Below are 247,039 nucleotides of genomic sequence, written 5' to 3' on the forward strand. Positions count from 1 at the left end.
CTCCATCTTTTCCTTGGAGCTTTTAAGAACTTCCTTCCCCAAAGAATCAGGCTCTGTGGCATGATTAATTCTTGCTGGCAAGAAACAAGAATGCTATGACACTTGCTAATCAGGAGGGGAAAAGGTGGGAAATAGTCACTCATCTGCTCTGAAAGAATGATTTCTGTACCTAAGGATGTGAATATTAATAAATCAAAACTGGAATTGACAATTAGAGTAGACAGTCTGTGGACAAAGCAGCAGATATGGCTATTCTTCCTAGCTAAAAAAAAGAGGATCTTGAGCAAAGGCACTGTGCTTCTCCGCCCCACCCCCCGCCCCCTTAGAATATGACATTGTGAGCACACATACACACACACACAAGCACTCACACACATTCATCACCAGGGAAGCAAATTTGTCGAGTGGCAGAGAAAGAGAATACAACCTGCAAAACACAGGGGAGAAGTGGGGAGAAGGACATATGGTGATGTTTTGCTGTGCTTGACATTGTCTTGACATGAAAGACAACTCTGCAGGAGGATTTGCAATGCCCATCAACATGCAAAAGGCAGCTTTCAGCTAAGCAGTTCTGATAGCATTCAGTGGCTAACAGGCATAGAGAAGTGTAGGCCACCTGGGATCATTGAATAATTAAATTCAATCCTGGTTTTCTCTCCTTCAGTGTGGAGAGAAAAAACCAACAAAACACAACAGAAACAAAATTAAAACAATGAGCCCTGACTTCAGACAACCAAATAAATCTGCAGGTTTTTCCTCACGTAATTAGTTACTTAACTTCTGTTACTTCTTCTGGTTAAGCTTTTGTGCTCAAACCTAGAAGCTTTCACACAAGTTTCATATCTCTGTGTGAGATGTCATTGAATAATAAAAGAGCCAGTGGCAAAACTTCAGATGAGGCAGGAGGAGGGGAAAAATTCTATTCCTACCTGAACTGTTGAAAGTCCTTGCTCCAGTTGCTCTTGTAGAATTATTTTGTATCAGAGCTCTTTCAGGGTTGCAAAACACTCAGCACACAGCAAACCAAGCTTCCCTGCAATCAGAAGAACTTTAAAGGCTTCTGGACACCATAGGCTGCAGAGCTGGGTAAGAGTTTTTAATGAGGTGTACCTAAGTAAAAGCCAACATATGTTTTTGTTTTAACTGCGGTGTGGCTCAGGTGGGAAGCAAATTTCAACATATGATGGCAAGAGCATTTGACTTTCCAGCTAACCTCTGTTTCTCATAATACGAGTATCTGAAGCCTTATTCTTGCACAAGGATTTAATTATGGAGCCAGGGATTTTTATGCAGGTAGAATTTTGCATATCTAAATACTATGCATTCAAACGGATTCCATTAACTTTTCTTTATTAATGTAAAGATTTCAGGCTTTTGAAAGTCACACTTCATGGAAAGACTCCCTTTTTTATGTTTTTTAAGCTAGATAATAATACCTTCTGAAATTACTAGTAGCAGTAGCAGTAGTAGTAGGATTACATATTCATCATCCTCAGTTCTAACATAATATTACTACTTTCACATCTTTAAAACTACTTCCAAGCACTGCACATGAGGTGAGAGCAAGTCCCATTATTTCCACTTTATAAACTAAGATGTTGAGGCAAGAAACTAAGACTTTACTATCTTACATCTAGTATAAAACTTTAGTTGTTGAAAATATTTTACCTTGTTTTCCTCTGCTGGTTCTACTCATTCAGCTCCAAAATATCAGAATCTCTGCTAGTGAAATTTTCAAGCTAGTTATCCAGTATTGCTAACCCTACTCAAGTTTTTGATGCATCTTTCCTTATTTCAAATGTATTTACTATTGCCTTTTCCTTTTGTTAATCTACGATGTGTTCATCAGTTTCTAGCAGCCAAAGAGAAATTTCATTTCTGTATCTCGTTTGGCCTAGAAAGAACTTCTGACTTTTAGTGATGTTGCCCTGTAAATTATTAAGCCTGAGGGCTCACTCATAATTTACATGCTGTCTTCTGCACAAATACTTACCAAAAAGACAGTTCTTGTTAGGAGGAATTGCACTGTACAATTAAGGTAGTGCTTAAGAGGAACACCATCTTTACTGGAGTTCAGGAGTAATTTAATACAGCTTGAGGTTTGTTATGTGTAGTATGTATAATTCGCGCCTATAAAGTGATATATGGGTAGAAGTTTTATATTATTAAAATATAGACATAAAGCAGGCGAGCCAGGGCAAGGGTGTTGCCTCACGTATGTTGAAACCATTGCCGATAAGGCTTCATTTGCAAGTTAATACAAGTGGCTCGCTCGGAGATGGGCCGTTTCTCGAGATGATCTAGGAACTCCCAAGCGATGATTCTCCCGACAACTACCCGAGATTGGGATCACTGGAACCTCCGGAAGATGCATCTCAATGCCGGGTTCCCGTAACTCAATCACCGATGTACATCACTTCCCGGACCTCGAATTGTTCAACCCAGCGCAGAGAAAAGAGACTCTATGAATATGTGGGATTTTGAATGGAAAGAAAAGGCTGATCTCTGAAATCCCGCTCTCAAGCGAAATAAACTGTATAAAAACTGCTTGCGCAGGATGGATGGTGAAGCACAGGAGACCCTATGCTAGAGCGGTCGGACCTGTGTCTCACCCAGCGCCGATCCCAGGCTCAGCACTGTCCTTTTCTTTGTGGCTGGCTCAGAATCTGATCGCTATAATAAAAATTGTTTTTTTTCTTTTGAATTTGGCTGGGTCAATTTTTACCTATAACAAGGTTCATGGTGTTTCTCGCTGGAACCGGCAGCAGGCATGCATGAGACAACATGCCTTTTACATGCTTGCATTCTTAAGAGGCCTAAATTCAAAACTTAGGTAAAAAAAAAGTTTTCATTTTGCACAGTTTCTATTTCTGCACTTCACTTTTATTTTAGTATTTCATCCTAAAATTGTACTACTAGATTTTGGAAGCATTCAGAGGATTGTGTTAGCATGTCTTCTGTTTGACAATGTGAAAATGTGTTTTGCAATAAATTTTTACCTTGAATCAAAATCCACAGTACCTGGATGTCAGTGGCTTTCTTCAGACATACTCTAGGAAACACCAGAGTATTTTGCTGTGGAGTGCACTGGCTGGCTTGATTGTCACCAGCTTGTTCTAGAGCTGGTAATTCTGTGTTATTTGAGCTATAGTTTATTTTATGGAATAACAATTGTACTTATTTCCATTTGAAAAAAAAAACAAAGTAAAGACTATGTACTAAGACATATAATGTAATGGGGAAAAAAGAGGAGGCATTGTTCAAAGCATAAACAACACAGGCATTTCATCATTTCATGAGCTTAAAATATGCCTTTTTTTTCCCCTGCCTCCCCTTCTATAGCACTGTAGTCCTTAGTCCTGTACCTCATGAAATGACATGAGTGTGAGCTAATACCCCATACGTTACTGGTATGCAAAAGAAAATTAGACTGTGAAATGTTACAACGTATTCCAATATAACAGATAATACATTTTATAGTCATTTGTTTATTTCATTGTTCAAGTGAATATTTGTCTCCGGCTCAGAGTGACTGTTCCGCCAGTAGTATCCTTTGGCAGCCTCAGACAAAAACAGCCTTCTTGGCAAAGGAGACATATTCCACCACTCACGGATTGTAAACTGCTCTGCTTGTGGCGCAGCCTGTGCAGCCCAGCCCCAAGTCCCTGCTGCAGCCAGAGCTCAGGGCAGAAGCTGCACAAACACGCACAGCAGCAGGGAGAGTTAGGGACATCATTCGAGGCCCAGTGAGCAGGGTGAAGATTGAGACATTGATTAGGCAGCCTGGTTTCACACCTATGAGTCATTCACTTTTTGGTGTCTGAAACACCCCACAACTATTAACTCCCTAGGGCTGAAAAGAGCAGCACACAATACATCCAGCAGCCATTATCTATTTAAGACCTGATTAGATATAACTTTTTGCACTCTTTCTAATTTCCTTTTGTAACCACATAAATTAGAAGTTTAATTTATTGGGAAATTATTTTCATTTCAAACTGGCTGAAAATTCAGATTAGTGTTTAGGTATGTATATGGGAATCTCTCTCGCCACACTGGAGCCTTTCTTCTTCTTTCCCTCATGTGCTGGAAATCTGCTGACTGTAAAAATTTATTGTAAAACTTTCTGAAAAGATTCAAAAAGGAAAAGAAGATAGTATGGAAAACAAGTCCAACAGCATATCAGTGAACTTGAATGAAATTGTGAGATGCAGTATAGTGTCATATGCAGTTGCTCTTACTCTTTAACCAAACAAGAGCTAGCTGTCATATCTGCAAGTCCTATGAAGTGAATTGTGAATTTTCTTGGGATCAGTTTAATTCTATGTAAATTCAATGCAATCTGTAGTTTGCAGAAGGTGGGGTTTATATCTGATACAGACCACAATTAACAAGATAATCCCTCTAGGTACAAGTCTTCTTATGTCTCATGCCACAACAGCTGGGAGTAACTTACAATATGAGTCATCCTATTGACATCCATGTAAAAACTACTGAGTAACTCCATTACAACAGGCCTTCAGATTAAATAGAAGATGCTCTTTGGTTCAATTACACAAATAATTAAACAATAAGAAAGTGATAAGACCAACATCCACCACTCATAGAATAGCATAGCCACACACATACAGTTTATTGTGTCATGAACATTATGACTTCATGACATTAGAAAAATTACATTTTTGTTAGCCAGAAGGAAGATTGCCATGATGTCTCCCGTTAATTTTAAGTCACAAACCTTTACATGATTAAATTTGCAGGAACTCAGCTTCCCTAGTAAGGCAAACGTTCTCAGAAAAGCCAGACTTGAAAATGAAAGCTGGATTTTTCAAGAGTATTCAGTGCTTAGTACAGTTCCTGCTTGATACCTCTGTCTGTGTTTTCACAAGAGCTCAGTATTTAATATGATGAGGAAATGCTTTTGTGACTGTTGATCTATTTTGAAAATCCTGGCCATGAGGTACTGTTTTCAGAAATGGCAAAGACATTGTTTCAGAAATTAAAATATGATCTCAAATACACAAACAGGTTCCCATGAATAAACAAATCAAGATTTACCAGCATAATAAAATACCTGTGGGAGCATTTGGGAGAACACAAGGGCCTCAATAACCTGCTCACTGACTGGTAAAAAGAGCATATAAAAATCAACAGGACATCTTCAACACTCAGAAGCCTCCAACTTCTATGGAAAGCAGGAAAGTAGATACTTTTGAAAACAGGAAGAAGCCTCTTATCTGCAGGTTCCTTAGAAGTTTAAAACAATTTTAAAATGTTGCTCTAAAGCAAATTTGATGTATAGTGGATACATTCTTTTAATTCTTCTGCAAGCATATATTCAGCAGACAAGGATGAATGACTTAAAAACTTTCAGTTATTTTGATAGTATTCCTTATTTTCTGCTCAGATGTTGTCTACCAGGAGTTATGCTCTTAAAAGCAGGCAAATACATTTGCTGATGTGTTCCATGAATCATTTTTTAATCTACAGCTCATTCAGAAACAGTTCACTGCAAATATTCAGAAATGAAGATTTGTCATTTAGTTAAATTAATTACATGATACTGTTTATTTTTACCTGAATGGGTGATTCAGTTGACTAAACTGCAACAGGAAGATCCTCAAAATGCAGTCTGAGTGTAAAATCAGACATTTGTAAATACAAATGCAATAAGAAACTTGCTGAGAGTTATGTGTGCTGCAGTAAGGGGCTCATGTATCTACATGAACATGTCTTTATGTCCAGCTCCTTGACTGTTACAAATCAGATAACTTCTGTGAGAGCTGAGATTCTGGCCCATATCTTTAACTTCACTTTTCAGAGCTATGTAAATCGAGTCAGCTTGTATTTTCATCTTCCTCAAAGTACTATAAGGAGTGCACTGCATGCTTAAATAGCTGGTGGGCTGCATAGAAAGCAGATCCACATACATCTCTGTGACAGCCTTCCCACTAAAATAATAAATTAATAATTAAAGCTACTCCCAAGTATCTTAGTTCTAGCTCTTAGCCCAGCTTGGAGGCCTGAAAACAACACTGCTTCACGATAGACACAATTGATTTAAATTTTTTAAGGGCACTTTGTGGGGCATCCACACCAGTATACACCTCACTGCCTCTTGATCAACCTCCTAATTGCCTTAAAGAGATTGGAGAAGCTACACTCTCCACACCTGATTCTGATTTTGCTTACTCTCAAGCAGGAACTGCTAAGAATGCCCGAGAATTTCAGAAGTGTAAACGGGGTATAAATAAAAATCATAATCTCTTATGTGAAAACTTAATAGAGATCCAGATTGGCCTGTGCTCTGCCAGGGCATTAGTCACTTTGAAAACTATGATACTGCAGCTTTAGTGAGCTGCACTCCTGTGGTCTGTTTTTCTTTCCCTTAATGGAGTCAGCACACTTAGGCAGATCACACAAGATAGTGTGACTGAGTGTAGACTGAGTCACTGGTTCTCTTACCGTATTTGTCCATCAACAGATCTGCCATTTGAGGGATGACACTTCACCCTTTAGAGCTTACTCATACATTAAAGGGTATGTATTAATATTTATCTCCCTTAAGAAGTCCTGCATCACTTACAACTCTCCGAGACACATAAGAACCAACAAAGTATCACCACTGTTGCCTCAGCATGTTAGATTATATAGTAAAAATTTACCAGGGTGGCATGCTTGCTGATAAACATTGTGGCTCAGAGTAGTTCAATTAGGCTGCTTAAAATGTTGACAAAACTATGAATCCCTACATTACCTGCAAAACAATCTACAGCATAAATTACAGTTCTGTATTTGGTATCTGGTAACATACATGTCTTAGCAGAAGAAACTTTGAAACAATGATGTGTTGATGAATACTTCTGAAAAAAACTCCCATGCACTCCCATGCACTCCCATATACTCCCATACTTAGCTGGCTGCATACACTATGTGTTTAGCTATATCACTGAGAAATTTACTCAGTGGAAAAAAAAAGCAAAACAATTTCTCTCAACAAAAAAGCGGACACCACAGTTTGTTAAATAAGTAAAATTTCTGAAGGCAGAAGTTTCTTACTTGTGAGAGTAATACAAGCATATCAAGCAATATGGGAAGATCTAATATCATTTTCAAAATTCAGCCATGGGAGGAATTTGCAACCACGATTAAAGTACAAGAATAAATCAGAAAAAAATTGCTCCTCTGTTTGTGTAATTGAAGGGACAATTAAAATAATTAGAGAAATAGGTGTACAGAGAGCTGTTCATAACTCAATTTTTCATCCCTCAAAGCCCTTTGAAAAATGTAGCCCAAACAGGATTTTCTGAAAATTATGACATATTGTTCCTTAAAATATACTAAACTATACTGCCTAGCATTCTACACATAAGGTAAAGGGAGGTTTCAGTGTCAATATACTAAGACAGAAGTATTGTACCTGTGAAATAAGTGATAATGTGTGTGACATGACAGCAAGAATCCAAGTGCCTGGGAGAAGTCCTCTCTGTCAAGCATCTTCTAGATGTAACCAGAGAGATATGAACTCTGTAAGAGGGAGATATACAGCTCAAGAATAGTCCAAACTTAGTTGATGGCAAAATTGTAGTGAGCGCCTCCAAGTCCTGAGCTATTTTTTTCCAGCAGAAATTCATTTTAGAGTTCTGAAGTTAGTTACAGGATTGCTTATCTCCTAAAGATATAAAAATTAAGTGTGTAAGCCTTGATGTGGATGCTTGATCAGCTGCCTCAAGGGATAAGAGATTTCAACAACAGCACAGAAGATATAGTCCTTTCTGGAGGTCTCTTGGCAGGCTCATTCATTCTGTTGGTTTTATTTAAAAAAAAAACTATATAAAACTATATATAAACTAGAGCTCTATGTTAGTCTAGTTTATGCTTCACTGAAGTTATTCCAACATAAAACTTGAGTAAGGTGTGAATCAGCTCTTAAGATTCCGCAATGTTTTCAACTCAGTTGTGGCTGCTAAATCTTGCTGTGGCTGACACACTATAGATTTTGCCCAAAGATTTCTTTTTAATTGAATTGAACAACAGATATGTTTTACAGCAATTGAGGAAATAAGAATTGAGTATCTAGCAGAACAATATAGTCTGTAGACCTCTGGTAATTGGGATGACAGTTTATGTGCTACATTTCTTTCTCTGTTTTTACCAGTGTATGTAAATTAATACCCTCTGCAGATTTGCTTTTACTGTGATGGATGTAAGAAGGTGTAATGATCTAATAATTCTCATGCTGCAAGGCAGTTAGATATAGCTATTGCAAATTTAACTAAAATTATATGGACAGCACCTGAGAGTTATTGATGTTGAGCACCCACAACTCCCTCTGAAATCCATACAAGGTAGGAGCACTCATCATTTCTGAAAGTAGGCTAGTAATATATTCATGACAAACTTTGTATATAGAAGCCAGCCTGTGAGTGGCAGCACTAATTAGGCCTGATTTCAGGAAGACTGTGTTCACACTTGCCTTGCTTGCCCTGCAATAACTCCCAGTCCTTTCCACCATGGCCTTCTCTCACCTCTGTAACCTCAGTTCCCCCCGCTTTGTTCCTAGAGCTGCTTCAGCCCACGCTTCCACCTCTTCCTCCATGTATCCCCTGCCCCATTCCCTCCTTAATATTACTTTGCTTTTTCTTCTACACCTCCCCTCAGGCACCATACACTTCACACACAAACTGAAAAAAACCTAATTCACTGATTTGCTGATGGGCTTGAAGTTATTTACCATGTTGGCTGGCCAGCTGGCAGAAAAAACACAGCAGGTAATTATTTAAATCATGCTGAAACCCTCCCCTCATTTGGAGTACTTATTTAGCTCTTTTCCCTGTCTAGCTGCCAATTTTCATGAAACCTGGAGGAACAGAATACATCTAAGTCTGATACCTCTCTGATAAATTGAGTTAAAATAAGCCAACAGAATCAGAAGTTATATGAGGGCAGGACAGAAAAAACAAATGGGCAAGTAATACTGTTATGCAAGTCCTATTTGCTTAGGAAGTCAAGCTAATAAAACATGCAGGGAGATGTTAATTTTATTTTTATTCTTATGACCTTTTTTGTCAACCTAGATCCCAGTTCTACAACTTCATCCATTTTAGAAGACCCATTTGCCCATTCAGTATCTCAGTTACACCTCAGTGCAGCTACATGCAGACATCACCCATGGGCCCATGGTCTGCGTGGTCTATACCCATGTAGAGATCATACAAGCCTCCATTTCTTTTGGACAAGCCATTGGCTTTGGACAACCACTTTTTTTGTTACAGTGGCTGTGCATGGTCTTCCTTAATACTGTTAACATCTTAGAGAACAGGTACCTCATGCAGTAAAAACTTCCATCATCTTCTTCCTTGATACTCCACAAATTCCTGGGAATCTAACCCATTAACGACAACCTTGCAGTCTTATCAGTCTCTTTGTGTTATATTTTATGTGTGCTTAGAATTGCAAGGGATGTGTGGGCTTTTTGTTTTTCTTCTTAGATAGCAAGCTAAATATTTTTGTCCCTTTGTTCTATTATAAATGCTTGATTTTTTTGTTGTTTTGTTTTGTTTTGTTTTGTTTTGTTTTGTTTTGTTTTGTTTTGTTTTGTTTTGTTTTGTTTTGTTTACCTCCCAGCAGCTTTTGGAGGTATCCATAGAGATGCAGCATACAGACATAAACTAAACAGTGACTCTTTCTCCTTGTATGGGAGGTATGGATGTGAGATAGATGTTGATTCTCAGGATTTCCAGAGCAGTGTACAAACTTGTGGGAGAAGGTTGTCCAGTTGTAAACATGGATGTGCTTGTTTGCCTAGGGCAGCTGTAGTACTGTGGTTGACATAGCAGTGCTAAATTTTTTCATGACTAGTAAAACAGAGTTCATTGGTGATCCTGTAGATATTTCAACAAAAGGAAGGACTTTTGTCCTACTGTAGATAAATTCCAGATTGAGCAATTTGTGTGAAATTAATGTAATATGGTTTTCTTCTCTTCCTGCCTACAGAGGTTGAAAATTTCTTTTAGTGTCATCTAAAAGCACTGGAGGGAGCTGGGTTTAGAACATACCCTCCATGGACTAGTGTATGCTGCCCTTGAGACCAGTCCTAACTGAATGCAAAACTCACAATGATTCCATAGCATACCCTAAATACCGCACACATGTATTGCAAGAGGATTTAATTACCACAAATGTTTCTGATTATAGCTTCCCACACACTTGAAGTGATCTCAGTACTGCCACTTCTGAGGAGACATTGTTCTGCACAGACATGCTGGTCCACCAGCCCTTTCCCCACACCTAAAGGCACTGTGATGCCACCCAGCAGCCACCACAGCCAGATAGCTCATACTAAACTCCAGTGAAGCTAAGTCCAAGGTACAGAAAAGGTGTTGGGTTGCAGCTTCCCAGCAATGCCTACCTGACTTTCCAGCTTTGTGCCTTATGGGCCTGAAGGCAGATAGGTAAAGCGAAGAAGCAACTCCAACTACAAGCTCGAGGAGATGTCACCTGTGGTGCTTCATCTCTCCAGATGGGCACAGAACTCAACAGGAATGGCTGGGGGCTTGGTCCACAAACTGAACTTCTCCCAGCCCACCACTGAGGCATGGAATTGTTAGTTTGTCAAGTCTCCTCAACAGTATGGGTTTAGAAAATTTTGCTGGCATTAAGTTGGAAAGCAAATAACTGCCTTGGACAGATTTTCAGTTTGTCCAGATTAATGGACAAACTGTTAACAACAGTTCTCTCAGATTATTCCTCTGAGAGAACTCAGAGAAGTCCTCTACCAGACTGGATCGACTTTACCTATCCTTGAGCTGTGAACTTGAGAAGGATTCAGCAGGGATGGCAGATGGGAAAGTCATTACTACCTCTTTCCTCCTCCATGGGACCCTGTTTTTGAAGGCTTGGCAGCCTGCTGCTTGGCTCCCTCCAGTCCTACCACTGCTAAATGCTCCCCTAAAAGGGGAAAAGAATGGCTGGTGGAGAGGGAAGCATTTTCAGCTGTAGGGAGCAGCCCTTATGCCAAAGCCATTTCTTCTGCTTAGAGTAGCTGTCTCTGCCCCCAGGGCAGTCTCCCAGTCACATCTGCACTACATGCAGTCTGCCCATGGCCAGCACGAGGCTGAGTATCAGACCGTTTCAAGGGAGCCAGGCTCAGTCACTCTTGACCAGAGAGCTGGGGCAGCAATTAAAAGAAGCTGGTGTGGAATCATATCTCCTTCTGATGCAGATACACCTTTCCCTAATTGCTGGGGTAATAAAACTTCACTTAGCTGATTCTACATGTCTACATATTTGTCAGCTCTGAAGGAGGAAATCAGCACATGATTTTACACATTCAGCAAAAAAGCCTTTAGTTTGTCTGTAATGAGACAGCTCTTCAGAAGGACAATTCTAAGCACTTGTATAGCACTCCTTGGAAGGATCTGCCTCTTACTTGAGAGGAGGCAAGTCTGGGTCTAAATGTGGGCTCCAGTAAAACTTAAAAACTACAATACCCATAATATTATCTCAAGTATATGTCATCGTTGACCCCAAAACTTCTTGCTGTACTTCTCCAGAAAAGGAACCTAGTTCTAAAGCTCAGATGGGAGTCATAGAAAGCTCAATTGATCAGTAAACTCAATGAGAAGTACCTCACAGTCAGTTTAAATATTTCAAGATCATCTTCTCTGGGTTGCCTAAACTAATGAGAATCCAACAGTTTGGAACAGATCCTGCAAAAGATTTATTACATGATCGATAAAGTCCTGATTCTGTGTGGTATATATTTTTGATGCTTTATCCCCATGTAATCTGAATGAAAAGGGTCTTCTTACATGCTGCAGTTACCACCTCTGTGGAAAATCTGATTGTAAAAAAGTAAGTTTGCACAACCATCCTGAGAAACAGGATGGTAGAGAAAGCTATACAGGGATACTTCTCTATACTGAGGTATCCCATCTCATGAACATTACTGGGGACTACAGGCATCAGTTAAAGGAACCATGAAAAGTCCCGTAGTTAATGCTGATTTCAGTTATTAACCTAAAAGTGATTCTGCTTCATCCCAACTACTACTTGAGAAATTTTACACTTTAAAATGAAATAGCATCATTTGACTTGCATGGTTGCACAATGCAGTATAACTGAATAATAGAGAAGCTTCTTGAAATAATCTGAATTATGTGGGAGCTCTCTTCCTTTCTCAGAGGTGAGTGCAATAATGGGACAGGAAGGTGTAGGGATCTACTTCCCAGAACTTCTTTTCTTGACCAGCATCAGGTGACATTTGTGACTGCACAAGGAGAGACTTTCAAGAAGGAAGTTGACTTCTCAACTGTGACAGTCCTGCAAGCCAGAGGGACTCCTAGGGATCCTTGAGTACACAACAAATAGCAAACAGCTGTAGCCTCTGAATATTTATAAATTACTTCCATTAATAACAATGCAGATGGTGTTTTACCACGTCTTTGTCTTCACCCACTTACTCCCCAGGTCTCTCTGTAATTAGCTGGAGGGCCCTGCAGTGAGGGAATAATTTTGGGACCTTCAGACTTGAGGCATGATCTCCCTCTCCTCCAGCCATGAGGGTGAAGGCCTGACAATGCTTTTTTGTGTGCTCAGATGGAGGCCCCCCATATGTGGGTGTTGTCTTTTACGTGTGCTGGAACACATTTCAGCCTCTCTATTTTCCTAGCTTTCCCCCATTGCAGATCCTTTTGACACATATGATGGTCTGCAGAGCTTGCTCCCATAATAGCTGTATCTTGACTAAAATAGTTCACCTATTAATTCCCCATACTAGAGATCCTATACCTGTTCTTTAATGTGCACAACAATAATAAAAAAGCAACCCTCCCATGAGCCTAGCAACAGCCAAATTATACCAAAGATATAAAGAAAAATGGCTGAGACTTCTAGGCTTTGCAAAAACAAATCCTTAGGGAAGATTTAATTGCTAAATGCTCTGAAGCTACAGCTGAACAAAAATAACAATTCAGTGGATACAGACCAGAAGAAGAAAAAAATAGAAGTCATTTTAACCAGTAATAACACAAACAATAAATACTCTGTGGAACTGAAGAGCTTTCATTGTATGATGTGAAAATACATCTTATTCTTTCTGCTTACACTCAGTTCTTGGTGAGACCATTTGTCTATCTCTTCCCCTCTCCTTCTAAAATTTCCACAAAATGGACCATTTTTACTTCACATTTACTAATTCATTTCAGTTCTGGAAGAAAAGACAGTTCTGTCAGTTGTAATATCTCCTCAACACTCAACAACAAGCAGAGGGCCTGGAAAATATATGTTATGCAACAAGTCAACCATTTATAATATTTCAAAAGTTACTTTCCTTCTGATTTTTCTAAACAAATATGAAAGGCTGCTAAACCAGAAAGAAATCACATTCTAGCACTGAAAACAGCAATGAAAAAATGCCAGTAGTAAACTTTAACTCAGCTGCTATAACCATCAGTGGGTGAAGAGCAAATCTTTCACATTGCAAAGAACTTAGTTAAGATTTTTATTAACCTTTTTGGCACTAGGATCTAAAAAATGCTGTTCTTCATAGTAACTCTTTAATTCAGTCCAGTGAGACTTTTAAATATATCTATATGAAATGTTAGGATTCTATCTTGCAGGAGGTGGTAGTCTTTTTATTATATTTTAAAAATATTTGTTGCAGTTTCATAGGAACCTCTAAATCTCATGGCCAAGCACTGATAAAAGTGCTGCTCTCTGGCTGGCCTTAGCGTCAGATTTATGAAAACAAAACTGGGGTCAGACCCACTGAAAACCTGCAGTTTCTCTGAGTTTCCTCTCTGCCAAGCTCTCTTTGCTAAATGCAGAACTCAAAACAGACTGAAGGCTTCTTGCAGCCCTGGGGAGTTCTTGGCTGGTAGATAGAGGAGGGAGCCCAGCCTCCTTCCTCTCTCTCCCAGCCAAAGTGTCAGGACTGGATGCAGATGCACTGCACCACCTTCCAAGTTCCTGCACTAACTTGGGAGTCAGTGAGATAAAATTAAAAGTCAGCACAATGAGGATGCTCTGTACTTCTGGTGATGATCTGACAGCCACCAGACAGGAGGAAAAGCAGGGTCAAGTCCAGCTGTGCTTCCTGAACAAATAGCTCCTCCCTACAGGACAGCAGTCCAAAAGGTGGTCAGTCACAAACATTTCAGCAAATCCCACTTCTGTAATACCAAGAAAATTAGGTATGATCAAAGTACATCTCAAAGACCGGGCCAAATTCTGAGCTCAGTTTTATAGGACATGTCCAGAATTACTTCTTAATCCAGCAGAGTTGCTGCTGCTTAATATCAGTATCAATTTGGTCTGATGCAGTTTGGCTAATCTTGCTGAAATTACAGCAAAGTATGTAAATAACGAATGGTTTTAGTCTCTTAGCTCTTTTCAATGGTTTGCTTTTTCGATTTTGGCTCCTGCTTTCCATTTAATTATGCCAGGCTTTAAAATGCATTCTCAATGGCAAGCCAAGATTTTGAGTAATTGCAAGGAAGGGAGGGTTTCTTGTTCTGACATACACATTAGCTAATTTTCCCTGGGTTCTGATACTAACTATCAGATTCCACCACTCCACCCCCGTCTCTGGGCTGGGTTGTTTTTTTTCCCCCGTGTTTTCCAATTGTGAAGCAGACATCTGGCAGCTCTCTTGTGGCAATATCTGATACACTCACTCTGCTTACTGCGCTTGGCCATTTCTCTGTGGGAGGTAGGAGAAGAGGCAAAAGGAGCCGTGGTTTCAGATTCAAGCCCTTATTTTTATCCTATGTAATTCCACAGCAGGATGTTTTCTTCCTCCAACCACCCTCAGGCTTGTGCTTTCTATTACCACTGAAAGACCAAACTAGCAAAAAAAGACTTTCCTTGCCTTTAATAGGGAAAACCTTTCCAGTTTTCCTTTTGCAAATACCATTTGTTTCTTCTTTTCTTAAACCTCAGATGAACTCTTCCTTCTTCAGCAGCCCCAGATGAAAAGGGTACCTGAACTGGGGCAGGGGGTGCCCGATTCAGTGCTGCCACCTGGCCTGCCTGATGCTTGCTGCCTTGGAGGTCACAGTGATAAGAAGAGTGATGTGGAGAGCACCTGCCATGCTGTTTTTCTGTGGGAAGAGTCCCCAGGGGACATACTGACATGTGGGAAGGGGAGGGGAAGAAGGGAAGCAGCGCATGACTATCTGCCATAATTTGCCCTGTTTGTCCCTTGAGTTCTTGAAAGGGAATATAACATAATGACCTCAAGCTTTCACCTAAATATTTAATAATGATTTATATTACTTTGATGTTGATTAAGACAGAGTAAATATATACTACACATAAATTATTTCATTCTAAGTCAACAGCCACATTTTTTTTCCTGGTAATGATCATCATTAGCCTGGAATATTTCTCATGCTTATAATTTTTTAATAAATTGAAATTATTTTTATTGCAAAATAATCTCCACATGCCCCTGTGTAAATTTGTATATTAATTCATTTCTATTCTCATATCTGTGACAATCCTGCCTGAAGTCACTTAGGCTAATATGAGAATGATCAGATTTTATTCTTGTATAAACTGTAGAGTCTTCTATGCTTTTGATACCAATCATTTCAGCTTCAACACTGATGCTGACGCAAAATAATTGTCAAGACATTAAGTGGTCAGTGTCAGGGCCTAATTTCATGTGAGACTTCTTTCGTTCTCTATCACAAAATATTTGTCTGATAGGCTAAAAATTATTTTGATATTTGGTTTGAACTGTGCAGGTTTATACATATAACCAATAGATATCTCTTTCATGTTTGCATTTTTATCATATTTACCCTACTATCTTTATTTCCACTCAGTTACATTGCAAGAAACCACTCCCTGATATTTAAGAAAAAAAGAAAGTACTGAATGTCACTATTAAGCAAACTTACATCTCTTCAAAAATAACAACTGTGATGTGTCAGCCTCAGATAACATCAGCAAGGAATTTTCTGATAATTCAGCCTCAAAATGGCACTTTTTTAGTTTCTAAAGAAGACATCATAATGTTTGGAATTGTCATATGAATATGTATTATAAAGCTTTAGTACCTCAGAATGTCTGAATGTATAAATATGAAAAAGAACACAGAAGAAAAATTAAAATGGTTTAAAAATAGGCTCAACTGATTGAAAACTCTGGCTAGAAATTTCTGCATTGTAAACTGGGAATGCACAATAGCAGTGAGCCCAAGATGTTGAAGATGTGCCATTACTTTTTAACCATTTAATCTCAATTTGAGACTGTCAGCAGCTCTTAATATATCCTAACAAAGGATCCTCCTAGAATATGTAGAGCAGGCTTGGTGAGTAGAGACACAAAAAACCCAAGAAAAACCTGCAGCTCACAGTTCTGGCTTCACTACAAGTGATAGTAATTATCTTCACTGTTCGCAGTCACAGGGCAGGACTATGAGGGCTGGGGAAGAAGGCTTTGAGCAGAAAGCTGAACATGAGATAGAGTGCAACAATGTAAAAACAATACTTTTGTGGTAGTGTCTTTTGTTCTAAGCACATTTCTGGTTAATTTTAATAACGGCTGATACAACACTGTCACGATCCGCTTATTGCGGGGTGTCGTGATGGTTCTTTTCACCGATCCCAAAAGTGCAACCAAGGCAAACAACAAGGGACTATCAGTTAATCACAACAAATGCACCTTTATTAGGGGCCAAAACAGTAAATGCAATAGTGGGGATCAGAAAGGAGATAGAAGGATAGAGAGAGAGAGAAGAGGGGTATGGGAATAGCTACCAACACAGGCGAGATCCTCAGTGGTCCGGACGATGGGGATCCGTCTGTCGTGTCGGGGGAGTCTCCGAAGTTCTGGTCGACTTGGGGGTCCAATTATAGTCCACAGAGGAAAGAGGGGGGAACAAGTGTAACAATGAAAGTCCATTGTAATCGCCCTGAGGGAACAGGTGAGTCCACAGAAGCCACCAAAGCAAGACGAATACAATGAAGAATAAGTCCATTTGAATCACTGAAGGGAAACAGGTCATGTCATTTGTGGTCAGACCACCAATTTCCCCTCCTCCCTATAGCAGGGGTCTCAGTCCTTGGGAGGAGGGTTCTCATTCTTTGTTTGTCACAGTGGTAACGAGGCAGATGAGGGGTCTTCAATGAAGGACCACGGGAGTCACCCCAAAAGTTCATTTGGCTTAAGGACGGAGATTAGAAGCAGGCCGCGCATCAGGCTGTCCCGTGCTGGGTCCATGTCAGGTCTTTGCCAAGTCCTTGCCAACTCCTTGCCAAGTTCTTGCCAGGCCTTGTTCGGAACAGCCAGCGTGACGGTTCAGTGGTTGCACCTGCGCTGTGTCCTGTTCTAAGCCGGAACTGCAGTGGAGGAAGGGATTCTTTCTCGTGGCAATCGGAAGGCAGAATGGAGAATGAGGGCTTCAGACGGGCTCTTACAAACACTCCACCAACTAGAGAAGGTATGTTCAGGTTCTGCAGCAGTCTGACATCAGCCTAAGGGCAGGCTTCTACCAGCACAGGAGTTTTTTTATCCAAATCATTGGTCCATTAGGACCATTCTAAGTTTCAGAGGTCATTAGTGCTATAACTGCTGCTCACTTATCCTGCTCCGCGCTACAAAAGGAGGTCCTTCCCCACTGTGCTGCGTGAGGGCAGATTTGGGCAGATTACCTCTTCTGTCTGCAAAGGGTAGGCAAGGTTACACTTGACCTGTCTGTCTGGTGTGTCACCCTCAGCACTCAGACGGCTTTTAGCCAAATTTATCATCACAGATGGCTGCTGTACACTAGTGGTGATTTGCAAGATAATTGCACTTCTTTACTTTATGGCTCCTGCATTAAGATGACTAAACTCTAGAGCATACACAGTGTCATGCTGTCAGTCTCAACTCAGAATGAGCAGTCTCAGCATGTCACAGTAATCTTGACATGTTGGCTCATTTTCAGAGCTTCCATTGATTTTAAAAGTGATTTGAGGACCCACTTTTTTGGGGAGGCCAGGGAACATGACAAATTGGGGAAAAAGGATTTGTCTCTCCACTTATGCCTAAGCACAAATGAGACGTCCTCATCCTCACCAAAAGTATAGGTCAGAATCACAGCATCCTCGTGCTTCAACTCTTGTACATCCCACACCCAGGGCTTTTAGAGGAGGAAAAAGTCAGTAAAATAATTTTAAAGGAAACTCTCAGTTATTTTTCTCCAATACTGGTTTTTAAATGGATCATTTCTGTAGCATGGAACTTCTGTCCTCCTCAGATTTTTTAAAGTGATATCCTATATATTTTAGATTCAGGTCTGACTTGGTTTTTCACTTGTACAGAAGTTTATCACATGTTAAGTATTGGCTAAAGAAAGAAAAAAGAGAGACTCAGCAAGAGAGTTGTAAGCACTTATATTTTACCTCACATTTGGGACAGACAAAGTGCATGTGTATGATTGGTTACTGTGGCTCTGCTGATGTGCACTAACTCGTTGAGGTGCAGTAAACTTAGCATCTGTCTGAGCCCTGAGGGTTTGTCTACAAACAAAAGTTGTTGTGTTTAACCATACCATTAAAGTGCAACATAGCCCTCAAGGACAGATGCAGTCAGTTTGATATAAAAAATATGCAAATCGAAAGAATTTGGTAAGAGAACAGCAGTAAGCCAAAGGTATATAAAGTATACCTTAGTATACTTTATAAAGTATATCTTAGTATAACCTATATATTACCTATAGGAGAAAACACCAGTGTATCACCACTTCATGTAATTAAGTCAATGAAAATACTGTGCAGAAACCAGGCTTGAAGTAAGAGAGTACCATTACTGCTGTTAAAATTATAACTGAACACATGTTTCAAATCATTCCACTTCTGTGGTGTGTGTCATTCAGCAGGGAAAAAAAATACTCAGACTGCACACAGGAAAAGTGTGTGGAGTAGGAGGGAAACACACAAATGGCAAAATGCCAGCAAGAGTCTTGTGTAAGACATATTAAAACTTTCTGTTCAAGTAAGAAATGGTGCATTAAAAATTCAGGAACTGGAGAAGAGGAAGGAATCTGAATCAAAAATTCAGATTAATTGAGCAAACAGTCAATTGCTAAGATTTCTTCATTATGTGTTCATTTGGTAATTTATGACAATTTGGTGACTTTAGGAAGGTGGAAAGTATGACAGTAACATGACAGTTGGCAAACAAGTTTTTCTGTTGTTCTTGCAGGAGCTTGATTTGAGACTTGGAGCACATATAAAATGTATTCATTGTTTTAAAGAGGAGCAAAAGAAAACATAAGCCTTACTCATGCATTGGTAGATAGACCTAAAATCTAATATGAAATATACATTATATGCTGAATATATGCATAGAATGTGGTCTATGAGGAAATTCTTTGTGGTGGAAGGACAGCATTGATCCTGGAATGGATAATAAATTACAGACCATTTCTTTTAGCATTATTTAGAATATTTATTGCAAATATCTGCCATAACATAATCAGCTGTGTGACACAAACTAGTAAAATGTGTTGGGCATACTCTTTTGTCCTCTGAGGAAAATGTGAAATCTGAAATTCAGTGTAGCAAAAGGTTTCTATTGAGATTGGATCATCACAGTCAAATGCAAAATGACAGCCAATGTTATAGAAAAAATGGCCATCCTTCAGTAGTAATGCATGACTTTATGCTGATGTACTTCCTTTTCACTTCCATGATGTATTTATGTATTAGAATCTATTTGGGCTACCCGTTGCATCCTGGGTTTTAGGTTCAGATTTGGGGTTCTGGTCTTTGTTAGCTTACTGGTTCCATGTATCCTCATGTATCCCCCGTGTTCCCCCCCCACCCACGGAAGTTAGCCCCAGGCTGCTGGCCATTGGGTTTCTCCCCTGCCACTCCTGTGCCCACTCCCCCGCCCAGCCCCAGGAGTTCCCATTGGCCATTGTGGCAACGTCACCACCACGGCGTCTGCACTCATTGGGCGGAGAGCTCCCATCCTCCCCTGTCCCACCCCTATATCCCTCTGCAGTACCCCAGCCTCAGGGCCAGATTCGTCCATGTGAGGTTGGGAGCGGCCATGGCTTCTCCATCGCGGCTCCTGCGACCAATAAAGCATCCAGCCGCCACGCAGACGGATTTGGACGAGTTCCTGCCTCTTTGTTTCTTCCCTCGCGCCGACGGCAACGCACAGCCAGCTCATCCCGGGTTGCAGCTGCAGAAGCACCCGGAAGTAATGGCAGCACCAACCCTGATGAGAAGCCGAGGCGCCAAGACGTGTGCTCGGGAGCCGACCGGGGCGGGAAAAATAACGCGCCCCTGCTAGTCGTGACCAACATCGGGGCTACAGCCACCGCAGGGTCGTGGAGCAGGCAGAGACTCATCACAGAGCACCCAGAAGCCGCACGGAGAAAGCGCCGCAGCCACGAAGCCGCGCTGTGCCGCCAACCAGCGAGCGCCACTGCCAAGACGAGCAAGCACAGTCCGCGCGGAAACCGCCACCACCGCAGAGTCGCGGTCTGTGGATATTCTCAGCTCAGAGAGAAAGAGAAAGGTTTTCTAACCAGGTGACAGCCTGGGAAACAGTTGGGAAAGAATGTAAATAATTCTCTAATTTATCTTGTTATTCACATTGTTTATAGATATGTTCTGCCACTGTGCGTCATTCACTGCACACCAATGGTGTGAGGTGTTTTTAAGGCCAATGAAATTAATCTTCTCGATGTTCTCTATATATAGAGCGGTACATTTGAAATAAATCAGTTAATTTTCTTTGCCTTCTAATGTGGAGTTCTCTGTTCCCGTCCTGCTCAACGGCGTCAACGGTCTGCAGAAAAAGTGCTCCGTGCAGGACTGAAAATGGGAACAGAACCCCCCAAAGTAAGTCAGTGACGTCTCCGCCACCCACAGGGAAACACGCTGTGTTTTCTGCATGGGACTGGAAGCATAACCATTCACAGCCATGGAAAGCCGAAGAACAGATGCTTCCCGGGAAAGAAAACCCTGGTAGCAGCTTTTATTTGTGAAGATTTTGGTGTGGTGAGTACTTAGTGGTGGGAGGGTACCCGGGCTATACTCCCCTCCATGTGGGTGGGCTTTGCCGTGTTTCCAAGGGTACGGACACGCAGCGCACAGCGTGAAGCGGCAGCTGCTGGGGTCTTTCGTGGGTTTTTTTCTTCTTTTTATGCATCGGGGTGAGGTTGTGGGTAGAAATAGCATGGGGACCGTGCTATCTACCCAACAAAGGGAATTCTATACCCAAATTAAGCGAATTTTATCAGTAAAGGGCCTCTACCCCAAAAGTTTGGTAAGAGAGTTTGTATGATGGCTGTGCTTCTTTCCCTGTGTAGCCATGGAAGATGCTTACAATGCAGAGTTCTGGGAACGGGTAGGAGCCAGGCTAGCAGAGGGAATCAACAGGGATCCCTCCATAACAGACTGCTTTCCCAAGCTCCATTTATTAATATTGGAGGTTGTAAAAACAGAGTCCGTGCAGAACGCGAGCCAGGAAGGAAAAAAGCCATCAAGAAGAACTGATGCTTTCCCTGAACCAACTTCCCCATCCTCCTCTCCTACCCCCTAACCTGGGTGGGCGGGGGGGGGGGTACCCCAGCGATCTGAGATGCAGGGCAGCCCCACAAACGTGGACCGTGGTCCTGGCTCCCCCAAGCCCCACCAGCGTCCCCGCCTTAGTGAAACTAAGCCGCTTTGCTGAGGAACCGACCCAAAACCCCTTTCCCAATCCCTTTTTCCCAGTTAAGAATCCCAGTTCTGGTGCTAGCCCACACAGTTCAGTTTCCTTGAACCCCTGAGGAGGTTGCGGCCACATGGTTGGGGTCTTTGTCTTTCCAAGATGGAGAGCAGCCACGTGGAGGAGCACCTCCTTCCCACAACCCCTTCCTCTCCTTTGTCCCCGCCTTTGACCCCACCCCCTCCTGCTTCCCTGTGGGCGTGGGCACCGCCTACTCAAGGCTTCGGGTTGCCATCCCACCCTCTGTTCCCCCTTGGGTGGGCATTCCCTCCTTCCACGTCCTGCCCGCTGCAACATCAGCCCCACCCTCCCTCGACAGGGAGGGCTCTGTCACCACTGCCCCGCTGTCCCAGGGAGAAGATTCTCCCTGCCCTGTCCACCCTGTCCCTCACACCTTGCCCCCACGTCCTCCTGCTCCTTGGATACGCAGGGGGAGAGGGGGAGGGGGAGGGGATGGGGCCCAGTCTATGAAGTCGAGCAGTCACTCCACACTCCAGCCTCCTACACCAGGGGAGGGGAGAACCCTACATGGGCACCCCTTCCCTATGAATCAGTAAAAGAGATCTGCAAAATATTGCGTGAATTTGGCAGAGCAAGCCCGTTCTTTAAGGGCTTTAACATCCAGAACCATAGTGCCAGCAGAACTTAAGTGTCTGTTTAGCTGCCTGCTTCTCCCATCAGAATACAGCCTGTGGGAGAGGAGGTGGAAAAAACAGGCAGCAGACCTGCTTCCCGAAATCCAAGAAGGGCCTTACAGCCTGGATTTCATGGAAGAACCAATCACTTTAGACCATCTCGTTGGTGAGGGAGAATGGAGTGAGGGGCAACTTCAGGCTCGGGGAATTCCAACGGCCGTGCTGGACATGTCCAGGGATGCAGTAGAGCGTGTGTTCCTGGGCATGTCCACCAAGGATCCGGTGGTACCCTATACTGCAATTAAACAAGGTGCTGTGGAGCCTTTTGTAGATTTTGTAGACAGAGTGCGGGCAATGTTCGAGAGACGGGTGGAGAGACCAGAACACCAAGACGGACTGGTCCTAGAAGTGGTGCACATGAACGCCAACGCAATGTGCAAGAGAATCATCCTATCACTGCCGGCCTCACCACCGCCGACCCTCAACCAGATCATCGAGGAATGCACCCTGAAAGCACACCTGATGGAGGAGGAGGCCCCAAAGAGACCAAGAGACAAGATGGTCGCATCGGCTGCTGCTCCTCCAAAGAACTCAGCTCCAAGGCGATTTCCATCCACACACCAGTGCTTCCACTGCCATCAGGAAGGACACTTTCAGGATTGCTGCCCACTTCTAAAGACTGCACCGCCCGGGGCCGCAGGAGGAGGGAGGGGGGATGGAAACCCCACCATTTCAAAAAACTAGGGAATGAACGCGCACTTGCCTCACGTGTTGATAAAAATGAGGCAAGTCACGGTGCGCGAGAGGAGCCACGATTCACAATCTAGTTCCATCTGTGAGCAGCTGCCTCTCAACCACTGACATCAGGGAGCCTTATCGGCTCCAACTCACTAATCCTGTCTACTTTCGTTCCCAGGACTGGCAGCTCTTCATAGCAGATGCAAAGCTTCTTTCGCACATCTGCCGCTGTGAAACCAGGAGGAAAGAAGGCCTTCTGAACTGCAGGTACCTCGTTGTTGGGGACACAAAAAGCATCCCACTAGAGATAGAGGTTCCTCCGATGATTTCCACCCTTAATCCGAGGCTCTTCTATCTCGCGGCACGCTGTGTCCACCCCCCCGCCTTCCTGCCCAAGGGCCAAGTTATTGCACAGGCAATTCCTATTCCTCCTGCTCTGTGCAATGACTTGGAACTCTCAGTCTTTTATGCTGGGAAGTTGGGAGAGGAAAAGCCCCTTGTATGGTGTAAACTCAAGTGCGAGGGGTGTTCTACCTATCTCCAGGGGATGTTGGACACAGGAGCAGACGTGATGGTCATCCCACCACACAAGTGGCCATTACACTGGGAGCTGCAAAGCGTGGCCACGCCAGTCTTAGGACTAGGCAGGCCACAGCCGGCAAGGCAATCCAAGAATATTGTCCAAATTAAGGGTCCGAACGGGCTGCTGGCCTCAGTACGTCCATTCGTGATCGATTATAAATTTACATTATGGGGGAGAGATGCCATGGCTCAGTAGGGGGCCAAATTTGAATTTCCGGTCCCTCAGCATTTTTAGGTGCGGCCACTGAGGAGCGTCCCACACAGAAAGTAACATGGCTCACAGATAAGCCCGTCTGGGTGGAGCAGTGGTTGCTGAGTAAACAGAAACTACAGGTGCTCACAAAATTAGTGGAGGAAGAATTGGCAAAGGGTCACATAGTAGAAACAAACAGCCCCTGGAACTCTCCAGTGTTTGTAATTAAAAAATCGGGGAAGGACAGGTGGCGGGTCCTCCACGATTTAAGAAAAATTAATATAGCAGTAGAAGATATGGGCTCTGTCCAACTGGGTATGCCATCTCCATCTATGCTACCCCAAAATTATAATTTGGCTGTGATTTATATTAAGGATTGCTTTTTTCAAATCCCATTATATCCAGATGATGCTCCCCATTTTGCCTTCTCTGTACCCTCCATCAACAGAGAAGCCCCCATGAAGCACTACCACTGGACAGTACTACCTCAGGGGCTTAAATGTTCCCCCACTATATGCCAGTGGTATGTCGCCAGGGTTCTGTCCCCAGTGCGTGCCAAGTGGACATCCTGCATTTTCTATCACTACATGGATGTTGTGCTGATTTGTGCCCCTGACAGCGAGGTCCTGCAAGCAGCTCTGGAAGACACTGTTAGGGCCTTGTCGGTGGCTGGATTTGAGTTGCAAAAAGAGAAGGTACAGTTGCTGCCACCCTGGAAGTACCTGGGCCTAGAAATTAACAACCGAACAATTAAGCCTCAACAAAGTCAAATAAGTAACAACCCCAAGACGCTGAATGACATCCAGTGCTTGTGCAGATTGTTAAATTGGATCAGGCCATGGCTGGGACTCACCACGATGGAACTATTCCCTCTTTTTAACTTATTAACAGTAAGGGAGGGGGATGAGGGTTTGAGTTCCCCGAGAGTCCTGACCCAGGAGGCCGGAGCTGCACTCGAGAAGGTCCAGACCACCATTGTGAGCAGGCAAGCCCATCGCTGTCAACCAGCGCTGCCTTTCCACTTCATCATCCTGGGTGAGTTACCCCATTTATATGGTATGATATTCCAGTGGGACAAGGGCCAACGGGACCCCCTTTTGACAACAGAGTGGGTGTTCCTTGGCTACAGACAGTCCAAAGTATCACCAGGCCACAAGAACTGATGGCGCAGCTCATAATACAGGCCAGGGCTTGTCTGCAGGTACTAGCTGGATGTGACTTCACATGTATCCACCTCCCCATCAAAACATCCACAGGGAAAATGACCAAGGAGACCTTTGAACATATTTTAAGACAGAATGCAAATTTGCAGTTTGCTCTAGACAGCTTCTCAGGCCAAATTCAAATTGGACATCCTGGCCATCATCTGTTCAACACAGAGTTCAAATTATTACCAAAAGAATTACAAAGTAAAAAGCCACTTAGAGCACTGACAGTGTTCACAGATGGGTCAGGGAAGTCCCACAAGTCAGTAGTGATTTGGAAGGACCCAAAGACTCAGATGTGGGAATCTGATGTTAAGGTAGTGGAAGGCTCCCCACAGGTAGCTGTGTTGGATGCTGTCATGAGGGCTTTTGAAAAATGTAATCAACCTTTCAATCTGGTAATGGATTCTGCGTATATAGCAGGAGCAGTGTCTAGAGCTGAACATGCAGTCATCAAAGAGGTCCCAAATCAGGTAATCTTCAGCTTGCTCACAAAATTGGTACACCTGGTTTCTAACCGTGAGCATCCCTTTTATGTGGTACATGTGAGATCACACACGGATCTCCCAGGCTTTATTCCCAAAGGGAACTGCAGAGCAGACGCCCTGGCAGCCCCAGTACAGCTGGGAGGCCAGCCGAGTATAGTCGAGCAGGCCAGGCTCAGCCATCAGCAGTTCCATCAAAATACCCCAGGTCTGGTACGCCAGTTCCATCTGCAGTGTGACCAAGCCAGGGAAATTGTGGCCTCATGCCCCATCTGTCAGGAGGCATCTTTACCAACACTGGGAGCAGGTGTGAATCCCAGAGGTCTCTGCAGTTGTGAGGTATGGCAGATGGATGTCACCAAAGTCCCTGAATTTGGGAAACTCAGGAATGTCCATGTAACCGTGGACACCTTCTCGGGAGCGGTTTTTACCTCTGCCCTAGGGGGAAGGGCCTCAGACATGAGAAAATACTTCATACACGCCTTTGCCACCTTAGGGGTCCCAGACACAATTAAAACTGACAATGGTCCGGCCTATACTTCCAGGGTGCTCAGTAACTTCCTGCAGGAATGGGGGGTCCAACATAAGATGGGGATTCCTCACTCCCCCACCAGCCAGGCCATAATAGAAAGAACACACCAGACACTGAAGCAGGTCCTCCAGAAGCAGCGAGGGGATGTGCGAGTGCTGTCACCGCACGAGAGGCTCTGCATGGCATTGTTTACCATCAATGTCCTAAGCTGCTCTTTTGATAGACTGGAACTGCAAGCCCTGAGACATTTCAAACAACATCAGGAGCTCCAACCGGAAGAGAGGCCTCCACTGTTAGTGAGGGATCCGGACTCTAAAGAAATCCAGGGTCCATTCCCACTTCTCACCTGGGGACGGGGATATGCCTGCATATCCACGCCTTCAGGAGTCAGGTGGATCCCCAGGAGGCATGTCAAACCTTACATTCCAGGACAGTCAGTGAGTTGAAGTGATACAGTGCCAGTGGATGCAACCAATGATCCACCAACCAAGGGGTTGCATCCAATCGCAGGCGCCACAGAGAGAGAAGGGACTCAGCATCTCCCTAAATAGAATTCTTCTCACATCTACCTCAGTCCAGTTATGTCCCCTGTCCACATGGTTATAATAAAGTTGTCACTCCAGTTCCCCAATCCCCAAATACCTGGGGAGAAACCAGCTCCAGCATCATTTCCAGATCCTCTCCATCTGCAAAGCAGTCACTGCAGACACAGCAGCAGAAGAAGCTGGGAGAAGAGGCCACAGCACGAAGATCCAAGTCAAAGCAAGTATCTTTTTTATATATTTTAAAGCAGGGAATTGTTGTATCCTGGGTTTTAGGTTCAGATTTGGGGTTCTGGTCTTTGTTAGCTTACCGGTTCCATGTATCCTCATGTATCCCCCGTGTTCCCCCCCCACCCACGGAAGTTAGCCCCAGGCTGCTGGCCATTGGGTTTCTCCCCTGCCACTCCTGTGCCCACTCCCCCGCCCAGCCCCAGGAGTTCCCATTGGCCATTGTGGCAACGTCACCACCACAGCGTCTGCACTCATTGGGCGGAGAGCTCCCGTCCTCCCCTGTCCCACCCCTATATCCCTCTGCGGCACCCCAGCCTCAGGGCCAGATTCGTCCATGTGAGGTTGGGAGCAGCCACGGCTTCTCCACCGCGGCTCCTACCAATAAAGCATCCAGCCGCCATGCGGATGGATTTGGACAAGTTCCTGCCTCTTTGTTTCTTCCCTCATGCCGACAGCAACACACGGCCAGCTCACCCCGGGGCACAGCTGCAGAAGCACCCAGAAGTAATGGCAGCACCGACCCTGATGAGAAGCCGAGGCGCCAAGCCACGTGCTCGGGAGCCGACCGGGGCTGGGAAAAGTAACACGCAGCCGCTGTTACCTGGAGAGGTTTTGGTAGCAGGTGGACCACAGGGATGTGAGAGACTGGAATGTTAAGGGTCAGTGACTCACACAGTGAGGCCAGGTTTGCAAACCCCAGCCAAAATGGAAAAGGAGAGGTTTTGGGGGTGCAGAGAAACTTCTGATCTGCACAAGGACAGCCCAGGTGTGAAGGGGTGGGCACCCACCACCAGTGGATGACCATGACAAACCAGTATTTGCTTAGCAACAAGAGGGGTTGGGAACCAGATGGGGGAAAATAAATAGGAGATATAATAGTGCTTTTTATCATGCCAGTGTCCTCCCTTATACAAACAGGCTCAGGTGTAAAACTATCTCCTGGGAGATTTACCAGGACACAGGCCTGAGGGATTCCATCCCTTCTGATGGGGGATAACTGGCTCAGCCACACTGATGTGAGAGGCAGCTTTGGAGGTGGCATAAACAATCAATAACCCCCCAGGCAGCCTCAGACTCATTTCGTAGGCCTTCCACCAGAGGAATGTGATCCAGAGTGTTGCAACAGATAGACGATCTTGCAACAGTGTTAAACTCCCCTAAAAGAGGTACCTGGGCATTCCTACCCGAACACATTAACACATTGAATTCTGTGTTTCAGGCACTTCTCCCACCCCAGACAGAGTAAGACTGAGACCATTACTTCACCCAATGGATATCAAAATTGAGCAACCAAGTCTTGTCACTGAATTCATGGGTGGTGACTGTGTATCTTTCAACTCTAATCCTTTCTTTCTCTTTTTTTTCCTTATATATTTTCTTAAGTGTTACTTTTATACTTTCCTATGGCTAGATTTCTATAGATAATAACAAAAATGGTTACATACCCATTTCCAAAATGGCTACATACCCATTTCCAAAATGGCTACATTACCCATTGCAAACAAAATTGTTCTAAAATCAGTATATATATATATATATACTGATTTTCATATAAAAAAAATAAAGTTCATTTATATCTGCATATGCCAATGAATATGATAGCCCTAACACTGGGGTGAGATACAAGACTGACTTACCATGTCTATTATGCATCACTGATTGGTGATTTTATGTATGGTTATTTAAAAGGTGAGGTAAAATATTGTTCTACCTCATGAAATCTGAAACTTATTGTGTTACTGCATTTTACTGCATGGTTGAGCCAGTGTATGAGTTTGTATGTGATCAGTTTTCCTCATATAAGTTATTCTTGGTTCAATGTGTTGAGGGTGGTGTGGGCTGCGGCCATCTAGGATATATATATATATATATATAAAAGCATTGTCCATTCAGTGTAATTTCGCTCTAATCCACCCCTGGGGATCTATTAACAAGAACCCCAAGTACCCTTTCCTTCAGGGATGGGTTGTAACAGGTTACAATCTGTGAGAAGGCACCAGAAGATGTCCCCATGTTGTACAGAAGGGTTCCAGATGACCCCAGGGTGGGCCAGCTGAGGACTGAAGCTAAACCTGTCCATAATGTTGGTCTCACCTCTGTAATAAGATATTTAGGGAGTGCTAAAAAAAGCTGCACAACAGCATCTGAGAGAGAAGAGTGAGAAAATGTGAGAGCAAAGTCCTGCAGACATCAAGGTCAGCGAAGAAGGAGCTCAACTCATGAGCCTTTCACTGCATATTCTCCCCCTGTCCTGTTGATGGAGAGAGAACAATAGAGCAGATTAGAATATTGGTGGACAGCTGACAAGCCAGTCAAGGTGAACTCACCACAGAGAGAGTAGTGTTAAAGGACATATTCTCATCTGATTTTACCTTCTCCTGCATTATCAACTATCTCAAATAGGAAAATGCCACTCAAGTGTGACACAAGCAATAGACCCTACACAACTACCTCTGTAAAGAAGAATCTTCCTCTGCCAGAGACACCAGCCTTTTAGAACCAACTTTTCAAAGCACAAGCATCAAAGTGCTGACTTCATTTTGTCATAAGATACTTAGTTTGTCATTGTATTTCCAAATCACAAGATTCTCTCTAATTCTTCAGAATCAATATATTTAGCATTATTAGAAGAATATGGATTCATACTCCACCCACCAAAAAAAAAAAAAAAAAACCTAAGCACAGCAGTATCAGGATATCAGGACATGCTGTGGGAGACTGTTCCTGGAACAGTGATGTACTAGTGCTTTGTGCTGATTCTGCAGATACACACATGCACTGAATCAATGGAGTGGACATTTTCCAGACATATTACATCCAGAAATAGTTATTTGCTGGGCATTTCATAAGGATGAAAGCAGCTACAGCCAAAACCAATATCTGATTGTTACACCAGTGTGGAACAGGCAGTTCCTCTTCAGGCCTTTTATTATTTAAAGAGAGAAATATTGGGAAGAGTGCTAAATTACTGAGCATTAGCTCTTATAGTGGTACTTCCCATATCCCTGAAATTAAGAGGGACATATTGACAATGACATATCTGCAGAGTTTGAAGCTTCTCTAATTCCAGCTTACTTTAGGTGTATCAAAGGCTGTCTACTTACCAAGTATAGCCACTCAACTCCAGCCTAGCACAAAGAGGTAGCCTGGTTTCCTTTTGTCTGTAGCCTGTGACACTTTCTGATACTCACCATACAAAGAGAAAATTGCTTTCCAGTCATCTCTTATACTTGCATCTCCCAGCTTTTAATATGCCTTCAGTATGATCCTCTATAAGGAGAGCTGCACAGAAGGAGGTGTAGCTAATAACTATACTGGGCATCATTCTTGCATGATCCAAGTGGCACTGAAGAGAACATGCTCTCAAGTTGGTGCAAAGTGAGCCCAGTTTCCCTGCAAACTATCCTAGCACCTCGTGTGAAGTACTTCCTAGATGGCCACAGCCCACACCACCCTCAACACATTGAACCAAGAATAACTTATATGAGGAAAACTGATCACATACAAACTCATACACTGGCTCAACCATGCAGTAAAATGCAGTAACACAATAAGTTTCAGATTTCATGAGGTAAAACAATATTTTACCTCACCTTTTAAATAACCATACATAAAATCACCAATCAGTGATGCATAATAGACATGGTAAGTCAGTCTTGTATCTCACCCCGGTGTTAGGGCTATCATATTCATTGGCATATGCAGATATATATGAACTTTATTTTTTTTTCTTCTTTTACTGTTTTTACATCTATTTAATCCAATTGAGTTTAATTCTTTCAATTCTTTAATTCTTTCAAACAATAGCAAAAGAAGAGCCATCTCCATAGATCTGAATAACCTGTACCCTTTAAAAATGCAATTTCACCAAACACTCGTGGTGTAAATGTTTGGTTGATAATAGACACCACTGCTGCGCTATGGCACACAAGATGAGCATAGCCCAGTAGGTGTATCTTTCTGGTTTTAGTTTTATTTCATTAAAATGTCTATGTAAAGTAGTTTTGATAATAATAAAAAAAATCATCCATTAGTGATGCATATCCAACAATGATAACACACTGACTACACATTTCAGCTATAAAACTGCATTTCTTATGAGAGCTTTCAGAAAACACAAGTTTATAGCATATGTAGAGTTACATATGGGCCAGTAATAAGTAATGGGGCCATTAGATGTAATAAATTATATGAAACATGCAGGCGTCTGGGGTGGAATCCGCAGTTTTGAATTAGGTGCTTTCTGCCCCATACATACTGCCAAGAGAGTCAAAATCCATTGGGAATATAATCTGGAATATAATCTTGTAAATTGAGCAAGTGATTAGGGAGTCACCATGACACACCGTGTCAGGGCTGCAGGCAGACCCCTCCCCATGCTCCAGCTCTGAGCCTAGCTTTAGTGAGCAGAGTTTAGGTGAAAATGTACTCGTGTTTTGCTGGGAAGCAATGAGAGATGAAGATGTCCTGCCCCTCCCTGTAGCTCTTTCTTACTCCTTGTAATAACATGGAAACTTTCTGACCACAGCACAACAGTGTCATTCCAGTGCTGAATGACACTGGAATGTGTCATTCCTTGGTTATCAAAGAGGTGACGTGGTGTTGTGCAGAGACAGGGATCCTGTGCTTCCACAAGCACAGAGCTCTGCTGTTGCAACTTGTAGCCTCCTTTCTCTTGACTAAAAGTCTGGAAGACAATGAGGACAATCATTATTCTTCTTTCTTGCTTTGGATAAACAGGAGTGGGAAATTGCATGTGAACTTTTTCAGGCTGTGAGAAGGACTGAACCCAAGTCTCCTACAAGGTGACTGAATGCTTTTGTTATCCAGTGAGTGGTGGCTGCTCCTTTCTCTTTTGAGACAAATTGACCACATCAGCATTTAGATGAGAATCTGATCCTGACAACAATATTTGAAGGGTAGCACACAGGGAGAGTCATGTATCATATCAGGCAGAGACTCGGAGCTCAGCACTGAGAGCTGCAAAAGGATTTCTGAATCAGAGCTCTTTTAAGACTTTTCAGTCAAAGAAGTATATGCCCAGGGCTAAAATTGAAAGACAGTATCTACAGACTTCAGTCTTACATTTTCATGGTGTAGCTCCACTTTAGTTCTACTTTAGCCATGAAAGCCCTTTATTTGGCATAGTTCATGCTTTCATCTTGGCACAGATAATTGGATCTTTCAGTTAGGATGAGCTAATATATAGAATCACTGATTTTTTTCTGATATTTGATCTTTTAAAAATAAGATTTTTTAAAAAGAATATGACACTTTTTTTTTTTTCAGATTTTATGCTTTATATGCATACTCAAACATATCAGGAACTCTAGGACAAAACTAACCTCTGATGCCTTGGTGATATTGTGGCCATTGTCCTTCCAAAATGGGAGATGTCCATTAACAGATACTCACTGAAGAGTCTATGTCAAAATAGGCATATACATGGAAATAGTCTTGGTTCCTTAAGAAAGGAATAGAAGGGAGCAAAAAAGTGTTTTTCATTGACAGAATTCTTAAACTCTCTCTTCAGTTTTATGCAAATTATTGTTATTTTCAGGATCTCAGTATTAAAAATTTGCAGGCTTGAAGCAAAATGTTATATACAGTGGAAAATAGAAGCTACATAAATAATTATTAATAAATTAAAAATAACTTACTCATGAATAGGTAAAAAAATAAAAGAACATGCAATTACTAGAGCTCTATTTATTAATACTTTCTAGCCAATTTTTTTTTGGAAAAAAATTGGAAAAAAATTGGCAGAAAACCAAAACTCCCTGCAAGTGCAAGTAAGAGACAACAAAATTAGCAGAACATTGAGTTCATTTTAGCTGTGAAAAAATGTTAAAAAAAAAAAAAAGAAAAATATCCAACCCAAAAGTCTTTCTTTCAATATGTTTATGCTTTCTTCATTGTGTACTTTCCCCCCCACTTAAAGACAAGCATTTGGAAAATCTTTATCAGCTAAATTGACTACTTCATACGTTTCAAAGAGAAACATTTAGATTACACATAAGATTCATAATTCCAATGTAGAACTGCAATATTCAATCAACTTTTATCATTTAGAGCAATTATTGTTTAAAGAACCTCAAACACTATCAGTGGTTTATGTCCAGCTTGAATCTCGGTCATATGTGTGTTTCTATACACTTTCAAAACATTACTACAACCAGAGAAGCAGAAAGCTAAGCCTAAGCCTTTCTGTCAACTTTGTGTCCTCCTTCTCTGGAGGTGCTTTAGAAAGTTTATCTATATATTTTATATCATATGATTATAAAAATGGTCTGAGTCAGTCAGAATTTCTCTCCTGTTTTTGCTAAGATGGACCAAAAGTTATCTCCTAGAGAGGTGCCTTCAGAGCAAAGCAAGGATACAGTTAGTCTTCCCCTAAATCTTTTCTAGGTTCTCAGAATTTGCAGCTTGTAGGGTTCCTGAGTCAGAAGTGATTTTTCACAATTTAGAAGGCTTCAGGTATTCACCTTCCATTAGCTAGTTTAATTTTCATTAAAAAATGACATGAAATGCTAGGTGAGAAACGTCAGGTTTCACAGGAACATGTGGTGAAGAATTTCCACCATGTAATTACCTACAGTGTATGCAAGATCCACCCCCTCTGTCCTGACTTGTCCTTTCCTGGATATTTTCTAAACCTATGACAAACTTTCTGAAACCAAAAGAAAATAGATCCACTACAGATTTACATGATAGTTAAATTCTTTTCTCTGTATCCTTTCCTAATACTTTCCAAAGTTAGTGTGCTTTTTTGATCACTACATAAGTTTTGTCATGAAACTTTCTGTTATAAACTGAAGTCCAAGTCCTGACTCATTACTGTCAGCTCAGACCATTTATTTTATATTTTCCCTATGAACTCATGGGGGCAAGGAGAGCAAGGCTGTGTCCTGTGTGCATCAGTCTGTATTTACCTTGTTAAATTTCATCAATTTAATTTTAATCCCCAAGTACATAGTCCCACAAAGTTCTTCTGCAGTTCTGCACAGGTAAGTCCATCATTACTATCCCATGTCCCTTGGTTTTGCCATCAAAATTTGTCACCTCTCTATACACCCTTGCCAAATCAGAGAAGTTTCCTAAGTCTGTGGCAGTCAGCTGTCAAGAACATCTGTGCAGGCATGCAGAAAAGGGAAAAAAACTACAGAGACTGCAGAGTTATGGAGGAGAACAATGAAACACTCACAGATTTTAATTATTTGTTCATGCATTCATTGGAGTCTAGATTCCAGGAGAGTGACAAGGGAAAGGTATGATAAAATCACTCTTTTGGAAAAATTAATCTCTAAACCACAAACCATGGTTTTGTTCATGAAGTAAAATTCCTGCAAGGCATAAGAGTAGATAATATTTTAATGGATTCAGATTTTAATACAGTTTAACCAAGTCACACTAAAATCAATTTAGAACCCCTCTAGCATATTTAAGTGAAGAAATACATCACAAAGTAGCTACTTTGTTATTACTTTCATAGCAGAACTACTACAGCAGATTACAGGTATTGCTACCATGCACACTTGTCTACAGTACATAAGAAATGAGACACCTCAACATACTGCACTGTTACTAGAAATAACAGATAGACCCACAGCAGTCTTTCAGTATGCTTGTGACAGGAGGCAGAAATGTTCTCCCAGTTACTCATTACTTTTTATTTATTTACATGCTAATATGCTAACACACAGGCACTACTCAGAAATGCTGTTGTACTTACTACAGTCAGACCCTCCTTCTAGCAAGCCAGAGCTAGCCTGTGAGCTGTGTGTTTTGGGTCATTAAATTCTGATGCTGCAGGACATACGGACACAAGGAGGATATGTACCAGATACAGCTGCTGCCTCTTGCTAATGCCTGGCTCCTTGAGCTTCCCAAAGTCAGCATACAGAAGGATGTCATAGAAGGTACATGAGCTAAGAAATTCCCAAGCCATATAAAAGTACTATCACAAAAATAGTGCTGCAAAAGTGCTTTTTGGAGCAGTGCCTAGCACACAACCTGCAGATAACAGAGCATGGGAATTGCTGGGGAGGGACATAAGCAGGAGCAGTTGTAATCCACAACAATTGGTTTGTACCCCAGCCATTTTTCACATCACCCCAAAGCACTCCAAAGAGGAAGGGAGAGTAAAATAATCCAAGGCTGTTAAAACTTTTGGTGAACTGTTTTGGGGTACTCTTGGTTTCTGCATATAAATGCAACCTGTTCCTGGCAGCCTGTGGGCTATATAATACATTCAGCACTGCCTCTGCATGCATGCCATACCAGCTGGTTCTGTTTTCGTATTTCAGGTGGCACCTGATAGGTGGCCTGCCAAAGGCTCCTGAAAGGTTAAGCTCGGCTTTGATAAGGGAAATAATCTCATATTAATCATTCTTCCACTTTTTCCCTCCATCCCCTGGTGTAGTTTTTAGCACTGAAATAACAACATAATTGAAATGCAAATAGATAAGACAGAAATTAGTAAAAATACCTATCTTCTTTTAGTTCTTTGAATTTCCAAATAAATGCAAGAACACTATGCAATTTAGAAAACAGCCAGTAACTTTGGACCAACTTACGTCATAGTAATGTATTCCCACAGAAAAGTAAGAAACCGTTTCCTAAGGCCACCTTACTTTGCTGCTGGCTGTGTGCTCTGAAGTCAATAGCACAGTTGTGCACTCTGCTACCAAATGCAGATTATCATTTGAACTATGGCAGCAGAAAAAACATCTTCACTAAAAGCTGTTCATGAGTTCATTAATCAGAACTTATTCCTAAACTACCAGAACCTTTGTTAACCCATTGTGAATTTTGTGATAAAAAGTTGTGGGTTGTCAGTGAAGTAAAATTTGAAGGAGCTTCTTTAAACACAGTGCTCTTTGGAACAGTGATGAATCACAGGTGACTATACTGAATGTCTGAAGGGAATGCTGCCCTCTCTGTCCCCTCATATAGTATGCCCATTGTTGATAAAGGCTGTCTTCCTTTTGTTGGTGTTCATTGTGGAGAGAAATGCACTAGTTATTTACTGGTGAAAATAAGATGGTAGTAACAAGCAATGGTAGACAGTGCTGTTTTTCATTTTGCATTGATGCCCCTCTGCAGAGGCATGCATTTCTCACATTATTCTTCTCAAAGCCTTCATTGTTCTGGCTTCCTGTTACAAATCAAGCTGGTAATGGCAGCCCCATGAAATCCCATTAGCATACTGAGAGCAGTGTATTACAGTACCAGGCAGCAGAATAAATGTAGAACAATAAGTATTAATAGGGAATGCATTACCCCAAAATGGAATAGCAGCTCTGTACTGAGTGCCAGTTCTATGGAGGTGCCTTCTTCACTGCTTGAAAACAAACAAACAGCATTTTTAGGGTTCAGTTGCATGGTCAAGCAAAATCTGGCTAGTTTAAACCAAAGAAAACAGAGATGCAAATGGTGTTATGCTACACGTCCTGGTGCAACCATCCATCTTTCCCTGCTCATGGACTCTAATTTTAATGTCTTTTGACTTCCAGATATAAAAAGCTTATTATTTTTTTGATATAGAGATGCAACTGGACCTTGAACTTACTTTAGAGTCTTATTCTTTGCTTGGCTGGCATCAATGGCAAGCATGTGATAGCAGTCCTCAGAAGACGACAGGTTGCCTTTAAAAGAACCAGTGCTTGTGAAGCCTGAACTAGATGGAAAATTGCTAGTTTGTAGCCAGTTAAGCAACAGTGCTGCGGATGAGCAAGAAGACAGCTGGCACATCAACATATACGTCAGTAATGCTAGCAGTTCTCAGGGACAGGCTGGTAAATGCCCTCTCCTTAGGTGGTCTTAAAGGTCTTGAAGTAAATGTAGGTACAGTAGGCAACTGCAAGACAGTTTTGGGGGAAAAGGGGCAAACTGACTAGCATAAGGAACAACTCTGCAGAGGAAGTGACATTTAACCTTTGCCTCAGACAAGGACTATAAAAGCCTCTTCAAAGATGTGGATTCCCACTGCCTGTCAAATATTGGTGTGTTCAAAGGCAGGAAAGCAGCTGTGTTTTTCCAGAATGAAAAGGATGATCAATCTGAAAGAAAAGCTGTCAAACACTATAAAAAAGCAAATCAGACTATGTATTGGCATACTGCTTCTGATGACTAATCTCTTTCGGGTTTTAAATATAGGTTTTAATTCTAAAAGTGAAAAGAGAGAGTTCAGACTTTTTTCATGAGGGTTTCTGTGTTAGTAACTGGCAATGATATAATGATATGGACTATAATTTTCTCTCAGAAATGTTTTAATTTTTAAGTGGGTCTGTGGCTTGGCAAGAAGGTCCACAGTGTCTTCGGTAGGGTCTTCTGGTCTGTAGACCAACAGGTCTACAGTTAGTTCTGGGCACTCTCTCTGCAGATGAGCAAAAGAGTAAAATATTCAATGAGAACCTCACAAGGAAGGTTTCTCCTAGGGCAAACATTTGCAAATTTGGTTGTGTGGCTGAATGTAGCTGAAATTAATTGTAACAGGTCTTAATGCTAGTTCATGTTACTTGGTGTATTCTTCTGTCTTTTCCTCTGTAAAATTCAAATATTAAATGGGGAAAAAAAACAACCTGAAAACCAAAAGAAAAGAAGTGATGGTGTGCAATATTTTTATTTCATCTTTACAAATAGTGTCCCAATAGGGAGGCCTCTCCCAATAAGGAGGCCTGCCCTGACATGAGAAAAAAACAAGACCTTCATGAATTAGGCCAAAGATGGGAATGGGGAAGGAGCATGAGCATCTTCAGAAGCTTAGGAGAAATATTCTGTTCAGGAATTCAGACTGAAGTCAGACAGAGGTTTGAAGTTAAGAGAGAAAGCTGACACACAGAAAAGCATCTAGACTGTTCTAGTTTGATTTAAGCTTTCATGCAGCTCTCCCTTGCCCCACAAGATGATGATTTCAAAATAAGCATGTCAAACAGCAGATACAGGCCTCATTACATGAGCAGGAAGGAACTTAGGATTTTCTACCTTAGGGTATCAAAGAAGGTGCCCATTTTAGAAGCTAGAAAGGTCCATTTTGGTTGTTAAGTATAAATAAGCGTGCAAGAGATTTTTAAATCACATAGATCCACAAGATCTCTGCTTCAAAAAACACATCAAAGAAAAAATTCTTTCCTTTTTAAAATGGAGGCCATTCAGTATAATAGATGAAAAATGGGGTTGACACACAGGGTGGGAGCATGTGAAATTACCAACGTTACCATTATGTGCTGTTCTAGAATCCATAAACTCCATTTGCTCAGCAATACATGTTTAGAAAGATTCAAGAATAGTTACCTTAGCAAACACAGCATCTGTCCCTAATTCCAAAATAAATGCTGAAGTATTCTTAGTATATAAAACTACAAGACAGGAAACTCTGTCATGTTTCATGATGATAATTCCTTAATTAAGAGATGGGGGGCGTTAACAATGTTTTTCAAAGAAAAGCCCCTAGTAATCCTTCAAATGTGGAGGTATTCATATATCCACATATGCCGAGCCGTGGGGGCTTTTAGCCACTTGGCACGAAGCTCGGATAGCTGGTACATCTGAGGGTCCACCAGAAGAACGGGAGGGACACTCGGGCTGCTGAAATCCTGCTCGTTTATTGAAGGGTCGCAGAAGGGGCAAACAGGGAGACAACGAAGCAGAAGGGAGGCAGATTCCGAGAGCCCCGAAGGGCGGGGTGAGGATTCTTTTACTGCGTACGGGTAGGAGGGTTTAGCATTCGAGGGTACAATCGGGAGAAGGCTAAAGGGAGGGGAAATACAACATTAACCAGTGGGGAAAAGGGAAAGGAGTGGTCTTGGTGGAAGAACCAAAGGGAAAACGTGGAACAGAGAAGATTCTAGGCTAAGGGGCAGACTTGAACAATAACTGACAGGACAGGGGGAGGGTACAATTCCCTTACAAAAGGGGGTGGAGAACTCATACAAATGCTGTTTCCCATGGCAACCCTAGACTGCCTTCCCCAACCCCTCCTCCTACACACATACAGTGTGAGAGGAATGTGCTAAAAATGTCATAGCTATAGGGCAATTGATTGCATTGCCTTTGGAATTACCAGCAATTGTGTAATGGTTTTTCTCACTATATTACTGTGTGCATGTCTTAGATGCCATGAAGACCTATGAAACAGAAATTACTTCATGTTCACCCACCTACTTCAAGCTAACGTCCTTGTAAGAGTCTCCTCAAACAACTTTGAAGTTGCTTCATTTCAGGAAGTGCAAATGCAGTGCAAGGGACTGGGTGAAATTATTTATCCCTCAACTGCTTGGAATTCCCTTTTCACACAGCAGGCCCTTGCTTTCTAAATTGTTAATAGTTGTTGTGAGGTGAGTCCTGGCAACATTACAGTTGTACATGAAGAAAGACAAGCATTTTTTCTCACTAATCTCATATTATTCAATAGTAATGAGTGGCATAGAAGATGATCCTGAAAGTTCAGTTTCAGATTAAACTGACCTTTGAGACTGAGTGTTCATTAAAGTTTAAGATTTCAAAATATATGTGTAGCATAAAAAATAAAATTAATAATGTGATAACATTTGGTGTGAGAAAACCATTATTTTAATAAAGCACATTCATTTCTAAATCTCCATAAGAAAACCTTATTACACAGTAATCCACTCTGTAATAGCTTCCCGTAGCACTAAAAGAAAACTAGATGAAAATCATCGCAGATTTGTGAGTAAGCATACCATCCTTTGAGCAGGAGCATATTAAGTTTTATGACTGAGCTTCATTTATAACTAGACCACAGAAGATCTCAAACAGTCCAGCCATTACTGCCCTGAAAACAGATGTGATTTTCCAAAGCAATGCTTTTCAGATGTAGTCTTACTTCTCCTTCACATCTAATAACAAAACAAAATAATCCATTCATATTTGAAAAAATAGATTAAAAAAACAGTCTGCAAGTCATGCTGTTGACTGCATGCACTGAGGAAATTCTGTCAACTTGCCTAAGTACATCCTAGTATCCTGGTCATATTGGTGTTCTGCTGTGTAAAACCCAACTGTAAAATATGCTTCCTGTCTCACAGACCATATGCTGGGATAAAGGCTAAAGGATAGCCTTTAGAGATCTAAGATAGTCATTAGCTGTGTAAATATAAATTGCAGTCCTCAGAAAAGTCATTCAGCTCTCACTTAAATCTGGAAAGAACTAAAGTTTACAGCATTACACTGACCTTACAACCATCCTTTGGTCATTCCTAAAACTGGGAAGCCATGGCAGTACGACACAGTGCTGTCAATCTCATGTGCAAGCCCAACTAATCTCAGCTGTCCAAATCTCAACCAGTGGCTTAATACAATCCAAGTTGTGAGAGCACATCTTCCAGATCGGGTGCTGCAAAAGGCATGGTCATTGCATTGCCCCCAGATGAGCCAGATGATGGAGAGGATACAGCACTGTTCCTGCTGCTTATGGAAAATCTATCTCAGTTTTCATCCCTACTTGAGAAGATCTTAAACTGCATATCTGATCTTCCCTCCTCTTCTGTCACCTGCCCGGGTAAGAGAGGGACTTCTTTATTATTGGGTTTTCCTGTTGTGGATCCACTTGCTATTGGATACATCAAAGCAAAGTGGGGACAGATAGTGAGTGTGAATGTGTCCATCTGTCATACAAAACTAGTCCCTGTGTATTGACATCAGACATTTTATCAAATGACTGTTTAATGTAAAATACACCTTGTGGGAAGGAATAAGGCAGACTGTCTGCTCTAAGTTCCAAATGCAGATTTTCAAGGTTTGAATAACTTAAAGGAATTTGATTACAGTGACCTATATTCAGACTGCTCATTCAGTTACATCAGTCCAAAACTGCACTGCAGGATATCTGGTGCCATATGTTGCTTTCCAGAATGCCAGTTAATGAGGCAGTCAGTAAGGTATTGCACTTCTAAAGTGCTTCTCCAGGAAAAAAAGAGGGAAATAAGATGGGAAGGAGGGAAGGAGGGAAGCAGGCAGGCAGGCAAGGAGGGAAGGAAGTTGCGGAAGGAAGGAAGTTGCAGAAGTCAGGAAGGCAGGGAGGCAGGGAGGCAGGGAGGGAGGCAGGGAGGGAGGCAGAAAGGGAGGGAGGCAGGGAGGGAGGCAGGGAGGGAGGCAGGGAGGGAGGCAGGGAGGCAGGGAGGCAGGGAGGCAGGGAGGGAGGCAGGGAGGCAGGGAGGAAGGAAGGCAGGAAGGAAGGCAGGAAGGAAGGCAGGAAGGAAGGCAGGAAGGCAGGAAGGCAGGAAGGCAGGAAGGCAGGAAGGCAGGAAGGCAGGAAGGCAGGAAGGCAGGAAGGAAGGAAGGAAGGAAGGAAGGAAGGAAGGAAGGAAGGAAGGAAGGAAGGAAGGAAGGAAGGAAGGAAGGAAGGAAGGAAGGAAGGAAGGAAGGAAGGAAGGAAGGAAGGAAGGAAGGAAGGAAGGAAGGAAGGAAGGAAGGAAGGAAGGAAGGAAGGAAGGAAGGAAGGAAGGAAGGGAGGGAGGGAGGGAGGGAGGGAAGGGAGGGAAGGGAGGGAAGGGAGGGAAGGGAGGGAAGGGAGGTAGTTTGTTTTCACATATTTTTTAATGCTTTTCATCACCAGTTTATGAAAGTGTCAATTAGATACCAGTAGCATCCTCACAGCATTACTGTGGTGCTGCTCAGGCTAGTCATCTTACTACTGTTCTTGGAGCACAGGTAAATATTATGTTCTTGGACTGTCTGCCCCCTGGAAGTTTATGCAGTTTAATGTATGTGTAGTCAAAAACTAGTCCTTATTTGATGACTGCTTATTCTTTTCTCTGATTAGAAGTCGATCCATTGTGAGAGGGATGGGTGTGTTTGTTTTTGCTGAAATCAGATCACTCTTTCTGTTCCTACAAGTGTGTTTGTCACATCATTCCTTGCTTGGTTACCTTTTTTATTCCCTTTCTGTAACTGTTCTGCTTTGTTTGGGTTCTTTCTTCTAATTTTATTCAAAGTAAGCTAAAAAATATTGCAAAAGATAAATAAAAGTCTTAAATGGAATTACATTTCCAGAAATTTACAGGCCTGTTTCACATTCAAAGATGAGATGGCAAGTATGAATAATCATTGAAATGTAGCATGAAAACCTGCTGAAACTCTATGCCAAGCCACTAGCACTTTCAATAATGTCAGTATTGTCCTAACCTGTCAGAGGTCTTCATTCTGACTTTACACCAGCTAATTCTCTTCGTGGTTCTGCTGGCTCGCCAGGGTTTCCACATCTCACCAGGGTTTTCTCACCTGCAGAAAATGGTCACTAAATCTCTCTTTAAGATCTGTAGATGTCCCCAATAAGATATACATTTGTCTAGAGCTCTTCCAGTCATTTATTGCACCCATTCCCTCATTCCTGGAAAATATAACATTAGAATTGCTCCTTTATTCACAGGAACATATCAAAGTAATGTAAGCATAGGCGGTGCAGAGGTGTTGGAGGAAGAGCTGCAGTCCAAGAAAACTCTAGGAAAAATGCTGCAATAGTTACTCATGCCCTTGTCCTGTTTTGTTATTGCACACAGCTCTTGCAGAGATAGCCAACATATTTGGTGGGGGAAGGCAGGAAGAGGTCACTGAGATACACTTTCACTAAGGTCATAAAAACTCAGGTTTTTTCACTGCTGATTTCTCAGGGGGAAAATGCGGACCCCCCCCCCCACTGTAAATGAATTATGTTTTCTAAGATAAAGCAATGTTTTGATGATGATTCCCAGTAATTAGAAGAAATATACAGCATGTAAGTAAAGTAAATATATTAATCAAGTGCTTTTTTGAATAATGACTAAAAACTATCCACTAAAAGTGGTTGTTAAAGAAAGGAAGTCTCATATGTCTATCAGTTGCCAGCATTTTTAGCTAAGGAAGCATTTACACTAAAATCTGTTATTTTTATTGTTACTAGCAGCCTTTCTTCGGTCCCAGGCTTTCTACAAATTTCTCTTTCTGCTTGTAGGTATTTATAGGAAATCAAAACTCAAGACATTTTGAAAAAACAAAAAGTATTAATATATTTGCATATTTAAATTATATGGAAAGGTAAACAAGTCACATCATTTTATTTCTAGAACTCTTCTAAATAATCCTGCATATTGAAGCTGAGGAAGGTATTATAAATTAGTCCTGGACATAATATACTTATTAAGTTTAATTTTTTATAAATCCATATTTTCTCAGAAACTATAATAAAGCAGTCTTTCAACTCAGCAGATTAAAATAATCTCTTAGGGTCTTACCAAGAAAGAATCGTACAAATACTTCATAATGCATATTTACACAAAGCTTTACTAGCAGCACCTCTGTATCTACAATGCAGCATTGCTTCACAACTCAGTTTGGGAATTTTATTTTCCCTTCATCCAACAGGAGTATGCTCAAAAACAATGAATGTTTTGGTCAGAGCTCCCACAGTTGTTTAAGAATACCACAAGCACTTTATTACTAATTGAATAAATAGATTGCATGGGTCTTTGCTTCAGCAGCCTTTATTTATTTTATAGATATTTTTCATCAACTTACAAACATTTTCTGTTTGAAATGCTACGTAATTGAATGTTCCCCATCTGGAATGTTAATACTCGGCATGAAGAAACGGAAGTCAAACTGAAAAAAAAAGTAACAACATTTATTTGACTCCCATGTCAGTAGTACCAATTAGCTACATGAATTTTCCATCTGCTTTCACTAAAGAATACATGAACAGCTGCATCCTACAGGAAGACAACCTGATGCGGCCAACAGAAATTGTCAAGCACCTGGTCATTTCCTGTCACCAGCTCCACTACTGCTGCAGATGTCAAATCACACTGGGCTTGCCAGTTAGTTTTGTATAAACTCTGCTAAAAAAAAAAAAAATGCCACTGTTTTGCTTCCTCTTAGTGAAATCTCTTTGCCTGTTGATCTAAGTGGTTTGTATTTATATTTTACTTTATGTGCATTAGATTGGATGGCAAAACACTGTATGTCTGGAAATTTATGGGCTTCACAGTCTCTAAACAATAAGAACACCAAACTAATGCTGCAAATTAAAGAGAGATTAATGATTTTGTTTGGCATGGTCTAACACTGTTGTTAATTGGTAATATATATTGTGTAGGGCAGTTGCACCTAATCTATTTTTTTCCTGAAGGAATATCTAACATTTTGCTCATATGTTTCACAGAATATCATGCAAATTTTCTCATTCATCAAGTTTAAAAGGGAACACTATTTTAGACCCTCCTCCTACCCACCACAGCACCCTCCCGGAAAAAGAAAATAGCTATTACGGAGATGGATAACTTCAAAATGTCTGACTAGTTGATTTACAGAAATGGAAGTACCAATGTTTTCAGATCTTTTGTGTGAAGCACAAAGTTCCTTGCAAAATACCTGGACCTTTTGCAACTGCCTCCTGCCAAAATTCTTGAGGGAATATCTTTCTCCTTCTTCATTGTTGAAGCAATCTTCCTAATTCCACGGCATTGTCCAGCTCACTGTCTGAATCAGTGGAAGGCTTACATGGAGATAAAGCCATCTGTGGTGTTAGGCAGAGAGTGAGAATGCTCTCTGGAACTGTCAGAAGAACTAGATTTCTAATCTTTTTAAACTCAAGGATTGTGAACCCTGTAATTTTGACCTGTCTTATCAGGAGATTACCTGACTGTAAAAACTGCTTGCCTTATTAAATTTGCCTATACCACACCTGGGGTCTGCAGAACAGTGAATCCATGACTATCTTAAATATCATCCTTTAGAATGGTTTCTGAGATCAGTATTCCTTCTAGTTCCACATGGTCCAATAAATTGTCTTTTGCCCAATTTCTCCAGTAATCATCTAAACCAACTGCTACAACATGGGTTTTTTTATTGTACAGGCATGCATGCACTGAGAATGCAGCCAGGGTTTGCTAACAGAGCTATGCCCAGAAATAGGGAGGATCCTTCAACAAGCTGTGCTCTTTGAAGGTCTCTGCTACAAAGACTGTGTCTGTGTTGTCCTCCCAAGTCATCAGCAAATACAGACTCATAAAAACAGCAAGGCCACACCTGTGTGGGAGCCTGGGCAGGCTCTGGGGGACAGCCTTATCTGAGTTATGCTGGCATAGCTGCATCAGTGCAGCCCAAAACTTGTGTCAGCCTAGCTTGCCCTGTGCAGTGCAGCAGTAGTAGCCTCTTCATGCTACTTGACTGGAAGAGACAGGTTTCATGCCACAAATACAGTACCGTCCCTCATCGATACACAAAGATTTGTGAATCTCCTTCACTTTCAACAGAGGGAATTGAAATAAAGGAGTCAGAACTACAACAAAATGTCTTAGCTAATTGCAAGTGCTCGTACCATGAAAGCCACAGCATAAGTTTAAAGCGTTTCAGGACACTTTTTAAGTTCTGGGTGAGCTGTTTCATCTCACTCCTGTGTTCACACCTGTCCCCCAAGCACCTGTCCCTCTTTTTTTTTTCCTTTCACAGTTGACAGCTATGCCATTTTTTGGTCTTCGCTCAAGGAGCTGAAAATCTCCAATTATCTGGATTCTGATTGATGATGTTTTAAATAAAAGTGAATAAAGAATGGGAAAAGCATATGATTGGTATTCAGCAAACTGAAGTTGTGATAGTGATTATTACAATTCACCTCAAAGATAAAAGCAAGTTCTTTTATGTTTTTTTTTTCTAGTCCTTAAAATATCCAAATATCCATATCTATGAAAAAGCATTGACTTTTTAATATAAATCTGTAACTTTTAAAGATAATATCTGAAGCTAAAACTTCAGATATTTCTTAAGACATATTTAGATCCTTTGAAGACAAGCATGTAGATGACTAATTTTTGGATCTTGAACTATTAGATTTTCTTGTTATGATGAATTTTTTTAATCAGAATGTAGAAACATATCATTTATGTGTACCTTCTCTCTTCATAATCCATTCTGTTGCAGACTATCGCCATTCTGTTTGTCTCTTTCAGGCAATTGCCTTGTCAATAAGTAAAACATGACAAAATTACACTTTAGATCTGAGAACAGAAGATCACAATAGGAGATTCTGTAATTAATTTTCAGAGCTAATATCTATAAACCAAAGATTAAGCTTCAGCAGATATTATTATTCATTACTAGAGCTATTTGTGCAAGGTTTATTCTTGGCTCCTATTCAACACCTTCTACACTTACCTTATCTCTATAGGGGCTTCTGTTTCAAAAGATTTATAATGGTGTACCATTGCCTATAAAAACAGTTCCTGATATTTGGCTTTTGAAAATCTGCATCTATTCAGTGATTTTCCAGCTCTAGCTTACCCTCCATAAACCCTTCCCAAGCACCTAGTCATTATTAGACACTGCAACTTTCTTTTTAAGACTCTTTTATGATGACAACATCTCTGATAAGGACTCTAGTAGATCAAGTTTTATCACTATAACCCCTGCCATAACAGCACCCCTCTACAACACATGAGCAAAGAGCCTTTTGAAAATTGTTTCAGGTTGTGCAAAGTATCCATTAGACAGACACATAAAGTACATTGTATATACACATTGGATAGCACGAAAGAATGACAAATCATGGAAAAAGCAGCTCTTTTTCTTTGGTGAGGTTCTGTCCAATTGAATAATTTGATTTTACTTACTGACTCACTGGATGAATCAAATGCTGCAAAGCAGGGAATTGTGTCACACAAAAATGATGAAGAATAATTCATATAGAAGCTGAAATACAGACAGGTGTATTAGCCTGCACTGCTTTATTCAGAAAACAGAAGGATAATGAACCTGTTGAGGCAAATTTATTTTTATTTCTTTCTGGTGTATAATTCCACCCATTTTGCAGTCTTCAAGTTCTTCACATTTTTTCAGATAGTAAAAGTTCATACTCTGAAGCATCAATCTGCTATGAAGCATCAATCAATATGTGTCTAGATACAAAGCAAAGCTCTTTCAATTCCATAATTGCCACTACATAAAACATATTCACAAATATATGGCATTCTTGGGTGTTTCCCATCAAGAGTAGGGCTTTGCTGAGAGAAGTGTTGGACTAATAAGGAAGTATTTAGTGCATTTCTTATTGATAAGAATGCCTTTCATTTAATCCCTATGGTTGCTGCCAGGCTAAAGGAGAGCAGCAACAATAACACACCATCAGAGAGAGGTGGATAAGAGGTGTTGTAATGGAAAATTGTGTATTTACACATGTGGAAATGTACCAGGAGAAAGAGAGAGCAAACAAGAGAGAATGAGTGGGAGAGTAGAGAGAAAAGGAGAATACAATGGTCATTCAAAGGGCAGGAGAAGTAGTGGTTGAGGGGAGAAAATAGCAACTTATTAGCAGCAGACAGCTCTGAGAAGCTCCACTGGGGGAACAGAAAGTGCAGCTTCAAGGCATTGCTGTGAAAACCATTGGCTGTGGTGTCAGTTTTGATGTGGTTCTGTCTGTGTCTGCTGTTGTGGCTGCTTGTACTGTTCACATCACTCCCACAAGCCTGAAGGAGAAGGCAAGCTTTGCAGTAACATTGGGTAGATGTAAAAAAAACCCAGTCAACAGAACCAGCGGACTGAGAGGGGGAAGGAAATTTTTGCCTGTGAGGATACATCAAGCATGTCCCATTAGCAATTCATCATTTAAATCACCAGCACAACAGCTTAAGCTCCTCCAAGCAGTAATGTGCTGTGCTGTGGTGTGCTGTGCAGGGATTTAGAGTGTCTTGAGTACACAGGCTTGTGCCAGAAATTGTCAGCATCAGTGAAAATGTGTGATGTTGGGTTGGAGGATTTGTGCTAGTTCTGTGAGTAAAGCTTTATAAAGGAAACTTCATAAACATTTCTTGAGGAAGGTAAAGAGATAGTGCTCAGTAACTAATTTCAGAAACTGCAAACCAAGACAAGGGAAAAGGATATTCAGTGGATGTCAAATATGTTCATATCAGTCAACCAGGTTTTGGGGTTTTTTTTTCCAGCTTCAGTGATATAATTATTCTACCAGTAAAATCAACCATTATCAATTAATTCCTTATTCTATTAATGAAAGCAGTGGGACCCAAGGTATGACTTACTAGCTATGTGTTAATGACAGAGACTAAAGGAAGTCAAGTTAACTAAAAGAGATGAAAACGTGAATTGATACTTTTTCCACGGTTGCAATTTTTTCTTAACACCTTCTATGCTCTTTCTTGATGCACTCATGTGGACAATAATGCTACTACTTGAACCAGTCTTCCAAACTCTTTTCAAGTTCTACTGTGCACTCCAACCTTTAATGACAAGCACTTAAACGAAATGTACTGTGTCACTGGATTTACTGTGAACCTCCTAAGAGATTCAGAAAACTCACTTGAAAACTTGACAATCTAGCCCTTTTTTTAAGTTGTAGAGGAGCTAATTTAAAATCACTGGAGAAATCAGATGTAGGAAATTAAAGCAGCAAATCAACAGAGGAAAGGTAAACAGAATTAAATGGTCAGTGACTTAAGTGATAGCATTTGTGATAATAGTTGATGTGAACTTCACTCCCCTTACTGGCAGTACTTCTGTAAGATCACTAGTGATACAATAGCATGTTAATACACATATTAGTACTAAAAATAATCTTAACTTTTTTTTATATGACTTCATATCTGTGTAATGAAATAACTGAATATAAGCTATATCTTTAAAGAGATTTCCATGTAACATTATTCCTGATGTGATCACCTAACAGGAAGTAGACAATAACAGAACTGTGTCCAGATACATTTTTTCCCCCTTGAAAGCTGTTAAGAGCCCATTTATTTAAGCCATAGCCCTAGCTTCATAGTCCTGAAACTAATTACAAACTTGATAAATAATTTTTGACTTTAAAAAATCCCTAAACCTAAAGCTAAACAGGCAATCTTCAAACTAGGCTTCAAAAAAACAAGGAAGACATATCAGTGGTACCTATGCCCTTTTTCATTTCATGGGTTGGTGATATGATATCCCGTCCCCCTGATAAGTATGTCACATGGCATCTCTTGCAGCACACTGCTTCTGTCAACATTCCAATGTGATCCATCTTCCTGTTCATGTCTTGTCAGCCTTACTGCTGTCTCAGCGCAGTGGCTTCAATTCAGTCACATGCAGCGGAACACATCACAGACAAGGCTGAGAGCAGCTCTGCCTTACTGGTCTGGCCATGTGTCTGAGGCAGTAGTACTCCCCTGGGCACTCCAAGCTCTGGGTCTTTTCACAGACAGGAGAGGACTGAACTCATGCCTCATCTCAGCCAGGGAGCAGACCAGTCCCCAGACTACTGGATGAATGAGCTGCCACTGCAGTTACGTCAACGCTAAAAACCCTCCCAACAAATCTATACTCCACTCAATTTGAATCAGAGCGTGTGAAGTTTTCCTCTCTTCACCCCTGAGCCTCCAGACCTTCTTACCCAGGCTGTATCACACACTGTGTTGTCCTTTGGATGCACAGTCTCAAATGACTGTGGTTAATCACTTGACTTTTTAAGTACTCCATCCATCACCCAGTGCCAACCCCAGGCCTCCAAAGTCAGCTTTCTGCAGCTCATTGGGATTATCACCCTCTTCAATCTTCCAGGGGAACTCTTTCTGTGATTCTCACTCTAATACGTTTCAATATAGACATGTCAGGCTGGCAAAGCCCTAAAACTTGATCTGTCTAAAGCAGATAAGCACTGTTTGAACAGGCACATGGGGATCTTTCACACCTATTCTTTCTGAAAATATTTTGGAGACAAAACACTTGCACAAAGCAGGAGAAATGTAGAACTGCAATGACTTTGTGAGTGACTAAAAATAGCATGTCATAGGAACTTCTTTTTTTTCCTCAAGTCTGGTAAAAAGAGAGAAAAGTAATCATAAATATGCTGTCCTGTTTTACACAGGACTATATCTCAATATAGTTATGAACTGTCAATCATACACAGAGGTTTTCAAAAGACTCAAACCTACAACTCTCAAATGTATTTTAGGTCTTTGGATTTGCTTTTGGGTGTGTTTTTTTTTTTTCTGCTGTCTACTGATTCCTATATAAAAATAACCTTAATTTTTTTCTTCTTTGCAGGAAACAGCTATCTCTTAATTTTCAAATAATTTAAGAGGAATAAACATTTCCATACAGTTTTTGTACTTGACTTTTTCAACATCTCAGCTCTGAGATAGGCACATCAAAAGATCTCCAAGATGCTATCTCAAATTATTCCCATTTAACAACCTCAGTGAAATCCTGCCCCATTGAACTTACTGGTATTTTAAGATACATTGCTATGGCATTGGAGTCCTTACCTATTTCCAGGGACAGCCTAGATTAATCTATCAACATATGTTACACTTTGAATCTAATGGATGAAAATTGTTTAAAAGCAAACTCAGTGTCTCCAGTTTTCTGCTTGCTGCTGCAACTCCATTTAATTTAAATTCTGCAGTATGTATTTTATGGGTGTCATACAATGCCAGCTGAAGGCTACCACAATAAAGCAGAAAAACAATAAAAGATGAGGACTACAAAGACATTGGCAGTGTATTTTAATTCAGCTGAAAAAAAAAAAAGTGACTTCTGCTTTTATCATCCTTTGTATTTGGCAAAGGTTAGAGTTTATCTGTTTCACAGGCTGCCAGAATGCTGAGTAGATCCTGCCATTGTCTCAATGAACACTGAATTGCATATTAATTGAAGATCTAAGGCTCTACATCAAACAATAGAAGTGTAACCAAACATTGCAGACCTGGGACAGGAATGCCTCTAGAGCTAGATGGGAATGTTTGATTTAACAAGGCCCTTGAAATATTTCCTTCAGAAACATTGCTAAATCTTTTGAAACTCTGACAGTGTTTTGCTACTAGCTGCAGCTAAAAATTATTTTCTGGAGATCAATCCAGCGTGCTTACTCTGTGGTCATATCCAAATGACCAGAGTTAGGAGCAGCCCCAGCATGTCAGCTCCTAGGGCTGTTTGAAACAGCACATGTCAGGCAGATTAAACGCCTCACCCCCTGTGAGGCCTATTGACCATTCACACAGGTGTATTCTTACTGCTCCCTGATGAAAGGACAAATGAGATGAGCTGCCTCTCATCCTTCTAGGAGGTGTATGAGGGCAGAAATCAGTTGCCAAGGGGGAGATGTAAACCAACCAAGTGACATTTGTGCACTGCTTGAAAAAACAGGTGAATTCAGTGACATTGTAATGCATTAAGAATATCTATCAGACACAGAAAAGAACGTATCTCCTGGATATCATATAGTATTTGTACATACATAAAATAGAAGGAGTCAGACAGAACTGAGCATTTCTCCAATGAGAGACACTAACAATATAATGTGTATCACTAGAAGTGGAAAAAAGGAATAATGCCAAGGAATTTAATGGATTCAAATCCATATAAATTTGGCCTCATAACGATTTTAGTTTCAGAAATTGATAAAAGCTGTTTGTCTGAACAGATTTATTCTTTTATGGAAACTTGCATTGGGCCTGGGCCCAGCTTTGCTATTCAGTCCTTCTTTTATAATGCTCCTGATCTAAATGACAGAATTCCTGAATTTTTAAGTTTATTTCTTTATGTGTGACCCCTCTCAAGCGTGATCTGTTCGTTCAAAAAAATGTTGTGACTTAGATCCCCATTTAAACAATACAGACATAACTGGCAATAGTCAGTATCACCTTGGCTACTTAAGTCCCTTTAGAAAAAGAGTCACAAATAAAGGCTACAATGTGGATATGGTATCTTAATTACATGCTAGATAACAGCACCCCTTTCAGGATCTGACTCCACCTAAATGCTCTCTGTGTACTCTATGCCATTCATACAAGATATTTTGCTGAATAAATCCCTACATATCATTTTTCCTCAATATCTTTTGAGGTATTGCAATGCAAAAGGTAAACAGTGCATAGATTTGCAAGTATAAGTGATTAATAACACATGCAGTTTTAATTAATACTCTTTTAACAGAGAATGGATTATAATCTCCAGCAAGCAATGGTGTAATTTTAGATATGGCCCAGAAGTCCAGGAATCAGACATTAGAGTAAGAAGTAGCTTAAAGCACTACATATCTGCCATAATTTTAGACTCTGAATGCTGTAAACTGCAGCCATGAAAATTTGCATCCCAGGGTTGGATATCATCCAGAGAAGATTGTCAGGCTCCAACAACTTCTTAGAGACTTACCATAGCAACTTCCATCTCTACCTCATCCATATAGCTGACTCTTTCCTTCTGCCCAAACTTTGGGGATGCAGTCACAGATATTTCCAGTAAATACATAGGGCACCTGACTCTTAAGACTGCAAAGAACTGGTGAACTACAAGATCTTAGGGCTCTATGTCCATATTTAGCAAACAGACTGTAAGTGAGAGAGGTTTATTGAATTTTTATTTCTATTTTTGTGGGCCTATAACTGATGCATTACAGAGACTGTCCTGCAGTTATTGAAGCCAAAACAAAGAAGTCATGGGTTTGACTAGTCATTTGTTACCAAGAGTCCCCTCTATATAGCTGAACACACACAAAACTTGTGATTCTAAGACATAGCAATAAAAATGGGAAAAAATCAGGATTCTTTTTAAATCTGTGAGATAAGGGAGGTAAATTCAATGAGCTAAGACCCACTCTGTAAAATCTATACACCTTTCTCTATATTATATATTTTGCTATCACTATAGCAAAATTATTTTGACTGCTGTCTATATTTCATCAAATTCTTCCAAATGTTGGTTTACTTCATAGTTACTATTTACAGATACTAGCATTGAACAGGCTATATATTCTAAATAAATCACACTTAGTGCTGTTGCTGAAATGTTCAGTTCTATAAACAATGAAGTGTGTGCAAGAACATCACCTCTCTATAAAAAAAAGCTTATAATGTAAAACTTGAGTTCCTGAGATAGAAGATACTATTTGTGATTTAGCCACATGTTCAAGCCCCACCCTTATTCAAGATCTAACAATAAAAGCACGCTTCCCAGGTAATTCTTCCAAAACAAATTATACCTTCAAACACAAGAGTAGCTCCATTCACAAAACAGGTCACCTACAAGAGCTCTCAGATGGAAGAAAACATAGCAACCAAGAAGCATGGCAAAATGGAAAACATTTTTTTCAGAAGGTGATATGTACACTCCAAAGTCAATTGGAACATATATTAAAATCTTTTCCAGAGTTTCACCTATATAGTGCCACACAAAATGCAAATAAGGAGAAGACTGTATTTAGTGTCCACTATATTTTTTTATTCCCTCATTCAATTCACCCCTACACTAATTCAGTCATGGTATTCCAGTCACATAACTTAAATGCTATTAGTTGTGTACTGGAACCCTTTCTTCCACTCATCCAAAAAAAAGTGAATTGCTTTGCCAGTTTGGGGATAATGGTTACATAGAAGTCCCACTTGCACAAATCTGCATCCAATACATTACCTCAGAAATTGTTGTCTTCCTCCTGTTAATTTGCTTGCAAAACATATTAAAAGTGCCTCCCATTCTTGTGTACAGCCACAAAGTGCAGATAGGGCTTTTCAAAGAAGTGGTCACCCTTATTTAATTGCCTGTGCAGTTACACAAGCTAAGCTAATAAGGATAACTGAGTTTTCTAAGAAGGGATCAGTCTACTCATCTAAATATCTGGTAAGTTTTGCCTGTCTTCTAACAACTGATGGACATAATAAATACAGCAGTCATCGATTTTTAAAACTCCTCATTTATTGTCAGTTGCCATATGGTACTTTTCTCAATGCCTCCCTATCAAACTTCATGAAGTGAACACAGGGCATTTCCTATAGAGCATGGTCATATTGCTGTATTTTAGGTTTGCAACAGAAACTCTTGATTGGCAGCACAGTACATACTGTTTTCCCATCCTCCATTTAGAAGGCTGAGAATTTGGGTCTATTGGTTAAAAACTAGATGTGGATATCCAGGACTCGCCCAGATTTTGAGGGTTTTTTTTCTTTTCTTTTTCTTTTTTTCTTTCTTTTTTGTTTTTCAGCTACATATGCAGCACTGGAATACCCAGCATGCTTGTTTCATTATAGTTCCTCCCAAAGAGGAGCTCTAAAGAGGCATTTCTTTGGCTGCTGAATGCCCTGTATTTTCTCTCTTCACTAATCATGCCTACTGTGCAATGTAGAGTTTGAACTGCTAAACATAGTGTGATTCACTTTCTTATGTGAAAAAAAAGCAGGATTGTTGCACTTCACATCAAAATCAGTCAGTTTGTAACTGCTGGGACTTTTAATGATTGATGAGAGCTTTGGCATAGTTTCTGTTTGGAAAAGAGGGCTTTGAACTGGTGGATAAAATACCAAGAGCAGAGACTTACATAATGGGCCCATCTCCCCTAATCTCCTCACCAAAGAATACACAAGGAAGAGAAACAAGGAGTCCCTTGTAACTCTTGCAGTGATGAGCGTCTCATTTAATGTATTCAGTTACTTATTAGTAGTCCAATATAAATCTAGCACAACAGTGTGCAAAGTCAGCAGGGGGTCTGAATCTTGATGTTATTTTTCCCACCACTGAATAAATGATCCCAACCACCAGCTTCAGAAGCTCATCCTCATTAGTATGTATGAAATGAGCAGAATAAGCACTGAGAGATTTATATTGTTCTGTATTCAATTTAATTAATAAGAGATGGTGCTGATTTCTGGAGGAAAGAGGCAGTGTCCACAGATTACTGTTCACCTTTCATTGTTCTTAGTGATAAAAATCTATCACAGCATGGCAGCCTTAAGAAGTACACTCATCATTTTCTAATCCTACTGGCACTCATTAACCAGACCTCTTAGCAGCATGCATATATATAATCTGCCACCATCACTAAGGTCAATGTAGAGTTCTCATTACAAGCCCTCTACTTACAAGGTTTTATAACTCTGATGGAAAATTTAAAGATAACCAAGGAGTACTTTTTGCTGTAGCCTTGTCCTCTTTTAAATTCTAGACAGGCACAACCAAAAAAGAACCACATAAATGCCAAACAAAACAAAACCAAACCACACCAACCAGCCAAACAAAAAAACCCTAAACAAACAAACAAAACCCACACCTACTGGTTGGTGTCAGACACTGGCCTGTCAGCAATTAGTACAGGCAAAGTCAATGTGAAAACAGTTCCCAAGAGACATGAATGATGAATTCATTTAATTAGCATGAAGAAGATTGTGGGAAAAGGTGGGTTTTGTATGTCTTATCTGACATACACAAAGACAACACCAAAATCAGGATTTGAGCTTGAAAACTGCCGTCTCACTACACTGAAGTCATCTACAGTTTGGCCACTGATTCAAGAGAGACCAAGACTTGAACCAGACTTTACAGTTTAATGCCTAGGGGGTCTTTTTTATTCTATTTTACATTTATGGTTTTCCTAGTTTTCTGTTTTCACAGAGTTAGGAGGCATGGTTATTAACTGGTTAATGTTACCCATTTTCAGTGATGTTTTGAGTGTTTTTTTGAATGATGTTCAGGTCCCATGAAAGTCAGTGACAAAACTCCCAAAGACTCTTCTAAATCCACTTCTTTTCCCCAAACACTTTAACCCACATCAAACACAGAAGGTTTATAAATAAACTTTGATTTTTATTTAACTGAACACCCAACTTAAATATGTCAATTGAACACAGACCCAAGCAAAAATTTAATACTCTAACATCAAGTTCTATTTCTGTCTTTGACATAATGTATAAGTAGATATTAAAATGCACATATGTTTTCTGCTGATTTTCTGTGAACAGTAATGCATATTCCACACAGGGCTGAAAGTATAATCCAAGAAACATCCACAGGAAGTTCTTGCCAAATGTGAGGAACAATGCTGTCTTCAGGACAGACCAAATAAAGAGTCACTAAGAATATTGCTATAAATGATACCCTGGGCAATAACATGTTAATTTGTTTTCTAACTAGTGGGAGTTTCATTACTCATGGCACATAAATGAGGATGCCGCCTGTGGTTTATTGCATGCAAGCTGATGTTTTCCTCCACATTTCTTCTTCTTTATGCATAGTCTTGCACTTCTCCAACAATGAGGTATTCCTGTTCACCTACTAAACTTCCACACATGTACTGGTAAGCACACTCTAAAACACAGGTAGAAAGTTTGGTATGGTGGCTTACAGAAAGGACAACGGTTTGAGAACAATCAGAAATTAAATATATATCTTGAAACAAGTGGAAACCCTCTTTTCATGGTGAGTTAATCAGACTTCCCCCAGCAGTCAGTTTCTGCGTGGTCTCTTATCCTTTATGTTGAAACAGTGATTAATCTTCCAAATGGCTTTCACTCACTTCCTCTCAATTTTGCTGTATTAATATCAGGGCAGCAGAGTGACTGAAACTCAGTTAGGGAGGACTGGAATGTCTAGGCTGTGATTTACCTGGGAGAGTCACAGATGGGAACAGCAGCTAGGTAATGATTGCCAGGAATGAGCAAACACAGGAAATCTCTACTCTCCTTCCTTGTTCCCTGTTAATAGTGCAGGCTTCATTAGCACATGCTTTTCAGCTCTAAGAATCACCAGGAAACTCCAGACTACCAGGAGCCTAGAAAGAGGGAGGAAGGGAGGGGTTGCACCACTCATCATCCTCATCAGATGGGCCAGAGGCTATCACATCTGCACACAGTAAGAAACACCTAATTCCTCACCTACCTGCATGAGCTTCAGTGCAACTTTCTACTGAGTCAAACTCTTTTGAACACAAGTACCATTGGCAGAGTTCAGATAATTATCTGGAAAAATCCAGGCTACCAAATATGTCTCCAGAATTCTTTATTATTCCAAAGAGAATAATATTCAAAATAGAGTCCTTTCTACATCAGTTAATGAAACTAGAGTTATAAACACCTCTTAGGAAGAGATTAAGCAAATAAAGGAAAATATATGTTTCTGCTCTTCTTCCTGAATAATACCTTTGCTAGACAGCATTCCAGAAATCACTCAGAAGACCCCATCAACTCCCCACTGTAACCCATAAAAACCACACTGTACTACAAACTTATGGCTCATTCTATTGTGAGAAACAAAGCTCATTTTTAAAATTTCAAAGGTTCACTAAATCTTAATAAAAATACAACAAAGGACTGAATAAGGAAAAATTACAGCACCGACCATCCTTGTGATCAGCACCCACATACTCAGCTACAAAATGGATTCTCTGTCTTTTAGACTCTAACACCCTCCCAAAGCTTTGTCAGTCAACTCCTTCTTTGCAATCCATTGGGGGACATTTCTTTCTTACATCTTGATTGGAGATCAGGTGTTGTTTTGCCATGCCTCCTAGTTATAAGCCGGCCCTCCCCAAATGCCCTGACTTTTACAAGGGGGAGGGGAAAGAGCACTATGGGAGGACATATTACAACAACAGCAGTATATATATACATAATATCCATCTCTTGTGAGAGCCAACCATCACATTACTCATCTATAAAACAATGTTTTCCATTTGAGACAAATAAATTTCTGCTCTTCTCTATGAGAGACCAGGGACATTAAGTTAACCTTGGTGAGGGAAGGTGCACACAGAGGACGTGAGAGATGTGTTTCCTTTCACCTGCTGATTTCACCTTGCTCACAGCTGTAAGCCAAGAGGAGCCAATCTCCATCCAGCCCACCCATCAGAGATGATAAGTGTCAAGATGCTGCCTTTTTAGACTGATCCTATGTCCTGGAGGAGCACTGTTATTTCCTGATTAACCTGTGTCACTTTTTCCACACAGAACTGAGTCCAAATAACTCACCAGGCTGTGTTAGGAGGTGACTGACACTGCTTTTCAAAAAGCAGGACACAGCTTCTTCCCAAAGACTGTGTCCTGTCTTTCAACACATTTTCAGTCACTCTTCTATATCTTAGCAGGCCATAATGTGCTTGACATCAATTCCTCCTTTAGTATGTAAAATATTCATATTGTTTAAAAGCACGTGTAAACCTAGAGCTACTCAGTCTCTCATTTCTTGTTGTTTTAATTAGTAATCTTTCAGGATTGAAAGATAAAACCTGACTAAAAAGATAATTTTCAATCAGCTGCTCAATGGTCAAGGTCTAACTAATCCCATTCTTTTTTCATTGCTTTATTTTATCTCACTAATCTTTTGCTGCACATAGAGATTATTTGCTTTCCATTCTCTTTGGTCCTCTTTCTGCGTATCTCCTTCCCCCATCATTCCTCTCTGGTTTCCCTCCTTCTTGCCCACTGCACACTCACTAATCTTCTCAGCTGGAGCCATCATCCAGACTCTTCCATTTTATCCTGGCTCCTCTTTTCCCATCTATCCTTCTCCTTCCTGTTTTTAGTTTGCCAGTTGCAAACCCTTTCTTCTACCTACTGTCATCAATTTGAGGGTTAAAAAACAAGAAATAGAAAAAAAATCACTGGATAAGCATTAATGTTATTAATTGTATGTGTGTATGTGTGTTGGGTAGGAGGATGGAATAAAGGCTCTTTATTTCCGATACTGATACCATTAACAATTTCTATTTGTAATACTATATTGCCTGACAATTCCATTTACTGAATGTTCCTAAGGGCTCAGTTCCACTGAGGGGACACTGAAAGTAATGATTTTGATTTACTAAACCAACTACTTTGTTTTATTCAGAATTAGGTTTGCTCTCAGTTTGGTGCTGTAATTGTACTTTAAACATTTTTATTATAGTATTACTTGTTTCAGTGCTGTCTTTTCAATTATGATGATTTTACACTTAGTTACCCCACGCAGATATGAAATGTTCATTGTTTTTTTGGGGGAGTCACTCCAATGTTTCACTTTGAACCCATTTACCTACTGCAAGAACATAGCCAAACCAAAAATAAATCTCTTCACTGTTTTAAGTTCTTGATCAAGCCTTATTTTAAGGCTTATCTCAGTCCTGATGAGAACTGAGAATTTATCTAAAGAAAACTATGAATTTAACTTTTAACATTTAACTTTTCAATTTAACATTTAACTTTTCAATCAAAATACATTCTACAAGTTTTCAGAGTCTTTCAAAGAGAGAAACATCTTCACTTACTCTCCAAACAACTCAGTAGTTAGCATCAAAATTTAATCATACATAGAGAAACAGCAGCTGAGAGAAACATTTTATTCTGTTCAGTTCCTTACTGTACTCAAAAAGGATGCAATACCTAAAAACAATGTTGGAATAGCTGGGGGTCTGGATCTTCTGAAAGAGTGAACTAAAAACATGGAGCACGATACTTGGAATAAAATCACTGTGAAGTAGCAGAGAAGTGTGCTGTCTTCTCCCATAGCAAAACTGAGGAGAAAGAAGCCTTGAAAACTCTCTTCAGATGCTCACTCTATAGTCTCTGATTAATTTTCCTCTCAGAGACTCTAACTGCAAGAGACTAATGTGTGATCATCAACATCCAATGTGTGAAGAAATTAAGTTTCCCTTTATGGAAAATCCAATAGAGTTCAATAGCAAATAATTTTGCTAGTGACTTGAACTTAAGTGCCTATGGAATACAACAGATCAGTTATATTCCTGTTGCAGAGCTCTTCACGCTAGTTAAAAATTACCATAAAATCCCTTCCTAGTGAAATTTTACAAAACAAATCATTAACAAGTGAAATAGTTACGGATGCACTACCATTAATAAGATTATGTTAAACAGGAAGATTTGGCCCATGTGTGTCTAGAGTAATTTGATAAAGAATCACTGCAAATTTCTGCTGGCTTTAACAACCCTTAAATTCTACATCACTTTTCCATATTGATCTTACATGCTCTGTTGTTTTCTCTCTTTTTTTAACGAGGAGTCACTCCCTTCACCATATGGTCCAGCCACTATCCACAGTTTTCTCTGCTTATTTCACCATCATGTAACACTCTCGTCTTCCGGGAACTAGAAGACACAGTGACATGCGAATGTTGCTTACAGTGCAACATGAATTTCTGCTGATTTTTCTGGCACAGTACAGTGGGAGCTGACCAGGGCAGCCTCCTGCATAAAACATCTGCTCTGCAGCATTGTTTGCCTTACAAAATCCTCCATAACTGTAAAGACCAACCTGCACAGAATTGGCACAGAGACACTCTGGGTTCCCAGTAGAGGCAAAACCTTCACTGGTATTTCCAGTGAATATTACAAACTACTTTGCTGAACTTTGAATACTCTGGGTGCTTCTTATTGAGCACATCCCATGTCAACCTATAGTCATCTGAGTATTCACTCAGAAGATGTCTGAAGAAAGTAAGAGAAGCAAATCTATATATGCCATCCAGCAACCTAAAAATGTGGCATTTCTGGTAAGGTCTTTATTTACAGAAAGAATTTTGCTAGGATTCACCAACCATTAAAAATCACATCCATGGAGGAAACTCATTATTCTTAATCTCATCTCATTTTACCTGTTCAGAAAGAGCTGTAAAATATCTAGCATTCATATCTTCAAACTATGAGCCCCACTTTGCACGAGTTAATTGGGCAAAAGACCTATTACCACTTTACACTTTACACATAGGCTGAGAAATGGGTCTCTGCTGATTTTTATAACTCTTGTTTCCTTTAGTTGCACTAAACACAGCTACAAGCTGATAAAAAAATCTCCCCACTTTCAACCACATTTTCAGAGAACAGCTGAGTTTGATGAATTTCACTGAAGTGGTTAAAAGAAAATCTTATTTTTCTTAGTGTAGGAATAATTACCTTGCCAGCCATTCAATAATCTTGTCTTGACACAAATCATATTTGCAGTTTGATGAGATTTCAGTATTGCTATAAGAGTAAAGAAGTCAACACTTATTTTATATTAAGATGTGCCTGCACTCAACATTTTGTCTTTATTTGTGGCATATCTCCATGGGTAAAAGCTTCTCCTCTGATACCCAACTAGGAAAGAGGAAAAAAGGAGTACAAGGCCTCCTAATATTACAGCCTTTAAGTCCCTCGTGGACATCAAAACTCTCTCATACCTTCCTTGGGCAAAACCCCCTAGTATCTCCCAGACAGCTGTCAAAGTCCTCAGCTGTTCCATTTGTGTTGTTTCTTGACAATGTAAAACTCAGCTGCATTTTGAGCTTTTGAGATAGTGGCAAGAACAAGCTGAACTGAATCTAACAGTAACAACTGGAATTGCGGAATGTTGCATATATTGCATATGTATTGAATGTTCTGGCATAGAAAGGGAATGAATGGGGATGAGCTCAACAAGGTGCCATTGCACCCCTGCAGTATCCCAGCTCCTGAGAGCTGTATCTAACAGGATGCTGTTCCTACAATTACATGGGTCTGGGAAGATAGTACAGTAGAAAATACAGTGTGGGGCTTAGCACACAAATCAGCATTGAACTTTGCACATCCCAACTGAAAGAGGCAGCTGCTGCCAGCAAAGGAGATACAAATACCTTTCCTCCATACAGGCCATCTGTCTCACAAACAGATATCTCAGGTGATTAAGGAGGAGTAGAGGTAACATTTTCACACAAACTAAAGTCAAATTTCGGTAAAGACTTTGCAGAGGGGTTGGAAGAAGTTGGAGAAGTTCTCTATAGCCTGTGTGAATTGTTCAGATCAGGATTTTAAAATGCACAGCTCCATGGAGACCTCACCAACAATTCCTGACTGGAAAACCCACTGCACTCTACCACTGAGGCTGCCAAAAAAGCAGACAGTGAAAAAAAAATGTCTTTTCCCATCAATAACGGTAATAGTTCCCTTCCCCAAGCCCATGAGAATAGCTCACAATTGTTAACTAGTCTAGGCAAAACAAGTAAGGTTGTGTCTCTGTTTTCAAAAAATCTGACAGCATGAAGAATTGATATCGACATTAAAGTTCCACAAAAATAGACTGAAAAGCTTGGTGAGAGAGAAAAGATGAGGAGAATAGTTCATTGGATTGAGTACTGAGTGAGAAAAGGAACAGGGAGTCAGGTAAAAATGAGGGTGGGTTTTCAAGCCATGAAGACACTTCAGAGTTTGTAGAGCAAACCAAGAGATAATGAAGAACAAAAGAGCTGGGTGTCATTTTGGCAGAGGGCTAAATGAAAAAGGGCTACAGTGCATGATTTAACTGAAGTTAGGCAGCGAAGGCTTGGAAATTAAAGACGGGGAAAAATGGATGAATGAAAAACAATTTTGTAAAAAAAACAGAACATAAAACTTCTAGTAACTGATGCCTTAGCTAGTACCAGTATCTGGGAAATAGGATTTTTTTAGTGTTGCTTCTTCCAGAACTTTCATTGTATAAAAATCTGGTCTGTATTTTTCAAAAGCTTAAATATAGGAGGGGAAAATATTCTCTGTCAGAGAGCCTTTTTGATTAGTAAAGAAATGCAATGGTAAAATAAACCATTCAGTATTGTGGAAATATTTGTGAAGTAGTTGAAGCACATAGTAAAGACCAAACCTATTATCTGCTTCCAGTTCAAACCCACAACAAAGTTGGTGGCAGTTTTGAACACGTCAAAATGTATGTAGTGATTGAACATAACATAATGATCACATGTCATCCTTAGCTATTGTAAAATGGGTATTCCCCACAAGTCCTGACTATGTTCAGTCTCTGTTCTCATTTCCTGACAGAGGAAGAAGTACCATGATATGATCAAGGGCCTCTTTGTGAAAATGGGGTTACGGGTCTTGGCAAATCAAGGTACATTCATCTGGTTTACCCCACTGCCACACACTTGGGTACCCAGAAATTATTTGTACCTGTTGAGTTTCTCTAATTGCTTTCAGATCTAGAAGAAGTTTGTTTTACTAAAATTTATCTGTCTCCAGCAATTACTCCATTTGGTGCAGAACTCACTTCTGTTTTAGATTTTCAGGGAAAGGAAGGAAGTTAGTTGCGAGAAAGTAAGAAAGAAAGAAAAAGAAAAAGAAGAAGAAAGGGAAGGGAAGGGAAGAGGAGGGGAGGGGAGGGGAGAGGAGGGGAGAGGAGAGGAGAGGAGAGGAGAGGAGAGGAGAGGAGAGGAGAGGAGAGGAGAGGAGAGGAGAGGAGAGGAGAGGAGAGGAGAGGAGAGGAGAGGAGAGGAGAGGAGAGGAGAGGAGAGGAGAGGAGAGGAGAGGAGAGGAGAGGAGAGGAGAGGAGAGGAGAGGAGAGGAGAGGAGAGGAGAGGAGAGGAGAGGAGAGGAGAGGAGAGGAGAGGAGAGGAGAGGAGAGGAGAGGAGAGGAGAGAAGAGAAGAGAAGAGAAGAGAAGAGAAGAGAAGAGAAGAGAAGAGAAAGAGAAGAGAAGAGAAGAGAAGAGAAGAGAAGAGAAGAGAAGAGAAGAGAAGAGAAGAGAAGAGAAGAGAAGAGAAGAGAAGAGAAGAGAAGAGAAGAGAAGAGAAGAGAAGAGAAGAGAAGAGAAGAGAAGAGAAGAGAAGAGAAGAGAAGAGAAGAGAAGAGAAGAGAAGAGAAGAGAAGAGAAGAGAAGAGGAGATATATATTATGTCTTGGTTCCTTTGGTCATAAAATTACCCTAAGTATACATTCAGTTTAAACTGTCAGAAAGGAAAGAAGAAACTGTTTCTTGATATAGATGAATGTTTTCCCTTGTAATCTAACAACTAGAAATTGAATGGATGTGTGGTTAATTTTAGACCCAAATCAAAAACAGAACCCAAACCAATGTCTTATAGTCCTTTCATTATCTGAAAATAAAAGGCAAAAGAAACCAGCTGTCATAAATAAATAATTATTTTAATTTTAATGACATACTTCGTGACCTGACAGAAATTCTCCTAGTTGCACTCTGTCCTTTTACTTATCTCGTTAGGGAAAAAAAAAAAAAAAAGTACAAATCATGTTAAAGCAATTGCATATGTAAATGAATCCCCTGGAAACAAGATACCTTCATGCTGCAACAACTAGGCTCTCTCCTTGCAGCCTTAGCTCCGGTGAGATCTAGAGTGTGGAAATCACTGTTAAAGCTCATGAGGAATCGCATGCCGCCGTCGAAGAAACGAGCACGAGAATTTTCACCTCACTGACTTTGAGCTATTTGAGCTATATGGGTTTACAGCGTAGCCCATTCCCGCAGCCCGTCCGTCTCAGCCCTGATGCTCCGAGAGATCAGCGGGAGGAGTGGGGGCCGGGACAAGAGGGAAGCACGAGGGCGCGGAGGGTCGGAATCAGGGGCCAGCGGCTCGGGTCCCCGGCGGGACGCCCGCAGGCAGGAGCCGAGCGCCCCGGCGGGTCTGCTGGCGCGGCGGATACTCCGCGCCTCCCTCCCACCGCAGGGACGCTGTCCCGGGAGCGCAGCGGCGGGAGCGGCGCGGAGCCCCTTCGCGGCGGGCGGGGAGCGGAGCCCAGCGCCGCCCCCGCACCGCCCCGCGGCCGGGCCGGGGGGATTAGCGCCGGCGGCAGCGGCGGGGGGCCTCGGCGCGGGGACGGGGAGATGGGGATTAGTGTATTAGCGCCGCTTGCTCCTGCTGCCGGCTGGATCGGTTCCGAGACAGGGATTAGCGCAGCCAGCGACCACCGAGGCGGGACTGAGACGGTGAGAAGGGAGAAAAGGCGACAAGCGGACGGCCAGCCGCCAGCTGTGGCCCCCGTCCCCGCTCGCCCCCGGGGGACGCGGGGGATGCGCCCAAAGGGGTACGGCCCGCCCCAGCCCTGTGCGCGGGGCTTCGCTGTCGCGCCGGGCTCCGCAGCAGCCCCAGATCCCGCGGAGAGGCGGCGAATCCTTCGGGGAGTTGCAGCCGGCTGCCCCTGTCCCACTCCGTGCTCTCGCCGCTGCCGCGGGCATCTCCCCGCCCCTCGCCGCCTCTCCGCGCCTTGCCGGCGCGGAACGACCGTGATGGTTGGAGGCGGCGATAGCTCCATGAAGACGGGCGAGGGCCGGGGGCGGCGAGTCCCCTCCGCAGACACCTGCTCGACGTAAGCCCGGTGACCCTCGGCACCAGCCCCAAGGTGTCCCTGGCAGCAACACCACCCACAGCGAGCCCCAGAAGGACGCGGGGCCGCACGGCTCTCCCACGCCTCGCCCGGGGTCCCTCACGCCTCGCCCGGCGCCGCTGCGGCCCCGCCCCTGGCCCCGCCCCGAGGCGGCCACGCGCGTGCCCCGCCCGTGGCGGCGGGAGGGGCGGGGTGGGGAGCGGGGCGCGCCCGCCCGTCCGCCGCGCTCCAGTCCGGGCTTTGTCTCCGCCTCCGCCGGCGGAGCCGCGTCCCGGGGACCGCGAGCGGGCGGCGGGAGACAAGGAGAGGGAGAGAGACAGCGGCTCCCACGTCCTCGCCGCGCACAGTCCGATGCCCGGCAGCTCGAGGCAAGCAGCGACTACGCTTCCCTGCCGTGGCACAGCGAGTACCTCCGGCCTCAGAGTTTTCCTGAAGCAGCCGTCACACTGGGAGCACTTTTGGTAGAGAGGGACCAGGAGACTCCGAAATGACTTACCTCCCGAGGCTCGACTGAAGAGGACTTACTGTTGTGGAACCGTAGTGGAATTTGGATCTGGAGAGGAGTTGCTAACGCTTTTTTTTTTTTTTTCTTTTTTTTTTTTTTCCTTTTTCTTTTTTTTCTCTTTTTTTTTTTTTTTTTCTTAATTCTTCTCTCTGATCACTCCCCTCTTCGTCCATCATTGGAAATGAACAAATTGCGTTTTCAATTCAGAAAGTAGAAATATTAAATATACCATCCCCCGGGAAGCACACATGTAGTAATGACAAAGGATTGCAAAGGAGAGAGTGGCTCCAGTTTCCCAGAGAGATCCCCTAAAATGGATTACTAAATGGGACACTACATCAGCTAGTTGTCCTCTAGCTGCCCCGATACATGCACCGAAAAGGTACAGTACCCCCCTGTCCGTACCCCTACCTTATATTTTGGGATTGCTTGGAAGGGGAGGCTCACGGATCGCCCGGCCGGCTCGGAAGGAGCGAGGGTGGTGGTGTGTGGTTTGAGGCGGGCTGCTTCTGCCTTCTGTCTCGACAACGTTTGCAGCGCCTAGGGAGGAGGAGAGCCGCCCGCAAGTGTATACGCTGCGCTTGCTGCTGTCACTTTCCCGGCATCTCGTGGCTTCGTCTGTTTTTCCCTTTTTTATTTGCCCCCCATCTTTTTCTTCCCCCCACCCCCCTCCCAATTGCCTAACATGTTATCCTCCCTCCCGTAGCCCTTGGCATGGCTTGCATGCGCTGTGCTGGGGCTCCTCGCCTCTCATCCCCGAATCCTTATTGGCAGGGGGTCGCGCACGCCCAGGCACCGTGGGGAGCTAGGCGGCCGCGGGACGCCGCCTCCAGGGCCGCCGGGCGCCGTACCCCGGGGCCTCCGGGCATCGTGTGGGGCTGGGTGGTGGGGTCTTTGTTACAAGAACTATGCGTCCGCTCCGTGTAGAGGCATAACCCCACCGTCTCTGCTGTTCCCGCGGTGTGGCTGGGTCGCGGCCGACGTATTTATTTATTGTTTTTTTTCCGAGGCTGGCGCTGCTTTTTGGGGGAAGTGGCCGGGAATCGAGGCAACTTCTTCCGCGGAGCAGCCCTAGGCGCAGCCGCGGGCTTTGTTCACAATCGCGGGCTGGGGCCGCGGGCTCACCTCCCCGCCCGCTCCCCACGGACAGTGGCCGCCTTCCCCTCCGCCCTGGCCCCGGTGAAGGTGGGCTGCCGGCTGCCCTTCCTCAGCCCCGCGAAGGGTGGCTCTGGGGTAGGGATGCTCCCCGCCCCCCTCTCTGCCGGGCGCCTCAAGCCTCTTCCCCTGCGGGCCGGCGGCTGTGCCGAGCCGCTTCTGCTTGGCCGTGGAGCACAGGCAGACGGGCTGGCCAAGGCCAGACTTCTCCGTGTCTGCCCGTCGGGCGGGAAGCCGTGCGAGGCAGCGCAACTCCTCTCCCTCCGCCCAGCACTCGCCCTGTGCCTCGTTCAACCCCTCTCCACCCTCGGGCTCCGGGCCAAATGCGAGAAACGGTGGAAAAGAGAAAGTTTTTTAATGGCGAGTAACAGGGCTGGCCCTCCAGGAGAGGCTGCAGGCTGGCGACGCGGCGCCCCGCGAACGCCCCACGCCGGGGCGCACCGATGGGGCCGGCGGCGGGGCGCGGGGACGCCGGGCGGGGACCGGGAGCGGGGCTCCTTCGTGCCGCGGATGCTGAGGTTGGGAGGAATGCCGAGGAGGGGACAGTATGATGCTGAGGTGAGGAAAGGATGCTGAGCATGGAACAGGATGATACTGAGCAGGGAAGTGATTTCACCCTGCACACACACACCGTGTCCCCTTATCTGCACGGGCAGGGAAGGCTCCCAGCTGAGGGCAGGGTGCGTTAGGAGGCTGTGCCTCCGTCTGCGGTGCGCTGGCGACGCGGCGCCGAGGCACGGGGGGCGGCGGCGGGGACTCGGGCAGCCCCTGGGGCGGCCGAGGGTCAGCACCGCCCCTTGCTCCGCCGCCTGGGAGGGCAGTGGAAAGTTTGGTTCTCCATCACGCATGAGGAAAGTACCTGCTTCTTGCGAGAGCTCGGCCGTCCCACCGCCCCTTTCTTTGGGCCTGACTGCCTGGCTGTCCAAGGGAGGCGTTCCCGGGGGTGGACCGGACGACGTGCGAATAGAGGGCTGGCGGGGGAAGAGGGACTGAGGCTGCAGCCCGGTCAGTTGCAGTGGAGATGCCCTTCTGCCTGTCGCCACCACCTCTGTCCTGCCTGGTTCATCCCAGAGTGAGTCGCAAGGCAACTGCTGGGTTTCCCTTAGGCCGCTTGTTCAGGGGATAATTTGTTCTCCTGTTCCTCTCCCGAGTTAATTGCTGGTTTTGAAGTTTGTAAAAATGCACATTTGTGCCAGCGTCTGTGCAGCACGGATGTTTAGTTGCTGCAGAAAATTATTTCACTGATGGATCAGCAAAAAATAAAGGCTTTAGTTAGCTCTGCGGTAAACTGTAAAAGATACTATATCCTGGCGCTGCAAACAAGGTGAATGCTTCATTTTCTAAAGGCGCACACACGGCATGCAGGTGCTGTAAATAACGAAGTGCTAAGTGTCCACAACCATTTTCTGTCACAGGGCTGCCCGAAGTTGCCTATTATGTGACATAGATTCTTCTAACTTGTTTCGTATCATCCAGCAAGGATATAATTACTAACTTGACCTCAAAGATAGTAGCTAAATGTGTGATTTTCCCTACTGTCTTTGCAACAATTAATTCATGCTTTTGGTGTACATTCATTTAATTTGTCATCCAGTCCTTTGACATCAGTATGAGAAAATCCAGTGCAGTCAGGCTCTTTTGATTCAAAATTCAGTTCTCAAAATTCATTGACATTTTGTAGCTTTCTCTCATGGTAAGATTTATGCAGCTGTTATCATGCTTAGGATTTCCTCTGCCATTTTTTTTCAGATTAGAAACACAAAATGATCTTGCTGTGGTTAGCTTTTTTTCTTTTTTCTTTTTTCTTTTTTTTTTTTTTTTTTTATGAGACTGTTCTAGTGTATTGTGAGGAAATTCAGGTCTGCTTCAACAAATCTCTTTCTTCATGGAATTGCCTTGACCATGGTTGAAAGCAAGTACATGATACAGTAGGATCGGGAAGGCTTGTCATTATTAAAGAAGTACAGTTGCCAAGGTGTTTCACTGTCTAGGGTATCCTTTTATCTAATAGCCTGGTTTTAATATGGTAGCTTCTCATAAGTTAAAAGACAGAGAGAATTAACTCTCTTTAAAGCCAAATAATTTCATATGCATAAAAAAGTTGATTTCTGTTCTCCACCACTCTTCACTGGACACAATCTCTGGCATTCATGGAAGCTTATCTCAGGAGCAGCACGCCCAGATGAGATTTCTCCCTAAATGCTAAACAAAATTTAAAACAGTAAGTAATACTGTAATGTATATTTACAACATTTGCTTTTCATGTACTAGGCACCAAAGGCTTGAAGCGCAGGTGAATGCTTTCAGGGACTACAAACTAGGCAATCACAGATGTTCTGTGTGTTCTCAATTAGTTTACTTGAAAACTGTATATTCTTGCTTAATGGCAAACCAGCCTTATCAACTGCACTCATACTACTTGAACCAAAAAATAACTGGGCACTGACATACATGACATCTAATTAATATTTCTAGCTGCTTGAGGATGAAAGTGAATATTAGCCATAGTCCTTTGTTTGCAAATAGAAGATTGCAGTTACCATGTTTAAGACTGAAGAACGAAGTGGATCAAGCTAAGAATGGTGAGTTGCCTTCATTAAATTTTTGAAAGGAATTTTAAAAAAAAGAGAGAGAAGAAGGGAAGGACAGAGATCAAATTAACGACCTGTGAAAAATCCAGACTAGAATTGTTTGCATTAGAAAGGAAGTAGGTGATTGTGAACTTGCTTGTGCTGTTTTTTGAAGGGAAGCGGAAATTTGTCATCTTGCTTTGAAGAGCCATACATAAATACACATGAAAGGAGCTCGCATGGTTTACAGCAGGGGAGACATAAAATGTTTTAGGATTAAATTGACCTGAGCTAATACATGTCTCACATCCAGCTTCTTTGCAAGATGTCATTGTTATACTTTCATTGTTATACTACTGAAACAATTGTTTTGTGTATAGTACCTGATTCACATTCTGTAGCAGAATGCTGAAAACAAACAAGCCAGTAAACCCTGAAATTCTGGAACATTGAAATTATATTAAATCCAGCATATGCTAGAAGTTTTCACTATTGTAATTTGTTACAGATACTGGAGTATTTGACCTGCTACTATTCATTTATTGATGAAGTAAATCTTTAGCTCTCACCTTTTGCAGTCTCTTTCACCCAAGTAAGCTTTGCTGACCCAGGAAAGCCTTGCCTGCCAGAGTAATTTTCTAAGAGTAAACACAGTTGCTGAAATATTAATTAAATATGACCTTTTTTGTGTAATTAAGCCCCAAACTGAAAATACTGTTCTCTGCTGGGAATCAATACTTGCTAAGGACCTGAAGCTGTCCTATGAGTACATTTGGTCTGGACTGATCCTTAATGTTATTAATCAGACTTAGACCTGTGTGTCATGGAGCAAGTCACATCCAACAAATTGTGACAGGCTTTGTTTAACAGGGCACAGAAAGGGTGATAAGCAATGCTTTTTACTGGTAACCATTTGAGCATTTTATGTTCATAAATTCTGTGTATCAGGATTATTCTTAGGTGGACAGGACATTTTGACAGCAAGATAAAGTCAGTAGCACTACTGATCAACAGTATACAGTAACCATGAACAGTGTTCTAACACAGAAGTAATCAGCTGGGGGAAAGCCTGGACCTGAGCCTGACAGATCTCTAAAGCAATTTTTTTTAGTTTTGGGCTGTTGCACCAGTTCTCTGAGTAAGGAATGGCTTAAATGTGCATAGGATCTATGAAGGTAAAAGTGGACTACTCCAGTTCAAGCGCAAACCTGGCAGAGCAGAGTTTGTATGCCTCTATTTTCTTTATGTGCTATGTTACCCATGGCCATAATTGAGTGTTTATGTTTCTGCAGTGTTAAGAGATCTCTAACTATTCATGGTGAGGGTTTCTTTGGTTTTTGGGTCTTTGATTGCAACATGTCAATATGGCAGCACATGCCCAAGGCATAACATTAAGTTTTAAAGGGAAGAGTGCCACCTACTGTGTTATAATTTTAGATATTACAGCTCCTGTATGTCTTGTGGAGTTCCCAAGCTTCTCATCTGCCTATTTTGTTCTAGCCTCTGGAAGATGTGAAATGATTCAAAATTAAATGTGGTATGGGAATGAAGGGAGAGAAAAAATAGAAAATTAGTACAAAATTAGGGACTTCTGAAAATCTTAGGAGGGGCTTTTTGAAGGACAGGCATACATAGAAACATTTGCAGTTTTTGTCTCTTCTTATAAAGACTGCTAATGCTGGAAATAGGGAAGGGGATAAGAGATCTATGCTTCGCCCCATAAAATAATAATGTTCTCAGCTTTCATGCACCAGATGAACACAAATGAGGCTACCAGGTTTATGCCCTCTGAAATCTGAAGTTTAACTCTGACTATAGTTTAATAAAAAAAAATAGAATTCACTTAAAAAACCAAAATAAACAAGCAAACAAAAAACCGAACAACAACAAAAACCAGCTTTCAGAAAAGGAAGAAGAAGATGATAAAAACCCTGAATGAATTTTCATGTAATTTGCTGCAAAATCTCATGAAGTCTTTCCTAGTATAGAACTTGTTATTTATCAGCCCAAAGGAGGGCTGTAATAATGCTTGATGTGAATACAGAGTCATTTTTGTATGAAAGAAATTTTTCCCCAAGCCCCAGAGTGTTTCTTTAGTGGCTGAAATAGAGATGTAAAATAGAGTAGATAAACCAGCTATTAACAGAACTGCCAGTTGCTGTATCTCAAGAGTGAAGACATATGGTAATTCACTACATTCAGTGATGACCTTTCCTTTAAATATATTGCTAATAATAGGCACTTCTATGTAAAGTATTTATATAACATGAAATTCATGTATCATGGACTACTCTGTGCCATTTTTGTTAGTGGCACGTTTTTTGGTTTGTTTTATTTATTTTTTTTTTTAAGGTACTGACAAAACTACTACTGAGGAACTTTCCACAGCAGTACACTTTTGCAATATGCCTGCAGTTTTGAAGTGAAGAGTTTCCAGGGCCAGGTGCACAGCATTGCTGCACCTCTCTGACAGGGCAACATTGGCCCTGTCCTCAGGATGGGAAGCCTTTGGCATCATCTCCCTCATCCTTCCCAGGTAGAGCCATGCCTTGACTGCAGCATTACACCCTTTCCAGGAAGCAGGCAAAAAAAGAGTATTCCTATGTTTTTATTATCTCTGTAACCAATTGTCTTTAGTAAAACCTAGAGCTTATAAAAGTGGAAAAAATCCCTGGTAGTTTTGTTATGCCCTTTCATGTCAGTCTGAGAATATCTAGTTGGATGAAGTCTACCCTACTAGTACTTTTACTGGCAATAACAGCAGAAGTTTCATTATGTGCTTAAAAAGAAAAGGTATTCCTAAGTGTCATTGATTTTGTAATGACCCTGATAGACTCAGGGACCTTCTAACAATGAAAATGTGTAGAGTATATAATAGGCATTCCAGTTCAGCAGATGGAAAAAATACTCTCCCATAGGAATTCCCAACACAATGGGAAAAACTGCATCCAACTATACTTTTTACTGCAGCAAACATTATTTCTAATTTGCTATCTATGGCTGCTCAGTTTCACTTAAATGTTCTATATATTGAGTATTCTTCATATGGCTTTTATACTTGAATAGAAAATTTCATATGTTGCTTCCTTCACCATTGTTCATGAACATTTATCCATTATTTGCTCTTGAGGCAGCCATTCATTGAAATGTTAATGAGATTTTGAACAGTTTATAGTTCCATAGGTTTTTTTTGTTTGGTTTTTTTGTGGGTTTTTCTTTTTTTTCTGCAGAAAAAAAATGTGGTTTTTTTGATGCCTTTCAAATTCTACTTTTTATTGGTAGATTGAGATGGATTTTATGCTAATTCCTCCTGTATTCCTGAATTATGGCCTAGCAAGGCACTGTCGCTGGGATCTTCATCTATTAATCATGGAAGCTGCTTTCTTATTCGGTTGCCATAGTTTCAGTGCCTCAGATAGTGTTGGGGTGCCTTGGGAAAGGCTTACGATACATTTGGACTTGCAACCTTGCAGTTATTTTGGCAGTAGAGGAGCTCTGAAGGATCAAGAGAACAGCTTCCAACATTATTCAGAGTTGGATTAAAAGCGGAAACTTCTGGCTATGTCTCTCTGGACCTTGTTATGTGAATGTCCAGCTGATATTTGCTCCCAAAATTTGCTTTTTGTTTTGTCTTGCTGGTAAAATCGTACTCTTCAGAGACTAATGGCTACCTTTATCCATTGCAAGAAAAAAAAGGCTTTTAATTAGTTTTTCTGATAAATGGTTGGGTAAATTAGGGCATTTAGGGTTTCCTAAGCAATCCAGGTATTTTGTTTTACATTCCCTTTTAACCTAGCTACTTACAGTATGATGCCACATTTGAGACTGAGTTAATGTTTATTGCTACTTTAAATTTAATAAGACAATAAGTATCTTTTTGTTAGCTGTAGAGCAGCTTGAATTACCAAGTAGAAAAGAGGAAATTAACCTTTTTTAGACAGAACTAAAGCTCTTTCAGCTCTGTGTTGGCACTGGCAGTATTTTTTCAATGATGTTTCAATATTTGTTCATAAACACAGCATTAAAACATACATACTTTGAGAAAAGAGATCTGTGAGATGTTAGAAATAGGTTTTTTGATGAATGAGAAAAATGGTAAAGTAGTAAATATGTCTAACAGGAAAGTAGATGAAAGACTGACTTGTCAATGTCATGCTCACTATCAATTGATTTGTCTGTTATACATAATATAAAATGATGCAAAAACATATTTCTGTAAGCAAATAATAGTTTCCTTTTTATTTTCCCATTGAGAAAAAAATCTGCATCATTTCTGTGTGATCAATAGTAAGCCACATGTTTGACCAGATATTTAAATCCCAATTCTTTTACATTTTAGTGTCTCCAGAATGATGTGATCTCTCCAGTTCTAATGAAGCAATTTGAGTCTAGCACAGAGAAACTTGCTAAGTATCTTCTCTTTACAACAGCAAAAAAAACCAATATAATGTTAAAACTATGTACAGTTGAGATTAAAGAATTCAGTATAATTTGAATTAATCAGGAAAACAGCAACTTTTTTGCTTTCATATGGTTAGTTTGCACTCAAAGATTAGTTTTAAATCTTCAGCTTGGGACTTTACAATCCAATCTTGTCAATTTTTCAAGTGAGATTAACAAGCAGATTGAGAACATGTACCTGGTATATGTAATCCTCGGGAGCCCTACGAATTGAAAAATGAAGTCTAAAAATTTGCCATGAATTTAAAAGTTTCTTTATGTTGGTAAATGCACACAAAATCTGTATTTGTAATTTCATACTTTCACATAATATGGAATTTTCTTGTTTACAATCTTCTGGATCTGTGTTTTATACACATATTTTGCATAAAATTAATCCCAGTCTTTTTCCTGGTAAACTCAGAATGTGCATGTGTCTATTAGACTGACAGAATAATATGCTTCCATCATTTTGTATTTCCTTTTGGAAGGGCGGTAATGATGGAGTAAGAAATTTGTAACAGTGAGGAAATATCTTGAGTCAAAAGCTGTAGATGTACAAATTCTGTTGTGCTTTTTTTCCTCAGAATTTATTGTATTCCATTTAGTTTCAGATTAGGTATAACATCCCCCTGCATAGAAATTAATTTAAACAGTTCTGTAAGGAACATTTGTATCTTCTTTAACACTGGTAGGTTTGGTTCGTTTGTTTTTTGTTTTTTTTTTTTTTCTGCTTGCTATTTTTTTTTTTTTTGCCTCCAAGAAAGAGAAGTGAGTGATAAGTCAATACTCAGTATAAAGAGCCAGTCTGGTTCCCGTTGGAGGGTAAAAATACATTTCTACTCAGCACCTACCAACAAGCCCTTATGCTGTTTAGAGTTCAGTAAAAAACTACAGAATTATTTAGGTTGGAAAGGTCCTTGAAGATCATAGAGTCCAACCCTTAATCTAACACTGGTCAGTCCACCACTAAACCATGTACCTAAAGCCTAAATCTACACATCTTTTATATACCTCTGTGTATCTTTTAAATACCTGAGTTGGTGACTCAGCCGCTTCCCTGGGAGTATTTTTCTTTCAGTTTGCTTATGGTTGATAATAAATGTTCTTCTGCATCCCCAAACAGCTGAATTTTAGCATCAAATATACTAATCTTATTGAGAAAAGAAAACAATAATTTCTGTGAAAGTAATTGTTGTGTTTGTGCCTTTTAAGTGAAGTCACAGCATTTGCTTTGCAAATCTCATATATGCTCAATAGCATCTTACTACCTGAATGTTCCTGGAAGGCTGGTGCTTGTCTTGGGTTGTGTGCTTATGAGCAAACAGAGGAGAGAAGGACTGTGCCCTGTTCAGCCTCAAAGCTCCCCAGTGTCTGCAGTTGGTAGTGGGTGCAGGCAGAGCACACCCATCCTGCCGGTCCTTTGGAGTGGGTGGATGGTGAGGAATGGTTGGAGGTCAGCTGGAGCTCTGGCCTGCATGCCTGGGTTTGTGTGGGAATCCTGCTCAAAACACATGGCAACGAAAAGGAAGGGATGACATGCCTTTTTTGGCAGATGCTCCACACGTGGGGCACAGCCTGGTGTCTGTTGCCTTTGGGCAAGAGTCCCACAGGATTATCTTTCTTTAGTGGTACTTCACACCATGAGCATGGCTAAATGCAGCCTTGTATTTGAGTCAAAAATGCCTTTTTAAATCATATAGAGAGGATTAGAGGCTGTTCAACCACAATCGTGAACTTCGGGTCATAGTCTTTATATTACTGGCTTTTCATCAGAGCTCTCTAATGAAAGAAGGGCATCATGTATTGAAATCAACTTTTGAATTTAATTTTCTGTATGAACAGAACTTGGTACTATGTGTACAAACTTCTCATGCCATTCAACCTATTGTACATCTGAATAATTTGTACTCATTAATTACAAATGCACAGCTTTTGCAGTTACAGCTTACTGGTCCAAACCATATTAAATCAGAAATGATCACAGTTAAATTGATTTTTAAAAATTTCCTGTACTCTGTTATATGATGATGATTATGTAACATATCTTGTAAGAACTGTGTCCCTGCAGTAGAACTTTGTTTTTAAGAAATATATTGCTCAGAATTTTTGTTTTGGGGGTTGGTTTGGTTGGGTTGTTTTATTTGTTTTTGGGGAGAAATTTAAGTGGAGAGTTACATGAGGTTTTGTGGAGAAGTAGGAAGACAAACTTTAAAGTAAGTAGTGATGTGTTAGAATGCTTTTTTTCACCCAGTGAAATTATTCTTGATTTGGAATAGGAATTTGTTTTTCTTTAAAAAGAAAGGAAGAACTAAAGCCTTAAAAATCTGCTCTGAGAAAAGGAAAGATTTTTGCATGAGCTACTACACTTTTTCATTATTACCTGCAAGATGTTTCCTTTCAATTCTGTTGTAGGAAAGTCCATCATGTTCAGAAACTGATTAATTATATCACGAGATGCATATATTTCAGGGTGGTGTCGTCTTTTTTGCTTTATCCTGTTCTATGTGTAAGACCTAGACATGCTGCCAGAACACTTCCTTTCCCAGGATAAAAAAAAAAAAAAAAAAAAAAAAAAAAAAAAAAAAAAAAAAAAAAAAAAAAAAGATCCTGTTCTCATTCAACAACACATGTAGTCCAAAAGGCAAATCTAGCCAACATCGAGCTAATGGCCTGAAGGTGTGAGATGAAGGCTGGTGACTGAATGATTGTGAGAAAAATGCAGTTTTGATTTGTCAAAACATTATTAAGAGTATTACATACCTGTGTAAAAGTGACAATCAGAGAAAAACTTTGAAAATATAGGCAACTTGTGGAATAGGGTAAGTTCTCTGACACATGAATTTTATTTCCTTTTCAATGTGTGCCTTTTACATTTGTAACTATTTGTTTTTGTTTGTGTTCATCTTTGTCATAATCTCTCTTGTGTAGCTGAAATCCTGATGATAGCATCATTTGCCAAAAACAAACACACAAACAAAAAAAAAAAAACCACAAAAAACCTCAAAGAAATAACAGCCAACTCGAGTGTTGTTTATGGGAGTGTTGTTTATGCGAGAGAGACAATTCAGCCAGGGCCTTCCTGATAACATGTTGATTTGACTAAATGCTGTTGATGTTCTGCAAAGGGATGGAAAATGTAGACTCCTCATGCCTGTTGATGTCTGAAGTGGTCTGTAAGAACTTTCATTGAATTATTTTTAATAGCAAATCAATATGTTAGACTTTTAAATTTTTTCCTATAAATGGTCTTTTAGTAATCTCTTTTAGATTGAAGCAGATAAAAGAATTCATTGTTGTCACAGCCAAAGAACTTCAAGAACTTTTTAAAACATGGAACATCTACACAGATGCTTAACAATTGCATTTTTAGAAGGACTACTCCTCACCTCCTTTGTGCCAGGCTCAAATATCCAACTATCTACTCAAGCGAGTACCCTTAGTTTACACGGACATGTCATCAGAACCAATTACATTGTTTATGTGTATAAATGAAGAGGAGCTGGGTGGAGACAAGAAAATACAGGTTAACAGGTTCTAACTTTTCATCTCTTAGCATCAAACACGAGATTGAGGGCAGAGTTTTGCTTCAGATTGCATCTCCATGTTTATTTTACTAGACATGGAGTTTGTCTAGAAGAGCTATTGTTCATATTGGTGGCATAAACATTACTGACTTCATTAGGAGTTATTAATTGCTGGGGTTTTTTTTGGTTGTTTTGGGTTTTGGGGTTTTTTTGGGTTTTTTTGTTTTTTGGGGTTTTTTTTGGTGGTTTTTGTTTGTTTGTTTGTTTTGTTTGTTTGTTTGGTTTTTTTTGTTGTTTTTTTTTTTTTTTTTGGAACCTAAGTTACAAGCTCAAAATATCAATAACAATAAATAAAAGTATCAAAACAATCAAGAAGGCATGGGACTGCAATGAATCTGTAAATTGAATTAGTATTTTAGCTTCAAAGATTCAAGTTCTGGAAATTTTTCAACAGTAAACCAGAGAACGTGTTAGTAGGGGGGTTAGTGTGCTACTTTGCTGCTGCACTGCCTGCTTCTAGGTAGTCATTGTATGACAGCCTGCTCTGACAACTACCCACATTTAAATAAGCAGGGTTGTGTAAGAATGAACACAACACATTTACCGAAATACATTTATGGTGGGGAGAGCCTTAAATATTCCATGGGGTGGAATACACTGAGAGAGAATGTGTCGCATGTTCATTAGACTGCTCGTCAAATCTTGGAAGGAGGCACAGTAACTTTTCTTCCTGTTACAGAGTGGCCTTATAAATTGCTGCAGATTTCAAGAGAATAAGAACGTTCTTTTTTTGATACAGTTTTTAATGCAGGGGTACAGCTGTAACTAATAGTGTAATGGCTGGAGGAACCGGCGAAGAGCTTGGTTACGTACATTGTTAGGCTGAATGTGAGAAACGCTTGTCTAATTCTCGAAGTTCGCCATGCTCGGCGCTGTCTGTGGGCGCTTTCCTCCGCATGTGGCCTGCCCTCTGGTGTCTGAACAGCTCCGTGCAGGCGCCGCAGGCGGCCGGGGGACAGCGGGAGCGAGCGGCGCAAAATGCGCGGCAGCGCCGGGAGCGAGTGATGGGTACGAGCCACGCTCTGAATTCAGAGGCGCTCGCCTCTGCCTGCGTGTGTGCGTGTGCGTAGTCTTGCTGCTTCGTTTGCAGCGTAAAAAGCAGAAGAGTTTTCAGCTTTCTTATACGGAGGCAGGAACATCAGAAAGTGGGTTAGCCAAACTGATGTGCAAAAAACCTCAAGGAGTGAATCTGAAGCGATGGGTAGAGGCTGTAATGCATATGATTAAAGTGAAACATGCTGCCTACACAGAGAATTGCTGACAAGATTCTTTCACAGCTTTCATGTCTCAGCCCCACTTTTACAGAAAATAAATTCATGTTTGGTTTCAGTGGGTGTGCCGTTTTGCTCAGCCCTACAGGATAGATAAGACACTCAAACAAATGCAACCAGTTGAACACAAAATTATACAATTTGCGCTGAGCAGAAACAACAGCCATGCTTATTAGCAAAACGGTGTCCCAGATTAACATTCACTTTCTTTATCTCAAACTTCTTTTCTCTTTGTGGTTTATTGTTCAATACTCATAGGGAAGGGAAGTTAAAACCACAGCTTAAGTTAAGGCAAATTGGAGAGGAGAAGGAGGAGAGAGAAGAGATTTCATGTCCTTTAAACTTTTTTTCCTCCTCTTCAAACAGAAGTGTATATACTGCTGCAAGCCATTTAATAGTTTCTGGCAGTAATTCTACCACATCCCCTTGCTCATATGAAGTATATTTTCTGTAGCTCAAAAGAGTATTTAAATACTCTCTCATGTTTAAAGAGCTTCCAGAATTATCTGAAGTTTTTGCAAAATGCAGAAAAATAGACTGCAGCAGCTGTATGTTTTTACAGTGTTTAGAAAAAAATAAAGAAATAGTAATTCAAGTAATTATTTTAAAAGCAGTTTAAAACCAGTTAAAAATGGGCTTGCTCCATAAAACAAAGGTAGCTTTAACATTCAATTATCCAATTAATTTTTTATTATTATTTTCTTGAGAAATATTGTGCATTTATATAAGAAATTTTACCTCATCAGTCCCATGTGAACTCAGGAGTTATTTCAAATAATTTCATTTGCATCTTCCTTGTGACATAACATTTTTCAGTCTTCATTTTCTTAACAATAGTCATTATGGATCCAGGGAAAATAAAAACGTGGATTTTGGAAGGTTTTTCATTTAGATATCCAAGAGTTACTTATGCATTAAGGACTCAAGGTGTTCAAGTCGTAACAAAAAGGACTTGCAGAGGTTAGCATGTTCTGAGGTTTTGTTTGTTTATTTGGTTGATTGGTTGTTTTTTTTACTTCAAAGCAAAATACACATGGAAAAGGTTTTGTGTTTGGACTAATTCTGCTCCCAGTGCTGCTGTTTTCTTCAGGTCCCCACAGGCTAATAAATCAGCAGAAGGACACAGCTGGCTGATCAAGATGCCTCTGGTCACATGCATTGATTTTAGGCCTCTTCTGGCTTTAAACCTCTGCATGTTGTGTCCCTCCCCAGATCCATTTTGCCAGAGTACCATGGATTTGTATCTGGGAAAGACCTTTCTGAAATGTGGCATGTTTGTACTTGCACCCTGCAATTGCTCTACGGACAGACGCTTGCTTCTGACGTGAGTTCAGAACTTTGTCCACTGCTCAACCCACACATCAAGTCCTAGATTTGCAAGCCCACAGGTGTTTTTAGGCAGAGCCTTGAGTAAAAAGCTGCTGGTATTGTGTGTAGAAGGAAGGCAATGTGTTCACAAAGAAAGCTCTTAGTTCTTCAGTCTCATCTGATCAGGTCTCACTTTAAAAAAAAAAAAAAAAAGAACAAGTTTTTCATGTTTCAATATGTCATGACTAAAATGTCTATAGACATTTTACAGACACAGCTCAAATGCATACACAAATAAATCAGATTTGCCAAATGAATCATAAAATACTCTAGCTTTCCCTTCCTGAGTACATCATGAAGATGTTGCATGGGAAATGCATTGGTGATGCATGGAAATTTATCTGCAACTTAAGATGTTTCCTGATATCTTCACTCACACTTGTTACCTGATGGTAAACCAAACTTTGCATTTGTTTATTCAGATCTCTACTTTGTGCAGGCTCATAACTTCAGGTCTGAAGAAGTCAAGTCTGGGAGCCAGTTCCTCTCAGTACAAACCACAGACTCAGGCTGTCTGCCCCAAGACCATCTAAATATTCACTGAATGGCCTGGAAAGTAGGGAGGTTGGAGAGTACACTGGATTTTGGGGACAGCAAACACAACTGATGAAGAATGTATTATAGCACAAGTCATCCTTCTGAGAGTGGTGCATCAGCAGCCCTGGCTCTGTAGGCAACACACTGTCTACAGAGCTTAGGTCTCACTGATTTAGACAAGGAAAAGTGCTTTCTGCAACAATGTGGTGAAACCAGCTAGAATGAAACACAAGCGCCGCTGAGTGACAAAGTAGTAACTAGTTAGACTGATTATGTTTTAAGAAGTAAGTGGGATTGTTAGTGAAATTTTATAATAGACTCATGATGGAAACTCCTGTCTCCCAAGAGTATACAGAGTATTTTCATCAACATCAACAGGTGAAACTGAGTGAAACAGAGTCAGGGTCTTTGGCCATGTTGTAGACTTAGAAAACACTAGGACATCTTAAAATCACTGCCAACATTCCCTGCTTAAAACTCCATTGCAACTTTATCTTATACTGTGAGATATAAAAAAGATGGAACTTATTTCTGGAACCTACAGGTCTAAATGGAAAATTAAGGACAAGATGTCTCCCTTAACCACTGGAAAAATTCTCACTTTTTGTCAGTTCGAATGAAGTCCTTTCCTTGAACTGAATGCATCATATCTAATGCATACTCTCAGCCTTAACTCAGCAGGCAAAAAATGACAAGCTGTGTTGTCCTGCTTAAGGATATATCAGAGAAGAATAAGTATAGAGATAATATAAATAAGTAATAGAGAACTTATCTACTTCAATATTTATGGTGTCTTTGAAGTGTTAATAATATTTGTAAAAGTTTATATGTCAGGTTAACGCTTGCTCTGTGAGCTTGCAAGAGAGATTGCAAACAATGAATAATTTGCAGATTTATTTTTTTCCTCAATAGTAAAACCACTAAGATAGTCCCAACTGAGGTGTCACTCTAACTTGACCACTTTTTTTTTTTTTTGACTGAATATTCAGTCAAAGTATTTTAATAATGAGAAAGTTGTTTCTGACTGATGCCTCCAGTGAACTAAATTGAAGTTAAATTTATGGAGTCATATCAGTGCTTTTGTTATGTGTAATCTCTCAAAAACATTATCTTTGAAAAAATAACATAAAGACTAAGTCAACAAGAAAGCCAAAAACCTTGAAATTATGAGTGGATGCAGCTGTGCTACCATACTACTCTTGCTAGCTCCCATCTTCCCCCACGAGTGATGGGACAAACACGGATGTGTGAGTAATTTTTAAGGAAAAAATGGTTGTAGGAGGTAAGGAAAGTAGCTGTAAAGTCAAAGCTGAGAAGTGGAAGGTTTCTCAAAAGAGATTGATTAAGGGAACAGGTGAAGGTATATAGTCAGACTGGTACAGAGGGACAGCATGAAGTGCCAGAGGAGAGGAGGGCAGGGTGAAAATGCTCTCTGCCTTACAAAACAGCAGTATGCCATGGGATGACTCCTTTCTGATGAGCTGTCACTATCAAAAGTGTATAGGAAGCTTGGAGTGGAAAAAACAGATGGCGCACGGGAGATGAAGTGACATCATTTGTCTCTCTGCCTGATTTCTCTACCCTTCACATAGAATTTGGGAGGTGGGGGAGGAAAAATGGATGTGATTCTTCTACATCCCCACATGTTTCTCCTTGCCCTCAGAAATCTCACAAGACTCCAACTTCTCTCACAATCTATTGGTAAAGAAGATTTCCATCATTGTCAAGGATTTTGAGAGATTGGCTTGGAAAAGTGTTTTTTTTTTTTTTTTTTTTTTTTTCTGTGGGGAAATAGAAGGTTGACACATAGGAATGCAGAGATAGACATTAAAAACAAGGACAGTAAGCCATTTAGTTGTACTAAAGCTTGGGCAAAGAGATGGAAGGAGGCTTTACAATTTATGTGTTTCAAGGGAAGTTTCTAATGGGTTGTGTGATCTTCTTGCCAGGCCTGTGGTGAGTTGACATGTTTCAGCTGTGAGGAAAGGGCATTGGCATTACCCGTTGCAGCTGGCTGGTCAGCTGTGTGGAACAAGTTCGTGGCTTTTGGCCAGTTTCCACTGAACTAGTAAAACCTCCTTTAAAAAAATCCCTGCACCTGGCACTTTTCAGGAAAATAGTTGGTAGACTTATTGGAGAAGAAAAAGGCTGGTGAACACAGGCATTAAAAGCCCTAAAAGTTAGATTTTGGTATGTTGTACCTTTTTTAAAAATTAGCAGCATGTGTTTTTTAAAAGAGAGGATTTGTGGGTGGGGAAGGGAAAAGGAGAAGCTGGTAACTTTGGAAGCAGGCAGCCTCCAGGTCTCTGCAGGATCCAAAATTCTTGCCAAGATGAGGAGGACTTGTCTTTGTACAGACAACCAGTACAGGGCTGATCTTTGCAGTGCAGGAAGAGTAACATCGATGCAAGGATCATAGTTTTAAGAAGTGACTGTGACTCTGTGGCTCTAACTGCAGATGTGCCAGGAGCCATGTGAAGTTCAAAGCCCCTTTTCCAGCTCCAGACCTGGAGCCTACAGAGGAGAAACCTGCTGAGCAGGCTGCTCCAGAGTGAGCCAGGAGTGTGTTATGCAGGCAGGGCAGTACCAGGAGGCAGGGCAGGATGTGTAGTGACTCTGCCTGTGTCATGATGAAAGTGAGCAATCTGGTGTTTGTCACAGATGCTAAAACTAAAACTGAGCATAAATAAAGAACCCTACTGCAAGTGAGCAGGATTTTTATAGTGGTTTCCAGGAATGAAATCAAACCTAAACTGCAAGGGAAATGTTCTCTGCCATATTCAAAGTTTGTATACAGAACGTTTCAAATAAATGCTCTGTAAAAATGATTTAATTCTGCTGTGATTATGAACTTGCACAAACATGCTGTTTCACATTACTCTCTCAAATAAATTTGATTAGTAACACCTGTGACTACATAAGTGCCCCAAATTTTATTTTTGCAATAGAAAAGGGTTGAAGAAATCCTCAAATTATTGCAAATGAAGATTTTGTTGGTGTTTTAAGCTAAGATATCCTCAACAACAACCCAGCAATACTGTGGACATGCTCCTTCTTGGAGAGGCTACAATTAACTGCCTTTAGTTCAGACAAATAGTCTTTTCAGTTTCTGGAGCACTCTGTGAGTATTAGCTGCTTTGTGCTGAGCAAGTACTAAAGTCTAACCAAGTAATAAATGGTGCTGCTCAGTGACAGGCTGTTTGACCCAGAAGCAGGCTGCTGAGCTATTCCCTTCCACCGTGCAGGCTAGGCGCAGACAGTCATCCCCTCCTACACACACGGCTATTGCATATGTTTTGTGATGGTAGTGTTTGTTTACCACTCGTGACTGTGTTGGTTTAGGCACTGTGTGGTGCTCTGTGGGACAAGTAAGCGTCCACACGCTGTAGACAAAGGCTATCTTTCCCACCCATTCCTCCCGCACACAGGAAATGTTCCCAGCTGGTGGGGCAGGGATCTGCTCTGCAGCCTGTGCTCTGTGCTGCTGAATCTATTGCTTGGGTGCCCCACAAAGATGCTGAATCTCACTTCTCATCACAGTGTGCTGCAGAGTTACACCTGCATTAGAGGATAGCCATCCCTGTCCCCAGCTCTGCCATGTACTGCTGTTGCTGCCAGCACTGGCTGGCTTTCTGCATGTGTGACTGCAACCTACTTCTTGATATCAGCAAAGCCTGCAGGCAAACTCTCCTATACAGCTCTTCTGCTAATGAGCTGGTCTACTAATTAAATAGAAAGGAATATTTGGCAGTGTCTTTGATATTTATTCTCAGTATGGCCCTTTTGACTTGTTTAGGATTTCAGGGTGGTCTTGAGGGAAAAGATATGGTAAGCAATTGCTGAGTTTGTATTATTTTTTATCAACATTGAAATAAAGTTTGTGAAATACTGTTTTGTTCCTTCTAAGCCAGATAATGCAACATAATTTAAAAAAATAAATAAAATGGGGGAAAAAAAGAAAAAAAAGTAAAGCTTAACCCAGACCACACTTACAATTCAAAAGAATTAAAAAAAAAAAAAGTCATGTGGGAAGGGCCTTTTAAAATGTTTTTGTATATGCCACATATGCTCAGCGATGTCCACAGTCAGAAGTTAAATAGCATTTATTACACACTTTTGACCACCTTACATGTACTTCCTAATTCTTCTTCTAGAATACTTTTGACCACTTCAGGATTTTTGAACAGCTTTAGGCAGATGGCATTTTCTTACAAGGAGAAAAAGCACCAATCAAACAAACAGCCCAGTCTGGGATAGGAAAGTTGACTTTTTACCCAGCAAATGAAGAGTGTCCCACCTGCATGTACATTTGCCAAGGGTAAAACACATTTTTTTGCTGAGGCAGGAAATAGGTTTAAAGCTGAAATCCTCTGATCTGGTAGGGTGAGAGGCAGATGGCTGGACCCCCAGGTGATTTGCATCTGCTCACTCACTGCTTCCTATCAAGCATCAGAGCTCTCCATACCTCCAAGATTTCCATACCTCCAAGGAGAAACATGCTGTTTGCCTCTTGGCCATGTGACTTACAGAAGTACCAGAAGTATAGCATTAATGTGCCTAAAAGAACCCCTAGACTGGGTCATTTTGAGGTTTAGAATTTTTAATTAGTTACAGATTTTTCCTTTCTTCCCCTCTTTATCCACCTTTGTAAACAGAGGCAAGGTAGTTAAAGCACTAAATTTGTATATTCACAAAAAATATGTAGAAAATGTCACAAAGCCATAAGACAGTTTAAATTTGTGAAATACTTCTGTATTTCTGTAATAATTCAGTAATACTTCTGTTCTTGGAGGTCTGTTCTTGGCTGTTGCTAAAGATGGGAGAGCAGGGTAGGTGAACTGGTCATAGTGGCTGGTATCCCCATTCCAGTGTTCTTATGGTATACAGAGATTTGGACGTGTGTATTTTTCCGCTGTTTATATTTACTTGTGGAGTTCTGTATGCAGATTGAATGAAAAAAATACAGTGTTACTACTCTGGCTCTTTGCTGGAAACTAGCAACAAAGTAATAGAGGGAAATTTGAGGTTACCATCAGCCACCTTGGTAACACAGTAATTTCCATGGACATTCCATACAGCTTTATGACTCTGGCTTCCCACAGTAAACTTCATGATGCTAATTTCAAGATTAAAGGGCTACCGGTCTAGCAGTAACCAATAACACCTGAGAGAGTAGATCCATTTGTAACCTTTTGTCAGTCCTGGTAAGTGTTGCAGAGTGTGTGGCAACCATCAGGCTGGATGGTGCATCTGCAGAGATCAGATGGAAGCCGGTGCTGCTTACCTTTGTGTCTTCCCTGTGAGAAAGTTTCAAATTTGGAAATTGGTGTTGGGAATAAATTGCATTGAGATTATGAAAATCTGAAGACATTAAAACTTGTGAAAGGTGTTGGAGGGTATGTATATATTTCATAGGATGAGCTTTCTACTCCTTGGTAGTTCATTAATATTCAGTGCATATGAGGACTGATCTAGACTTTGTAAAATAAAATGGAAATGTGGCTAAATAATTTTTTTGTACAACTATGCAGAAGAGGAATGTGAGGTAATTATGTTAGACCTATTTTCTACCTGTACATGAGAAAACTGGACGCACAGGGAAGGCATTGTGCCTACAGTTATTTTCATTCTGATCCATTCAGTGATCATGACTTGTTGCTGACCACTAAAATATTGTCCAGTTTTTTCAAAACACACAAAAATATTTTTTTTTTTGTATGTAGGGATGTGAAGAGGTTCACTATTAATTGTTTGCTCTGTATTCTTAATGGAAATACTAGGGAGCTGTAGGTTTTATTAATTTGCGTAATAGTAAAGGTTAATGCTGAAGGGAATGTCTTCCTGGGATGTATTTGATAATTTTTCCTCTCTTACAAATAAAGATATTTACTTTCTCCAGGGCTTTGCTCTTATTGTTTAGCTTCATTTGCATTTGTGGAGGCTTAAGGGAGGTGTCCTGACTTTCAGAACTGCTGAATATTCAAGGAATCCTGATGGCACTGTAAGGCCACTTGCTTAAGGCCACCTGCTTAAGGGCAGGGCAGGGTGCTGACAGACCTGTACTTTTTGCTCACAAGAATAGGCAGCAACTATCTTTTCTTTAAATGGATTCTGCAACTTCCGGAACCGCTGGCATCAGGTAGAATAAACCCCTCTGGTGCTGCCATCCCAACCTACTCCACCCCTTGCTGGGGTCTGCTGGGTTGCACTGGGCTCTGCCCTGGCCCAGAACAAGCTCACTTCTGTCTGCAAGAAGTGGTACTTGGAAGGCTTATTTCCATCAGTGGTTTGAATTCCTTGACCTGGGTCTCTGAAGAGTAGTGATAAAATATGTCACAAAGTCTTTCCTAACATTCATAGGAGTCCTGTTTTTCTGAAAATGTGAAGAGACATGGTGTTACCAAGCTTTCCTGATCAGATATTCAAATGATGAAATAGGGAAGCTTGCAACATGTTCCTGAGGAACCAAAGAGTTCTCTTATTCCTGAAAAATTAATTTAATATCTTGGTTTCAGAAGCCAGAGCATTGAAAAAAATGCCTTGTGATAAAAAATTACAGGGTTTAGCAACACTGGCACACAGGAAAACTTTTCTTTAAAGATATACATTGCATTATTTGGCAAGTAATCTTCTTGTGATTCTTATCTTCAGAAAAGTGTATGTCTTTGTCAACTGCCTCTGAAAACAAAAGCCTTGGTGAATAAAGAAAGAAAGACTTTATAAACTTTGATGTTACTGTTCACACATCCTCAGGTGTGTCAGTGTGAAAAAGGAGACATTCCCTCTGAGCAGACAGTGTGTGAAACTAATAGTGTGCCTGCAGACTCCCTGCCTGTTTTTTTGCAAGTCAATAATTGAATTTAAGTCATATTTTAAACAGCTTTATCCATATACTTGGAGACTGGAAAACAAGGTCAGTGTAGAGTCCATCCTATAACTAGTTATTAAAGCAGATTGTTGAAAAATGCAAGCAGACATCTTCATCTGCTTTGCATATTTAAATGAAAAATAAGAAAAAAGCATCTAAAGTTCTAGGGGTCTTGCAGTGAGTCTGTACTTCTGAGAAGAAACTCTTAGAATGACTTTGAAAATTCAGGAGTGCTAGGGCAGCACTAGAGGGAAACTGGGAACACCATGTTCTCATGAAATTGTTTTTTGCCACTCCTATAGAATATGAGACCAGCAACATTGCAGTTATAGTCTTGAAATTTTTACAAGAAATTTGTCATCAGCAGTCACTGTCACTGGGAAAAGAAGTATCATCTGCAGATTACACTTTAAAAAAAGCTAAAAAGAGTTTTCAGGACTTGTATCTTATAATCAACCCAATTGTGTTTGAAAGTAGGAACCAAAGCCACTGAATAAGGGCTGACTGAGGGAAAAATAGAGCAAGAGAACAGACTGAGGATCGTTGCACAGTCACCAGCACAGTCATACACTAAAACAAACTGCTACAAAGCTGGGAATTGGTATAGTAAATTTGTCTGGTGAATGAATTTGCAGCAGCCCCGTGCCCACAGCAGCAAGGTGCTCCTGTAATACGAGGTGACAAGGAGCAGTATTTTTGCCCCACTACATGTAGGCGTTGGAGTGCAGATATAGGAGGAGCATCATCACAGCCCAGTGTGCAGGGGCTTACCAGTAGTTGCTTGGTGATTTTGTGCAGAACCTTTATGGCTCTGTCAGCACAAGGCTCTGCCAGAGTCAAAAAACTGCTTTTCAGAGTCTTGTAATACACTCACTCCCTTGTTTGATGTAGGCACAGTTGTTTTACCTTAAATATGAAGCTTACACAAAGCCATGCTTGTTGGTCCTATGGAGTATTTCAGGAAATGAACTCATTGACTTGAGTATTTCTGTAGAGAAGTTGAAAAGGAGTACAAAAATTCTAAACATAAGTATTTTCTGATAATGTTCAGAAATGAATCAGATAGATTTATGGATGTTAGGGATATTAAGATTTTGCTCATGTTTTCAACAGCAAGATAAAGTCTCTAGGTAAGGTAGATACATTCATATGATGCTAAATATTATTTCTGTTCCTTACAAGAAGACCAAATATTTGATAATTACTTGTCATTGAAAAAAGCTTACCTCTTCAGTTCATGTAAAACCATTTTTGCAGCCAACGATTGTAGTATGTGAACACTTTTGAAATAAAGTCAGTTAGTGGGAATTAATTTCCTCTTGGAATTCACCATGGTTAGAAGGTATTATTCAACCCAGTCTCACACAGCTAATTTTCAGTGCTCTGAAACTCCTTCCTCAGAGAAGTAACAATGCTGTAATTTTCAATGTTTGAAAGGAGTAGGGGAAGCTAAAGAGCTTGACTGCAGACCTCTATAGAAGAAAGTTCCCATTGCCTGTAATAGATTGTAAGATTCCCGAGAGTGGCAGAAACCCGCAGGAGCCTGGCACGTGGCATGACGACCCCTTAGAGCAGACCTTGGTTATGAAAGCCTGGCTTGGGGATGTGCTAGGGAGAGGTGTATGAAAATAGTGTCACAGCCTGGAGCCGGCTGTACTATTCCTGGAAATCAGTAGGACACAAAGAGGCATTGTCACAGCCTCTCTCCCTTTATTTCCCATAGAGTGGTGGTTTGGGAAGCAATAGTTAAGGATACAACCTGGCAGCTCTGTGCCAACATCAGACAGTTCTCTTTCTGAAAATAATCTCGTTGCAGCACAACTGCGGAGATCTGTGTCCAGTTTACCTTCAGAGCCCAGATGACAACACTGAAAGGGCCTGAACCAAAAAACCTCTATGAGCGGGACAAAAAAGTGCTGTTGATGATTTGTAGTTCAAAATCAGAAATAGTTCTTCATTGTGAAACAAGAAGGGATAAGGAAATATTTCTTAGCTTTGTTTTCTTTTTCAACTCTCTTTAATTTTAGAACACATTTTTTACTTTCGTTACTCATTGCACATAAGTCATACTAAACTGCCAGACTGAATTTGGAAACTAATTACAGTAGACTTCAGCATTTTTGTATGCCTTATGGAGTACAACACCTGCACTCCACAGGACTGAATTCTCTGCTGGTAGGTCTGGAGCCATCTTCTATCAGGGTAAATAGAGATCCAGACATGACTGGCTGGAAGTGGTGGAAAGAGTTACCCCACATCAGGCAGTTGTTTGTACTGGCTGTATCCTTATCAGAGAATTCCACAAGTTACTTGAGAGAAGGAACTTTTGTTTTATTTGTTCAGTGAGGTCTTGTAGTATACAAGAAAAATCACAAAAATTTTGTCTCAAAGGAGCAAGAGAAACAAACAACTTGTGTGTCCAGGTGTCACATGGGTAGCTGGAAAGGAATTAGTGGAACTTGCAAATTTCTGCTGTCAGGACTGAGATGGGAAGTGGGTTTGTATGTGAAGGAACAGTTCATTGTGTGTCAGAGTTCTGTGCTCTTACCTCTCAGCTAAATTTTAAAAATAACAGGAACAGGGGAGGTGAAATATCCTGTGCTCTTACTTGAAATGCCTTTGCTCCTTTCATTATTTCCTGTAGTAATGTGCAGGATATCCAGCTGATTAGTCACAGCAGGCTATGTGATCTTCACATCCACAGGAACCTTCTAGGATGTAATCTCTTCCTGAATCTGCAGAACAAATCTTTACAGTTTACCAGCAATGCATATCCAGGTTTTGGAGAAACTGAGTATAGATCGTCAGGGAATGACAATCTCATTGGTTAGGATGGAGTCTCACCATTATTTTGCCAAACAGGCTTTTTCTCTTATTTTCCCTGTGTCTTATTTTCTTATATCTCCACTTCTGTGTGTCACCATGTGCCTTTTCTCCAGGACATAGATAGGTAAGACTCATTATGTACAAGTAGGTTTTAATTAAAGTGCCTTGACCCCTGCATGAATGATCTTATTCTGAAGGAGTCTTACCACAGCTTAACTCTGCATGCTTTGGAAGATTAGTATGTTTTAAGAATTACCATTGAATTTATATCCTGCTTCAATTGTCTTGACTTTTCTCAGTATCTCAGTACAAGGTCCTAATATTTACTGCTGTTCAACCAAAACCTTCCTTTCTCTAAAAGTTTCATATTTCAAGCCTTCTCCTTCCCCCTCTGTAATTTCAACTGCCTTTCTCTCTACATCTTGACTGTAGTGGTGCCTTCTTCTCCTCCTTCTCTTTTTTTGCTTAATTTCTGACTCTTTACCTCTTGATTATTTGCACTTGTCTTCTAGTATGTGATAATATCTTAGCAGGTCTGATCTTAAGGCCCTTTGAGAGCCTAAAGAATGAATCTTCGAGGAAAACCAGAGCCCCTGAGTTTAGGAGATACCCGAGAAGAAGAGAATTTATTTGCTGATCCCTACATTACATGAATAAACATACTTGAAAATAATAAGCTCAGCATAGAAATGAAGCATTATTTATGCAAATATGAATAAGATGTAGATGGGGTTCAGGATTTCAGCTGGAGTTCCAGTTGCAGCTTGTTCTTAATTTTTCCCAACACCAGCAACTTCCACTAAACCAAAAATCTACTGTTACATTGAAGGAAAAGACTTGTGTTCATTTTTCTTTATCATTGAAGATAATTTGATAATTAACCTGCTAATATGAAAATAATCATCATTAGCAGAACTGTTTTGGTAGTTAAATGGTTTTTAATAATGCCTATTCTTGCAACAGAAAATGTTAGCTATGGTGTGTGCTTGGAAATGAGTGTCAGAGGAATGAATCATCTGTACATCTGATTACGTGATTAGCTGCAAAGCTTGCATCTTTTTCAGCTTTTGTTTAGGTTATGAACTTAATGTATAAAATAGGCAGAAATATCCACCAGCATATCCTCATCTTAAAAGAATGTGTGCTTTGCTGTTCTTCATCTTAACGAAAAATGGGTGCTTTCCTGTTGGCGTCAGTATGCCTGTGAGTCTCACAGCAAGACACCTAACTGTGTCACTAACTGTGATTTTTTCCAGGTTCTTGGCAGACTGTTCTGAACGTGTAGATTTATCCTGGGGGTGAAACAGTGGGGGTGCCCTTCATTACTCCCTGTCTGTGCTCTCAGACCTCTCAACTGGCAGCAGACAGAACTGCCTGTGATGCCAGCTCTTCTTGCTCACATCTCTGGATCAAGGCTGCCTTCTCCCCTGCTCTGAAAGCTGGAATTCAGAAGAAGTACCAGTGCTCACATCAGTTGTGTGTATCTAAGAGCAATATTCCTGGTTTGGAAAACCTGCAGTAATTTAAACATTTCTATATTATATAGTGGTTATATACTGGTATGTATATAGCCTGCAGTTTCTTCTGTTGATTTTAATGATGGACAAATGTGGAAGCAGAGATGGAGGTAACCCTTTGACTGAAATCAAATTCTCAAAAGGGAAGGAGAAATGGAGGATGAGAAAAATGAAGTTTGATGACCTTTGATGTCCCAGGTTCAGCTTGCAAGTGGATCCCAGAAACAGTCCAGCTGGAATCCCTAGTGACAGGGATTGTTTCAGTACATTAACAAGGAGTATCCAAGATACAGTTGCTCAGGTCTGGCCAGAAAAAAAAAATAACAAGCAGACCCTCTGGTACTACTCTAAAATTGCATCAGTCACAGCTGGCACTCTTTCAAGCCTATCATCTTCGTTACCTTCGAAAGAACTTTTTGCTAAAAGGTGAAGGCATATGCTTTTCCCCTTATTTCATTTGCACAACTTTTTGTAATCTTCAAATAAATAAAAGTGCCACATAGGCTCAAACAGGTCTCTAGTTAAAGTGCTGGAATCCATGGAAACTCAAATTTATCAGCTTGTTTTAACATGTTGATTATTCATCACAATTTGAGTCAACAAATCTGAGTGCAGAAAGTCTTGAGAAGGGAGCCTTTTAAATGGACAACTGAGCTTTTTAAGAAGCAAAGAATGAAGTACAAATCCTGTCAGAAAAAAAAAAGTGAAATTAAGGTATTCTGGAAGTCTTTTTGTGTGGGAAATATCATGATCTTCATGAGTGTGTGTCTTGAAAAGAATTCTTCATACTTACATATTCTCCTTAGCCATCTTTAAATCAGGCATTTCAATTCATTAGGCAAAGAGAAAAATAGCAAATAAATTGGAATGTGAGGGCAATAGACAATATGTGTTAAATATATTATTTATTATTTCGGGGTAAAGGCCACAGCTGGCTTAGCAAAACATCATGTTGTTAAGCACTGAAAAGGCTAAAAATATACGGTTTCTAATGGGAACCATGGAGCTGAGCTGTCCATTGAATTCCAGTAAAAAGCATCTAACTTATTTCATTCTCACAGCAGAGGAAGTCAGGAATTATACCACTGAAGCCAATAACAGTGTTTAGTATGAATCAACCTGGTGGCAGTCAGGAAAGAATCTTTTTCTTCAGTGGGAAGAACCTAATGTGAAATTTTGCTGCAGAGGAGAATTTGAACAGAGAGAGTTCCTACAGTTTTCACTACTGCTAGCATGGTATCCTTTGCTGGGACTTGTGGGCTGCTCTGCTTTTTGTAAACTGAAGCTAGAAGTCCTTTGTTTTGTTCTGCAGAAAGGAGCACCATGTCAGTGAACAAATGTCAGTGAGGGCTGAGATTATCCTTTGAGTGTCTGGGCCACCAAAAGCGGGTAGCATTTTTCTGCATCCTACCAGAGCAGGTTTTGTTACACATTTTTTAATGTTCTCTTTGAGACTGCAGGGATTTTATGAAACCTGGAAAAGTGAAATAACTTCTGAATTAAGAGAGGACTAATTTTGTAATCAGGGTTGCAAAAAAACCAAACCAAAACAAACAAACAAACAAAAAAAATAAAAACAAAAAAAAAAAAAACCAACAAGGGTGTGGCACAGCTACACAGGAGAATTCCCATGTCAATAATTCAATCTTCTTTATGGCTTACAGAATTTAGAGCTTTTCCTGTCCTAGATATCCAGCCACGTGTAAGATAGCAGCAAGTGTGCTAGAATTACTAGTGTTCAAATTTGTAATGACAATGATTTGTTAAATGCTGGAAGATAAAAGTTATGTGGGTGGATTATCGTATTCAGTATATAATAATTAACCCATTGTACCTTTCAAATGAAATCTCTCTACAATTGCTCTATTTCTTCTCAAAATGGACATCTCCTCTTTGTAAGACTGATAGACAGAAGGACTGCATTGTCTGGTTTCACTTCCAACAAGTTCACGATTTTTAAACTCAGTTAATTTCAGTTAATTAGTCGTTTGCTTCACCAGGGCCGGTATGTAATTCAAGCTTTCCTTCACTGCTGGGGTTTTCTCACTACAGCCTCCACCTGCACCTGCCCCCATCCCCAGATCTCTGCAAGTGCTCACAGGGATGTTCAGCCTTCAGTCCATATGGCACAAATGCAATTGTTGCCCTTCAAGCACTTTGTCATCTTTTAGAGAGTGCTGTAAAGAGTTTTTGCAGCAGAGATGAGGGAACTGAATTTTTATGTTACTGTCAATACGGCATATTTCAATTCCTCTAGTTTACACTCAAAACTTTGACACTGACTCAACTTTGCTGGTAGAAATATGCTTGCAAATTGGTTTTTGGCCTCAGTTTAGAGGCAGAGTACTAAACTGTAGCCCAAGGGCTAAGAGAGATTAAAATTAAGCAGGCAAAATGTAGAATTGTGCCAGCTAGGAAAAGGGAGGATTCCCAAGGCACAATAACATTATCATACTCTTGCCTGGCATCCTTTATTTGATTGTCTTGAAGTACATTACAGGAATTAATGGGAGCTTATAACTCCCTTGTGAAGCAGGTACTACACTGAAACACTGATTTGCAAATATATAAAAAGAGGTCTTATGCAATTCTGGAATTCTCAGTGAAGTCGTAAATATTCTTAAGTGGGATTGGGAAGGGAGAGCCAAAGATGAGCTGATGTACTGGTGGCTACCAGTGAATCTCCCATATATTGCTCAGCCTTAACTCAGCACATCTGTCTGGCATCCTTCTCCTGGGTAAAAGTTGGCTTTGAATGTTAAGAGGAGAATATTAAAAAACTCCCTTCCCACCACCCAAAAACTCCCTCACAAAACAAAACAAAACAAAACAAAAAAAAAGCAAACCAAACAAAACCCAATCAAACAGCAACAACAACCAAAAAAAAAAAAAAAAAAAAAGATACCACAAAAAAAACAAACAAACAAACAAAACCTTTTTGTTTGCTTTGAAACTTTAGAGACTTGGTATCTCTTTGGTACTAGCTTTCTGCTTTGAAGAGCCACTGCAGTGCTGTTCTGCTTTTTTCTTCTGATACTCTATTTTGTTCTGCTTCTTGTTCCTCAAAGGCAGTTCTAATTAGTCAGCAGTGGCTTATTTGTCTACTAACACAGGGTTCGACTCAGCAATCTTAAGGGAATTTCACCTATCAGTTATTTGGCTATGGTTTATTCTCTGGGGAGAAAAAATTTGGAACAGATAAAAATCACAGATTTCCCAGCCTTTAAAAAATAGGCTGCAAGAGACCACCAGTTGGTGACAGCTTTGCATCTCTGGTGTTTGTCCTACTCGGTAGCACTGGTAAGGGAAAAACACCCCACTTAGCACCCCATCATGAAAATCAGGCTTGAGTGACACTGCGACTAAATACGTGATCCTTGCATGCCAAAATACGTACTTCTTAATTTACATGAAAACAGCTTTTGCCTCGGTATTTAGGGCATAGCACAGCTTCTAGTGTAGGCTTGGCTTCCAGAATAGAGCACATTCTTTTCTATCATGCATGTTAATGCATTGTCCTTCTTCCTTCTCCTAATAGCCCGTGAGATTTGAACTTGGAGTCAGCAAAGTAGGGGCTTTGTGAAGCACAAAAGAACACCAGGTTTTTTTATCACACTATGCCTGTAAAAAAAAAGCTGTTCAACCATTCAGTTGCTGCTTCTATTGTGCAGCTGTTATTCTGCTGCTGAGAACATCTTGCTGTCGACACTGAAGTAGTACCTGCAGGAAACACTGACACACTGAGCTTTTCGGGAGAAGCTGGATTTGGGGATCTGCCAGATCCCTGTGTGGAAAGCTGAGATATTTTCTCTGCCTGTACCTTTCCCATTACAATACAAATAAATATGTAACAAATTTTTGTTTACTCACCAGCATCTGTTCTGCGATTTTTGCATTATGACTCTTTTCCCAATATGATGAAGGTCCATGTTTCTTGTCTTCCAAAACCACCTCTTCAAAGCTGGCAGTTAGGCTGTGATGGGCCATGTACTGTCTGGCTCACTGGCAGGGTGTGTGGGTCTCTTTCACAATGGTCCTTTCTTTGCTGAGCTGATGGCCAGTATCTGATCAGCCTCATCTATTTAAAGTCAGCCAAGCTGGGTGCTAGGGGATAGGGGGTTCTGTTTGCTTATGAGTTACAGGAAACTCAACTGTTTCAAATTAAGCACAAACAACTGTGTCAGGACAGGGTCAAGGAATTGTCTGAAATCTGCAAGAGAGGGGGTCAGAGGTCTCAGCCTCATTCATCCTCCATCCCTAAATTTGTCTCAACTAAGGGTACAATTCTCACTGTAGTTCAGAGCTAAAATTCTTCTTAGTAATTAATGTAAAAGGCTGTATTTTTAGCCTGACATCCTAAAGAAACAAGGCTTGTGTGATCATATTATCTGTGTATAGGTGGTTGTCATCTCCCAGTAACTTGTGAATTTTTTGGGTTGACTTAGCTCAACCTGCAAGATAGTCATTTTCCAAGGCCTTTCCTGAAATCAGGCAAACAGGTGAAAGAGTGGTTTGAGTGAGGCAAAGGGCTTGTGGCTAACTGGCCTTTTAAAGACATAAGCATCAGGACACAAATTCTTAACAGCCAGACTTCAGTGTTTCCAGTGCTTGTTTAGCAGTAACATTTCCATATAAAAAAACAGAACCTTCCCACTCTAGGGTTGTGTGAGGCTGAATTTGGTATGTTGCCTTTTGCACTGCCCAACACATCCTATAACATAAACTCACAGCCTAGCTAGTGCAGAATATTAATTTCATAAGGTCTGACTTGCTGGCTACACTCCCATTGACTCTATTAAATTAAATGGCAGTTTTGTCTGCCTATTCTTTTCAGGATCCAGATCCACAGTTTGGGTATTTTTAACAGTTTGAAGGTGTGAGGGTGCACAGCTCCTGATCTTTGCTATGTGGAATGCTAATTATTGTGTTGGAGATACAAACCCATTAGAATATGACACAATTTTAAAAATATGCATGAAAATTAATGAATGACTGCATGCATGCAAGCAATGAATTTTATAATAGCATGGCTGGCTGTTAAGTGACATGCCACTATCAAAAGATAAATGTTCTTGCTCGAATATCTGTGCTTTGTTTGTTGGTTTGGGTTTTTGGGGGGGTCAAAGGGGTTATTTTGTTTTTGAGAATAAAAATTTTGAATTTTCTGTATTTCCAGATGGATATTTTTAATCTTTCTACAGACTCTATTTCTACAGACTCTATTGACAGCTAAACTGAACTCTCATTTTAAAAATTAACTTCATATTTTTATCACTCTGTAGCAGTGTAGAAAATATTTTAAACCCTTGAAAGTACAATTTCAGGCTGTAAATGGAGCCTTTTAAGTCCCCTTCTCAGTTGGAACTGATTTAATGTCTGAGATTGCCAAATTCAAATCCGATACAAATTGCAACAGCTGAGTTACAATTTTTAAAACAACCCTGAGGATGAGGGTCTTATAATTGTTTCGTGGGAAGCATGCTTCTTTGCAGCTGTATGAAAACAGAGCTCTCTTCCAGTTAGATCCATCTATCCTTTTCACATGAGGCAGGTTAGGTACATATTATGTTGGGCTCTCTGTATATATCCACTCTCTCTCTTACTTCTTGTGTGTTCCCTTCACTCTGCCTGTCCTTCTCCCCCACTTCTGTCCTTCTCATTTAGTTCTTCTTCTATTGGACCTTGAGGCTTATTGTACCTTGAGAATTCTTTTCTTCTTCCTTGTGTGCCATTTGTCAGTCCACTCCAAGGAAGCTGCTGACTGAGGAAAATGATAGTACTCTGCAGGAGGATGTTTGCCAGTGCTACAGGCAACAGACAGGATTACTATATAAATCAAGGCACACAGGGAGCTGGGCCCAGACACCAAATCCTTCATCTCTGAAGCATAAGGACAGTTCTTATGCATAGACAAAATTCCCTTGGCTCAATAAGTCTCCAGCCTTTTCAGTGTAGATCTCACAAGAGTGATATTGTTGTTTGGTGGACGACAGTCTTCTCACCCATGATCTAAATACTACTTTCCCTTTCCTTTGCAATTAAATTGCATCTCTGAGACAAATACAGTGATTACTGACTCTGAATGTTAGATAAGCTGGACTCAAGATTGCATTTAAGAAAGTTTTTAATGTATTTAGATGGCTTGTGATCAGTGAGATGCTGACAGAAGTGTTGAGGAATTGTCTTTTTTCCTGTAGTGAGACACAGAACACAAATCATGAACCAGGTATTCATACCTGCAGCCTTCCTCTGAGCCAGCTGCTGGGAGGGCAGTATCATTCCCTCCTGTGCTACATAACATCAGTCAATATAGAGGAGACTTCCTTCTATCCTTTCCTCTCTCTGAATACTTTTATGAGTTTAAAAAAGAAACAAAAACATTACACACCTGAGCGACCAAATTTCTAAGCACAAACTGCAAATGAAAAGAAGTGTGATACACAACAACAGCCTTAACAATGTGTTTTCTTACTTCTTTTATGCCTTCCATCCGGCTGTTGTCCTTTTCTTATTTCCATTTGCTTAGGAATCCTCTGACTCTTCTGACTCTTCTCCCTTTTTTCTCCATTGCCAATAATTGCATTCCTTCATTTCTAGAGCTCCCTTTACAGGCACATGCATGAGGTCCTTTTGCCTCACAATCTTTTTGTATCTGTATTAATTTTGAAAGGCACTTCTCATCTTCATATTTTTTGCTTTCTCCCACTTGCCAATCATTTATCTCCTTCCATGCCCAGATGCCATAACAGCTCTTCCTCCTTAACCTGCTTCACCTGCCTGAACTTCCAGCTCCCAAGTCTTTCAGTCTTTGTTCTCTTTTTCTCAGTGCTTGTACTCAGATCTGCTTCCTTTTTTCCCCACTTTGCTCTTGCTTTTCTCCATTCCTTTTCTGTGTTCTTCCATCCACCATGTGTAAATAGAACTGTACTTTCAGCCACTTCTATTCTTCAGTGTGGGGAATCTTTGTACAAATCTGAGAGTAGGATTTCATCTCAAGTGTAAAATATGGTTTGGATGTTATAGTGACCCATGCCTTATTCTCACTCACACTGGGCCTGCTCCTAGTGTTTGGCTAGGAGTCTTTACAAATCCCTGGCACTGGAGATATAGGGTATTGTTTCTTTCACCATTAGATGTTAATGGATCAGGATTGCCTTGAAGGCAATACTAAGGCAGCAACCACACAGCAGCGGGTTGTGAGGACATGCAGCCAGCATCAGCACAAAGGGGTTTTGGGACACTACATCATCTTTTTGCATTTACATAATATGTTCAAGTACATTCCAAGCCCTCTGTGTCAGTCTTCACAGTCAGTTTCCTCAGGGCCTAAAACACAGCTCCTGTAGGAGCACAGCTTGAATGTTATCTCTCACTGTACCTATCAGTTGATACTACACTGGCTCTCACAAATGCCGTAATACCTGCTTCTGCAACTGCTCCCCATAGTGAAGTCAATGGGATTTCTACAGGCAGAATGAATGCCAAACTTCACTACTTTAAACTGTAAAAGCTTCCCAGGAGTAAGGAGCACATCTCTCTGTGTCTATACAGTGCCAAGCACACAGCTGGTGCTCAATGAATAATATATGTATGGGCTTGATAGGAGTGATTGTTCATCTAGTGCAGCAGAGGTAAAGCATCTTTTTGTAGCAAGAGGCAATACATTATCCTTTTTACTGGTCTGTTTTATAATTTAGGCTTTAAGTGGTGAAAGTATATTAGCCAGCTAGTTCAGGGGGAGCTCATTTACACCACCTTCACACAACATGTCCCATGTTTCAAATGACAGGAAGGATAGCTAGTTCTCTACAGCTGAATGTGTAGTGGTTAAACTGTCTGGGCACCAGCAGTAGGCAGCCATTGAAAAGATCATTATTAAGATGGCTATAATTACAGAGTCAAAGCAGCCCCTTGCAGCACACTGGTAATCTGCCTTGAAAACTAGAGTCACAAAGGCATATCTCCTTTTTATGTTGAGGCCCAAGCTGTGTAAAGTAACTGCAGATTTCTATGTTACATCAATCATGTCTTAAGCTGTTACTGCTTCTGCCTGCACTTTGGAGGCTGGTCTGGACAAGGGAATCTGAGGTAGAAATAAATGCTGAGTAAAGAGGTACTGGAAAAAAAGAAGTATAGCTATGACACCTCCACACGAGCTCTCATGGTATTGCTTTAGTCATTAGCTGAGTGGATACTTGAGCTTAATCAGTATCAAAGGGACATACACAGTCATCTATTTCATTAAGCTAATTTGCATTACTCGTCTTACCAAGAATCAAATTTTCATGTATTGTCCATCTTGCTGTCAGCAAAATAAGGGGAGGGGGAGGAGTAAGCAACAAGCAATGCAAGACTGAGGTGTGGTGGTGTTTATTCCTTTTTTCAGAGGTACCTGCTAGTCTCTCAGGAGAGTCTCTTCATTGCTTTTAGATACCAAAAATATGGACTAGTAGGCTTTAAAAATTTTAATTTTAGTAACTCCTACCTAGAAATGAAACTTTCAGAACTTTACCAAGTGCAAGATCCTTGAAGCAGTGCATAGTTAGGCTTTTATTTGCTGCTGTTTTTGAAGAAGAAGTAAGGTAAGTGTTGGTTTGGGAGGAGGTGATTAGAGTAGTTAGCTAAAAAAAGACCTTTAGCCTTCTCTGCTCCCCAAGAGACATCAGTGAAGTGTTTTGTGAGAAGCTTCACACAACATTGCAGTCCCAAGGGACTTGCTGCTGCCATTTATATAGTACCAGATCTGGCTGTGGCTTTAGCAGAAAGCTGTATTGTGCTGAGATGGCTGTTCTTTCTTTCTTTCTTTCTTTCTTTCTTTCTTTCTTTCTTTCTTTCTTTCTTTCTTTCTTTCTTTCTTTCTTTCTTTCTTTCTTTCTTTCTTTCTTTCTTTCTTTCTTTCTTTCTTTCTTCTTTCTTTCTTTCTTTCTTTCTTTCTTTCTTTCTTTCTTTCTTTCTTTCTTTCTTTCTTTCTTTCTTTCTTTCTTTCTTCTTTCTTTCTTTCTTTCTTTCTTTCTTTCTTCTTTCTTTCTTTCTTTCTTTCTTTCTTTCTTTCTTTCTTTCTTTCTTTCTTTCTTTCTTTCTTTTCTTTCTTTCTTTCTTTCTTTCTTTCTTTCTTTCTTTCTTTCTTTCTTTCTTTCTTTCTTTCTTTCTTTCTTCTTTCTTTCTTTCTTTCTTTCTTCTTTCTTTCTTCTTTCTTTCTTTCTTTCTTTCTTTCTTTCTTTCTTTCTTCTTTCTTTCTTTCTTTCTTTCTTTCTTTCTTTCTTTCTTTCTTTCTTTCTTTTTCTCTTTCTTTCTTTCTTTCTTTCTTTCTTTCTTTCTTTCTTTCTTTCTTTCTTTCTTTCTTTCTTTCTTTCTCTTTCTTTCTTTCTTTCTTTCTTTCTTTCCTTCTTCCTTCCTTCCTTCCTTCCTTCCTTCCTTCCTTCCTTCCTTCCTTCCTTTCCTTCCTTTCCTTCCTTTCCTTCCTTTCCTTCCTTTCCTTCCTTTCCTTCCTTCCTTCCTTTCCTTCCTTTCCTTCCTTTCCTTCCTTTCCTTCCTTTCCTTCCTTTCCTTCCTTTCCTTCCTTTCCTTCCTTTCCTTCCTTTCCTTCCTTTCCTTCCTTTCCTTCCTTTCCTTCCTTTCCTTCCTTTCCTTCCTTTCCTTCCTTTCCTTCCTTTCCTTCCTTTCCTTCCTTTCCTTCCTTTCCTTCCTTTCCTTCCTTTCCTTCCTTTCCTTCCTTTCCTTCCTTTCCTTTCCTTCCTTTCCTTTCCTTTCCTTCCTTTCCTTCCTTCCTTTCCTTTCTTTCCTTCCTTTCTTTCCTTCCTTTCTTTCCTTCCTTTCTTTCCTTCCTTTCTTTCCTTCCTTTCTTTCCTTCCTTTCTTTCCTTCCTTTCTTTCCTTTCCTTTCTTTCCTTCCTTTCTTTCCTTTCTTTCTTTCTTTCTTTCTTTCTTTCTTTCTTTCTTTCTTTCTTTCTTTCTTTCTTTCTTTCTTTCTTTCTTTCTTTCTTTCTTTCTTTCTTTTCTCTTTCTTTGTTTCTTTTTCTTTCTCTTTTTCGTTCTTTTTCTTTCTTTCTCTTTTTTCTTTCTTTTTTTTTCTGTCTTTTTCTTTTCTTTCTTTCTTTCTTTCTTTCTTTCTTTCTTTCTTTCTTTCTTTCTTTCTTTCTTTCTTTCTTTCTTTCTTTCTTTCTCTCTCTCTCTCTCTCTCTCTCTCTCTCTCTCTTTCTCTTTCTCTTTCTCTTTCTCTTTCTCTTTCTCTTTCTCTTTCTCTTTCTCTTTCTCTTTCTCTTTCTCTTTCTCTTTCTCTCTTTTTTTCTGAGAAGTAATGTTTACTATCTTCCTTCTCATTACACTGGAATTTAATTACTGTTGAGTGAAACTATATTATTTTAGTTGTATAATCTGGTAACTGCACATTAAACCTTCCGTTTGTCCAAGAGGTTGTGATTGAGGTTTGCTTTTGAATGTGAATTTGTTGTGATGATTAGATTATTCTGTTTAAAAGCAGATGTTTGAGTCTAGAAATCAAACATCATATAACTTTATTGATTGGACAGAATGATGGAAATCTTTCATAAGACAGCTGAAATATGTAGGGCATCATTCTTCTTGGTATTGAAGCAGGACTGAGGGGTTAATTCTGTAGTCTGTTCCTAGATCCTGGGCAAGGTTTCCCAATCAATGTTTCTAAAATCTGCTGATTAGGAAAAAGATTCAGCAACAACTCTTGTTATTTGTGTGATTTATGTAGGTATAACTAGAAAAACTGTATCTCGGACAGACCAGTTGGTAGTGATGGAAAAACTAAAAAAAATGCATGATTTTGAGTTGAATATTTTCAGTGAAATGAATCACCATGTTTGTCTCCTTGAAGTGCAAAATAGTGCTCCTAAGCCACGTCCCCGTCAAAACTGCAAGCAATAGCTCCTCTATCTTGGGGAATGCATCCCATCTGTGTGCATGTGTGCATGATTCAGTTTTTAAGGACTTGGTACTAAGCTGGAGGTCAGAGGTTGAATGCATTCATTTGAGCCCAAAATGTTGATATGAGTAGTTTGGGGTGTTGAAAGTCAGTTATGGATGCTGTTATGCTGTAGAAACGCTGTCAGTATTTTTGCAGTTTAGTTACTGTTTGTTTAGAGAAAAAAATGGGGTCAAAGAAATTTGAATCAGAAGAGTAGCAGTTGGGAACAACTTTTCTGATACCAGTAATTTTTTTTTTTTATCTCCTTTATCCATTCACATATGTGATGTCTATGTGGACAACATCTCAAGACAAGGCCTCTTTTAATAAAAATTGAACAGCACCTAGAATTCTTTATGTAAAACACAAGTTGAGGAGAGAATAACAAAAGGAGCTCCAGTACAGTAGTATCTGCTGATGGTGTTCCTTGTTTTCTTTCTGTTGGTAGCACTGGTTTGATCCCAACCAGTATTTTGCTGTATGGGCTGTAGCCAAAACTTTATTTTTTCAACAAGGGCAGATAGAAAGTAATTTACAGTCCTATAGTTTATAGAAGGGTCCAGCCAGCAATAGAAATTATAACACTGACAGGCTGTCTAGTGCACAGTTTTGGTCAGCTGATGCAGGACATTGCTTGGCTGTAGATGTGTGATGGGTTAATGACAAAGTAGCAATCAATAATCAAATTGCTATTGTAGGAAATTATCAGTTTATCCATCTATTCTACAGATAGCTCTATTCACAGAGTCAAAAAAACATTCTAAGGAAGGGCATGAGTCTGCTTGCTGCTGAATAAGCTCAAAGGAGACTTTTCTTACCCTTGCATTGCAAACTGTGCTACCTCAGATGCCATATCTGGTTTTGCTAATTAGAGCTGCTTTATTTCAGGCTTGTCATAAGAGAGCATACCTTTTGTTTGTGTTTGCATTATAAATACCTTGAAAGCAGCATATTGGAAATGACAGTTTTTTTTCAGTTTGTGTGTGTAGGTTCACACGGTCTAATTAATCCTACTTGAGAACTGGGCAGGAGGACCCTACAAGGGGTGCATGGCTTAGAATTTTTGTCCTAATATTTTTATCCTAATGTTTGACCTTGTGTATTGTGTATTTCTGTGCCTGCAGAGCAAGAGAAGAGATTAAAGCATAAGTTGTGCTGAAAAGATTTCTGTCCTTTTTTTCATTTCCAGTCAGGCAAAATTCTTCTGGATGACAGTGTCCTGCCCGGAACACACAACAGGGCAACACACTTTGTTGCAGGCTGAGTAGAACAGTTATCTTTGGCGGGTCAAGGGAAAGGAGGGTGCCCAGCTCTGCTGACTGAGAAAGATCATGGGAGTCAATCTGCCTCCATGAAAGAAAAGGAAGGAACGTGCTCCAGGAAGAAGGAGTTTGCTCTCCATCTTCTTCATTGTCCAGCACCTAGGAGAAAGAAACCACATCTTTCTATCCTGGTTTTTCTGTATAATACCTGCCTTCAGAGTTTACCAATATTCAACTAAGACAAACTAAGTCACAAGTCAGCTTAATTAAAATGTACATTAAAATATATATTCCAGGGTTAGTCATCCTTTGAACATCAAGTGCTAGCTTTTTATTTATAGGGAGAACAAGCAATCTACTTTAAGCTGTCCAAAAAAGGAGGGAAGATACAATCTGTCCTCATCAGCCTGCAGGAGAAATAATGTTCTCAGCTTTTGGGGAACGTAAGGGTGTGTGTGAAGGGGAGTAATCTGTTCCAGTATTAGGAAAGCCAAATCTGTTTTTGCGTGAGGAAAGCCAAGTCCTTTTATGAGAAAGAGAGACCCTACATGTCAGTGCTGGGAAGGGAAGGGATTGTGGGGAGCTCCTTGAGGTTCAGAAAGGAAGCATACAAGCATTCTTCACAGTCTTTATTGTGGAGGCATCAGAGTTTTCAGTCTCACAAACCAGTCCCATTCTTTGTAAAAGTACTTTATTGTGGAGCATTGCCAGTTTGCGACTTCATCTTGCTTGTCAGAGGTTTGTGTTGCCCCTCCTGTCTATGTGCTCCTCCATGAAGATCTGTGCAGGTTGTTTCTTCCTGCCTGGGACTGTAAGTAGTACTTTTAGGAACCCAGGGGGAAAAAAGGCACGGTAATTTTCTGACATTAAAAGAATTTGCTTTCTAACTCTACATGGAGGTGTGATATTAAGGAAGGCATTGGTATATAACAAGGTAAATTATCAGTAAATTCACATCTTTGTTCTTCTGTGCTTTGAACATGTGAGAGCAGACAGTATTCATGTGTTGGGGAGTTTTAAAATAAATTTTTCTTTGGCATGTTCTCAGAGTGCTCTTTGTTCTGTGGCTAGATTTTTTCTGATATCACATGCAGGAAGTATAGCTTTCTGGTAAGTGAACTAAGTAAAAGTCTTTTTCCTTTCTGAAAGTTCTGTCAAGGCATTTAGAAGCTCTGGTTTGTCTCATCCAGGTTCCTCTATGGTTGATGTCTAGGAAAAGCTGGTGCTAACAACCCGAAGGTATCAGGTAACAGGGTCCTTCAAAACTTCCAGAAAAGATTTTGTAGCTTAAGCGCTTTCTTTCAAAGATACATTTTTTCCATCAGAAGAGGGGAAGTGCCTGAAAATGTATTCTTCAGATCTCTTTGTTGCAGCAAGTCATTGAGAGAAGGCTTCCCAAAAAATCTATTATTATTGAGCCATCAATAACACATGTAATACACTTTTTTGGCATTATTGGTGGTGTTGTTCAGGGTTACAGAAATAATGAATATATATGGTCATAGACACTGCAAAATTGACTTTTTCATAAGTGTATGTTGAATACAGGGGTGCTTGTGCAAAGAATCTCTTATACTTCAAGCTAATGTCATGATGTTTACCACAGAAAAATAATTCTATGTTGGATTACTCACAGGAAAATGTTAAAGGAAAATACAGTAGAACATGATCAAGACTATCTGCTTTGTTTTCTCTAAAAGAGTAAGAATGCAAACCAAAAGAAATTTTTTTTAAAAAGATTAAATATAACCTCAAATTCCACAGGGAATTTGGATGTGGTTATTTCCATTTCCTAACATTAGATGGGAGACTTTGCCCAAAACCCATGTAAAGTTAGCAGATTTTAACTGAGTCCTCATCCAAGTATGTGTACCTTTATGTGAAAGCAAAAGTGTTAAATATATGTAATTCTCTATAACTGGAAGGTTTATAAATAGGTAAAGCAACCTCATGCGTGAGCTGACGCAAATGGTACAAGCTGTAAAGCAGCTACAAGTCTTACTGAAGTCCAGCTGGAATCAGTGCTCCACAATCTAGCAGATGTCAATGTCAGCACTTTCTCTGGTGTAAACAAAAACAAGCCAATGCCCTTTAGTTGTAACTGCTGTGTGACTGTGCTGTGAGCTGGAGAGCCATTGTTCTGTGACTGTGCAGGAAAGCATAGCCTGTAAGGCATGGGACATGCTTGTGGGCGTGGGGGGGAAGATAATTTGGAGTCCAGCTGAGAACATCGCACCTCGATGCCTCTCTGGATCTCCTCAGACTTTTCTAGTGACTTCAGCACCGTCTATGCATACAGCCTTAAGTCTCATTGAAAAGTAATTTGATTCTCTGGGCTAATGTTTTTTGTGCAATTTTTTCCTTCTAAATGCTGGCAGGAATTTGGGTCTTGGCTGTAGATCAGCTCCTGGCAGCCGATCAGTTCAATGTCCACATTCTGGAGGCCAACCTACAGTTAGTGGAAACTCTCTCTGCAGCATTTTATATAAATCACATCAGCAGCAGAACTGCAGAGTAAGAAATAACAGCAGTGGTTCGTCAGCTATGCAGTCATTTTCCTTGTTCCGGCACAGGAATTTCAGTTCTGTTGGGCAAGCCAAGAAGGATTCCTTTGGGTTAAAAAAACACCTGGCAGACTTGTTAAAAACCCTTAACTGTGTGTTACTACTCATGAAACAGTTTTGCTGAATTCACTTAGATGCAGTCAGCTAATGAATCATTGCTTTTCCTGTGTCACCCACCATTACAGGCTGAAGTTGCAGAGTGTCGGGGAGGAGGAGGTTTGGGAACAGGTCCTTGGTTGTCTGAGAAAGCCGTGGTATTTTGGTTAGAGTCAAACTTCCATCAGTGAATGCCAGAGGAAGGGTCTTCCCATCCTGATGCTGATGGATGTTATTTCATTGCTGGGATGATGCTTGAAATCTGTCTGTTACACACAGAGCAGGATTTTTCAGCTCCATAGAATTATCTGGAGTATTAGAAGTGTTTCAGTTTCAGTCATTAGCTGAGCACTGGTGCAGTGAAAATTATTTCTCTTCCTGTGTCTTTCACTATTCGTTGTTGGAACCTGAATGCATGCAATCATTCCTAAAATAGCCATAGGAAGCACAAGCAATATAGAACATCTTTGTTTTGCTTCAGGGCTTTGGGCTGCATAGCTGAGCCTGCCCTAGTGTGGGACCTGGAAACAGCCTGCAGTCTCATCCTTGTGACAGTCTGGATTGTCCTTTGCAAAACCCTGCACGTGGTATCGAAAAGGCAGAGGTTATTTCCCGCAGAAGAAGAGAATGACTTTGCCTCGCTCTAGCAATGAGCTGGAGAATGGATTAGAGGCTTCTCCTATCTGCAAGGAAGCTCATCCATCATGCCCCATTCAGGCAGTCATACTCAGTGGGCTTGTTCTCTCTTGCTACACTGAACCTTTTTCTCCATAGCTTGTCCAAAGAAGCAAAGCAAATAATAACAGAGCTACTGCTTTTGTAACTTCTACTACGGGCATTTGTCAATGCTGCTTTGACTTCCTTTTCTATGCTGCTCTAATTCCCTCACACTGGGCTAAGAAGCAGGTGTGAACAAATGTGTAAGGATGCTTGTATTCTTCAGTATGTGGGTGAATGTGTGTCAGTAGTGTATTTCTGTGGTGCAGGGGCTCATCTTACTCTAACTATAATATCTTTTCTTACTTTTTCTGACCCACACCACCTCCATTTTCAGTTTGCCCATGCAATCACAGCAGGTACTTGATGTTTCCTCTCAATAATACACCCTCAGTAATTAAAATTATCTTGAACTATTCTATTAGTTACAGGAATTGTGATTTTTATATTCAGAGATTTATTGATTATATCTGCATTTAGCATTTTCCCTTAAAATACACTGAATTACAGTAATTGACCTTATACCCAAGGTGACATACAGTACCACTTATCTGAGCACTATCCTGGAAATAGTATATTTCTTAGGTATCTGTTGACTTCTTGCTATGCCTTCTGTCTTCCTCATAACTGTGAAGTGGTGGAGTGAAGAGGAGAGTGGAAAATATGTCATGTTGGCATACTGAGGTGATCTCTTTACTCAAAGGGCATTCTTGAGGATAGGGTACTTTCTAGTATTAACTTGTCTATAAAGCTACTTGGATTTGATATGATTTAAAATTTGGGAATTTATTGGGCATGAATCTAGACACAACAAAGCTCAGAGTCCTCCACTTGCAACTAGCAATTATTAGCAAGCTGCAGGTGCTACAATCTAGAATTGTTGTAAGCATTGTGCTCTTCTCAGAGGAAAAGCAAACTACATAGATTTTCTGTCTCAGAGTCAGATTTATTTTATTCTTTTAAAGCTTCTAAAAATACCAGCAAAAAAATATTGGCAAGGAAAAATAATCATGAAAGACAGAGATCTATGAAATTGCTCTAAAGTTTTAACAGGAAAACTGTTTCCTGTAATCTGAAACTTTGAAATTTGGGTGAATGTCACTGTACAGGCATGCAGGAGTGGATGGTTGTCTGAGGGAGGGACATTTCAGAAGTGGTGCTGAGAGGCAAAGTTCTCAGTTAATTTTGGTTTTCTTAGTACTCAGAGGCTTCTGGTTTTTCCTTCTACCTGTGTCTATCCACAGCTATTTTAATATTTTCCCTCAGGGATTACATTTGTTTTGTGGACATCCTTAATTTTTTGACATTTTGCATTTTTGTAGTAGTCTATTTCATGCTTTTCTTTAATACTTTTCTGTAAGGTATAGAGAGACTTGACATAATTAATTCATAAACAAATTAGGGGCTAAAATTATAAATACATATAGAGCTATTTTCTTTTTTTTTTTCTTTTTTTTTTTTTCTTTTTTTTTAATCTGTCAGGGACAAACATAATTTTTCTTGAATACTTTGCCAGGTTTCCAGGAGAAAAAGCCTTTCCCTTTTTTCTGCCTATCATAACTCAGATTGCTTGTCCACACTGTGTCCTTGTGCTGAGCATCCCTGCCCAGAATATGATGCTGAGGTTTGGCCTGAGTTCTCCTGCCATGACTAAACTGTTGCAGTGTGGAACAATTGGTGCACTCTGCAATGGTGACTGTCACTTTCAGATAGTGTGTTGTCCACTGCTGGAGTTATTATCATGTAAATGGTAATAATCTTGAGTATTTGAAGTGCTACAATAGATTCCATTCACATTTTAGGGTAGGTACGTAGTTTTATGTGGTGTCAAACCACTTCATGACAAAGTTGATTAGTTGCCATTTGAAAAAATAACCTGACAAGATTTGCTATTTCTCTCCAAGGCAGGTTAATGGGTTGATTTTTGCGTAAATGGATTTAGGGGCAGAACTTGCCAAATTGCACAGCAGCTAAGCAATGTGCTCTGGTTAACAGCTGACTTAAATATGATGATTTGCATTTTCTCCTGTTTCATCACGTTAAAACATGGACACTTCAATTTCAAGTGAATGGACAAATGTCCTGAGGAATACAGCTAGGGCTCGTATTTAAGTGCTTGAGTGTTTCTTGCATTAACAAAAACCAAAGGAGAGTTACTTGTGATTACACCAAGCTTTGAACAGGGGGATATTAAAATCACAGAATCATGAAATTGTTTAGGTTGGAAGGGGCCTTAAAGATTATCTACTTTCAACACCCTTGCAAGGACATCTTGCTAGATGCTAGACAGGCTGCTCAAAGGACCATCCAACCTGACACTGAGCACTTCCAGCAATGGAACCTCCACAATTTCTTTGGGCAACTTATTCCAGTGCCTCAGCACCCTCCCAGTCTGAAGCAATTTCCCCTTGTCCTATCTCTACATGCCCTTCCAATGTTCATGTGGCAGCTGAGAAAATGCCTGCAGGGCTGTGTCTAATTTCTGATCAGTGACATTTGTAAGTGTTGTTGTGAAAACATACCAGACTTTGTTGCTGTCCAAAAGGAGAAGATAACAAAGGAAGGACACATTTTTCTCCTATTGTCTTTGGGTCACCTGCAGCTACAAAATTTTTATTCCATCTATCAGATGAGGGAATAGAAGGTGAGTTGACTGGCGCTGATATTTCCCAGGCAAAATGAGTGTTGGAGAGAGTAATGGTGTTGCTGGTAGTGTAGCTGTTTTCTATTAAGCATGCCGAGATGAAACAGCAAAGTATATATTAGAGATGGTGTTCTCTCCTTTCAAAAGGCAGTGATTGCTACATTTAGCTCTCATATCAATTCAGAATCTTGACAGAGTTTTGAAGTCCCACAAATAATCAATAGAGCTATTTTTATCTCTTAAATGAGTGAGACTTTTAAAAATAAGAAAGACGTCTTTGTAATGACTGACCAAGCTGTTCCAGAGTTAGGTCTATTGCTCTGTATGATTGGGGTTGTTGAGTGAAACGAGTTATTTAGGCATTGCCTTTGTTCCATTCTGCAGGTTTATAACCCCAAAATAAAATTGCAAATGTTTCTGGCAGTCATCCTCCAGGCACAGATGGCTTTCCTCCCAGTTTTGGCAAGCCTGATTTCAGTATAAAACTGAGCAATTATTAGAAAGTGAAATATTGCATGATATAATATCACTACCATCACCACCAACATCATGACAAATGGAGCATTTGTTATTTCAGAGCCATGTGAGAGAGTGCCACTGCATTACCCCTTCCTTTAAAAGCTGTACCTGTGCTGCTGCTGGTGATGCATAGATAGAGGCATCTTGCTAGAGCAGATGCTTTAGCAAGGAACTGTGGCCATTTTCTCATTTGCGTTGGCTCTATATTTCAGTGCAAATATCACTGAACAGGTGGCTGATGAGGCCCCTGTGGACTGTTTACAGTAAAGGTTACAACCAAAATCGATAGGCCTGAGACGCTTCTAATTCCATCTGGAGATGTTCATCTTCCTTCTGACTGTTTCCCCTCTGAACAGCAGCATCCTATTAACACTGCAGTCATCAGAGATGTCTCACTCAATTCAGAAGAGAGTTTCTTCTATTTAGACCTCCATTTGTTCATTACATTTTCTTTTTGCACTGCAGTGGAGGGAGCAGCAACATGGATCTTTACAGGACAGGTTGCCAGCATTAAGCATGCTGAGTTTTACCTACTGACTTGACACCTGCTACTCCCATTCGACAGGCTGAGGCTCATCACTGCTGCCTGGGGGTTGTCCAGATCTTTTTGGTTTACCACTTACTGAGACAGGAGGTAGTGATGCCACATATCATAGGTGCCATTATTGTGCGAGGTATGGCCTTGTAAAGGTGCAAATGAGAGGAGAGAAAAGTTGGTATAGACTCAAGTTTGCATAAACCTGAAAAAAAAAAGCAATTACCCCTGAAACTTGCTTGAAAAGACTTTGTATTTAGGCAGAAATTTTATTTTAGATTCATTTTTGCAAGACTTTGTGAGAAAATCTGCATGGCCCATGTATCTGTGTTTCATTAAGCTAGTAATGAAGTTCATATTATTCTTTTTAATGAAAGTAGGTACTGTTGCTTACTATATGAGGCAAAATTGCTCTTATTGGTGTATTTCCCTTGGGCCTGATCGTCATACCTGGCATGCAGCCCACAGCAGCTGGGCAATGAGTAAGCAGTACTGAATCCAATTTAAATGCTAGTAAAGTGTGTATAGCAGAGGGCACCCATGCAGTCCTCTTATAGTCAGGGAGAACTTTTTGATATGCACAAATGAGAGAGAGTGGTGCTTCATACAGATAATTTAGGGTCCACAGTGTTGCCAGAAAGATGTGGGCTTGCCTTGGGCACTGCCTCTCTCCCCTCACCAGTGTTCAGGAGCAAACCCCTTGTTACCATGAGATCTGAAAGAGTACAGGTGATTACCCCAATGTCTTTATGCTCCAGTCTCTCTGGCATAAGGGCCAGCTACCTGGAGTGCAAGAGTGCTTTTTTGGCCACATGAAATGTATGGCCAGCTGTAGAGACAACAGGAGCAGAACAGGAGAGGAAAGATGAATGATGGCTGTACCATCAGTCATGAAAAGATGTTGGAAGTTGGGAGTGATGATGGGCATGGAGCTGGCATTGAGTCTCTGCAGCCACCTGCACCACCATTCAGGTGACTGAGCAGCAATTGGGAGAGAAAGGACAGCATGGCTGAAAAAGCTGTCCATCCCAGGCAGTGCCCTGCCATTGCCAATTCAGTTGCAGTGTCTGGCACTCCTTGCTGCGTCTTGCTGATAGCCACTTGTGTCTCATCTCTCCTAAGCTTCCCAAGCACCCGCTGAGCTTCTGTTCACTCACATCTGTCTGATCCCCTTGGCACCACTCAGACCAGGCATTTTGCATGAGCCCTTCTGCTGCCTGGTGCAGCCATGCAAGGTGGCTGAACAGCAGCTAACACACCACACAGCCGGCATAGACAGAAGATACTCTTCTGAACGGCTCTGCTGGTACCAGCCTAACTTTCCTCATTCTCTGGGAGCTGCAGCCTTCAGGTTGTATTCCTCTCTTTTGTTTTTGTTGTTGCATTATTCCTAATTCCTTCCTCTGACTTGCACGGAACTCATCTTTCACTTTGTAGAAACTGTGAATTTAAAAGGGTAAATAGCAGTGGCAGTGTTTTCCACTCAGAGATTTCCAAAGGAAAATTAGCCAAATTTAAATTTAGCCAAAAGAGTAGAAGGATGTTTGCCAATATCTCATGGCAAATCTGTACCATAGCAGAGAACAGCAGGCAGGTTGGCCAACTGGTTATGCTGTGCTACTGATCTACATGTGCTGTGTAGATCAATATATGCTTTTTATGTAAGGGCAGAGCTTGCTCTGTGAGTGTCTTTTGATGAGACACTGGAGTAGGACTTGGGCTCCTAAATCATCTGTGTGCCTTTAAAACTCTTACCACAGAAAAATCTCCAATCTTTTAACCTGTTATGAAACTCAAATCAGTTTCTTCTCTGCTTTTTAATGGTATTTTTGCTTTTGCCGGTTATAATTGTAAGGGCTATTTGCCGAGTATTTCCAGGACCAGTTCATGTAGGCTGCTGCTTTCCCTGTTGTGCATTTTTTCCTTATACAGTAGTTCAAATTCATCTGGCTTTACTTTTTAGTTTCCGCAATGTTTGGTTAAATTCTGTTTCTTCTTGCTGGACTGTCTTTTTGAAGAATAAATTATTTCTACATATTTGTAGAAATTAAAGAGTTTGTTGAAGACAGTCACAGGTTTTTAGGGCCAGTAATTTTTCTGGCCTTGCTTCATGCATAACACAGACCATGGAATTTTGTCTAGTGATTCTTACATTAAGCTTAGTAATTTGTGGATTGAAGTGCAGCTGTTGTGTAGGAACACAACCCATCGTGGTAGAAAGAAGTTTTGTAATAAATGAACAGAACAAGATCTATTCATTATAGAGCAGTCTTACTGTGCCATGGGAAAATTCTGACATGGTTGCATACTTTAATTTTTCTTGAAGTTACACTGGGATTAGTTGAATGAACAGTGAGGTTGAAGCAACAAGATGGGAGGTTTTCTAACACAGAAGAACATCCCTTTCATTAGAGATGTGTCTTTGCAATCATTGCTGTTGCTATTGAATTTGTTCTCAGGATTGAATCTGCCCTCACACTTTTATGGAGTCTATCAGGAAGTTTGCTTTTCCATTCAGATTTTTCATTGGATTGTGTAACCCTTCTGGAACAAACAAGCTGTAGATAAAATAACCTGCCTACCAGGGTATTGTGGCGGGAGCCACATAATTATTTCCTTAGCCAAGCAGATACTCTGTATGCATTTCCACAAAGACTGCTGTAAATGCTAAAATATCAGACAGCAAAAAGCAAAGCTCATCATGGTGACTTCTTGTTGGCTTGAATAGCCATGGATAGCCATTGTGGAAAGAACTTGGCAAAGTAAAATTAGACTTTTCTCCTTGTTTTGCAATGATTTTTACTTTCTTGGCTTCAGAAACTCCTTCATGCCAACAGCATGAATTTTACAAAAGTAAATGATCCTATGTCAAGTATGTATATGTGGGTGGTAATTTATATGTGTATGTGTATGTGTATGTGTATGTGTATGTATATGTATATGTATATGATGTATATGTATATGTATATGTATATGTATATGTATATGTATATGTATGTATATGTATACATAGGCTTCGACTAAGTAAAAATAACAGTAATAGCAACTATCTTGTATCCAAACATCCTACTTAGAAGTGATTCATCTTTGGGCTAAAGTGTACAAACAGAGAAACCAATTTCACCTTAGAAGGCAAAACTTTGATTTCTATACACATTAAGAGATCATGTGGTTTGTTTATATTTAATTATAATGTAACAAAAAGGAGGGAACACAGAAGTGGCCACAAGATGTCTTACATAGGTATTTGAAACATCAGTTTTAGAAAGTTGAATCAGAGCACCAATGTATGTTCCAAAATATTCATATATTCCTTGGTTTAGGAAAGCAAAAAGCAAATTATTTGTGGGTTTTTTACAACCAGGTTTTGTGGGTTTTGAACCAGGAGAACTGGAGTTCTCAGATCCAGTTCTCTCACAACCAGTACGGCTTAGTGTAGGCCAGAATGAATTGCAGTTCAGATCTCTGCATGAAAGATGGAGAGCTCTTCATGGATGTTTACAAAACTTTTATTTTGAAACAGTGTTGTACTCACTTAGCATCACTGTCTAACTACTCCTCTTCATCAGACGATGTGTTCGCAAGCATTTTTGAACAAAAGTAGTTTCAGCACAATTGCAAGTGAGAACATTTGCATCAATGCCAGGGGCAACAATCAATCCCAACCAGAGTGAAAATTGTCCTAAAAATAAGTGTGACCTTCTTGAATCAGCACTTTTCTGAAATTCCACTGAAACAGTATGGCTCTTTCTGCAATTGTAAGAACTGCAAAAGTGACAATATGTTTGAATAATTACCTCTGGAAAAAAGCTGCCTTTGGATGCAATTTAGTCCTCCTCAGTGTTAATTTATTGACACAGACAATGATACATGTGTAGTTCACTTGAATTATTAACATGCCAAAGCAGATATTTTACATACACATTTTGTGAATTTGAACGACTATGTTGCCATCAGAGCAACAGAGAATTATTCTTTTTTCGTCTCTTCTCCCTCTTTTCTTCTCCAGAAGAATCCCCTTAAAAACAAGAGAGAATTTCATATGCTTATAAACCTATCAATCTATGTCAGTTCATTTGTCAATTTGGTTTTTTTCCCACGTAAAAGAAAGCAGATCTGGCCCAATAGCATGTGCATGAAATCAAAAAGTAAGCATGCTGGGCCTTGTTCATTTTCCTGGAAGCTGTCCCCCACACAGATTTCCTGGAAGCTGTCTCCCACACTGTACAGAGCAGTACACAAGTCTGAATGAGAAGTAGAGGCTGATGGTGCAGAATCACCCAAGGGGCAAGTTTTTTAGGCTCTAAAGGGGAGTGGCAGAGCTGTGTCTGCAGTACTGCAGTGCTTTCCTCACAGCACATACGTTGTTAGATGGTGGATTTTGTGATGATAGGGAGTAACAGAAAGCAGCTATTCTTATGCTCTGGAGTCTCACTGTGAACCAAGTGTTTGGATTGTTAGCCTGCAGACTGATACTGTAGATTAATACAGTATAAGTGGAAGAATTGGGTTGCTTCCTAAGTTCTTCCCATTAAACTGCTGTTCCTCATGTACATTTCAGAAAAGATTTGTACATTGGATTGTAGCAATTTCAAGGAGAAAGTAATTTCAATCAATTTGTGTAGTAAGGAATTTTGTTTTGCCGTTTTGCTGTGTACTTAGAAGGGCAAAATTTTTAACCCAGCAAAGTGACATTTTGAAAAATTGCATAAAGGAATTAGCCCCTTTAGAGGGAAACTGTTTTTCCAAACCTACTATTTACTTCTGCTGCTTATTTCTTTGGGCATTCCAAAGGGCCCCAAATGACAAGAAGTAGAAAGAAACAGGTTCTACCCCAGAGAGCTAACACTCAAGAGAAAATGCAAGAGGTGACAAGAAAGACAAATGGAGGAAATGCATAAAGAAAGTGTCTGCAGGCAGATATAGCTGTGTCAGTAATCATACAGAGCTATGATTACTTAACCAGTGCTAGATGGAAAAACTTCTACTGGGGCTTGTATGGACTATCTTTTAGTATGCATTCTCCTATAAGTTATAATAGACAGGCAGTGTCTGCATTGTATTGCATTTATTCTTGCTATTTTTCCTTCACTATCTATCTGAAACTTTGTTCAGTTGTCAGTCACTGCCTTACATTTTTTTTCCTATTTTAGGTCTAACTTGGTCTCTCAGTTATTTTGTTAATGGAAATAGAAAATCAGCCAAAATTCCAATTTTTGTGTTGAAATAATAATAGACTAAGGCAGAGAGTGTAATAAATCAGCAGTCCTTATGGACTCTATCACCCTGCAACAGATCCCCCACTCCAAACCATTTATAGCAACTGAAATGTTATTTAAAAGCAAATATCTGATGAGGCAAATTAATTAATATGACATTTTTCTATTGCTTAGAAAATGAGGAATCCAATGTTTAAGACTTGCTAATGCTTTTTTTGGCATCAAGAAAGGAGGCACAGGTATCTAATATTAAAGAGTGCTGCAGAAAGGCAAGTTAGCACTTTATTTGCCAAATTAAGTTTCAAAGACTATGTAGGTTATGAAGTTTAACTTTCTGCCCATAAATCTTGAATGACTGACAGACGACTGTAAAATAGCTTTGTTCAAAAGGAATCTTTGGCAGGCAGCATCAAAGGTTTGAAACTCTGGAAGGGATGAAAAGAAAACCTCACTTTTGCACTGATTTCCCCTACAGATCAATGTCTCTGTGAAATTTGACTGGGAATTATGAAGTATTTACTGTATTATGTGCTGGTTTATTTCACTGTATCCAAAGGCCCCAGTGGTTTCTTTTATCTCAAATATTTAGCGATATTTTTGTACATGAAATCTGAATGAATGAATGAATGAATGAATGAATGAATGAATGAATGAATGAATGAATGAATGAATGAATGCATCAGTGGAACACGGGGAAAAAAATACTGGATTTAGACAGTTCTTTTCTTCCTTATCATAAGTTGGAGTATTCTTTTTACAACACCTAAATTTATGGGCACATATTTTTATGGTAAAGCCCAATGGCATGTTCTCAATGCTCCATCTAGCTCTCTCAGTGTTTCTTCACTTGATTCACAACTCTGCAGGGTATGAATCAGTCCTGCAGTATAACTCTTAACCTCTTTTTAACTAGAATAAAGTAGCGTGAGGGTTTTTTTTAAAATTTATGGTGTGTATCATCGTGTCATCATCTAATTAGGTAAACCAAAGAAGGGGAAAATAAAATATTTTTTTGAAACATTTCTTGTCAGCCATCGATCAGTGCAGGAGATGAAGTGTCTTTATTACATATAAGCATCAGAGGCAGAAAATTTTTTGTAACACAAAGGTCCTTAAGTCTATCCTCAAGGAAGATGTTGCCCTGCTAAGGCATGAGCAGAAGAATAACTGGCTTTGCAGGGCAGTTTCTGGTAGAAACACAGCACCTCCTCAGGTATAGTGAGAGGCCTGAGGAGAAAATCTTCCTCTCTTTTCACAGGCTCTTTAAAGCTCTGAAGGTGCTTTTTGTCTTCCACAGGGTGAAGTGAAGAAGTGAAGCCTCACAGCTGAACTACTATGAGGTCAGAAGCCTTGCTGCTATATTTCACACTGCTACACTTTGTTGGGGCTGGTTTCCCAGAAGATTCTGAGCCTATCAGTATTTCGCATGGCAACTGTAAGTATAAGGGGCCAGAGGACTTAATGTAGTACTTATCAGGGGACTTCAAATCAACACTACTTAAATACAGTTGCAGTGGATAAAGTTGTTTTTTCTTGATTTCTCCCATATCAGCCAATTTACATTGTCGGGTACTAATATAGGAACAGGACTTTTTCACATAGTCTTATTATTTGTTAATCTAATACAAGTAATTGAACTTCTTTAAGCTCAAATGGATTCTGCTTGAGCATTAGGCATTTTTTTCCTAAGATGGAATTGAAGAAGCTAAAAACCAAATCAAGGCAAAAAATCTTGTATGACAGAAGGTCTCTCCTTTCTTACCAGTAGAGATTGGCAAACTCTCCAAAATCTAATGTAACACCAACAGCTGCATACTGAGATCTGCTGGCTAAACAGGTGGAGAGCTTTCTGTGTATCTTACAGTGGACATCAGGCTTGACTTAACTGATTCTTTCACATTTGCCTCATCTCAATTGTGATAATGGCAATGAAAATTCTTCAAACTCCCAAAGTTTCAGATATTTACAACAAAGTCTTTAGCATTTGGGCCCCTAAAAGTGTGCCAGGGAGTAGCAAGTCAGCCAAGAGCAGTCTTGTGTTCAATTCTTTTTTTGTTCAGGAATTTGGTTTTAAAATTGTCCATGCATACTGTGCTTTGCAATGGCCTTAAAACTTACCCAAAAACTTATCTTGTCTTTTATTCTGAAAGACAAGACTCCAGGACACACCTGATGTACTGCAAATGCTAATAGACCTCTGAGATACAACAACAGGGAAGAGCTGCTCTGAAGCAACCCCAGGTGAAACATGGCTAGTGTGGCCACTTCAGCACCAACATTTTCACCCTCCAGAAAGGCAGTGCTAATCATTCCTGGGAAAATTTGCTAGGCTTGATGCTTTTGGAGAAATAGAACATGGGATAATTTTTCCTCTGCAGCATGGCATGTTGAAGTGGACATGAATGCCCCTAGTTTGTTCTAGATCCATGAATTACAGAGGAAACAGTACTGAACAGAAAACAGCCTTACAATAAAACTTGGCATTTTGCATGTAGGACATGATCAGAAGGATTAAGCTTCTGAATGTAAATCCTGCCTGGTGTCTTAATTTATTTCTTAGAGTTCTCAGCACCTGGTTTGGTGAGTAGTTCCTTTTTCTATCCAGTTTTATCACCAGACTTTGTGGCACATGACACTTTGAGGTGCTCTGCTGAAGCCATGCTGTGAACCAATATTTTGACCAAGGTTAACAGGTAGTATGCTTTTAGAAGACAATAGCTGAGAATACTAAAGCAGCAGATGAGTTTCTGAAGAAATAGACTCCCCCAAAGAGCTGCAGTTTTCTGGGAAAGCATATTAATGGGGAAAAACCATAGCTAGCTGCTAGTCAGCTCTGTATAACATTCACTGCTGTGATAATGCTCATCAGAGGATTATCCTCCTCCTGTCTTCTGTCATTTTATTTACTTAATTAGCTCCTTGTTTGTGATACACATAAATGTGAACTGGCCCTTGATCAGAAGTGTTCACTATTGTTAGGTTGTACACCCGTCTGAGGAGCAGTGGAACACTCTGTGTGTGCTGAGTTCTCACCCCAAAAAAATAATGGGAATAGGCAATAATAGTCTTGCTGACTAGTAGAACTGGAGAGGGAGAAGCTGACCTGTTGATAGCATAAGCTCAGAGTAGGGATTCCAGTCAGTATTGCTGCCAGTGGCCAGAAGGACTGGAATATCAGACTGGTTGCCAAAATAATGTGCAGTGACTTTCACTTCATGAAGTTCAAGTGGTGATTTCCCACCATTTCTCAGAAAACCCTGCAGCTGTTCTGTGACAGCAGTTGAGTCCTGTAGGAAACCCAGGGAAGTGGCAGTTTGAACCAACAAGAGCCAAGCCTTTTGCTTTAGCCACTACCAGTCCAGTTGTTGTGGTGATTGATTGGCCACTGTATAACAGCTTCATCCTGATAGACATGCTTTAGCAGTCAGGAGCAAGCATTTAAGCTCTGCAAGCAGTGACAGAAAAACTGCAAATAAGTGCCATGTACCTGTGTGCAAAGAGTTCCAGAACAGCTTTATGCTTAAAAAAAGTCATAGTTTTTTCCTTCTACAAAGGTGGTGACTTTCTTCTTTGCAACTGCAGACACTGTAACATTAAAGAAGTCTCTGGCTCTCTGTGTTCGTGCCTTCCAGCTCCAGTCTGTGTTTCCAGGGCAGAACAGAAACCACAGGTTTTAGCTATAGCTGGGCCCCATGGTGATTCATCTTAGCACCATTTCAGTTTGTTACTCTTTTGACCCTGCTGATTTTTTTCCTTCCTACAGATACAAGACAGTATCCAGTGTTTGTGGGTCACAAACCAGGGCGGAACACCACACAGAGGCACCGGCTGGACATCCAGCTTGTCATGGTCATGAACAGGACCCTCTATGTTGCTGCTAGGTCAGTAGCCTCCTGCTTCACCACTCCTCTCTTACTGCTTTAAGAGGAGGAGGAGAAGACAAGGAATATTCTGAGATCTTCTCTGATGGACACATTATTTTTAGGATTGTCTTGCACTCAGAGAGAGTTTTGCAGCCTGTTAGTAAGACATATTAGAAACCTTGCTAGATAATCAACTGAAGTTTTGTGATGTGTTACACCTGTGCTTTAGGACTACATGCCTCTGCCTTCCTCTGAGACCTGCAAGAGGCAAGTTGCCAGAAATATAATTTAGTTCCATGGAAAAGAATTCCATCCTCATAATTTTATTCCACTTGTGCTCACCAGTAATGACAAATTTAGAGAATAATTCTTCTGTGCACAGAAGTATTTTTTGATAAGAGTTATTAGAATGTAATTTTGCTGATTTAGGCATGTTTTTGATATCTTAAGACAAAAAAAAGAACTAAACATGCTTCCTCAAGGTTAATTGAATTTAGTGTCTTGACTTTTTTTGAGAGCTATGCTGTGCAGAAATGAGCACGTCTTTTTATAAAAATTGCACATAGAGCCACCCATTCAGTTTGCCTAGCTGAGCTTGCACTGTCAGTCTCAGCGGGCCTACACCCATCAGACAGCTGCCAACCTGTCAGAGATCCGATATTAACACTTCACATCCCTACCTGTTGTTAGCAGAGAAGATTGATGATCTTAGAGTGGGAATTACATGAGAGATGCAGAATGAGTGCAAGATGGGTCCAGATTAGCAAGGCGGGGTGGTCCAGATTTGCAAGGTGGGTAGTCCAGTTTAGGAGCTCTTGGACCCAGATAATGTTTGGGACCTCCCTGCAAGCTTCCTCTCAAGTAGTAGCTTGTTTCCTGCCTGTTTTCTGGTCCTCCACTGGAAAATGCACACCTTTCTGCATGTGTCACATATAACCAGGCTGTTGCTGCAGATGGGAGAAGTGGTGGGTGGGATGGCCAAGAGTGAAGGGGAACAGCTGTTGAACAGGCAGCCTCTCACCACCAGCCCTGTCTGCAAAGCCCTTGGCAGCCTCTGGGAGCTGCCTGCGTTTCTTCTCAAGCAGCCACTCCCCATCTCCTGGGTGGTCACATGTGTCCTGTGGGGGAAAGCTGCCCGTCGATCTCCATGCGTACCACATAAATGGTAATTGCATTACACCAGCATGGTCACTGAGTGACACTTTCAGAGTCATGTCCCTGGCTGCTAGAAGAACATACCTGTTCCATTACCCTGCCATGGCATCTGCTCTGGCTAATTACAGCTTCCCAGGCTCCTTGCATACCCCATGCTGCATGAGGTCTGGGTGGCAGAGCTCAGGGCTCTCATGGCAAGACCGTGCATTGAGTCCAGGCAGAGAGCAAGTATCATTCCACAGGAGCTGCAGTGGTGGTGGTCACAGGGCACAAGGAGTGGTCAGCCCTGTGGCAAGTGGCAAAACCCTGTGCTTTGCCTGAGTTCCGAGGTATTTTTGCTGTTTTTAGTGGCATAATGAGTGGGGCAGGGCAGAGGGTTGAATAAATTTGAAAGGTGATGGCAGGATTTCCTCCTTTTCATGACTGAGCTCCCTCTGCTTTCCTTATTTGTTTTCCTTTAAATTAGGAAATTATTTGCAGTGAGGTGGTGGTGAATCCTCTTTGCAGATTTTGGTTTGCTGTTTTCATAGTTTGTTCCCAGACTGAGATTGACACAGTTAGACTGCCCAGTGCCCAAGCAACTGGCATTAGAGCAGGAAAACCCAGAGAACAGTTTTGGGATATGAAACCACTGCATGCACAAATTATATGAAGAATGCTAATATTTGGGGGATAACATGTACCAGTATGTGAATATGCATTCTTCCTCATTTATATAAAACAACTTGCTACAATGAGAGTGCTTATATAGTCCTAGGAACACCTACAGAAAAGAATAAAGACCTGATCTGTTTTGTACTTATACAGGCATGAAAAAAATCTTCTTACACTTTTTTTCCTTCGGTAATTCAAAACGTTTTTGACATATTCTTTCCCCACTCCATGTTACTGAATAAAGTCCTTCCTCGTCTGACAAGATTATGTGATACAAGTTGAAAATCAGAGGTAATTTTTATCTTTAAGTAGCAAACAACAGAAAATGAGTCATCCTTCAGTATCTAGTGTGAATGAAAATTTGTAATTCAAATACAGTATTTCCTTCAAAGGCAGTAGTAAATCTAGAGATTGGAAGCAAATTTGAACACAAGCAGATGTGTTTGTCAAAGAGTTTTGTAACAAGATTCATTGAAAACTAGGGACCGGCTCTGTCATCTTTTTTCTCATGGGAAGGGTACTCCCTCCCCATCTCTCTCTCACTCGCCCACACTCAGGCACACACATCCTTTTCTAAGTTTGCTGTGTCTCCTCCTCCCATTGTCTCATGCAGTGGCAGCTTTTGTTCACATTATCTGCCACCCCTCCTGTGTGTGAACCAAACAGGCACGGAGCAGGGTATGGGAGGCTCCGTCCTTTGCAGTTATGTTTCCAAACCATGCTCCAAGTGCCAAGGGTCGTGCACAGCCAGTGGCATTATTGAAATTCCCTTCCTCTACAAGATTATGCCATGGCAACAAAATTCAGTTCTGATGACTGGAGGTGGGAAAAACGGAAGCTCTAGGATTAAGTAAATTTGTGTTAGAATAACTTAATTAGCAGTAAACTGTACACATACCACAGCTAGTAGAAAGTAGGAGCTGGGAAGCAGTGAGAAAAGGAGAATGAGAACAATCCCACATTTTCTGTGATTAGGGAGCCCTCCCCCAAATCTGACAGCTCTTTCTCTCTCTACTGACACTGTCAGTAACTGTGTTTCATCTGTGGCATGAGAAAATGATATGTAATTTTCCTCATGCTAACTTCCTTCCAACAATCCCATAACTTAGCATCGGAGTTTCATTTGAACTGTTCCTTGAACCAGAAATTAAGTCCTCTAAAGACTGTTTTATTGAGGTAGAACTAAACAACTCTGCTCTTTATGAGTACCACTGTTGTATTTTCTATTTGTCTTGTTGAAAATGAAAAAAATTGTAACCTCTGGAAAGCAAGGCTGATGAATAAAATCAAGAGCTGTGCCAGAAGAAGGGTTTTAGAAGTCCACCCGCACCTTGTTTGCAATTCAAGAGATTTTTGCCCCAATTTTATATAGCAGGAGTGATAGCAGTAAAGAGAATGCACACAACAGGGAACCATGATGTAATCTATGAAGCTGATATTGTTGATATTGTTACCTATTGCTAATTGCTAATACCAATTGCTTACTGCTAATAGGTAATTTTATGCCAGAACCAGCCCTGACCACTGCTCTGTCACTGGAGTCAGGCACATAATAAATTGAAGTATTAAACCAATCTTGTAAGTAAATGACAGCTCTGGTTTTAGAATCTGGAGGAGAAGAAAACCCATCAACTCCTTGATTTGGCATCTTAAAAAGCAAACAGCTTCAAGCTCCATAGGAGGCAAATTTTCAAGGCCAGTTCCCTACCACAATGCTGCCTCTTTTCTTCACCTGAGAGAATTGTTGTTTATTTCTCTTGTAGCAGTAGTCTGGGTTTGCCTTATTTAAAGAGACTAGCACTATTTCCCCAAAACCCAATAAATATGAAGCTAACCTTGAAAGCAGGGATTTCTAAAATGGAAAGAGCCTGTATTCTGCATTCAGCAGACCCTCCAATGCTGTGGATCAAATGTCAGCTGCACAGCTTTTTGCATGTTGAAAAAGATTCAATTTTATTTCAACGAAAAATGAGATCTCAGTCCCAATTTGATGTGCTGGTTACTACAGTGTTGTGGGTTGGTGGGTTTTTTCAACTTTTGGGTTCTATACAGAGCTGTCCTTTTTCTCAGTTTACATGGAAAAGAATGTCTAAAAATATATCTTTACCTGATTAGCTGTGTCTATTTCCTCTTTCCAAGAATAGATTGGCAACTAATTGTAGAGAGAGACAGATTCTCAGGAAAATAGGAAGTAAATGTAAGAAAAAAAGTGTGAACTTTTTCAGATAAATATTTTACAGTTTAGTTTGGCCAGCAGTGTGTGAAGAGAAGAATAATTTCTAGGAATAGTTTTGTGTCTGTCAGCCTTTTGTCTACCATATTGTCAATCAAATTGTAACAGCTAAGGTGAAACACATAGAGGAGAGGAGAGGGAGAGGGAGAGGAGAGGGAGAGGAGAGGAAGAGGAGAGGAGAGGAGAGGGAAAGGTTAACCTCTTTTTAACAGTTAATGGCTAAATGTGGCACAGTGACATCTAGCCCAGGAATCTGGCAAAGAGTGCCTAAAAGCTATTGCAGCTGATTTCAGGATACAGAAAAACATCTGCATGCTAGATTGTGGCATCTGCTTTAGGACTGATAGAGCAGAAATCATGTGAGACTCATCTACTTTCCCAAAGCTCATTTGTTCAAATAATTGCTTTTGGGAAAGAATCTTGCTTTGAAGTTTTGTAGTGCTTTTTTTTTTCTTAATGGGAAGGCAAACAGTTTATATGTGAAAATGCTTTTGTGGGAGAAGCAGGAGATGCTGCCAGTAATGTTTTCTGGTAAGACATCTGATTTTTTTTTTAATGGATTATGGATTACCTTGTGATAGATAGCTCTCTTATAGAAAATGAACTGTCTGACTGCTCCATTTGACTTCGTATTCTTTGCTTTTGTTTACAGGGACCATATTTATACTGTTGATATGGACACATCACATACAGAAGAAATTTATTTTAGCAAAGTAAGTAGCTTTTATCATCACCAGAAACCAAGGACACTAGAACAAGCTTCAAATAAATAGGATGATAACATTGTTTTAAAGAACTTGCCAGCACTGCTGTAAAACTGTAATAAGCAAGTAAGATGGCATTGCTAATCATATTTGCGGAGAGCTAGGATAGCAGTTGTGTCCTCTGTGAATTCTGATGAGTGGTTTAGCTGGGCTGATAAGCAATCTGTACCAAAACATGGTAAGGTCCCAAATGGAACATCTTTCAAACATCTATTCGTTTATATGCAGCAGTTTTCTATAACAGCTATACTATCCCAATTAAGTTTACTGAAACTTTCATCATAAGAAGCATCTTACATATTTTGACGTACATACATTTTTTTCACTTGTGCAAGAACTGACTAAACAAAATCTTACTATAATGTTACTTTGTAGATGTATTCACATTATCTCCATGGGAAGTTACATTCAAAGAAATGCGTTGTCTGCGTTACTGCATTGTATATTAACATGAACATACTGAAAATAATCACCCTTCAGCTCTTTTGCATTGCATTCATGTTGTGTAACATATGTTAAACACAGCATTGGTCTGACAGAAGATCATAAAAATTTGGATACTGGATGAATTCCACTGGAGGAGGGGACACTGCTTCATTATAACTATGAATGATACTGAAAATGAACTTTTTCACTCGTCAAAGAGTGAGGGCACAAGCTTATCATGGAAATGAACATGCATGGTTACTCTTGCAGCTTGGACCCCTGCATGAATGCACAGTGCCTCAGTTTACTGATCAGGAATGCTGTCAGAACTATCATGGCAAAAATGTCTAGAGTGAGGTCGTCTTAGGCCATGTTATTTTAAACAAAGTTTTATTATAATTAATAAGGGTTCCATATTTGACCATTTTTGAAACTCATCTCAAAAAAGAAAAAAACTGGCTGAGATTTAGATGTGAATCTTCTGGAGGAAGAGTGCTAGCAGATAAAGTCAGCAGTGTCTTGACAGGTGAAAAACTCTTGGAACTTGTTAGCTGAACTGAAGTGGTAAGAATTACCTGAATTTTATTTCTTTCCAGATAAAAAATGTTGTCTTTGAGAATATGCATTTCATTTAGAATCCAGTGAAGGTTCATAGTCCATAAATTATAATTCTGATTTGTAGAGCAATATAAATTAAAAGAAGAGAACATCTACTACTTTTAAGTACACATTTTTCAAAATTGGTTTATTGTTGAATTCTGTTAGTTTAGGCTTTAAAAAAAGAGGAATGGATTTCCAGTCTCATGAATTGGAGGGAAAACAAAGTTAAATGAACAATCCACATCACTAAACTTTCATGGTTGCAATGAATTAATCATGGAGAAAGAGTGCAGAAAACTTTCAATAAATGTATGTTCAAAAGCTAGTCTCCCCTATGGGACTTCTACTTCTGAAATCAAAAGTGAAAAACCTCTGAGTTCTAATTGATTTCTTTATTTATTCTTGCAGAAATTGACATGGAAATCTAGACAAGCTGATGTAGACACATGCAGAATGAAGGGAAAACATAAGGTAAGCAATTTTCATTTCCTCTGCAACTGCCACTTTAGTTTAGTTGCATCACTATTATTTCAGGCTGCTGTCTGTGATGTGGGATGTATCGTGTCATTCACTTCTTACTAGTAATTGCTTTTTCCATCAACTTACTGAAGGCTTTAATTTGCAGAAACAGTTCACTTTGAATGTGATAAAATATTAGGACAGAAGCCACATCAATATCCTGAAATATTTAAGGTATTGAGCAGGTCACAACACTTAGGTTACCAGTTTTGCTTACCATTGCTTCAAAAGCCAAGTGCTGCTGTCCATCCCCTTCTGGGAATTTATTGAGAAGTTCAGGTACAGCATCAGAAACATGAATGTGGAGCTGTAGAAGGTCTGTTTCTCATACCAGTTTCACCCTCCTGTAACCTATGACTGGCTCAAGTATTATCATAATTAGATGCCGACTCTTTGATTCTTTACACCTACGTCCCCTTCTAGTTACAGGAGCTTTATGCCAGTACATTGTAGTGGTGATGTCACTGTCTGACAGCAGCACAGGTGACAAAATCACATTTTTCACTCTTCAGGAAAGCAACAGTTTTCAAACAAAATTCACCTTTGTCAACAACAGCAAACTACGAGCTACAATATGAATACTGTATCTTCAGCTCTTTGTAATTTTTAAATCACTAGAATATAAATTAATTACAAATTGCTCATTGTCAGTTAAACATAGTCAAAATAAGGACAGAGTATCACAGCGGGTGATGAAAACAGATACTCAAAATGCAGTAGTTGAAATAGTTTTTATTATTTTTCTTCAGGATGAATGTCATAACTTTATTAAGGTTCTCCTAAAAAGAAACGAGGATACATTGTTTATCTGTGGAACAAATGCATTCAACCCTTCTTGCAGGAACTACAAGGTATGTAATCTGTTTGTAGAATTTCACTTATGCTTTGCTTTGGTCGGATTTATTGTGACGATGTTGGCAGCAGCATGAGATTGTCCTTCAGCTCTGCACCATTCAACTCTGAAACATTTGTCCTGACTTGTTTCAGTGCTACCAAGTTCAATGCTGATTGAATTTCTGAGAAAATCTCAGACTGAGTACCTAGTTCTTTGCAACTCCTGCACATCAAGAATATTGCCACTTTGCATTGCCCTCCATAGGTGCAGAGTCCTTCAGATCCCTGCTTGGGGATGTAGTCCCTCCTCAGAAAGTTTCTCAGCTTGTCACTGACACTCACATCAAGTCACAGACTAATATTGGGGATTACTTCTAAGCAGCATGTTTTAAAATTTCTGTTCTACTGTTCTCAATCACAAAACTAGTTCTTAAGATGCCTGGGGGCATGGCAAGCAAAACGTGAGTTTCTTGTGAGCCTCCCAGGTAGGGATGCTGTGGAGATCCTATGGCATTGTGTACTGTGGGAATGATGGAACAGCAAATCTCCGCAAGGAACAGTACAGTAGGACAGTGATGTATTACTCACTTGTTGGGGACCCGCAAAGCCAAAACATTATCTTGAGCAGTGTAGAAACTCTGCTCGTCCCTGCATACTTGACATTAATGCCCTGAAGCCAATTTATTCCTTTGGCATAGTGTATCTCAGTGGTACTCATTCCAATAGGACCCACTTACTGAAATATTTCCCATTTTCTTAGGCTTTCACCATTATATTCTGATATAACTCCCAACAGTGGATGTCTCTGGAGTAGTTTTGTAACTAATTTATTTAGGCATTTGACATCCAGACTCTGCTTTTCTAGGCACTGTTATGCCCCACAGGTAATTTCTCATCTTTTTTTTCTGGAAAAATAAAATTCAGTTTTAGTAATGCTGCTCCTGACAAAACCACAAATGTCATTCAGGTTTTGGGTTCAGAGTTATTGTAAAAAAGCAGAATAAAGATGTTAAGATCCAGGAAAACTACTTCCCTAATGGTGTTAACTGTGACTGGTGGTCTTCCTTGATTTTTGTGTGGTGATGCTTTACCTCATTTAGCCACTATAATGGCTACAGTTTAGAAAACACAGGAGAGAAGTGCAGGGTACTATTTTCTTCCAGTCTGTGGAGGAAGAACCAAATTTGAGTAAGAATACAAGCCTGTGTCATGGTAACTGTGAGGTACAGTTAGCTAGTCTATTAACAGCTGTTTCTTTAATTTTTTCTTTCCTTACCTGCTCCTAGTATGCAATGAAGCTTCTTGATCACCAGGCGGTATTTTGTCTTCTAGTACAGTTTGTAATTTTTTATCTCTGAATGCCATTAATGAGGCTGACAAATCTCAGTCAGTCTCCTTGTGTGAAAGTTGTCTTTAGATACAATTACAGATTTCTTTGGCATCCTGATGTAAGGCATATAAATGGCCTCCCCACCCATACTCTAGAGTTTTCATCCCCCGTGATGAAGGGCTGGATAGTGATCCCTCTAGCAGTCTTCAGAAGGCCTCTGCAACACCTGCCCTGGCTTTTCCTCCATGTATGCCTTCATTATACAGAGAGAGAGCTAAACATGTGCCAAACAGAAAGCAGGGCTGTCCCTCAAGCATGCCAGTGATTGTGAGGATGAGCCCAGCATGTGAAGCTTGGTGCAGGAAAAGTTACTCAGGACTTTAACTCATTTCCTCTCACTATCACTTTTCACCCTTTGAGTAAACACAAGTAACTTTCCTCAGAGTGGATTTTGACAGGAAGAATACATGACAGAAAACGAATGATCACAAATCATCCACCTGGATTTGGAAACTGTAACGTACAAATTAAAAGTTTATTTAAGTTGATGGTGCTGTGTGGGTTATTTCTCATGCTCTGTGAATCTTTTCTGTATGTGATCTATACAGTATGAGCTGGACAAATTGCCTGAATATGGTACAAATGTTCTTATTCCCAAAATACTGTAGTATAAGCATCTTAAATAGGTAAGAGATGTATACAATTCTCCCTTAGCTCACCAAACCTTCCTGAACTTCATGTAAAGTCAATCTGTATATTTGTATCATTATCAACGCCCAGGGTGAATTTATTTCCCAGGAGTTACATATAAGCCTCAGAATTTACAATTACAATTTACAGATTAGTTCTTGCCTGATGGTAAGAGGATTCTCTGTGACACAGATTCAACCAGTATAGTAAAACTTGAAGAGCATCTTTCTGAATATGCAAATCAAGGAAGAGAGCACCACTGTTGAGACTAGAGCAGAAGGACCTCTGGACTTGGGGAAGAAAAATGTACACAGAGATAATTGTTCTAGTGTTGTTTCTTCTAAATGCTGTGGTTTGCAGTGTTATCTGTGTATAAGAGTGCTTCTGTTGGGTGACTGGCAAGGATAAATTTAGGAGCCTTGCCAGAACCAGAGACCACATAGCATGCTACAGTTCAAAATTAAACTTGTGTGCAGATAAAATATAGACTGAAGACTTTAGTAAAATGTGCCAGAGTGAGAATTATTAGCTCCAAACGAATACTTGACTTACTGGACATACTTTTTTCATGCTTATTTTATTTAATGCCATGATTTTTGTCAAGTTTTTACTTCACAGTCAGGAGTACACTTAGAGAAAGGGCCTTCTTTGCCCAGAAAAGAAACATTGTCATAAGCCTCATGCTGGGTAAGAAGATTTGTTTCTTTGTTTATCTCTCTGAGGAGATCCCTTTGATTTTTCAGATGGATACCTTGGACTATCTGGAAGAGGAATTCAGCGGAATGGCCAGGTGCCCCTATGACGCAAAGCATGCCAACGTTGCATTGTTTGCAGGTAAAATGACAGAGATAAACTTTTTACTTTCTGTCCTGCAGCCCAGACTTTGTGTAACACTGTGCCTCTTGCTTGAGCCCAGAATGCCTAAATCTAAATGGTGTTAAAGGGAGTAAACAATGACTAAAAAGAGGGGGCATAAGGAAATCCCTAGCAAAAAAAGCCTTCTCTTCTCTGAAATTAACTTCACAGTCATCAACATTGCATAAAGCCTCAGTTTCCTGGATCAGTAGTTCAGTATTTCCTGTATTCTTGATAATATGGCCAGTGTGAGGCACCATTTCTGGCTGCATTCAGCTTCTGTGAACATCAAAGGAAGTCAAAGCTTGTGTAAGCTTTAATTAGGATTAAGCAGGATATACTCATTAACAACTCTAAGCTAACATTCATAATAAAAGGAAGTTACAGAAAAGGCTGTGGCATGCCCTTTTCTAGATCTAGAAGGAAAGGGCAGGTAATTTTTTTTCTTAGATGAAAACATGTTACTATGGTCTCACCAGCTGCTGTAGACAAAAGGAGAGAAGTGTATTGGCTAGTGATGATTTATGCTGCATGCAGCAGAATATCGTTAATTCTGATTTCTACTACAATAGTTAGAAAAAATGATATCTTATAAATGGTGTTAATTTTGGCTGTTGATTGTGCAGTATTTTTATATATTGTCTCAGGAATTCCAATTAAATTATTTCCTTATTGAACTTCTCTTGGTGTGAACCCTGCTGATCTTTTCTTAGATCTGGCTGTTAGATAGGTGGTAAAAATAATAAAAACATCCTCCATGACAATGTGAGTCCTCTTCAGCAGGTGTGATGCTATAAAACAGAGCCTGGGTGCTCACAGGAAATAACTAAGCTATTCCTCTGAAGATTTAAGAATGTGCAAGCATTTTGGCCATTCTCAAATGAATCTATAGCCAAAGGGCTCTATTAAGCACTACCATGTTTGAGGTATCATCATCTGTCTCACAAGGAGAGATTTTATAACCTGATTCAACTTTTGTTGTTTTTTTTTTTTTTTTTACTTTTTATAGTGCAAATAAATGGGTCCTTTTGTGTCAAGAATAGTGATGATGATAGTGGTAGTATGTAATTTCTTAATTACAGTCACAGGCAGGAATATACAGTAGATATTCTCTAACTGTAGTAAGTAATTCATAAAGCATGGAAATAGAAAAACTCCTTCAAAGAAATATTTTTCCCATGTATCTCAGACTCCCTATCTCTACTGCAGTCTGAATGACCTTTCAGAAGGGTCTTTCTCAGTGTATTGGCCGAGAAAGAGTTTATGACCAGTCTATTGTAAACATTCACTTTGAATGCAGATGAAGTTCAGAAAGATGACTCCAGATTTGTCACTGAAGAAATTCTTGGATTATTTGAAAATAAAGAGAATATTTCTAGAAATGATCATACTCCTTCATGGTGATTCAGAATAAATATGATACATTTCAAATAAATATTTGTAGAATATGCCTCGTAAATCTGCTAGCTTCAGAAAATCACTGTTATATGTGTCTTACATATTGATACCCATGCTAACTTTTCAGAGTGCATTGAAAAGCAGTTTCAGAACAGTTTAGGGCAGTAATCCAAGTCATCTGAGTTTGTTGGATGCACTTACATGAGTATGGCTCTTCTTGCAGCCTGTAGGTATTTCAGCTGATATGTACAAATTCTAGTTGGTCACAGGAACTTGGCAGGAAAGAAAATAAGTGTGGTTGTATAAACATGAGTTCAGACATCCATATCTAAACAATTGAGCTTTTTATTCTATTTTAAACTGGGGAGGGGGGCACATGTAGTAATTATTTTTTCCATTTTGCTAAGAAAAATGATCATTCTTAAGTAGCCAAATTAAGGACAAGAATTGCATGAGTCAGAACAAAGTATACAGTACTGCTAATAAAAACAGTCTGAATTTTAAATCTGGAGCTGAAATTCACAGACTCACAGAGTTTCTAGGGTTGGAAGGGAGCTCTGGAAATCATCCAGCCCAACCCACCCTGCCAAGGCAGGGTCACCTACAGCAAATGACACAGGAATGAGTCTAGGTGGGGTTTGAATGCTTCCAGAGAGGGAGACTCCACAACTTCCAGGGGAAGGCTGTTACAGTGCTCTGCCACTCGCAGTATAAAGAAGTTCTTCTCATGTTGAGGAAAGCTCCTGAGCTTTACTTTAGGGCCACTGATCCTCATCCTGTCCCAGGACACCACTGAAAAGAGTCTAGCAACCTCCTCTTGGCAACTGCCTTTGAGATAGTTGTATGCATCAATGAGATTCCCTCTCAGTCTTAAACTAAGTTTGGAAGTATAATGAGGAGAGCTTGACCAATAGAAGCCTCTCTGCTTTGTCCTGGGAATGTCCTCAGTGCTGGTGCCTTCAAGGCATCAACATAATCTCTGTCAAACAAGATGCAGACAATTCTGATTTTTATGCAGACACAATAGAGAAACAATTTTGTGTGCTCATGCTGCACCACTTGTGCTTCTAGCAGACATCATGTTCCAAGATCTCACATATGAAAACAGTCCTGTACAGTTACCATGACCTGCAAACAAAGTAGACAACAAATACAATTTTAAAATGTTGCTGAACCTTGTGCTTTCATGTCCTTATAGTTTTTTTTATGTTTTGGTTGCCCTTGGGGGTGCCATTTTGTAGGGCCTTTCTTATTACTTGTCCTCTGTTCTTTAAGGGAGAGGAATGCATAATTCATATGGGAAATGCCTAAAATGCAAGCTAGAAAAGAAATATTGATGGGCAATCCTCCTCCTACTCTTTTCATTCCTGTTTCAGAAGGGCTTGTTATTTAATTTTTTTTCAGAAGCATGTTATTTAATTTTTTTTAGTGATCTTTGGCAGAGCAGAAGTGCTCTCAAGGGGAGAAATTTTCATAAGCATCAATTAGCTGACAGTCTTCAAGCCCTGTCTCGTTTGCACTCCCAGTTAAAACTAACAGTTCTATTTGTTTTGCTGGCACACCTAAGCAGAATTTCTGAGCATTGAACTAGTGACATGTGACTGGATAGAGTAGTTCAGTATGACATACCTAAACTGAAGAAGAATGATTCCATAAGGTTATTTTCTTCCACAGCATCCCTCTGAAATTACCATTTTGCAAACTAGTGAGTTGCTTGTTCAGTACTCAGTTCCATTTACCTAGCTGGATTTTTTCGTTCCTTCAGTATTCCTAAGGAGATTTGATGGTGAGAGAAGAAGCAATTGTACTATTTCTAATGCTCCTCCCACCTTGTTTCTTCTTTCCTTCCTCCCCAGAGGGAAAGCTGTATTCTGCCACAGTGACCGACTTCCTTGCTATAGATGCGGTCATATACCGGAGCCTGGGAGACAGCCCAACTCTGCGGACAGTTAAACATGACTCCAAGTGGTTGAAAGGTAGATAAACAACAAGGCAAAAAAAGCAGCATCTCTGATGAGAGTCTTGGATTTCTGACAGACCTCTTTGTCATTTCATTTCACCAATACTTTCTGGCAGAAAGAAGGATGTAGATTACATCTCTTTCTTACTCTGATCTGTTTATCTCTTTCACTCTTTTCCTGACCCCAAGTTACTAGATTTGACAGAAGCTGTAAGCTGGGTAGAAAATCATCAGAGCATGTATTCCAGTGAGCTTTCTAAGCTGAAATCCACCAGTTTATGTCTGTTGGATGGAAAAGTTGGAGCTTGCAGAGCTCTGTGTACTTGGCCTGTGTTTGAAAATATTCCTGCCCCACTGCACTGTTAGGTAACAATCAAGGCTTTATGAAGTATAGAAGGTTTGTCCTGTAATACTAAGATTCATTAATGAAACTAAAATTATGGTAATATTGCACAAAGCCTTTCTGTTACAGTTCTTAAGAACTGTACTGCTGCCATTGAATTAGGCAATTTTTGTGCTCTAAATGCCCTCATTGTTAAGGATTGTGCTGTTTAGCTTCATGTAGGTGTTAAGAATTGTTAGCATTTGGAGTGATTTTAACAGAGAGCAAAGCCATAGTTTCAAGTCTTTTTCTGCATGCAGAAATGTTTTGTCAGGTGTCAACTTTAGCTGTCCCACTTTGCTTGCTGCTGCAGACACGTTTGGGCAGAAACTGTTACGTGGTTTGTTATTCCCTCAACTCACAGCCTGCATGCCATAAAGAGCACTGCTTGGTCCCTTCAGGCATATGGTTATAAATGCCTGTTTACCTTTCCTCTTACTCCATGCAGGGCAGACATATTAGTAGCAGAGACTTAACTACCCTGCAGTGATGTTGTACAGACTTGTTCCCAGCTCTCCTGTCCCCAGACAGTGATTCTTCTGCAGTAGTGATTTGTTTGTTCTGAAAACTGATCAAGTTTGTCAAGCACAGACATTTCAACTCTGGACATTAAGTGTGAATGTATTTGGCTTCTCCTTGCATTCTGTATCCTGTACGTGGTGCCTAAATCAGGTGTCTTGGGTTGCTGTTTTTTTCTAGAGCCGTACTTTGTTCAGGCAGTTGACTATGGCAATTACATATACTTCTTCTTCCGGGAAATAGCAGTGGAGTACAACAGCATGGGAAAGGTAAGGGCAAAAACACTGCCTTGAATGACTTTGTCAGATTCAAGAGGAGGAAAACTTATGCTATTCTTGGACCAATGCAGTTACAAGTGACCTTGAAATGAGAACCGTAAATCATGATGACAAGGTCAGCATTTTGAGAAGATTCCTATTGCTCAAGCCAAAAGGTTGGCTGGAGTGAAACATTGCACTGTCTTGAAAGGAAAATGTGTAATTTCTTACAGTGATGGTGTATGCTAGAGTCTCTTTTCTGAAATTATAGAAAGCACAAGGCTAATGTAGTTTGTTCAACACAGTAGATAATTGTTAAAAACAGATTCCAAAGCAGGAAGAAATTTTTCTGTAAGAAATATGAATTAGGATGCTGAATAAACAAGGGTAGGAATTTTGTGTTCTGCCAATCTGCAAAGAATAATTAAACACTTTCTGCATTTTTGCTAATTTCACAATAGCTTTCTGACTAAGCAGTCAGAAAAGCTGACCAAGGTCACAAAGGTGGAGAGCAGGAATAAAATCCCAGCAAGATTTGCATAGTTTTTAAGTGCTGAAAACACAAGAATCAGAGCAGCAGTGTGGGTTGCAGGGACTGTGAATATGAAATGTGCTTTTGTTTGGGGAAATAGAAAGCTTAGCAGTCTGTATGGAAATGAGTTTTATATGGGTTGAGAACAGATCTCCTGAAGGATTTATGGCTGTGTAGTAAATGCCATAAAAGTCTTATCTTTCATAGCACACTGTTCCAAAGCTTAATTTTTTCTCTGTTTCTTATTTGTCATAGATTATAGAAAAGTGGTATTAAATTAAGCGCCTTGCTGTGTTATTCCAAATGTTTTAAAAGCAGTATTCCAATGAAGACTTTGAGTCAAGCAAACACTTAATATTCTCCATTATTTTTGCTCTATTCCTTCCAGGTAGTTTTCCCAAGGGTGGCCCAGGTTTGCAAAAATGACATGGGAGGATCTCAGAGAGTGCTGGAAAAACAGTGGACTTCCTTTCTCAAGGCTCGGTTGAACTGCTCAGTTCCTGGCGACTCACACTTCTACTTTAACATACTGCAGTCAGTTACAGATGTTATCCATTTCAATGGCCGGGATGTTGTTTTAGCAACATTCTCCACTCCATATAATAGGTAATAGCCAAAATAACCTTTTACCTTCTATTTCCTTTATGTTTTGCTTTTCACTGTAGTTCCTTTTTACTTCATGCAAGCACAAGAAGTGATTACTCATACAACATAATTATTACGTACCATGCACTTAGCAATAGTTTGTGTTAAATTTTAAGGTACCCTAGTATTGCTTACTTCATACTGATGACTTAGTGTGGCTTTCAGCCATTTACTATTTGGACACATTCCTTGGACATACTTTTCTTTACAAGGGAGTAGTTCACACCAGCCACCAAGAAGTGTTGCAGCATGTAACTTGCAGAATATTATTCCAAAGAGAAATTTTTTCTCTTTTTTTTTTTTCTTTTTTTCTATTTTTCTCCTCGGAAAGAAAGGACTGTGTCTGTCCTGTTTGTAGCTAAACCTCCAAGAACCATGTTATCGCCTTCTTTTTGTTTTATGCCTGCCTGGTGACTCTTGCATTGATCCTTGACCCTGCATTGACCCTACTGCCCCCTGACTCTCCTGGGAGAACCAAGGTCTTGCTGGCTGGGAAGGATCCCCAGAATACCTACTTCATTGTTTGCATGGTTATCCAAAAGAATCAGTTCATCTGTAGAGATTTTATTACTGTTACACATTTTAGTGTGTTTGGATGTTATTAGAAGAGTAACTGTATCTAATTCTTGAGAACTCCCAAAGAAGTTAAAAAATAGTAACTTTCTAATTAAAAAATATATCGCAGTTTCACAGAGTAACATTTGAGCTAGAAGAGGAATTTTATTGTTGAAATTAATTTAGCTTTGTTGTACCCTTGCCACCCCTTGTCAAAGCCTGACCTCAGAGAGGTCATTCACAGAACTGATTTCAAATGAAAGTAAGCCTGGGTCTGTAATGTAAAATCACTGCTTTTGACATCAAAACAGAAGGAACTGCAATGGAATAATTATGCCACCAATAGGGAATACAAGCTTAAATTAAGATCTCTTTTCATGCAATCTGGCTTAATAAAAACAGGCGAACAAATAGAGATTCAACATCAGAAAATGGATTGTATCTTGCAATTATCTCAAAATTGCAAGTATTATCTCAAAACTCTGCTAGTATTTCCTGTGGTGTATCATAAATAATTCTTTTCCTTAAGTCTTGCATTTTAAAATCTGAGTACTTGGTGTAAAAAGCAAAATACTATTTTGTAGGCCGCAGGTTTTCCATGCCAGAAATGGAAGATGACAGGAAGGCATATATTTTTGGACACAGCTTATTAGCAGACCTGGCGGCCAGGAGGGCCAAGCATGTCCTGGAGGGCATCAGGGACAGCATGCCCAGCCAGGCAAGGGAGGGATTGTCCCACTCTGCTCTACACTGGGGCAACCTCACCTCAAGTGCTGGGGGCAGTTTAGGGTACCACAATATTAGAAGGATCTAAAGGTATCAGAGACCATCCAAAGGAGAGCAATGAAGGTGGTGAAGGACTTGAGGGGATTATTTACTCCATATAAGGAGTAAATAAGGCCACTTGGCTTGTTCAGCCTGAAGGAGAGGAGACTGAGGGAAGACCTCACAGCAGTTCAGAGCTTCCTTCTGAGGTCAAGAGGAGGTGCAAGAACCAATCTCTGCTCTCTGGTGGCCTGTAAGAGGACTCAAGGAAGCTGAGTCATAGAGGTTTAGGTTGGCTATTAGAAAAAATAGGTTCTTCTCCCAGAGGGTGGTTGGGCACTGGAGCAGGCTCCCCAGGGAAGTTACCAAACCTGACAGACATCAAGGACTATCTGGACAAAGCTCTCAAGCACATGGTATGATTCTTGGGATGTCCTGTGCAGGAGGTTTGGATTTCAAGGATCCTTGTGAGTCACTTCCAGTTCAGGATATTCTGTGATTCTGTAGCTCTATGAAACCTACTTCTCACATAAATGCATCTCTCATTCCTCCTCCACTAAAGAAAAGTTGAAACAAATATCTTTGGTCTCTAGAAAAAAGTTTTCTTTAGACTGAAGTGGAAGAGATTCCTTCCTCTAGTCAGAGGTCACTTGGATAGAAGCTAGTGTTGAGTTGTAGTCCAGTAGTTCAGAAGTGGCTTGGACCCCCTTGGCTACGACCCACAGTGCTCCATCCTTACCACTGCATCATACTACAGACCTGCAATCTGCCACCTTCACAAGCAAAAGATGTTGCAGTTCTTTGAGCACAGCAATGCCTCCATCCATGCGTAGTTGTGTGTTGAGCACTTGTAGCTGTGTGTTAGACACCTCAGGATTTCACGGTTGGTTTTTTGTCTTTAGGACTCAATTCAGCAATGTGCAAAATATTCTAGCTGGAGTGGGTCTTGAGCTGTCTTTTAAGATTTAGCTGTGTGGCTAAATACACCCTTGACCATCTCTTACATCAACATATATATATGGCTGCCTCCATTTAAAACTCCTGCTGTGCAGTATCACATTAATATTGAGCTTTGAAGTTTCCTTCCATATAAAAATATAAATCTGTGGAGATCAAAGTAAAACTACTGTACTGTCTCTCAACTCGTTGTTTTTCTTCAGTAAAAAGCATTTTGAAACTGTTTACTATTCAAACGGTTGTTTTTCTATCAATTTATGTAACTCTAGGCGTTTAGCTTAATCCTCTGTAACAGTATTATAGTTCCTACATTTTTTCTTTGATGTATAATAATGGACTAGCTAAGAGCAGGCTTGAAAGCCTCGCCCAGCTGGGTTCATGCCATTTTACCCAATAAAATCAAGTGGTGGGAGTCAGGCACAAATACTGTAGTTCATGTACAAAATAATAAAAAAAGAGGGGATAAATTAATATCTCATGCTTCCAAGTGACTGATCATGGTAAACCCATAAGCCTTTCAGAAAGTATGTAGGTAAGAAATTAACTATGTTTGGACAATGCTGTTGTGCATGCAAGTATCCAAAAAGTTGAAATTTGCAATGCTGTGATCTTAAAATAATATCAAATTTTCTTCTATAAGCTCTTTACATTTAATTGAGTGGAGAAAATTCCTGAGCAGAGTTAAGTCCTTTTCATTGGGAACACTTTGTGGTTATCAGGCTGTGGGAGCATGAACGAATTACATGTAAAAGCCAGGTAAATGGCACATTGCAGCATGCTTCCAGTTTGATTAGAACCAACTTCTGAATTGTCTGCAATGTGTTTTTTGAGGCATGGCAGGGACTACAGGAGTTGGTACTGAGAGACATTATGACTTAGAAGACCTTAAATTTCCAAGTAATAGGTTCTGAATGAGGCTGGTGATTACTTCTCATGCATTGCCAGTGATAGCCAGAGTTTCACCTATTCTTTTCCTTCTTCAAGATTATTGCAATTACTTCTTTCTGTAGAAGCTTTGAATAAAATTCTCTTGGCAGGAGCTGCCTGCTGATTGTTTTTCAGGCTTTTCCATGGGGCTGGCTTTTCCTGTCAATACCAGATTCAGAGTTCAGTATTGAGTAAAGGAAGGCTTCTATAGAGCATATTTTTCACTCAAGGTTTTATGCATAATTGCAGAATAATTAATTATTTCTGGGAAATGTCACTTTGCAGCATCCCTGGCTCTGCAGTCTGTGCCTATGACATGCTTGACATTGCCAATGTATTTACTGGGAGATTCAAAGAACAAAAGTCTCCAGATTCTACATGGACACCAGTTCCTGATGAACGAGTGCCCAAGCCCAGGTATGTTTCATGTATAGCCATAATGTTCTGTTCCTTCATGCAGGCTACAGAGGCTTTTTAATAATTTGAACAGCCTTGTAAGGTGCAGATACAATTATGCATGTTGAAACAGTAAAGTAAAAGTTGAGTTGAATTTGGATCTAAACTATGCAATAGAGATTTTTCCACTTAAATGAGATTTGTGTAATATATATCAGGCCAGCATCAGATCCACTAGGTCAGAATAATCACTTAAGAGTGGTATGAGTTACACAGTTGTTGCAAATGGTTCAGTAATGGATATATCTCATTACAAAGCCTGCACCAGTTCTGCAGTTTGCTGTTCTATAATTAACATGCAGTTTAAGTGTCACAGTGGATGATTTATGGAGAGCAAAAAAGAGCATTCCACCAAACTGGAGATATAGTTTGCCTCATTCCTTCTATGAGTTGTTTTCCCCACTTCCACTTGTTTGCATTCATCTCCTCTACTACATTCTTCATATTTCTTACAAGTACCATTTCAAACAAGTTGCTGTTGACAGACACTTGTTAACTCATTTACACCAATGGCATTTTGCTGTGAGATATTAAGATGCATATAGATAAATCAAATTCATTTATCTCACTTAAGATTTACCACTTTATTGCATATTTTACATTGCTTGTGATATCTTAAATAATTTCAAAAGAAGAAAACCTCTGAAGTACTCAGTGCAGTGTTGAACATCTCAATATAAGAAGAATATAAAGCTCTGGGAGTATCCAAAGGAAGGCTACAAAGATGATGAAGGGTTTAGAGGGAAAACCATGTGAGGAGCAGCTGAGGCCACTTGGCTTGCCTGGAGAAGAGGAGACTGAAGGGAGACTTCGTCACAATCTACAGCTTCCTCATGAGGGGAAGAGGAAGGGCAGACACTGATCTCTTCCCTGTGGTGACAGTGACAGAGCCCAAGGTTGGACATTACGAAAAGGTTCTTCACCCAGGGAAGTGATTGGGCACTGGAACTTGGGCTCCCCAGAGGAGTGGTCACAGGACCAATCTGACAGAGTTCAAGAAGCTTTTGAACATAACTCTCCTGGCACATGGTGTGATTCTTAGGGTGTGCTGTGTGGGGCCAGGAGCAGGACTTCAGTGATCTTCGTGGGTCAGTTCCAGCTCATGAGATTCTATGAGTTTATGAAGCTCCATGGTGGACACTGAGCTTCTGCCTAATCCAAATTTGGCCTGTCATGTTTTGGATTTGCCAAGTGTAGTATTACTGTATTGTCTGTATTCTAAAGCTGTCATTCAAGAGAAGAGCTTGGAGATTACTGAAAAATCTGGTAAATTCTGTGTCTGTTTTCAGTCTGAGCGATGGTAATGCAGCTTCTAGCAGTGTTGCAGGATTTTCTTCTTAATTTTGCAGTGTTTCAAACAAGTTGTTGACACAATAGTCTGTCTTGGGAGTCCAAGGCTGCATGATGATTCCAAGCTTATTTCTTTGGACCTTACTGAGATATATTGGCAGGGAAGGGGAAAAGAAAAAGGATAAAGCACTTTTAGTGGGAAAGAAGAACAGAAAGTTGCGTTACGAATTTGGGATGAGTCTATAGCAGACTAACTTCTATGATGAAGATGGGATAACATTGCTCTTTCTGAGCCTAAAGGATATAATGTGAAGTGAATTGTGAACAGTGTTTCACATAATATTTAACAATCAATCTGCTTAGTAGAAATAATCATTACTTCTAGCTCATGTACATGACAGGCACCTTTGAAATAAGGTCATTTTTATCTGGTTTTTTTAGTATGATGCAGAAACATTACTGCCCCCATCGATCCTAACATTACTCAGAAAACTACCAGAACCCTTCCAAGGTGTCGCTTCCCTGTTTGGCCAGACAGCAGGTTTGCTCAGATTTATGTTAACTTGTCTAAACTAGTTTTGAGATTAAAACAGGATTAATCCAATCATGCTATTAGGATTTAGCAGTAAGTAGGCCTCCAGATTAGATACACAGAAACTGTAGATATCACGGTGCCAGAAGATGCCAGGCTGCTCCCTCAAGTTCTCTGGGAACGTTGCCTCATGGGTCAATGCCCTTGCAAGGACGTAGGAAACCAGTCATGCCCTTGATTTTTCCTTCTCTTCATCTGTTGCTGGTTCTACATGCAATTACAAGACAGCTAAAGTATTTTGGATATGAAGAGGCAAGAGTACACATTGTCTGCATGTAATGTTGCTCAGCTCTTGTGGGACCAGACTTGTTGACACAGCTAGTTCCTTTGAGTCCTATGCTACCTTCCCACACAAGATTTATTTACTAATATTTGAATATTTATCTAAATCTGAGCAACACAGATGATAGGGCCAGTCCTGTATTTTGTTCAAGTTAACATTACTCTTGATGTCAATGCCTTTACCCACAACAGAGTGGATGAAAATTGGATGATGCAATATGTTTATGAGTGAGTGGTCCATCTTTCATCTTCCCATCTCACACTGGCTGAAAGTTTTGAAGAATCATAGTGCTCTAGAAAATGGAATCAAATGGGCCTTTTATTGAAGAAAATTACTTACGCAGTATTAACAAGCAAAATATTTTGCTGCTTCTTTGAGACAGGGCCTGTCCAGGGAAGAAGATTGCACTATGTCTTAGGAGCAGGTAGATTTTAGAAATAGCATGGGCAGATTTGCATTTAAGTTGTTAAAGAATGGCAGATAACTTTTAAGTGGAAGTTCTAAATGAGCTACCATTCTTAAATCACCTCACCCAAATTGAACAAAGGGTAAAACCAATGTTTGAATGGATGCTATTTTGTTTGTCTTCTTCAGTAGTCTGTTTTCTATCAGATGTGACTAAAAGTAGCATCCTTTCATACCTATTAAAAAAAATTAACTTTCTACTGTATTATAGGGACTGCTTTTAATCCAGGAGAGAGCAGTCAACTAGGCAAGTTACAGATCAGAAAACACCTGGGAAGCATCAAGCCAAATGCACATATGCTGTGATTACATTCCATATGAATGGATAAATTACAAAACTGTGTTTAGTGCTCCTGATGAAAAAATTACTTTGTACTCATAAGTGACTGTCCTAGTTTAGGGCAAATTTGGGAGAAAACCTCCAGGAGGAGCCCCCAGAAAGCAAACCCCCCATGGCCCCTCCCCCACCTGGTTCAGGAAGAATTTCCTCAGAGAGAAGTGGAAAAAAAACTCTTTATTTAACAAGCAAAACACTCCCCAATACAAAAAAAAAAAAAAACAACACCAATTGACAAAACTCTTTCACCGCTCTGAAGAGATGACAAATTCAGAAAGTCTCTCCTGGGAGTGGTCACCCAGCTATTGGTCTCCGGCGCTGGGGATGGCTGCTGCAGGTCACAAAATGCAGGCTCTTGGTGTTTCTTGGTGTTTCCCAGGTCCCAGTCCGGAGCAGGTTTGAATGGTATTCAGGAAAGGGAAAGGAAAAAAAACAGTCCAGGGAAAAAATTGGACTGCCTAGCTAAACTAACTAATAAGCAAAAGCAAAAGCCAGGGCAAAGTGAAAGCAAGCAAGCCAGCAAGCAAACCTAGCCTCTCCTAGACACAGACCATGGTGGGGGAGGTGAGCCGGCTGATAACAAGACAAAACAAACCTTCACTTTTCAGAGTCAGTCCTGAAGGCACAGAACATAATATCAAGCATAAACAGAACACACGACTGGGGATACAAGCACCATAATGTCACCCTAGGACAGTGACACATGAAGTCCTTTTGAATGGAGGACAGAGCAGGATTTTAGGCTCCCCTTGAGGTGCTGAACAAGTTCACCACACTTATCGATCCTCTGCCAAGTTAAACTCCTGTAAAGCACATCATATTTCGGTGAGAGCTTCATCACAATAGGAAGCTTGCCCTCGATGTCAAATAAGTTTTCTGCTTTACTCTCTTGTTTTGTATAGGCCTGGTTGCTGTGCTGGCTCTACATCATTAGAAAAATATGTAACATCTAATGAGTTCCCAGATGATACTCTGAACTTCATCAAAACACATCCACTGATGGACGAGGCTGTACCTTCCATTGTCAACCGACCCTGGTTCCTGAGAACAATGGTCAGGTACGTGCACCAAGTGAACTCCTATCCACATTGTAGCTGCCAAGTTGTGCTAATAGCCTTGCTTCAAATACCCTCCAACTCTGTACATGTCCTTGGTGTCCTGGGCATGAATCCAGCTAGGAATGGTAGCAGAGCTGAACAGCTGCTGCAGAACATCCTGAGGAGCTTTCAAGATAGGAAAGAACTCAGTCTTTTCCAACCTGTACTGAAACCGGATGTTGTAGGAAAAGCTGTGTGGGAAAAGTTTAATCACCTTTTGGCTTATGGGTCAATGTTTGAGACACCTTGGTAAAAACTTCAGGCAAGGATCAGCAGACAACTCAGGAATATGTACACAGGATACAAACACATCTGCCAGGATATGTTCACAGGATATGTAGATGTCTGTCAGGTTATGTACTGGTAACCTTTAATGCTTGCAGAAGTGTATAGGGCAGAAATAATCACATAATCTGCATCCTTTCTCTGGCAACAAGAAAAAATTAATAACAGTTTGAACTAAGACTCATAAATCAGCAAGTGTTAAACACATGATCCCCTTCCTATCAAAATACATTCCCACTCTCTGCTGTGGTCATTATACTACTTACCTACCCTGCAGCAGTGAACAGAATAATGTGACTAACTTTTACCATATTTTCCTCTCTTCCTCTGAACAAAGGTGTTGTGTTGAACACTTAGCTCTGGAAGGGTCTGACTTTGTTTCAATAATGTATCTTATATCAGGTTTTTCTGTCAGGTTCTATACCTCCAACCAAAGACGAGAGTAGCAGGCTCCACAGAGTGCTTCCTTTGATAGGCAGTGCCATCTAACTGGTACCACCACTTACTATTAACCACTACTATACTTGTTTTCAATAAATTGTGTCACCCAAGATTTGATTTCACTTCAGTGCTGAACTTGCTTGGTGGAGGTCATGTGATTATTTTTAGTGAGGTAAAATGGTGTCTAGCGTCTTACTCTTGCACTGACACAGCTTTTCCTGACAAAACAAGTTGAACCTAGCTCAGCTGCTTTTAATGTGACAGAGCTTGAAATTTTAAAAGCAGTTGACTGTGCTGATTCTCTAGACCTGTCTGAAGAAATCACCAGGCTTTTGGAAGGAAAATTCCTAAATGCCATCAGGTTCTTAGCACCCTTTCAGCTTTCTGAACTTCTAGACACTTCTGAACTTCTGGACACTTCTGCTGGCTATTGGATGTGTGGGCATGCAAACACATGAAAATTCCCCAACATCTGGGAAGCCAAATTGGTACAGTCTGAGTTGATTTATAGTCAGGTAGGAAAAGTGCTTAAATGTGTTTTATGGTTGCTAGAAGTCTACCATACATTTATCTGACGTGAAGCAAGTGATTAAAGAAATGACAATTCTGTGATTATCTCTGTGATTTATCTGTGAAAATGCTCTATTGTTTTAGATATCGCCTGACCAAAATTGCTGTTGACTCTGCTGCTGGGCCGTATCAGAACTATACCGTGGTTTTCTTGGGGTCAGAGAAGGGAATCATCCTGAAGTTCTTGGCACGGACAGGAAACACTGGTTTCCTAAATGACAGCCTTTTCCTGGAGGAGATCAATGTTTACAATCCTGAAAAGTGTGTATCTGATTCTTTGTACTCATGTATGGCTGACTTTGAACTTCTGATTTCCCAGAGAATAGTTTGTCCTATGGAAATGGAAGTGGTTAGAGAAGCCAAGGTTTTTTGTGATTTTAAATTGTTTAGGGAGGGGATGTCTGCTTATCAGTCTCTACATTGCAATAAGATTTTTTTATTCAGTCTGTGTAGAAAATAACCCATCCTATGCAGCAGCTGATGGATAATTAAAAATGAAGTTCTGGAAAGGAAGATTAATTTTCTAATCCTATAAAAACCCCTGATTTCTCTCCAAATAACTCAACAAGCAGCAAGCTGCTATCCAAGGGAAATTTTCCACATTTCAGTCTTCCTCAAATATGCCTAAGGGGGTTTTGAAGTGAGCCATAATCATGCAGAAATTTCAGCTACTTTGAGTGCCGGAGAAGAATAAACACAAAAACGAAGAGCCATCAGAAACTTGTCTGGTGGCTGTCGCTCCCAAATTGTTAACTATCACATTCATTTTTAATACTTGCTTATATGTCTGTCAGTATTTTTAGTGGCTGTTATGTATTCTTTTTCCTTAACTTGTTCAATTCTACCTTTCTTACAGATTTTTTGGCAGAAGCTTTTTGTGATCTTATTTTTTCAGCCTGGGAGACAATTAAGGTTTCCCCTGGCTTCCCAGCAGAGCCCACTTGTAACCACATCCCACTTTTATCCAAATTAGGTGCAGCTATGATGGCATGGAGGACAAGAGGATCATGGGCATGCAGCTTGACAAGCCCAGCAATGCTGTGTACGTCGCCTTCTCCACCTGTGTCATCAAGGTTCCCTTGGGACGTTGTGAGCGTCACGGCAAATGCAAAAAGTACGTGTTTTGTGGTGGCTGTCAGAGGCCTGGGCAGTGGGCAAGCTGGACCACTCCTGAATGCCACCTTGTGCTCTTCTCTCCCAAGGACCTGCATAGCATCCAGGGACCCGTACTGCGGATGGGTGAAGGAGAGCGGGGTGTGCACACAGCTGGTCCTTGGCTCCAAGTGAGTAAGGGTTCTGGCTGGATGAGCCGTGAAGCTCTGGCAGTGGTGCCAGGCAGTCTTGGGCAAAGCTATTTAAAACATGAGGCTTTTAGAGAGGGAAAAATGTGGGAAGTGTTTGTTTCTATCTTATTTGCATTCACCTCTGAAATGTCTCACAAATTTTTTTGATGTGAACAGTCAGCTGATTGGTAACTGCTGAAAGAAAAGGAAGAAGAAAATGAAAGAGCTGTATTAAGCTCTGTGTATTATTGAAAGGAGTGAATTGGATGAATATGTCTGGACCAGCCTACACTGGAGCCATCACAGCTTATTAAAGAGGCAATAGAATCCAAATTAAATTACTGAAGTAATTTGTCCACTGAAAACAAAACCAGTCCTTCTAATTTACTGTGCATTACTAAGAGGAATAACAGAGCACAGTAAGGGCTTAAAACAGTTTAGAGAAGTCCTGGATGTCCCCTTGCTTAACAGGAGAATTTAATTATTTTATGATAATGAAAGTCTGTGAAGGTTACAGGGAGCAAACCCACTACAGAGCTCACATTTCTTGGCCACTTCTGACACACCACATGACTGCTCACTCTGAGCTATCAGCTATACTCCCTCATGTAAGTAGTGGAAGTGTAGCACAAGCATCACAGAACCTTGACAGTCCTACATCTGATGCCACTTGACCCTGCTTCTCCACAGGTCCTCAGTATATAATGGACCCTTTACAATCCCTGTGCTTCTGTCTTGCTCTTAATTTGCTGATTTCCACCATCTGCTGAGGATGCTGTAGCTGTATGTGTCTGTATATACTTGACTACAAAAGTGTGGGCTGTTATTTGGTAGAATAGTGTTAAAATGCACCTGTGTCTGTATCAGGTTTTTCATCACTCCAAAAGTGCTTGAGGCTTCTTCGACTTCCATGGTATGTTGTAGGGGACTTCTATAGCTCACTTTTAAAAGTAGTTCCCACTTTCATCAATAGATCCATCGAGACAGAGGCTGTGCAGCTTGCTGTGATGAAATCCAAAAGTGAGCAAGGCAACTCATGTTCTGTCCAGTGCTTAAGAAGGAGGTCCAGATCAGCTGTGAAGGTGTCTGGTGAGGTTCTAAGCTAGACAACAGGAGGCAGAGATGTTAGTCATCCTCCTAGAGTAGATGACAGTCAAGCAGGTGTTTTAAGAACACAGAGTTAGAATGAGTTGTCTGCAAGGGTAATTTTGCCTCAAGGGCAGGATCCTAATATAGGCAAGGGCTTGTATTTGGAAGTTTTCCAAGGTTCTCGTCATTCACCTTTGGCCACATAGGAAATTGGAAGAACAGCTTCAATAATTATCCAAAATCAGAGAGACTTGGGAGCATAAGCTGAGCACGTCAGTTAGAAAAGCATGTTTGTCAGTAGAGCCCCTGAGTTAAAGGGAATACCTTTTGTGGGATGGACCTTATGCCTTGCAGCCTCATCTGGTGGTACCTAAGTGATTGCTGAAATGCAAGTTTCTTCCTCAAGCACAGTACCTGCCCAACAGGTTGGCTTCCTTCTCACACCAAAGTGCCAGAGCACTCTGTGCACAGGTTAAGGTAGGGTTACAGTTGCTTCTGATAACATCCTATATTTAACAGTTTAAAAAATGCAAGTCTTTTCTTGCCTTGGTAACAAGGCATGCTGTGGATTTTTAAAAAGTAATAATATAAAGAAAAAGTATCATCAGAAGCCAAGAAATCATTAAGCAATGATGAATAGCTCAAATGTGTATGTTGCATTTTTTCAGCCTTTGTGTGGAATTTCCAGAGAAATAGCCAGTTTCACAGCAGGGATTTATTTCAATTGAGCATGTGATAATTTCTTTCTGGTTATGCCTATGACTGTTGTTATTCATACTGTTTTGTTTTCTTCTATTATTTAGACTGGCATTTGAACAGGACATAGAACGTGGCAATACAGATGGCCTGGGTGACTGCCAAAGTAAGCAAAGCTTTTACCTCTAGTTACTATGTGTCACAGTATCCTTCTGAATGCCTCAAATCACCATTACCTGTCAGGCATTCTTTTGTAGCAACATAAGCCCCAACAGGGACAGCAATGTAGCTAATGGTGCAGGTTCAGAAGAGGAACTGTTGTTTAAATGTGTTTGCGGAAAATAGCCCAGTTCATGTGATTTATACAAACACTGGACTTCAGAGTGGTTGCATAGTAAGAAAACCTCAGCTCTAGAGGCTATTGATTACCACAATGGTATAATGAATTGGGGTCATTGTCTTTATTAGTCCTGGTGGTTGGGTTGTTTATGTAAAGGTACAGAAGCGGCTTGGTTTCTTGGTGTAGTCTGTGACTTGGGCTACATTCCCACGCAGCACAGTGAGACAGGGAAATATATCTTCAGCTTTGGATCCTGATCAAGAAATGACAACTGCTTCGTTTGTGAATCTTAGGGAATTTTACATACAGTCTGGACAACCTCATGGTATTAAGGGTCAGGCACTATTGGCACTGCCTAACAAATTTTAATGGTAAACCTTAAGTACTGACAGCGTGAGCTGGAAGCTTAAACACAGTCTTTAAACATTTAAGTTTTGTACTGAAATGCTTAAAAGTGCACAGCTTGCAAAAGAAACCTTGCTGATTTCTGAACCTTCAGGAATACCAACATGTGTGTCCAGGATAGCTCTTGTTCCAAATGTTCTCAACAAGGCTCGTTTGATTCTGAGCTCCAAATATTATTTATAAACCTCATGAAATCAAGACTCGAATTATTTTCAGTGTAGTTTGTACTGATGCAATAAACTGAAGCTGAGGAATCAATGTACAGCGAGAGAGTCATTACTTCTGCAATACAGAGATAAATAACAGAGGGCTAGACTGTGCCATGGGACATAGAGTGGGCCAGATGCTCTGGAGAAAGCCAGAGCCTTCTCATGCCTTGTGCATCCTTATTCAAGAGACATTAATTACTTTGATCACTGTGCTTGAAGGAGTAAAAGGATTTCAGCCTCAGGACCTAAGATAGGGTAATATAGACTGTCACAAACATTTTTGACGGAGGTGCACACATAGGCCTCCCCTCTGTTACCCTGTAAAATGGGTTAGCACCAAAATCAGGCCAGTTCCCAGCTGGTGTGTCTTTGCCTTTTTCAGCCAGTTCTGCTCTCTTTGGGCAAATAGGTTAGGCAGGAGTGGAGTGTACCTGATATCAATTACATATAAAAGGAGGGTAGGAAATAATTCAGGAACAGCACATTGTGCTCATGGAGAGAGATCTGCTTCTGTGCAGAGGGCAACAAAGCCTATACCCTGCTTAACTCCCTCTTTAGCCCCGAATGGTGCATTGAACCTTGACACTGCACAGGGGTAGATTTCATTCCCTGCTAACTCAGCTGATTTTATTACTTCATGTGATCCTGGGTCACCTGAGTTTTGTCCTCATTGACTCACATTGCTGGCTGCATCCCCTGCAATGCCTTGTCTTGGACTAGGATTTACAGGAAACGGGGACACTGGCCCTCCTGCTTCAGTACCTCCTACACAGAGCTGATCATGAGCACTTTCAAAGCCAGACATTGTTTTTGGGTATGTCTGAATATTAGTTTTGCCTGGGTCCTTAGCATGCAAATCACATGCTTGTAAATACCAGCTGAAACATTAACACTTATTAGCAGCAAACTACTTAAAAGAAAAAACAAGCTAGAAATAATGATTTTTCCCCTGTTATTTGTCTTTCAGATTCCTTCGTAGCCCTGAATGGTAAGGAAGTTCTTAGTTTCAATATTTATTGACAGCAAATCCATTTTAGAGGAATCGCTTTTTACTAAACTTTTAAATATTTTCATACTTTTGTTATATTTAATGTTTCTTCCCAATTTATTTTGTTCATAGACATTTCAACTGCTCCACCTGATCAAAAAATGTCTTACTATACTGTGTATGGTCAGTTTCTGAGTGTTTTTAAAAATTCTACCCAAATCCTTGTGTTAGGTAGTAGTACTTGTACTCAAATAGTTTTACTTGTTTTGTCTTGATTTTGAGGGCCTGATTCACTAATCACAACTAGGATGAAGTCTTACCTCTTGGTTTTCAATCCCTCTTTTCTTGTCTTTCCTCAAAACTGTCTCCATTGAATTAAAGTCAGATATGGCCTACTTTAATGGCATGCCAAAAGACATGATTACAAGCATGCTTCATCTGAACACTCAAAGAAACAGTTGGGTACAGTGATGCATCTTATCTGTTCAGCAAGACAAAAAAGATAGTAGCTCACATCCCGCTTATGAGCCGTCCAGGGTGGTGTCATTACTGCTACAGCAGCCAGTCAGAGATACCTTAGGGAAAGCAGAACTATCCCTGGGTTACAAAAAAATCTCTCATAAGGAAAATTAGCCTTTTACGCATGTGGTTTGAGACTGGATTATGCCTCAATTTCTGAAGGTTCTTGTCACTTCTAGAGTGAGACATTTATGTTGTCCATTCAAATTTACATAGCAAATTAAATGACCTGAACTGAAGAGGATCGTTTCTGCAAGCCTAGAGTAGTAGGTTCCCATGAGGCAGCTGTTAATCTGTGCTCATAGTGCTTTCTACCACTTTGTTCTGCATATTTGGAAGTAGATTATGCTGTTTCTTGGAGTGAAGAATAAATATCTTCATGAGGAGTCACTGCAGAATATATAATCACATTAAATTCAAACATAGACATATATTGCAATAGCTTTTCTTACAGATATCCTGAACAAAGACAAGTACTCACAAGATAAGAGCTTCCAATAAAGTCAATGGCAAAATTCCATGTGGGGTGGGAGCTTCCTTGTGAAGTTACTTTCAGGTTGTACAAGACTAGCAGTTCATTAGGGCTAGATTAAATTCACCATACATTTGGCTGAATACAGTAAGAGGTAGGTTAATATAAAGTTGTGATGAACTTTTAATTGATCCTTTCATCTCGTGCCTGCAGAGTATGTAGGTATGAAACTGAACCAATGAAAGCTCAGTACAGCAGAATATAAATAACTGGAGGTACAGTAATGCTGTTCAACATTTGTAAAAATAAAATAAAATTCCCCCTACTGTTTATAACCAGGAAATAAAAAAATGAGCAGGTGAAAATTATTTTAATGTATGGTAATGAAAACCAGTGAAGGGAATGTGCAAAATCAAAGCCAAGCTGAGACTTCCTGATATATGGAAGACTCACAGTTTCATCTGTACAGACAGTTTATACATTCTTTCATTGTGAAATTGCTGTATTTCTAATTCACAGAGCAGTAATTAAAGAGTAATAATAAAATCCATCCTGCTGAATGTGAAGATAAAGAGTGGCTTTGGGTATAGTGCTGATATGCCAGAAATGTTCTAGATTTCCTGCTTGAAGTGAATTCCATAGTCTGCAGAGTTATAGCTGTGGAACTGTGGTTCTGGATCCTGCCAGCTAGATTATTAGTAGGTACTTTAGTAAAAATGGATGTTTTAATCTAACCAAGAAAGCAGAAAAGTGTTTCAAGTGAGCAGCAGAATGAAGAAAGCTGTAGTCCAAGAGAGTACAGTTAAAAAACGAGAGTACATTTTAATGTCCAGGCATGTCAAGCCCAAAAACAGACTCCATAAATAAAGCCAGCCTATTTAAAATTATTTTTAAAGTAGGACCTTACAGACAGGTGCAATGGAGAAACTCTGACCCAGCATTAACATGGGTTCCCATTCATGCCCTGTCTTTTATGGTTTATTTCATTGACTCCTTTCAGGTACATCCTCATAACATGGTCTCCAGCAAGTCAGCTCCTCCTTTTATTGGTTTAGTTAAAATACCTATTCTGATATTTTTGTAGTTGGGCTTTCTTTTCACCTACCACTAGTGACCCTCTTATCTTCCACATCAGGGCGAAAAAATTCTAGGATGAAGTAGTAAACCAGACTCGGTAAACATGTTCATGTTTGCCAGCTGCAGAGACTGGTCTGAGTAATTTTGTATCTTGAAAAAAACAAAAAATGTATGAATTTTCTATTTTGATGTTACTGAGTACAGTTTAATGCAAAGGTAAATGCTATGTCACAATAGATTAAGCCTCAGAACACCGGTACCAGAATACCAAGTGAATGCTCAGTGGGCTAAATATACCCAAAGTCATCTGAAGCTCCAAAATAAGTCATAAGGCCTGATTCTCTTCACTTATGCCACTATAAATCATCCTCCTTCAACAGACTTACTGCCAATCTGTAGCAGTGTGAATGAAAGGAGAATAAAGCCCTTAATCATTGTATTCTTGGCACCAGCCTCCTCCTGATTTCAGCACATGGGCTCTTTTCCTAAGACTCTTTCAGTCTCACAGTTGCAAACAAGTAAAGTGCAAAGTCCACACAGGTGACTCAATTGACATCCAAGGAGAGAATAGCAGACTGAAGGTCTGGATGCAGAAAGTCAGAGAGAAATTATGCAGGAGATTTAAACAAGGACATTAAACTAGATCACTCTGCAAAAGTCTAAGCAGTTTCAATTACCTTTGGAAACATCAATTCTTAGTGAATTGGGCCCTTATATTACCCCCTAGCCATAGTCCTTTCTCCTTCTATAATATTGATTTAACTTTCCCTCTAATTGTCTAATTAGATTGCTATAGCTGTTAGTAGGACAGTGTGCAGATATCTTAACCTCTGAGATTCTAATGACTTGTGCATATTAGACCAACTATCAAATACTAATAGTATTGAATCTCTGTTTTAAACCTGAAAAAAATCTCTTTGCATTTTACAAGTGTACTTCAGAACAAGCTGTAGTTTCAGAAGTGAAACTACAGCCTTTCTGAATCATTATCTGCGCTTGTAGGCACTAAGTGCTTTTACTCTGCCTCTGTTACTTGATTACAGCACTCCAAGTGAAAAGTTTTTCCAAATAATGGAAGCACCTAAACCAGATTTTTTTAAGTGTGTCTATTTGATTTTTATATGTTTTCTTTAAACAAAGACATTTGAGAAGAACTATGTGTACAGTTATTTGGATGCTTTGTTTTAAAACAAAGGCAGAATTGGTTTTTCAGATGTTTTTGTATTAACCATTATTAACACAGAGTTACTGGCCACATCCCAGATGTGCTAAAGCCTCATTAAATTTCAATAAATTTTATTTGCAAGTTAGAGTGGCGTAATGGGAAAAAAAGGCCCACTATATGTTGAAAACTGTATAGTGCATTTAAAGGCTTGATAATGGCTGTGTGTGAGAGGGCCAGGTCTGGGTTGCCTGCCACTTCAGTCTTTTCTCTGTTTATGAGAGAAACTTAAATAGGTCATACATTTGTGGTGCTACTCTCCTCAGAGGTGAAATTCACCCAGTGGGACTGACTATTCAGGCACTTACAGGACACCGTGATACTGCTTACAGGAGCAGTATCACCATCTAGTAGTAGGTGTTTGCAAATACAGCTCTAACACAACTGGGACAGGCTATTAAGGTTTAATCTGCTCCTGCCCTGCTTCCTCAAAATCAAATGGAAGAAAGTTTGTCTCAATTAGCTGTGTAAGCTTGCTTCTCAGTGTGTACTAGACTAATATATTAGTAACAGAGAGAATAAATATACTGATTCCTTGTGTTTGTGTGGAACCCCTCTCTACCTAGTGACCATCTGGTACACATTAATAGCTTCACAAAGCCTTAGCTTTCCATTACCAGGAAGTTCTCTGTGTATTGGCAACATATGGTTCAAGAATTTTTTTTTTTCCCCTGAAAAATGTGTCCCATAGGCATATACTTCCTCTAGATTTCTGTATTATTAAATGTTTTTCTTTAACCATACTTATAGCTTTTCCCTAGAACTCTTCCTTTAAGCATATTTAAAAGTGCAAGTGTCTGGAAAGAGATATAGGCATATAAATGCATATCAAACACAGGCACAAAATACAATTGCTACTTGGCAAGATTTTCTTCTCTTTTACCTCCTTATCAAGCAATGACTAATTACTTTCTTATGTTAAGTGTCAGCTGACCAAATACTGTACACATTATTGTTGTTGCTGAATGGGGTATAATCTTGAAGACTGGAGCCCCATGAATGTTTGCACTGTGGTTTAATCCTTAGGGAAAAGAAAACATAAAAATTCCATAATTTCTACTTTCTAGCCTGTTCTCTGCCCTGTTATTTGTCTTGTTCCTTGAGGATGAGCACAGGAGTTGACAAGCGTAAAATAGTGTTGAAGTTAATGCTTTCAGGATCCAGCATATTCTTGCTTCAAGACAGCGGGAGTTTTCAGTTCTGGACCTCTACCTGTCCCTTTGGACACAAACAGTCTCGCTGCAGGACTGCTGTGGAGCAGGCAGCACATTTGGATTGGAGTTCAAATGTAGTCTGTGTGTTACCAACACACATGGTCCCCAGCCATGATGGAGCTTATGGAAACCTTTTAAAAGAGAATAGCATTTGGCTTCTCTTTTCTATTTGGGTGACATTCAAAACTCTGTCTTAACAAAGTACAGCACTTAATTTGCTGCTTTAAAGAAAGATGGCTGGGAGAAATTCTACACGAGAGGGTAAAGAATAATCCACTGCCCTTGTCAGTATAAAACCTTCAGACTTGACATCCAGAGCTAAATTGTGTTAACAATTTGTTGTAGTTGAAGTTGTAGCTTCATGGTGAGAACACTGTAAATTTAACCAAGTTCCCTTCCTAAGCATACAATTTAAAGGAGTTCATTAGAACCATGTTCTATACAAAACATAGTCCAAAGTGCTCCCACATATATAATTTGTTTCAGTAAATCAAAAGGGCTCCTGAAAAACTTACAGAGGCACACAGACATTTTTTTACTCTAAAGTTACTAATATTCAACAGGATTTCTTTAAATCATAGCATCTTAATAGAAGTTGCAGCATTTTGCTGACTTCATTAGTAGTTCAACACCATGAAACTGGTGAAAGGGCTGGATAAAAAGAATCATGTGGGTGCATCTAAAAGCTTGGGGACATTGGTGGCCAACATATAGATTTTTGATTGTTGGAGTGGAATTGAGGATCTACGTTCATCATTTCTCTCTAGACTTCTGAGAGCTGGGGCTGTTTAACTTTAGAAGCCATTTAAAACAGCATTTTTGAGAGGCAACTTTCAAAAGCTTTATGGTTATCCAGGAGCTGTTTAAAACAAACTACAGAAGCACAGGCTCTACCTGCCCAGCTCTGTGCCTTCTGTGCGAGGCTTAAATTTCAGCTCCTTGTGTTGATCTCTCTCTGTCTCAGTGATTCTCAAATTATTTTTCTGAGCAGTGAAGCAAGATCAAGGAAAGGAGCAGGGAGAGGGTCCCTGCTAGGGCAGCCTGTAGCCTGGTGATTGGACTCCTCTCCAAGTGAGATTCATCTAAGGAAGGAAAAATAATTTGCTGGGCTGTTCAAAAGGAGACAGGAGAAAGGAGGGCTGCTATCAGTCTGTCTAGTGTTATCTGACAAAAAATGTTATATACCATTCTGTCTGTGAATAATCCAATTCTGTTAGTTTGTGTTTGAGCATGTGTCAAAAATCCTTTTTTTAATGGGCTCCTTAAGAAAAGTAGGTAAGAGGATATAGCTACTCCACATCAAATTAAGGAGGCCCAGAACTCCTTGAATCCTGATGAAAATAACTCACTTTTTCACATGTGTCAAAAGGAAAATTTCAGAATGGTTTTGAGGTCAAAATGTTGTGGTGTGGATGGCATTTGGTGCCCTCTCCCCAAAGCAGCTGAGCCACTGGAAAGTCCATGTGGGAGCTGTCTTCCAGAGATAGTAGACTCCAAGCATCTCAAGCATTTTAGGTGCTGATGTACTTTTCAGATCCAGCTGCAAAGAGTATATGGGTCTGCAAACATGCTGCTGTCCCATGAAAACCACATTTCAAATTGTGCTGTGTTTCCAGTGGGGCAAGTTCTGTGAGTGTGCTGTTTGTTGGGGTGCATATGATATGTGAGAAGCAGATCAGTCTTGTTCAGGGCAACAATAACAATGTCCAGAGCATTTGTAATGGAAAAAAGGCATATGAGACCTCAGTCTCAGCTGCTGCTGGAGTCAAGGGTTCTTGGGCAGATTCATGTGGTGCAACACTGTCTGCACTGTCACTCTGAGTAGAAATGGTGCTCAGTCTTATGCTTATTTCAGAACTATTTTGAGCCATCAGCTCAGACAGGACCAATAGTGATGGTGCAAGCAGGTGTGAGCAGCTGGCCCGGGACATTTCCCATCTGGAGAGGAGTGCCACAGTGTGAGCACACTGGTGTTAGGCAGTCCTTCATTCCCCTGGGGATATGAGGTAGAGTGCCTCATGGTGTCACCATTTTGTAGTTCTTCTGGCATTCCCATTCAGTTCCAGCCATTTTGGATATTGTTCTGTTTTACACTGATTTTTTATTTGCTTTTTGACTGAGCCAGTATCAGACAGCATGGGCTGACACTTCAGTTTCAGTCAGGCATGTGCGCTGAACCCAGCCAAAGGATGCTTGACTCAGATGAAGTGTGCTCACCCTCTTTCATATGCATTTAACTCTGTTGAGAAGTAGAGAACTACCAGCTCACTGGCAGTACCTTTTAACACCCTGATCTGGAAGGTTCAAATCCCCTCTTCCTTCAGAGTCACATTTTGAAGGACTTTTGAAGCATTACTCAGTCTAAGACAAGACATTCACGGAAGCAAAGCAGTCTATACATCCCTGAGCATGGGGAGATAGCGTGGTAAGTGACTAATGAGACTTATCTTCCCTACCTGTATTTATAATGTGAACAGGACACTCCAGTTCCCTAGTCCCAAGCACCACCACTTCTGACTCTCGCGCTCGACAGGGTTATGATGCTAGGGGACGCATGCTGGATTGGAAGGATCCGCTTGGTTCATCTGAAAATACAGATCCATATGTGGCAGTTTCATCCCATAATCATCAAGACAAGAAGGGTAAGGCCTTGGAAATTACATCCTGTGGTGAGGAGGGAGGGGGAGGAGGACTAAAATGTAACTGCTTCCAGCTGGCTCAGAGTAACATGCAATGAAACTCCCATGCTATAATTAAAAGCTTATCGTAAAGTCTGAAACTAAACAGCCAGTCTTAGACTCAGTCCTAGATAATTCACTGCCTGAGGAAACCACACAAAACAAACAGAAGTGTATGCCTTTATAGAGAGTTTTGTGCATGTGTATGGGAAGGAGGGAAGCAGGGGATTTAGCTCTCTTTAAATTTGATCTGCCCTGTTCTCTGACAAAGCAAGATCCATGGCTTCCTATTGTTTTTAAGGATGAATTTTTATATTGCTTTTCTCTGAATTCCCAAGGCAGCACCACAGTTCTCAGTTAATTTCACATTATTTCCATCTCTCAACAACCACAGAATCATAGAAACATGAAGTGCTTTGATTTGGAAGGGACCATAAAGATCATCTTATTCTAACCCCCCCTGCTATGACCAGAAGGACTTTCCTGTTTACCGGGTTGTTCCAAACCCATTCAACCTGACCTTGAACTGTTTCAGGAATGAACCATCAACAATTTCTCTGGGCAACCTGTTGCAATGCTTCACCAGCCACCCTCAGAGTAAATAATTTCTTCCTAGTATCTAATTTAAACCTGCCCCCTTTCAGTTTGAAGCCATTTGCCTTGTCCTATCACATGCCCTTGTAAAAAGTCCATCTCCAACTCTTATATAACCCCCTCTAGATACTGGAAGGCTGCTATAACATCTTCCCAGAACCTTCTCTTCCTCACCCTGAGCAACCCCAGCTCTCTCAGCCTGTCTTCATAGGAGCAGTTCTCCAGTCCTGTGATCATCTTTGTGGTCCATGTCTTTCCTGCACTGGGGACCCCAGAGCTGGACACAGAACTCCAGGTGGGGTCTCACATGAGCAGAGCAGAGGGGAAAATCCTCTTCCTCACCCTCCTGACCATGCTGCTTTGGATGCAGCCCAGTATACATTTGGCTTTCTGGGCTGTGAGTTGTCCTAACTCAGGTACTTTGCACTTGGCCTTGTGCCATGGGACTACTTCTCAATCTTGTCCAAGTCCCATCCTGTCCTTCAGGTGCATCAGTCACACCACACAGCTTGATGTCATCTGCAAATTTGCTGCAGGCTCACTCAATGCCACTATGTCATTGATGAAGACATCAGTCGCAAAACTGACCCCTGAAGGACACTACTTGTCACTGATCTCCATTCAGACCTCAATCCATTGACCACTATTCTCTGAATAAGGTCGTCCAGTGAATTCCTTATCGATTAAATTGTCCACCCATCAAGTCCATCTCTCTCCAATTTAGAGAGAAGGATGTTGTGGGGGACCATGTCAAAGGCCTTACAAAAGTCCAGATAAATGACATATGTGGCTCTTTCCTTGTCCATTAATGGACTCTCTCCACCAGACTGATCAGGTAGTACTTGCCCTTGGTGAAGCCGTGCTGGCTGTCTTCAACACCTCCCTCTTCAACACCTCCCTGTCCTCTGTCCTCTGTCCTCTGCCTTAGCAGAGTTTCTAGGAAGATATGTTCCATGATCTTCCCAGGCACAGAGGTAATGGGACTGACAATTTGATAGTTCCCAGGGCCCTTCTTTCCACCCTTTTTTAAGATGGGTACAATATTTACCTTTTTCCAGTCACCATCTCACAATGTTCCATAGACTTAAGTATGTTCAGGTTCTTCAAATGGTCCCAAACCTCATTTTCTCTTACAATGGGACTTTACTCCCCCAGGCCCTGTCTTGTGGACCAAACAGTCAAGAGGCATGGGTAGAGAGGTTGCGAGAGAAGACTGAGGCAAAATTGTTGTTGAGTGCCTCAGCCTTATCCTCATGCCAGCCTTGCTTGCCAGGTGGAGTACATCTTCTTCAACCTTCCTTTTCTGGCTGACATACCTGTAGAAGCCCTTGTTATTCTTGGCATCTCTTGCCTAGTTCAGCTCCAACTACACCTTGACCTTCCTGACCCAACTGTACACAGCCAGACTGTGTTCCTATACTCTTTCCATGACACCTGTCCCTTCTTCCACTACCTGTGCATTTCATTTTTGCCCTTTAGTTCAGCTAAGCAGGTTCCCAATACAGCCATTCAGTCCCTTGTCTTTCTTGTCCAATTTCTTTCACCTGGATTTCACTAGCTCTTCCCTCTTGGGAGATATCCTTAAAGATCTGTCAGACCTCTTCTGCTCCCCTGTCCTTGAGGGCAGTTTCCCAGGGGATCCTACTGACCTTCTTGAAGAGCTGACAGTTTGTTCTTCTAAAATGCAGGGTCCTGGCTTTACTCTTTGCCTGACCCATATGCCTGAGGACTGTGAACTCCAGTGCATGATCACTGCAGCACAGGCTGCTGCCATTCATGACATCACTGATCAGTTGACTGAGCTGGTGACCATCAGGTCCAGTATCCCAGTATAGATAAGGAAAGCCTGCTCTAGTTTAACCATTGAGTAAACTGGGAGTAGTCCTAGTCACTGGTCCTCAGTCCCACTGTCTTCAGTGAGACCTGAGCAAAAAATTCCTTTTAGAGTGTGGTTATTAGTGTACATTAAATAATGCATAAATGACTGCTCATGGAGAGGTTCTATGTTTTGCTTTTCACACACCAAAAGGTTGGGATTTACGTGTCATTTCACAGTGCTCAGACCAGTGCTGAAGCACAGGAGTCTAGTACAAATCCTGTCCTCTGGCTTCCATTCCTCCTTTGCTGCACATATAGAGAATTAGGCAGAGAATTGCCAAAATTCGCTGCTTGAACATAGAGAAGAAAAACCTTTTCTCCTATGTAGAGGTGGTGGTACCCCTCATTGCATCTTGGCTGTCATCATTATTTCAGCTCCTTTTAATCTGTATGTCAGAGACTTGAATATGGTTCCTTTTAAACAGGGGAGTTAGATTCAAATAGCCCCACTGCCTAGAGAGATCTGAATCCTTGTTATTCTTCTCCAGGGTGTTCTTAGATCTCTTCTTTCAATCTCTGTTGAAGATTTTTTTCTCTGTGTGGACTAATTAAGTACTCAGTGTGTCAGAAGGAAGATGAGTATTAGCAAAACTCACTTGCTGAGTGGTTAGGCCATTCACCAGGGGCAGGAACACATGAGTTCAGTTCTTTCTGCTATGAATACTTGATATAAAACACTTAAAATATTAATTGAAATGTGGATTCCAGTCTCTATTGTTCATGCATTTTATATGAAAAACTCATTAGACAAAAGCATCAGCTCTTCATAGAGAAGCTACTGGCATGCCAGACCTGATGCTTTGCATTGTCTGCCCAAACTAGTAGGTTACTAGTTTCCTCTATTCTTCCCCCTCCACCTGACCCACTGACCCTTGAATTCTTTGTATTAGTTGTGGAGGCTTTCAGCGAGGAGTGATGAGCACATTAACATCACAGAACAGTCTTCAGCAGAGCTACATGAACAGCTGCTGGTGGTCTGGATCCAGACTGTGACCTCAATGCCTGTCATTCATTACAGCCCCAGATACACAATGCCTCCCCTAGTCCAAGGATATCCGGGATTTCTCACTGAATTCCCCAGGGCTGACCTCAAAGAGCCTTCACAGTACCTTACCATAAAGGCAATGGGCATCACCTGGCTGGGCCAGCAAAGACAAAGCCTGAGGCACTTTTCCAGCTGAGGAGGTTGGTCAAATTAGGCAGGAGATACCATGGAAAATAATCTAGTAGCCTTGGCTTTTAGGCTTATTGTCAGGAAATTGAATATGAAGATTTAAACCTCCACAGGTAGAAGATGTAAACTTGTCCCCCACCTCCCAGCTAATTAGCTCTTCCTACAGAGAAAAGGAAAAAGTACCCCTTTGAACAATTTCTTTGGAGAGCTTCATCCTGTAGATTCTGGGAGATTCTGGGAGAATAACTGCAAAATCTAAACCAGAAAAGCGAATTTCTAGAACCGGATTGGTTAACACACTTACCTGTGTGTTAAGCACAGAGCCTCTTTGCACCCTGCAGACCTGGAGGCTGCTGAGCCTTGGCAGAGGAAGAATTTCAGGTGGTTTCAATACTCAAACTCAAAACCTTAACTTCAGGTGCAAGGGAGTGACAGTACTGGTGAAACCCCACACTCCAGTTTTAAACTCCAGGAAGGGAGGGAGGGAGGGAGGGAGGGAGGGAGGGAGGGAGGAAGGAAGGAAGGAAGGAAGGAAGGAAGGAAGGAAGGAAGGAAGGAAGGAAGGAAGGAAGGAAGGAAGGAAGGAAGGAAGGAAGGAAGGAAGGAAGGAAGGAAGGAAGGAAGGAAGGAAGGAAGGAAGGAAGGAAGGAAGGAAGGAAGGAAGGAAGGAAGGAAGGAAGGAAGGAAGGAAGGAAGGAAGGATCCTTGTACACAACTCCTCTGCTACTGTCAGACAAGGGAGTGGTGTCAGAAACCACCAAAAGTGGGAGATCTGCCCCTTTATGTACCCCGAGATGGATATGCATTTAAATAGCACTGTTTGTTGTGTGTGGGTCCCTGCTTCACAAGTCTTCTGAAAAGCATTGTTTAATAGATGGAAAACTAGCTCTTAATAGCATCTTGTATGCCACTAGTGGCTTTCAGAAGAGCATCCAGTGAAAATATTAATAAATGTATAGCTGTTGAATTCTAATCATTTTCACTTCAATTCACTGACTGATGAAGTGGCTTACATTCAATACATCCCTCCCCAGGGAGTGATGGTTACCAAAGAGCCTTATAAGCACTTGACAGGGTCATTTAAATATCATGCATTCTTTGGTGCCTAATTATGAATATTGACAAAGCTGGAAGCAGTCTACACCCATCAAAACAATGGCGGCAGAGGTGACCGCATGGTTATTCACCATGACCATCCACTTGTGTGTTGTTACTCCTTGCCTTACCTAGTGAGAGCCAGTTGGCTCCAAAATTCTATTGAGTTGTTGTTTCAAAAGGGCAAAGGAAGGAGTCCTTACACAAAATTAAATCAATAAATGTTACACTTACAATCGTTTTATCAATATTTTGTTTCCACTTTTGCTGTGATTTCTTTTGCTTTCACACATTCACAAAGAAAATTTTATTTTTTTAATATTTTCTCCTTGTTTTGCAAGGTGCTTTGTGTTTTTCTTCATTGGTTGTGTCTATTCCTTTGAGCAGTGTTTTCTTTCTTTTTCTGTGCTCACAAATGGCTCCTTACTGATTGTACTAATTGTATAAGAATCCACTTGCTGTTTTCTTTACTGTAGCACCGTTGCTTTGATGATGTCACATCCATCCATATGCTTCACTCTTAATTCAGTGCAGGCATCTTGGGGAATATCTGTGGGGGTGTGAAGATGGGGTTCTTTAAAAAGGTTGACTCATGGGAATGTGACATTTGTGTGCCACAGCTTTAGTAGCTAAATATACTCTGGGACTGTTGTTTCTGAGCTACATCACATTTCTTGCCAAGATAAAAATGTGTACTCCAACCCAGAGAGTGGGAATTGTGCTCTACCATCACATTGGCATTTTCATTTTGGCCGTTAAGGAATCTGCCCTTTATATTGCAGGGAAAAAAAAAAAAACCAAACCCCAAACAAACAAAACAAAAAAAAAAAACAAAACACCCTGTGATTGGGCAAATTGTAACCCTCTTTCCTATTCTCCCATCTCCCCAAAAAACTAAATTAAACCAAACTGAAAAAAACCCAAAAGAACAGCACATGTTCTAGAGTATGTTTATATTTTGTTTTTCCTTCTTGCTGTGTTTTAGTGTTAATTTAATTGTGTTTCTCACCTTTGTTGAAACAGTTTCCCTAACCTTGCTGCCTAACCTTCCCCCCTGCTGCCATTGTACTTGGTGTTCCTCCTCCACACTCGGGAGTCATGAAGCTCCTCCTGTGGAGCACTCCAAGGCTTTACCCTCCATACCTCAATAGTGTTGTAGTGCTGCATCCCTCTGTAGTCGCCTTACTAACGAAGTGGGAAGTAGAGCTGTGCAGCTCTTCGACAGGGCCTCCGTGAAGAAAGCAAAGTGGTTTTCTTCAAGAGTAGCTGGTCCTGTCCCTCACTACCCTGCTGCCCTTCTTTGCTGACTCCTGTCCTTCCTGCCTCCATTCAGAAATGCCTCATGCTTTTCTAGTACTGGGTTCATTAGTGCAAATGTAGCCAACAGCTCAGTTTTCTCACACATTCCCTAGCTGCCTGAAATCTGTGCCTGTTAATCACTGTTTTGATAAATTGGTTGAAAATTCAGGTTACGATTTTGTGGCTCTGCTACAGCTTCTTTTTCACAGTGTTCAGGTGGAAGTGGCTGAGCTGGGCACTGAATGGCAAAAGTGTAGTGGTTAGCAGTCTTTAATGTTTGTATTCTTACTTGACTCAGCACTCCTTAGGTGAAGATTGTGAGTAGTATCTCCTTTCCTTAGCAAGCCTTTTGTTGATATCCATGTAACTAAGGTAAAAAGCTGATTAGAAGTGGAATGTGATGAACACAGAGTTAAGAGTTGTTGGTTTATTTGGATATCAAGAAGGCTCCTTTAGAGACAGAATCTGGTACCCCCTATTATTTTATAGATTGTATAATCTATATTATTATTATCAATAACTGCAGCTCTTCCTCTGGTACATCATTAACAGTAGTCAATTCCTTTTTTTTGGAGAGGGCTGTGCTCTTAGGTAGCTCAAGAGCCACTCCTTTCAAAACCTGCCTCCAGAAGATATTTCACACTTATTGTACACAAGTGGCAGTGTTACTAAATTTTACTGTGATTATCACTACTTGAAAGATTTGCCGAGCGCTGACAATGCTTGTCTCTGGAGAGTCTGCAAATGTTCAGGCAGATTCTGATGCAATGAGACAAAATTATAAGAAACTTCAGGTACAGTTATGATAAAGAATGTAAAGTGCTGATATAACAAGAAACTTTACAAGTAGACATGAAATGAGTGGGGAAAAAAATCTGTGACAAAACAAAGCTTCGGACTTTTTTTTTGCAGAAATTAAACAATATTCATCACAGGAGAGCTGAGTTTTTCATCGAGAAGTACATTTGCAGAGTATGTTTTTACACAAAAATACTGTTATACGCTAATACGTACAAGGATCTAGAAGATTCAAAGCAGTTTCTATATCAGAGAAAACAGAGGAATGTTATGATGTTGTTGGCATTATATAATAATCAGATGAGGAAATGACGAATTGAAGTGGCACAAAAATGTGTCAAAACTTAGGTTTTGAGTTAGTGTTTGCAGGTCTGAGTGGAAGGGCTTAGACTTTCAATGTGTGGAGGTGAAGCAAATACTCAGTATTTCATCAATGCCATCATCCTGACATTGTCAGAAGGAACTGATTGATACTAATACAAGTGTAAAGGCCAGTGGGAGGACTTGCACTATAGCCAGTTCTGCCTGGATGGGATTGGGAAGAGATGTATTCACCCAAAGCATGTGCATCTGGGGGAAACTATGCAAACATTGCTATTCTTTCCCATATCTCAAACCATTGTATGTACAAATATAAAACAGTTACAAGTACCTTGCAAATCACTAAGTTTCAAGTGCTGAGGAAACAATGAAGATTGAATCAGACCAGATCCTTCTTTTACTATACTTTTAAGTTTTCTGCCCAGAGTCTATAAAGTTGTGAGAAAGGGAGTAGAGAATTTGCTCTGATTCTATCTATGGTTCTGTAGCATTTGGATGAGATTTAGGGTGAGAGGTGTAGTTACTCAGAGTTGTAGTGTTTCACAAAGGGATTTTGCGTAGACAGTATGATGCAGGAGTTAGTTCATTTAGACTTGTATAAAGCTACATCTAGATTAAAATGTACTGACTTCTCATTAGGATGAAAACAGAGGTTGGTTGGGTGAGTCTGTGTTAAACAAAGCTCTGTAGATTTTTTCTGAAATGTTCTTAAGTAAATCAGCATCAGCTTACTGTAAACATCCCTGTTTCCATAGGGAGGCCTTATTTATATACTGGTTGCTTGGTTGGAATTTTAAATTTATTTTTTTTTTTTTTTTAGAACAAACAACCAACCCTATATTTGCCTAAAATGCCTCTAATAAACAACTTGTCCAGGAGCTGGATGTCTCATAAACTAATCCCAGAATACCTACTGTGGGGCACTGTTTCAGCACCATATCAAATAAACACCTGAAAGCCATTGTTAGCATTTGAATGGCACAAAATTTCCCAGTATAGGTTTTAGTGGCCAGATACCTGAGTCACTAGACCAGGCTAATAACTCACAAACATGCCGGAAGATTGATGAACTCACCACACTGGAATGGCTGGTGTCCTGTGACATGCACCAGGAGGGCTGTGCAGTTAGGATTAAGGGAACACACCAGACTTGTCCAGAGAAATGACACTGATCCTTCTTCTGTTCTGTCTTGCAAGTATGAGCTGTCTGCTCCCATGGCTAGAGACAGCTAATCATCTCAGATTACATCCTCAAGTTCAAACAGTGACAGTAATAAACTAGATGCTAATTAATAAAATGGAAATTGTATATAAAATTCAAGAAAGAAGAATGCTGGAAGGATGTTTCTGATAGCAAACTTTCTTCAGACCTGTTTTTATGATATTTTAGTAAGTTTCTCTGAGAACAAGAGTGAAGAGACAGAGCAGAGACAAGGCATTCAGGAAAGATATCAGGAGCTAAATCCCAGAGCAGGGCCGCATCTTTAAGCCAATTTTAGTCAAACAAGGGGTTATTATAGAGTATGGGGCAGTGATTTAATGTGCCTTCTTTGTGACTAAGTCTGCATTTCAAACCTTATGTCAAGAAAGCTCCAGCTCATTTAGTCACAGATTTTCTATAGTGGCCATCTGAAAGTGGAAAGGAAAGGAACAGATTTAACTGCAAAAGACAGGCAAGGATGAAGAAATCAAGATAAAGGTGGGGTGGTGGGGTATATTCCAGCACACACCAACTGCTTGTACCACACTTAAAGAAATGCCTATACTTTAGCACTGACGCTCACTTAACATTTTCAGAATTCAAAACATTTCTGCATTTCACTAAAAGTACAGATTTCAGATTTAACTAGCAGAAGTGGAAACATTGAGTGGCAAGACTAGAACCAAGAGCCATTTGCTGTTTAGTAGCGAAAAAGAAAATTACATCATTGGTAAGAGAAGAGGTTGTATTGATCTGGTTATAAAAACAGAGCTTCTCTGCTACCACATTAGAGCCTACAAATAAAATAATGGTGAAGTTTAAAATAGATGTTATCAAATGTGGCTTCTAGAAACAGCAGGTATCCTTGACCCGTAATTGTCCACCTGCATAGATGTCAAGTCAGGCTATCCATTTCCAGGTTGCAATGAGCTGTAGAGGCTTGTCTTACTAAAAGAGAGAAAAACTGTCATTGCCTCAGGACCCTAATGTTCTTTTTCAATAAAAGAGGCCACATCTAATTTGTCAAGGCAGCTGCTCAGGGTTCAGGGCACTAGAGCTATTGTGTGATGCACCAGATCCCCAGCTACATTCATCCATTGTCACCCAGTGAGGATGGCTCAGTGGAGGAACACAGACTGCCTCGTGCTCTTGTTTGACCTTTGTAGCACTGACATATTTACCAAGAGCTGGGAATTCGCTGTAGGGTGTGCTTGCTCCACAGAGCCACTACTCTATCTAGAAATAGCAAGGTATAGCTGGTGGACAGGTTACCTAGTTTCATTTCTGTGGTGTTTATCTAGATTATAAGGAGATGTTGTGCTAAATAAAGATGCTGAATTGGGAGGACAATCTGGCCCTTTAAACAAGAGATTTCTGAAACTGGTTTGACATTCAAAGGGATTTAATAGCAAAAAATCTAATAGCTGAAAGATATTTAAAGCACCTTTTAGTTTTGTTAATGCCAGTGTACAATTAAAATGTCAATATGCCGTTAAGGATTTTTGAATAATTCATTTTTCTCATATAAGATGTGACTAGTTTCAATTATTGTATTAATTAATAGTTCAGATGTGATGTAGTAATTTTACAATGACCTAAACATTGACAGTCCTGGTTCAGAGCACTGCTAATATGGTCTGTAATCTGTCAAACATTTAATTAACTGCCTTGTAAAAAACACCATGTACATTTTTCTCATATTCATTAACTTTTAGTTAATGGTTATCAATATCTCTTTAATTCTATAGGAGGGATTACAAATAACTTTTCCATTTTTCTTAGTTTTCTTTGACTGTAAAATAGGCACACTTAATTCCTTGTGTCAGCATGGGTTGGTGCTTACTGATCAACAGTATGTAGTTAATTTAAAAATGAAAAACCTGGAGAGGGCATAATTTAGGTTTTGCAATCTCAGTTTTATTGAACATTAAATACAGATAACAAATGTCATTGTGTTTGGAAAGCAGTTGTTCCTCTGAATTTCCTTCATTTAGTCAGGTGTTTAGGGAGGTGTTCCTTTGAACTCTTTAATAGTCATTTAGTGAGGCACTGTAGTCTCTGCTGTCTGGTAACCATTGCTACTACTTTTGCTAGACTTTAATCATGTACTCTAAGATTGCGCCAGTGGCTGAGAGAGAGGATAGGGAAAAGACATGTTATTCTCATATTATAAAAATGTGTCTTAAGGGCACTTTATTGAGAAGTTTTGAAGCAGATACCATTGTATCAAAAATGTGCATCCTAACATCCCTGTGAGGGTAAAGAAAAGGAGTTTTGTTGGCAAAGCTGTAAAGTTTTTTAAAATCTCAGTCACTCATGCCCAGAAGAGACTTGTCAAAGTTAGGCAACTAAATACACAAACAACTCTGTGTACACTGGGCATTGGTGTTCTTAAACCACCATCTGATAGTCTGATAACTCTCCCTGCCCCAGCAGAGCAGAGTAAGTCAGGGTTCCTGCTCAAGTAGATTTTAACAGCTCCATTGACATTAGAAGGGCTTAGGGCAGTTTATAGATTAGTTGCTCAGGAAGCATTAAGAAGAATTTCTGGCACAGCTATAAAATACAGCAAACATTTGGAAATGGCTAATAGCATATTCATCACCAATTTTGTGTTGGCCAGGATATTAAACTGTTGTTCTTCTACTAGCAACCAAAGATTGCTTATCTTCTGTGAAATAAAATCTCAGCCGAGGCGGCAGCTTGATAGCATTGTCACAACTGGGCATAAACTAGACAGTTCTTTCATATGCCCATCAAGGATTTTTTAATTAGAAAATAACACCAGCTGTATGCTGTCAATAATATGCCATCTTGTTCATATTCCATCCCATCTTACCCACAATTATGATAGAAAATAAAAGAGCAGCTGTAACGTAAAAAAACAGGCAGCTGGGGGAAAGCAGGCACATTTTCGAAGCCCTACAAAGCTACTCCTATCCACTATCATGTCCCTGTAGAAAGAAACAGGGGGGTATTTTTAGAGAACCTGAAAGATCTGCAATTGCTGAACACAAACAGTACCACACAAATAAAGAATTTAAGCATGTGCAGAAACACCTGACCAAAGCCATCACAAAAATAATTACAAAAGTCCTTTGAGCAGCGCATATGTTCTTGATGTTTTCTTATTCTTTAAATCAGTAAAATCTTAAATAAATACTGAGTTCCTGTTTCAAGCAAGCAGGGTGAGTGCAACAGAAGCTACAGTGTGAGGTGGACACTGAGTATCACTGTTTTTTAAGGATGGTCACAGAAGTGGTCTTACCAAGTGGTGCAGAAAAGGCCATCAGTAGTGGCTTTGAGGCCATGGCCAGCACTGGAGAAATTTATTTCTGCTACCAGCTCATAGCTCTCATCAAAGAGCTCAGAAATTCTCCACGTGCATTCATTGCTGAATGAGTCCCAGTCAGAGCCTCTCAAAGGAGGGCACAGTGCAGGAGTTCGCTCTGTCGCTTCTTCTGCCTGCTGTGCACATTGAACCTCCTGCATTCACCACAGCCTCTGCAGAGGTTTGTGCAATCATGGTTCATAACAAGGAACATAAAGAGCACTGCTCTTTTTTTTGCAGACAGCATTCAGCTTTATCTCTACAAAACAGGAGTCCCTAGTCAGTGTCTTAAAGTCTTTCAGTTTTGCAGCACTTTATATGTTTTTTGTCTAAATATGACCAGCAACAGTCAATGTCCTGAGGCAGTCAACCAATAAGACCAATTAATTTTGTGTATACAGGGGTTTTTACATATCTCAGTGTGTAGTTCACACTCATTGAACTAAACTACTAATATAAAATCAGCAGCTACTTTCATATACCCATCATCAAGACCTATAAAAACAAAACCATTTATCTCTACTTGCTCATGGCAAGACAACTTGATAACATCAGCAGTGCTTCCCTGAAAGGTTTGATCTCACCTACACTGTGTTATATGTCCCCAAGTGAAAAGAGATCATAATAAAAATTGATAGGGTTCCAATGCTAGGAAAATAAATTAGGCTTTAACCTCCCATATGGAAGTTTGTATATCTGTAGATCAGTAAACATTTCTTGAGAGCTAGTCTACAAAAGTAAAAAAGCCACTCACGTTCCTTGTTGCAGGAGCTACATTCATGCTGACTAACTAGCTGTGTAAGATCCCTGTTTTTCCTGCAGCACTGGAAAATGCTGGGTTAAAGTAAGAGTGTGTCTTACTTATTGTCAAACCATGACAGAGTGTGAGCAGGAAGTGCACAAATGGCTGCAGTAAATCTAAAAAAGTAAAATTTGACACAGTAGCAGACCTGATCGCAAGGCTGGGTGAGTTGTTATTTGCAGCAGCAACACTGCTGTTTGTGAGATGTTGGGTAAAGCAGACAGGTATGTCTGCTTGGCCTGCCGCTGGACAATTGAGAGGGTGTCTGCATGGGATCTGAATGTATGTTGGAGAGGACACTTGTTTGTCCACACTGTTCTGGGTACATTACTGCTGGACTCAGGACAGCTTTACTAGAGCTGGGGCAGGTACCTACTACCTGCATATGTCCAGTGAGATGAAGCTACAGGTTCACCTCATCCAGGGAAGAGACTGGCCATAGTAATTACTGACCATGTTAAAAACTTTACACAGGAAACATTCAATGAAGTTATGGCAATAAAGTATAAATGTACATACATTATACCAGCTTCTGCAAGATAGGGAGGTGCTAAAAAGAAAAAGGTTTAAAAAAAAGCAGAGAACTATAAATAAGACAGAAAAATGCACTGAAGAAGGTACCACTGGAAATAGAAAATTAAGTGAGACCATAGCAGCATCTGGGCACCAAATCCATAAGGGAATAGATAAAAGATATCCTGTCTTTTACCTCAGGATATCGCTGTAGTAACAACATTTGCTTTACTGGACATACTATGAATGTGAATTAATGTAACAGAGGAAAGAAAGGTTCTGATAGGTATACTTGAAGAGTTGTGAGATATCGAAGAACTAGCAGTAAAATTAGTCTTGCTGACTGTTACAGCCTGTATTAAAAAACTCATCACAAGCCCACTTAATGTATTCAAAGGCAGGTGAGGCGATGGTACTGCAATACAAAGGGAAATGGCAAACATAATATCAGACATGTATAATCTATTTATTTAGGAGCCCTACAAATCCTTCTGGAAGAAGCAGTCTTCTCAGAATCCCCAGCAGGGGCATGTATTAATTCTTAAATCCAGGCCTTTTGGCCTGCTCTATTCATGAGTATAGGAGAAGTAAGGAGAAAATCCACAGTGTTTGTTTTCTATCATGCAATATACAGTGACTGCATTTTAATCACAGAAGAGTTTTCATCCTTCCTCTGTGTAAAGGCAGACCTAACAAGGGGTTCAGCCATGTTCCTAGCATGCTCCAGCCCAGCCCAGTTGTGGGCAGAAGGACTGTTTCTAAGAAATACAGTCTGTGTGCGTGAATAAACACTGTTGCCTTGGTCACATAGTTGTTCAACAATTTAGTTATAATTTTCAGGAGCGTTGGAGAATAGGAGATATAGGGTCTTACTATTTATTGTCTTACTATTTGTCTTTGAATGTTTAATAAATAACTCCTTTGTTAGTTCAGTTGTGATGTGTTCAGTTGCCCTATTAGCTCAAAATTAGCATTTGCATTTTTGGGTCTTTAAACAAGATCAGAGTCTATGAGGAAACAATTTTTGCTTTTAGATTATGTGCAGTGTTTGAAATTTAACCCAAATTCTACCATAAGGCTGTTTTGAGCTTCAGCCTGCTAAGCAGAGCTGCTTATGTTGACATTCTGCAAACTTCACTTTTCCCTGTTGTGCAGAAAGGCCATAGTTCAAAACAGGCTGTATAAAAGGAGAGGAAAAGCCACAGAATTCCTCAGTGACAGCTTCTTTTTCCTTGACACTATTCATAAAACTTCTTCCAGAAAGGCACTGGGCTGCTCAGAATACATAATAACTGCATCAGGAAAAGAAAAAAAAACCTGAAAAAAAAGAAACGCCCAACACTTGTTCTGTGCCATCAGAGGAGCTCCTTGCAGTGAAATGGGAGCTGTGAAGATGAGAGATTCACTTTGCAGGCTACAACAACTTCTCTGGAGCCCTGAAATCATGCATATTAAGCCAAACATGTAAATCTGTTTTAACCCAGCTATGAAAGATCCCCTGAAGTAAGCTAATAAAGAGCAGCTGTATATGTTTAAGTTTATCCCAGGCATACTAGAAAGGTCCCAGAATGTGCACTGAGCTTTTTTTATGCCATTAGAGGAAATGCTGCAGACTTTAAAGGAAATTTGTGTTTTAAGATGCAAAGTAGCATAAAGTTTGTGTCTGCCAAGACAAGCTACAAAAGAATTAATTTTCCTTGACATTTGGATTTTGTACATCTTGTTTTTAACTACTGTGAATGCCTGTGTTTTATGTTTTTTTTTTTTTAAGTGACCTGATATGTCTGCTTATTCCCCATCATGCAGAGGCATCTAAAATTATCATCACTCACCAGGAAAGGGTGAGAGGTGAAGGAAAGTACTGAAATCAGAAAAGTTCAAAGTGATCAGCCACTGCATACCACCTGCCAGTGGGAGATAGGTTGTAAAATGCTTTCTAGTGCGAGAGCTGGCCCTGAGCTTAGCCTCTGGGACAAAAAAAATGGGCCTGGCTTCAGGACTGTAATGACTTTCATTATATTATATATGCAGGAGGTTGTGTCAGACAAACCTTCTCCCATACCTGCAAACTTAACAAACTGGTTCATTTACAGAGATACTGCTCAGAACAGTAATTAACACAATTAAAAAAGCTTTAAGAACTTCCTATTCCAGTCTTTTTCAGTCTTGTCTCCCCTTCACTCCACTGAGGGTGGAAATTACCTGAGCATGAATTTTCTGGTACAGGTTTTGTGATTTCTATCTATAATAATCCCTTGTTTCAAAATTCACAAGTGTGAATTCACAAGGCCATGGTGTGAATTCTATATGGCCACTGTAGCATGCAGAAAAAATTGGATTGCAGGCTCAAAATCAAACTAAAACCAGATAATTGAAATTCATTCTTAAAATGTTACTTCAAAAGTCACAAGTTATATCATATGGACATATTGATCTCCCCTCCTTTTGTAAGTTACAGCCGTCTTTTTTCTAGAGAGTCATGTTGGCAGTCATGCATGGAAAGTGAAGAGAAATGATAAAACCATGAACCAGCTGAAAGGAGAAATTAAACCACTGTTAAAGATCAGTTGATAAACTTGTCCTGGAGGGATTGTTTCTGAAATAGGTCTGATAAGGAGACAGAAAACCCTAACAGAGGACACTAGAGCTGATCAGATTGCTTAGGTAGTTTTCAAGACTTTGTTGTAGGCTACTTCAGTCATATTATTTATTGATTCTTTTTTCATAGTTCTGAAGTATGATTTCTTCTCATACCTCCAATGATCCTCAGGCTTCTTGTAACTGAAGATTTTTTCTTTAACAAATTCATTCTCTTTCCAATTTCATGCACCCTCTTTTTCCTTGATGGATACCTCAGACTACTAGCTCAGGCAGCTGGCTTTGAGAGCCCTAGGGTAGAGTATGAAAGTAGATGGCCTGCTTTTCTCAACACAGTCATGCAAAACTTAAGAGTTGTAGACCTTTACGAGTCAACTATACAGCTATACTGAGAGGGAAGGCGGGGGAAAGCATTTTCCAGTAGCTTTAACTATGAATGTTTGGGCTGGGTTTTTTTCTAGCTGGTGACACCAGGAGTCCAGAAAAATGGGTACTGGGTAGTATTCCACTAAGCACAATGAGTCCTGGCAGCCAGAACAAAGATGAAGAAAAAGTGTTCTCATGGTTTTCAACAAGTAATTCCATCAAAGTGGCAAACACCAAATCACTGGGATAATAATGTGGTTAGTTTATATCAAATCTTTAAATTATTCCTTCAGGAAAACATGAGATAAGATCTCAGAAGTGCATGGTAGACTTTGATCATTCCTCTTTTTTTTCTGACACTCAGAGTTCAGTCTAAATTTATCTGGAGATTTTTTTGTTTGGCTGTTTTCTGGCATTGGTGTTTTTTTTGGTTTTGGTTTTTTTTTTTTTTTTGTGCTTTTTGGGTTTTTTTGGGGTTTTGTTTGTTTGTTTGTTTGTTTTGTTTTTTTTTTTTGTTTTTGTTTTTTAATTATTATTGCTAGTTAAAATAGAGGAAGAAAGCTTGTTAATACCTGCAGGGATTTTCCAGTCTGAAATAGTCTTTTAGCAGCATGAGACTACATGTAAACATATTTCTAACATCTGGAGACACATGTTGAAAACCTATTCAGTGGTATTTTAAAAAGATATTCTGAAACCCATAAAAAGGGTGAGGTTTTTCATAATGAGGTTTTTCACCAGTGTTTCTTGCACATCTAATGTGAGGGAGATGTAAATCCTACAGAGAAGCTTGCACTGAAGAATGAAATTAACTGCTGAGTTTTCCCCTTAGATAACAATAGTAAAGAAATTATTGTGCTTTTCTGGAACAATGGCTTGTTCAGTGGAAAATCTCAAGTGATTTTGTAACTGTTGGAGATGGTGGTGGGCTTATTCCCATTTAGCTAGAGAGGTGCCATTTAACACAGCAATGACACTCATGTCTTAACTGCTCTTAGTGCGTGGTCTGGAGATAAATATTACCTTATTTCCTGATAGTTATTCCCTCATTTCCCTTCCAAAACATCATTTGTCATGTCCCACTTTGGTATTTCATGTGTGTCACCATTTTGGGTTATTACTTTAGCAACTGTTGCAGGCAGCTTTGGAAAGACAGACAATGACAGCTCCTGGTGGGTTTGATCGCAGAGCAATTGTGGTGCATGTGGCATGTGGTCTTCCCATTGCCCAGGGCACACTTCTGCCAGCCATAAATCATTTCTTTGTCTTCACACTGCAGCAAACTGCAGTGCTCTGACTGAAAGGTGTTACTTTTCAGGACAGGTAGCTGTTATTCGCACAGAGAAACTTGCAGTGGCAGACCAGATATCACTGTCCATCCCGTGTGTTGTCCTCACCACCTTCAGCCTGCTTGTGGAAGAGGGCAGCATCCAAACCCTTGTATCACTAAAAGTCATCAGACTATTCAAACTGCGGAGTAATTTGCTGCTTGTTTTCATTATTAATGAGTTGTGAGGGTTATAAGCTGGAATTTCAGTTTGTACTGAAACTGCAAAGCATACACCAGAACTTAGACTGAAAGGAATGTGACTGGGGCTTTCCTTGATGTCCTGCCATTCGTGTCACACAGCAATCACAGGTGAGACAAGGAAATTTAGGCTTCATCATGAGATGTTTCTTTTTATGCTGTACGCGCTAAAAGGACACAGACCTTTTGCTGGGCCTCTAGAGTCGAGGTCTCCTTTCTGCAAATGCCTGTTAATTGCTGCTCTCCCAAGACAGACACCTTACTTCAGATCTCTTTCCAAGGAGACCTTTGATCAGCACTTTTCAACTGCAGTTTTTTAGCAGGTTTTAGCTCCCTTTCATTTACTTCTGAGATGATAAGTCAAAGGCTTTAGAGAAGTCAAGGGCTATCATACTTACTCCTTCCCCACAAAAAGTAAGCCATTTATCCTGCCAAGAGAGGAAGTTTGTCTGGTTTAACGTAATTTACTATTGGAAAATTTGCTTTGCTCTTTTTCTTTTCCTTTTTAGTTACTTTACTCTTTGGGTTCTCATAAAATTGATTGGTTTATTACTTGTTCTAGTGTCACCTCCCTTTGAAAGATTGCACTGGTAGGTCTGTGTTTTGTTGGATCCTCCCTTTGGCTATTCTCAAAGGCACATAATACACTTGTCCTTTTCCAGAGCTCTCTATGCTTGTACTTCCTCCAGTGTTGTCCAAGATACCACAATGTCTAAAAATTGCTTTGGCTAGCTCCTTAAGCAGTTGGGGACAAATTCCTTAAGATAATTTAAAAATGTCTAGTATCTAAGTAGGTTTACCTCTTTTCTCTATCATGGTGAACACCTACTCCCTAACTTTGTTACATTTCTGATTACAGATCAGAGTGGGGACTTTTTTTAAATAGCAGCAGGAAAAGGAATAAATAGTTCAGTCTCCATGTCTTCCGTTATCTATCCTCCTTTAATGAAGTCTTTTGTGTTGAGATTCATTATTCTTATTCAGTTATGCTCATGCCATCTATTCCTTAGAATAAACTTAATTCCTTTGTGATTTTTTCATTTTAATTATATTTCTGCCCTTGGAATTTCTTTCCTATTAGAACTAGAAGGAGCAGAGCATCTCCAGAATAGCTTCATCAGCATTTTCATACACATCTTGCTTTTAACTTGTTTTTTTAAGCATACATACTGTCCAAAAGCCTGAATACTTTTGTTAATTGGTGAAAAGAGGGAGCCTCACTTTCCTACTTATGATAATCTAGCATACAGGAGAGCTATATCTTTGCATAACCTCTGGTCTTTTCTGTATTATTTTTATGCAGAGACATATCACAATTCTGCTTTTCCCATCTTCCATAACTTTAACAATAGTATATGTATTATTGACATAAAATGTAATATCTCCTTGCTCATTAATAACAACTACCTTTAGCTAGATCAATGCTCTACTCATGGAATTCATACATGTCCTAGCTCATTTCAGAGTTGAATCACTTTCAAGGTCTGGAAACATTTTTCTAAATGTCCTCTTAACCAACCAGCCAGCCCAAACTTGTGTACCTTACCTAGAAGCTCTGCTGGAAGAAGGAATCAATTATGCATAGCAGTATAACACAATACCATATCAGGTCTTCTCTCTCATTAGATGAGTAAGAAGAAGTGATTTTTCATGCTTCAGACTGTTACAGTGCAGGGTATACTGACTGAGAAAATGAATGGCAATGCTAGGAGATGCAGACAAAAGGACATGGGATGAAATTACAGAAAGTTAATGGAGGAGGAAGGATCAGGTTGTCTATGGGAATCAGAATAGCCATGGAAAAGGGAGAATATCAGGTTACTAGACTGGCTCTTTTAGTAGCCAGAAATATTATTATATCACATGTAGGAGGATCCTGAACTTGTAAGCCCAGCTGTGATTTGTAAGGGAGAGAGCTTGACTTAAAAGGAAGAGTCCAGGGAGGTCAGTAAATGTCAGGATGTTTGTGGCATTAGTGACGCAACATGTAAGATCTCATCCTTGAACGTGCAAATATTTGATGCCATCTATTTCTTTGTAACATTTTCAGGTTTACTTTTATTTTTACCACCACACAACTCTGGAGTACAATGTTAATACAGATAATTGTGTCAAAACTATCCCTTTCAAAAGAATAGTTTGGTGTTATCCAAAGTGATAGGTCTCAATGCACTAGAGAAAATAGTCAGGAGTATGGATTCAGACCACATAAAATGAAATAAGCAATGTCTTTTCACTTTTGCAAATGGTATATTACAAACAGGAAAGTGCTAGGCATAATATTTTAAAAGTATTTAACATAGAATAATATTTTTTATTAAATAAGATATATTTAATATGGGGATACTTATATCAGACATATTTTACTGGTTCTATGCAGCCAGCCCAGTTTTCCAGTACATGATGTCTTAAAAGTATGTCAGATAATAAATAGCTGTAAGATTTTGAAATATCATGTATTTCCTCAAAGCTGGGATTCCAAATACTTTACTTGCCTTTCAAAAATGTAAACTCTCCATTTTCTTTATTATTTTCTCCTTCATTTTAATTCCTTGTACAATGAGTGCAAATGAAGGATGCTGGACTTGCCATGTGGACTGTGATGTTCTTTAAGAATTGCAGGATAAGTAAAAGCACACAGAATGCATTCTGTAAAGTGACATGAACAGTTTGCCTCAAACTTGACATAGTTGGGATCACACACTTCCTTAGTCATCCTGCACTGTGCAGATAGTTACTGCTGATGTTAAGGTTTGACATGTTGATGGACAACAACTGCAATTATCAGCCCATAGGCTGATATGTTAAATTCCAGACCACCCCACCCACCCTGTGCTCATGACAGTAGGATGCTGAGCATCTCTTCCACTTTTTTATTACTTAGTTTTTTATCTATTCCATGGACATTGATGAAGGGTCAAATCTTGCCCATTTTATTTTATTTACATTTAAGTTAGTGAGATTGTTTGCATGACTAATGACACATGGAAGCAATCCCTGATAAGAAATAAACTATACCATTAAACTGATTTTGTTTCCAGAGAAGATCCGCCTGCCTAGAGAAAAGCCACGAATGTTAAATATCCTTTAGTGTAGGAAACATAATAAACATCAGGAAGGTTTGAATTCAAGAGGAAATAGCTGGAATCAGGATTTTTTAAGACACTCATAAATTTCTGCATATAAAACACCTGCAGTGTGCATAACATCATTTCAGCTACCCCTTTCATGAACACAAAGGGTCATGCAGTCTGGACTGTGTAGTAATTTTGTAATGTGAGTGCTTATGTTTTGATATCTACTGGTAACCTAAAGCTGAAGATTTTACGTTGCTTTTTCATGCAGAGGTGCAGGTTTGTGCTTAAGGCTATCACTCCCAGAGTAGGACTTAGCCTAAAGAAGAAGACTGAGAGTGCAGAGCTTGAAGTTTCCCTCAGCCAGTAGGAAATTTCAGGCATGGACATGAGTTTTAAGGTATTCCTCTTGCATTCTATCACCAGATAACTGAGAGAGGTGACAGCACTTTCCCCCTCCACTCCCAATCACAAGGAAGTTTTAGGTAGCACTGAGGTCTCCTCTAAGCTGAACAAACCAAGTATTTTAAGCCATACATCATCCCTGATGCCCTGTAGTCTTTCCACCATTTTTGTGTGTTGGAATGTTGACACATTCCAGTATTTTTATATGGTTGGTATTTTTTTCTGCCAGGGTACATGGTTGAGCCATATTGAGCATACCATCAACCAAAAATGGTGATGTGGAAAAAAATGGAAATGTGGAATACCACATTTCCCTTCCCACAACTGCACTCCAGCCTCTTGCTCCCAATCTATGTGTAAAAGAATATTAGAATTATAGTATCAAAGAACAATTTAGGTTGGAAAAGACCTATGAGATCATCAGCTTCAACCTTTAACCTAGCACCACCGTGATCTCTTCTAAATCATGTCCCCAAGTAGCACATTGACATGCTTTTTGATCACTTTCAGGGATGATAATTCTACCACTTCCATAGACAGCTTGTTTCAATGACTGACCATCCTTTCAGTGAAGAATATTAAGTTAGTAAGATATGACTTTCCTGTCATGAACTCATGCTTTTGGGCTTTGACTGTAGGTGTTTACACCCTTAGGTAGGCACTGAGCAGAGACTTTGAGTTTTTTCCATGCAAAATGCATTGGATAAGTGCTCAAAGGGACATGCCTGAGAAGTTTGTGTACAGAAATCCACTAAATTAGACTTTTTAAGGTGAAGCTTTTTTTAATTTCATTCTTCCCATCCATTTAAGACTCTATCTGATTCTCTGGTTAATCACTGCAAACAGTTTTACAAGTATAAACAAATTTGGCCACAAAATGCTGCAGAGTCTAGGATGCAAATATCAGCAGGTGAAGGATCACAGGAGACCAACATCTTTGCAGTGAAATATAGTTCCTGCTGACTGTGCTGTAACCATTAGACTGTTCTTCTACATACAGCAATTTTGTACGTGCGTTTAAATTACAGAATAAGGTTTTACTGCTGCTTGTTAAGTGCTGATGACAAAGAATAGAAGAATCTGCGTGTGAAGAAGCTTCTGGGCTTTAAAAGAGAGTTCTCTTAGAAACACTTAATTTGAAGATTGTTTCTAATTATATATTATTTTCTGAGTTTTATTTTCTTACCCTTACATTCTACTATTAGGACATTTATGTGAACGTCGGATCTTATTTTCTAAAGTGATCATTTGCTCTTGCTATTTATTCTCCTTGTGAAATCATAATCCTTTGTATTGTCACAGCACAATAATTTCTGTGGCACCCAGCTGTGATGTCACATGCAGGTGCTTATGATTTCAAGAGCTGTTTTGCTTTTAAATATAAAGTTCATCTCTTGTATGCAAATATCGCTTGTCCACCTAAATGCTGCCATTAATTTGGACAGAAAAATAGGAACAATACTATATCTAGCCAGGATACTTATCAAAGGCTTCTGTGAGATAGTGGAAACTTTTTAATATTCTTTTAACATAGTTTGGTTCTATTTCTGGATTGTAATTACCTTCTGTGCCGAAAACATGAAAAAAACGTATTTTAGGAGTTGATTAACAACGTGAAAGTTTTGTATCTTCATAAAGTCTCAGGAGAGCCTTGGAGTTGTATTTTCTGCCTTGCTGTCTCTTCTGAAATAATGACAACTATTACATTTCCTTTGAGCATGTGGAGCTTTTAATCCCCTGGCACTTGGGCCCTCTCTGGAAGAAGAGGTGGGAGAGATGTTCCTTCGGTTCCTTGTCAAAATGTGTCTGCTCTTTGTAAACAGTAAGAACAAAACCAGAAATTAAAAAAAAACCAAAACAAAACAAAACAAACAAGAACAAAAAATTACGGGTTTTTTTCTTGTGTTTCATTAGTGCTGCTGGCATGATGCCCATATCAGGAAAAAAAGCTTACTTTGGAAATTTAGGGTATTCATTAATGCTGCATTAGGCACTTCAGATGGAGGAGGTGTGCTCTGCCAAAGGTGCCTCCTCAGACAGTGGGTGCTGTCTGAGTACTTAACTTGATGGTTAAGTAGCATTTGACAGTGACCTCTGAACACAGGATGAGGCACCAGGTCAGGTCTTTTAGAGCAGAAAGCATAAGCTTCAGCACAGAGGTCAACCTATTAATGTGTTCAAAAAAGAGAGAGCTTTTAAAATTAAAGTAGCAAGGACAGTCATCTAGCAAGCTCAATAAATTTCAACACTGTGCTCTATCTTTCATAGTTACTCAAGCATCCTTCTGAAGCCCAGGCATGTGACACTAAGTTATAAAACACATGACAAAGATAACAGAATGAAGAGCAGAGAAAGAAGCCTTAAACAATGTGGGATACACTTCTCTGGTATTCACCAAGATTCTATCGCCTCTCCTCCTTTTAAAGGCTTTTGAATGTCAATGAATTATCATAGTAAAAATAAGATGGTATTAGCCTAGGAGAAATCAGAAAGAGGAAGGTGAGGAATAAGCAGTATGTCAGAGGAGAGCTAAAAAACCCGCTGAAGTCAGTGTGAATTACCCAGGGCCAGGATTTCAAAACAACTGTACTTGTCCTGCAAGTAAATTCCCTTTCTCCTCCTGAACTTTGTAGTCTTCAGCTCCAGATCTGAAAGATCTACTGAAAGCTGAAGGCTGCACATGGATAATGTGCTGGCAGGTAGAGTATGTCTCCAAATTTGAACAAGCTGATAAACAAAATCACCCTGCAAAACACAAAGCAACCTCCCAGGGGCATGCCTTTGAATAAAGTAGTTAATTCCCTCACCTCCCTTCTCCTTTGTCTTTAGTTTGTTTAACCTTTGTATGCTGTCTATTGCAGGAGTGATTCGGGAGAGCTACCTGAAAGGTCATGATCAGCTGGTGCCAGTCACCCTGTTGGCCATTGCTGTTATTCTTGCTTTTGTCATGGGGGCCGTCTTTTCGGGAATCATAGTGTACTGCATCTGCGACCACCGCCGCAGAGACATGGCCGTTGTGCAGAGGAAGGAGAAGGAGCTGACCCACTCCCGCCGCGGCTCCATGAGCAGTGTTTCCAAGCTCAGTGGCCTCTTTGGGGATGCTCAGTCCAAGGAGCCAAAGCCTGAAGCTATCCTCACACCTCTGATGCACAATGGCAAGCTGGCTACCCCAGGCAGCACTGCCAAGATGCTAATCAAAGCTGACCAGCACCATCTGGACCTGGCTGCTCTGCCAACCCCTGAGTCCACCCCAACCCTGCAGCAGAAGAGAAAGCCCAGCCGAGGTAGTAGGGAATGGGAGAGAAACCAGAACCTCATCAATGCCTGCACAAAAGATATCCCCTCAATGGCCTCACCAGTGATCCCAACTGACCTGCCACTCAGGGCTTCTCCCAGCCACATCCCCAGTGTTGTGGTCCTGCCCATAGCCCAGCAAGGCTACCAGCATGAGTATGTTGACCAGCCAAAAATGAGCGATGGGGCTCAGATGTCTGTGGAGGACCAAAATGCCACCCTTGAGTACAAAACTATCAAGGACCACCTCAGCAGCAAAAGCCCCAGCCATGGAGTTAACCTGGTGGAAAATCTTGACAGCATGCCACCGAAAGTCCCCCAGCGGGAGGCTTCCCTGGGGCCCCCAGGCGCCTCGCTGTCACAGAGCGGGCTGAGCAAACGGCTGGAGATGCACTCCTCTGCTTACAACGTGGACTACAAGAGAAGCTACCCCACAAACTCACTCACAAGAAGTCATCAGGCATCAACCCTCAAAAGAAACAACACTAACTCTTCCAACTCATCCCACCTGTCCCGCAATCAGAGCTTCAGCCGGGGTGACAACCCGCCACCGGCACCGCAGCGAGTGGACTCCATACAGGTCCATGCTGCTCAGGCACAGGCTGTGACTGTATCTCGGCAGCCAAGTCTCACTGCCTACAACTCACTGACGAGGTCAGGCTTGAAACGCACGCCCTCGCTAAAGCCAGACGTACCTCCCAAACCTTCCTTTGCTCCTCTTTCCACATCCATGAAGCCCAACGATGCATGTACATAATCAGAGGGGAGGGGGAGTGGGAGGAGGATGGCAATAAAATAGAAGTTGCCCTTGAAAGCCAGTGTTCTGCAACTGTTATCACTCACTCCTCTGAGAAGATGGTTGTTGCAAGCTGAAGATGTGTTGGATTTCTGCTCTCTGGGAAAAGTGGAATATTTTTTTAAACCCGAGCCATATGACCCATGGTTGAAGGTTTGCAATTGCAGGATTCACCCCCACAACCTGCCAGTTCTTTGGTCAAAAGACTAACCCTCCATCAAAAACATTGAGCCAAAAGCACACAGGTGAAAATGACTGTGACATTTCACCCGCTGCCCCTAACTGCACAGTGCATTCCTGAACTGGGAAAGAGTGCTCTGAAAAGCAAAACAAATGTAAAAAAAACCACACAAATGTAAAAAAAAAAAAAAAAAGAAAAAAAAAAAAAAAGAAAAAAATTTTTAAAAGTAAGAAAAAAAAGAAAAAAAATCAATTGATAAAGCTAACTCTGACTTCACAATGGAAGAGGTTTACCACTATCAGGTACTGTGAAATGATGCCCTTCAGTGTTACAGTCATTTGGTCATAGCAGTTAAATGCCGGCTTGGGCAAACTATGTCATAGATTTCTGCTACCCTTCTCTTTTAATGAATAACATGTGACTGTTAACACAAGTAACTTCTCTTATTTATTGTTCAACTTTTGTTTTTCCTAAGGAACTGACCTGCATTATCATCCCATGAGCAGTTTTTCAGAGAAGTACCTTGAAAGTTATACCTATTTAACGTGAAACCCATTAACTGGAGTAATTAGAACTCTTTTATTTTTCCAAGAAATTCACTGAGTTAGATAAGTTGAAGCTGGAGTTCTGAACTTTGTGCCTGGACTGCCTGGTTAGCTGAAAAAAAAGGGGATATCTATTTAAGTCTCTCAGCTAATTAGCTGGCTGGGCCTCTGACCTAAGACAGCAACAAATACCGCAAGTTCATAATTTCTAAAGCAGCTGCAAGAGAAACTTAAAAGCTGCACATCTGTGCACCATTGCTATCAACATGGCTTTGTCAGTAGCTAATACTTTCTGTGAAGGCACCAGCTTGTGATGTGCCATCTCATTTCACCTTGCATGTGAGACGGCAAACAAAATCCTCAAACAGTGTGAACTAGCTAATATGCCGGCTATTACCATGCATAAATTATGGTCTTATCACACGGGTTTTTCGTGGGAATATATCTGTGAATAGCCTGTTTTCTTCCACATGTAAATTTGTGCCTTACACCCTCAGTTGTGTATATTTGTGAGCTGTAGTATGTAAAACCTTTTTCTTTTTCCCCTTTGAGTAATGCAAATATTTATTGATCCTTCCTCCTCCAAACCCCTTCAAAAACTGAAGTAAAGACATTGAAAGAAGAATGTGGTGGTTATTTTCATAACTCCACATCCCTAAAGAAATTAGGCTAGCATCATACTCTCCAAATTTGACTTTCTAGATGTGCCAAGTCCTCTCTCAAAGCCACCCCACAGGTGGTGATGCTCCCAAGGCACCATGCTGGGGGTTCTGCCTTCCCCCACCTCCCGCTCCCTGTTTACAGCATGTCAGCATGGAGATCATTCTCACTGGCAGCAGGAAAATTACTTAATGCCCTTGTCCATGGAGCTGGTACATCCCCTGGCTGGGGACAGCACTGGTGAGAGAGACCAAGCCCTGCAGAAAGCCCAGCCTCACATCCTGCAGCATGCAGGGCACATAGAGCTAGGACAGGCAGGCAGGCTCCTGCTGAAGCTATCTGCTGCTCCAGAAGGATGCTGCATATACTTCTTTGGGGAAAAACGTGTGTTGTTTTTTTTTTCCTTTGTTTCTTTTGTGTGACTGTGCATGTAGCTAGTGTGGGAGTGTGTGTGTGCACAGGTGTGTGCGTGTGTGTGCGTGCGCAGGTGTGTAAGTTCCTTTCCAGTCTTTCAGTTTATGCAAAAACGTAGCTGTGTTTTTAATCTGTTACAATAACTGTGTCAACATACTGTAGAAAAATGATGGGGATCGCTTCTAAGCTTTTTATATATATATATATATATATATATATATATATATATATATCTACTGAACAGTATGTTTGAGTAAGGTGGTTGTTTCTGTTTCAATTTGTTTTTTAAAATTTTATACTTCCATTTGTTTTTCAGGGTTTTGGTTTTGTTTCTGAATTATTGAAAAGACAGATTTTAAGTCCACTAGCTTATAGATGGTATATATAAGGTCTGGATGGTCTACACCAAAGTGTGTAACAAGGGTGCTTGCATGTTCTTTCATTTCATCATGGCTTCTTTTATGAAACAGTTTTGTTCACCCATAGTGAACTATGCAGACTGGAGTAGATAGATCTGTATCCAAAGCAATGTTGTTGTTTTAATAAAAACAGACTGAAAACCCTTTGAAAACAGTAGGTAGCAAGGTAATTTTTTATTAAAAAGAACCAACTCAACACCTTTTTACCAAGCTCCAACCCCTGAAGCAGGGTTCCCTTCATATTATCCTTCAAAACATTCTCCCAAAACACAGAGATGGATAATCATGGCAACAGCTTGTGCAGCAATCTGCCTTCACAACGTACACCGCAGTTACTGGGTTGACCTTGAAATGTTCATTTTGTATTCGGTGGGTTTTCTGTTTTCATTCTTTCCCAACCACAGGTCTCTTCCACCCTCTCTTTTGAGGGGTTCATGAACCTATGTGTGCCTTTGCTTTCCACCCTTGCTATACACTCGTAGATGCAACAAATTCAGACTCTCCTTTGTTGTAAAGTTGTAAAGTATTGTGATGTCACCAGTTTCCCTTCATTTCCACATCCCCCTAGCATATGATTCACAACTTAATGTTGGTTGTAAAAGAAAAAAAATAAAGCAGTAAAGGAAAAGAAAAAGGAGGAGAGATAGGATATAAAAGCTCTTGATTACATATGGTAATAAAACCAGACTGTTCTACATTGTTTCTTGTTTCCTGGTTCTCTTGTTTCTAGACGATTTATCCTTTTCCTTTAAAAAATATAAATAAATGCAATGCTGATCATTCAGATCAGGTTACAGCAAGGAAGAAATTTGTTAGTTTTTGACTCTTACAGAAGACGAGCTTTAGTGTAAGGTGCTGGTAATTAATTAAAAGTTAAATCACCCATTTGTTCTCCCTCTATTCATATTTTGCATTTAGCTTTTATAAGCTTGTTCATCATCAAATATTTATAACAGACTTAATAGTTTAAAGGAGCAAGGCCATTTAAGAACATGTGGTCCACCAAAATAGATCATCATACAGATGTGACTTCAGCTCCAGATTTTACATATTAATAACAGGGTACCCTGTATTTTCTTTCAGCAGACATAAATCTGTTGTGCTTCATGGACCTAATTTAGAGGATGTTGTCTGAGACTATGCTGCAAGAAAATAGTAGTGAACAGATAATAACAGAAGAGTGTAACAGCAATGACTCCCTAGTCCTGAGAGTCATTGGAACATACTTGGGTTCTTCACCTTGATTTTGTGTAAATGCACGTATGCATAGCCATTAACTACAATACAAATAAACATTGGTTATGTCCATTACTAGGCTTAGTGGACTTGTTTTGTGAGAGTAATAGGCATTGTGAAATGTGACCCCATAGATAAAAGGGATCTAATCCAGTAATTTATCCTTGCTCAGATCATGTTTGGGCTTTTCTGCCCTGTCAATACACTCTGTTCAGGACCTGTTGCCTTCGTGATATGTGCCACATGTGTGACACACAAATGCAGAGCATTGCACACATCATTTTTCAGTGCCTTACCCACACACTTGCCTGTTTTTTTCTCAGTGCAGGCTCCCTTCAAGGTGGGCACACTGGCATGCAGATGTGTGGTGTGCACACAGGACTGAGGGACTGGGACACGCCCCAAGTAATGCTGAGGGACTCTCCAGCCTGGGGACTGAGGGCAGTGCACAGTTACGCAGTGCTCCACTCTCTGCTGCATTTGACCTGCATGCTGCCAGAGCTGCAGCAAATGGGAAAGCAAAAGCTCTCCAGGTGCTAAGGGAACTGTGTTTTTTTTCAGTCCTGCATCCAATCCTTTGTGAAATTCCTTTGTCTATAGTTGTTTGAAATGCTTTGTATAAGCAGCGCCTACAGAAGCTATTCAAAGACTAATATACTTCTATTTTAAAATTAATATAAATGTTCCTTCATAAGCAGTGACAAGCCTGGAGAAAAGGGCCAAATAGTGCCTGGTACAGTGCCGGATGTCTCATTTTGCACAGCTCCTCCATGTCTTGCCAGTGAAAGGAAAGTCCATTTAAAATCATGGGCATGAAGGAGAGAAGGCAAGAAAGTGCCCTGATGAATAAGCTATTTGGGATATGTAACTGCTCTGTTCATGCATCCAAAACCTGCTACCACAGGGAAGGTTTGTACTTAGCCCCTTAAAGCACTTCCCCAGAGGTGCACTTCCAGATGGCGTGTACAGATCCTCTGACTGAGACCTGCCTTACCTTCTGCCGGGCAGGAAGGATCGGAGAGAAGCTGAAGGAAACACATTGCCCTAGTGCGGCCAGCCAAGCAGAGGGTAGGCAGCACCCTGCTGAAGAATGGTTCCTCCATGGAAAACACATAGCTCCCCACCCAGAAGAGGCAGTGACACTGTGGTGGCTTCTGACAGGGGAGGAGACCACTGAGCTATTCACTGTCTATTTGAATCATGAGATCTGTCCCCTACAGGGGCTGCTGGTGCCACACTGCTGAAGCTCCCTGGGGCTGAACAGGACAAACAAGAAAGCCAAGAGAAAGCAAGGACGCTTTGAGCACTTCACTCAAGTTAGTGTCATCTTACTCATTGTATTAATGGTACTCATGTTGACTTCATTTAGCATGTCACCGAGGATGCATGGAAGTTCCCTTCCAATCAGCATTAATTTACGTACATATTTTTACACAAAATGAAACTCAGCTGAACAACTCAAAGCAATAGGTCTCTGCAAATAAATCCTGATCCACTCCTGCCCAGTTCTTCCCCTCTGCCTCCACAGACATACATTTCAAACTACATGAGAGTGTAGTTTCAAAGATAACTTAACGTCCTGCCCCACTGAAGCAGGGAATCAGGGAAACTCATCAGGGAATATTTTGCACCTGAAAGTTCCCCATGTGAAAAAAAGATGAGACAATTGGGTCAAGCATGTGCAGTTCAGAGCACTTTGCTGCCAGCAGGATGGCCATACACACAGCTGGGTTGCATGGAAACAGTTGCCAGAATAAAGTGCCATAACAGTAATGTATCAGCACTAACAGTAGCACATGATCCGGATGATGGCCAGTCAAATTTCAGGGATGCAATTCCCATATTTCCACAGAATTAGCAGGCTGTTCTCTCCCTGGATTAGGCAAGGATTTTTGCTCCCTAAAGCTTGTTTATAAAGCTTGTTTATAAAGCTTGTTCAAAGCAATATGGTGGTCTTATCCACCTCACTGCACTGAGGCAGGATCAAGCAAACCTAACCCATTCTTGATTACTGATTGTCTTACCCTTTCCTTGTAAACATATTTTACTCTGAGCAGTGAAAGTCACTCAAGGGACCAATATCAAGCATTTCAGAGTGTCTAAAGAAAATAATAAGCTAAGAAAGTGAGTTGGACTGCCTTAGTTAAGGCCAGTTTTCTATTTATCCAATTAAAGTTAATTTCCCAGAAGTATGGCACCTGCTCTAATGAACAAGTGTTAGAAAGACACATATTCATATGCTTCCTGCTGATGCCTGTGCCTGCTAATGAGTCTCTAAGTAGTCTTTTTATTAGTCTTTTCCCTTTCTTTTAGAAAATGGAGATACTTTTCAGAATAAGTTCTAAGTCCATCTTCACAAGCCTTGTGCAAAACAATGATGTGTTAGACATATTTGTATGAATAGAAACAGGTAAATAGTCATATATCCCCTGACTGTAATTTAAACAGTGTAAGTCAGTAGGGAAAGGCTATAATTGGAGTCAGAGTAAGTGAGGTGAAAATTGCTAGGTGGCAGTACCATCTGCATCTTGTTTTAATTAGCCAAGTTTATTGTCAGAATATAAAACTTTCTGCTATTCAAGTCCCTGACTTATTTCAGCCATCAGTCCAAAGTGATTGCCACATGTCTGGGTAAGCACAATTACTGATCAGCAAAGGAGAATTACTCTCCCCACTGATCTGGCTAACAATAACCGTGTCTAGGAGTAGGGACAAAAATATGACTAACCAAGATCATTGTCACATCTGCTTAGTGTTTCATGACAAACTATATTAAGGCTAACAGAACCACTGTTAATTTAATTAGATCAGTCTTTTTCTTTGCTGGCCATGATGTATTTGGAAGACCAGCAACTGTATGCAGAGTGTGGCAGGCAGTCTGCTGCAAGGAATAATAGCATCATAAATAATATATTAAGATGAAGACAAATCTAGCATGCTGCAGTCAGAGCACATCAGGCTTATAGATGAATCCTGCAATATCACAAGGAGGTGGGGGAGGAAGAAAGTAGCTATGACAGGAAATTATAGCAACTGTAAATGACAGGGACTACAGGAGGGAACAAAACTCATTAGGTCAGCTCTTTAAGCAAAGTGCTGGGGAAGCACAGGACAGCCTGCTGGCAGCCATGGCGGCCCTGTGAGGCCTCATATTTATCCTCCTTAAAATGAAATAGCAGACGTCAAGTGCTGGATTTAAAGGATGATAAATAATGGATGATAACTGGCAAAGACCTCAGTGGAAACTAATCCCTTTCTCTGGCCTGCAAGCCCTGCCCTAGTGTTCAGGGCTTTCACCCTTCCTGCAGAGTGGGACTTGGATGGTTGCAATCTCCAGAGCAAGCAGGCTGCTCTCCTACATAGCAAACACCACCCAGTATCAGCTGAGGCACTGCCCTGTTTTAGGGAAGCACCCTGCACATCCTGTGGGAGTGACAGGCACAGGTAGCTCAGGGCAGATGAGCCCTTTGTTCCAGCCTGCTGGATCTGGGCTAGCAGGTGGCCCACATGGCTAGTAGGTGGCCCACATCAGCACTGAGCACTACCGCCTAACAGCCCTTGCCAGCAAGCAAGAGCCACAATTGTTGAAATCCTGTTCAAGCCTCAAAGCATTCAAAGGAAAAGAAACCAAATCACACTTTTTCTTCAGGGAAGGTGCCAGTAAAAAGATGCTGATAAGAGTTTCCTAAAGCAATTTCTGCCTTTTGGGGGGTTTTCTTTGAAGTTTTTTTTCTATATATCTACACAGCCTTGCTGCTAGAGAAAGGCACTCCATGTCAGAAGAAAAAAGAAAAAGAAAAAGCCAACTAGAATATTTTGTTTCTCTGACTTCTGGAAATTATTACATAATCTTATCAATTCTCAACAAATGCAATCTAAAATATTCAGACAGCTGATGGAAATATTGCTTCTGATGGTGCAGCAAACTGCAGATTGAGCTTTTATTAAATGCTGCATAAATTGTCTGTGAAGCAACTTTTTACGAGATGTGGTGTTCAAACAATTTTGCAAAGAGCAGGAGACAAAGAGTTCCTTTTACACTATAATGGTTTCCTAGGAAACACTGCAAAATGTAACTTTGTGGAAGTTCTAGGGCTTGTGTGCACTAGTATGTGTTTCTCCTGACCCTCTTTTTTTTTTTTTTTTTTTCCGTTTTTGGTGTGGTGTATGGTGTTGCTGGCCAATTTTACCTTTTGATGGTAGCACAAGAATAGAATAGACTTGTACCAGAGCAACCCACAATCTGAAGGACATTTTCCTCTTTGATAATCAAATCTCTTCTCTAAACAGAAAAGAAAAATGTGATAAAAACTAAGTCTTTTCATCTGTAGCACTGTAGTTTCACAATAAGGAAAACACAATGACTGAAAATGCCCAGAGCCAAGTTTCAGGTTTCAGATAGTCCTTATGGCTGACCCAGTGTATTTCCTCATCTCTGTGGAGCCTACAGTACACAATATAAATTTGTGGGATTAAAGCAGATATCAACAGCCGCGAAGCTATCCAAAGCTGTTCAGAGACCTGGATCTGATCTTCCTTAATTAAAGACTAATAATCCACCCATCTGAGACAAGCACTTTGCTTTTGCCTATGTGCAAGCAGTGTGTCCCCAGAAATGCAAAGTTCCTGACTGGGACAACTCAGCTGTTTACTCTAACAGGAGGTAACTGTCTGAATTTACCTGGCTGCATGCCCTTTCATTAATTGTCCTACTCTCATAGATGCTAATAGTGATGTAGCATTAGATACTCTTCCTGTACATGTTAAAGACTGCAGAAATGTTGATGTATAAAATACTTTGCCCCAGCCATAGCTATTCTCAAGACCTCAATATGCTGAAGTCCTTAGCTAGACAATACATGACCCTATGCAGTGCTGCTACTGTGTCTGTCATCCTCCCAGCTGCAGTCTGGGCACTCAGACCCATGCAATTCTGGCCAGAGCTATGTCCAGTTACAAAAGCATACTGGCCCAAGTGCAGAAGACTACAGCACTTTATACAAGGCAGCAAAGCCAGACAGTCAGGGCCAAGGCTCCAGCATGGCTCAAAGCAAAAACACCCCATTTCTTGCAGGATATTTTACAAGTGGTTGTTTTGCAACAGACTAAATAAAATTTCTGAGCAGCGGTGGAGATATGATTTAGGTCCTAGGACTCCTTTTGCCTAGTTTGGAGAAAGGGCAAGCAGGTATTTCAGAAATAGTTGCACTGAATTTAAGCAGAGTGTTGTTCATAGGTGACAGGGGCAGCGCTGGTTGTCCCTGTCAACCTCGGCCAGCAAACCTCCCTGAGTTAACCAGACTTCCTCTTTGGAAAGCACACACCCAGTGTGCTGATCCTTACTGCTGCCTCCCCATTCCAGTTATTCCATTTTATTATCTTGTTCCTTGGTCCTTTTTTCCTCAAGCAGAGTCTGGTTTGTCTCTGGTCCTAGGAAAAGTCCCTGGAGAATTTCTGTTCTGCAGGTAATTGACAAATGGGGGAAAACTCACAGAACAGAGTCCAGAGAGTTTAGTTCATGTTTATAAGTGTGGCAAGCACATTTCTCTCTCTCTCAGGATTTTTTTATTGAGGTGCACAGAGAAAAATGAAAGAGAAAACAATTTCTATTTCTGCTCCTTGTTTTTCTCTTGTGGAATGTGTTTGGAGAATTGTTTACCTGGAGTGAGCGCTTGGTTGGATCATGGTGGATTGTTTGGGCCTGACAGCCAGTCGGATCCACCTGTGTCTGGGCTCTGGAGAACATGGGCACGAGTTGTGAGTTGAGATGTTAGAGAGTTAGATATGATAGTTAGAGAAAGTAGCATGTAGTACTTAGTATCCTCTTTTATATAGCATATTAATGTATTATAATTATAATAAAGAAATCATTCAGCCTTCTGAAATGGAGTTAGACATCATCATTCTTCCCATTGGGTTCGCCGACATCTACAACATATAAGCACAGGATAATCCAAGCAGCAGGTGAGCTAAGAGCTGACATTTACTGTTGGTGCAGAAGTGTGAACTTTGGTGAACTGCTGAATTTGTCAGGTAGTGCAGAGAGCAGCATTTGGATCCAGATGTGCACTCTGGAAGAGTTGAAGAGCATTACTGCTGGCAACACAGATACTGACCCAGGGAAAGACTTGACTTGAAACACAATTTCATCCAGTGAGCTCCCTGTTTTAAAACTGGGACAGAATGACAGATTTTTTTGGGCAGAGCCACAGGGCCACTCCTGAAGAAACCACATTGCCAACCACATTAAGAATGGTGCTGAGCTTCTTCCAAACTAACCCAGGCCAGGCAACCATTGATACATAAGAACTGCCCTCCAAGCCAGTAAATCTGAAGGAGTTACCTGACAGAGCTGGACAGGCATAAGGTCATGCATGCTTATAAAGTTAAATTGCAGACTCAGAATCTGCTTCCACCCACCTTGTTCATGTCCCACTATCTGTATGGACATAATTGGTTACTCTGTGTGGCACCGAAGCTGTACTCATTGGTGTGTTGGATACACCTAGCACAAAAGAATAGGGCTTGGCTGATGCAGACTGTAACACTGTTTTGTTCATCCTCTGCTGTACTGTCTTTGTTGTACTAATAGGATTAAAATGCATGTAACCAAGATTTCACGTTTGAGATCAGCAGGTAATTAAGCCCACATTGATGCACTACAGTTATATAAATACTTTCTGAATAGAAATGCATCCCACTTACTTACTGTCCTAAACACTTTATTCAGAGTACCCAGTTACTAAAGACTTAAATAATTCACATCTACATTCAAATAGCTCTCCTTTAATTTTATGTGTTTAAATATCTCCTAACTGTAGTACACCTGCATTTAGAGTTTAAAATCCTGTGCAGACAAACACACTTAATGATATAAGTCATACCAAATATTAGTCAGTGAAGGGAAATCTGATTTTCAGAAAGGGGCTTTCTGAAATGGAGGAGTCTTGAGCAGCTGCAATTTTAGTTCTACCTCCCACTGTAACCAGCTTAACATAGAGATTGTTTAGATGGTCCAGTCTCACCCATAATTACAGCTGATACAAGATCTCACTTGATACACAGAATATGAAATTCATTAGGCTGACTGACAGAAAACTAAATAGTCTCCAGAGTATTTGCTTTTAAATGCACATACCATTTGTATAACAAAAGCAACTCAATAGTAGTTCTTCTGTTCATCTTAGTTTTTTAATGAAGATATGAAAAACAAGTCTACCTGAAGTTTGAACTACGCTGGAAAGGACTTTGCTTAGAATTGGTCTAAAAGCCATAAAAACTAATTTTCTGTCTTTGGATTCTGTGACCATATTATATAAGAGAAAGGACAAACTCCCCTAACCTAGACAAAGATGTATGTGGCCTTTCCCCATTGTTTTAATGATGGAAATTAAAAGCTGCCCTATTAGCTCAGATCATCGAGGCAGTTCTTTACATGGATTTGGCACATCTGTGGGATTTTCACCACATGAGAAAGGGAACACCTGAGAGTCACTACCATTCCTGTGGCTGGCACTGCAAAACACAGGTTCTGTGAGAGTTGCAGGAAGGGGTATGGCTTACAAGCATCAGCCTCTGGCAAGGATGCTCCCAGTTGCCTGTGGTGGTTGCACAAAAGTGATCTTTGCTCCCTTCCAGCCCAGACATCTGCCTGCATCCACAGATCATTCAATCTGATTTGGAGAACACAGGGAACCTTCATGTATTTCAACAAGGGTTTGATTCAGGCTGTTCCTTTTTAAATCCTGCTTTTCTCTCTCCTTTCCGTCTTATATTGCTACGTGTCCTGCTGGGACTACTTTGATGCAGAATAGGCTGGGTAACACATTTTATGAGCAGGCAAAGTGAGGACTGAAGCCATTTTGTCCCAGGCTACATGCAAACCAGCAGCAGGGACAAGGGCAGTCACAAGTTCCCAGGTCACTGTCACATACATTCTCCTCTGCATTGCCCAGGTAACTGGCAGGTTTGAGGAAAGGCACAACTCCATAAACCTGGTGAGCGGTGGCAGAAACAGAGAATCAAAGTAAAGGGGGTTGAATGGAAACGAATTCTCTTTTGTGAAGAAATTACAAACAAGGCAGGCACATGGATATTCCTGTTTCAAGCAAAAAAGGGCAGGAACAAAACTGAACCTTCCCACAGCATGGAAGAAGAATAAGAGGAGCTGCTGATGTGAGAGGAGAAAGGAAAGCAGACTGCTGCCCCAGGGGGTCAGGGCCGCAGGTCATCTGTTTCCAGGGAGGGGTTCACAGAGCCCCCCAGTGCCTTCTCTAGTGAGGTGTGTTTCCACCTGCAGCTCAGACTGGGCACAAGCTGTACCACCACTTGACATCAGCCCCACTTGCCCCACAGCTCCTGCCCTGCCCTTGGCACTGCCTGAATGCTCACAGGACATCCTGCTGCCAAGGCACAAGAAGGCAAATGGGATGCCTCCAGCATCAAGGAACTTCTGCTTTCAGAAACCCTTCTGTGGCAAATTGATCATAAAACATCAAACTATACTAATATATATATATATATATATGCAAAAATATAGATATAAATATTGGTGTGGTTTACATATATATTATATATAAGATATATTAAAGTTATATTAAATATATTTTATGTCTCTTTAAAAGAATACTCCTCTTGGGATTATGTGCCAAATTAACTGCTAATATTCAGTTCTTGGCACAGTAACTTGTAACTTGTTCACAGAAGTGGGGGCTTGCAAAGCTACCCCAGTACACTGCATCCTGGCTGTGGTGGATGCAAGGAGGGACCTCCCTTCTCCAGAAGAAGCTCTGCTGCTGGGGTGAGGCACTGCAAGGCACCCACGAGTCTGAGACCTCACCTGTCCCTCAGAAATAAAGTATGAAAGGCACAGTCATGCGAGGAAGCAACATCAGGGGTTGGAGGACTTGCAGCAGCAGGCTCTTCAATGAGTAGGGTAGGAATAGATCGTGTTAAAAAATCTGTTACCTTCTCACAAAAAAAACCCCAAAAAACCTTATGAGACTAAATTAAGTAATTTAAGAGATATTGCGTGGTTTCACTCATGCAGCTAATTAATGATTATCTCACTTAAAGGAAAAACAATAGTATAATATTTAGAAGAAAAAAAATGATAACTGATTTGTTTCCAAATTGTGTCAAAGACAAACAATCCACAGAGCCAGAAAAGTTTTTTCCCTTACTCTTCTGGGGAATGAGGGCTGCAGGCAACCAGCTGCCTCCTGCCCAGGGGGCTGATGCTGGCCAGAAGCAATTAAACACTAATTGTAATCAGGCCTCAGTGAAGATACATCTCTAATCAGTCATCAGCTCTACTGTGGCTGTCAAAGCAGCTTGATGTTCTTCACTTAGCTGTCCTCTTCATTTATTTGTGGAGAGTTTATATGTGTTTATTTTTATTTTAAGTGGAAGCTAGTGCCAGGGCTACCACCTACAGCTTTTTCAGCTGCTGTCATTTTCCCAGGTCTGTTCTGTGTTCCCAGCTACAGATTGGAGGGAAGCTCCAGCAGAATGGGACCCTGAAGTCGACAACACTACTGGCATGATGCACATGGCAATGTCTTTCTTTTCCTGCTCTCTTTTCCTGTTGTGTGTGCCCCTCAGCACAGAGGATGAGGGTACTTACCATTCCTGACCAGTAGCTCTGCCAAGAGGGCCTGGAAGGTCTTCAATCCCAGCAACTTGGAGTTGAACCACATCCTTTTCCTCCTTTCTCTTGTCTCAGGATGTTTTCAGTCCCTTTTGTGACTGTGACTGTGGCTGTGCCAGAGAGGAAGCACTGGAGAGCTGAAACACCCTCCAACACAGGTCAGCCAAACTCTTCTGAGCAGTAGCACAGACTATCTGAGATAAACTCAGGTCCCCAGACCACATAATGAAGTCTCAATTTTTTAACATATATTTGTGTGTGTTACAGAAACTAGATGTATTCACATACTCACAGGACAACTGAGGATGGAAGGCATCTGCAGATGCCATCCCATCCAACTCCCCTGGTCAAGCAGTGTCAGCTAGAGCTGGCTGCCCAGGACCACATCCACTTGTGTTTTAAGTATTTCCATGGGTGAAGACTGTTAAACCACAGACTGTTTCACCAACCTATTAGATTGCCTTCACACTAAAAAGTAGTATTTTTTATGTTTAAGCTGAATTTCCTGTATTTCAGTGTGTGCTTGTCCTGTCACTGCATACCATTGAATAGAGCCTGGCCCCCTACCATCAGGTATTTATATATTTTTATGTGTGTTTTTCAATACCCTATGTGTTTAAAGGGAAAATGAAAGCAGACTTCTGTGACTGAAACAAGAATTGAGCCAAATAATACATAAAGAAAGAGAGGCAAACTGCCAGGAAAGTAAAAGTGGAATGCAAAGCTATATGGTAAAATACATAGTAAGCTTATCTATATGCATATAAGAGCATCAAGATTTGTTGTCAGTTGCTACCAAACTTACTCAGATTACGTATTTGCATATGTCCTAAAGTGTGTGTTTCAGTCAGTGTGAAAAGGCCATTCACTGGCCTAGCATCACCTTAATCCCCCACTACATTCCCAAATCTTGCACTGTTGCAAAGCACATCTGAAACTTCAAAATGAGAAGGTGTTAGAGCCTTTCAGATGGGACAAAGAGGGGCTGCCTCACCGTGGCTGCACAGCCCCCTGCTCGGGGCACTTCCACAGCAGCACCAATTCACAACACCCACCTGGCTAAGGCCACTGTGTTCCTGCAGGACAAAGCCTGCTGACACATGAATAGCAGCAAACAGCCTCTTGCAGAGGAAAATACTGGACAGCCCTAAGCAAAGTGCACATTTACCCACATCCTACCATGCCATTAATGCAGGTGATGTTACCGCAATTAAAACCCATGCATTTTCCAAGAAACCACAGTGTAGTAACCCAGCTGTTTAGAATAGCATATGAGAATAATATCAATGTGGTAAGTACTAGTGAATAATAATGTTTTTAATGGTAAGTACTTCATGTAGCATTTTATTTTGAAGGGCTTTGTACAGTAAAGAATTTTCCTTCTAAATAGTTACATTCAATGTGAAGTAGTAGTATGCACAAGCCAGAATTAGGTGCTTTTATTATCCTCTGGGTAAATGATTACAGTAAAATAATCACAAAATCTCACTCAACACCATTTGGAATCTTTTGGACCTTTTTTGAACCCATCTTCCTAGCTACGTCCACCACATTACCACTTAATCAACTTCTGGTGTATTTGCCATCAGCTAAAGGAATTTTCTATAGGATGTAGATATAGGATATATAGGATATATAAAGTGTGACCAGCCCTTCTGGGTAGTGGGCACTGCTGTACAGTACCATGCTCTAAGTCTCAGACTTCTCCTCTCAGTGGTTCTTTACACCTTATTAAAGACTAAACTGTCAAAGTTGAAAGGGTTTTTGGAAATTTTAGCTGCAAAACCTCATACATTTACTAATCTAATATAATCTACATATACTTTGGATGATGGAGAGAAATAATGTAATTTATTTAAAAAAATGAAACTCTAAGGGAGACTGAGGTTATGGTGTCTCTGATTTTTGTGGTCATCCATTACTTGTTTTGCATTTGGGGGGAAAGGCTTTACAGACAACTTCTTATTTATTGGTAATGTATAAAAGAAAAATATTTGCAGGTGAACCTAATCACAGAGGCTTTGAGTTACTGCTTTATACAGTGGTAAAACTCCATCAGCTGGCAGGATACTGTGCAGGACGGCAAATATCCACCATGCGTGGGAGGCCTTAAAAGCACCATGGATAATAAATGCTAGTCAAGCAGGTACTTTTTTAAAAGTATAAAATCATTATTCTGCCTAAAGCTTTCTACTTCCTCAAAAAGTTCACAAGGAAGTGTTGGAAATTAAGATTTCTACTTTTATGTCCCACTTTCTTACAGACTTTCTTTTTTTTTTATTATAGATAAAACAATTCATTCTTTTAGGAATGCAGTTTCTGCCTCTTTATGAACATGCAAAATGGCTTTATTATAATAAGACATTATTCTGTTTGTATCATCTATTGACATTTCTGAAGTCTTTTAAGAACCATGGATGAAAGGTGCTATGCAAGTGCCAAGTACATAATAAATTATTAAATATTTCTTCAAAATCTGCTTGCTCAGTCTACATTTCATTGGTTGATGCCGGATTTCAGAATGAGCTATACAAAAGGCCTTTATGAAACTTTGCCCTCCTCAGCACTGTCTGTGCAGGATCAGGCAGAATCAGAATGAATTGGAGTATATTCTGTTTTCTGCCTGGGCAGCGAGGGGAAGGGAAGGGAAGGGAAGGGGGAAGGGAAGGGAAGGGAAGGGAAGGGAAGGGAAGGGAAGGGAAGGGAAGGGAAGGGAAGGGAAGGGAAGGGAAGGGAAGGGAAGGGAAGGGAAGGGAAGGGAAGGGAAGGGAAGGGAAGGGAAGGGAAGGGAAGGGAAGGGAAGGGAAGGGAAGGGAAGGGAAGGGAAGGAAGGGAAGGGAAGGGAAGGGAAGGGAAGGGAAGGGAAGGGAGGGAAGGGAAGGGAAGGGAAGGGAAGGGAAGGGGAAGGGAAGGGAAGGGAAGATGATTTGCAATTACCCCATTTGAGTCTGTGTCTCCCTGCAAGGCAGGGTTCCTGCCCTCTCACTCTGAACAGCCATTCCTGCTCCTGCTGCTGGGCATTTAAGATCTCTATGAACAAACTGTCAGTTCAAGATCTAAAACTTATTTAGTTATTCAAACTAATTCAATTTCATCACCCAGCTCTCTGACACCCCCGGTGCTTGCTGCAGACCATTTTAATGGGAAGTGATATGTAAGTGCAAACATCTGGGAGGCAGACGGCAGGGGTATTTTTCTGATACAACAGTCATCACCATGGTTGTTAACAGCAGTGGCATTTATGTGATCCTAATTATGCTGTAAGTATAAGACAGACAAGGAGGGCTCACACTGCTCTTCCTGCACTGCTGTCACACCATCTGCAGGCTCCCAGTGCAGACCATTGTGGCTTTTAGCAGACCTGATACAACCACTTGCCATATTTCTATTCACATCTTTCTGAGAGTCTTAAGAGCATGGAAAAAGTCTTACCTTGAGACCAAGTTGTGGTTTATGCTAAGGTTCCCACCTTTAAGGTCCTTCCAACCCAGATCATTCCACCATTCAATTATTTTCAAACACCAGTAAATTCTAGGCATGGATTGTTTGGTTCCAAAACATTATTGCATTAATTGTGCATGAAGACAAATTACAAACTGGAACTCTGGTGGATCCTAAAGCATACTTAATAATGAGGCTAGATCCAGCAGGGTTCTCACAGGACTGAGTCTTGGGCCAACCTTATTTAATATGTTTTCAATCAGTATTCCAAAAGATGATATAAAATCTTCAACAGGATGCCTGAAAATGCTGTACTGGTCACCCAGCACTGAACAGTGAGCAGGACAGGCTTGTGGCTGCCAAATGAACTGAGCTGAATGTCACATCTTAGTGTTTTTTTGGGTTTGCAGAGACATACCATCCTAACTGGGTAATTCAGATGGGATGTAAGGAAAGTTTGTCTCCCACATGCCATATGGGCTCAGTCTGCACCTCACCTTGAAGGGTGATAGTAAGAGCTGTGTCTCCGTGGAAAAACATAGAGGTGGTGGTCACAGTCAGTGCATGCTGAAGAGGAAGTGGGGTGGCTTTTGACCTTGTTGAAGGACACAGTCCAGCCACCAGGGATGTCACAGCAGTGTCCCAACACCTCTGCACCAAGTACAGCCTGGGTTGCATGCTTTTTATTTGGCTGCTGGGATATGGCCTTAAGGGTGTGAGGTGGCTTAGCCTCCCTAGCACATTCCTTCATCTGAAGGATGAGAAACGAGACCATCAGACAACTTAATAGTCTGTGATTTATGAGGGGCCATGCTGAGATCACCTAATGATCAAGAATTAAAATGTGCAGGGCTCTGCTGAGATGCTGTAGCATATATCAAAGCTGCACCCACCAAGGTCAGAAATCCAAAGAGGTGGAAGGCAAAACAGAGATAAGTGATTTAGTTCAATGCTATTAGTGCTCTAGTTTAATGCCATTCTGTAAGCAGCCAAGTCAAAAGCAGCACCTGCTTTCCTTGCCCCTAAGCTGAGTCTTTGCAGCCAAGGCATGAACAGAAAACCAGCTTTTAATGAAGTTTATGCAATCAAGTTGTTTTTCTAAATACAGTGGTAGCTTTCAGCAACTTATAAAGCAATTCTTCATTTGCAAGTCACAATTACCTTTGTCATTAAAAGGGTTGTTGTTGATATTTTATTTTTTTCTTATGATTTATTTACAGAGAACTTTACATTTGAAGTTTCTTCAACCACACGGGCTAATTGTGTCAGCTCATATAAAACAAGGCAAAGACTCAGCCTTCTTCTTTGGACAGGAGGGCTCCTCAAAAACCAGAAAGCTGCAGCTCCAGTCCTCAGCTGTGGCAGCAGTGCCTGCCAAAAGGCCTGGGACTGTACCAGGTCATTTCAGACACAAAAGAATCATGTTATTCATGTTCCCCCTTCCTAAAACAGCTGAAGAAATGTAGCTGAAGGAAAAAAAAAAAAAAAAAAAAAAAAAAAAAGGAGAAAATATCTTCCTTTAAAAGGCAGCACTGATTTCTGACAGCACTGATTAGCAGGTCAGCCTTGGACTTGTTTCATCACAAGGAAACAAGGCATTAATGGCATACTAATGCAAACACCAGTTTTCTCTGCTTTCATCACACAGAAAAATTGTTTCCTCCACAGCAAACCATGCCAAGAGGATTCCAGAGTGGAACAGATGTGCCCTTCTGACACACCAAATATTTTGCAGAGTGGACAAGCTCTGATATATGTCAGAACAGTAGGCAAAAGTGCTCTTGACTTTATCTTGTAACACACATGAGTATGAAGAGCGATCATGGTCAAAAGAATAAATACTGCAGATCTCTCAACAGGAATTTTCCTCATGAAAAATTGCTTTCTTTTGGCATTTGTTGTGCATCTCAAATAAACCAGTTATCAGAACACAAAAACAATCCTACTTGTTCTCAAATCAACAGTATTTTCACTTCCCATTAACATCTTGTAGATGTGCAGAAAGCTATAAACTTGACTGTGGGCTTGTTTCTTTCACTTTTCAGAGGTAAAATCCGTAAATATCTAAAATATACTTTGATTCCTTTTCCAGACTCACTGACAACAGTACAATTTATGTCAATTTTGATATAATTTTCTCACATTAAAGGACTTTGTTTGCTTAGGTCTTTTTGAGTGATTGTGTTCATGCTGTGCTGGTTGTGGCTGGGGTAAAGATAATTTTCTTCACAAGTGGCTGGTGCAGTCCCATGTTTTGGATTTGTGCTGAAAACAGAGTTGATTACACAGAGATGTTTTGTTATTGTTGAGCAGGGCTTACGCAGAGCCAAGGACTTTTCTGCTTTTGTACTTCCACCCTGGCGAGGGAGCTGGGGGTGCTTGGGAGGCTATACAGCCAGGACAGGTGACCCAACTGACCAAAGGGATATTCCAGAGCATCTGACATCATGGTCAGTACATAAAAAAGGGGGGTAATTCTCATAGTAATTCAGGAGGAGGAAGGGGGAGAAGATTTGAAGTGATGGTGTTTGCCTTCCCATTTCACTGATACTGTCATGGAGCACTGCTCTCATGGAGATGGCTGAACAATTCCCTGCCCTTTGGGAAGCAGTCAATTAATTCCTTGTTTTGCTTTGGTTTTGTGCACAGCTTTTGCTTTCACTATCAAACTGTTTTTATCTCAACCCATGAGTTTTCTAAGCTTTTAGCCTTCTAATTCTCTTCCTGAGCCTGCTAGTGAGGGAGTGAATGAACAGCTGTGTGGGGCTTGGCTGCTCACTGGTGTTAAACCTCAACACATGTAATAGGAAGAATAAGCATCACTAAATAATTATCCTATTATTACTTAACCTGTAAATTGCAGTAGGGCATGAAGGACCTTATAACACAAACCTCGGCCCTTAAGAAATGCAAAGCATACAAACCATGGATGATTCCTAGCACATGAACCCTAGGGAATGCCACAGTGAAATGGAGGCTACGCAAGCGAAGGAGGATGGGGTCCTAGCAGTCTCCTAGCTGGTTCATTTTTTTCTTTCCATGCCTTTGCACAATGGGAGCAAATACCTATAACTTGATTATTCCAGAAACAGATATGAGGGACATAAGGCACTACAGCTTTTTGGTCCAGGCAGCCCGCACAGACAGCCTTGAATTTAGACAAGTGCTATACACTGATGCAAGGCAAATTAAGCACAGTAGGACCAATTTGCAAACAATAATCTCTCTTTATCAGTATATCTGCAGTTGAGGAGAAAAATCCAAGGTTTGGGTTTTAGGCTGTTTTGGGGAAGGCACACAAAAAACAAGTTGTGAACACATTGGTTTTGCCTGCTCTCTCAGTAAAGGAGAAATATGGGTAGGGATAGCTAGTAACAGCCAAGTTACACTTACAATGGCAGCAGGTCACACTCACATGATACTTTACGGAGAGGGCAAGGTCTGGCCCTAGCTGTAAATGGTGAGAGCAATGTGTGGGAAGCAATTCTATTGACAGGCAAGGACCCAAAAGGTCACATAATGGGGTTCACAGTCTGTTTAACCATGCACAGCCAAGCTGGAAGGGAGCCTAATAAAGCATGAGGTAGGTGAGGCACAGCTCTCTGCATCAAATCACTCTGCGTGGGCTAAATCACTGGGAAAGCAAAGCTCTCCTCACAGCAGCCATGGTGTTAATGGGTGCATCCCTGCACTGTCCCCCACCACCCACCTCACATCCCAACATTTCTATCCCACAGCCGGAGGGAAGGGAGAGAGTAGGCACAGACAGCTGTGGCCAGACCGATAAGAAAATCTGGGGATTTACGTGGTCCTTGTAACCAGATCTCTCTTCCCCGGAGGGTCTGAATGCATTTTGCTGTGTGCATTTTGCCGCCTGCCCAGACAGGCCTGGAACCTGTGCTCTCTTTGCAGGAGGGAAACACTTTGCTGCTCACCAGGGATAGCAGAATTCAGGGGGCTGCAAACCAGCTGGGCTCAGGAGAAGGCTCATCATCTTTCTTTTGGGGTGTCTAAGTGTAAGGAGAAAAAACTCTTAGTGTAAGGAGGAAAAACAAACTAGGAGATGGCCAGGAAGAGGATGTCTAAACACACGTGGTGGCAGAGCTCAAAGCCCCATGGAATCACAGGTGGCTCCTACAAAATGCCAAGATACCATCCTCTCCTATCCTTGGGAACCCAAGAACAGGGCACAGGTCAAGAGAAAACTGCAATGCCTAAATCCCACCAGACTATCTCACCCGCCCTGCTGGCTGGGAAGTTACAAGGCATTTTTCATCCACTCAGAGGGATAATTTAAAGCATAAAATACCTGAGGGACTCTAGGCTTGGGAGAACAGAAAGCATTTGTCTAAGATTATTTTAGGGAAAATAATACATTTCCTGCACAGCTAAATGTGAATGCATAAGGTTTTAACCTTAAAAGCACATAAACAAACCACACAAAAAGAGCAGTTCAAAGACTTCTCATTTACTTAGAAGCAGAAAGACATGACAGCAAAAACCTAGGGGATGGAGAGCTTTAAAAGGCACATTTTAAACAATGATTCACCTAGTCCTGAAATATTTCAGCCCACATTCAGCTAAAAGTTCAAGAAAGAAAAAAGAACTAATTCCTTTGAAAACTTCCATGAAACAACCCTACTTGTATTCATAGTATCTTGAATTAGCTCTTTGTTAAACTGAGAGAGTCTTTCCTGTTAGACCAATATTATGCATCAGAGAGGAATTATCCACCCTTTTGTTTTATAAAACAGGCCATTTGCCAAATGCTGTTCCATTTAGCAGGCTTAACTTTATTTCATCATATGATTTTATTTGTCTTTTAAGATTGGTTCAAATAAGCCTTCGGTAACCTAGATTTTTTTTTTAAATAGAATAGTCATTATTTGAATTGTAGAAATCACTTTCTTTTCTCTTTTGCAGCTCCATATACAGTTCAGGACTCACGTGCATGATTTATGTGCATGCATGTGCAGCTACTCCTAACACTGGCTTGAGTGTTCCCCCATCTTTGCAACTTGAGCTGCTGCAGTCAGTCACCTGATAAGCTGATAGAAACTGAGCAAAGAGGCCAGGGTGAGCAATGTTCTTTTGCAGACTGTTGCATCCCAGAGTTTGGGTTTAGATTAGGGTTTTTAATTTATGTTAAAATAAGTCAAGTTCTGTAATCCCGCGTTTCCCCCGTGTTGTTTCCACCCCCCCCCCGTGGTTTCTGGCCGCATGCTGCCTGCTGCTGGACCTTACCCCTGTGCCGCTCCTGTAACCACCCCGCTGTCCAGCCCCGGGAAACCCCGTGCTGGCCACCCCAAGCCACACGATCCCGCTCAGCCCAAGGCTCGGTGCCCGCCCCTGCGGGGTTCTCTGGTTGGTCGCTGTTGCTGGTGTCACCGCCACGGCAGCCGCCCCTATTGGGCGGCAGGCCATGGATCCTCTCGCCCCGCCCCTCCATAAAGCCCTATCCCGCTGGCACCCAGGCACCATTTTCTCCCATGTGAGTGCCGGAAGCAGTTGCGTCTTTCCATCAAACCGTGCCATGTGTGACCAATAAACCGTTCCTGCCAAGCACGGAGTAAATGGACAAATTCCTTCCTCTTTGCCGGATCCCTAGCGCACGGTAACAGAGGCTGGCCAGCCCACGCGCCCAAGACACAGAGCCGTGTCCAGGAACCCGCGGCAGCAAACCCCGCCAGCACGTGGAAGCTACGCCACAGCCGGGCTCCCAAGAGCCACGTGCAGCCGGGGAGAGCGAAAACCCACGCCGCAATTGGCGCCCAATGTGCGGCCGAGGCCAGCGCTCAGCTGATCGCGTGGATGGAGGTTCACTGCAGAGCTCCAGGAACAGCACTGGGAGCGCCGCCGCCAGCCAGGGGCCACGCTGCCGCCGCGGGGGGAGCGCCGCTGCCAAGCCAGAGCGGGCAGCGGTCCACGCCGGATCACAGCTCCGTGCCGGATGGAAACCGAGAGCAGGGGCTCTCCAAAGTACGTCAATGAAGTCTCCGTCGCCTACGGGGGACCAGACAGTGTGTCCTGCGTGGGACAGGAAGTGCAAACTTTCGCAGCCAAGAGGACAGCAGAAAGGACACTTCTTGGGACTTCCGGACCCTGGTGGCAGCTTTTCTTTGCAGAGACTTCAGTCTGGTAAGTATTAGTCGTGGAAACGTGTCCAGCTAATACGGGGAGAGCTGGCCGTGTTCCCGAGGTTGGGACATGCGGCGCGCAGCACGAACGGCAGCCGCTGGAGTCGCCTGCGTTTTTTTGCTTTTTTTTTTCTCTTTTTTACTGCCCCAGGGGTGAGGTGGTTTGGGTGGAAGAAGCATGGGGACCGTGCTATCTGCCCAACAAAAGGAATCTTATTCCCAAGTTAAGGAAATCCTTTTGGTGAAGGGCCCCTACCCCAAAAATTTAGTTAAGAAATTTGTCCGGTGGTTGTTCTTTGCTTTCCCCCGTCTGTCTACCGAGGACGTGCGCAAAACAGAATTTTGGGAGCAAGTGGGAAAAAGGCTAGCAGAGGGGATCGGTAGGGATCCCTCCATAGAAGACTGCTTCCCTAAATTCCATTTCTTGATCTCAGATGTAGTAAAATCAGACCCCGCGTGAAACTCGGTTGGGGAAAGGAAAGAACCATCCAGAAAATCTGTTACTCCCCCTGAATATGTTTCCCCATCCCCTTCTCCTACCCCTTCTTCCCATAACCCGGGTGGGCGAGGGGGGGCACCCCGTCGATCTGAGATGCAGGGCAGCTCCACAAACGTGGACCGTGCTCCTGGCTCCCCCAAGCCACCCCGGCGTCCCCGCCTTAGCGAGATCGGTCGATTCGCTGAGGCCACGACCCTAAACCCTCCTTCCAATCCCTTTTTCCCAGTTGAAAATCCCAGTTTCGGTGCTACCCCGCGCAGTTCTGTTTCTTTAAACCCCTTTCTTTGTCCCCCTGAGGAGGCCAAGGCCACGTGGTCGATCTCTTTGTCTTCCCAAGATGGAGGGCGGCCACATGGCAAGGCTTCCCCTTCCCACAATCCCTTTCTTCCCTTTGTTCCCTATGACCCCACCCCCTCCTGCTTCCCGGTGGGCGCGGGAACTGCCCACTCAAGGCATCGGGTTACCACCCCTCCCCCTGTCCCTCCTCGGGTAAGCGTAGGCGTTCCCTCCTTGCATGTTCTACCTGCCGCGTCAGCAGCCCCGCCCTCTCTGACCCGGGAGGGCTCAGTAGCCTCCTTCCCACCTTCCGAGGAGGAGGATTCTCCCCGCCCTGTCCGTCCTCTCCCTCGCGCTCCGCCCCCGCGTCCTCCCGCTCCTCGGAGACCTGGGGTGGGGAGAGGAGGGGGGGTGCAACGGAGCCCAGTCCATGAAGTCGAGCAGTCGATCCACACTCCAGTCCCCTACACAAGGGGAGGGGAAAACCTTGCGTGGACACCCCTCTCCTACAATTCAGTTAAAGAGGTCTGCAAGACATTGCAAAAATTTGGCAGAAAGAGTCCTTTTTTTAAAGGGATTCTAAAAGCCACTTTAACATCTAAAACTGTAGCGCCGGCTGACCTTAAGCGTCTATTCAACTGCCTGCTTCTCCCTTCTGAATACGACCTGTGAGAGAGGAGGTGGAAAAGGCTAACGGCAGACCTGCTTCCCAAAATCCACGAGGGGCCTTATGGCCTGGATTTCGCGGAAGAGCAAATCACCCTAGACCATCTTGTGGGTGAGGGAGAATGGAGTGAGGGGCGACTGCAAGCTCGGGGAATTCCCACAGCAGTGTTGGACATGTCCAGGAATGCAGCAGAGCGTGCGTTCCTGGGCATGCCCGCCAGGGATCCGGGGATACCCTACACGGCAGTCAAGCAAGCCGTGGGGGAGCCTATGTTAGATTTTGTAGATCGGGTCCGGGCAGCCGTGGAGAGACGCATAGAAGTACCTGAACGCCGGGAAGGAGTGATCCTAGAAGTGGTGCACATGAATGCCAACGCCATGTGCAAAAGAGTCATCATGTCAATACCGGCCTCACCACCGCCAACCCTCAGCCACATCATCGAGGAATGCACACTGAAGGCGCACCTGATGGAAGAGGAAGAGGCCCCAAAGAAAAAGGACAAGCAAGTTGCCTCGGCCGCTGCTCCTTCGAGGAACCCAGCACTGAAGCGACTTCCATCCACACGCTGGTGTTACCATTGCCATCAGGAGGGACACTTCCAGGCTCAATGCCCACTTTTAGGGACTGCGCTACCCAGAGTTGCGGGAAGGGGGAGGAGGAATGGGAACCCCGCGGTCCAAAAAAACTGACCCATGAACGCGCACTTGCCGCGCGTTCAGACAAAAATGAGGCAAGTCGCGGTGCTGCAAGAGGAGCCGCAATGCACCATCTAGTACCATCAGTAAGCGGCTGCCTCTCAACTAGTGACAACCGGGAGCCTTATCGACTCCGACTCACTAACTCTGTTCATTTCCGTTCCCAGGACTGGCATTTTTTCATAGCAGATGCAGAGCTTCTATTGCATATCTGCCGCTGTGACACCAGGAAAAAGGAAGATCTCTTAAATTGCAGGTACCTCGTTGTTGGGGACACAAAGAGCACTCCGCTGGAGATAGAAGTCCCTCCAGTAATCTCCACCCTCAATCCGAGGCTCTTCTATCTCACAGCACTCTGTGTCCACCCCCCCCCCTTCCTGCCTAAGGGCCAGGTAATTGCACAAGCAATTCCCATTCCTCGTGCTCTGTGCAATGACCTGGAGCTCTCTGTGTTTTATGCTGGGAAGTTGGGAGAGGAAAAACCCCTCGTATGGTGCAAACTCAAATGCGAGGGGCGATCTGTACACTTACAGGGGATGTTAGACACAGGGGCAGACGTGACAGTCATCCCACCACACAAGTGGCCGTCACACTGGGAGCTGCAAAGCTCTAGTCTTAGGACTAGGCGGGCCACAGCTGGCAAGACAATCCAAAAACATTGTCCAAATTAAGGGTCCGAATGGGCTGCTGGCCTCAGTGTGTCCGTTCGTGATCGACTGCAAATTTACATTATGGGGGAGGGATGCCATGTCGCAGTGGGAAGCCAAATTGGAATTTCCGGTCCCCCAGCATTTTTTAGTGCGGCCACTGAAGAGCGCCCCACACAGAAAGTAACATGGCTCACAGATAAGCCTATCTGGGTGGAGCAGTGGCCGCTGAGTAAGCAAAAGCTGCAGGCGTTCACCAAATTAGTTAACGAAGAGTTAGAAAAAGGACACCTTGTAGAAACAAACAGCCCCTGGAACTCTCCTGTGTTTGTAATAAAAAAACCGGGGAGAGACAAGTGGCGACTCCTCCACGATTTGAGAAAAATTAATGAGGCAGTGCAAGATATGGGCTCCCTCCAACCGGGTATGCCATCTCCATCTATGCTACCCCAGAATTACAATTTGGCTGTAATTGACATTAAAGATTGTTTCTTCCAAATCCCACTCCATCCGGATGATGCTTCCCGTTTCGCATTCTCTGTGCCTTCCATCAACAGAGAAGCCCCAATGAAGCGCTACCACTGGACGGTACTACCACAGGGTTTTAAATGTTCCCCTACTATATGCCAGTGGTATGTCGCTAGGGTTCTATCCCCAATGCGTGCCAAGTGGACATCCTGTATTTTCTATCATTACATGGATGATGTGCTGATTTGTGCCCCTGACAGCGAGATCCTGCAAATAGCACTGGAGGACACTGTTAGGGCCTTGTTGATGGCCGGATTTGAGTTACAGAAAGAAAAGGTACAGTTGCTACCACCCTGGAAGTATCTGGGCTTGGAAATTAACAACCGGACAATCAGACCCCAACAGATACAGATAAATGATAACCCCAAGACGCTGAATGATCTCCAGCGCCTGTGTGGGTCATTAAATTGGATCAGCCCATGGCTAGGACTCACTACGAGGGAATTATCCCCCCTCTTTGATTTGTTAGCAGAAAGGGAGGGGGATGAGGGTTTAGGTTCCCCGAGAGTCCTGACCCGAGAGGCCAGAGCAGCACTCGAGAAGGTCCAGAAAGCCATCACGAGCAGGCAGGCCCACCGTTGCCAACCTGGGCTGCCTTTCCGATTCATCGTCTTGGGTGAGTTGCCCCATTTGTATGGTGTGATATTTCAGTGGGACAAGGGTCAACGGGGCCCCCTTTTAATAATAGAGTGGGTGTTCCTTGGCCACAGGCAGTCCAAGAGTATCACCAGGCCACAGGAGCTGGTGGCGCAGCTCATAATACGGGCCAGGGCTCGTCTGCAAGTACTAGCTGGCTGTGACTTTACATGTATCCATCTCCCCATCAAAACATCCACGGGGAAGATGACCAAAGAGGCTTTTGAACACCTGCTAAGGCAGAATGAGAACTTACAGTTCGCTCTAGACAGCTTCTCAGGCCAAATTAAGATCAGACATCCTGGCCATTATTTGTTCAATACTGAATTCAAATTGTTACCCAAAGAATTACAGAGCAAAAAACCCCTCTGAGCACTAACAGTATTCACGGACGGGTCAGGGAAGTCCCACAAGTCAGTGGTGACTTGGAGGGACCCAGAGACTCAGGTGTGGGAATCAGATATTATGGTAGTAGAAGGTTCCCCACAGGTGGCTGAGTTAGATGCTGTGGTGAGAGCTTTTGAGAGGTTTGAACAACCGTTTAATTTGGTAACAGATTCGGCATACGTAGCTGGAGCAGTGTCTAGATCTGAACATGCAGTTGTAGAAGAGGTGCCAAATCAGGTCATCTTTGGGTTGCTCTCAAAATTAGTACACCTGGTTTCTAACTGTGAGCATCCCTTTTATGTGGTACATGTGAGATCACACACGGATCTCCCAGGCTTTATTGCCGAGGGAAACCGCAGAGCAGATGCCTTGGCAGCCCCTGTACTCCTAGGAGGCCAGCCGAGCATAGTCGAGCAGGCCAAGCTGAGCCACCAGCAGTTCCATCAGAATGCCCCGGGGCTGGTACGCCAGTTTAATCTGCGGCGTGACCAAGCCAGGGAAATTGTGGCCTCATGCCCCAACTGTCAGGAGGCAGCCTTACCAACACTGGGAGCAGGTGTGAATCCCAGAGGTCTCCGCAGTTGTGAGGTGTGGCAAATGGATGTCACCAAGGTCCCTGAGTTCGGTAAGCTCAAGAATGTCCATGTAACCGTGGACACCTTCTCGGGGGCAGTTTTTGCTTCAGCACACATAGGGAAAAGGGCCACAGACATCAGGAAACATCTTGTCCAGGCCTTTGCCACCTTAGGGGTCCCAACCACGATTAAAACAGACAATGGTCCAGCCTATACTTCCAAGGTGTCCCGCAACTTCCTGCAAGATTGGGGGGTTCAGCATAAGACCGGGATTCCCCACTCCCCCACCGGCCAGGCCATAATAGAGAGAACCCACCAGACTCTAAAGCAAGTCCTCAAAAAGCAGCGAAAGGATGTGCGAGTGCTGTCACCGCACGAGAGGCTCTGTAAAGCATTGTTTACCATCAATTTCCTGAACTGTTCCTTTGACAGACCAGAACTGCCAGCCCTGAGACATTTCAAACAACATCAGGAGCTCCAGCCAGAGGAGCAGCCTCCAGTGTTAGTGAGGGAACCGGACTCTAAAGAAATCCAGGGTCCATTTCCACTTTTGACTTGGGGACGGGGATACGCCTGCGTGTCTACGCCTTCAGGAGTCAAGTGGATCCCCAGGAGGCATGTTAAACCCTACACAGCAGAGCAGTCAGTGAGTCAGAGTGATACGGTGCCAGTGGATGCAACCTGTGATCCCACCAACCTAGAGGTTGCATCCAATCGCAGACGCCACAAGGAAGGAAAAGATTCTACCTCTCCCTAACCAATGCTTCCCTTACAACTACCTCAGCCCAGTTATACCCCCAATTCCTGTGTTTGTAATAAAGTTGTTTCCCAGTTTCCCTATCCCTAAACACCCTGAAAAGAACCAACCCCAGCACCATCTCCAGGCCCTCTCCACCTGCGTAGCAGTCACCGCAGTTGCAGCAGCAGAAGAAGCTGAGAGAAGAGGCCACCGCTTGAGAGACTGAATCAACACCACTGCTTTCTTTTTATATTTTATTAAGCGGGGAGATGTTGCATCCCGGAGTTTGGGTTTAGATTAGGGTTTTTAATTTATGTTAAAATAAGTCAAGTTCTGTAATCCAGCGTTTCCCCCGTGTTGTTCCCCCCCCCCCCCCCCCGCGGTTTCTGGCCCCATGTTGCCTGCTGCCGGACCTTACCCCTGTGCCGCTCCTGTAACCACCCTGCCGTCCGGCCCCGGGAAACCCCGTGCTGGCCGCCCCGAGCCACACGATCCCGCTCAGCCCAAGGCTCGGTGCCCGCCCCTGCGGGGTTCTCTGGCTGGTCGCTGTTGCTGGCGTCACCGCCACGGCAGCCGCCCCTATTGGGCGGCAGGCCATGGATCCTCTCGCCCCGCCCCTCCATAAAACCCTATCCCGCCGGCACCCAGGCACCATTTTCTCCCATGTGAGTGCCGGGAGCGGTCGCATCTTTCCATCGAACCGCGCCATGTGTGACCAATAAACCGTTCCTGCCAAGCACAGAGTAAATGGACAAATTCCTTACCTCTCTGCCGGATCCCTAGCGCATGGTAACAGAGGCTGGCCAGCCCACATGCCCGAGACACGGAGCTGTGTCCGGGAACCCGCGGCAGCAAACCCCGGCAGCACGTGGAAGCTACGCCACAGCCGGGCTCCCAAGAGCCGCATGCAGCCGGGGAGAGCGAAAACCCACGCCGCAGCAGACCACTCCCAGCAATGAGACTGCACATTGGAGGAAGGAGAGACTCAGCAGGGGAAGGATTTCCACCCTACATTGTACCTTTTTCATATCCTGCTTTGAAGTCTCTTCTGCTCCTTACCCTGGATGGATGGTGTTGTGGGTTGACTGCTTGCAACCTGACTGCAGCCCAGGACTCCAGGCAGTTTGGATCCTCTATAGCCTAAAGGAGAAACCCTGATAAATGGTAAAATCCTACTGGAGCACAAGTTCCTTTATGAAAATTAGATACATTTACATACACATTTACATGGCTGATTGACTCTCCCTTTCTTTTCAAATCTGAACTGAAAGCACGTGTTCTCACTCACTGAGATATTATTTACTGTTGTGCTTTACAAGTGCATTGTTGGACAGTACGGAAATCTGTAATTGTAGTTTGCACAGTAGATTATACATAAAATAAGTTGGAAATATATAAGTCACCCTAGGGGACTATATTAAAGATAAGCACATAAAATACAGTCCCAAATGTACTAACTATACTACCAGCTCTCCTGGGATATCCTTTACCCTTGTCAGAAGCAACATCTTGGGCTCTGGAGTATATGTGGGCTTGGTGAGCACATCAGAGGGGTGCAAAAGGCTGGGGCCAAGCTTGAGAGGTACCACCAGCTACGACCTGTCTGCAGGTAAAAGGACCATCTTCTGGTTTTCCATCAGAAGGACACTCTGGGAACATACTCCCCATTCATCCTTATTCAAGAGTTACCACAGCTAAACATGACCAGTGTGCTGTACAGTTGAAGAGCAGCTGAATTAGATCTTCAGCAAACACAGGAGGTAAAATATTATTAGGAAAAAAGGTGGGTTTTAATTAAAAAAAAAAAAAAGGTGGAGTGGCTAAATATCCAGATACTCTGCTTCCCTTAGGGTTATACTTCATGAATATCCCAGTCTCATAGTAATTCAGGAGCTACATCTATTAAACTTCTATAAAAATTTATTATATGACAGAAACCATATCTTCTCAATTCAGCCTACAGAAGTTCAGATACATTTAACCCTCTGATACCTAGCAACAGCTTCCAATAGCCTAACATTAGATAATTAAAGGGTTTCTCTCCTTGTGATAACCAGTCACTTCATGATCCTTTTAACAGACTGATTCATAACAACAGCTTTTGAGTCAGGCAGATGCAATCCTATTATAGGGCCAGGGGGCAGAGCCAGGAAGAAATTGAAAGGTGGAGGGGGATCTGGGGACAGTACACAGCCAAAACCTGCCACCGTGTTTTCCAGCTGATGACAAAATCTGCTGAGCTCGCAGAGGCTGGTGGGGGCCAGCAGGATGTGTTGCCCTGAATGCATATTAGCTAATTCAGACAGCATAATTTGGCACACCTCTGCTGCCTTCAGCAGCACTTCGCCTTCAGCAGCTACACCCACTGAGCCTCTTGGACCTGAGTCTAAAAAGTATATATTTCACCCGCCTTTGATAGTTCTGGTAACAAAATACTGTAAAGTGCATTGCTGGAACCAAATCTGCCCCAGCAGGACACCGAGTGGAAAACCTAAGATTTCTTTCTGTCTCTCTGATAACTGCTCTTATTCACAACATGGTAACATACCAGCAAATGCCTTTTGCATACCTATGCATTTCTCTGAAGGACAAAAACCTTTTGCAATTCATTTCTATTGCTACTATTCATTATGCTGCTCAATTACATTAAGTGCGCTAATTACTTATTTACAAAGGGTTAGTAATGCTGTACTTTTTACCTGACCTATATACTAAGCCCAGAGGCAGCAAACATTTTTCTGCATTCATCTCTTGCTAGAAGCCGCTTTCAATAGCCCTTCGTTTCCCACAAATCATGAGGTCCACAGAGTTTTAGAGGGAAGCATGACTTTCAGTTGACAGTGAACCCAGAGCCCGGGAGGCCTGGTGCTTTCCTGACTAATCTCGTTGTGGTCCATACATTTCTGCTGGTGAAGACAGGAAACCCTGGCCTGTGTTCTCAGCAATGGCATGCATAGACTGGGGAGTGTGACCTTCTCAAGGTATCCACAGAGGACAGTAGGCTGTGAAGGGCAATGTATGCCAGGGCCACCTCTGGTAGATGCCTGCCTGATAACACCAGTGCTGGGGCACTGGAGACCCCACCACCCTGTGAACTGGCAACTGGCCCCACAGCCTCACCTGCCCTCTCTGTGGTTCTGTGGTTCTTCCATTCCCTGTATGGTTTAGAGAATCACAGAATAGGTAAGGTTGGAAGGGACCACAGTGGGTCATCTGCTCAAGAAGGGTCAGCCCAGAGCACATGGCACCAGACTGTTTCTCGACAGTTCTTGAATATATCCAGCAAGAAAAATTCCACAGCCTATCTGGGCAATGTGCTCCAGTGTGTGGTCACTTGCATAGTAAATTCTTCCCCATATTCAGGTGGAACTTCCTCTGCATCAGTTTCTGCCCCTTGCCTCTTGTCCTGCTGCTGGACACCATCGAGCAGAGCCTGGTCCATCTTCATGTGCCCTCCCTGCAGATAATTAGAGTCACTGATGAGGTCCCCAGTCAGTTTTCACATCTTGAGGCTGAACAAACTCAACTCTCTCAGCCTTTCCTGGTGAGAGATATAGTCTAGAGCTTCAACCAACATAGCAGCTCTCTGCCAGACCTGCTCCAGGATCTCCACGTTTCTCTTGGCACCAATCAAGCACTTCTTGCCTGTTCAAGAACATCAAGCCCCTTTACCACAACCTGTTTTGGATTCAAGGTCATCCAATCTCCAGCTGGAATTTTCTTCTCTGGCTAAAGAAGCAGTTTATCCAATTTTTTTTTCATATCTTCTAGTCTACTGTACTACTCCCACTGTCCTCTTGGCTTTAATCAAGTAAGATAGCCTCTTTTTGAGATGCAGTGTCCAAAATTGGACCCAGTAGTTTCAGGAACTTTTTTTATGTGTGAAGGAAAAAATGTATCTCCTTGCCATCTTACAGTCCTGTTCATGTGCTGTAGGCAGGTGGGCTGTCACTTAATACTGTGTCTATGTACTGCTGTCAATTTCCATTTAAATCTATATATTCACCCACCTTAGATTCACCCCGATTGAGTTATATACTATTTTTTTTCGGTCCATATCTCTACTGTCAACATTGTGTGGAATGCTAATCTAGACTTACAACAGCAGCACTGCAGCAGCACTGATAAGCCTGATCCCTACTCAAATATTCCGGTAATCAGTGAATTACTTAATAATCCCAGTGCTCATAGCTGCTGAAGAGGTGACTTGAGAGATGTGACACTGCTGCTGCTGCTCTGTGTCCCCAGATCCACCAAGCAGCTAGGCTGAGCTTCTATTCCCAGCACACACAGAGTGCTCATCCAAATGGGAAGCATGCATATGGCCTGGTTGTGGTTCTCCTCTCCCTCCAGTAAGTGGCCTTAGGCAGTCTCTGCTGTAGCTGGTCCTGGATCCCCAGCCTCCCTGGCTGCCTTACAAGCCCCAGCCCTACTCCAGCTCCTATTCAGAGCTTCTCATGCAAAAACACATACACAGAAGTCCCCAAGGAAAACTGCACACAGTGTGTCCTTCAAAGGTGTCAGGATCCTAGTTGGGCAGGTCATCTCTTGACCATAGCCTGACTTCCACAGCTGGCACTGAAAGCACACACATGCACATGCATGCAGAAGAGTCAATCAACTGTGAAAAGTATACTTGCCATTCCTGTTCATGTACATCTGTTCCCTTTTATCCCTTATCTCCTATTTTTCTGGACTTGTTCCTTCTCTATCATCCCTGATTCCTCTTCCTCTGTCTCTGATTTTTCCCCAATTATAAAGCCTGACCATCCTCACAGCCACCCTATGAACATCCCCGAGTAGGTATTGTACAGTCTCTAGGTGCAATTTTCTAGCATTCTGTCAGCTCTGGGCAGTGACTCCTGAAGGCTGTTGAGCGCTGCAGGGATCCTCTTCCACCTACTCCACAGGGTCTCACCTTACCCTGGGTTCATCACTTCTTTTTATGACTATCATTTCATACACTCCACAGCAGACCACAATTTTAGCTTGCCAATGACAACTGCTAGGTGCTCTAGCAGATAACATATGCACTGAGAGATTCTTCTGAAAGGACTATGATACAGGTACATTCCTCAGATCAAACTATGAGCACTGCTCTGCCAGAGTCAGTGCAGTTTTGACCTTTACCTCACCATAAATAAAATCTACTCATCAGTGCTCTTATTGTGGCTGGAGCCTCGTGTGGGCCCACACACATACCCAGGGACAGCCAAATAAGAGGGCAAACATTCCTACAGCAAGGGTCTCCTGTGCAGGAGTTGGTACAAGGCACAGGCATAACATCCAGACACAAGTGGAGGTTCCTGCCAGGCTTGGTTTTTCTGAGGTTGTCGCCCCAGGAAACTCACGGTTTCTGCCTTAGGGAGAGCTCCTGTGGTCAAACAATGCCACGACAGGGTATGGAGGCTCACACATACACATGGGGAGCTGCCACAACCTTCCCAGGTACTACACTCAGGGAGAGACATTCCTGCCTCTTGAAAGTTGATAATGTGAAATCACAGAGAGGGGAGATGGACACTTGCTGCTGCATCATAGTATGGATTTGGCAGCACTCTGCTGGAAGACAGCTCACTGTCCAATTACTTTCACACCATCCTTAAATCAGGGTACATGAAAAGAGAAAAATTTAATCACAGCCTTCAGAATAGGTAGGATAGTTTATTCTTTTGAAGATTTGAAGACATAGGTAAAGACACAAAGGAAAACCATGCTTAAGATTCAGCTAGTAAAAATATGTAAGGTCTCTGTGTTTCTCCCTCCCTTCTGGCCTTCCTCCAGAGCTGGCTGGAGAGCACCCAAGCTTGGTAAAACACAGGAACCTCTACAGTCAGTCTCTTCCAAGGGAATCTAACCTTCCCTTTGATACAACTGTTGCTCTTTTCCTCCTCCCTCTGAGGTGTTCCTGAGGTAGTCCTGCTACCCTCTAATCAAAACAAATATTTTTCAGCTCCTCAGAGGAACAAACAAGGTTTTGCAAGGCCAAGCACTGTCTTGTGAACTTGGTCAGTTAATCAGCTACTCATTTAGTTAAAGATGAGGGCACATCCTGACCCCCAAAGCATTCACCTCTCCAAATACATCACCTCTCCGTACTTGCATCTAAAGTTTGAAACTAGTCCATATGTCCACTGATGCACTCAAACTTCAGTATCCATGTGGGATAGAAACACACAGTCCAGTGTTGGCTTGTAGCCAGCCACAGTGGCTGTCAGCCACTTGACACTGTGAGCTTGCCTTCCCACAGCAGCTTCAAGAGCTGGAAAGCCCCTTTCTTGCAGTTTCACTGGGTAAAATTTGGAGGACAGAGCCAAAATTGCTGGAGGGGAGGAAGTAGAGGCAGCAGAAAGATCATCCTTCACACACATGGTGAGAGCGCTGGCTGCACTTCCCACATCTCTGTAAATATTGCTCTAAACAGAAAGTCAGTTTAATTCGACAAGATTAGTCTGTTTTGATGTTATTACTCAGCATGTGGCAGGTGAACTGAGAATACAGATACTCCTGTGATGTGTCTGTAACCTTCTCTAGAACAATAGCACATGTTATTGGGAAGGTAGAAGTGGGAGTGTGGAAAAAAATGATGTGAAGTGTGACACCTAAAAATCACAAAAATATTAAGATATGTCAGAAATTGCAGTGCTAACTTTAACAAAAATTTACTGAAACTGCCATTATTTCATTATGTGATTTTGTGCTGCAAAGAGGATTTGATTGACAAATGAATTACTTAGAGATTTATTTACACCCTGTAAACAGAGTGAAGCAAATTAAGACCTATCCAAAGGGTAACACATTTAAATGAAAAGACCTTCTTCACTACCATCCATGCATACCAAAGTGAACATCACCAGCTAGTAAAATCCTTTAAACTGCATGTATTTTACTTGCTGAAAATAAATCCATGTTAACGGACACAGTGGCATACACCTAATGTATCACATAACCAGCTTAGTATAAAAAAGAAGTATCAACAGAATTCTAATTCATACATGATGTTACAGAAAATGCTAATTTGAGAAATGTCTGATACCAGATTACAACATACCTAAAAGGTTTTTGCTTCATCAGCACTAGAGATGTAGAAAATTCAGAGTAACATGCTTGGTTTATTTTTCAGAAATCTCTAGAACTCTGTCACCTTATTACAATTAATTCTAAATTCAGAAAGAGATTGATATGGTATGTGAGGCAAGAATTGGATACCATGTCTGACTACCATGTGACATGTGAGAGACCATTTCATACATCCATTTGAGGTATTCCAGTTTCACTCCTCTGTTGTGACAGGGGAGCACAGAAAAAGTATAATGGGGTCGTGGGTTGTGTTGTTTTATACCAGCAGCAAAGTGAAAAATAAATTTTTCACTTTCAAAAAATAGAAATATTTTTGCATTCTCATCATCAACAATGACAGCTTAAGGAAAAGAGGAGCAACTCCTCCAAAAGCTCTGTACACCATTATTCCATCGTGTTGGTAGGCTCACATATGTACAGTTTCAGAGCTCACTCATGCTGCATGAAACACTCTTAGATAGACACATTTGATTTTCTCTGCAAATATTCAGTGCTGATGTTATCCCTTCCAGAAATCTCAGAAATGTTGGCAATGCATACTGGGAGTTCAGGTGATGCAGAAATTTTTAAATAAAGGAATTGGCCTAAAGAAGTTGCTCATACCTTCTTTATACAAATTGCCTGCATCCTTTGTGAGTGGAAAACACCCTGGATATGTATAATAAAGCAGTCAACAGATTTAGCTGACCTGACTGGCACTTAGATGGGAAATCACTGAAGGTCTTGACAGCATAACAGAGGTCATTAAGAAATGGAAGAAACAGAAAGAGAACTATTTTCCAGCCTGTCCACTATAAGCAACCATTTTCCTCAGAGCAAGCAGGTAGGTCAGCCTTTCCTACTTTTATTTTATATCAGGGAAACAGACCACAAGCACAGCAGCAAGAATTTCTGGTTGCTGGAGCACTGGAAGGACAAGCTGGGCAATAAGGAAGTGCAGGGCACTGCTTCTGTCTCCCTTGAGCCTCCTATACTCTAGTGTTACAGACTGTGCTTCATATACTGTGCTGCTGCTGTGGGAAGGATTGCTATTGATCACCTCCAGCTCACATGCAAAAATCCATATTATTATTTTGGTGGGTGTCTCCAGGGGGGGAAGTGGCACCAGATGGTAAGGGGGTAGCAGCTTTCTGAAAATCAAAGGTGACAGTTTTGCATGACTAAAATGCTTAGTGAAATTTCTAGCCTGTGCTTCTCCCACAGATGCAGACTATTCCAATTGCTGGACTGGAGTCTTGTGGGCAAAATGAACCCAGAGATCTGTGGGTGACAGCCTCTGGCTCCAGTCTGAATGAGGGAAACAAAGCAACCCTGTGGCCTCCATCAGCTCTCTGCACTGAAATGATTTGAGGAAATTCCTCCCCTGGGGGTGATTGCGCACAATTAGCTCGGAAACTCTGGGATTTGTTCCAGTGGAATTGATTCCCAATAGGCCCCACTGCTCATCAGCACTGGGCATTGTGGGCAGAGGGAGTCCTGCCAATAATGTATGTGCAGGGATCTCTCCATACACACTCATCCCTGTCCCTGCCCATTCCTGCATGCACCTTGCTAAGAATTGTGTACATTTGAAACCAACTCCGCTGCAGGTTGAGCAGCACAAGGGATTGAAACATTTCCTTTCCATGCAAGGGCAGTAACAAATTGATATGACCTGTTGGTCACCAACTGTACCTGAAGGAGCCACTCACTGCTGAACACCTCAACAAGGATGCTCCAAAACTCCTCCTGACCACCCACACCCCTCTATTCAGACTTGTCCATGCTGTGGAATGATTCCTGGCCCTGCTCCATCCCCACCTCCTACATGGACATCACTAATTCCCACCAGCTAAGATGGTTGAGGGTCGTTGTCACCTTCCTCCACTGGACCAGCCCTGTCCCTGTTCTGCGCACTGCATCCACCACCTGCAACACTGCCCTGTGCCCCTCCAGCTGGGAAACACTGGACACAGAGTGGTCACTCCACCCCTGCCTCAGTTGTTGCACTTACAGAGAGCTAATGATCCTATGTTTTTTTCCAGAAAACAGACTTCGGAAACATAATCCTGAAAAGGTGCCCCTCAGCAGCAGAAATGTGCCTACTTTTGCTTTGCTGCCTGCCTGCTTATATATCCTCCCACTTCATAAAATATGGAACTGTGATTTCATTGGTGTCTATCAAGATTATGTGATTACACTACCTACCTAATAAATGTATTTCTTTACATAACAGCTAAGCAGATGCTTCACACCCCAGCAAGCATTCAGCAGAGAAGAGGATCTTAACATCAACACAGATTAAAACCAGAGTACCATGGAAAAACATCTCACAATTTGTGCAACTCAGCCAGTTTCAATAGAAATTATCTCTGGCCCATAAGATAGAGAGAATTTGTGAAATTAGCAGAGACAAGGGAGAGGAGGCACAAAAAGAGAAAGAGGAACAAACACCAGCGCTGACTAAGCTGGGCAGGAGAGCTGAGGCAGAGCACAGATGTGTTTTCAAGAGCGCTGAGTGCTCCAGCAGCAGTCCTTGCCTTTTCCCACACGAGCTGATGTCTGCAGGGAAAAACATAACACAACAAAGCAGGCATAAGTGTACAGCTCCTATTCAGTGCCAAAGCTGGTTATCAGCAACGAGGCCCCATATCCCACTGAGTACTTGTAAATTTACTGTTGGCTTTTTGTGATGTGCAGATAGGTTTGTTGTGTGGTTATCTCTGTGGTAAAAACTGCCAGGGATTTGGGGGCTTTATGGTATTGACTAAGGCCATGAAAATAAAATAAAAATAAAAGGCTTGGGACTGAAAACATTAACCCTTTATTAACCAGAGGGACCACTTTTTCTTCCTGAGTTGATTCTAGTGCAGAAGAAAAACAACATGATCCATTAAGAGGAATTAATTTAAGTAATGCAGCCAAAGGCCTGAGCCTGGGACACGGTGGGGACCTGGGTGCTTCCCAGCCAGGATGGTGAGATGTGTTAACACATGCCATTGGCAGTGGCTGTGCAATGAATAGGATCAGTGCCATAGTGATCCAAACCTGCTGCAGATGCAGCTTCCTCACTGTCCAAGCACACCAATTCCTTAGTCTGAAAGCACCAGAGGTAATAAAAGAGACAGAGGCATTAAATGCTACTAAACTCATCCTAAAGGCCCAATGGTTCATAAGAGACCTACTACTTTCTCTGTTCCTTCCCTCATTCAGGAGCACTGAGGGAGCCAGCAGTGAGGTGAAAACTCTGAAACCCCTATACCAGGCCAGGCTTGGGCAGTCCCTGAGTCCCTGAGCCAACCTGCCTTCTCAACCTACCCAGCCATCTATAGCTGCTCCTATCTCCACCGCACAGCACAGGGAAATGCTAAAATAGGACCGGGGAAATTCGAGGAAGAGATGACATGCAGACAAGGACATCCCAGTATAATCTTCAAAATGGAAAATGGACTTTGCTTAGCTTCAGAAGGAGTGTTTGCATATAATTTAGAAGGAAAGAGGAGAAAACATTGAAATATATTCTTCCAACAAGCAAACCTCAGACTAACAACAGCCTCTGGAAAATTAAAACATCCACAGTATTTCCCCTCAGAGTAGTAATTTTAATTAAATAGATAGATCACATCCTAATAAAAATATATATGTTAAAATACAATGGAGAATATCACATGATGTAGATATCTGCAAATGGTATGATCCCACAGGCCTCTTAAGGAGGATATGCACCTAAGTTGAGGGACAGTTATAAAAACAGGCTCTTTGTAGAAACATTCCTTTATCTCCATACTATTTCCTAGGAAAATAAGTACCATTCAAAAGAGGAAAGCTGAAAGAAATCTACCTCAGTTATTAAGGAAGTTGTCTTTAATGTCTAGATTTGCATTTCATTTCAGCATTTTTGTAGTACTAGCAGAAGCTCTTTGATAGTACAAGTTTGTGTTAGAGGAATGACAGCTCTCTCTGAAAACACCTCCCTGAGAAGCATCTGGACACCGGGAAAAAAAAAAAAGGTATTACAAAAAAGGCAGGGAAAAAAGTGATTTTCCTATTGATCTGAAGTTAATGATCTGCCACAGGGGGTTACAACTTTTCAGGTGCCTGCAGTCACATACAAAGCTATACCTTTGTAAGTCTGGATACTTAATCAATTGGAAAAATGTTATCTGCCAGCCACAGAAAATGAATGTAAAACTTCTACAGAGCAGTCCATGTACAAAATCTAGCCACTAAACAAAATAAAAATGCCTAGCAGAAGGAACTGAAAATTCAGGTGAATTGGAAGAATGACATCGCAGAATTACAAAGCTCTGTACAGGGAATATAGGGTGTACAGGGAATGTAGGGTGAGGGCTGTGCTTTTACCATGTGTGAGGGAGCAGGATTGTTTGGGCAATGGGGCAGGGGCATCCACAGCTTGGTAACAGGCTGTGGGGGACACCTACAGCAACTCTAACCATGTCAAGCCCTCCAGTCTTCAATCAGGGAATGAACACTTCCAGCTATCACCAGGAAAATCTGATGCAGAAAATCTCTTTGAGGGCTGTCTCCCTGAAAGCAAAAAACTATCTGTCCTGCCACTCCAGTGGAAGGTTTACAACCCATTTACAAACCTTTTCTGCTCTAAGGAAGGAAAACAGTACATAAAGACCAACTTGCTAAAACAATCCTTATCAGTGGTGCAGAAAGTGATAAATACAGGCAAGTGAAATCTAACTGCTCATGACTGCGGCAAGCAAGACATTTTCCTATTCCTTTTCCAAATTTCCCAAGAAGGGACATTTCCCAGCAGGCCCCAGCTCCCTGCAAGTCAACCTGCAGGAAAATGGAGCAGCCACATCTTCCCCAGCAGTGCCAGAATCAGTGCAGGTCCCCTGGCATCACTCTCCAGCCTGTTCGCAGTTTGATCCCACTTAAGCAAAAGAATATTTTGTTGTTAAACCGAAGACTGAAGGCTGTTATGCAAATAATTTTTATCCTAATGCACAGGAAAATAACTGAATTAGAGCAATAGGATTAGATGCTGAATTGTCAATACAAAAGCTCAACTTTGAATATAGTAAAAATAAAAAAAAAGCTGACAGTGGAGTTTTTGGTCTACCAGTCAAACATTTCAAGGAGTGACATCTTCTCTTTCTGTGGAAAATTCCCCTAGAGGAGGATAATGGACTAATTAAGGCAATTAAGGGTGAAGGCATCAGGAGCTTCTCTACAAATCACATGAAAAAAGTCGCCAAGGCACCGAGCCCTCTGCTTCCCTGAGCCCACGTTGCCTGCAGCATGAGGGGAGCCACACTCAGGCCTCCTCTCCAGTCCCGTCTTCCCCCAGCTGGGTGAATGGAGCTGTCACCTCCTGTCTTGCAAGATGACCAGCCCCAGGCTCCATGCCATGCCAGAGGGGGACCAGTGCAGGGCTTCCCCCTGCAGGAGGCATCTGTGGCACTTCGGTCTGCAAGTCCAGTGAGGAGCCCTCTCTCACTCTTCTAGCCCTACAGAGGAAACAAAAACATTTTTCTGTGGTGTTACAATCTCATGACCATAAAACCTGTGCTTCTCTCCAGCTCATCATGTAGTCCTTTCTTTCCCTCTGTTCTCCCTGGCTGCAGGGAGAGCAAGCCCAGACTGCCCGTTTCACCTTCAAGCAAAGAAAGATCAGTGGAACTTCCTGGCTTTAAAGTACAGTGCAAGTAGCACTAAGCTCTGATATGGCAATTTCTGTCTGAAACAATTTAGCTTTGATCTCTGGATGCATTTAATTGCTAGCTATGCAGACACTAGTGGAGGAAAAAAACAACCATAAGCAATTTCAGAAGCGAGATGCTTGATGCTTAATCTTGCACCTGTCCTAAGAACTGAAATGAGCTTTTCTTAGTATGGATCATGCTGCACAGAACTGCAGATCAGCCAAAGGCAGAACATTTCAAATGTCAAATTGATGCAAATCTACTGTTCTCCTACATGATAAAAAGAGAAAGCCACTGTGATAAAAACAATAAGGTGTTCTATTCAATATATTCGCATTAACAACATTCTTCATGTCTTGAAAATAAAGCAATAAATCATATACAGAATAATTGGGAAAAACAGCTACATTCATTCCTCATTTTGGTCTTTATTTTTTCTTCTTGTGGGCAATTCTAGGAGACCAGAGAGCCAAGTCTTACTTCTCCAGGGGAAAAAAAAATGTTATTTTCAGACAGGGGAGGGAGGAAGATAAGATAGGACAACTTTAAGTATACCTAGTCAAGGTTCAAAACTAGAACATAAAACCAGGACAAAAAACCCTCTGACAAGCAGCTGGGTGGGTGTGTCTCAACCGTAACTGCCCAGCTATAAATGTAAGCTGTGATAGACATCCTGCTACCCACCACCAACTTGCTTCTATTCTCCTGGGTGTAATAACTCATCTCAAACCCTTGAAAGCCTAGTAACTTGGGATTGCCTTGAGAAATGTCATACCAAAGTTCCATTTAGCCCAAAAACCAGAGCCATCCAAGGCTTGCACTGTGGGTTTCAGAGGGGCTATGTGAAACAGGGCAAGTGCCTCTGCCTTGCCCCTGTGCTGCTGCCAGTCTGGGACACAGCTGTGCCAGAAGGTGTAGCCATGCTGCCTGGTTTAATTTGCTCCCCACAGTCTTCTTCCTTCAGATTACCTGCTCCCCCACAACCCACTGGTACTCTGGCATCCCCAATATGCAGAAGCAAAAGTGCAATTCTGCACCACAGGAAAAGGCAATTCTCTGCCTCCACTCCAAATGCAACAGCCAGCTTGCCCACTGAGCAGTGCTTGGATGCTTTTAGCAAACATTTTGCAATGACTCAAGCTATCTTTCACTTTTTCCTGAGCTAAGAGAATATGATTTTATATAAGTAGTCACTTTTCCCCTAACACAGAATTTTGTTTTAGTGCAGTGAACAATTTCAGCAGTTTTTCAGAGTCAAGACTAGTTTTGGTTATCCTGAATAATATTTCATCAGTTGTGGACATTGTCACTATTTGCTTGTACTACCTTCTCCAGGCCTCTTAGGAAGATGCTGAACACCCCACCCAGATCTTGTGTCTACTGGACTTCCTCTTGATGTATGAAGTGCCTGTTTCTTCCAACCCTCCCTTTTCTGGGGGCTAGCCCGTAAGTAACTTTTCCTGCTCCTGACAGTAAGTGTCATTTGTTATGAGCCATGGCTTCCCTAAGCTTCTATTGAAAGCTACATAGCCTGAACAAGCACAATATGTATGCTCATGGTGTCCTTCTGAGAGTTCTTATGGCTTTCAAGCCTGACCTTCCCCTCCACACCCATGTTTCTTCTCAAACCTCCAACCAAATCTGACCACTGCAAATGAAATCTTTGACTGACCATTACTTTCCAGGATCACTCCTGAAGCCCTGTTCAAAACTTGGCATCATGTTCCCACTTGAATCTCTCTAAACCCAGAGCTGATAGTAGTGCCAGATCACACATAGTTAGCAATTCAGAAAATTCTTATTTGTGGTGTGTGTTTTTCCAGGACTCCTGTGTAAACACCATCTGGTGCTGAGAATTTGTTAATGTTTAGTTTATCAATTTGTCCTAACATGCTTTTTCCCACCACCTCCATTTGAGGTAGTTCCTCTGACTCCCTCCCTATTCACGGCGTCACCATCACAGTGAATGCCAATGCATGCAAAAAAAAATTGTTCAGATTTTTGACAATGTCATTGTTGTCTGCCAGTGGATCTTTTTACACAGGGGTCATTTATTGGCCCCAGTAGCTCCTCATCATTTCTATGAACCACGGACAGGTGCTGCACAGACAAACTGATCACATTAATATTTATACATCAGATAAACTTTAAACGCATCTAGACTTCAAATACGTGCTGCTAAGTTTACTATGAAAATTTCAGATGGAAAACACCAAATGTGATCTTGGTATACATCCAAATATACATGTGGATTCTTTTGAGTATTTCCCAAACAGAAGCAATTTTTATCTTAGGGATCTTCCAAAACTAACTGCTACACAAGCACAGTGTGTAGCCTCCAGTCATGTCAAACATTTGTTATCAACAGAGATGAACAAAGCCTGGAACAACACCTTTCTTTGTGTTAAATGTTCCATTGAATACCTGAAAGTACTCTACTGAAGAGAGAAAAACCAAATACAAGATGACCCTTGCCTGGCCAGCACAGTGCTTTTGAAGCCCTTCTTCATGTGGAGAGTTGTTAAGAAGATTTATGTGAAGCTGCTCATGAAAATTCATAACTAGTGTTTCAGCAGTGGACGGTAAAATATTTATTAAAAGTAATGTATGGAAGACAAAAGCCTTGCAATCAATTTACCATACATAAAATGAGCAATAAAGGTGACTGTTTAACATTTACTTAATCCCAGCTGAAGCCCTTAGAAAAAGTGAAGTTGGCGATAAGGAGTAGCAGCTTCTACATCATTGAAAGACAAGAGAGCACCTTCAGTGCAAGTGAAAGGGAGATGAGGAGAATGATTTATAAGGGCAATGATTAATCTTTCACTTTATTGGGCATTTGATTAAATATTCAAAGTAGAAGAACAACATCTAATAACACAAAACCTTGTTTGCAACAGCTTCCAAGCTCTCATTTTTCCTTCTGTGAAAGTGGTTTGAATTTTAGATTATTGAGGCTTTGATTTTGGGTTTGGTTTTTCTTTTTTGGCTTTTTTATTTTGCCTGAATTAAAGATGACATCAATACATTTAAGTGTAGAGGTGTGGAAAGGACAAAAAGAGTTTTATTTGGTTACTAGCATTGTTTTTTCCTCTTCTGCTCTTCACCTGATCTGGGAGGTAAGGAAAGCAATCAAAACAATGAGGAACATGCTCTTGGTCCCACAGCAAATTTGCATCTTGTAGCAAATTAATTGGGATGCTATTCAGAGCAGAAATATATCACTGTGTATTCATCAGCACTGAGCATGGCAACACGTAAAGAACATTACTCACATAGACACAGTAAGGATAATAAACCAGCAACACATGTCTGGGAACCAAAAAGCAACACTTTCAAGCTCATCTGTCAGACTTCTCATGTACTTGAGGTGAGGAGAAGGGGGAAGGAAACCAGGGGAACCTGAAATAGCAGTGCCATGTGGGAAGGTAATATCATCACAGAGCTCTGAGCAGCGGAGACAGATATTTAAAATTCTTTTTCATTAAAGAACATTTTTAGATGCTTGGCTATTTCCCTTCTTTCTGTTTTCTGGGTATCATTTTAATGAATATGTATATTCCTGAATATTTTATTTATATATGTTCCCTCCTTCTTCATCATAATTCTACCTTGTTACTAAGTGACAAGGCTGTGCTGTTGCTATGTTTTTTTCCTCAATAATCCTGCTCATTTGATGCTGCCATTCTTCTCCCTGTACAAGCAGGTGTCAGCCAACAATGGGGAGAAACAGCTGGCTTATTTTAAGGTCCCAGATTTTACTGCTGTTGGTAATGGCACAAGTTATGCTGAGTTCACAGATGAGTGGACCTCTGAAACTTTCTTACTATTGCTACAGCACAAGCTGCAGCCTCTTGCCAAAGGCAGTTCCACTCTGACAAAGGCAACCAAACCAAACAAACCAAACCAAAGAGCTGAGTGACCTGCTAAACTGCTAGGAGACCTCACCTGCAACTAAATCCATCTGCAGGCACTCAGCTGCTTGAGTCATGAGACTCTGTTTGAATTCAGACATCCCACCAGAGCCCACCTGAGGTGTCACACAGAAAATTTAAATGAACAAAGAGATTACTCATCCACAAACAACCCAGTTACAGATATCGTGCTGGAAAAACAAATGCATATTCATAGGGGCATTTGCCCCAGGTGCAGTAATGCAGTGATGTACAGTAAGAGCTGTAATGCCAACTGGGCAGCACTTTGTACTGATCCCACCTCACTGCCCAACCCAGTGCATGCTCAGGGAAAGATACGTCAATGATAAGGACCTCCCAAGGGGCACATCCAACCCCTTTGGTGATGCAGAGATGCTGGGGCTGCGAGACTCTCTGCAGGGGAAGGCAAACTTCAGAGAATGGGCATTTAAAGGCCAGAGAGACCATCATAAAGTATAGTGTGAACTTCCAAACACCCTGGGAATATTGCTTCACCCACCAAATCTATTTGGATGTTTTCAAATTATGTTGACCTTGATACTATATTGCAATCTGGCTACAACATCAAAATACAGCTCCGCATTTATAAAAGCTTACACTGTAGTATTAATCAGTTTATTTTTTACTAAATACATTCACACTTCTTTCTCACACATCTCAAATTTTAGTTAACAGCAACCAATCATTTAATTTAAAATATAAAAAATATCCTGTGTTATGCAAACACAACTAGGGAAATATGAAAAAAATAAAACAGAAAATAGGCCCACTTGTTTGCTCTCCTGCTGTGATTTGAAAAGCAGATGATCTGGGTTTTTTTACAGTTGCTTTAAGACCATAGCTTTGTCAGCCAGGCTCCTGATCTGAGCCAATTTTTCCAGTTGATTTGCAGACTCCTTGAAATGGGTGTTTCTAATCCTGTTGTAAACACAGACATGACAGATACCATCCTGGCAGATACCTCTAGAGCTACAACGTCCATCGCAGCTGTGAGAGACGTGCTGGAGCAAGGCTCGTCTCCCTCACCCCACTGCATAATCCCAAGTTTTCACACAGTAAACTTTTGTATCCGAGCCCAACAGTCTGTTCACTAAAAGACTAGACCTCCTTTTCCCAAGCTCTCTTGCATTCCTGTTATTTTTCTACCACTGAAAAAAGCTGGTTTGCTGCTAGTTACCCTTCTCTCCCCTGTTCCACTCCCCAGTTCCCTCACCAAGAACCACTGCATCAGAGCTTTCAGGCCCTAATTGCTCTATTTTAGCAGGGTTAGCAATTAATTTAAGTAGGAAAAATAGGGAGCCAAAATTCACTGATGCAGACATAGAGATTTCCTGTGTGGAAACAACAAACTCGCCTTGTTTCCCCTTGAAGTCTGATTCTTGGCATGTTTAATTTTAAACAAATATATCTCATGCTGAGTGTACAGTCGGCTTGGAATCTGAACTGGTGTCAAGAGGCTCAATGGCAATAAGTGGCACATTTTCCTCAGCTTCCTTCAAAAAATAATTGGTTTTGGTCTGAGAACTCTAAAATCAATTTGGTTGCTTGTCCAATGAGATCTCACTCACACAAAGGTTTGTTTCTGCTTGAAAACCACATTGAATATAGGTACTTATGAATGAAGCAGCAGTGGAGCATGGTCAATATAGTACTATAAATTATGCAGCCTTTCACTTTTCTATCAAGCTGAAGAATGCTTCCAGTTTTGTAAGTTTTCCTCTCAAAAACATCTTATATTCTATTTCTTCACAAAGTGATCCTATACTGAGTTCATCTAGCACTGTTTTTAAGAGGAGTACCAAATATTGTCCAGGACAAAGCAACAAATTTACAGCAATTTTTAGCAAAGGAGAAGAAGTCTAATTAGCTATTTTGCAGCTTCAGTCTTGACAATATGTACAGGACCTGTTTATCCCATATTTGCCAGGCTTTCTCACCAGGCTCATTATCAAGGTATAATAGCATCTGGCAGTCCCAGGCCCACCTACAGGTTGGGTGGAGAAGTAATTAAGATCAGCCCTGCAGACAAGGACTTGGGGTTGCTAGTGGATGAGGGCCTAAGGGGCAGCCCAGAGAGCCTGGAAAACCAGACGTGTCCTGGGTTGCATCCAAAGCAGCATGGCCAGAAAGGCAAGGGAGGAGATTCTCCCCCTCTGCTCCTTTCTGCTCTGCTCTGCTCTGCTCTGGTGAGACCCCACTGCAGTGCTGCATCCATTTCTGGTGTCCTCAACACAAGGACACGGACCTGTTGGAGCAAGTCAAGGGCCACAGACTCAATAAGAAGATTGGAGTATGTCCCCTACAAAGCCAGGCTGAGACAAGGGCTGTCCAGCCTGGGAAGGGAAGGTTGTGTGGAGACCTCATGGCAACCTTGCAGGATCTGAAGGGGCCTGCAGGGAAGCTGGAGAGGGACTCTTCATCAGGAACTGCAGTGGCATGACAAGGAGTAATGGGTACAAACTGAAAGAGGGGAAGTTTAGGTTAGATATTAAGAAGCAATTCTTTACTGTGAGGGTGGTAGGGCACTGGTACAGGTCTCCCAGAGAAGCTGTGGATGCCTCTGGCAGTGTTCAAGGCCAGGCTGGATGGGGCTGTGAGCAACCATGTCTAGTGTGAGGTCTTCCTGTCCATAGCAGATGGATTGGAACAAAGTGATCTTTAAGGTCGCTTCCAACCGTCCCATGATTCTATGAAGAATTATAAGAACAAATATAAAGACTGGTCAATCCAGATGTAATATTCAGCACTATATTTATGCCTTAAATAAACTACCAACAAAATTACAACTAAGTTTTGACAGAAGCATTTGCATAGAATAGTTAATAAAAAAATCATTTACTAAATCTTAATTTTTTTAATGATGACAAAATGACAATTAAGAATGGCTTAATATGAATATTAAATTAGGCCTAATAAAATGTAAAGTCAAGACTAATTCCAATAACTAATCCCAAGGACTAACTTATGGTTTTTGACCACTTTGCTTAATTGTCAGGGGGAAAAACCCTACAACCATTTTACAATCCATTGCTGAAAATAAATTGGAGCTAACTGCTCCTTTTCAGGAAAGCCACAGTACCAGATTAGCACACAAAACATATTTTTAATGTATTTTAATTTTTTTTCCCTGAGGAATAGTAAAATAACTTGGATGGATATAATTACTATCCAAGAGGCAGCACATTGAGCTATACATACAGGGAAAAGAGCACTTTTTTTTTTCCAGTTGTCATTGCCAGCAGCCCTACCCAATCCAGCTTTGAAGTCTAGTTCAGAAATTTTTCCCAGGGTACCAGCCTATGATTTCTTTTTTCCTGGAGCATCCCATGGCCCCATAGCTCTATGGAAACAATGATACATTTGTGCTCCCCAGTGATCATCACTGTTGCAGAATGGATGTGAGCAGGGGAAATGACACCTCAGTTCTGAGTAGGAGAGAGGAGGGAGCCCACATTGCTGAAGTCCGGACTGGAGTCTGGTCCCTAAGGACTGAACAGAGTGTTGGTGGGTCAGAGGACAAAGCATGAACCCAGCACGTGTGTCACGTCTCCACCTCTGCCTGTAGATCACGTGCATTTTGGAGGCAGAGTGACCACTGAAAAACAGAGGTTGCCATTAAATGTGTTGCTGTCTTTTGTTTCAATTTCTGATTCAGGCTAATTACAGCTGCTCTTACCCAAGACTGACCCCTTCCACTCTTTCTGGCTGCCCCAAATTCATAAAGATATCTTGGAGTTTCCCTCTTTGAAAACTGAGGAGTTCTATCATGCAAACAAATTCATATTTGAGGCAAGATATGAAAGGAAGATGGAGGGTCTTCTTACTGATCAGAGGCATGCAGGGATGGGTCACAATGGGAAAGACATTGCATTGTTCTGGTGGCATTTCACTTACAGCTTTCAGGGAATGCTCATACCAGAGACAATGTCTCCCCAGCCAAGTCTGGGAACTGAGTTCCAGTTTGGGAGGGTTAGCAAGCACTAATGGTCCTTACCTAAAAAACACCAGAGACCAGCAGTCAGGTCCTTGGCAGTTACCTCCCTGTGTCTGGGCAGCTGTTACTCCTGGGGGAGAAAATGCATATCTTTCTTCCAAATTGTCATGTGTTCCATGAGTGAGAAATTACGGTGAAATTCCACATTGAAAACTCACTGCAAATGCAGCACCTTCTCACATAACCAACCTGCTCACTCTGTGAATTGTCACTTTTGCTGATTTCAGGTGACTGAAATAGATTTTTACTACCTTCTGCTTTCTAGTTGCATAAAACTGACATCATTGAGAGCAAGAGAAACAGAAAAAGGTTTTCTCTATTTCATCAGCTTTCACATTTCCTTTTCCAGGGACAATGCAGAATGATGCAGAAGACACAGCTTCACATACGGATCCCAACCAGTTATGAAAAACAATAAATACAGACCCCTATACCACACTTTCTCTTGGGTTATTTTTCAGAGCAGAGCCACTCTAATGCTTTATAAAATTACTTCCTGAAGACTGCATTTCTGCAGCAGCACAGCTATTTTTAGCAACCAAACAGACAACCTTTTTTTGTAGGTTGGAACCACCAACCCACAAAAAAAGTTGTGACGTACATCAGTACTAGCTCACCTGACATCCTCAACTTTGACCCTGTACCTATGCTACCAAAGGGTCTTTTAGTTTATCTGATCTATCAGAGAAAATCCCAAACAATGCATTTCTAGTGGAATGGTTCCTCCAACACCATTCAGCAGTCTTGGCACTGAGCTAACATAGAAGAGGAGAGCTACTTGATGAATAAAAAACACCACAGCAGACAGGCTTTCAGTAAGAGATGAAGGAATGAAGTCTGGGGGAAGGAAGGTCTGATGATGTCTTTGTCATCACACAGCCATGTCATCTCACTGACTTGGCCCAAGTAGAGCTCCAGGCTCTGTGCATATGCCCTGGCAGCAGAAATGGGACTGGTTCTGTTTGCTTCTTTCTAATGCAGGGTTATTTGTATGGCATTGACAGATCTTCAGGTATAACAAGGGAACGAGCAAGCAGAGAACAGATGACGATTTTGTGCTGTGCAAGGAAACATGGTGAACAAAGACTAGTGAGCACACTTAACAGGGAGATTCAAAGTGGGTGCGGAATAAGATTGGGCCAATGGGATTACAGACATGTGATACTTCAGGGGAGGATCACAGGCTTGGAATAAACTGTACATTTTCGAGGCATGAGACAGAGCATACCATTTAACTAAAATGTAACACCACAAAGATTGAGTCTTTTACCAAATACTTTATGATGTTTGTGAACTAATTTGGGATAATGAAGGCCATATTCCAAGGACAGTTTTTAGTTCACTTTCCTTTCATCCAGGTACAGAGACAGGAGAGATACGTAAGGTGCAGATCTTAAAGAAAGGGGTAATAGGTAGTGCTGACGCAACAGTGGAGAAATGACAAGTAATGATGTCACAAATTAACACTTTAGAGTCACTCAAGAATCACCATCAAAGATATTGGCAAATATAGATTTAATATGTCTTTAATAAAATGTGCATTAACAGATTCAATGGTAAGGTTCACTCTATTACCTACTACATGGGTGAAACATACAAGGCAAATCAAGTTAGAATCCATTTAGAGTGACAGAGACCAGAGAATCCTTTGATCAAAGGAATCAATTTATTTGTTAAGGAATCAGTTATTTCATTAGTATTAATTTAGCATGCTATCAGCCACTTACAGAGGATTTGTTGCAAAGAAGGTATCTCTCTGCCTTGGGTAAGGAAGGATGTCTTGATCTCAGGTAAAGAATCTCAAATTTCAGGTAAAGAATCTTCGAGAGGCATCCCAGCTCCAGTGGAGATCACACTTATGCAGCCACACTGCCTAGCAGCTCAATTAGGCTGTCATATTTATGGGATAAAGCAGTTGGCTCACAGTTCAAATGCATACAGTGAGAAAGGTAAGCATGAGACTCTTTGTACCCACATGTATGAGTCTTGGCAAAACCACCTGCTCTCCTTGCATTAACAGCATGCTTGGTGTTCCAAGTCCACATGCATCGATGCTCCCTGGGTCATCTGCCCCTTTCTGGCTTCCCTGGGGAGATTTTGCCTTGCCTGTGGCCCAGATCTTTACCTTCTTTGGAGTTTATACCAGACTACTGCTAGTTTGGTTGAGGAGGCTGAGTGCATCCATCACAGGTGAATGCTCTGAGTCTGTCAATTTGTCAAATCTGTCTAGTTTGTCAATTTTGCAAATCAACATCTGTGAAGCTTCATCCACTGGGGAGCTGACCCTTTACTGCAGACATTTCCTGGTTCTCGCTCCCATGGGGATGAAACAACAGGCTGGTTATATACCCATCTGAGTGACTGCATTCAAATATTTCCAAATACTTTTAATGTATCTTTCTTGCTTGTCAGGGTTACATATCCTTGGATAGGATTTCTATAACAGGTTTCTAACATCCTTTCACATATCCTTAAAATTGCCTGTAATGTTAGAGAGGGCTCTAATTTTGCATAGTTTAAACCAGTCCTAACTGCAGAGCTGTAATATCCTGCGCCTCTTGCCTCAAGGCATAATGTAACTGAAAGTGGAGCTAAGAATAGGGCCTTGTGTCTCAGCTGAGGAGAGCAGCATGTGCCTGCCTACATAAGGAGAAGTAGGTTATGTTTCTAATAACAAGCAACTTTTTTCTTTTTCTTTTTTTAGGAAAAAAAAAAGTGAAAACTATCAACAAATTTGAGCTGATCCATTCTCCTTGCCTCATTCCTAAGCAGATAAATTATATATATAAGAAAAACAGACAAAAAATTCCCAAAGGAGACTCTCGTCTTGTTTAAGACATAATGAATTCAGAGACCATGAAGTTTGAGAGATTTTAAGCTCTGTAATGTCAGTCGAATAATTATCTCACAAAATGCATTTGTGTAGGTGAAATCCCTCTGGTTTAGTTGTTTTCCTGCTATGAAATGGAAAGCTGCTGGCCCCTTGGAAAAAAAAAGCACGGGGAAACCAGAGAACATCAAGTTTGTGTAAGCACTTCTTTCCACTTGTATTCTTTGCCTAAGTCTTGGTGATGAAACACCTTAGAAATAAGATTTCTCTGTAACATAGACTTCTCTCCCAGTTGCATGTGCAGGCAACCAAGTGAAACATTAAAATAAGGAAAATTAAGCATGTTGCCAAACAGTTGAGTGTTAAACACGTCATTAACTGAAAATCATACACTGAGTTGAAATGCAGAAAAATCAGAAGAGCACCCTAATCAAACACTTTTTTTTCATTAAGTTCATTAAAAATAGAGTATTATTTGAATTGCAAAGTGACTGTGACATTAACTTGATTCATTTTTTTCAGAATATTTTACATTTAGGAGATAAAGTCTGACTGCATGGCCCTGTGGATATGGAACTGGATTAAGAATTAATCCATTAATTGGCTGGGCAATTGGGCAAAGTACATAATCCCTCTGCATGATTCATATTTCTTCATCTTTAATACAGAGTTTTCATGCACTTCAGCTTTCCTGAACTGTTTTGATTTACACAGATAAAATACTTATATTAATTACTATACATGAATACTGAAATGCCATAAAAGCATTGCTTAATGAAATATTGATTTAAAAAATATCAAGTAGGACTAAGTCCTTGCCTTAGATGTTGAGGAAATGCCTGTGAAATGGGGTCTCAGATCAGTCTCCTCAGAGATGATTCACGGCTTTGAACAGAGGAGCAGACAGGATACGCAGAAGTACTGAGTTGTTCAGATGAAAAGCCAAGCCCTGGGTCTCCTAAATGACCATTTGGGATTGCCATTGACAGTCCAACCACAGGCACCTAAGATGCCACCACTGCTCACAGCAAGATCCCTGGTGACACCCGTGTCTTCAGGCTGCTTTTTTTCTTAAGTGGAAATGAAACCTAGAGGAGTTGAGGGTATAATTTCAACTCTTGCAAAAAGCTTTAAATTATATGCTCTGTCTCTTTCAGTGGAGACCAGCCAGGATCTGGAGGGGTGGGGGGAGCATTTAAAGGTTAGTAACTAATGAGGCTGTGTGGAATCAGAGAGATCAGAAACAGAGGGAGGAGGAGGCAGTGCTTTCTGATAACTAAATTAGGGAATCAACAGAGAGTTGTTTACGCCTATATATGCAGAGACATTTACAGTAACCCACAAACACCTACAGTTTAATGCATCGTGGGTATCTTAGGTGACAGTGGTATGCTGAAATATTTCAATAATGCAGTCAGAAAGTTTAACCATAAGGAACAATGTCACAACAGCCTTGTAATTGATGTTTTATCATTAGAAGTGCTTGAAAAGAGATTGAAAAGCAATTTGAAGCATCTGAGAGGTGGAAAATCATGTGAGCAGTATACAATGGGTTAAACTAAATAATTTCACCTTTTATCCTCACAGTGACGAACTGTGACACCTTTCTTTTTATTTTCCAATACTACTATCATAGTCCTTCTCTGAATTCTGCCCTTCTTTGTGTTACTACGTTTTCCTCTTATGATTCCACATTTTTGTCCTTCTTTTTTTATGCTATTTCATGTACTGGATGGCACTGATATAAAACTGACCACAACCATGTTTCCTGAAGCTACAGTGAATGCTGCCTAAAAGTTTATCAATATAATTTTTTTTTTTTTGTTCCCTGCCAGAAAATCACTGGGATAAGCAGCAAGGGACAAGCATGGCTAACTCAGATCTGAAGCCCTGAGGCTGCACCTGCCAGCACAGCTCACAGAGCCAGCAACTCTGGCAGTGCTGTTCATTCGCCCGAAAAAGAGAAGAGAGTCATGCAAAGCCATGCTCTCACCTCTGTCTGTTTCCCAGCCTAGATCTGTGATTTCTGAAATTATATTTGGCTGCTGGGGAGGCCAATGGCACAGCATGGCCGTTAGCATTTGCACCACACTGGGGCTGCAGATGAGCCCCTGGAAACCACTCAGGGCTTTGGGCTGCAGAAAGACAGGTGAAGCTCTGAGAAATCCCTTACTAGACTTCAGTGCAGCCAGGTATTTTATCACAGGTATAATTTTAATTGCATCCGTAATCCCACTGAAGTCTGTAGGGCTATTCACATCTCTCCATTTAGGCACTTTCTGTAAATATTCTGCTGAATCTGTCCCTGGAAGCATATAGATTTTTTTTTTAACCATATATAGACCTCTTACCCCACACAATAGTTTGACAAGTTTAATTAACAACCCAAGCGCCACTTAAGTGACCCAGAAGCACAGTTTAAAGCACAGATGGAAGTCAAGACAGATCAAGTGAAGAAAGATAAAAACTCCAAGAGAGTGAAACTCTAACCTTGTATCCAAGTGTCACAAGTATCCCACCCAGCTTCTTAGAGACCCTTGCAGGAGTGAGGTGACATTCATCAGGAGCCTAAGGTACTGAGGTTGGGCACATAATAGCAGAGAGAGCAGACTGAGACATGAAGAAAAAAAGAAGAAAACATTAAACATGCAGTGAATGTCTGGTCAGCCTGCAAAGCCCACCCACAATGTGTTTTAGGGAAGCCTGTGGAAGGCAGGAGCTTGTAGCCTCCTGCACAGGGCACATGAGCTCTCAGCCCTCTGCAGCTCTGTGCATGGAACATTAAGAGGAGCCATTCAATACAACAGAAATTATAGAAACCAATAATAAAACCCTCACCGCATTTACTGGCTTATGGCACAGGGAGTGGGGAAATCTCTCATTTACCTCATCTGCAGCAAAGCATTTCTGGGATTTTGTTGGTGTCAATAAGAGAGCTGCAGGCACAGAGACTCAAGGCACACTAATTCATGCATTCTCTCAGGATCATCTGTGCCATGTGCAAGAGCCACTGATAAAAAGAAATCAAAGCCAACAGAGAGCAGCTTAGGGTTCAGTTTTGCCTTTTCTGCTGGTATCCAGAATATAGTCCTCCATCTCTGTGACTGCACGGTGCCAGCTATTTCCTTGAGTTAGCCTGGCCTGTGATCCTACAACTGTAGACAATACAGAAGCATAAATAAAAAATATCTCCACAGAAATAATTTAAAGGGTGATCTAGAAATGGACTGAATTCTCATCCAGGGCTTCACTTTTGATATTGATGGTGGCTTTGATGTGCCTTCTTCAGACTCCATGCTAAATTCATACATCCATCTCATTTTAAAGAGTGGGAGAATTAATCCTGATTTTAGCTCTGTCACTTCAAGGAATGAAGAAGGAAACAGCCCACTAAAATAGATCTGAACTCAACTCATGAGGTGAAAGTCTAACTCTTTATGAGTATCCATTTAGTATCTAGTAAAAGTACAGAATATTCTAGATTCTATCCATCTGATTTTATAGTTCTCTGAACAATGGAAACAAATCTGAAAGCTGGATCTATTAAACTCTTCACATAAAAAACAAAAGCTGGGAATCAGCAAAAAAAAGGAAAGTGTGAAAAGTTTCACTTAAATTCCCTTTTTTCCCCCACTGTAACTTTTCTCTCACTATCACTTCAGTGATTCAAATTCTACTCCACCATCTGTTCTGAGAAGAAACAAATGGAATCTGTCTTATTTCTGGAAATTCTGAAACAACCTGGGAAATCTCATTCCAACAAAGAATCTGAGGACGAGTCAGCTTTCTGATCTTTATATTTTACAAGCAAATGGAGCTGAGACTGATCAAAACAATGCTTATAGAACAGAAAGCAAATATCCCAACAGAGTAAATATAGACCAAAAAAAAAAAAAAAATATAGTCCTTCATTGCTCTGCCTAATGTACTCATGACCTCAAGTGGCAGTGTCTCACTCAAGCTGCCAGACTGTGTATCAAGTCTGAAGGATGTTCACAGCAAAGTTACTGAAGAAAGTTCCCCGAAAACTCTGGATTAAAAGTTAAAAGTGAGTATCGAATCTGTAATCTAACTTGGCAGATTTGAAACCATGTTTTTAACCTTGTCAGCTGCCCATGAGTTACACAGCATGAAAAGCATCCCTTCCCTTTGATGGCCAAGGCAAGAGTTCATCATCTTTTCATTGTGATGTCTGGGGGACATGACAGATGGAGCCTCCTCTATGCTCCTGTTCAATGCCGTGAGGTGCAATTTTACTGACAATGCACATCAGCCCCTCTCCAGGAAAAAAAGTTTTCAAAAAATAGATTGAGAGGGGTAAAAAAGCCTTTTGGAAGAACTCCTGCACTTTTTCACCTGCATTCCTAACTTAGCTTCTTTCTACATATTAGCTTTACACAGAGGTAAGAGATAAGAGTGAGAAGAAATAGAGCTGTTATTCCTCCCATTAAAGATAAGCATAAGTAGTTATGCAAGCACCCTACAGATTGCTGGTTAAATGTACAGTAACTAACCAAATATCACAGCAAGGAGTCTTTACTTCCAGACACCACATCTGCTGAACATTGCAGACTTATCTTGCACTGGTCTATAAAACAGGTAACTGCCTTTCAGATTCTGTCTGAGGAAGATCATGTTCCATCAGTGCAGACACCTGGAAATAAACTCTGGTTGGGACTTCAGTCACTTCTGCTGGAGATTTCTCTTTTGCCTTACAATCTTGAAATAGGTGGTTTCTAAGTCGCTGTCTAGTGTGGGCAAAATCTGGCATGCAGATATATAAACACAGCCAGTGGAAGTCTGAAACATCTGAAGGTTTTCTTCTTTAAGTACATTTTAGAGATATACTTAAAAGTCTTCTGACAGGTGACACACACCTTAGTTATTCTTTGCCATGTGTATGGTCCAGACAGAAACAATGACAGTGCTAGTTTTGGAAATAATAGGTATAGGAATCACCTTAAGAGTGAGCTCTGTGGCAGTTCTTAGCATGACATGACCCTGATGAATAGCACTCAGCTGAAGTTTATATACAGTCAGAGCATTTGCTTCTGCCACTTCCCTCCTGGAAGCTTGACAAGTAAGTAAGCAGTCTCAGTGCAAACCAGAATTATTTCTGTTCACAGGAGAGTAGTACCCATAGGCCCCTTGCAGAATCTGGACTGCCATATTCTGTCATTGTACAAGCAATCCTACTCCAAAAGTCAAAGAAAGTATAAAAAGTCAGATACAAGTCAGATAAAATCAAGTGCAAATGAAAACTGCTTCACACAGAATCCTGAATCCTGCATGACTGACCAGCTATATAAGAAAAGAAAATGGAAATTGTTTTAAAATTACTTACAAAGTAGTAGAAGGTGAGGCCAGTAGAGGAGCAGAAGAAGAATACAAATTATTTTTATTCTTTCAAAGTTCTAAATTAATAATTTGTCACCACTGGTCTCCAAAAATTTGTGATCTTAAACCATTATTTTAGCTAAAATAACATTCTTGTTTCAACATCTTCCAGACTGCCAAGACTAAATGAACCTTACATCAACACAGCCGAGGAAACAATTTCAGAAGAGGGTTCTTATTACATTGCAATAATGAGAAACATCCTCATGGCTCACTGCAGGCCTATTCAGAGCTACCTTTGCCTGCTTCTGCTTCTGTCTACACAACTCTGCTGAGAAGCAAAATATATTAACCTGTGTTGATCTTCTGCAGCTACTTCAGCACTCCACCTAGCCCAGGTATCTCTGCATATCACTGCTTTGACCTGCCTGTGTTCCCATTTTTTATTTTCATTTGCTGTGGAACTGACATTGGATATCCCTTCCTCAAGAAATCCTATGTGGCAGCACCCCAGGTTCCCTAATGAGGATAAAACTGGATTCAAAAGATATAACAAACACTATTAAAAATAGACTCTACATAACAAATCTGGATCTCAACTGAATTCAAGGGCCATAATCTTATTATTCATATTTTAACAATGTAAATTCTTACACAATTATTTATTTTTACTATCACAGTTAACTACATCTTTAGTATTCAAGGAGGGGTATGATTATAAACAGAAGCCTTGAGAAGTGAGTGGTATTCCTTTCAGACATCCACTCTCCAGAAACCAGCCTGCTTGGTTGATTTCCCTTGAATAGATTATCTATATTAAAAGATGTAACAAAACATACAAACACTTTATTTCCCTTTCAATTTAGTCTCCATTTTAGCTAATGAGGCAGACACTGAAGCTGTACTTTGAATACCTGGCTTTTATGGATCAAAGAATAAAAACTGCCTGGTATGTGAATTTTATTACTGTCAGAAAATAGATCCTCTTCTTCTTTTTTACTTAAATTACTAGACACCACCATCACATACTGACTTTTTAAGGTTTTTACAATGGGCTAAGATAACTACACAGATGAAGGTTGGTGGAATTCAAAGAAGCAAATAATTTTTCATCAGCCTCCTGCTTCCTGACCATTTAACTTTCTACACCAAACAGGGGATATGAGCAAGTACTCCCTCTATTTAAACTGATGTAATACCTTTAGAAGGGATCTTAACTGAGGCAGTAGACAGCATTCTGTAATAGCTCAGCTCCTGTCCAATTTATTACCTTTCTGTCATCCTCTTAGATATTGCAAGATCCCTGAAACACTACACAGTTCTTTTCTCTTCACTTCATACATGTGACACTTGATAAATAATTTGATAGCACTTTGTGGTGAAATGAACTCCACTCAAATAAAATTTCTCTATCCTCCCACCTCTGACCCTGGTCCCAACTTGAAATCAGCAACAGACCCCAAGGACTAAGGTTATGAATTCATATCAATTTGAAAAGATATAAAAAACAATTTAGGTGAGCACAAGAAACTATCTGTCCTTCAGAAAAAGACAGAAGCGTCAAAGTACTTTCATACACTCCTGAAGCATAAAAGCTATCCCTCTGGGACATCGCATCAGAGGGATGCTTCTTGGCTAACTTCAAACTTCATCAGCAAGGCCATATTCTGTAGTGCTGTCTGCAAGTTGTGAGTAACCATGTGTCTACAAATTCAAGATTCAGTTTCGTCCTTTGACTTCATTTCAGGTCTTTGCAACAAGGAGAGGCAAAAATCTTTGGGACTGAAATGCCACGTCACTTTGGTTTAGTTCAAGCAGCCTTTTCTCTTTTATGAGAAACTCCCTATCACTTTATATCTCTGTAAAAGTTTTCACAGTGTGAAGATGTCTCTCAGGAAAAAGGTGAATTAAGAGCTATCTTTATCTTTAGTGGGTAGCACATTTAAAGTAATTCTTCTTCTATGGATTGTCAGAGTAACAGAGCAGTACTAGAGGAATTAGTCTAACATCTGATACTTAGGATCCTTCAAAAATAGAGCAAACTTCCTAACAATCAGATCAAAGTTAAGAATAAAGGTTGCATAAATAGTAACACCAAAAGCTGGTAAAAATGCCCCAAACAAACAAACAAACAAGGAAGAAAAAAAAGTCACACACAGAAACAAGGATCCACAACACAGAACAAAACAAAAACACAACAAAGGGAAATGAGGATAGGAAAAAGCCCCAGTTATACTGTCTGGATGCTAAAAATACCAGATAAGAGAAATAGTTGGGTGAATAAAGGAGGACATACTCATCGACCTCACACTTTCCAACAAAGCAAGAAATCAGTGCCCAAGAGCTGAGATTAACATGGACCTGAGAAAAAATCTGATTCGCATCTTGATCCTTATCTACGACAGAGAACTGGGAAACCAGGAAACCTTGGAAGATTACCTAGGAATTTAATCCTCAGAGATCTGTCACACCATGTGTTCCTGAAAAAGAATTCTGATAGAAAATAAGAACTGTCTCTGTAAGTGAGTAATCGTAGAACAAGACAAAGTGAAGACACAATAAACTCAGGGCTATAAAGAATGTACTAAGAAATTGTATGAATTGACTGAGAGAAATTTAGTATCAGAAGCTCTCCATGGGGAGGAAGAACAAGTAGGTGTCAGAGAGCAATCTGAGAAATGGTGACTTGGGAAAGGAATTTACCTACAGAATAAACACAGGCTTTTAGTAGGGGTTTAAGCAGGAGTCACAGTACTGTAGTCCATATGGCAGAATGATGCCAGAAGGAGCAGAGCTCCACCTGCTTACTTAGCTCTCCCCTTTCCACAGCCACCAAGCCCTAAATCCAGCTTCTGAAGTGCCACCAACAGCTCATTTGTCACACAGAATGGAGCAGCATTGACCCTTTGAAACCCAAGCAACTACTACACATATCTATATGGTGAATATGGATATAGGTAGCTATGCGTGAAGTCTGGGGGGGGAAAAAAAGAACTGTGAAAAGTGAAGGGGGCAAAGATGCAAAGAATGATAAAGTCAGAGCTGATGGGGTGGGAACAAGCTGCTGAAGTGCCCCTAAAATTTTATTATAAATGAGTCATCCATTTCCAAATGCCAAAATGACTGTGTCCAAAAAACTGTTCATTAAGTGTCAGGTAAACACGGAGATCACTGAGCTTTTCCAATATTTTCCTAGGAACAAACTGACCATAAAATTGCTAAATACTTCTGCAAATGGTTCATTCAATACAGATGTATTCCTCTGCAGCAGCAGAGGGATAATGAACCAAGACACATCTGTGTATGTGGATGTACTTAGCCCTGAGTTCATCTGTCTCTAAGATTAAGGAAATGGAGGGAAACAAGGAGTGAACAGACTTTGTCTGGGTGGCACTCATATCCCAAGGAACACATTCACATCAAGCTTTAAGTGGTAGGACAATACCTGATTTTGTGACCTTAGGATACAACTGCACTCAATACATCAAAAACAAGTTTCATATCTTCTTCCTTTCTAAGCATGGAAATGGGATGTGAGTTAAGTTGAAAGTTGACATCCTGATGACAGGTAAGAGTAGACAAAATTTGAAATAACTTCTGCAAAACGCTTCCAACCAGCCTAGCCACAAAACTAGGCTCGATTACACTGGAGGGAACCTCTGGGCTCAGCTCCCGTTCAGCTAAGGATTTGCTGAAACTAAGAAAAGCAATAGAAGAGCTGGGCTAACTTAGCACACACAAAAATGGAATCAAAGGTCTGAATGGAGGCCTTTTAGGACTGAAGTGCTGGGGGTAGTGGCAAAGCATCCCTAGGACATGTTTCCCATTAGAAAATGGAGACAAACTGGATGAAAGACAGTCTTGAGTTCTTCAGCTCACCTTAAGTGACATGTGTCAAGGGAAACTACTGAGGGACTAAATGTAACTTTGTGCCCTCTGCAGTCACACCAGTAGGTTTGCAAATATGCACAGGGAGACATATCAGGGTTCAAAAATTCTTGCAAGGACAGTGACAAAGTGACAATCCAATTGTGTGGATGTGGACTTTAGATAGTTTTTAGATATTTGGCAGCATTTCCAAGGACCTCTGTATTTTTTGAGCTCATCCTTTTTGCCGCCTATGTTCCTGAGTGCCACTCTTTCTTCCACTTAGAGCAACAAATATTTTCAGATTTTAAATGTGAGTACACACAGACCAGGAATATGGTGGTCTGATGAGATGCTATTAGATCCTTTGCAGCCTAGTCCATTAGAATATTTCAATTCACTTCTGTATGTTTTTTCTTCAGAGTTGTTTGTGTCCTAAAACTAAAGATGTTCCGTGTTCTTATCATTTGCTGATAAGAAAACCATCAGTTTTACAAGCTGAGCAGCTAGTATTTATGTATACCTTGGTTTTGATCATGAACTATATCTTTCAGCAGGAAATTAAAATCGACTGTGGAAGAGTATCAAACCCATGCTTAGAAAACCCATCAAAGGAAAATATAGCTGCTGTCACTTTAGAGAATTTAACTTGACCATGTCATATTAATCACCTGTGAAGTAAAGGAATGACTCTGAACTTTCCTTTCCCTTTCCTTTCCCTTTCCTTTCCCTTTCCTTTCCCTTTCCTTTCCCTGAACTTTCCTTGAACTTTCCTGAACTTTCCTGAACTTTCCTTTCCTGAACTTCCCTTTCCTTTCCTGCACTTTCCTTTCCTCTTTTCTGTATTTTACTGTTTTCTGATCTTCTCGGTTGTTTAGTTGGTTAATTTCACCATTTCCCCATATCACCAGTAGTGACCTTGAGTGTCACTGTGACGAATAGTGCAATTTTATACAGTATAATCTATTTGTAAATTATTTTTTATCGACTTTAAGATTTGTACTAAGTCCTTCAAAAGTGCACACCAGCAGAGGACTGTTGACAGAAAAATGGCAACTCCTGACCCTTCTTTTAAAAAGTCAACAGAGTACATATGTAACAAATAGGGAAAGAACATGGCAAAACATTAATTTAAACTTAAAGAGTGTAGGGAAAGTTGTGAGCAAAACCAGTTAACTCAGTGAGCTAACGTAAAATCAGTAAAAGATAAAATCTATCAGCAAAGAGGTCAAAGAAGAAACTGGTGAGTTTGGAGGAAGGTTTTCACAAAATCCAAAGGAGAAACAGAATTCCAGTTCATGATTTAGTGGGATGCATAATTTTTATTACTGGGGCTTATAACTGTCCTCAGAGATCATGTTTATGAAATCTGATGGATTAAAAACTAGTGACTACAGGGAGGTATCTGGGTTTTTCAGATAATGTGCTGTTAGCATGATGCATAACAGCAGGATTTCAGCTAACTTGTACCTGGGGAGAGGCATGGACAACCATTCCATTTATACTAAGCTAATCTAAATCTATGGAAATCATCTAGTTGTTTTGGGTTGGTTTTTTTTTTTCTGTTTTTGTTTTTGTTTTTTTTCTCCAAGCAGGCTCTTCCTAGAAGATAAAGTGTCTTAGATGTTGTCACAGTTGTGTTTTCCTATTCTTCCTCATCCTTATGTCCCTATACCAGGGGATTACTGCTGCACTGTATTCCCAGACTGGGTAAAAAATCAGCTTTTAAATACAGGAGAAATATAAGCAGAAAGGGAGAATTAAGGAGAAAAGATTATGCAAAGAAATCTGTAGAATCTTTGACTGGTCACCAAGTCATCAGAAGTCTTCTGAAAAGATGTGTGTGTGTATATATATATATATATATATATATATGTATATATTGATAGCCAAGAGGTAGAGTAGATCTTCATACAAGTGATAAGAAGATCCCTTGTATCTTTTTACGCAAGAGATATGGTTGCTTTATCTGGAGGTTGACAGAACTCTCAAGGGCTGAATTTTCAAGGACTAATACCTTGGATGCAGAAGTGGACTAGCACGGCAGCTGAATGCTTTGTCTGATTTGACACCACCAAAATTACTTGACTGAAGATATGACAACGGAGCTACTCTGGCAAGTAAAAAGTACAGTCATGTCTGCAGCCTGGGTTTGATTTAGGCATGGCTATGAAATGCAGAATAAGGTACCAAGTTCATGCTTTGTGACCTTGCACACTTGGAATAAGGTTGATTAATAGGAGATTTCCTTTCTTCCAACATGCTGAAATCATTACACCAAATTATCTGACCTCTTGCTCAGATAATTTTACACATTCATATGCAGATCCATCTGGAAGGAACTCAAGGGTAGATTTTATTCATCTAACATAGTAGTTAAAGCATGAACTTTGCTCCAGGCAGCAGAATAAGCTCCACCTTTGGCTTCTCTTTTCATACTGAGTATTTCAACTAAATATTAATTTAAAACTTCTCTGTTCTCAGACAGAAGATGGATCTTAAAACTTACCAACTTCAGTGCTGGGAGAGACACTCACCCACCCAAAACCTTTTCTAGTAAACACAGCCTGTTCAGATAGAAAGACACTAAAATTACTTGAGATGCTTTGCATTCCCATTTGGATGCTGTTTGCAGAAGCAGTTAAGAGCAGTACTGCCCTGCAGTGCACGAGGTCATTCAGGACTTTGTATCTTCTGTCCTGACATAGAGGAGAGTGCCCAGACTGTCCTTCTTTTGACTACAGACCCAAAGGAGTCAATCAGTAGGCTGACAAACAGATTTTAATGGGTAGATGCAGAGGTGACATTTGACAGGATATGGGGAGATGCAGCTTAGTTGCAGGAGGACATTAAAAGCACTCCAAGTCACTTACTGGATACTGCAATGAGAATTACACACAGTCTGTGTTGCCCCAAGTAAGACCCGAGAAAACTTCTCAGTTCAAGCATCCTCAGTGACATACTATGTTCTCTTGTTTAAAAGAGACTCTGCTTTGCTTATTTGTGTCCTTTTTGGCTCTTTATACACATTTTAACTAGGGTGGCTTTTTTATTTTATCTTATTTATATTATATATATTTTTATATTTAGATATCTTATTATATCTTTATTATATGTTTTTTATTATTACGATCAGATTACCTAAGAAACTGGGATCACAGCCATTCATCTTGTCAGACAGTGAGTGAACACAGCTCTGAAGGTATCAGCTCACATTTATAGACTTCATTTTTTCTACATTTATCTGACATACTTCACTTCTGTTGCTCTAAATCCAATTCCAAGGATATTTTAGTTTGCTACAATCCATAAGGGTGATGTGGGGAAACAATGATAATTTTATTCAAGTAGGCAGTTTGGCTGCAAAGAATAAATTTTTATCATTGATTAGTTGAACACAGAGTTTGTTCCAGAAATGGCCAAATAGTGAATAATACACCTGAAAGGGAGTATTCTGAAAGGCTGGTATTGTTTGACTTCTCTTTTCATACAGCTCTTTTCTGGACATTTCTCAAAGTAAGTTTCAAATTTGGGATGATGAGAAAACCTCAACAAAAGCTTGTAGGTAGGATACTACCTGGAATTGTACTGAACACTGACCTGAGAGAGGAGTAGGGATCCTCTTGGGAGCAGAGACGAGACTAGAGAAAGATCCTTTTCTGTTCTTGAGGCCTGTGGTACCTCTCTCCAAGCTGTATATGAGCTAGAAGTAGCAAGAATTTGCTAGGAATTAGAAGAGCAGAAGATGATGGAGATCTATCATCATAAGGCATGGCTCCTGACAGAGGTATCAGGGATTCATCTGATGTGCAAAGCACTACTCTGACCTCATTCCTTACAGGGAGGAGACCTGGGCAGAACTGTAGCTTGCATGAAGAAAATATTCTTATCCCTTCCAGAGTAAAGAGCTAAGCTAACAACACGTAGTCTGACTTAAGTTTTTTTCCAGTGCAGTCAGCTTTCCTGATGTTATCCAGGAAAGAGGTAGTGACAACTGAACTAACTGGCAATCTGAGGGGAAAACAAAGCCACACATCGACTTGGAGGAGCGCAAGGAACAGGAGACATGGTCCTTTCCTCAGTCCCTGGGCTTCACTGACCTCATTGAGATTCATTCTCTTGCTACCAGCAAGGATATTGGCTATGACAAACACTTTGAAATCAGAAAAAAATACAAGAATGCAAATATTATTTTAAATGCTTATTACACTATTAACTGCATAATTTCTTAAATCAAATTGATTTTTTTCTTTTTTTAACAAAGAAGCATTTCTTAACCCTGGAAGCAGAAAAACAGATAAGTGCATGACAGAA

At 41.1% G+C, this 247,039-nt stretch overlaps 1 protein-coding gene across 2 annotated transcripts; it reads left to right on the forward strand.

The window, feature by feature from the left end:
- Positions 1-65,331: 65,331 nt before the first annotated feature.
- SEMA6A (semaphorin 6A) lies at positions 65,332-184,610 on the forward strand. Of its 2 annotated transcripts, XM_053932937.1 has the most exons (19): positions 65,332-65,548; positions 117,094-117,231; positions 119,560-119,677; positions 124,354-124,414; positions 125,900-125,962; positions 126,760-126,861; positions 129,608-129,698; positions 132,974-133,093; positions 134,159-134,247; positions 135,156-135,373; positions 138,902-139,033; positions 142,942-143,097; positions 144,517-144,693; positions 145,406-145,546; positions 145,635-145,715; positions 147,608-147,666; positions 149,422-149,442; positions 156,424-156,588; positions 180,463-184,610. In XM_053932937.1, exons 2-19 carry the CDS (start codon positions 117,132-117,134, stop codon positions 181,650-181,652), a joined length of 3,084 nt encoding a protein of 1,027 aa, XP_053788912.1. In that variant the 5' UTR covers positions 65,332-65,548; positions 117,094-117,131; the 3' UTR covers positions 181,653-184,610. The 2 variants fall into 2 exon arrangements, with proteins under 2 accessions (XP_053788912.1, XP_053788913.1); XM_053932938.1 differs by lacking the exon at positions 156,424-156,588.
- The last annotated feature ends 62,429 nt before the right edge of the window (positions 184,611-247,039 follow it).

The sequence above is a fragment of the Vidua chalybeata genome, chromosome Z (assembly GCF_026979565.1).
Source record: "Vidua chalybeata isolate OUT-0048 chromosome Z, bVidCha1 merged haplotype, whole genome shotgun sequence".
In the NCBI taxonomy this organism is placed as follows: domain Eukaryota; kingdom Metazoa; phylum Chordata; class Aves; order Passeriformes; family Viduidae; genus Vidua; species Vidua chalybeata.

Coding starts and splice junctions, on each gene's coding strand:
- SEMA6A (XM_053932937.1), top strand. CDS start 117,132: ATGAGGTCAGAAGCCTTGCTGCTATATTTCACACTGCTACACTTTGTT. Junction 119,678..124,353: donor ACCCTCTATGTTGCTGCTAG/GTCAGTAGCCTC, acceptor TTTTGTTTACAG/GGACCATATTTATACTGTTG. Junction 135,374..138,901: donor TTCTCCACTCCATATAATAG/GTAATAGCCAAA, acceptor GTCACTTTGCAG/CATCCCTGGCTCTGCAGTCT.